The 232,524-nt window shown below is 47.4% G+C and overlaps 7 protein-coding genes across 8 annotated transcripts; 4 read left to right on the top strand and 3 right to left on the bottom strand.

Annotated features, from left to right (window-relative positions):
* Positions 1–18,021: 18,021 nt before the first annotated feature.
* On the bottom strand, positions 18,022–44,920 carry NOL9 (nucleolar protein 9). Its single transcript, XM_037828640.1, has 12 exons — positions 44,498–44,920; positions 43,193–43,412; positions 42,692–42,819; positions 39,297–39,432; positions 39,078–39,174; positions 38,366–38,463; positions 26,144–26,305; positions 25,648–25,942; positions 25,124–25,235; positions 23,276–23,453; positions 22,046–22,179; positions 18,022–21,385 (listed from the first exon to the last, which is right to left on the bottom strand). The coding sequence occupies exons 1-12, from the start codon at positions 44,912–44,914 to the stop codon at positions 21,236–21,238; spliced, it is 2,127 nt and encodes a 708-aa protein (XP_037684568.1). The 5' UTR covers positions 44,915–44,920; the 3' UTR covers positions 18,022–21,235.
* A 201-nt stretch (positions 44,921–45,121) lies between these two features.
* TAS1R1 (taste 1 receptor member 1) lies at positions 45,122–53,119 on the top strand. The gene is made up of 6 exons (XM_037828639.1): positions 45,122–45,978; positions 47,225–47,531; positions 49,285–50,046; positions 50,512–50,724; positions 50,986–51,106; positions 52,047–53,119. The coding sequence occupies exons 1-6, from the start codon at positions 45,788–45,790 to the stop codon at positions 52,976–52,978; spliced, it is 2,526 nt and encodes an 841-aa protein (XP_037684567.1). The 5' UTR covers positions 45,122–45,787; the 3' UTR covers positions 52,979–53,119.
* A 308-nt stretch (positions 53,120–53,427) lies between these two features.
* On the top strand, positions 53,428–62,794 carry ZBTB48 (zinc finger and BTB domain containing 48). Of its 2 annotated transcripts, none has more exons than XM_037828636.1 (11): positions 53,428–53,555; positions 53,989–54,762; positions 55,218–55,459; positions 57,586–57,697; positions 58,284–58,376; positions 58,760–58,846; positions 59,015–59,169; positions 59,569–59,705; positions 59,776–59,940; positions 60,220–60,308; positions 60,426–62,794. In XM_037828636.1, the coding sequence occupies exons 2-11, from the start codon at positions 54,073–54,075 to the stop codon at positions 60,720–60,722; spliced, it is 2,067 nt and encodes a 688-aa protein (XP_037684564.1). In that variant the 5' UTR covers positions 53,428–53,555; positions 53,989–54,072; the 3' UTR covers positions 60,723–62,794. The 2 variants fall into 2 exon arrangements, with proteins under 2 accessions (XP_037684564.1, XP_037684565.1); XM_037828637.1 differs by having other exon boundaries at positions 53,435–53,555; positions 54,028–54,762.
* On the bottom strand, positions 62,701–73,058 carry KLHL21 (kelch like family member 21). Its single transcript, XM_037828638.1, has 4 exons — positions 71,968–73,058; positions 69,506–69,911; positions 66,338–66,410; positions 62,701–65,949 (listed from the first exon to the last, which is right to left on the bottom strand). Exons 1-4 carry the CDS (start codon positions 72,986–72,988, stop codon positions 65,656–65,658), a joined length of 1,794 nt encoding a protein of 597 aa, XP_037684566.1. The 5' UTR covers positions 72,989–73,058; the 3' UTR covers positions 62,701–65,655.
* Positions 73,059–79,498: 6,440 nt separating this feature from the next.
* PHF13 (PHD finger protein 13) lies at positions 79,499–86,950 on the top strand. The gene is made up of 4 exons (XM_037828634.1): positions 79,499–79,874; positions 82,224–82,325; positions 83,464–83,998; positions 84,482–86,950. Exons 1-4 carry the CDS (start codon positions 79,836–79,838, stop codon positions 84,706–84,708), a joined length of 903 nt encoding a protein of 300 aa, XP_037684562.1. The 5' UTR covers positions 79,499–79,835; the 3' UTR covers positions 84,709–86,950.
* Positions 86,951–87,637: 687 nt separating this feature from the next.
* THAP3 (THAP domain containing 3) lies at positions 87,638–95,688 on the top strand. Its single transcript, XM_037828633.1, has 5 exons — positions 87,638–87,757; positions 90,388–90,580; positions 92,659–92,721; positions 93,138–93,239; positions 93,655–95,688. Exons 1-5 carry the CDS (start codon positions 87,684–87,686, stop codon positions 93,937–93,939), a joined length of 717 nt encoding a protein of 238 aa, XP_037684561.1. The 5' UTR covers positions 87,638–87,683; the 3' UTR covers positions 93,940–95,688.
* On the bottom strand, positions 94,755–164,612 carry DNAJC11 (DnaJ heat shock protein family (Hsp40) member C11). The gene is given in 21 exon segments (XM_037828635.1): positions 94,755–96,381; positions 96,809–96,938; positions 97,652–97,669; positions 97,671–97,721; positions 97,723–97,796; positions 97,891–97,972; positions 98,858–98,921; positions 99,941–100,096; positions 102,463–102,512; positions 102,514–102,580; positions 102,922–102,935; positions 102,937–103,039; positions 103,586–103,753; positions 106,479–106,518; positions 106,521–106,551; positions 107,540–107,662; positions 108,632–108,760; positions 130,235–130,336; positions 136,219–136,292; positions 138,168–138,297; positions 164,504–164,612. Coding segments are annotated over 21 exon segments (1,704 nt in total). The 5' UTR covers positions 164,576–164,612; the 3' UTR covers positions 94,755–96,355.
* Between the last annotated feature and the right edge of the window lie 67,912 nt (positions 164,613–232,524).

Raw genomic sequence — 232,524 nt, 5'->3', positions numbered from 1 at the left:
CGAGCACACCGGTTAGAAAGCAGGCCTCATGGATTCTGGAAGTGGGCTCCCTTCTGCTGTTTCATCCTCATCCTGCATTGGCCGCATTTCTACAACTTTACTGAAGCATAAATACACACAGAAAAGTGCACCCATGTGAGCACGGCTCAACACATTTTCACAAAATAACCAGCACCCAGATCAAGAAACAAAACACCCCCGGCCTCCAGTAGCCCCCTCGTGCGCCTGCCAGTCGCTGCCCTGAGGACTCTTGACTTGTAGCTGCATTGACTAGTTCTGCCCGGCTCTGTACTTTACGTAAATGAAATTATGCAATGTTTTTTGGATGGCCTTTGAATGGATGTGTGGTTCCATGTTGCACTCCAAACATGGAGACTGTGAGAGGTGGCTGAGGCTTCCCCAGGGGACTCGGAGCCACCTGACCCCACCCCACCGAGCAGGCCAGAACTGAGGGGCTCTAGGTGGACACGACCCACGTATAGAAGTTTCCAGCAGGGCCTGGCTCCCTCTCCCAAAGGCCTAGGGGAGGGCTCCCCAGCTTCTCCCCCGCAGCCCTCTCTGCTGGGGACTCACAGGTGACCAGAACTGGTCCCTGCCCTCCCGGGCTCTTGGCAGAAGGGACCGTGGTACGTCCCATGTCTTCCCGGCTCTGGATTCATTGAGGAAATACATATCAAGGGGCCCTGAGTGCTCACTACACACCAGGCCCGGGGCTGGGTGCTGGGGACATCAGTGACCCTGACACCCGGGGGGGCTTGCTCTGGGACGTGGTGGGTGGGGCGGCCTTTGGGGAATAGCAGTCTCAGGGAGGAAACCACCTTTGGGAGCCCCTGCACAGACGGGGGCTCCTACAGGCACCCTGGCATTGGGGGCTGCCAGGCTAAGGGGAAGCACCTGCCATTGGGGCATTTTCCCTTGTGGACCTGGGGAATTCTGAGCATGGCCCGCACCTGTGCACACAGAACTCTCTGGAACCCCCCGGGGCTTGTCCAACTTCGCTCCCACACAATTCTAATTCCCTCTTAGAATCCCATTTTCTTCAGTTATCCATCGCCAACCATGCTGTCCCACCTCTAGCCTGGAGGAAGGGGCAGCCGAGGTGGGAGGTGGCCCTATGAGGACCCGGGTGAGGTCCCAGGTGTCAGCAGGCTGCCTGCCAGGGTGTAGCCAACTCAAGGGGACAGTCAGGGGCTCCTGCCACCACAACTGCACCACCCCCTGCCTTTGGTGTGTCAGGGACCTGGAGCCCTCAGCCGGCTTTGGGGCAGTTTCCTGTGCAAACCCCCTGTGGCACCTCTGGGTCTGGGGCCGGGTTCTAATGCCCTTTGCCCCAAGACCTGGGGTTCTGTCTCTGTATTCTGCTGCTAAGGGGCTACATCCTCCTCCACCAGGTTCTAGAATTGCCGTCACACCATGATTCCACGAGGCCACAGCCACTCAAGGGCCTGAATCCCATGGCCACCAGTAGTCGACGGTGGGTCCCTGAGTCCTCTGTGCTGGTGCCTACAGGTGCTGAGGTTCTACCTGTCTGTTGGCCTCTCTGGCCTCTGACCCCTTGGTTTTAACACCCTAAGGTGCTCAGTCAACCCTCTAGAGCCCACACTCCTTTCTGCTTGGCAGCTCTTAGGGCCTGGAGAGAACCTCTGGGGTTGGCGTGGGCTCAGGTGCAGGGACAGGTGGGCTACTCCACCGACCTGCCATGTGTGCCCTCCTAGGTAATCTGCCCACCCACAGCCCTGCAGTAAGGGTGGGCTTGGTGATAGGTCCCCTGTGTACCAGGTGGTGTTAGACCTGGACACAGTTTGTCCATCCAGAGGTGGCCAGCTGCCCTGGCCCAGCCAACCAGATCTGCTGTCTTGAAAATTTGAATTGATGCAGGCAGCTCCTGTTGGAGCTGGAGTCTGAGACCATGGAGAGCCAGCCCGAGGGGGTATAAACCCCGAGATTGTCGGGGAGCAGGAAGGAGGTGCCCTGCAGAAGCAGCTGGTCAGCGGAGAGGCCCCTACAGCAGGGATGGTGGGGAGAAGGTGCTGTGCTGGGGGGCAGCTCCCGAGGCCTTCCTCACTGCCTGCCCTGGATTCCCCCGGGGTTCCTGCCCTCTCTTACCTGGGCTCAATTGAGGGGGTGTCAGCTCCTCACCCCCAGCCAGACCCCAGGAAGACCTGGAACCCTGACTTGCCAGGTGCCAGCAGCTGTCCCCCTTGGCTGCCTTCTTGGCCCCTCTGGCCCTGCCGTCCTGGGGGGTGGCCAGGGCCCTTCCATCAGGCAGTTAAGCCCACCCCTCCTCCATCTCAGTCACGGGGTGCTGCTTTGGCTTCTCCCCAACATGATCTCCACCACAACTGGCCGACAAGGTGTCTGGGTAGAAGCTGGTCGACAGACGTGTTTTATTTGGCCAAGCGCAGTGGTTCAAAAGAATTTGAATTAGTTGCCAATTTTGAAAAGTCAGGAGATTTCACATAAAAATTCAAATTTCTGGCTTCTCTTGACAACCCAGAGGATCCTGGCAGCCCGGGACTATCTACCCGTCGGCTCCAGTTCCTGAGTGGTGTCTGCCTTTCGGGCCGGCGTGCACCCCTCCCTGCTCCACAGCCCCCACTGCTCCCTATCGCCTCCCACCAGCCTCCCTCACCCGATTAATCACTTGTCTCCCCCTGGAGATGACTGGGCTGCTGGCTCCAGCCTGGCCTTTCCCCATGCTGCTTCTCGGCCCTCCTGCTCCTGCCTCTCCACTTTTCAAGGCTGAAGCCGAGCACCATGTCCCTCTGGAAGGGTTCCCTGTCTCGACAAATCCGACTTCCAGACGCCTTTCTCCCTCCTCCTCCAGGGTGGGCTTTGCACTGGCAGGGGGCTTCTGATCACTCTGCCCCACCAGCTTGCTTCTGGAACACCTTGCTCTCCGTGCCTGCTCCTGGTCATTGTCCGGCCCCTAATGGCAGCTGCTGGCCCTTGTGGCTACTGAGCACCCACGTGGCTCATCCCATAAGGCACAAGTCAGCTTTTGACGACTTAGAGTGAAGAAGGGGATGTAAAATAGCTCATCAACAATTTTCTAGGTTGCATGACAGGTTGAAAGGGTAATATTTTGAGTATATTGTGTAAAATGAAATAATTATTAAAATTAATTTAACTTGCTTGTTTTTAGGTGTTTTTTTTTCTTTAATGTGGCTACTAGAAAATTTTAAATGGCAGAACTTGTTGAGCAGCCCTGTTCTAAATAACTGCAAGAGGGAGGTATGATGGCTCTCTACCCCTTCCCTTGCTTTTTTTTTTCATTGTCCCCATTTTACAGATGAGGAAACCGAGGCACAGACGGTTGGGCGACTTGCCCAAGGTCAGGCAGCTAGTGAGTGATGAGGGCGGGACTTGAATCCAAGTCGCAGCCAAGCCTGTGCCCGGAACCACCAGGTACACCACCCCCAAGGGCAGGGCTGGGCCCCGTGGTGCCCCCATCAGGTGCTAGGCAAACACGAACGGAGCCCCCATTGTCACCAAGTGCCCCCTTTCCCGACTGGCCCCAGGCTGACTCGAATGCACAGGACACCACCCGTTTTCTCAGGGGAGCCCCTCACCGTGTGAGCTCCCCATGCCACTGACCCTTCTGCCCCAAGAAGGCAGACCCTCCCTGCCCACCGCTTCCCCGCCCCTCCCAGGAAGCAGCTGCGGCCCCGAATGCCTGTCCCACACAGATCCTGCCCCGCTGGGGCCTGTCTGGGGTTTGGCAGCAGCTGCAGGCTGAGCTGGGGCTGCAGCCCCCTCCTGGGGTGGCCTGGGAAAGGGCAATGCTTGGCCCGAACCTGGCCAAAAGCCAGAGGGGCATGTCTCAGGCAAATGGCTGCTGGCCCCGGGAAACACCTGTCCCCACCTACCCCCAGTCACGCCATCGCAGGAGGATTGGGAAAGAAATGTCATCCCCATCCCCTTCCCAAAGCCCCAGGGGGCATCCTGGGGCAGGGCAGTCAAGGGGGCCCCACTGGACCGTGGACCCTGCCTGCCAGAGCCATCGCTGGCACCGTCCCCTGGGGCCCAAGACCCCCGCCATTGCCCTGCCCACCTGCACCTCACGGAAGTGGTAAGAAGAGGTGGCAGGACCCATGCAGTCTCTCCTGGGGCCAGAGATACTGCCATACAATTGCTGCCCATGGGCCTGGGGCCGCGCTGCCCACCGGGGGCTCCCTCAGAGGAACCGAGAGTGTGGGGGTTGGGGGGGGGGATGGGAGCCAGGCTGGGGGGGGATGGCAGCCGGGCTTGGTGGGGGGGACGGTAGCTGGGCTGGGGGGGACGGCAGCCAGGCTGGGTTGGGGGGACGGCAGCCGGGCTGGGGGGAATGGCTGCCGGGCTGGGTGGGGGGGATGGTAGCTGGGCTGGGTTGGGGGGAATGGCTGCCAGGCTGCAGAAACAGGGCTGCGCTCCTGATTCAGGCAGAGTCACACCGCCGGCACGAGCCGGGCCCGACGTCCACCCTCCCTGGGCCCCGGCCAGGGGCTGGCTGGCTCCCCAGGACAGAGCCCACACAGACAGCTGTGTGCCCAGGCGCACCCCCACCCACCACCTCGGCTCACCCCGAGATCTGCTCCCATGCCCATCTTCCACCCGCCCTGTTCAGTGCCCACGTTGCGGCGTGCAGGGTGCTGTGCTCTGCGCCCCCAGTCACCCCCTCTCTGAGCCCAGCCCTCCTCACCGGAACAGTGGGGATAAACAGCACAGCCCCGGCCTCAGGGGGTGGCCTGAGGACTCCGGGCGCCCAGCACCCCCCAGGCCCCTCCAAGTGTTGGCTGCGGGGCCTGTGGTGGGCAAGGGGTCCCGCCCCTGGAAATGGGCCATCCTGGGCCATGGGCTGTGGAGCCCCCGTGGCAGAAGGGGCTGCCCTGCCTGAGGAAGCCGGGGGAGCTTTGCAGAGGTGGCTTCAGAGCTGTGCTTGCAGGGTGAGGGGCTCTTCTCTTCGGAAGAACCAACAGGCCCTTGGGCTCCTCTGGGTGACTGAGGTGGAGAGAACAAGTAGGAGAGCCCCGGGGTGGGCTAACCTCCGCAGCCCCCCACCCAGGAGAGCTCCATCTGATGGGGGTGGGGGCGGCCCACAGCTCCCAGGCAGCCCCCTCTTGTGGCTGAATGAGCTCAGGTGAGATCGCCGCTGCCTCACGTGCCTCAGGTGGGCAGGAACCTAGCAGTGTGGCAGTGCACGGGGACAGCCAGCCCCCCACCCATCCCGACACCCTCAGACAGCATGGTCCCCCCCCAGTGGAGAGAGGAAAGGAGCTTTGCACCCCGCTGGCCCCCCACTGTCCTTTGCCTCTCCGTGCGGCTCCCACGGCTCCGGGCAGCTGTGCAGCCTCCTCAGGCAGCTCTGCCCCCCCTGCGCCCCCCGCGCCCTCTGAAGGCCCCACACTGTCCCTCCGCTCCAGGCACACACGTCGTCCATCCTCTGCCCTCAGACGCTGGTGGGTGGAAAACGGGAGGGGCTTGTCGCCCACGGGTGCCTGTCATTTAGGCGCAGCGGGCGTCATCACCCACACGGTCTGGGGACTCCCCTGGCCTGGGCCCCAGGACTTGCTGTTGCTTTCCATCCCCTCTAGCCACAGGGACAGGTTCGGGGACACCTCGAGCCCCAGGCTGGGGAAACTCCAACCTGGGAGAGGCCCCCACTTGGTGGGCCTGGGGCCCGGGACTAACAGAGGGGAAGGGAATGAGGCTCTGGGCCCAGGGGACGCTCCGCCCCGTGGTGCCGTGAGCAGCCGATTCCCCGCCCGGCTTCTGCAGATCAGACTTGATCAACCAAAGTGTCCTGCTGGGGCCGGAGACGTCATCCCGAGGCCCAGAGCTCTGAGCAAAATCACAGCCCTAATAAGAACCAGCGCTGCCTCTGCCCTAAGCCAACGCCACCGGCTGGCACGAATTGGCATTAGCACCGTCATCCCCATTTTGCACGACTTTCCCAACCTCTCTTGCACCTAGGACATGGCAGCATTGAGAGGGCAACCCAGGCTGAGGGGCTTGGCATCCAGCACTATCTTGTCCAACCCCTCAAGGGGCTTAATCTGCTCTGCCTCTGTTTCCCCACCTGTAAAATGGGGCTAACTGAAGAGATGAGGCATGCCGGGCCTGGGACATGGCAGCATTCCGAGGCTCATCCCACCCGCAGCCCTGATCTTGGAGGGGGTGGCAGGGCTGAGCCCCTGCCTGCCTGCTCCGGCTGCTTCCCCATCCAGCCCCTGCAGTCCTCAGCCTCTAGCTGTCCTGCCCCAGGCCCAGCACGCCCTGCCCAGCCAGGCAGACCCCAGGGGAAGGAGCAACTTGTGCTCGGGCCTCCCCTCCACCAGCAGCTGCTCCCTGGGGGGTGCTTGGCCCCCATGTCCCTGTGAAGTCAGCAACTGAAGGTAGCAAGTTCTGGAGGGAAGTGACCGGGTGGGCAGGCCCAGAGGCCCGCCGAAAACCCTTCCCGGGGAGGGGCTCTCGGCCCGCACCTACCCTCGAGGTCCTCGACGATGTCCAGCGAGGAGCTCCAGGAGAAGCGCTCCACGGCACCCAGCTCCAGCTCGGCCAGGGCCTCCAGCTCATAGGCGCCCCGCTTTCTCCAGTAGAGGAACATGCTGGGGCCCCAGCGGCCTGCCTGCCCTGAGCCCCACACCCTGGGAGGCTGGACGGCCTGGGGCCCTGGGTGCGGCGGGTGTGGGGGGCACCGAGGGGCTGCAGGGACCGCGGGTGGCCGGGCGCCCCCTCCCCAGGCAAGGGAGCATGCTGGGAGCGGCCGGGGGCCGGGGGCTGACCAATGACCGCGGTCCCGGCCCCACACAAAGCGCCTTTCTTCCCCTCCTACAGACATTTTACAAATTTCGCTTCCCCGGCCCCCTCGGAGCCCCCGCCGAGGGGATGGGCCGGCCGTCTGGGGACAGCAGAGGCCCGGAAAAGACTGCGATTGTTCTGTGGTCTCTTTGCTAAGATAAGTTTTCAGAGGAGAAAAATGTGCTGCCCCAGGAGCAAATCCAGGCCCTGAAGCCCCCGACCCGTGACCCCGGGCCCCGAGCCCCAGCCGGGCCCAGGCAGGATTTCTCAATGAGAAGTGGAAGTGCCCGGGAGGGTACCAGGGGTGGTCCCCAGAGCTCTTTCCGGCTGCCTGCTGGACCCCCTGCCAAGAAGCTCAGACTGGCGAGCCAGGGCCCCCCGATGGGGCTGCCCTGGGAGGGTCTTCCAGGGGTCAGGGGGCAGAGCTGCTGGCCAGGCTCACCCTCAGACTGCCGGCGAGACAGGTTGTGCCCTCTGGACCCTACCAAGGCTCTCTCCCCTCCCTGGGCTGACCCCGTACCCCACAGGGCTGCCCCCCACCCCGGCCTCCCTCGTCAGACTACGTGACACCCGCACCAGTGGCAGCCCAGGTCCGGAGCCCTCTGGGCTGTGGGCACAAAGGATGGGTGGGGGGGGCTGTGGGGAAGGGTGCTGGAGCCACAGCCGAGGAAACTGAGGCAGGCCCGACGGCTCAGCTCGTACAGAGCAGGACTCGGATCTGAACCCTGGACCGTGTGGCTCACAGCCAACGTGGCCGCCTGGCAATCATCTGGGGAGGAGCTGGCCAGGCAGAGAGCAGGGGAGCCCCTCAAATCCACACCCTTCCGTGTCGCATCCTCTTTCTGGACCCAGGCGCCTGGCAGCAGAGCTGCACGAGGCTGCGGAGTGGGGAGCTGGCAGTGGAAGGCTCTCTTCCCGGGGGTGGTGGTGGGGTCACCCCGGGGCTGCGGAGGGCTGGGGTGCCAAGAGGCAGCTCCAGTAATTCAAACCATATGCCTGCCCTTCTCCACACGAGGCTGGTGCCGACAGATCCAGGCCCCTTGGTCCTTGGCTGCTGGCCCCCCATGGCCTGGGTCCGAGCCCACAGGAGGGGGGAGGCCCTGGGGCCATTTGCCAGCTCACACACCCCCTCATCAGGCCCGGTGGGAGCCACACCTGGTTGCGACTTCAGGCCAGTCAGCCCCAAGCAGCTGGGCAGCACTTTCTTCCTTGCCCTCCCCTCCCCAGCTTTGGGCTGAACACGGGGAGCCCCCCACCCACCCTGGGTGCATCTGGGGCCCGGACGACCCTCCTGAGCACAGCCCTGGGAGTGGCAGAGAGGATGCGGAGCTCTGCCTCACCTGCCCCCTTCCCATTTGGCCCCCTGACGACCCTGTAGTCTGACCACACAGTCGGCTTCATCCCTTATTTCCACCGTCCCCAGACATGCCTCTTGCTTCCCACCTCCCTGCCCCGGCTTGTGCCAGCCCTGCTGCCCTATGTCCTTCTCCGACTCACACTCCTTCTGTCCCAGGCCGGAGGCTCCCCCATCCTGAGCCACACCCCGTTCTCCCCACGCAGGAGGTCAGTGTGGGCTTCTCCCGGGCGGGTGGGAGCGGGACGGGCCAGCAGCGCTGCTCCCGGGCACAGGGCGACTCTGTCCCTCTGGAGAGGGCCGGGCAGGGAGGGTCCATCCTGTACCCTGCGGTGTGTCCCCAGCCCTGGGCACAGAGGAAATGGCCACAACCCTCCTCACGGCCAGAGGAGACGCGGACGTTGTTGACACGCTCTCCTGTCATCCTCACGTCATCCCCACGGGCTGCAGACAGGGAGGCTGGGCCTGGAGCTACCCAGGGCCACACACAGAGCCAGGAGGAGAGTGGGGTTGGGGCTCCAGGGCTGACCTGGCCCTCGCCGCCACACGCCAAGCGAGCAGACGATGCATCTTGTGCGACCACCACAGCGTAGAGCTGGGGAGCCCCAGGCCCGGGGAGGGGAGTGGGGGGCCGGGGCCTGGCTTGCCTCGGCCCCCAGAGATTTGCCACTCGTTCCCACCTCCAGCTCCACTCCTGCGCTCCCACAAGCTGGGGAGGGGACAGACAGACAGACAGGAGCTGTTCTTCAGAGCAGCCCTTGGGCCTGAAGGGGGATCACCCCTTCCACGAGCCACAGCTGTTTCCTCGACAGCAGAAGTGCTGCTGAGGGCCCAGGTGAGGGCTCAGAGCGGAAGGGCGGCAGGTCGCGGCAGCAGGCCCCCAGCCCCCCGTGGCCACCCCCAGGAAGCCCCTGTCTTCCCGCTTTCCCTCCAGACCAGGCCCCATGGCCCCCCGTGGGGTAGAGCAGGGTTCAGGGTCCTGCCCCTGTCCTTGCAGCCCGGCCCCTCACTTCTCAAAGCCTCAGCCCCTACATCTGCAAAAGGGGTGACAGAAAGAACCCCCAGCACCGAGTCTTGCGCCACGAGGAGGGAGTGGCCATGGGTGCCTGTCTCCTGCCATGGGCCCCCTCCTCCCCGTGACCCTCCGTGGTCCCTCGGGCCCCTCAGGCCCCTCCTGCTCCCCTGCATCTGCTCCTCTGGCCAGGCCTGAGAGATGCACCCCGACCCATGGAACCCCAGGTTGAGAGAAGAACCCATCCCCACAAGGACCAAGGCCCGGCGGGGGTCCCTGGTGGGGGCCTCAGGTCGGGGTGGGGTTGACCCGCTAGCAGGCGGTGTCCCGGGGCTGGTACCTGTGATCAGTGGACTTTGTGGGCTGGTGTGGGTGGCGGATCTGGGGGTTCAGTCGGGCACCAGACCCCTCCCCTTCTAATTAAATGTTTCCAAAGGACAGATGCATGTGTCAGAAGCCTCACCCATCTGCAGGGGCCTCGATGAGGAAGATGCCCGTGGAAACCTGGGCCGCAGCCACCGGGCTGGGAGCCCGCCTGTCCTGCCAGCCCCAGCTAGGCCCCGGGCCCAGGCAGGCCCTTGCCCCCACCCACTCCTGCACTACCCTGACAGCCCTTGCTCAGGGGCGGGGACCCAGACAGGTGCACAGAGCCCAAGGACAGCAGGGCTTGGGGACAGGTGCACAGGGCCCAGGGACAGGTGTGCAGGGCCCAGGCCGAGGCTGGCAGCCCCTTGCTCCCACGTGGACCCTGCAGGCTGCTTGTCTGCAGCTGCCCCCCAGCACTCGCGGCCAGGAATGAGTGCGTGTGTCCATCTCCACGACCTGGAGAGGAAGGGGTGAGGGGGTCCTGCTGGGCAGGGGGCCTGGAGCCAGGCACAGACAAGGCCGGACCACTCATCCCCGTGAACCACTTCCCATGTGCTTCCTTCAAGCAGAGGTTCCCGTGCTGTGCCCCTGCCCCAGTCCTCTCTCCCCAGCCCACGGCTGGACACCCAGCAGGGACACTCCCCTCTGCCACGTCCCTCCTCTGTGCCAGGCCTGGCCTTGGAGGGGGCATCTCGCTTCATCTGCCTACTGTCCCATTTTACAGAGGGGGAAACTGAGGCTCAGAGGGGCCTCAAGACCTGCCTAGGTCTGCCAAGAGGTAGGGGTCTATTGCCAGGGTCACCCTTACCCACCCGCCGCTCCCTCTGCACCCGGTTCCATGAACCCGACACAGCCCTCCCAGGGGTCCATCAGTGCCCTTCCTGCCCCATCCCTGCCCCGAGGCCTGGCAGGCCCAGAGGGGGTCTATCCCAGGTGACCCGATTCCTGGGCTCTCCCTTCACCAGGTGCATCCCCTGCCTTGGGAATCTTGGACCCCTTCGGGCTTGGACAAGCCCCCCTGTCCCTGAGCTCACTGGCCATGGGTCTCAAGGAAGGCGGCTTCCTCCTTGCGCTCCCCTAAGTGGGGGGCTGGGAGGGTGGGCAGTCAAACCACAGCCCTTCTGACCAGGGGCGATGGGGAGGTCCATTCACGAGCCAGCATGTGGTCAGGTGCAAACCTGTCGCCCACAGGACCTCACTGCAGGGGCTGTCCAGGAGCCAGCTGCCCCGGCCATTCTAGGCTTTGCCTCCGGAATGTCCCTTGGCTCCATGGGTCCCTGCCCAGGCCCAGGCCACCTCCATGTCTTCTGTGCCCTGTCTCGCACTCGCCCCCTCTGAGCCAGCCTCCAAAATGCAGCCAGTCTACCTGGGCTCACATCCCAGTTATAGTCTGCTGTGCTGCCTCGGCCAAGTTTTGTAACCTCTCTGGGCCTCAGTTTCCTCATCTGTAGAGTGGCTCTAGCCACCTGTGCCTGCATGTGCAAGGGCTCTGGAAACGACGGGCAGCAACAGGCCCTCTCCCTGCTGTGGCTGCCCACACTCTTCAGGACCCCCCATGGCTTGCTGGTGGAGTTGGTCGCTCCTGCCACCAGTCTGCAGCCACTGGGCTACCCCTCGGTCCTGCCTCTGTTTCAGAGTCCTCAGGGGCCCGTTCAGGCTGGGAGGCCCCCGAGGGAGGCTTCTGGCTTCCTTCCCTGCCCATGCTGGTCCCAGGCCCAGCCAAGGCCAGGGCAGCTGCCCAGGGAAAGCTTGCTGACGTGAATTTGAACAAATTCATAATTAACCGTCTCCCGCAGGGCCTGAGCTCTGAAACCCTCAGGGCTTGTGCAGCCGGGCTCCACCTCATGCTCGTGGGTAAAGATGGCAGGGGTTGCCTGGGCCTCCAAGAGGGCCCTGACTCAGAGGGCAGCCTGGGGGCAGGTCTCCAGCCACTCCCTCGGAGGAGCCGACGACCCCGTGGTGGGCAGAAACATGGCTGCCATCTCTGGGGCTCTGCCAGGGACTTCTCTGCCTGGAATGGGCAAAGAGGAGGAGACAGAGGCCTGTTTCCCCAGGGCTCTTTGTGGTCCTGGCAGGACGACACATTTCGGTCCGTCCTCGGGCCTCTGGCCACCGCAGACATTTAATCCTGGCCAGACAGACTGTGGGGTACGGCCCTCTCGAGGGCCAAGTCTGTCTAAGGAATAAAGGCTCCTGGGCCAGGCTCCTGCTCACAGAAAAGACAGGGTGGACTTCCAGGACAGCTGGGATTTCAAAATATCCATTCTGTAATTGGAACCCTGGTACTGATGGCTGGAAACTATCAAACTGTCCCCCTGGACACCTCCAGCAGAGCCCAGGCTGCCTCAGCACGCTTTGTATCCCTGTTGGCCCACGGAGGCCAAGGGCCCCTCTGACCCCCTCCCAGGGCCCAGCCTGCCTTGGCGTCGTGGTGGACGCTTGTCCCTGAGAGATTCTTGGGCCTGGAGAGGTCCTGTCTGGGTCCTGTTCATCCACATCTCAGGAAAGATAAAGTGGGCTATGGGGACAGAGTGACAGCACGTGTATGTGTGTGTGAGTGTGAGTGCACACATACACTATTTTAGAGACTCCCTCTCTGAGGAAGGTGACTTTGGGTGGAGGCTGGAATGAAGCAAAGGAGCTGGCGCTAAAGATATCTGGGGAAGAGCCTCTCAGGCTATGAAAACAGCAAGCGCAAAGGCCCCGAGGCAGGGACACATCTTGTGTTTGAGCAAAGGTGACCAACGGTCCCGACTTGCCCAGGACTGAAAAGGTTCCTGGGATGCTGGAGGACTTTCAGTTTTAGGACCAGGATGTGTTGGTCACTCTGGCGAGGGAAACTTCTGGAGGCTGGTGTGGATACAGCAGAGTAAACAAGGGCGGGGGGACGGGGAGGGAGATGAGGACCGAGAGTCAGTGGGGTGCCAGGTTCTGTGGGGCCTGTCAGGCCATTCGCTTTTAATCTACCTGGTACAGGAGCCCCTGGAGGTTTTGAAGAGAGGAGGGACCGAGATTGTAAAAGGTACTGCCACAGAAGTAAGTATGGATGATACGGCAGGAGCTTAGGAACATGTAGGGTCCTGGGGGGATACAGAGGACTTCCTGAGTCTGCTGGGTGTCTGTCCTGCCTCCTTATGAGTCTAACAAACCTTAGTTTCATGCATCTTAAAAATCACACCAAGGTTTTGGATATAACAGAGACAAGGTGCCAAATGCTCTGAACATTTAGATCATTCAGCAGGAGCTCTGCTTCCTACAGTGGTGGCCTAGGTACATCTTGGGACAACCAAAAAAGCTGGGAGAAATATTCTTTTTTAAATCTTAAGAACATCAACCAAGCCAAAAAGTAGAAGAGAACTTAAGGAGCTGTGCCAGTTTGAATATATTATGTCCCCCCAAAACGCCATTATCTTTGATGTAATCTTGTGTGGGCAGATGTTATCAGTGTTGATTAGATTTCTTTGAGTGTTTCTTCGGAGATGTGCCCCACCCAGCTGTGGGTGATGACTCTGATTGGATAATTTCCATGGAGTTGTGGCCCTGCCCATTCAGCATGGGCCTTGATTAGTTTACTAGAGCACTGTATAAGCTCAGACAGAAGGAGCGAGCTTGCTACAGCCAAGAGGGACACTCTGAAGAATGCACAGCTGCTGAGAGAGGAGCCTCAGCTTACAGAGACATTTTGGAGGTGGCCTTTGAAAGCAGACTTTTGCTCCAGAGAAGCTAAGAGAGGACAAATGCCCAAGAGCAACTGAGAGTGACATTTTGGAGAGAAGCTGAAGCCTAGAGAGGAACGTCCTGGGAGAAAGCCATTTTGAAACCAGAACTTTGGAGCAGACGCCAGCCACGTGCCTTCTCAACTAACAGAGGTTTTCTGGACGCCATTGGCCATCCTCCAGTGAAGGTACCCAATTGCTGATGTGTTACCTTGGTCACTTTATGGCCTTAAGACTGTAACTTTGTAACCAAATAAATCCCCTTTATAAAAGCCAATCCCTCTCTGGTGTTTTGCATTCCAGCAGCATTAGAAAACCAAAACAGGAGCTAAGCTCAGCTGTTTGTGCTGTGGGGTAATTATGCATTCTAAAGAAAGAATTGGAAACCTAGCTTCAACTTTAATGGCTCTACAGAGCTGGGGAGCAAAAGTCAAAGTCCAGGGAACCTCAAGTCTAGGATTTGGATTAAGGGGGTCCCAGGCTGGTAGTATTTCCAAGCATATGGCAGAGGCATGATAAATTCCTCTCTCATCCTAGGCTGCAAGTTTTCCCTACAAATCATTTTTCAAACACAATGCCCAACACACAGCCAAAGATAACTAGGCCCACAGGACCCCGTCCTGAAACTGAGGACTGAAAACATTAACAGAAACAGACCCCCAGAAACTCGATGTACTGGAATCATCAGACGCAGATTAAAACGTTACCTTTTCTGGTCTTCACAATTACCCTGAGAAGTGGATACAATTATTACCTCCATTTTAAAGGTAATGAAATTGAAGCTCAGCAAGCTAAACTGATTTGCCTGAGGTCACAAGGCTTGGAAGTCAGTGAGCTGTGATTCAACATGTCTGTTACCTCCATAAACCTACGTATTAAGTTATGTTTTAAGAAGGTTCTTAGAAGTGAGATAAATAATAAGAAACATGAGAAGACTATGTGCAGTGTGCCCTCTATGTCTTCTACCCCCTCCGGTTCCTAGAGACATGATGTCAGATTCTGCTGCAGCTGCCCTTGCACCTCTGCCAAGGGCCAGAGCATTTTGGGACTGGGAGTGGGAAAACAGGAGAAATGCCTGGGGACCATATGAGGGACATCTGCCCAGCTACCCACCCTCATCTGTCAGGGACAGGCTCAATGGAAGATGATGACCAGACAGAGAGAGTATATGAAGGGCTGAAATATTCCACTGGCAGAAGAATATTTGGCAGGAGCTTTCTGGATGGCAATCTAGAAATATCTACAAAATGCAAAGTGCTCACACCTTTCGACCTGGCAATTCCACTTCTAGGAATTAATTCTTTAGATTCTCCTTCACAAGTGCTCAGAGATAGAGGTGTAATAATGAGCTTCTCTATGGCACTGTTTACAAAAGTCAAAAACTGGAAACAACCCAAATGACTACTCATTGAGGTCCACTTAAATAAATTAAGGTACATTTGTATAGATAATAGAGCCATTAAAAAGAATGAAGTAGATTTTTATGTATCGACATTTTTATGTCCTAAATATAGTATGAACTGAAAAGGGCAACTGTAAAGCTGCATATATTCTACCATTTCCTTTTTAAAATGTTACATATATACATATATGAGTATATATATGCATGTGGGTATGCATATATATAATTATGTGCATGGGTGTATGTATTCTTAGAAAAAATCTAAAATAAACAGAAGCAATAGCAATATCGGAATGGTCATTATTTGCATCCCCTTTGAAATTTTTTAATGGAAATGTAGCAGCTTCATAAGCAGAACAAAATGCATACATGTATATGTGTGCAGATATTTATTTATATGCCCATTTAAAGGATTTAAAGTCACAATGAGAGGCAGGCTGAAGCAGAATACGTGGCCATTCTCTGACATTCAGGTGGCAGCTACGATTTGGTGAACTCTTAAGTCTGTAACCCTGCGTGTCACCCTTTCCTGGGAATGCCCTCATGGATCTCACCTTCTCCATAAGCAGAGATGAACTTGAATTAAGTGGGCATCAGGTGTCACGGGGTGGAGCTATTACGGCGGACCACACGAATTCAGTCCCATTCTGGGCGGGCACACCCTTCACAGGGAAGTTTGGCTTGGGAAGGGCTGAAACTCAGGCCGCTTCCTGGGAAGGAGATCACCTGCCACGCAGGGTCTGTGGGAGGACCAGGAGGACTTCTCGTGACTCACTGTCCTTCGTAAATCTGCCTTGGAGCAGCCATGGGTCTGCTGGAGGGTGGGGGCACATGAAGGTTGGAATGGGGGCTCTGATTTGAGCAGTCAGGAGGGTCAAAAGTCAATGCAATCCCACGCCATTTCCCTTTGGCCAGGAAGGGGGTGTTTTCCAGGCCAGCAGTCTGCCTCTGGGGTGTTGGAATGTTATGTGATTCCATGAAAGCTAGTCCCACACCCCATCCCCAAAACGCTGCATCACGCAATATATTACAAGTGGACTTAAAAATAGTGATGGTTTGGGGGGGAATTTCATGGTCCTCCCCGAGCGAGCTAAAAGGCAAGACTGGGAACCTGTTCCAAGTCATCCCAGCAACAGGCACACAAATGCACCGCATGTGACAGCTTGGAGGGTCTCAGGCTGTCTTTCCCACCTCACCTTCCGTTTCCATCGCCACAAGCCATCCCAGCTCCCCTCTGCAGCAGCCGTCAACTTGACTGCTAGGGCAATCTTTTTTATTTTATTTTTTTTAATTAAATTCAGTTTTATTGAGATATATTCACATACCACGCAGTCATACAAAACAAATCGTACATTCGATTGTTCACAGTACCATTACACAGTTGTACATTCATCACCAAAATCAATCCCTGACACCTTCATTAGCACACACACAAAAATAACAATAATAATAATTAAAGTGAAAAAGAGCAATTAAAGTAAAAAAGAACACTGGGTGCCTTTGTCTGTCTGTTTGTTTCCTTCCCCTATTTTTCTACTCATCCATCCATAAACTAGACAAAGGGGAGTGTGGTCCTTATGGCTTCCCAATCCCATTGTCACTCCTCATAAACTACATTTTTATACAATTGTCTTCAAGATTCACAGGTTCAGGGGTTGTAGTTTGATAGTTTCAGATATCTACCACCAGCTACCCCCCAATTCATTAGAACGTAAAAAGGGTTGTCTATATTGTGTGTAAGAGTGCCCACCAGAGTGACCTCTTGGCTCCTTTTGGAATCTCTCTGCCACTGAAGCTTATTTCATTTCCATTCATGTCTCCCTTTTGGTCAAGAAGATGTTCTCCATCTGCTAGGGCAATCTTGAAGCATGGGATCTTGCTCTCTCTCCTCTGCCTTCTTAGAAAGAGGACATTAGCCGTGTCCAGGAATCAGAGCTGAGGCCAAGACTTGCTAGGCCAGGAGGCCCTTGACTTCTTTCTTAATACATTAATTCCCACAGGAGTTCCTAAAGGGTTTAAGCCAATGATCAGCAGATTCAGAAAGTGTGGGGTCTAGGTGGGTCCCCCAAGACCTGCAAAGCTTCCTCTTCTGACTGTCAACTCTCCTTTCTGGACAAAAGAGGAAGAAAACACATTCACCGGTTCCCGGATGAAGGCTGAGCCAGCCCCAAGGTGGAGACCCGTATTTTGTCAGGACTGAATTCATCCTTGACCTCTGGGGTGGTGGCACCTCGCCTGGCCTTCGAGCCACGTGCCAGCACCACGGGCCTCTCCGGCCAGCCACTTGGGTCCCTATCCCCCTCTGCCCAGCTGCAGACCAAACTGGGAAGAGCTGCTCCCTGACTTAGCCCCAAGCACGGCGATCTCAGCCCCTGCGTTTGCTCCTTCTGCAACACCGGCCCCCTGGGTGCTGTATATTTTAATCTACAGATCTCACGGCCACGGCTGTCACTGTCTCCTTGTCGGTGGTGCTTTTCTCCCTTGGGTTTTCCATTCCCAAGGACCCATTCACTCCCTGGAACAGACTTGTCACACTGGGCTGCCTTGGTGGCTGCCTTCCCTCCCGGCCACCAAGACCTTGGTGTCTGCAGCTCCAACACCAGCAGCAGCAGACCCTCGGCTGAACTGAGTGTGTGGGGGGGGACCTGAAGGCTTGGTGGCCTCCCTCTGCCAGGCAGGGATGTTCACAACTCCGAGCAAGCAGATTCCAAAGCATTAGCAAAACCCCAGCCACACTCTGCTGAGCCCGCAGGGCTTCAGGGCCAGTTGTCATGGCAACCCCGGGCTTCCAAGCCCAACCCTTTGTGTGTTGGGCTGTGGGGGGGTTTTCTGACCTCAAGCCCCCCACTTCCCGGGCTCCAGCGCCGCTTCCAGTTCGCTCACCTGCTGCCCCCCTTTCTTCCCGGCAGGACCCTGGAAATCCGTTAACTCAGCAAGGTCTTCCTGAAGAGGCCGACACCACGTGTGCCCGTCTCCCCTAACTGCACAGATGGCCCCCACGTTTATTTTAGCCCCGTTCAGGCAGAGGCTGCCAAACCCCAGCGTGCCGCAGCCAGGCAGCCCCAGGCGCAGACTCCAGGCTTTTATTTTTTTTTAGCTCTTCTGGGAGCAAAATCCGCTTTTTCCTTCTAACATACTCTCAAGACAGTCCAGAGGATATAGCACCCTCTCAGCTTACATGCTGGGCCCAAACAGAAAAATCAAATTCTCCTGGTACTCAATACAGAAGTGGAAAAAAGGCCCAGGAGTTTTGCAGGAATTTCCTAAGTTTTCCCACTTCTGGAGCCCAGATTTCATCAGCCCCCTTTCATTGTTTTTATCATAATTTCTCCTACATATTTAAATAATGTCGAATAAAATGGTCTATCTACACAATAAAATGACACAGCAATTAAATTCATGTTTTCAACAATATTTAATGATACAGAAGTTGACATGTTAAAAGGAAAAAAGCTGGATAGAAAACCACACAGCAGGACACCAATTTTGTAACCACACACACATGCACGGAACACCACCAGACGAGACATCACTGATGGTGATTATCTGTGTGGGGGTGGACTTAAGGATAATTTTCTACATGTGTAAATTGTTTATAAGATTTAAAAAGCAGAAACGCGGGTCTAAGAATCCCCTGGAATGTGTCATCAATGGAAGCCCCAGGGGAGGCCCCGGAGCCTGCTTCCCGGACTGCTTTGAAAACAGGACACTCAGCCCAAGAACAGTTTTAAGGGCACCTGCCTGGTGGCCGTGGAGCCGCCATTTAGCTTCTGGGTCGTTTTACACAACTGTGAGGAATAGAGTTTTGGTCCCTGCCTTCTCCGAGCTCACAATCTAACCAGAGTCCAACACACCAATAGTTTCTGGCAGTTTTCTACATGTTAGAGACTGTGCTAAGCCTTTACGGACAGACAGACTTCATTTAATCCTCACTCGGGAACGCTCAGAGAAACGACTATCCCATCTTTAAATGAAGGAAATGGACTCAGAAGGTTAAACTATCTCCCTCAAAGTTTCACTGCCAGCAAGTGGCAGAGCCAGGATTTGAACTCAGAGTTCAACATTAAAGACTACTTGCTTAGCCACTACTACCACACAAACCTTTAAAGAAAAAAAATCTTTATTAGACAATTAACAGATTGTCCAGTTCACATCATCTAGTCTGATTATTAAATGCTGCCCAAAAGGTAGAAAACCCCCTGAGGGTCTGAGGCTAGGCAAGGGGCCCGTAGAAGGGTCCCAGTGGAAAATGCGGGCCCCTCTGCCCAGCCAGGGGCCTGTTACCCAGCGCCAGCCTCTCCAGAGGGCCAATTCCCAACAGGAACCCTGCAAGTATAGTCCGAGGTACTCGGAAGCCTGTTCAAACACCCTTGTCTCGTCTCAAATGTTTAAATGCCAAGCAGGCGTCACAGAGTACACATCGATTCCCAGCTTCCCAGAGGGCTGAAAGGGTGGGCAGCTGTGAAAAACAAAACTATCTTTGTTTACAAAATAAAATAAACCTAGAAACTGAGAACCTTCTCATTTATCATCACATCTACCTTTCCCATAAATGGAGCTCTAAAAGAATTAAAGAACTTCAAAAACAGATGATTAGGCCACTTATTTCTTTAATTTTCTTGAAATAAATGTTCACTGCTTTGGCAATCACACGCAGAAGCTAATTCTGTAAAGAATAACCCAACGTAGAACTCCTAACCACCTACTTGGAACCACAACAGACTGAAGAAATGAAAAGCCTAATCCTGTCCTTTCTCTGCATGTCCTTAAAGCTTTGACCGTGATAATCAAGAGGACAGATTCAAGGTGTGGGGCGCACTGCTGGTCTGACGGGGAGCACCCCAGAGCCGCCACCAGAGCCACCAGGACCCTGGGATCCCCCGGGGAGGCGCAGTGGCTGAGGAGGGCTGACAGCGCCCTCTAGTGAAAGCGCTTTTCCTTTACTGATGGGGACTGGGGGACAGGACATTCTCATCCTTACATTAGGCTAAAGGCAAACCTGGACTTAATAAAAATAAAAACTGACTTGAATAAAAATGCAAATTATACGGCCTCCATCTGCACTCTTCTGGAAACCTGAAGCTAATCATGTACATTATCATTGTAGATACAAGGAATTGGGGAAGAGGCAAACAGGTAATGGCAGCAGATTGTCTAAGTCTTTGCAAGGCCAAGATAGAAAAACACAGCACAAATCTGGATGTAAATAAGACAACTTAAAATGCCAGACCTCCAGTAATCTCCAAGGTGCCCAAACTATCCACACAGAGGGACAAAGGGGTCCCGGGCTTACCTGCAGGTGCTTTCGTGTGGGTCTAGGGGACGCCGAGGGGCCACACAGAGTACTTAAGACATTGGTAATCCCCAGTTTAAGTGAACAGAAATGATAAAACTCGCACCCCAGTAACTATCCTTCAACATTATCACACTAGGAAGCTTTCTACTAATTCTAACAATATGGTCACAAACCAATTTGAAATGCTGCCTCACTAAATGTCTCAGTCTGTAATGTAGAATTGATAGGACCTGGTCCAATTTTTCTTGTTTATGAAAATCACTTCCAGCTTTAGAGAAGTCCCAACGGCAGGAAAACATGAAGAATGGCTTTCTCCCGTGGGGGAGAATGGCACCATCAGCAGGGTCTTCTGTACCCCGGGAGAAAGCCTGACACAGAAGCGCTGTTCCTGCACAGGAGCTGGGGACCAGCTGCCTGGAAGCAAGGACAGGGCTGTTCTACAGCTGGCCCGCCAGTCCTCCTTCCAGATACTCTCATTTCTAGCTCTCCCCATGGTTGTGCCTTTGGCCTGATGAGAACTTGTTTAGGATAATCCTAGTTTTAAAGAACCCCCCAGAAAGGCTTTTCAGATTTGAGAGCAATTTCTTCAGGATAAAACCACAGGATTTCCTAAAAAATAATATTAAGGGCTCTTGAGGCCAGACTTTCATCTATCAAACCCAGATTGATGTAACAGACCAAATACAATTCCCCCGTCCCACTTGGTCCATGTGAAGAGCAGGTGACTTATGTGGAATCAAACAAGAGAGGAGAATGTCCAGAGGGCTGTCACCATCCGCTGGGACTCCAAGGAGGTGAACCTTGAGGTTGGGGTGGGGGGTCCCGCTCCCTCCACCGGCACATCCTCCAGCAGGGACCACCGCAAGGCTCTGGCCCCATTATCCTTGAGCTCTTGCTTCAGCCTTCCTTCCTCCCTGGTACATTTTTGCAGTGTCAATTTCCCTATTTTTTTCCTGATTTCAAGTACAAGATCCTTGAAGAACTTTTTGAGGAATCAACTGTATTCCTGTTTTAATGGTGTATAGAATTTTTCCTGCTGCTTTATCCTTTCAGAAAATAAAACAGACAGCAAGTACGGTTAACAACATGGAAGACTACAGCGAAATTCTAGATCATGTAGCCTGAAGATGAGAGAGACTTTAAAATATGTACATTAAACATATTCATGAGTTATACAGAAAATACTGTTTGCTGGATAAGTGCAACATTCATTTCCATAAAAACCATCAAGCTGGTTGATGTTAGGTTTGGGAAAAATAAATCAAGCTTTCTGGCAAATGAATTTTGTCCCTTGTTAAAAACATCAGTATCAGTTTATTTTTCGATAGAATTTAGATTTCGGATGTCTTTTCTCTTCATACACTTGCTCAGGCTCTCTTGCTCCAATTTTTTCTCTTGCTCCAGGAAGCGAATAATTATAATCTGTTGTGATGTAAGGTATTGTCCCTTCAACCCCTTTCTGAAACAGAAACACAAAGAAAATGCAAGGAAACGTGCCAAATTCAGCCAAGAAGAGTCTGCAGCACTCCACCTCTGCCCCAGAGGGCAATGTTGAATAGGTCTCAGCGAAGCCCTCTCGTGCTAAGACAATGGCTCCCCACCTCCCTTCAGGTCCAAAAAGCACTTGCGCAGTTGCAACCGTATCTCCTTCCTGTCCAGTTCAATGCCAACCAACATGTGAACAGCCTGAGAGTAAGTGTGGCTCTCATGAGTACGTAAAACAAGCAGGTAAATCAGGAACATCTGTTGCCTCCCCACTCCTCTTGTAGCCCCTGCAGTTTGGCTTTGGGGCCGCAGCAATGCCCCTGGGATGCCCTTGGCCAATATGGCAACCCACTGCCTTCCCAAGGGTGCATCTGAAGACCGTCCTTAGGAAGAGGTAACCCTAGAGAGGCAACCTCTGCTCTCCTCCCCACACAACCTACTCCCGCAATGATGGCATCACCTGGGGTCCTAACCACGCGTGGTAGTGACTCATGGCCTCTGACGACACTCTAGCTTGCCTCATTCAGGCCCCACGACAAAGTTTAAGTTTCCCCAGTGATGACTTGCTCATGTGACTCGGCCCAAGTTCAGGGTCTCCCTTCTACACAGGGATGTCCCTGGGAGGAGCACTCACCTGACCCTTGAAGACACAGTGTGGAATGGAAATGGCCCCGACCAGCAGGCAATTCACATCTCTCAACACTTCTGGAGGCACGGGGGTGAGGATGTGGTAAAGCCTCTTCTCCATGTCAATCCCTCTACAAATTCCTGGAAGATACATTGACAACATGGTCATCCTTTTAAAAGACAGCAAACCTGCCCACCACTAAGGGTGGCAGAGAGGATTTTAAAATAGTTTCAACACCAACTCTGTTTTGCTTTGAAAACAAAGTGTCAGGAGATGCAGTTTTAAAAAATGCAGACTATTTGAACTTTTCCCTTGTTCAGCTGTGAGGAATTAAAATGGCTTACATGCCAAAGGCCTAGATTAATCATTTCTAAGTAAGGCAAGCACTGGGCAGGAGAAAATCAACCCCCGAAGGATACAAAGAGGATGACTTAACTTTTTGCCATAACTGATTCCTTCTTTAGGGTTCTATACAAAATGATGTAAGTTACGTGAAAGTGCTTTTGGAGAGTACAATGTTCTACAAATCTGAAATGTCTACTTAATTATAGAAAGATCTTGCTAATTTTGGGTTACCTAGGTTCAGCACCCTTCCATAAAATACCCATTGTCATTATCGACCGCAAAAGCCAGGGGACAATGTGAGACAGGGCTGGTGGAGGTGGTGGGAGCAAATCCCGTGGGGCCTTGGTCGCCACAGGCCAGATTTTGGATTTCTGTGTAACAGGAAACAGAGGAGGGGAGGTGTCAAGGAGGACCCTGGGGTCTCACGTAAACAGCAGTGAATGAAGGAGCGGGCCTGGGAATTGGAAATAGGGGTGGGGGCCAGGGGGTGCAGCAGGGAGGGGGTTGAGGAACTGATCAGGAGCTCCATTTCGGACAGATCGATTTCTACATGGCAGTTAGATATCCAAATGGAGAGGTCCACTGGCAATACAGATTGAGAACTCAGACATTGTGGCTGTACTGCAGCGTTCCTGCAGGAACAGTTAGCTGGGGTAGGATGGCCTAGAGGAAAAGCGTCAGGGAGAAGACAGCAGCTGTGACCAGGCCCTGCAGAAGCCTATAATTCCGGCTCTCCAGCCCCAAGGCCCACTGTTGAGAAGAGGAAAGAGTTCTCTGGCCACTCCACTGACAAGAGCTGCAGTCTCATTAGGTCAGGACAAATGTTACCTGCTGTTAAGGAAGTAAATCGATCTGATTAAGTTTATAGACATCTTTCACACTCAGACTCACCGAAACCCAAACAATCGCACATGGGAGTCTGGGCGAGTAAGATGGGACCGTGTGCATATCCTCTGACGTCGTCTGAGATCTTGCACAGCCCCACCCAGCTGGCGTTCACAGCGTACATGATATGGGTGGGGGCAACATCTGCGTGGCTGACTCGGAGCGCGACAGCATTGAAAGGGACCTAAAAAATAAATGTGCATCTCCCTCCATTAATTCAACTTTAAAAGACGGTAATTTTTTTAACTTGACTAGCCAGCTACCTAAAGATATGTCTGCCAAACTGTCTCCCACAAAGTTATCTATAAACAAGAACAACGCTAACCAGTGTTTCACTGCTTTAACACAAAGAACCTAAGAAATGCACACCAAGTTCTTGGATACCAGCAACACTTGGTAGAAATCTAAACCAAATGCCTGGAACTTTGTCAAAGGGATGCACAAAATCCATGCTTGGAGCTGTCCTAAATGAGTTAAAGTAGAGGCAGACATCCAAACCAATAACTGCAAATACCCTTTCACTGTGAGGTCTCCTAAAGTGAAAAAAATAAAAATCCATTTTTGAGAAAAACCCTGACTTCTTAATAGAAACTTCTAAGTACAGAAAACTGGATCACATTCTTAGAGCACAAGATAAAATGACCACCTTTAACATAGCATTTTCTGGGTAATTCCAAATTTTCAGAGAAGATATTTTGTAACACATACCATTTAGGTTCAAAAATTAAATGAGACCCTTAGAGGCTCTGAAGTTAAATTACTGGCAGGTAAGTTTCAGTTGAGTTATAGAGCCCCTCCAAGTGAATAAATGACTCCAGAAACACAAAGCCATCAAACAAACTGTCCTGGATTTTCAGAGCAGAGGCCCTGGGCCTGGGGCCTGCCTCAGTATCAGCCCAGGGGACAGCCCCTGCCACCCAGGTGCACCATTTCAGGCTGTGGGACCCTGGGCAGGTGCCGCCACCTGGCAGGGCCGATTTCCTGAGCTGTCAACAGCGTATGATGGCAGCATCTACCTCACAGGGCTGCCATGAAGAGCCAACGGGCCGTCCATGGAAAGTGCCTTGGACAGTGAGGGGCACGGAGTGCGCTCAAGACGCAGAGGCCAGCAGCAGAGGGCTAGGGCAGCCTTTACTATGCCACTCTGGGCAAGCTGACTCAACGTCCCTGTCCTCGTTTTTATCATCTGTAAAATGGGGATAATAACAGGATCACTGTGAGTAAATCAGTCAGCCCACGTGGTTTAGAATGGAGTGCAGCACAGAGCAAGTATCTAAGAAAGGCTACCAGTTGCTATTTTTATTCTCTCATCATCCTGAATCCTAATGTTATGGTGGTTTCCTCTCCAAATAATTCTCAACAGTTGGGATTCCGAGTTGTGAATACTCTGGTGTTTGTCCACACTTTAGTAGGGTTCTCTAGGCACCACCCTGAACATGCACTGGATCCGGACACTCTACGAGGGGCTGGCCCTATCCCACTACCCCATTCTACAGATGAGAACCCGAGCCACATAGCCAGTAAGCAGGAGCACCACAGACAGCAGCTGGACTTCGTGGGTTCAGGTCCCAGTGCCAGCATGAGGATCAGCTAGAATATTCCTAGCCAGCATGCAATGGCCGAGAGGATTCTGGAGCTGGGCTGCCTGGCTTTGAATTCCTGCTCTGCCATTTCAGCTGTCTTACTTGGCATCTCTGCGTCTTAGTTTTCTATCTATACAATGAGGAAAAACTGTATGTAGAACCAGCATCTCAGGCTATTCTGAGAATGTCAGTGAAGTGGTAAGAGCAGTGTCTGGCACATGGGAGATATAAACAACATAAAGACGGTTTCTCCCACAGGAGTTCAGATTACCTGATATGGTGTCAGGCCATGTAAAGGATACACTGATTTTGGATTTGGGGGCTGCAGTTGGCCAAGGTAACCCAACACTGCCAGGTCACGAAGAACTTTGTTATGTAACTCTCTGAAAAGGAAGTCAGAACCAGGTTAAGTAGAGATTTAACCTTACACATTCGCCTCCCACTCACCTCCCGCTTGGTCACTACAGACACTATATTTACAAAGAAAATGGGGCTTTGTTTATCAAGATGTTCACCACCTAAACATCTGCAGACCCTGCTTTGGTATGGCTCTGTTGGGAAAACATTTAGACTTTTTTAAAGTCACAGCTCTCGGCAACCAGAGCCACGAGGCTGCCTTCCAACATTTCAGTTGGGGAAATACTGGTTCAGAAAGCAACTAATTATCCTTTGTAAATATATAGCTGTGATGGAGATGTGAAAAATTTAGATCTTCTTCTGAGGAACTGAGAACAGAAGGCCTTGCTAAACTGAAGAAAACTTGATCCTCTCTTCAAATGACGGTTCTTTGTTTACCTGTTTCGTGGAGTTTTTCTAAATGCAAATTCTGATTCAACACACAATAGCTTGTATCCAGTAAACACAACTGGACTCTCTTTTTCTTCGTCAGTGAATTCCAAGCTTTCTGCTTCTGGAAGCTGGAAGCCTCTATTTCTGACCTTGCGCTTGCTTTTCGTGTACAAGCCGTCAGCGTCATCCACGTAGTCGGGGGTGAGGTTTGGCATGTACCTGCTTCGGGCAGAGCTGAACTGAACAACATGGCTGGGAGACAGCAATCTGATGAGATCAATGAGGAGCAAAAGCCCGTTGTCTGCAAGGAAAGGGATGACACAAGCACAATCAGTGCAATGCAGAACAACTACACATTCCTACAGCAAGTTGTTACGCTTAGTCTAAGACAAAGAAATGATCAATGAGAAGAAAGTTTCAGGACCGGGCTTCAACATCTGACAGTAAACAGCTTGGAGGAGGTAGCCATCCCCTCCTGTCAAATGTGCACACGGTGGCTTACCTGTCACCCATCCCATCGTGTTGATGATCAGAGGAGATTCTCTCTTATAAGAACTGAACACATATTTTATTGTATCAATATAATTTTCATAGTTTTCTTTACAAGCAGGTTTCCCATAATACACCATTTTCTGTGGTGTTCTCTGGTGGGTGAAAGGTGGTCCTTAAGAAGATAAAGTTAAAAGAGTTAGCAAACCTTATCTTTTTAAGAGTTGGGGAGAGTTTCAGCCATCATCACTGAAAAAGATCCTTAGGAAATCTGAGACCATGCTACCAATAGGAATAGCTGTAATTCCATTTTCTGAGATATAAGCTTTCAGCTTAATACAGAGACATGTTCACTTTTACATACATGGTTAATCACTTTCACATATGGGGTTAACCAATCCTGTCCCAATATGGCCATTTGTACAACATGGACTGGGCGCCTAACACACACTGGGCACTGCCCCAGAGACTTGGGGTGAATCTGGTGAGCAACACAAATGTCTCACCCTTGCAGGGCTTGCGTGCAAATGAAAGGATAAGCAGTAACAGTGGTCGCCGTTGGAATATAGCACTGTCCACCTTCTAGGGTGCTTTACATGTATTCCCTAATCTCCATTAAAACCCTACTAGATGGGTAGTGTTATTATCCCATTTCCACAGATGAGGAAAGTGAGAAAGAGATTCATTAACTTGACTAAGGTCATGCAGCTAGTAAACACCAGCCAGAGACAAGCTCAGTCAGCCAGGATCCAGAATTCCTACTCCTAACCAGGACACTAGTCTGCCAGTGCATAAACGTCTCAAAATATAGGAAGCAAATGCTGACAGGTTTGAAGGGAGAGACAGACGATTTTCTATTAATAGTAGAAGACTTCAATATACCACTTTCAATAATGGACAGAACATCTTGACAGAAGATTGAAAAGGAAACAGAAGACCTGAACGGTTCTCTAAACCAGCTGGACCTAGCAGACACATACAGAGCACTTCACCCCAGCAGCAGAGCACACATTCTCCAGTGCACACGGGTCTTCAGGAAAGACCAAAGTTAGGTCACAGAACAAGTCTCAATAAATCCAAAAGTACTGAAATCATACAAAGTATCTTTTCCAACCACAATGGAATGAAGCTAGAAATCAAAGGAAAAACTGGAAAATTCATAAATATGTGGAAATTGAACAACATACTCTTAAATGATCAATGGATTAAGAAAGAAATAACAAGGGAAATTAGGAAACACCCTGAGGAAAATGAAAATGAAAATACAACATAACAAAACTTACGGGATGCAGCAAAGGCACTGCTGAGAGGGAAATCCAGAGCTCTCAATGCTTACGTTAAAAAAGATCTCAGAATCAGAGACTCAACCTCACAACTGGAGGATCTACAAAAAGAACAAAGTAAACCCAAAGCAAGCAGAGGGAAGGAAATAACAAAGATTACAGCAGAGATAAATGAAACAGAGCATAAAAAAATTCAATCAACAAAACTGAAAGTTGTTTCTTTGAAAAAGAGAAATAAAACTGCCAAACCCTTTAGCAAGACTGACAATGAAAAAAAGAGGATGCAAATGACTAAATAACTAAAGTAAGAAACTAAAGGGGAGAGATTCCTACTGAGAACAGGATTCTAAGAGGATACCAGGAACAACTGCACACCCACAAATTAGATAACCTAGATGAAACGGACAAATTCCTAGAAACGTACAGCTACCTACACTGACTCAGGAAGAAAGAGAAGATCACAACAGACTAGTAACAAGTAGAGACTGACTCAGTCATCAAAAACCTCCCAACAAAGCAAAGCCCAGGACCAGATGGATTCAATGGAGAATTTTACTAAACATTCCAAGGAAAATTAACATTAATCCTGTTCAAACTCTTCCAAAAAATTCAAGAGGAGGGAACACTTCCTAACTCATTCTATGAGGCAACATCATCCTAATACAGATAAAGATACTGCAAAAAAAGAAAATTACAGAACAATATCTTTTATAAATATAGATGCAAAAATACTCAACAAAATAGTAACAAATCCAATCCAACAGCACCTTAAAAGATTATTAAACCATGATCAAATGGGATTAATCCTAGGAATGCAAGGATGGTTCAATATAAGAAAAATCAGTTAATGTAATACACTACATTAATAGAGAGAAGAAAGGAAAGGAAGGAACAAACAAAAGAAAGGAAAGGAAGGAATAAAAGAAAGAGAGGAAAGAAAGAAACCCACACTTGATCATCTCAATTACAAACAAAAGGCATTTGACAAAATCCAGCACCCCTTCTTGATAAAAACACTTAGAAAACTAGGAATCAAAGGAAACTTCCTCAACACGACAAAGGGCATGCATCAAAAACCCACAGCTCCTCTCTCTCTAAGCCAACTCTGCAGGTGAACTTACTGCCCTCTCCTACGTGGGACATGACTTCCAGGGGTGGAAATCTCCCTGGGAATGTGGGACATGACTCCTGGGGATGAGCCTGGACCTGGAATTGTGAAATTGAGAAAACCTTCTTGACCAAAAGGGGGAAGAGAAACAAAACAAAATAAAGTTTCAGTGGCTGAGAGACTTCAAATGGAATCAAGAGGTCATCCTGGAGGTTATTCTTACACGTTATATACATATCCCTTTTTAGTTTTTAGTGTATTGGAATAGCTAGAAGAAAATATCTGAAACTTGAACTGCAACCCAGTAGCCTTGAATCTTGAAGATGACTGTATAACTACGTAGCTTACAACGTGTGACCATGTGATTACAAAAATCTTGTGGCTCATTCTCCCTTTATCAAGTATACTGGACAGCTGAGTAGAAAAATGGGGACAAAAGGTAAATGAATAATAGGGGGGATGGGATGTTTTGGGTGTTCTTTTTTACTGTTTTTTTTTTCCTTTTTTTTTTTTTTTTGGAGTAATGAAAATGTTCAAAAACTGTGGTGGTGAATGCACAACTCAATGATGGTACTGTGAACAACTGATTATATACTTTGGATGACTGCATGGTATGTGAATATATCTCAATAAAATTGAATTAAGAAAAAAAAAAACCCACAGCTAACAGTGGTGAAAGAATAAAAGCTTCCCTCTAAGATCCAGAATAACTGTTATACACCACTGTTACACAAAATTGTACTGAAAGTTCTAGCTACAGCAACCAGGCAAGAAAAGAAAAAGAAAAAATAGTATCTGAAATAGACAGGAAGAAGACTTTTCCTATTTGTAGACTACATAATCCTATGCAGAGAAAATCCTGAAAAACCCACTACAAAGCTACTAGAGCTAATAAATGACTTCAGCTACGTGGCAGGGTACAAGACCAACAAGCAAAAATCAGTAGAGTGTCTATATACCAGTAATGAGTAATATGGAGAAGAAATGAAGGAAAAGATTCCATTTACAATATCAACTGAAAGAATCAAACATCTAGGAATAAGCTTAACCAAGCATGTAAAGGATTTATACATGGAAAATTACAAAACATTGCTAAAAGAAACCAAAGAAGACCTAAATGAATGGAAGAAGAGCCTGTATTCATTCATGGATTAGAAGACTAAGTATCGTTAAGATGCCAAATCTACCCAAAGTGAAAAACAGATTCAACGCAGCCCCATTCAAAACCCCAACAGCCTCTTTGCAGAAATGGAAAAGTCAAACATTGTATTTATATGGAAGGGGAAGGGACCCCTGAATAGCAAAACCGTCTTGAAAAAGAAAGACAAAGTTGGAAAATTCAGAGTTCCTGGTTTTAAAACTTATTACAAAGTTATGGTAATTATGGTCTGCCACGAGGAAAGACACACAGACTGATGCAATCAAATGGAGAGTTCAGAAATAAATCCTTACATCTATGGCCAACTGATTTCAGACAAGGCTGCCAAGGCCATTCAATGTGGAAAGAATAGTCTCTTCTACAATAAGTGCTGGGAAAACTGGATATCCACATGCCAAAGAATGAGGTGGACCCCTACCTCAACCACAAATAAAAATTAACTCAGAATGGATGAAAGACCTAACAGTAAGAACCAGGACTATAAAACTCCTAGAAGAAAATGTAGGGAAGCATCTTCAGGACCTTGCATTAGGCAATAGTTTCTGAGACTTTACATGAAAAATCATGAGCAACAACAAAAAAATAGATCAATAGGATTTTATAGAAATTAAAAACTTTTGTGCATCAAAGGTCTTCATCATAAAAGTGGAGAGACAAACTACAGAATGGAGACAAATAATTGGAAACCACAATATCTGAGAAGGGTTTAATATCCAGAATAAATAAAGAAATCCCACTACTCAACATCAGAAAGACAAACAACACAATTAAGAAATGGGGAAGGCTTGAGTGGACATTTTTCCAAAGAAGATAGACAAATGAACCCAAAGCACATAAAGAGTTTCTCAATACCTTTAGCCATTAAGGAAATGCAAGTCAAAACCACAGTGAGATGCCATTTCACATCCACTAGAAGGCTACCATTAGAAAAAAAGAAAATAAACGTTGGGGAGGATGTGGAGCAATAGGAAGACTTGTGCATTATTGGCGGGACTGTAAATAGTGCAGCCACTGCAGAAAACAGTTTCGTGGTTCCTCAGAAAGTTAACTATAGAATTACCATATGACCCGGAAATCTAGGTATATACCCAAAAAACTGAAAGCAGGGCCCCAAGCAGGCATTTGCCTACCAACATTCATAGCAACATTACTCACAAGAGCAAAAGTTGGGAGCAACCCAAGTGTCCAAAACTAATCAATGATTAAACAAAATGTGGTAGGCATACAATTGAATATTTTCAGCCATAAAAATGAAGTTGTGATACATGCAACCACATGGATCAACCTTGAATATATCATGTTTAGTGAAATAAACCAGACGTAAAGGACAAATACTGTATGATTCCACAGATATGAAATAATTAGAATAAGCAAGTTCAGGGACCAGGGTGGGGGTAAAAAAGGGCGAGTCAATGTTTAGTTGGTAGAGTTTCTGTTTGGTGCAATGAAAAGTTTTGATAATGGATGGTGGTGATGGTAGCACAACATTATGAATGTAATTAATAGCACTGAATTATATATTTGAATGTGGTTAACAGGGGAAATTTTAGGGTGTATATTTGTTATCAGAATAAACATCTTTTAAAAAAAATCAAAGCCGTAAGTCTATACTTCACAAACAGTGAACCTTAATGTAAACTATGGACTATAGTTAACAGTATAATTATAATAATTCTTTCATCAATTGTAAAAAACTTATCACACTAATGCAAAATGTTCATAATAGGGAAAACTGCATGTGTGAGGGAGTATGGGAACTCTGCATTTTCTGCATGATTTTTCCTTAAAGCTACAACTTCTCAAATAAAAAACCAAAAAATAAATAATGATAGTAACAATTTACACCCCACTGAATACAACAGAGATCTGTGGGTGCATGTTGATATTTGTATAAGTGAATAGGGGGATAGGGAAAGCTCTACCTTAAGCTAGCAACCCCAGCGGTAGCAATAAATCTTCTGGATATTTCCGCAGTAGATGCAAGGGTACCTCAGAAGCATATCAATTACCCTATCGTTTATCATACAAAGCAAACAAACAAAACCCCCCCGGAAATAACCCAACTGTTCATCAACAGGGGCTAGTTAAGTAACGGAGCAACCATCCAATGGAACTGTATGCCACCTTTAATAATAAGGCCCCTTTGTACATGCTATTATGGAAGAAAAACCTTCCAGTACGGTAAGTGACAATAAACGAGTGAAGAAGTGTGTATGGATAATTTTCTAAAGGACACACGTGTATATGCGCAGTTATGTACAAATGTTCCTGAAGGAATTAAGAGGTAACAATGATTCCATTAGGAAAGACTAAGAACGGGAGGACCCACTTTCCATTTTATACCTTTTTGTGCTTTTTAACTTATTTTTATCATGCACAAGTATTACTGTGATTTTAAAATAAGCTTTAAAATTTGTATTACAAAAATAAATTCAATAGTTTTGAGCATCAATATGGTGTATAACCAAAATGGATTGAAACACAAATATATTTAAACCCATGTTCCTAATGAGTCTGAAAACAAGAGAAAATGCATTGAATGGAAGGTTCTCCTTAAAGAGGTACTCCAGGTAACAAAAGAAAAAAAGGAGCATTAGAATCAAAATGTTGTGATCCCTAATGCATCTAGGCTTCACTCAGAATTGGCTACTAACATCACGAGAACAAGCAGACATCGTGTGCTCTGAGGAAAGATTCTTCCAACCCAAGAAATCTTTCTAAAAACAAATGAAAACCCCAAATCAGATCAAGACTCCAGACCAGCAATGAAGAGAAATGTAATGCAATGTAAGAAATACAATGCCAGCCACAGGTAGAATTCTGAACTTTTTAGTAGTCACCTATTAAAAAAGTAAAAAGAAAGTGAAATTAACTTTAATAATATAATGTACTTCACTCAGTACATCCAAAATATTTTTATTTCAACAAATAATTACCATAAACAAATTCATACTAAGTTTTCCAAATCCAGTGTGAATTTGCACTTGCGACACATCTTAAGTGATACACACATGTGGTCAGTGCAGCATCGCTGAAGACGACTGCAATTTACATACAAGAAGGAGACAGAAGCACACGTGAACCACCACCACCACAGGGATGCAATCCGCGAAATCCAGACCGTGGGAAACTCAACAGGACAAATAACCCAGTCTCTTCCGTGAATAAACACTGAGGGAGAAAGGGGACTGAAGGGGAACTTACAGTGTGGAAGAGACAAGAGACAGATGAAGGCACCCTAGGAAGCTTTCTCCTATCCTCAATCAAACACACACACTCAGAAGTAAAACGTTTAAAAACAACAATAATGTTTAGGGTGACAAGACTCGAGGAAGGAATATTACAAAAAAACGATGAGCTGCACAGGCTGGGCCAGAGCGCACTATGAACACAGGCAGGGATGCCAGAGAAACAGAGAAATAATCACACACCCTCACCCTCATCCCGTGCAATGCCCAGAACAGCTGCCCAGTGCTCAGACACAAGGACTCGGCCCCTAAAATTCCTTACCCCCCAAAACTATCTACACCAGAACAAAACAAAAACTCTCCAGACTTGCAAGGATTCAGAGTATGCCACCCAAGTACTCTCTCTGAAATTATTTCCGGATATTCTGTAGCAAAATGAAAAACAATCAGAATAAACAATTTAAGAAAGGGAGAAAAAAAAACATGTAGAAAAAAAGTGACGAGCAACAGAGATTTTTTTCTTAGTCCAAAGCATTAGTAGGAAATGGATCCTAAAACCGAAGGGAAAAAGTCGTAACAGGATAAAAGGCACCATATCTTATTCACAAAATGAAATATTACATGACAGTGAAACGAATGAGACATGAGCAATACACAGTTAACATGGATATGTCCCAAGCCAAATGCTGAGAGAAATGCAGGCTGAAAAGGGGTATACAATATGCATTTTTAAAGTTTTAAAAAATAGAAAAACATTACAAATTTTCTAATGTTACATACATATATATCTAAAGAACAAATACCTGGAAGTTACAAACGTCTGGTATAATCTGGGAGAAGGGAGAAGATTTTGATGGTGGTGGTACGGACCCAGGGAACTTGAAACATCTGTCATAGTGTGATGGTTAAGCTCAGCATAGGTGTTTAATATATTATTTATCTATCTTTGGCAACCCGTGGCCTGAGCAAAACAGGCCTGCAGATCTTTGGTGCACAGCAGTCTGCATGACCTAGGCAGCTAGATGTTTAACCTATTGTCTTTCTAAGCCAATAAAGAGAAAAAGGGTACATTGACCTTAAGATGTAACTTTATGCAAGCAGGCAGGGAGTGAGAGGCTCTTAGTCTCACAAAAAGAGCAAAATGTAATTTGTTCAAGTGTTATTCTAGTCCTTCCTGCACCACCTCCCAGGTCAAAGTAACCTGTTCCTGCATCTATGTTCCCACCACCCTTAGGAAGGCCTGTGTCTTAAACCCTTATAAAAGGCTTTCCGCCCTTTTTGCATCGCTCAGTCCTCTTCCCCGTGAACACGATGCCTGCCTGGCCTGAGAGAGCCATCACGATCTCTCCACGACTTCTCACCCTGTAATAAGCCCTGAATAAAAGTTCATGTATCAGAAAATGCTTGTTGTCTTCTTTGGCCTCTGGACTGGCATGGCCCTCTTGGGCTGCGACACTATCCTTTTATGTAGTTTTGAGCTATTTCACAGACAAAATGAACCACAAATAAATAAAATTTCAAATAACTTCAATAAAACCTGGAATATGTGGGTAAGGAGAAGAGCTGGAACATCAGGCAAGGTCAACAAATACCCCTTCTATGTTGGTGGCAAGGATATAAAAAAAAATACATACATATATAGGAGAAGACTAACCACCCAGAATTAATAACCGCTAACACTGTCTTATATGCTTCAGACATTTCAAAATTTACATAAATTTGTTAAATTTAAGGATAAATACCAACAGACTAAAGAACACATAAACCTCAGAAAACAGTGAAGGAAAAAATAAGGACAACGAACACTCAACTAAGGACACAAGAAAGCTTTAAAACATAAATATGATGGTAGAAATATTTCCATATTTACCAGAGATCACAATAGATGTACACAGATTAAATTCTCATGAAAAGACAACTGCACAGGTATTGTATAAAAAGGAAAGAGCAAAATCCAACTATTTGTTTTTTTCAAGAAACCACCTAAGCGGAAATGTCACAGAAAAGTTTAAAGTACAGGATAGGACTTCTAGGTTAGAAAGCTCCGGGATTCAATCCTTCCCCAAACAAGTACTGAACGGCAGAACTCTCTGAATCACCTATTTTGGAACACTGGTATCTATTGGAAAACTGCAGCATCTGAGGAAGAGCAGGAGGAAGAGGCTGGCAAACTGCATAAGTACTGGCGAGTTCCACTCTCCTGGAGCGCCTACCACCCCCCATCTCTGAACTGCAGAGCAAGCAGGGGTCGGGACTGCAGCCTGGGCTCCTGGTACGGTTTGCTGGTACCAGTGTGGGCTTTAAAGACTTAGTGCACAAACATCTGTGGGGTGTGGTCTGACTGCTGATCACGGCTACTAATCAGCTTCTTCAGATGGCTGGGGGGGGCGGCTCTGTGGACAGCCATGGATCCAACCCCTCTCAGGGAGAAGTCGTACAGAGGCACTATCTACTTTTTTTCTCTTGTCACTTTCTGTTCCCCATTTGGGAACAAAAATATTTTGAAAGAGTAACAAGTTGATGGCTCCAACCATCATCAACAACAAAAACCTAACAATCCAAGAGGAGTGGGAGAACCAGATTTCCAGAGTTATAACAACATGATATTCAGAATGTCCAGTTCTCAAAAAAAATTACAAACTACATGAAGAAACAAGAAGGAATGGACCATTCACAGGAAGAAAAAAAATTTGCCAGAAACTATCCCTGAAGAAGCTCATACATTGGAACTATTATTAATCAAAGACTTTAAATCAACTGTCTTAAAAATGTTCAATGAGCTAAAGGAATGCAGATACAAAGAACTAAAGGAGACTAGGAAAACACTGTCTGATCAAAATAAAGAGAAGGTAATTACAAAAAGGAACCAAACAGAAATTTGGAGCTGCAAAGTATAGGAATTGAAACGAAAATCTCGGATTCAACAGCAGATTTGAACAGGCAGCAGAAGGGATCAGTGCACTTGAAGACAAGATAATTAAAATTACCCAGTGTGAGGAGCAGAAAGAAAAAATAATGAAGAAAAATGAACAGTCCCTGAGGGACCTGTGGGGCACCATCAAGCAAACCAACACACACATCACTGGAGTCCCAAAAGGACAAGAGAGAAAGAAAAAGACAGGAAAAGTATGTTAAGAAATAATGGCCCCAAACATCCCCAATCAGAGGAAAGACAAGTCTATACCTATCCAGGATGCTCAACAAACTCCAAGCAGGATAGACTCGGATCCACACCAAGATACAACGAAGTGAAATTGTCAAAATCCAAAGACAAGGAGAAGATTCTGAAAGCTGTAAGACAGAAGCAAATGGTCATGCAGAAGGATAATGCTGAGTGAAATAAGCCAGACACAAAAAGAGAGATATTGTATGTTACCACTAATGTGAACTCTGTGAAAAATGTAAAATAAATACTTTATATTATAGAATGTAGAGGGCCTAGAGACAGACAGCAACTAGTGAAGGGGGAACAAAAATCTAATAAGAACAGACAAGCTATTGAGGGTAATCTCAATGTTATGGCAATGCTCAGGAATGATTATGGTTTGCACATTTTCTTGGGTATGGTAGGAACATGTCAAAAATGTAGCTATTTTAGGTTGTTTTTCTTATTTCTTTGTTTTGTTAGGGTTTGTTAATTTTCTTGGGGTATGGCAGGGACATGTTGGAAGCAATACAGTTATTTTAGATTATTTGTTTTTCTTACTCCTTTGTTTTGTTTGAATTTTTTGATACAGTAAAAAAAAGCTATTGCATTAAAAAAATTAGCTTCAATGTAGTTATTTTAGGTTATTTGGTTTTTCTTACGCCTTTGATTATCATTTGTTAATTTTCTTGGGGTTTCGTAGGAACATGTTGGAAGCAATGTAGTTATTTTTGTTTATTTGTTTTTCTTACTCCTTTGTTTTGTTAGGGTTTGTTAATTTTCTTGGGGGTATGGTAGGGACACACTGGAAGCAATTTTAGATGTTTGTTTGTCTTATTCCTTTGTTTTAATTGTTTTTTTTTAATTTTTTGATACAGTAAAAGAGCTATTGCATTTTAAAAGTTAGCTTGAATGTAGTTATTTTAGATTATTTGTTTTCTTATTCCTTTGGTTATGGTTTGTTAATTTTCTTGGGGTATGGTAGGGACATGTTGGAAGCAAAGTAGTTATTTTAGGTAATTTTTCTTAATCCTTTGTTTTTTTTTTTGAAATGTGGGTTTTTCTGTTGTTTTTCTAATTTTTCTATAAATAAAGTTAAAAAAACAAAACATTTTTAAACAGAAAAGTGTTTGAGAGGATACGGAAAAACAAGAACTCTCGTACATTGTTGGTGGAATGCAAAAACGGTGCAGCCACTGTGGAACAGTCTGGCGGTTCCTCAGAAAGTTAAATACAGAATTACCGTATGACCTGGCAATTTCACTCCCAGGTATAAATCCAAAAGAACTGAAAGCAGGGATTCTGACCGAGTTTTTGTACACCAATTTGCAGCATTATTCACAATAGCCAAAAGGTGGAAGCAATGCAAGTATCCATCAAAAGACAAATGGATAAACAAAATGTGGCATATTCATTCAATGGAGTATTATTCAACTATAAAAAGAAGCAAAATGCTGGTATATGCTACAACGTGGATGAATCCTGAAGACATCGTGTTGAGTGAAGTAAGCCAGACACAAAAGGACAAATACTGTATAACTTCTCTTATATGCAGTACTTAGTATAAGCAAATCCTTAAAGAAAGAAAGCAGAATAATGGTTTCTAGGTGTGGGAGGAAAAGGGCATGGGGAGTTATTGCTAAATGAGAAAGAGTTTTGGTTTGGGATAATGAAAATAGTCTGGAAATAAATAGTGGTGAAAGGCTATTTGTCAATGTACGTCAAAGAATTGTCCACTTAAAATGGTTACATGCTTTTCATGTTATATATATTTGACCACAATAAAAAATAAATTACTCAAAACATTCTTATGGCAATGCAAAGGACATAAAATAGCCAAAACAACCTGGAAAAAGAAAAACAAAGTTAGAGGACTAATAAAGACAGCGTGGTACTGGCATCAAGACAGATTAAAGATCAATGGAGCTGAAGAGACTTCAGAAATAGATTCATACAGAGACAGAAAATGAAATGTGGGATTTCAGACCAGAAAAAGAATATTTGTGAGATAACTGGTGAAATTCAAATAGTCTGTAGATTAGTTAATAGTACTGTATCAACATTAACTTCTTGCTTTAGATAACTGTACTAGGGTTATATAAAATGTTAATTCTAGGGAAAAGTGTGTTTCTAATTCAAGTAAAATAAAATGGATACTAGTCTGTTTACTGAAATGTAACCCGAGAAAAGGAACATAATTTGTTTTCAGGGACTAGGGGAGCAGTAATAGGTCAATAATGAATTTAGTAGGGGGGAAGTTTGCTTTTTCATTTTATGCTTTTATATTCTTTGAGTTTTTCATTATCATTACTTCTGAATTTTACAAAACCAAGACTTTTAAAAAATACATACCCAGAATTGGTTCTGTAACATTAAGTAGAGAAATGCAACCAGGAGGAGTAAATTCTGTCTGCCCCAGGTCACATTCCATATAGTCAACACAGGAAACACTGAAAATTAAAAAAAAAAAAAAAAAAAAAAAAAAAAAAAAAATTAAAAGACAGAAAATCTTCAACTAGCTTTACTGTGTAGAAAGAAGAAGTCAGATTTTAAGATTTTTAAACAACCCACAGGCAGAATGCATCCTATGCAGCCTTCCAGGTAGAATGTACCAAAGATGGCCATCAACTTTTTTCTTCTCAGACTACTAATCATAAATATAAAGAGAAAAAGTGCTGTGGCATGGTAAAAAGTGCCCATTCATAATCTGAATACAACTTGGTCTTTCCTAAAGTTACATCTTTAAAACACAACAAAATTGATCTCTGCTTCTGAATATACAGATTTGGAAATATCATCTGGATAAATATGGTTGCTGAGACCAAGTGTCTTCATCTGCTAGCTCACCTAACAGCAAGGCAAGGTAGATACACCCTAAGAGCATCACCACACACTCTAAAACACATTAAAATAAGGGATGGCATCACTCAGCTGAGCAGACGGGTACAGCGGTTGTATATACTCTCTAGAAGTCAACATCCACACCTCTCAAATTTTTTAAATAAAAAATTCTACTGCCAAAATCCAGCAGTATTATCAAAGGAAGAAATAAAAGAATTGTTACCTATTTAACAACTGGTTGATCAGATATCTATTAAAGGTTGACTTCCCAATGTCCTGAGCCCCACACACCAGAATGACAGGGCAGCCATCTACTTCTTCTGGAGGTGAAACAAACATTGACATGTAGAATTAGTCATCTTCTCTAGGACTCTAATGAGCAGTAATCCACTGAAGCTTTTGTGGAAAAAAATGCTTAAATTTACCAGTATGTATTACTTACCACAAGAAACACTGACTAACTCTTCCACTGCGGAAATGACACTCTCAGTCAAACGAAGGCCATTTTTCCTTCTGCTTCTCTGAATGCCGACAGACCTCAAGGTTAAATAGTCAGCAGTAATTTTGGGGACTGGATTCTGAAATTAACAATTTAAACTTTAAGGAAAGGTGAAAAAAAAGCAGACATTTCTCTTCAGTTCTAAATTAAAATGCCCCACAGAGTTGTGGGGTACAAAAGACAAATCTGATCCCTCCCTTTATCTCACGCACCCAAATCCAACCCATCAGCGGGTCCTGTCGGCGCTACTCCTCCTGAATTCATCCATGTGCCTGTTTTCACAGCTTAAACTCACTTCCAGGCTACCATCACTCCCGCAAGAGACTCCAAAGAAAAAGAAAAGAAAATGGTTTGCCATAAGAAAAATTAATGACTTAATTAAATAGAAAGACCACAACTGTAGACCAGATTGATGACCTGGAATAAAGCCAAGGCAATTTCCAAAAATATAAAGCAAAAAGACCAAGACAGAGCACATGCAAATAGTGAAAGGGTGTGGCAGAGAGATCCATGCAGTTAAGAACTTTCTCACAGAAACACCAGAAAACCAGGAAGAATGCAACCCAAGAGATGGAAAAACACATCCCTGAGCTCACACAGATGAGGTTCGGCTTGAATAAGCCTACTATGTTGAGAAGGATGAAGAAAGGACCACCTGGAGCCACTGCTCATGCAATTCGCCAACACTGAGGATAAAAGTGTCATGAAAGGAACAAGAATCAGCCTGACGTGTGACCTCACATCAGCATGCCTGGATTCTAGAACACAGTGGAGCCAGGCTTTAAAAGTTTTGAGGATAAATTCTTCTGAACCTATGATTCTACACTCTGCTTAACTATCAATCACTGAGGGCAAAATAAAACCACTTTATAAAATGAAGTAATCTGAAGTTTACTATCCACCTCATATGAAAAAATTACTCCAGCATGTATGAACACATGGGAGGACAGGGTAAAAGGAGGCTAAGCATAAAGAATACAAACAACAGTGATGGCTGAATGTGTCACAGAAAAAAAAAAATAAAGCCGAAAATAAATGAAAAAAGAAGTCGGTTTGATGTGGGGCATTTGGAACATTCACTTTCAAGTGGCAAAGTTATGGTAACACGGGAATCCACCTCCTCCTCTATGGCCCTTATCACACTAGTGGATTCTGCAGGAAATGAAATTACATCCTTATAACAATCGTAACAATCCACTCACTGCCCTGCTCTCACTTTCTATCTTCTCTCACTGCAAACACTGCACACCTGCCTACTTCCCCCTCACACTCTGGGGACCTGGGTTCTACTTCGTGGTTAAAGGAAACAAGAGGAGAACTTCTACTTGCCTCCAGCCCTATCCTGGGTCTTTTCTCTGGCTACTATGAAGTGCCTGTGCGCCTAAGGCCAACCCCTCCACGTGGACAGAACCCATCACTGACATGTTCCAGCTCTTCTGGCCTCTCTCTACTGCTTCACTGGTGTCCCCTCTCCTCTGGGTCACTCCCACCTGTGTTCCAACATGCTGTGTTTTTTTCATTCATCTTTAAAAAAAAAAACACCTCTCATGATTAATCATGTTTCCCCCTCCAATTACTGCTTCATTTCTTTCCTCCCTTCACAGCTGAACTCTACAAAGACAAAAATCTTCCTGATAAACCCTTGAGTTCCTCTCTTCCTAGCTCTTGGCCCCATTCCAGTCAGGCTTCCTCCACTCCCCCAGCAAACCATGAACCCTTCCTTGTCCAAATCATGGTTCTATATCCAACGATCCTTTCTCAGTCTGCGTTTTACCAACAGCAACATCTGACACAGCTGCTCACTTCCATCTCTTTTGAAGGCTCTTGCCTGGCCTCCAGGATGTCACTCAACTGGGTTTCTGCTAATGCCAACGGCCACTCCTCCTCAGTTGCCTTTACTACTCCCTCATCTTTGCCTAGACCTATTCTTGGAGTGCTCCAGAGCTCAGACCTTGAACTTTCTTGTTTCTACTTACATCAGCTTCCTTGGTTAATGTCCCATGTCACAGCCACTGTTACTCGAATAAGGACTCCCAAATTTCAATCTCTAACCTCTTCCCTCAACTCCAGACTCACATATTCAACTGACCACTTGATAACTCCAATTGGATGTCTACTGAACATCTCCAAGTCAGCATATCCAAACGGGCTCCGCTGGCAGCCCCCCACCCTCAGTAAATGGCAACCCTATGCTCCCAGCGGCTCAGGCCAAGAGGCCTGGGGTTACTCCCTGATTCTTCCCCACACCGCACAGCCTGTCTGTCTGCCAATCCTGCAGGCTCTCTGCACTTAGAACATATCGAGAACTGGAACACCTCTAACTACTCCCTTGGCTGAGGCCACCATCAGCTCTTGCTTTGATTTTAGAAACGGTTTTTTACACTTTCTCCCTGTTCTGGCCTTTGCCTCTACCTTCAGTGTTCTCAACGCAGCAACCAAAGTAATCCCATTCAAACCTAAGGCAGCTTCTGTCATGCCCGTGCCCCAAATCCCCCAGTGGCTTCACACCCACCCGGAGTAAAAGCCTTGAGTCTTGCATGACCTGAGTCCCTCGACTGCCTCCAGCCCTGTCGGCCTCCCCTAGCCTGCCTTGGCACTGGTGATTTCTGCTGCCTGAATGCCCCCCTCTCCTCCTCCTCAGAACGCCACTCCCTGCTGTTTTTCTCCACAGCACTCAGATCTTTAATATACAACCTATCAACCTATGCCTTGCTTGTTGCCTCTCTCCTACTATAAGCTCCAGGAAACAAGGATTTGTGTCTGTCACTGATGTATACCCAGCACCAAGAAAACAGCAGGCACTCTACTGAAAGAGAGAATTATAAATACGGTATATTGGCCTCCAACTTTTAGACTCAACTTACTCGCTCATGGAAGACAATTACAAGGATAGAACTTGACTTTGGTAAATCAATAAGATGGCCAGCAAAAACTTGGAGGCGAGGAAAGAGAGATGGAAGAAAGTGTTAACACATTTAGGTTCCGTATTCATAGCTCAGGAAAAATTTATACTGTCTCAAGTTCCTAAACCAAGTAAGAGAGGTTTAATTAAGCATGCTATTTGAGTTCATAAAGATAATCATTAACAAACACCAAAATAAATAAACAAACTACAATATGAAAAGGTAGCTTTTGCTGGGAAATGAAACTGAGGAGGGGGGAGGGAAATATTTTTCATTCTACACCTTTTTATGCTGTATGTTTTTTAACTGTGTACAGACCTTATGTTCTACACGACCAACAAACTCATCTTTCAAGAAAGTGTCTTACAAACGTCATTTGATGCACTGTTTTGGTGCAAGTAAATTAGCAAAACTATGAATGAAAACTGGTTCTACCTCTTGTAAGAAAATGGGAGATAAACCTGGATGACTGAGTATGAAGTTTGTAGTTGAGGTTTTCAGACGTTCTAGCAACACAATGGAACACAGAGGAGAAAAATACTTCATCAACTGACATCTTTCACCTGTGAACAGAAAGATAAACCACCTTAGGAAGCTGACTCCACTCAATTCCTTGCCCTTTAGTACTGCCACCTCCTCGGCTACATTGCAAACATTTTGAGAGCACGAATTATGTTTGAAAGCCTTTGTTAAGGAGGCTACACTGCACAAAAGGAACACATCTGGATAGAGAAGCGATCCAGGTTTACCGCAAACTAGCTGCTGGCCTTAGGCAATTTTTCTCATCTGTAAAATGGTGAAAACAGTATAGTATTTTCCCTCTCAGGACCATTGGGTTTAAACAGACAATATGAAGGGCTTAGTGCAATACCTAGATCACAGTAAGCATCTAAAAATTATTAGCCTCTTAGTAAATTACCCAGTTCTTTTCATTACCCCGGTTAAGATGAGCTTTGAGCAAAGTTCGGGCTTCCCTTTTCACCTCCTTCTTGCTTTTCTCAGGCATCGAGTAATGAACTGAGTTGATACCCAGGAGACAATGGGTATAGGCAGAGAAGACTTCACAGGCAGGCTGGCCAGGGCTGAGGGTGAAACCAAACACCTGCACCTGGCCATACAGGCAAGTCACACGACAGAGCCCGCCAAAAACTAGAGACTAGCAGGGAAAGGAAAGAAACAGAAAGAAATAACATGACAGGTTCTGTTAGCAACAACTGAAAATTTCAAAAATCTTAACTCACTATTCACATATTAAAAGGTGGCTGGTTGCTAAGTAAAAGATTACATTGTACTAGGTTATCATCAGGTACTTAATATTTTTTTTTATCATGAGTTTTTTTTTCTTTAACTCATTTTATTGAGATATAGTCACATACCACGCAGTCATACAAAACAAATCGTACATTCGAGTGTTCACAGTACCATAACACAGTTGTGCATTCATCACCAAAATCAATCCCTGACACCTTCATTACCACACACACAAAAATAACAATAATAATAATTAAAGTGAAAAAGAGCAATTAAAGTAAAAAAGAACAGTGGGTGCCTTTGTTGTCTGTGTTTTTCCTACCCCCATTTTTCTACTCATCCATCCATAAACTAGACAAAGGGTACTTAATACTTTCAACCTAAGATCATACCCCACAGCAGCTGCAAAGAGCGCCACATAAAAACAAGGGGGTTCCGCGAACCTGGCCCTTCCGTCCTCATGGCTCGGACAGACACCAACACCCTCTCCTTACAAAGGCCCACTGAATGGCAAAACTCGCCCCTTTCACTTCTGCTTAACACGGAGACATGGCATACTAGCGTCCTGGTGAAAAACAGGGGCACTACAATCAGGCTGCTTGGGCCTGAATTCTGGCTGTGCCTCTTACCGTATAACCTCTGGCGAGTTACCTAACCCATATCTCTGTGCAGTTCTAACACCTAAGAAGAATAATAATAATGGTTATCACTCCACAGAGAGCTCGGAGTATTAAATGCATCGACACATCTAGTGCACTTAGAGCCTGGCACCCAGTAAAAGCGACCTGTTATTATTACGACTAGAATCCTTTTCAGCCCTGAAGGCCTACATTCCCCAGAGCAAGGGTCCTTGTTAAGCCGCAGTTCAGCATTGCCGCCGCGGGGAATGGACTGGACTTGCAGCTGGAGAATACGCAGAGGAGTGACCGCGGTCTTCTCCCGGACTGCAACCCCGCCGGGGACTCCATCTCCAACCCTCTAGCGACTCACCTGCTGGAACGGCAGCAGCACCACTGCGCGGCCCGGGCCCGCCAGCACCGGCGGCGGGATGGTGCGAGACGAGGGGAACTCCGAGGCCGGGACTGGGTCGGGGGTCGCAGGTGGAGCTGGGCGGGGGGTCGCGGCCGAGGCTGGGCAGGGGGCGGCGGTCTTGGGCCGCCGGGCCGCCGCCGCCGCCACGGCGCGGGGCATTGGGCAGCCGGCCTCCCTCCAGTCCACGCCTGCCACCTGGGCCTGCAGCAGCAGCCGCCGCCGCAGGCGCCGCAGCTGCCGCCGGCTGCACCATCGCAGGGTCCCGACCCGGCGGCGGGGCCGGCGGCTGAGAACTAGCTGGGGCCGGACCTTCCGGGCCCGCAGCCACACGGAGCGGCGGGGAAACCGCTTCACCAGGTGCGGCGCGTCCTCCATGCCGGATGCCGGCACCTCCCGCGCCAAGCTCTCGCGAGATCTCGCGGCTCCGCCCCGGGACCATCGAGTCGGAGAGAGGAGCGCCCTCCCGGCGGCTTTCGCCATCTGCCGGCGGCCTCCGGCGGGCCCGGAAGACAACCTGGAGGCCCCGCCTATCCGCTGAGGCTCAAGGGGGCCCCTAGAGGGGTGGGGTGGGGGCACCTCGCCGCTATGGTAACCGGCCTGGCGGTCAGGCCGAGCCCTCCATTTACATTATGCAAAGTCCCATCCTGGCGGGTTTGAGAGGGAAAGCTAAAAACCCCGGGGGCAGCCGTGGGGGCCGCCTCCCCGGAAATGCACCTGGGGCGGTTTCTGCAGCAGGGTTCCTGCACAGGAGCCCCGGTATTGGCGTTGTAAACAAAACCGGCCTATTTGCATGCCCTCTGTTTGCATGCATTTGTCTTTGGACTACAGAGCGCAACCCTGGGTTCTAGGTAATCAAGTGAAACCTGGAGGATCCGCTTAAAATTTCCGAATCAGAAAACTGGGAGCTGGGGGAAGGGGGTTCAACTCAAAGCCACGCCCCATCCAGTAAACTGAGGCCCAGGTAAAAGGACTCCAAAACCCGCAGCTCCCTGAGAGCAGCCCCTCGCTCACGTCCCCTCCCTGCCTCGCCCCGAACAAGACTCTGAGTCGGCACCAGTGCGAGGTCCAGAGAGGAAGGGTCGCCATGCCGCCGGGTTTTGCATCCCTGCCGTCACCCCACCCAGTTCCTGAGTGGGACCGCGGCCCGGAAAGCCTTGCAGAAGGCATGAAGTGGCGCTGCACCTCGCAGCGGCCGCCTGTCATTCTCCTTCACCAGCCCAGCCCGGCGGCCCAGGAGCGCCCGCCAGCATGTTCTTGGGGGCAGCCGGCCTGGTGGGCCTGCAGCTGTCCATCTTCTGTTGCTGGGCGTTCAGCTGTCACACAATGGAGCCCTCTCCCGACTTCAGCCTCCCCGGGGATTACATCATCGGGGGCTTGTTCCCGCTTCATTCTGTCTTTGTGGACCTGAGAAGCACACCTGGGGTGACCCTATGTGACAGGTGAGCAGAACCATCACTTGATCAGACCTGGGCCTACAGGGCCCCTCTTCCTGTCAGCCTCAGCCTGGGACTCGCCCTCTCTGCCCCTGGGCTTTATTGGGGCCGACATGCCACCCCCTGTACTGCCCCTAATCTGCAGCAGCCACCTGCAAGCCCTGGTCAAGCTTCCACCTGGTTTCCACTTTGTAGGACTTTTATTTTGTCCTTGCTGTTAGAGTGCTTTATGTTTTAATTCTTTCCAGGTTATTTGTTGTCTTTGTGACCTAACGAACTGGTAAAGAGCAAACAAAGGTGGCCTTTCCCCTCTTCCATCTCCTCCCCCAGAATTCCCAACTCTTCAGACTCCCAAATGGCAAGTGTGGTTCTCTGAGGGGAGCCAGTGGGAGACACAGGGCAGCAGGTGCATCAGGGGTCAGCAAAAATAAATAGGGGGATGATTGTAGGGTATGTGAATGTATCTCAATAAAACTGAATTGAAGAAAAAAAAATAAATCAGGGGAATGCCTTACAGCTTGACAGCCTAGGCTGAGAAAAACAGATGCCTTTCTTAAACATTTTTTTTATTGTGAAATATAATATATATACAGAAAGTGATATCTCAAAATACAGTTTAATGGGTAGTTATAGAGCAAATTTCAAAGTATAGTATGGGTTACAATTCCACAATTTCAGGTGTTTCTTTCTGGCTGTTCTAATACACTAGAAACTAAAAAGATGTCTATATATGATTCTGTAGTCATAACCGTTTGTTAAATTCTAACTTCTCTGCTATGACTTCTCCCTCTCATTTGATCATTTTCTCAATCTTCAGGGATATTTGGGCAATGACCACTCTAATTCTTCATGTTGTAAAGCGGTGTTGACATTACGGGGCAGGGGTTGCAACTGATTGATGTTCTGGGAGAGACAGGTACCTCTAAATTTCAGGGCTTATCTGACATAGGAACAATCTGGAGGTTTTATAAGGCTTTTCTTTTCAAGAAGATAGCCCCTTACCATCTGTACCAGTCACAGATTCCAGAGGCTGGAGAATGTGACCAGGGCTCCTTCTGCAGGAGATCCCGGAACATGACAGGAGCATAGCTGGAGGACGGAGCTGTGTGCTACTGGGGTCATGGATGTATGGGATGGACAACTGACCTCAGCTGTTCCTTCTGCCCTAGAAGTCTAGGGTTCTAGGAGAGCAAAGTGTCTCAGCAGGGCCTTGCCGTTCTCAGCTCTCTGGCTTGGCTTCTCTTTCCTTCAGGCCCAACAGCTTCAACAGCCATGGCTACCACCTCTTCCAGGCCATGCGGTTTGGCATCGAGGAGATCAACAACTCCACATCCCTGCTGCCCGGTGTGGCCCTGGGGTATGAGCTGTACGACGTGTGCTCAGAGTCGGCCAACGTGTATGCGGCGCTGAGGCTGCTGTCCCGGCAGGGGACACACCACATAGACATCCAAGAAGACCTGTCTCGCTCCTCCCCCAGGGTGGTGGCCGTGATTGGACCCGACAACAGCAACTGGGCCACCACCACTGCCATCCTGCTGAGCCCCTTCCTGGTGCCCATGGTAAGCCAGGGCCTCGGCGCTGTGCCCACTGCTCCCCGGACAGGTCCATCCCCACCCCTCCCGGCTCTCACGGCTCCTCCAGTGCAGGTGGGGGTGGGTTGGCAGGAGCTGCTGTGCCATCTGTGGCCAGCCTGGCCCCACGGACCTCCTGGGTGGCTTGTGCACATTAGTCAGGTGGCAGAGGTCTCTGCCCTCACGATGGCTGCCCCTGCAGACTCTCAGCCCTCCTGGACAGCCCCGTGTCCCTTTCACGCCACTGTCCTCTGCTGCACACTCTCCTCCCACCTGCTCCCGTCACCTGTGTTGGAGAACCGAACACCCCCCACTGGCCGCCCCAGAGCTTCCTCACATCGGCCCACCCCTGTTCCTTTCTTCCTCCTTTGCTCCTGGCCCAGAGGTGGTGGGGCCCTCGTCTCACTGTCCCCTCTCCTGTCCTGTCCCCTTGGGCCTTGGCCCACCAGTTATGCCCCCCTCCTCTGCCTGGTTGAGCTCGCCCGAGTGGCTCCTCTGCACTTGCAAAATCTCTGCCTCCCAGCCCTCTCCAGGCCTTTCTACTCGTCGTGTCCCACTCTCCGCCCTCCCACCGAGACTTCTCAGTGCTTCTCCGTTCTTGTGTGCGCCTTCATATTCCCGTTTCCTCTTCAGCCCATGCCCTGGACTCTGGCCACCACTCTTGTCCCTGCTGTGACCTAAAAGACCTTTCGAACCTTCAAGGCCAGGGAGTGCTCTCTGGGCTTCTTTGTGACAGGGTGACCCGTCCCTCCATGGACCTCTTTCCTCGACACCTATGACCACTCCCAACCCCCACGCTTCTCTCCCTTGTAGCATCTCTTCCCCCCTCTCAGAGAAGGCTGGGGGTGCCCGGATACAGAGCCGTGCCCCTTGCTGCTCTCCCATTCGCAGGCAGGCGGTGGGCTCCGTGGCTTTGACTTCCCCTTCTCCAGCCACACTTCATCTCCAGATGCCCATGGACATCTCCTCTTCCTGGACCCAGGTGGCCCCAAATGAACTTCTCTCCCCTACCTGACAAAATCCTCTTTTCTTCCTTTGTCCCTTCCTCAGCCCATCAGGGGGTCTCTACCCATGCCGGAAACCCAAAGTCCTACCGGACTCCCCGTGTGAAGTCAGTTATCTTTGACCCTCCGACCTCCACCACTGCCACACCTTTGAGTCACACTCTCTCTCCTGTCATCTCTCTCCTAGATTATTTCACCAGCTTTCCAAGGGTGCTCCATGACCCTGGCCTTTTCCAACATGTTCTCACTGAAATCAGAGGTGAACTCCTAAAACACAAGCCTGAGTGTGCCACTTCTTGGCTAATCCTTTAGGGGGTCCCTGTGGCCTGCAGGCTGAACACCCAGCCCTTAGCATGGAGAGTCGGGGCCTCCCTACCTGGTCAGCCACACTCACTTGCTCTCTCCTTCCTCCTGGCCTCTGCCTCTCCAGCTCAACAGAACTCCTTGTGGGTCCCCACAGCATAGTGCTGTTGCATTCCACGCACACAAGTCTTGCTGTCTTTGCTTAGACTGTCTGACCCTCTCATCCCTCAAGCAGACTCCTATTCCTCCCACAGAACCCTCCCGGTAAGGCCCATCCTGCTGTTCACATGGAGCTTGACCTCACACATGTTGAGCTTGGCCGTGTCTCAGACCTCTCTGCATCCCGGTGTCCAGCATGTGGCCTGGCACTGGGTGGTGGTGGTATTGTCTCCAATCGGGGGGATTCCACTGAACCCCAACCCAACTCTCCACAGATCAGCTATGAAGCCAGCAGCACGGCGCTCAGCATGAAGTGGCAGTACCCCTCCTTCCTGCGCACCATCCCCAGCGACAGGCACCAGGTGGAGGCCATGCTGCTGCTGCTGCTGCGGTTTGGCTGGGTCTGGATCTCGCTGGTGGGCAGCGAGGGCAACTACGGGCAGCTGGGGGTGCAGGCGCTGGAGGACCAGGCCACTGAGAGGGGCATTTGCATTGCCTTCAAGGACATTGTGCCCTTCTCTGCCCAGGCGGGTGACGAGAAGATGCAGAACATGATGCAGAACCTGGCCAGGGTCAGGACCACTGTTGTGGTTGTTTTCTCCAGCAGGCAGTCGGCCAAGGTGTTCTTTGAGTCTGTGGTGCTGGCCAACCTGACCGACAAGGTGTGGATTGCCTCAGAAGAGTGGGCCATCTCCTCAAACGTTGCCAAGGTGCCCCGGATCTGGGGCATCGGCACGGTGCTGGGTGTGGCCATCCAGCAGAGGCTTGTCGTGGGCCTGAAGGAGTTTGAAGAGGCCTATGTCCGGGCAGAGAAGGGGGCCCCCAGGCCATGCCCCAGCGGTTCCTGGTGCAGCAGCAATCAGTTCTGTAGAGAGTGCTCAGCTTTCACAGCAGACACGATGCCCCAGCTCGGAACCTTCTCCATGAGTTCTGCCTACAACGTGTACCGGGCTGTGTACGCCGTGGCCCACGGCCTCCACCAACTCCTGGGCTGTTCCTCCAGGGCCTGCTCCCTGGGTCCAGTCTACCCCTGGCAGGTGAGGCAGCCCAGCCCCAGGTAGTCCACTGAGCATCAGCGAGGACAGCCTCTCCTGAGGCAAGCAAAGGGGCTGCTCTCCAGCCACCCCAGATGCTGTGGGTGTGGGTAGAGGCCGCGCCAAGGCCGCTAAGGGGCTGACCCCTTCCCATAGGTGAAAGCTTCTCTTCTCCGAACCTGTCTCCTCCTACCCACCATACCTTGGAGGCATCAAGTACAGGATCCAACACTAAAAATCCCTGTAAAGAGCCTTCATTAGAGACCGCCTCTCACTCGGCGAGCTGGTTGGCTCCTAGGAGGGAAAGGGTCCGAGGAAGGGATCAGACCTTCCAGTGGGCTGAAACTGCACAGGATGGAAGCCCAAGGGCCTTTGGTACCTGCTTCCCAGGCCCGCTGGGGCAGAGGAGGGCAGGTGGGGAGCAGCCTGTGTTGTCTGCGGTGGCTTCACAGTGCCTGTGTGTTTCAGCTTCTGGAGCAGATCCGGAAGGTGAATTTCCTTTTACGTGAGGACACTGTGACCTTTGATGAGGAAGGGGATCCCCTCAGCAGCTATGACATAATTGCCTGGGACTGGAGTGACCCACAGTGCACCTTCAGGGTCATTGGCTCCTCCACGTGGCCTCCAGTTCGGCTGGACATAAATGTGACCAAGATCCAGTGGCACACAGAGGACAACCAGGTACCGGGGCTGTGGCCACTCACCAGGTGAAGCTGGGGGCATTGCTGACGCGACTTACCCAAAGCCACCTCCCCAGCCCCTGCCAGAGAATTTCCACGGGTGGCTGGCAGACAGATGCCTGCTGGATGTTGGTTCTCACCACGAAGGGCTCGGTGCTGGGAGTGAGCTGTGAGGGCAGACGTGGGGATTCCGTCCCTTTCTGTTCCCTTGACTTGGGCCCCTTCACCTGAGTGGTTGCAGAACACCTGTGGCTTCTTACAGGTGCCCGAGTCCGTGTGCTCCCGGGACTGCCTGGAAGGCCACGCACAAGTGGTCCTGGGTTTCCACCACTGTTGCTTTGAGTGTGTACCGTGTGAGGCCGGAACCTTCCTCAACAAGAGTGGTGAGTGAGCACGTGAGTGGGAGGACAGCCCAGCGCGCCAGGTCTACAGAGGCAAGGACCACCTTCGGGCCACAGTGCATGCGTACCCAGCCCCAAACCAGAGCCCGGCCACTTTGCTGCCATTTGGGTACAGGTTAGAGGACACCTGCCACCAGCCTGAATTCAAGCAGGGAGAAAACACCCACTGAAAAGCCTCAGGCTTAGGTATGTCCTTTATTAAAGAGCTCCCATCACACTTCCTAAAGACGCAATCTCATCCTACATTCAACCTCTATCCACTTTGATGTAGTTATTGTTCTCTTAGTATACTCTCCCCTGCTACCTGTATAATGTCCCTTCTATCACCCATGCCTGAGACAGCCACAGCCTCAAAAAGCTCAGCCTGATGCAGATACTAGGGAATCTGCAGCAGACAAAACCAGCATGTCCCACCCGCGATGCCAGGCTGAGGTCAGACAGAATCCAGGTAGCTGAAGGTGCAGCCAGTGCCAGACTTCTGAGGCTATATTCTTTCTCTTGATATTTCTGCCGCCATGGGAATGTATCTCTTCTGTCCTCAGAGAGTCAGAACTCGGGAGAAACCACAGAGCAGCAGGGCGGGGAGATGGATTTGATTAGTGGAAGTGCCAGGGGAGGGAAGAAAGCGCTGCCTGCTCCGTTCTGATCAGATCCTCAATGGATCACCCACTGGGGGACCTCATGGTTTGCAAATCCCTTCTGGGATCAGGAGCTATCCAGAACCTTCCAGTGTGTCTCCAGAGTCTGTAGTTAACCCAGCCATATTGAGGACGTGCTTGGCCTTGGGGCCCCGGGCAGGGTTACCCCCCTCACTCCTCTGGTGCAGCAATCCCAGCATCAGGTAGGGTTCTGAACGGCCTCCCTTATCCTGTCCTACTCTGCTCACCTGGCTCTCAGGAGCCTCCTCCACCTTCCCTTCCAGACCCCAACACGTGCCAGCCTTGTGAGAAAGAAGAGTGGGCACCAGAGGGGAGCCAGACCTGCTTCCCGCGCACTGTGGTGGTTTTTACCTGGCATGAGCCCATCTCTTGGGTGCTGTTGGCGGCGAACACACTGCTGCTGCTGCTGCTGGTTGGGACTGCTGGCCTGTTTGCCTGGCACCTCGACACCCCTGTGGTGAGGTCAGCGGGGGGCAGGCTGTGCTTCCTCATGCTGGGCTCCCTGGCAGGGGGCAGCTGTGGCCTCTATGGTTTCTTTGGGGAGCCCACTCTGTCCAGGTGCTTGCTGCGCCAGGCCCCCTTTGCCCTAGGTTTTGCCATCTTCCTGTCCTGCCTGACAATCCGCTCCTTCCAACTGGTCTTCATCTTCAAGTTTTCTGCCAGAATACCCACGTTCTACCACGCCTGGGTCCAAAACCATGGTGCCAGCCTGTTTGTGGTGATCAGCTCAGTGGCCCAGCTGCTTATCTGTATGACTTGGCTGATGGTGTGGACCCCGCGGCCCACCAGGGAATACCAGCGCTTCCCCCAGCTGGTGGTCCTTGAGTGCACCGAGCCCAGCTCACCGGGCTTCATGCTGGCTTTTGCCTACAAAGGCCTCCTCTCCGTTAGCGCCTTTACCTGCAGCTACCTGGGCAAGGACCTGCCGGCAAACTACAATGAGGCCAAATGCATCACTTTCAGTCTGTTCTTCAACTTCGTGTCATGGATTGCCTTCTTCACCACTGTCGGCGTGTACGAGGGCAAGTACCTGCCCGCCGTTAACATGCTGGCCCAGCTGAGCAGCCTGAGCGGCAGCTTCAGCGGCTACTTCCTCCCCAAGTGCTATGTGATCCTCTGGCGCCCAGACCTCAACAGCACCCAGCGCTTCCAGGCCTCCATCCAGGAGTATACGATCCGCCGCCGCTCCTTCTGACCGGGGACTGTAAGGTTCTCCTGTCGAGCAGAGGGCGAGGGTCCTGGGGGTTCCCGGAGGCTTTGGGGCTCCTCAGCCCGGGCTTGGGATGTGTAAATCCACAGCCCAGGCTTCGGGCTGCTAATAAAGGAGTGACAGTGTGTCTGGGCCTTGGCTGCGCTTCCTGTCTGTGGAGGGTGGGGCGTCGCCTCTTCAAGTCTGGGGAAGTCACGGCGGGACCACCCCAAAGCCGGAACCGCGGGGCTCTGCAGCAGCCTGGCACGCCAAGACGCCCGGCTTGGCGTTGCTGGGCAACTCAGCGGGCGGAGCCCAGCGACCAAAGAACGCTGCATGGCCCCACCCCTAAGCTTTCCCATTGGCCGTGAGCCGAGTGGCCCCGCCCCAGGGGCCGGACCTAGAGTCCCCGCCGCTCCGAGGCGCTCCGCCTCAGCCGGCGCGCCTCGACGTCACGTCCGGCGACGGCGGCGGAGGCTGCGCCGTAGGCCTGGCAGGTACGGCCCCGGCAGTTGGTCCGTCGCGCTGTGGCGGCGAGTGGGGTCCGGAGGCGGTGGGGCCTGCGCGAGGAGCACCCGCGCAGGTGAGGAGGGCGGGCGGCGCGGGGCGAGCGCGGGAGGGCTGCGGGAGGGTGACGGCGCCGCCTGCCGCTGGCCGCCCGGGACCTGTGGGCGCGGCGTGGGCTCCGCTCGCCTGCCCGCAGCCGTCGCTTCCGCGGCCCTGCGTCCTCTCCTCGTGCCCAGCGGATCACTTCGCGCTGACGCCTGCTTCTCGTCGTCCCAAACTTTGATTTCCCCGACCGGCACCGGTTCCCGACCCTGGCTCCCCTGTCACCGTGCTCTGACCCCACCCCGGGTCACCGTCCCACCGTGCGCTGCTCACCTGTCCGCGCTCCCCAGAACACTTTCATTCCGTTCCTGTCTTCAGCGTGCGCCCTGTAATCTTGATCCAAGTCTTTATTGCTCTGATAAATGGGGTTGTTTGGGTAGAGTCAAGCCTCTCCTTTGCTTTCCTAGATTCCTCTCCGATTCAGGGCTTTCTCCTGCTACCCCTAGCTTGGGCTGGCCAGGGCATCACGTGCTCCTCTGGCTGCCCGGACCATGGATGGCTCCTTCGTCCAGCACAGCGTGCGGGTCCTGCAGGAACTCAACAAGCAGCGGGAGAAGGGCCAGTACTGCGATGCCACCCTGGACGTGGGGGGCCTGGTGTTCAAGGCACACTGGAGTGTCCTTGCCTGCTGCAGCCACTTCTTCCAAAGTCTCTATGGGGATGGCTCAGGGGGCAGTGTCGTTCTCCCTGCTGGCTTTGCTGAGATCTTTGGCCTCTTGCTGGACTTTTTCTATACTGGACATCTTGCCCTCACCTCGGGGAACCGGGATCAGGTCCTTCTGGCAGCCAGGGAGCTGCGAGTGCCGGAGGCTGTGGAGCTGTGCCAGAGCTTCATGCCCCAAAACTCAGTGGGACAGGCACCAAGTGGCCAGAGTGGCCTGGGGAACCCCGCCCCCTGTGATGGGAGCAGCTACAACAAGGAGCCAGCGGGCTTGGAGGAAGAGGAAGTTGCAAGGACTCTCAGTCAGGTCCCCAGGGATCAGGAGCCCAGCAGCAGTCACCGTCCCCAGAGGTCCCCTCTCGGTCTGCCTGCTCAGACTGACAGTCCCTCCTTCCCCCGTGGAAAACTCAAGCAGGCCCTGAAGCATGGTCCCCCTGAGGACAAGGAGCCGGAGGACTGCAAAGTGCCCACAAGGCCCCTGGAGGCCGAAGGTGCCCAGCTGCAGGGTGGGAGTAATGAGGTACTATACCCAGGGCTGCCAGAGGGGAAGGCGGGGGGGGGGTGCCGGGATGACACTTTCCTGGGTACCTCTAGACTTCATGGTAGATTTCTGTTACACATGTTTGGAACAGAAAGCTTTCTCCAAACAGAGAGAGAGCCAGTTGCATCCTGCAGCCCCAGCTGATCCTTCTGCAGGTCAGAGCTGTCCATGGTTGCAGTTTTCTGGGGTGAAGTGGGCAGCATCGGGGGGGTAGGGTGGGTAGTGAAACCTAGCCAGGACTCCTACTCCCCACCGGCAAAGCCATTGCCTTCCTAATCCAGGATTCAGATGCTGCCTTCCCTGGAACCCTGAGGGGGAGGCCTGGGTTGGGGATTGGGGTGGAAATGGAGCTGCGTCCCCTGAAACTTAGCCCCCATAGCACCTTCTGAACACTTCGGTGATGTCATCCTCTCCTGTTTCCTCTTCCGCTCCAGTGGGAAGTGGTGGTTCAAGTTGAGGATGACAGGGACGGCGATTATGTTTCCGAGACTGAGTCTGTGCCCACCAGGAAGAAGTCCAACATAGTCAAAAAATCCTGTGCTCCCGAGCCAGCCCTGAGCACAGGTCCCCACGCAGCTGAGCCCGCTGAGCACAGAAGAGGTCCGGCAGTGCCAGTCGAGTGCCCCACGTGTCAGAAAAAGTTTCTCAGCAAATATTACTTAAAGGTCCACAACAGGTAAATGTTCTGAATTTGTTTCCTTTTCCCTTCTGCCATTCCCAGTTGGGGAGAGGGGGCCTGAGCTCCCACTTCTGAGCTAAGGAGAGGCTGGGGCTCCGTCTCAGAGCCACAGCACTTGGCACGGCCCTGCCTCTGATCATCAGAGAGTGAGAACCGAGCTGTGGGCAGCTCTTTCTTCCTCCACCTGCCCACCATAGGCTCTGTGGTTGGGGGCGGACACTTTGCTAACAGGCTCTGCCCACTGAGGGCCTTGGCCTGCCGCTGGCTTCTGCCAGGAGGGAGAGATGCACGTGGCCCCTGTGCTGGAGCGTCAAGGCTGCCCGGGCATTTCTAAAGCTTGGAGGTGGGGCTTTGGGCCGAGATGCGGACCTTTGGGGCTGCTGCCCGTGTTCCTGTCAGCCCTGGCTGTCAGCAGAATCTAAAAGAGCATCTGTCTAGAGCTGCTGTGTCCAGTGACATGGTCCTCAGCCACGTGTGGCTGCTTTCATTTTAAATTACAGTTAAATAGAAAGTAAGTTCCTTGGATGCAGCAGCCACATTTCAAGGGCTCAGGTGCCACCTGTGGCCACTGGCCTGAACTGGACAGTGCAGACCTAGGAGGTTTCCTTCGTTGCTGAGTTCTCTCGGTCAGCACTGCTCCAGAGCCTCCACAGGGCCGCTGGGGCTGACGCACAGGTGGCATGCATCAGTCCATCACGGTGCTCTTTCTGGCCACGGCTGGGTTGGCTTAGCCACGTTTCTCAGTAGGACAATTGAGGAACCCACTCCTGAATGATAGGTTGGGGCTAGGGGGAGAACCTGTTGGCTGTACCTGTGCCCTTTGCTTTGGGGCAGCTGCTGCCAGTGGAGTGTTGGGGAGAATCCCAGTGAGGGAGGAGCATGGGGCAGGGGGGATCCCCTGGATGATCCCTGCATGTAAGATTTCAGTGTAGGGCACCACCCCCCACCCCTACCATGCACTTCAGGTTGCTGAGCTGGCCCTGAGAACAGGAGGCTGGGGGGGTGGCCTCACATGGTCATTGGGGTGGGGGACGAGGACAGTGGGGAGAGAGCAGCAGAGGGTGAGAGACGTGTCTGGCCTCTGGCAGGTTGGCACATGCCTTCCTGATGCTACACGTGGGCTCCAGGGTCCTGGTTCACTTGATTCATTCGTTCAACAGACCACCCGCCAGGTGGCTGACAAGACTGCTCTAGGCACCTGGGATACTTTAGAGGACAAAACAGATCCCTAGTGGAGCTGACATTCCAGCAGGGTGAGGCAGATGACAAACCTAACAAATGAGCAAATTATATGCTGTGGTTGAAGGTGGGAAGTTCTGTGGAAGAGAGAACAAGTAGAGCAGGGCCAGGGGTTTGGGGCATGTGGGGTGGAGTCAGGTTACAATTTTAACTCCAAGTGGCCTGGGTAGTCTTACGGAGAAGGTGAGGCTTGAGTAAGGTCTCAAGAGGATGAGGAAGTGAGCGGGGTGCGCTGGGCAGAGGGAAAGACAGAGCAAAGGCCTGAGGCAGAAGTGAGTCTGGCGTGACGGAGGCCAGTGGGCCTGCCCAGAGGAGCCAGGCGGGGGCCCGGGGAGGGAGGCCATGAGGTGAGGGGTGGGCTGTCAGCCAGGGAGCCCCAGAGGCCTCTGAGTGAAACGGGAGCACTGGAAGGTTTTGAGCCCAGAAGGATGTGAGCTGACTTACACTCAAAGGATGCCTCTGGCTGCTGAGCCTGTGGCCTGCTGGGGAGCCAGGAGTGGGAGCAGGGGGACCAGGTAGGAGGCTCGGGCAGCCTGCAGTCCAGGCGGTGTCGGTGCAGGTGAGAAGTGGGCTGGTTCTGGCCGGGTTTGGGGAGCAGGGCCCACAGAACCCTGGCACGTTGAACTGTTTGTCCAGGTAGTCAGGACCCAGGGGCCGTCTGCCTTTGGAGAGGGCTGGCTCTGGCTCACCCTACGGGCTCTGCAGCCTGGACCATAGGGGCCCTGCCCTCGGGCTTTCTGGGTCCACCTGAGCCCTGGTGTTCTGCGCTGGGCTGCCCTCGGGACGGTGCCATCCTCTGCCTGCAGCACAGCCTGGGGCATGGGGGCAGGCCTCGGGTGAGTCCTCTCAGCCCCCAGACCCCTTCAGGCTTCTCCTCCTCGCAGGAAACACACTGGGGAAAAGCCCTTCGAATGTCCCAAATGCGGGAAGTGCTACTTTCGGAAGGAGAACCTCCTGGAACATGAGGCCCGGAACTGCATGAACCGCTCGGAGCAGGTACTTGGGGCCGGCTGGGTGCTGCGGGCACCATCTCGCACCGCCTCGCCCGCCTTGCCTCCTGGCTGGAAGGGCCCAGGAGCCTGCGCGGATGGGGGCTGTAACCCCAAGAGAGCTGCAGTTTCTTGGGTGCCGTCCGTCCGTGTGTTGTTTGTACAGGTGGGGACTCCGAGGTCCCAAGGGTGAAGGGACAAGCCCAGGAGGGACTCGGTGGGAGATGTTCTGGGTTTGCCCGCCCAGGTCTCTGGGCCCAACAGCTCCTTGGGCTTTGGGGAAAGACCCCCTGGCCAGCCCCCCCCCCCCAGGTGGTGGGGCCCAGCCCTCCTCAGCCCACTCTCCTCTTCCTGGATGCCTGTCCCAGTGGGCAGCAGGGGTCGTGGGTGGGGCTGCCGGCCTCGCCCTACCAGTCTGGGCATGCGCAGGGCCTGGCACATGGCGGAACGGCCAGGGCAGGTGGGTTACGTGTTGCCCTCTCCCACCCAGCACGCCCCCCCTCAGGCAGACTCCTCCCAGCAGCGAGTGGAAGCCCCCGTCGCAGGCGGAGGCCACCCCTGATGCCGGCCCTGCTTGCCCCTCACACTGCCAGGTCTTCACCTGCTCCGTGTGCCAGGAGACCTTCCGCCGGAGGATGGAGCTGCGGGTGCACATGGTGTCCCACACTGGGGAGATGCCCTACAAGGTCAGGCCGGGCCCACGGGCTGGGGCCGGGGGGCTGCCCAGGACTCTCCCGCGAGCCCTTTCTGTGGAGTGGTGCCAGGTGCCTCACCCTGGATGGCACAGCAAGGGCCACAGCCTCCCTTGCCCATCCTCCACCCCCATCTCTGCAGCTGGGCCCCCTGGCCTCCCTGAGACCCCTTTTCGGCTCTTGTTCCTCTCCCTGAAGGGTGGGCTCAGCATCCCCATGAGTGCACACCGGGGCAGCTGGGGCCGTGGAGTCCTGTGGGGCCCTCCAGGATGCTGCCCTTCACGTCAGAGCCTCTCGGGCTGGCCCAGATGGCCCTGGGGTGGCCCAGGTTCTGTTGGTGCCACTGCCCTGGGGGTGACGGTGGGGCTATTTTTCAGTGCTCCTCCTGCTCCCAGCAGTTCATGCAGAAGAAGGACCTGCAGAGCCACATGATCAGGCTGCACGGAGCCCCCAAGCCCCATGCTGTACGTGACCAGGGCTGGGCCGGCGCTGGGCTGCCTAGGCTGGGGGCCACAGGAGAGGGAGGTGGCTGGGGCTGGGCCCACATGGACAGGCCACATGGAGTCCTGGGCAGCTCCCACCCTGCCCTCACCCTGCCCTGGGGCCCTCGGCCTGTCCCCTGTGCCTGGCAGTGCCCCACCTGTGCCAAGTGCTTCCTGTCGCGGACAGAGCTGCAGCTGCACGAGGCTTTCAAGCACCGCGGGGAGAAGCTGTTCGTGTGTGAGGAGTGTGGGCACCGGGCCTCGAGCCGCAACGGCCTGCAGATGCACATCAAGGCCAAGCACAGGTTGGTGTCTGCCCGTCTTTCCCTGCCCAGGGCAGAGTTTGCTGACATTCGCACGGGATGAGAGTCCCCCCCCATCCCTGAATCTTGGGCCTGCAGGCCTTCTTGGGTTAGGGGACATGAAGGATGAGCAAGAGTTTGCGAGGTAGGGAGCTGGGGGTGGGGATTTCAAGCTAAAAGCAGCTCTGTATCTTACAGAGCAGCTTCTTAGGCCTCTGCCACGTCTCCTGTGCTCTTCCATCCTTACTCCCATGACTCTGGCTCTGCAGACATTCCCTTCCATTTGTGGGTTGGAGGTGGACCCTCCTTCCACCCAGGGGCTCGGGGCAGCCTCCCCATTCCCAGGGCATGGCGGCCAGGCGTGACCCGGCTGCAGTGGAGGTGAAGGTGTCTCCCCGACAGGAACGAGAGGCCGTATGTGTGCGAGTTCTGCAGCCATGCCTTCACCCAGAAAGCCAACCTCAACATGCACCTGCGGACGCACACAGGCGAGAAGCCCTTCCAGTGCCACCTCTGCGGCAAGACCTTCCGCACCCAAGGTGAGGCTGACCCCACCCACCCCCAGCCCCATGTGGGCCCTGCTGCTGAGCCCCCACCTCGTCCCCACAGCCAGCCTGGACAAGCACAACCGCACCCACACGGGCGAGCGGCCCTTCAGCTGTGAGTTCTGCCAGCAGCGCTTCACGGAGAAGGGCCCCCTCCTGAGGCACGTTGCCAGCCGCCACCAGGAGGGCCGGCCCCACTTCTGCCAGATCTGTGGGAAAACCTTCAAAGGTATCTGGGCTGGCCTGGGGACCCCCCACCCACCCCCACTCTTCCCCGGGGATGCCCCTGGAGGAGCCGGAGTCTGGGCCATCTCCGTTTCCAGCTTATTCAGTCGAAAGGTTTCCGGGAGGAGCAATCAGTCTTCTAGGGCGGACAGAAACAAGGCACTGTGGCCTGCTCAGCCCACTTTTCTGGGGGCTCCCAGTCTCATTGTGCGGGTGGGACCCGTGCCCACTCCCCACACTTCCTGGGGGGAGGAGCCCTAACGCTGTCCTGGGCCTCCTGCAGCTGTGGAGCAGCTACGTGTGCACGTCAGGCGGCACAAAGGCGTGAGGAAGTTCGAGTGCACTGAGTGTGGCTACAAGTTCACCCGGCAGGTAGGGCAAGGGCCCCGGGTCACCTCTCACTACCCCCAGCCCCCCCATCCCCGAGCACCCCTCCACCCGCAGGCCGACCCCCTGCCTGGCTTGACACCCCCCCCTCGGCTGCTCCAGGCCCACCTGCGGAGGCACATGGAGATCCACGATCGTGTGGAGAATTACAACCCACGGCAGCGCAAGCTCCGGAACCTGGTCATCGAGGACGAGAAGGTGGTGGTGGTGGCGCTCCAGCCGCCTGCCGAGCTGGAGGTGGGCTCGGCCGAGGTGATTGTGGAGTCCCTGGCCCAGGGTGGCCTGGGCCCCCAGCTCCCTGGCCAGAGACTGTGCATGGATGAGGGCTTCACCGGCCCAGGTGTCATGGAGCCCCCCCTCATGATCACGGCTGCCATCTCCGAGGACTGCGACACGTAGCCCCCTGTGGAGCACCCCCAAGGAGCCCTCTGGCTTTGGACGTGCCTGTTTCGGGCCTGCCACGGTCTGTCCCCCGGGAACCTGGAGCTGCAAAAGGACGCCAGTGACGTGCTTCTCCCTTGCGTGTGCCTGCCTGGGCCTTCCTGGCCACCCTCTCAGTTGGCAGCTTCCCCGTCTTGCCGGGAGACCCAGCTCGGGGAACGTGGGCCTCTGGCCCTGGACCTGCTCTGTGTCTATTTTCCTCATTCCTTCTGGACCGTGGACTGGGAAGCCTTAGCCAGACACTGATGGTTTCCTCTTTCATATTTCAGGTGAGACCAGCTAGTGGAGGTAGAACTCACTCCTAAGCCTCCGGGAGTCAAAAGAGCGGCCAGGGCCCCTGCCGATGGCCTCGCTGGCTCGAGGCAAGATGGGCACAGATGCCTGGGCCCTGAGGCGGCCGGCGTGGGTCAGCCCTGTGGACGCTGGCTGGTGGCGTGCCCACCAGAGGGCTCCCTTCCCTCGGGGGCCCAGCTCGGCTGCTCGGGGGTGCAGGGAGGCCAGGCCAGGCCGGTGAGAGGCCTCGGTGGTCCCAGGGCAGTGCCTGGTGCTCAGGTTCCCCAGCTGCGGGGCGGGGTGCCCGACGGCCTGCGGGCTGCCTTTGAGTCCCTTCACCTTCTGTATTTATAGCTCTGTGGCCCTGGGCGGGTTACCAGCTGCTGGCTGCTTTCACTTTCTTATCTTTCAACAGAATTGTAACAGTACGTGCTTCACAGACAAGGAATAAATGAGAAAACTCACTGTCCGGTTACTTGTTGCTGGATAACAAGCCACATGCACACTTAACGGGGCTCGGGGACTTGCTTTCACCAGGACTTGCTCACGTGGCAAGTTGGTGCTGCCTGTCAGCTGGGACCTCAGCCAGGGTGGGGGTCCGGGGCCTGGGTGCCACTCCCCACACTGCCTAGGCTTCCGACAGAAGGCTTGGAAGTCAGGTGTTGTCACCTCTGCCTGTTCTGTTGGTCGCAGTCACCAAAACACCACTCCCGAGACTCGAGGGGAGAGGCTGTGGCCTCCGTCACCCAATGGGAGGACTGTCAGACTCAGCAGCCACAGTTTAAAACTGCGGAAGCTCAGTGCTCGGCACCCAGGAAATTCCAAAGCAGTGTGATCACCAGAGCAGATCCAAAGCAGTGAGTCTGGAGGCACCCTCACCGGGGCCTCCTGGAACATCGGCCCCACGCCAAATCCCTCCTGCAGTGGGCGGCTAGGAAAGTTTCTGTGTTACACCCAGAACCCATCTAGCCATCCTTCCTTTTTCATCTTGCCCACTGGGGAGCTCAGAGCTAAAGACAGTATCATATGCAGTAACTGACACCCCAGGTTTCTGACTTATTTTCCTATCAGGTTATAAACATCTTCCTGTTTGGGAAAGGGTATTAAAAAAACAAACCCTAGTCTCCTTGTTCTCCCTCTCACCACCCAGGCCCTGCCTCTCCACCCTGCCCGCCAGAGGATGTGTAAGATGTTCCCAAGCTTGATGGCTTGTGTGAACCCCCAGTTTGTCTTGGGGTCTCCTCCTTATTTTGAGGTTCATCCCATGGCCCTTGTGTGCTCTGCCTATGGCTGACACAGGAGGGGCAGAGGGGAGGGGGAGCTCCAGCAGGGAGAATGAAGAGATTTAACCTGCCTGGGTCCCCAACTGGAGGACATGCAAGGGAGGTGACAGACCCCACCCACCCGGAAGGCCCAGCCGTGATACCACCAAGCAGCCCTGCCCCTCAGCCTCTTGGGCTCGGCCCTCCTTTCCACTCACACCTCAGGAGGGTCTGAGCTGAAGGGCCCGAGGTCCTAAACAACCCCCCTAAGCCCCGCAGCGTGTCCCTCGGCTCCCCAACCCCACCCTCCAGGGGAGGTGCTTCTCTGCCATCCTTGCCCTACGCCGGGCCTCGCCCTGGAGGATTCCCAGAAGGCACAGCAGCACAGGGTGGCAGCAACATCCAATGTCTAAGAAAAGTTTTTATTTCAAAAAGTATTAAAGCCATCCTAAAAGCTTAAACAAGATTCTGGACATGAAAGCTTACAAAATAAACAAATAAATATGGCAAACCTGCCCCACACTGGGGCGCAACTTGATGTTGTACGTGAAAGGGGGTGTCCTTTACTAGGAAATCACAAAACAGGACACTCTAGATTAGCGTCAAATACTAGTCTCTGAACGTCGTAACCTGTGGCCCAGCCAGCACCCGTCCCGAGGCTGGTGTGGGGACGCCGGCTGGGGGAACGAGCAGGGGAGGGTTAGGGACGGCAGGCTCCTGCAGGGCCACCCCAACCCCGCACCACCCGCGGGAAGGGGTCTGCTGGCTGGCCGGAGCGGCTGTCCCCGAGGCTGCCGGCACCTCCCCCCTTCTCCATCACTGGTCTTTCAAACCCAAAGTCGGGGTGCTGGTAGTGGGGCGTGGGGAGTCCTGGAGGGTGGCTGTCAGAGGGACACAGACCCACCCCTCTTCCTCCTCTGCTGGGCCACACCCAAACCAGCTGATGACAGAAGCCACCAAGAGTGGGACCCGGTGGCTGTCAGTCATGGGGAAGGGGTAAGGAGGAAAAGGGCAGGGACCAGGACGCCGGCTGCCCAGTGGGGCCTGCGGAAGGAAGGCTGCACAAAGGCCCTGAACCCGCACTGGAAGCGGTGAGCAGGCTGAGCTCCAGCCCTGGGCCTGGTGGTCACCGCTGCAGAGGGCTAGAAACAGAAAGGCTGTCTCGACAGGAAAATGTGACAGCAGGAAAGTGTCTGCAGGAGACACCCTGCCCCAACTAAAGAGCTTTACTGCATGCCTCTCCCCGCGAGCTGCTGCCCTGGGACTGCCCTTGACCTTGCTAGCTGCAGCCTGGTATCCTGGGAGGTGGGAAGAGCTTCTGTGACTCGTGTCCAACGACCCCCCACTCTGCCTTCCTGGCTCCAAGGGCCCCAAGGAGACAGGCCTGGGGCCCCGGGTGAGGGGCCAAGGCCTCTGGGCTGAGCTGTGCCCGGTGTACAGTGAGGGCTCGCTCCACCCTGTACACCTGCACCCTCCTTCCCCCCGCAGGGTGGAAAGGGTGGTGCTGGGTGGTGGCCGCCCTGGCCCTGCGGCTCCCGTGGCTAGAAAAGAGCCACCGTCAGGCGGAAGGCCAGGGCCTTGTGCCTGCAGAGGAGCCCGGTGCGGTGGCTGCCCCCTCTGCTGGGAAGCGGGGGCCACAGGGAGGAACCATCCAGGGCTGGGACCCCAGCTGGGGGGCTGCCTCACTCACCCCGCAGTACACACTAGGACCAAGAGGGGTGAAGGGGGGTCCTGGGGAGCCCCTCATCCAGCCCTGAGGACCCAAATTTAACCAACTGCCAGGGGTACCCCCAATCCGAGAAGCCCAGGTCCACATTTCCCCACTGCTCCCAAGTCCACAGGCCAGGCCTGGCCAGCTGAGATGCCCCTGCAGGCCCCCAGACAGGAAGCCCCCACAGGCCGGGCACACGCCTTCCTCCCTGCACAACCCCCACCCGGTCCTCCCAACTGTGTGCAGTACACAGTAGGCGCTTAGTAATGACTGGGGGTTGACGTAAGCTCCACAGGCTCCTGGAGCAAGATGGTCGAACCCCATGACAGCGAAATGGCAGTGAGACGCCAAAGTGCAGCCACCCCAAGCCCACTGATGCCGGGGCTGCATGAAGGCAGCAAGGCTGTCCCCGGAGACCAGTGTGTGCCATCTTGCCATCAAAAGGGCTTCAAGTGCAATTTCTTGAGTAATGATCCTACGACTATTACTTCTCCTGGTGAGAACACATCTCTGAAAGCTATGTCACTGGGAAAAGGCAAATCAATGAATTTCAATTTTTCTAATAAGAGAAACAGCCCAGATGTCCTCTCTGGGAAGGGAAAGATGGATTCGGTCAAAGGCTACTTGAGGTGGCAAGAGGGACCACAGAGACCTTCCAGCTTCCTAGAGAAACTCGGGGCTCCCTGAGCCTCCGTTCTCCGGGGCTGCTGCTGCTTCTGGAGCTGGCCTTGCGCTTCCAAGAAACCTTAAATCCCCCCACCTGGCAGAAAGCTTTGGCAACGGCGCTTTTTAAACAGACTTAAAAGTCAAACAAACCCACCCGTTTCTTCGCTTTCCCTCACTTGTCGGAAGGAAGGCTCAAGCTGCAGGCACCCCAAACCCTGGAGCTCCCCGAGGCACCGCTGCCCAGGGCTCCCCTGGCAGCACCGGGATTCTCCGCTGGCAGGCACGGCCAGGGCGCAGGGGTGGGGCACACCCACCCCCTCCAACACCTGCAGGGTCTGCGTGGCCGAGTGTGAACCAGGGGCTCCCCGGGCCTTGTGTTGGGGCTCTGGCCTCTCACTGCCTGGGTCCTTGGGAGACGGGACGCTCAGCAGGCCCCCGGGGGCCTCCTTGGGGTCACACCCATTTTCAAAGTCCTGCTACATGCACCTTGGGGCCTGAGGTCACCTCCAGGAGCCCCAGCCCCAAGAGGTGCATTGCTGTGAGACACCCCCCTTCTGGGAGGCTGGCCCACTGAGGGTCTGCAGAGGACATGGCGTTTGGGGCCCCACAGCAGCCAGCCTCACTTGATCCCCAATGCTCCAGGCCCAGACGGGTGCAGATGGCTGAGAACCTGCGGGAAGGCAGGCCCAGAACCCCCTCAGGCCTCTCACGGGGGAACCCTCCCCGCCCCTGGTTCCCCTAGAGGTGGGAGCAGGTGGCAGCAGCAAGAGGGGTGTGTGCTGCATTGGCGAGCTGGGGCCCCACAGGTTGGGGGTGACCCGTGCCCTTCTTCTGCCAAGGGCTTGAGTTCCAGCAGCCGGGACTCCCAGCTCCAAATGCACGGAAACTTTCTGGGTCATGGAGCCCACAAGGTCACTGCCTCCCCGCCCCAGCGGTGCCAGGTTACCTGCACCGAGGCTTGTCCTGGGCCAGGCCGGGGCTAGTGCAGCTCATCCAGCTGCTGCTGCTGCCGTGGCCAGCCTGAGTTCACATCACCGCCACCGGTGTCCAGCTCAAAGCCGCGCCCGCCCAGGGGTGCCTGGGGCATGAACTGGCGGAAGATGCTGACGCTGCCGTGCCAGAAGGTGGGCTCCGGGAGCCTCCCCACCACGCTCCACGCCCGCGTCTCGGGGTCATAGGCCTCCACCACATCCGAGAGCTCAAATGTGTTGTCGTACCCGCCGGACACGTACAGCTTCCCTCCCAGGACAGCCAGGCTGCCCCCGACGTGCACCTGCGGGCCGAGGGGTGTGGGTGAGAGGGGGCCTCAGCTCTTCTGTCCCCTTGTTTGTTCTGGGCTTTTGGCCCGTTGCACGGCTGATCCCACGGGCCTGAAATACTCTTCCCCAGATAGCTCCTTTCTCCCCTGTATCCTCACTACCTAGAGCAGGGCTGAGCTCCACTTAGGTACTGCTTGAGTGAGTGAACTCTAAGCAGCATGGTCCTGGGATCAAGACTGGAGTGTAGAAGGAGGAGACCACCCCCCCCCATCCACCAAAGGAGCTGGCACCCATAAAGGCCTGGCCCCACCCAAGCACCTGGCAAATACTCCCAACGCTGATGGTTCAGCCGCAAATGGGAGTGTGCCTGGGCCTCGGGCGCTGGCTCAGCTCTAAACGTACCTGATTCATAGCTGGGATCTTGTCCCACTCGTTCTTCACCGGGTTGTACACGTCCACCTCGGCGGAGTCGTCCCTGCGGAGGAAACGCGGATGGGGCCAGTCAGCTGGCGGGGGGAGCAGCCTGGAGAGAGCCGGGCCAGAGGTGGCAGGGCTGAGCGTGCCCCCCACCCAGGAACAGCACAGCCAGGGCCCTCTCCAGTGGGGTCGTCGGACGACAGCCCCGCCTCCCGGAGGTGGTCCGGCAGCCCCTCTGGCCCGGTGGGCCCACATCCTTGGTTCTCAGGAGTCAGGACCTGACCTGGGTCCCAGAGCCTGACTTCAAACCCAGGAGCGACTGCCCCCCCCGCAGCTGCCCCTGTGGGCTCCCTCCGTTCTTGAACCTGCCAGGTTCCTTCCCATCTCAGGGCTTGCAAACACCCCCACCCCCACCGCCCAATGCACACACACGTTTCCGACTCGTCTTTCCAACTTTGCGCCACCTCTTGGGAAAGCCGTCCATGGCTGGCCAGGCCCAGCCTCCCACCCCCGCCCGTGCTGCCCGGGTCCTCAGGACCTGGCACGATACGCATGGTCTGGGCAGAAAGACACCAGCAACGAGCCTTGGGATCGGGAGCCTTCGAGCCTCCTGATCCCTGCAAAAGGCTCCAGGGCCCCAAGGCCTAGCCTTGAAAGCAGAGACGCAGCCAGAAAAAAAAAACACAACAAAACACAAGGAAAAGCAATTGTCACCACAGTGATAACAATGGTCAGCAAACTTCTTCTGGGAAGGGCCAGGGGATGAATGTTTGCGGCTTTGCAGACCAGGTGGTTTCTGTCGCAGCCACTCAGTGCTGCCGTGGCCAGGCACAGGCAGCCACGGACGATCCCGGGCACAGGCGGCCACGGACGATCGTAAACAAATGCCCTGGCAACGTTCCAGCAAAACTTTGTTCACTGACACTGAAATTTGGATTTCATAGCATTTCTACATGCTGCCAAAATTTTTTTTCTTTTTTTTTAACTGCTTCCTGCCCCAATCATTAAAAAAGAAAAAAATATAGAAGCCAGTCTTAGTTCGTGGGTCATACAGTGATAATGAAGTGGTGGAACCCAATCCACTGGGCCAGGGGTCAGACTGTGTGGCGCTCCCAGCTCCTTCCTTGGTGGGACGGGGACATCCCAGCAAAAGGGCCACCTCTCACGGGAGCTGAGATGGGGCACTGCTCATAGGCCAGGCCAGCAGCCCCCACCCAGCACTGGCTGCCTCCCAGGGACAGGGGCTGTCCGGAGGCAGGTGGCACCCCAGACAGAAGTTATGTGGCTCATGAAGTGCCACAGACAGCACAGCTTGGGGATGGATGACCCCACGGCATCAGACCTGGACCCCAGGCCTGTCCTTCCCTGCCAGGATCGTCTCTTTCCTGCCCTGCTAACCTCCTCACGGGCAGAGGCCAGCCCCCCGCTACTCGCCTGGAGAAGTCTCACTGGAGGGGAAAGCGGCAGCCGTTGCAGCCACTCACTGTAGCCGTGCTGCTGCCCGGGGGTCCCAGGGCAGGTGCTGGAGCCCTGAGGGTTTAGCTAAGCCCTGTGCAAAAGACTAGCAGTGGGGGTGAGGGCACCCGAAAGCTTCCTTCCACAGGCCTGGGTGCAGCTGGCAAGTAATTCAGACCAGGAAGAGGAAACAGGGTGTGTCTTAGGTGGACAGGATGGCCCTCGGGCACGTGTTGTTCTAGGAACTAGGATGGGGATGGCATTCTCAAAGGTGCTTGTCCAACAGCTGAGGGGCCAAAGGAAGGTTCTGGCACTTGGATATGTTGTATTTATAGCCACCTCCACTGCCTCCTCTAAGGACACCTGGCACAGCTTGGCAAAAGACCAGATGATGTTTTATAACCAGGAACAGGCTGAGATTCCAGGGCTTTCTCGGAGAAGGCCACAGGTCACAAGCAACCCTGCCTCTGTTTCCAATGGGGCTCACCCCAAGGCTGGCCTGTTTCCGGAAAAGAGCCCTCAGCTCAGGCCTGGGGACGGAGAGGCAGACAAAGTGGGCATCCTCTGGGGTGCCCAGTTCAAAGCTCCAGACCAGAAGGAGACTGTCAGTTCAGGCAGGCCCCAGGGAGGGGAGCAGCTGCTATAGGCCGATGCACACAGGCGGGAGCTGTGTCCATGAGAAGGGGATTCCCAGTGCCCTCCTGGATCCTGCTGACCGGCTGGGAGGGGGCATCTGGCTATGACCAGCGGATGCACAGTGACCCGCTGGCTGTCAAGTCTCTGCTGGCTGTGGCCAAGGCCACAGCGGGCTGTAGTGGCCCTGAGTGCAGTGGCACCCTACCCTTGGGGCCTGGGTCACACCCCATACCGTCGTGGACAAGCCCCCTCCCACCCTAAGCCTCTGTCTTGCCATCTGTGAGATGGGACAGCAGTGGTGACCACCCCCAGGAGGCAGTTGGCAAGCACACAGCACAGCAAGCCCAGGGCTGCTCCTGCACCAGCTCTTATCGTGGCTCCCATGAGCAGCTGCAGGGGCCCCTCAGCAGCCTGCCGGGTACTGGGTCCCTCCCCAGGCAAGAGCCATGGGGCCCCTGGATGACACCATTGGCTAGACAAGCACTGATGTGCTGTGTGCACCAGACCCCGGGGGCCGGCGACAGGCAGCAGGGCTCAGGACCGCCCTCCAGCCCTAGGACAGAACCTGCTGGAAGTAGGCAGAAGCTGCTTTAATCAGAGGGGGCGGAGCAGCACCCCCACCTGCCCATCCGTGTGTCCCCTACCCTGCCCAAGACTCCCCAAAGACCCCCAAAAAGTGTGCTGACAACTCTTCTTGGCCTTTTTCAAATTCAAAATCCCCTTTAGGTAGAACAAGGTCCTTACTAACAAATGTCACAAGAGAACAACTGGGACTTTGATGGGATCCCCCAGGAAGGGGAAGTCCAGCCGAAAGGGACACATTTTTATTTAGCATCATCAAACCCTGAAGAGTTCTCCAAAGGGCCCACATCCCATCACACTTGGCTTTGCTGAACTAAGAAACCCAGGAGGCCCACAACCCTGAGAAACAGGGCACAGTGGTGCTGTAGGGTCAGAGACCCGGACTCAGACCCCAGCGCTGCCCGTTTCCTCCTCGGTGAACGGGAAGGCAGAACGAGCTGCCGAGCAGGCGGCAGGTGGGGCACCTGGGACGGGACTCACCTGACGAAGTACATGAGTCCGTTCAGGGTGACGGTCTTGGGGGCGAAGGACCACGGTGGCAGCTGGCCGCAGTCCACCAGGGACCACAGGTCCGTGTCGGGGTGGTAGCACTGCATCACCATGGCCTCCTTGCCGGCCAGCGAGCCGATGGCGTAGAGCCGGCCGCGGCAGGCGGTGGTGGAGCAGTTGTCCATGGGGTAGGCCATGGGCCGCAGGGCCTCCCAGGAGTCGGAGGTGTGGTCGTAGCGCTCCGTACTGTCCGCGGCCACCACGTAGAGCAGCCCGTCCAGCACGGAGGAGCTGTGGTACTCGCGAGCCTTCAGCATGGGCGCCACCTCCGTCCACTCGTTCACGCTCGAGTTGTACCGCCACACGCCGTCGTAGAGCCGCGAGCCATCGGAGCCGCCTGTGGGGGTCAACGGGGCGCAGGGTCAGCTCGGCTGATGGCCAAGTCCCCCCTACACCCCACCTGTACTTTTCGCCTCTCCCGGGGGGCTGCACCAGCTTCAACCTCCACACACGTCCAAGAGCCATCCTCTCTGCCCAAGGCCCAGGCCAGGGGCCTCCGGACGTAGCCAAGGCAACGCATGCGCTGACCGCTGCCCAGGAGCCACAAACAAGCGCCATCCCAGAAAAGAGTCCTGATGGTGCCACACAAAGGCCCCCGTGCTTCAATTCCAACCAAACAAGCAACCCCCATCTGTACCCCACCCCCACCAATACAATGTCAGATACACAACTGGGCAAGGGCATCAGGACTCAGGTGGCTGTGCCAGGGAAGCCACAGGGCATGTGGATGGGATGGGCAGGGTCCTGTCTGCCCAACGCTGGGCTGCCCAGAGGGGCCAAGGCAGAACGAGAGGGGCTCCACTTCATGCCACACGCTGGAAACTTAACCCAGAAAGTCATGCTGCAAAGGGGGCCCCTGGGTGGGGGTTAAGGAGGTGTGTTCCATTTGTAAAATTTCACTGAGTTCTTCAAGTGTGATGGGTACTTTCTGTCTCGGTCTTTCGTTTCAACAAAGAGCTTAAAGAAGAGAATGTGCTGGCTGTGATCATAAAGGCCCGTTCAGGACACCAGAATCTCCACATCCAGAAGGGAACCCCTTTGAGGCTGGTGTCCTGGAGCTGAGCAGACATTTTATCCGTCCAGTGAAGTTCAGAGCTCTTAAATGTAAAGCCCATTCTGCCTTCTTCCTTCCAAATGAGAAGAATGTCCAAAGCAGCTGAAGGCGGCTTTCTCGCCCCCATGGAACGTTGATGGGCAGCTGCCCAGAATGGCCAGGCCAGCTGCCTAAACCCAAAGGATTAGCTGCTCAGCTGTGACATTCACAGAAGGGCGTGCAGAATTGGGATGAATCTGGCCGGTTCTGGAAGCAAGTGTTCTGCCTAAAGTCACTGGCCAGACTTTGGGGGTGGAGAGGTGGGGGACAGGGTCCCCAACCAATACACTGGGTCAACCTCAGATTGGAAAGAGGGACTGATCCTGGCAGCTCCCAGCAGAGGCTGGACCCTGAGCTGACGTCCAGTGGGAACCAAGAGCATCCTTCAGGCGGCATGCCAAACTGTCGTGGGTCAGCATGTCGGAGCCTCTGCCTGGGAGCGAGGTTTTCTCCAGAATTCACCAGGTCGGACTTGATCCCATGCCCCGAAGCTCACTGGCCTGATTGTCACAGTCTCAGCAGAGCTACAGGTGGCGACTGAGTGGGTTCTTTTCCCTATAAGCCGCCACAGAGCCGCACCTCCTCCCACCACGGGAGGACATGGCCTCAAGTTTAAACGCTGATTTCTCTACAATGAAAAATGTGGGAGAAGTGCTGGGCAGAGCAGGCTGGGACCCGCCCACCATGACTCGGCAGTGTTTTGGGGTTTCGGCCAAGTGACTGGAAGAAAACCTCTTAGCATGTGACTGTGTTTACAGTCGTGGGCGGCCGGCTCAGCCTAAACCCCACGTGACGGTCAGCACGCAGCCTGGGAGCAAGTGCCAGGGCCCAAGGAACCTGTCACCAGTGACGGCCAGTGAGTCAGGAGCCTGTGGGGTTCCCCGTGTGAGGGATGGATGCATGTCTCTCAGGGCGTCATCCTGTCCCCGGATACCTTAAGGAAAAAAAGAAAGCACCTATTGTGCAGAGTCAGTGCCCCAGTATCTTCTACCCAAACAGGGGGTAGGCGGCACCATCTGCTGCACCCAGGCAGCCCCAGCTGTGGACAACAGAGAACCACAAGCAGCTACTTGTCCTCACTCGCACAAGGAGCTCTTTCTACCGGCTGAAAACGTCAACCCTCTGAAACGTCACTGGTTACCCATTTGCCAGCCCAGCGGAGGGAGGTAGGTCGGGAGAGTAGGAGAGCAGGGAGCCTCTGGGACTCAGACGTGGCTCGGGATCCCAGGCTCTGGGTTTCTCCAACTGGTGGACGTCCTCTCCCAGGGATGGACCCCAGAGTCTCTCCCGGCCCACTCACCTGTCACGTAGATGTCGTTGCCCAGCGCTGCGATGCTGTAGCCCCCACCTAGGTGGTCGGGGAACTCGGCCAGGTAGCGCCACTGGCCAGTCTGTGGGTTGTAGCAGTCGACGGTGACCAGCTCGTCGCAGTCCTGGTCGCAGCCGCCCACGAGGACCAGGATCTCGGCCAGGCCGGTGGAGGGGCGCGGCCGCATGCGGGGGCAGGGCCCGCGGTCGTGGCGGTCGTAGCGCGCCGCCTGGAAGTCGCGCGCCTCGCGCAGTAGTCGCAGGCAGGGCGGGCAGCGCGCCACCAAAGGCTCGGCCTCCACGTGCGCCAGCAGGTAGAAGCGGCGCACGAAGGGTAGGCGCACGGCCTCCAGCAGCTGCGGCCAGTGCGCGGCGCGGCGCGGCGGGTCGGCGCGCACCCAGCGCAGCGCCAGCTGGTAGGCGGCCTCCTCCTTGGGCACGCAGAGCCCGTCGTCGCGTAGGTAGCGCAGCAGGCGCGCCAGGGGCAGCCGCTCCAGCTGCTCCGGGCCCAGCTCGCCCACGTGGCGCAGGATGAAGCGCTGCGCCGCGCTCGCCAGCCCCGCGCAGCTGAAGGCCTCGGCAAAGTCCTGCATGTCCAGGCAGTTGGCCAGGTCGAGCTGCTGCTGCAGGAAGGCGCCGCACGCCTCCTTCACGGCCGGGAACTGCAGCAGGTCGGCGGCGCGCAGCAGCGGCTCGGCGTTGTCGCCGCTCACCGCCACGCGGCCCGTGTAGCTGAAGTCGAGCAGCAGCTGCAGCATGTCGGGCGGCACCCCGTGCAGGCGCACCCGCTCGGCGCGGCTCTCGCGCAGCTGCCCGGCGAACATGGCGCGGAAGTAGGGGCTGGCGGCCGCCAGCACGGCCCGGTGAGCTGGGAAGTCGCGCCCTCCCGCCGCCTCCAGGGTCACGTCCAGGAACTTGCGCTCGGCGCGGAGCTGGCTCAGGCCGCGCAGCAGGCTCAGGGCGTGCGCGGGGTCCGAGAAGGGCAGCACGGCCAGGGGCGCCGGCCGCTCCATGGCGCCTGTCGCTGCGGCCCGGGCCACTGCGTGAGGCTTCGGGACGCCAAGGCGCCTCTGCTATAAATAGGGGCCCCGCGCGGAATCCAGGGCGGGCGGGGCGCGGGGCGGAGCGCGCGCCGGGCACCGCCCACTTAACCCCGCCGTGCCCGGCGCGGCCTTCCCGGCCCCGCGTCCCCGGCGGAGCGCCCGGGCTCGCCGCCCCCTCGCGCCGCGGGCTGAGTCACCCGGCCTCCCGCCTCCCCTTCGCCGCCTTCCCGAGTCTTCCGGCAGCCTCCCGACGCCACTGGGCCGGGGATCAGCGGTGACCAGCGGCCCCTTCGCGCGCCCGGGAGCGGGGGGCCTAGCGGGCCTGCCCTCGGCCCGCACAGCCCGGCTGGAGGAGAGCGGGGCGCCCGCCCCCGAGGCCTCCCCCTCCGCGCCGGGCTCCCCGCACCGCCGCCGCCGCCCCGAGCCCGACAGCTGCTGGGCACAAGGGCTTTTTTTTTTAAAGTTCCTCTAGTTCAGAGGGTTGGTGGTTAACCGTCTCACGGGGCAGGTTTCAAACCACGGGATTGCCGCAGTTGAGGACCAAAAGACGAACAAGTCCAAGGTTTTTAGGTGCTGGAGTTTTTTTGGGGGGCGGGAAGCATTTATAATGGGAGCACTTTCCTTGCAGGAGTTTCAAGCTGAACTTCAGGCAGCCCCTAAAGAGTCCTTTTGGGGACTCTTGGGGACTCCAGCTGCCCTCCGAAGGGGCAGGCCTGCTTGAGTGGCCACCCACCCTGGCCTCCCCGGGGACACTAAGGTTTCAGAGACGGGGGTCCCCGCACCTTAAAAGCCTACCTTAAAAGCCAGGGGACGGGGCATTCAGAAATCTCAGCCCCTGTGCTTTATTTTAGTGCCAAGAGATAACAGCCCCAGGACACCACGTTATCAGCCGGTGACTATCTGCCAAACCTCCCTTATTTGGAAGCCCCCTTTTTCTCTAGTTTGAGGTTTGTTCTGCAGTTTTAGGGAAGACCCCTATTTTCCCTCCAGCCCCCTGGTTTGGCAGAGGAACCTCCGGTTTTAGTGATTTCTCATCAGCGCCCCCCCCCCCCCCCGCCCCCTTATAAACACATTCCTGGGGAATGCACCCATGGGTATCCGGGGCTGGCCAGGCCCAGCGGCAGTTGGCTGTCATTTCTCGGTTCCAGCTAAGCTGGCACAGCCTTCGGAGAAGTCATTTTCTCCCGATTCAGCCTCTGAAGGGAGAACACAGACTTTCCCTTCCACGCGTGACTCTCTCATCCTTGGTGAGGACGCCACTGCTCTGAATTTCGGGGTCAGCGAGGGGAGCACGGGCCTAAGTGAGAAAACAGGCAGGTACCCCGGCGAGCTGCCTGTTGCCCATAGATGGACTGTTCACACGGCTATTCGGGGCCACGGAGCATTCCTGGGCCCGGGACCCGGCCAATCGCTTCCTTGCAGAGGCTTTGGGACAAGAACGTCCAAGTAGCCAGGAAGTGGGAAGCGTGCAGGGAAAGCACTGTAGCCCTCTGGGTCTGAGCTCCTCCGCCTCGCTCAAGTCGAATGTGTCAATCAGTAACCTCTCCATAGCTACGAACTGAGCACAACTTTTTGCATCCCTAACAATAAGGGGTAATTTACACAAATCATGTTGCAGCCTTACTGTGCAGCCGTCCATGATGTAAATATTTATTGGAATGTTAAGATGTTCCTGTTACTGTGTTAAGTAAAAAATCAAATTACACATGGTATAGTCCAATTTGGTTGAAGTGTTCAAATGTCTGGGAAAAAATTGTGAAATAGCACGTTTTCTCCAGGTTTGTTTCGTTTTTATTTGCCTGCATCTTTTGTCTTTCTGTGCAAAATATGTGGCTTGTGTATTACAGAAATAATTCAAGTTTAAAATAGAAAAGTAGAGTTCAGCTCTTGAGAAAAAAGTATATTATAAATATCCTGGACTGAACAGGCAAGCACTTGAAATCTCCTTGCATATTTCCAAGGCAATTAAGGAACGTGGTTAGAAAAGAAAGGTATCATTTTAGATCCAACAGCAGTGTCTGGAATTTTGAATAACCTACTAATGACCCAGGCATGCTATTCAGTTCTTTTTGTTTGGCAATCTCGTGAGGTCAAAAATGGGAATATGAGAAATTAATTCACCACAGTGTGACAATGTGATACAGTCTGTAAACATCTGATTAATAATGTGATTTAAACTCCTTGAAGATCACCCAAGACCCTGGCCTGGTGGAAGCAAAAACGTTTGTATTTATAGATCAAAGTTCATCCAGCAAAGTTTTAGTTTTGCCTCTTCTAAAATCATGAAAATGGTCTTTGCCTAAGTAACTTATTTATGATAATATGATTTAATGTTGATATTTAGTAACATTAATAATTATTTCTGATAATTATTTAAATAAGTAATTAGAATTTCACTAGTGTCTTTACTGTACTGTTTACTTTTAAAAATTCAAACTATTTAATTTTGATATGTGAATTCTAATTTTAGACAGGGCAAGAGGTGACTGAGATAATTTTGAAAGCTGCTGTTACCCTCTTTTTTTTTTTCTTCTTTTCTTTTGAGAATGCTTTAGGAACACATGCTTAGCATTTATAGAATCAGAAGAGACTGTGCCTTTTCTCCTATAACAACCTGATGCTTTCTGATTCTGGGTCACCTAAGGTGTGGTTTGGCATGTATGAACTTTTCAAAAAATTTTTGATAATGGATGGTGGGGATGGTAGCACAACATTGTAAACATAATTAACAGCACTGAAATATGTATTTGAATGTGGTTAAAAGGGGAAATTTTAGGATGCATATATGGTACTAGAATAAAAATGTTAAAAAAAAAATCCATGGAACTGCACAATGCAAACAGTGAGCCCTAACTTAAACCATGGACTATAGTTAGCACTACCATTATAAAAATGTGCTTTCATCAATTGTAACAAATGCTTCACACCAATGCAAGGTGTTAATAATAGGGTGGTGTATGGGAACCCTGTATTTTAGGCATGCTTGTTCTGTAACCCATAACTTCTCTAATAAAAACAAAACAAAACTTGTTAAAGGAATGTTACAGCATTCCCTATTTATTAAATGCATTATATGTAAATGAGATACTGTAAGTAAAAATGTTTAAATGGTGCCTGGCACATTGCGTTAGCTATCATGTTTATATTCTACCTGTATGAACCAATAACAAAAGATTCATTTGATCTTCTGTGCATAGACATTTTTCTCACCATATAAAAAGTTGACAATACATAGATTAGAAATATTTATTATTTGAAATCATTCACACACACACACACACACACACACACACACATATAGATGTATGGTAGTAAAGATATAAAAGATGAAAACAATTCAATTCTGAGGAATTTTCACTTTGTTTTCCTCCTGAAAATGGAAGTGAGGCCAAAACAGAAAATTGAGAGTAGGAAAACAAATTTTTCTCATGCTATTAAGCTGAACCCAAATCAGTAACACCCGAAAATAATTCAAGGGAAAATATACCTTAGGTTATGTTCACACCCACTTTCAAGCGTAGACAGTTAAAATGGGAAGCAGAAAGCATTCCTGAATGCTCCCCAAATGCATGCAGTGGAGCCAGTCAGTGAGATTTAGGAAGGTGAAGCTATATTTGGTAACCAAATTAAAATATCTACATCCTCAAGTTACCTACTGGGAAACCATGGTATTCTTAGTATTTTTCAACTTGTCACAACCTGTGCTACTGTTTTTTTCCTTCCTCTTTCCTAAGTCACTATAATCATCGAAAATTACTATTCAGCAGCAAGTATAATTTTTTTTTAAGTAGAAAACAAAGAACCATAGACTCCAGGGATCTGGCTACTGTGGCTAATGCTCTGGAATAATCATGGCATTCCGGATTCGCCCCCTGGAGCCCAGGAGTAGTAGGTAGATCTGAGAGGTCAACTAGAGAAGATGAACAAATCCAAGCATGTCACACAGAGAAAAACTACTTTATTACCCCACAGCCAGGTATCCTGCTAATTGAATTTGGGTTACTGGTGGGTAGTCTTTTTTTGAGCCTAGGGAAGGGATGATAAATATTAATGCCTAAGCCTCCTCCAAAGAGCTACATTTCTGGGATAAATCAAAGGAAGGAGACAAAAAAAGTCCTTCTGGTTCGGGGAATTATTTGCTAAGATAACCACTAGATCAGATATATCTTAACTGCCAAAATAGCAAGAGCCAACTAATCTAGTATTCTGTGTCACCCAAATAATTTCATCACTTAGGGATTCTTCCAATTACTGTTTTGATTCAACATGTTCTGGATTTAGTATGTCTGATTTCAGTAGAGTAGCAGGCAAGGAGACAAGCAAAATACATCGTGTGATATACATGGGTCACATCTATGTACTAGGAATTACTAATTACTAAGAATTTATTCAAGAAATATCTATTGAATAACCTCTGAGCAAAGAGCTATCACTTAGGTATGAATATCTGTCACATGACATAATCCAAGTTTGGGATTTTCTTTCCTTAGTGTGATTCAGCAGTCTGATATAAGTCCCTGAATTCTAGCCTTCGTTTTGTCCCTTCTTAATCTGAGCAAGTTCTTTATCACTGAAGTTTGAGAATCGGTTTCTTACATTGGGAGGTGGGGTGGGGATTTAATATTACTATGGGAAAATTATACGATAGGGAATAATGATCAGTTGTAAAAATAATCCTTGCATTTGGATTTCACTCTAATCCTTATTCTTTTTCGTGTTTCCACTTTTAAACTACCAACAGGATGTCCTTCTTAGCTGAGTCTTATTCAGGCATAACAAGTACCACCCGTGAATCTAATCCTGGGCAGAGCTAGTTAAGCTGATGACATTTGCTCCAGCCAGTGATCAGATGACATTTCAAATATGTGGCTAAAGCATCTGAAGGAGACAACACTGTAAAAAGTTGTTAAAGAAGTTAATAATGATGACCAGACACTTCCAAATCTTTGTTTTTATCTTAATAGCCCTTTGAAAGCACCTCGGTTTGTTATCACCTTTGGTGGGCCCAAAGACTGTAATACTGCTGAAATAACATAAAAATAGCAATAATGACAATAATAACAGTCAACTATCATTTATTGAACCAGGTACTACACTAAAAAATTTTATAGCTGGGGAAATTCTGGTTCAGGGAATTATTTGCTAAGATAACCACTAGACCAGACATATCTTAACCGCCAAAATAGCAAGAGTCAATTAATCTAGCATTCTGTGCCACCCAAATAATTTCATCACTTAGAGATTCTTCCAATTACCGTTTTGATTTAGTATCTTCAGGATTTAGAATGTCTGATCTGAATTTAAAATTTTATGCTACTCCCCTTCAACAGTTTCTTTGTCTTCGAAGTTAGCAAACAGGATGCTACTGAATCTTCCGCATTTTGTGGATACGTATTTTTTCTTTTAAAACGTTCTTTTTTGTTAAAGAATGCCAGGCCAGCTTTTGGTAATTTCATCAGGACAGTCAATTTTTCAACTCAGTGTTCGGAGTCGACCCGAGTATGAAAACTTGTAGAATACTCCGCGGTCCTGCGTTTACACAAGCAGTCTTCAATTAAATATCAATAAAGTCAAAGTGAACATCAGTACCGCATACCGCGTTAGCGAGGTGCCCGCCCTCCTCGGCCGCTGTCATCCATGGAAAATACCGCCAGAAAACGAGTCCAGCGACGTGAGCAACCGGGACCGGACCGTGAGCCCAGGGGTGGGGGCGGAAAGAAAAAAAAGCGAATTTAAAACAAACTTCTTCTAAACCATCGGCCGCACGAGTCCAGGCTTTCTGTTTCTTTTTTCACTGCGGTGACCCGACACCCGGGTGAGGCGATCCCCGAGACCCGGCCCGGAACGTCCCCCAACCGCTCGGGCCCGGGCCGTCCGCGACTGTGGGCCTCGGGAGCCAGCAGGGGCCGGGCGCCACACCGACGGCCGCGAAAACAAGTTCCCCCCGCCCGGCGGGGCCGCGGGCCGGGGACTCCGCCCTCCCGGAGGGGGGCTCGGCGGGCGGCCGGCCGCGACGTCAGCGCCCGCCCCCGCCGCCGGGGACCCCAGCCCCACAAAGGGCCGTGAATCCCCGAGCCTCAGGAGAGAAAGAGAAGGCGCGGGGAGGCGCCGCCCCCCTCGACCTAGGCCGCCAGCCCTGCCCCCACCCGCCGGAGCGCCCCCCGCCCGCGGAGGCCGAGCGCGACCGCCCGCGCCGCCCCTCCCCCACACCGGTCCAGCCGCCGCGGGCCCCCGCACCTCCCCCGCCCCGGCGGCCTCGACTCCCGGAGGCCCCGCCTCCGCAGAGCGGGCAGCCGCCGCGGAGCTCTATGGGGGTTGGAGTCCTCGAGGCGGCCTTTGAGCGCCGCCGCGGCGGTGGCGGGAACTACCGCTCCCACAATGCCCCGCGCCACGCCCCCGCGCCGTCGGCTTCCAGTCGCCCCCGGACTACATTTCCCGTCAGCCCCCGCGACTCTCCCGCCCTCCCTCCGGAGACACGAGCCGAACTGGGCGTCAGGTCGGGGAGCCGGTCGGGTTCCCGCTCGCCGCCGCCGCTGTCGCCGCTACCGCCCCCCGCAGCGACTCTCCCTCACCTCCCGCCGCGCCGGCCGCGGCAGCAGCATCGCCGACACCGCTCGGCCGTGGAACCTCCGGACCCGAAGCACAGAGCCGGGACGCGACACGCCGAGATCCCCATCACCTCCAGCCGGGGCGACCCCTCCCGGGTCCGCCCTCGCCCTGCGCGGCCGCCGGAGCCCCCAGGCCCCGTGTGGCCCCGCGGCCTGGCCTCCGCATCCCGGCCCCTGCACCCCCGCAACCGCCGCCCCCCACCCTGAACATGGACTCCGACTCCTGCGCCGCCACCTTCCACCCGGAGGTGAGTGAGAGCTGCCCCAGATGGCCCCGATCACCCCCCCCCCGCGCTCCCCGGGGCGCTCGACTCCTGGCCGGCCGGAGCGCCGCCCTCCCCCACCCCCGGTTGTCGCTCCGTCGGCTCCCCCCGAGAGCCAACCCCCGTCCCCCACCAGGGCCCGCGCCCCGTCCGCTCGCCGGCCTCGCCTCGGCGTCCCTTCTCTGGGCGCCTGGGTCCTCCCTCAGACCCCTTCCTCCGGGTGCCGCGCCCACCCCTCTCTCCGGGGCCGCCGCTGCCGGCCTCGCTTCGCCCCGGGACCTGTCTGTGTCCCCAGCCCCTCCCCGCCCCCGGGGACTCGGCCCGCGCCGCTGCTCGCCTCGCCCACCCGCTGCTCTGGGAGGAATCCCCCCACCCCCTCTCCCCGAGGGGGTTCGCGGTCCCCCTCGGACCCGGACTCGGCTCGGCGCGGCCCCCGGCTGCGCCCTAATCCCGCTGGGCCCGAGCGCCCGCGCCCCGCCCCCGACTCCGCGCCGAGCCGGAGCGCCCCCGCCCCCTCCGGGACTGGGGGCCTCGTCCTCGGGGTCCCCACCCCCTCCCCCGCGCGCGTTCGCCTCTCCCTGCAGGGCCCCCGCCCCCTCCGCCCGCGGGCTCCGCTCGCTCCGCCCCGACTCTCTCCTCCCTCCTTCCGGGGATTCGGGCCCTCGGCTCCCCCGGCCGACCCCCTCGGCGCCCCGCACGGCGCCCCCACCCCGCCCGTGTCCTCCAGGCCCACTCCGGTCCCGGGGGCGGGTCCCGCGGTCGCGGTCTCGGTGGCGGGCGGGCGGGGGCGGGGAGCGGCGCGCCCTGCTGCCTCGGGCGGGGAGCGGGCCCGGCCCCCTCCCCGGAATCCCGAGATCCCGCCCGAGGCCGCCCGCGACGCCTCCACCCCCGCGGGATGGGCCCCGCACCTTCCGGGGCCGAGTGTCGGCGGAGGGCGGCTTCCGCGGGAGGGCGGGGAAGGGGCCGCAGCGCCATCTGCTCTCCCCAAACGCGGCCGCGGCGGGCGGGCGCGCGGGGGTGGGCACGGCGCGGGGTCCCGTCCCCCGTCCCGAAGCCCCGGCGGAGCCCCGCGCCCACCCCCGCCGGTGCCCCCGGCTGATGCCCCGCGCGCCCGCCCCCCGCGCCGGTCCGAGCGCGCCGCCGCCCTCCCGCCCGGCCTCCTGTTCCTGACCCACTTCTGCCCGGTCCCCGCCGAAAGAAAAGTTCTCGCCGCGACTTGCAGGGCCCAGGGCCGCCGCCCGCCGCCCGCCGTCGCGGCCGGGCGGGAAGGGCTCTCCCCGGGGGGTGCGCAGGGGCTTTCAAATGCGGAAAACGCCGGGGCCTGGGCTGTGTCTGCTTCTCTGCTGATCCTTCCCAGCGTCCGAAGGGGTGGGGGTGGGGGCCGGTGCTTTGCTAAAACCAAGTCGAGAAAATAAAAATAGGGGAGACTTGGGCCGACCCCGCTTCACCCCGCCTTGGCTTTCGCTCTAGCAGGGCGCAGAGCCCCAGGCTCTGGGGTTGTTAGCTGGACACGGAGGATGGAGGGTAAAAGGCTGAAAGAAGCCTCGGTCAGTGGACCAGTGGAGGCTCCCCAAAAGAAGCGCAGGCAGTTGTTTGCTCAGGAGCCAGTAAGGGCCGTCTCTGCCTTGCCGCTCTTTTCTTCGGGAAGAAACACGCTCCAGCCGTGGGTGCCTCTGGGTTGAAGGACCCCTAAGCCCAGACCTCAGTATTCCAGTTTAAATGGGCAGGCGGGACCAGGAGGAAAGTTTCTGGTTTATTGTGTGAGAGCCTGGCACACTGGGGATTGGAGCAGTGCAGGGAAGGATCCAGAAAGTTCCCCGCTGAGGAAGCAGGAGCTGTGGGAAGAGGTGGGGTCCCCCACGACTCAGCTGGAGTGTTCCAGGCCTGAGAGAACCCTTCCAGGACAGAAACAGGTGATTTTTGAAATCACTGAAACACTTTTAAGCTGTGGGAGGAGTTTATTTTCTGGATGGAAAATCTGTAAGCCCCCCCCCCCCAAAAAATTAAAATTCCTGAGAGTCCTGTAGGGAACGATAGACAAGGACAGAAATACCACATGAGCGCCAAGAAAGACTTCTGTGCAAGCATTTATCTTCCAAGTATTATCTCCTGGGGTTCTTGGCATAAAACTATCTTAACTCCTCCTTCAGCTTTCTGGAAGCAGTGTTATTTCTTGACCCGAGCGCACCTTATCTTGTCCTGAGTGTTTGTGAATCCGGTAGTGTTATTTTTGAGTGGTCGAGCGTGACCGCTCCAGTGTGGCCAGTTCTGTCCCTCCCGGGCCAGCTGCAGGCATCCCCTTTCTGACTTGGACTCTGTTTTCCCTCTGGGCAGGAGTACTCCCCCAGCTACAAGAGGCGCCGGACCGTGGAGGATTTCAACAAATTCTGCACCTTTGTCTTGGCGTATGCTGGCTACATCCCTTACCCGAAGGAGGTAATCCCCCGAGCTTTGCAGTCCTGTCGGGTGGGTGCAGGTGCGGGTGTCGGGCTGTGAAAGCAGAGTGTGAAGCACCTGCCGAGGTGGGGGGTCAGGAGGGGGTCAGCTCACATGTGGTCACCTCAGCTGGGCAAGTAGCAATAGTTCCTCCCCATTGTAAAGATAAAGAAACTGAGTGAGGCACAGAGCCAAGGCCCCCAGCTAATGGTGACAGAGCTTGGGGTTCAGCCAGGCTGGCTCTGGGGCCATGCTGCCCAGCCTTGCCCTTAGCATTTTCCATTCTATTCGCACCACACAAAAAAGACTTCAGGCACTTGTGGCCAGATCCCATTGGCAGTGGACTCTCCACACAGTCAGAGGTGTTTCTTTGTTTTGTTTTCTTTGCTGAGAAATGGGCAGGTGTGGACCAGAGCTGCCACGTCACATTGCTCAATCTCAGGGGCCTCGTTCAAATTGTACTAGGCCAGAAGGAAAAGAATTTGGTATTTCTAGGAGGCAAAATCCAAGCCTCGAATTACGGTTTCCACTTGCCGTAAGGTGGATAATGCTGGCTTTGTACCAAGCAGGGTATCCCCACTATTCACAAAGGACATTCTCTAGCCAGCTGAAATCACTGGGGTTGAAGCTCACTGCTTGGGGCGGCGATTGCCAGCTTCAGTTTTGTAGTATTTGGGGATGTCTCCAATGTTTTTTAGAGTATCAGGAAATTCTCAAGACTAATTTAAATCTACTTAATTTTAAAAGTATGTCCTTGGGGGGACAGATGGAAGGAAAGATTTTAAAATCAGAGAAAGATAAGTGCATGAGAGAGTGTCTTCAGTCGTTTCCCGATATTTGTTGTATCTCAGTTAAGTTTCTAGCTCTGGGAGGAGGGGGGCTGTGGGGGCACCACGGAAGGCAAAGTCTCCCCCTCAGGCTCACGTTCTGTCCTCAGGGCCACAGTAGATGCTGATGGCACTGTTCCTTGGGCACCGTGCAGCTGCACGCTGAGGAGTCCAGGGTGTTGTGAGAGCTCTTTGCTGGAGGCCCCAACCTGGCTGGGGTGGGCGTGAGCAGCTTTGCTCGGGGCCAGCACTTTTCCCTGGGGACTAGTCCAAATTCTGAGAACCCGCCACCTTGGCCTGTGTCCTTTCAGGAAGTCCCTTTGAGGAGCAGCCCCAGCCCTGCCAACAGCTCTGCCGGGACCGTCGACAGCGACAGCTGGGACACCGGCTTCGCTGACATCCCCTCCTCGGGGTCCTTGCCCGTCTCTGACCGCTGCTTTAGCCACCTGCAGCCCACCCTCTTGCAGCGAGCCAAGCCCAGCAACTTCCTACTGGACCGAAAGAAAACGGACAAGCTAAAGAAGAAGAAGAAGAGGAAGCGAAGGGACGGCGACGTGCCCGCGAAGGAGGGGTACATGGGGAGCTTGCTGGAGCTGGAAGCCGCTGACCCGTATGGAGAGACCCCCACCAGCCCCACCCTGCAGGATATCCCCCCGGCTCCCAGCGACCCCTGCTCGGGCTGGGACTCCGACACTCCCTCGAGTGGCTCTTGTGCCACGGTGTCACCCGATCAGGCCAAAGAAATAAAAACTGAAGGCAAACGGACTATCATCCGGCAGGGGAAGCAGGTGGTGTTCCGAGATGAGGACAGCACCGGCAATGACGAGGACATCATGGTGGACTCAGGTCAGTGGTCCTTGAAGGGTGGCGGCGCTTTCCGGTGGGGGCTTCCGGGCCATCTCTTAGGGGTGTGGGCACACGTCTCTCTGGCAGAGGGCCTGGGTCCAGTCGCCTCTTTGGAGTATGATAGCAAAGAGTGCCCATCATCTCCAGGGAGAAAGGCACCCAAAGGTGGACATCAGGATGCCTAGGAGGGGTTGGTCACAGCTGGAGGCAGCTGAGATTCTGAGACAAGACCTGGAATGTAAAAATACCGTAGCTGCCACGCAGACATTTTCCTGGGCACTTCTTGGCTACCACATACCTGTTGCCCTTTGTGTTTTCAGCGAGAAAGTATCACTTTTTAGCCAAGTTAACACACTGGTTTTTGTTTATTGAGTGACGGGTGTCCCTGCGGCTCAGGTGCTCTGTCCCACTGGGCAGCAGGTGCCTGGTGGAGAGGGACGGTGAAGTCTCCCCGTCCCTCCTGTCATGTAACTCTCTTTCCAGATGACGATTCCTGGGACCTTGTCACCTGCTTCTGCATGAAGCCGTTTGCCGGCCGCCCCATGATCGAGTGTAACGAGTGCCACACCTGGATTCACCTGTCCTGTGCAAAAATCCGGAAATCCAACGTTCCAGAAGTGTTTGTCTGCCAAAAGTGCCGGGACTCCAAGTTTGACATCCGCCGTTCCAACCGTTCCCGAATGGGCTCCCGGAAGCTGTTCCTGGACTGACGGCTGGAGAGTGAGGAACCGGGAGAGGAATTGCAGGGACGGTGGGCTCTCTGGCCCCTTTTATAGTTGAGCACAGAACTCCGAGCTCTGGGGCGGGCAGACCTCTGCCATCCAGGTGCCTAAGCAAAGGACAGGTTGCCCGAGGTATAAACTGTACATAGCCAGTGACCGAATAAAATCTTCGTTGGCCAAAGCTGCTGCTAGAGCCGTGTTCTCTGCAGTAGAGGTGGACTGAAAACCCAAGCTCGGCGGGGTTGGGTTCAGCCGGGAATGAGGGTACATGGTAGTTGTAACTTTTTTTATATCATTGTTAACAAATTCCCGCCGATTGGAGCAAGTGCTAGCTGTTATTCCCTGCGCCTGCTGTCCGTGGGGAGAGGGCCCGCTCTTCGCTCTCTGCTTTCCCCAGCGTGAACGTGTATGAACAGCTGTCCGTGTAAGCGTTTCTCCTTGAGTGTGAGTCTTTCACCTGAGTGGCCAGCAGCCACCCAAGTCCCCTTCCCCGGTGTCCTCTGTGGAGCTCTGGGGTGGTGGGCTAGCTTTTGATTCCTAGGCTTCTCCTGTTTGTTACAAGGGACAGTGTGGGGCCACTTCTCTGTGGAAAGGGGGCCAGGGTTGAGGTGGCCGTGTTCCTAACACGATTTCCTGTTTTGCACGATGTAGAAAACCTGTCTTTTTGCACGATACAGCCAAAAGTATTGGCAGATTTCTTGCTGGGTACCGTTTCTCTGCAGGTCATGTCTGAGGTAGTGGTAGGCCCAGGCAAGCGGTCTTCAAGGGTGGGAGCACTTTGGTGCCCCCTCCTCTCGCCCCCTCACCTTATCCCAGTAGCGACAGAAAGGTCGGGCTGTCATCGGGATTGGAAAGTGTTCCCCTCCATGATGGAGTTAGGGAAATGGGGAGGGGTCACCGCCGGTGTGCCCTTCACCCAGGCTGGCCTGCTGGTTGCATGGGGCAAGGCGGCTACTTGGATCCTTTGTGTCTGCTTTGAAGTGGCAAGTGGGTGCTGCCGCCACTTTGGCCATCGGGCATGTGCCATTAACCTGTGCGGGGGCCTTAGGCCCAAACTAGGATCCCAGACTGGGAAGGCCCCAGTGGGGCTCAGCTTGAGGGCAGGGCACCCTGGAACACTGGCGGTTCTGGGGTTCTGCGAGAGGAGGGCTGAAGTGGCATCACTCAGCAGTTCAAATCCTCCTTCTCCAAAAATGTCTTTTGTAAGCGGATGGGTATGTTTTCATAAGGACTCTGGTAAGGCCTGCCGGGGAAGCAGGTCCAGCCCTGCTGTATTTATTGCACAGGAAGTTCCCGCAGCCCCCTGCAGTGCCTCGGACCAGGGGCCACGCTGTCCCCCCCACGCCCTCTCCCCGAAGCACCACGCTGATGTCACTGTAATTCAGCTCACCAGAGCCCGTTTCTCGTCCTAGTATCTTTCATGTTCGTTCAGCCAACTGTTGTCTTTTTAAAAAATTCTGTTGTTTCTGTTTACACAAGAGTAGAGAGAAATAGTTTCTGAATCCCAGTTTCTTGTGAAGATCCCCAAGGGGAACGTTGTGCTGTAGAGAAAAGTAGTAAAAAGCTGGTTTGGAAACAGCCTTCTCCCCAGATGACTGGCTGGCCCTGACTAGGGCAAACATCCCGGGAAAGTTGGAGAGAAATTTGCCAAAGATCTGCCCCGTGATGTTGCCCAGTCCATTGTTTTCACCATGAGAAGAACCAAAGTTCCAAAATGGTTTTCATCTTTTTTTTTTTTTTTTAAACTCCAAGTGTTACAAGTGCATTTTTAAGAATCCACGTGTTTTTAGAGCAGAACTGCCCACAGGGGCCATTGTTCTGGAAGGTTCCTTGCTTGGGGGTTCCTTGCTTGAGGACGCCCGGGTCGGAGACATTAGGTATTCATCTCGATTTTTGTTTCCTTGATTTCCTTTTTGTTCTTTTAACAGCTCTATCCCTGCGGGTGTCAGGACACCTTTGTTTTTGTGTGTGTGACACGGAGCTGGGCAGCTGCAATCAGCTTCTTTATGCAAATTAGGTATGGCCCGGCTAGGGGCCCCTGGTTGGTGGCCAGTGAAGTGAGGGGAAGGAGAGATGTCACCCCAAAAGCAGGCCCCTCCCATTGGCTTTGGCCAGGCCAGACACTTAACATCGTTTACATGGTTCTGTGTAATTATAACGTTTATGTGTATAAAGCGAAGCTGTTTCTGTGAAACTGTATATTTTGTAAATAAATATATTGCTACTTTGAGGTTCCTGTCTAGCTTTGGGTGTCTGTGTTCCCTGCTGAAGGACAATCTTCTCCCTTTGTCTCCACCCCCAAACCGTGATGACATGAAGACTGGGGTGCACTTATTTAGCGTGGGGTTGCACTTGGCAGGACGCAGACGCCCACAGCCCTTCACATCCTATTCTAATGAACTCAAGAAACAAAAGTAGTGTCTGAGAGGAAAAGAAGGGCTTCCAGGATGTCCGCTTCCAGCCCCGGGCGGTGGAGCTGCCTCTGCTGAGCCGGAGCCGCAGCCACCCCCACCCCCCACCCCTGGTCCCACCTGCCCCAGCCCGGGACCAGCGAGGAGCCCCCGCCGGCGCCTCCAGTGACATCGGAGCCGCAGAAGTCACCACCAGCACCTTCAATGTTGGAAATACTGGCTGGATTGGGGGCGCCGGCCTTCCTCGGGTTTCCGGTGTCCCAGGCTGTAGGGGCGGGACCCTGGGCCCCCCGGGCGAGGAGGAGGAGCGCTCCAGCGAGCCGCGGTGACACCCGCAGCGGCCTCCCCGCCCGAGCCGTGGCCGCTGCGCGGGGCTTGGGCCATCCGGACGTGGCGGACCCGGGCGGCTCGCGGGCCCCCGGAAGCGCGCGCGCGGGGGGGCGGGCCTTGGCGCCGGGCCAGGCGCGCCCCCGCCTCCCGGCGCCGCGCACGCCCCGCCCCCGCCGCGCCGCCGCCATCTTTGTTAGGGGCAGGCGGGCCCGGCGCCCCGAGATGCCGAAGTCGTGCGCGGCCCGGCAGTGCTGCAACCGCTACAGCAGCCGCAGGAAGCAGCTCACCTTCCACCGGTGAGTGCCGAGGGCGCGGGGGGCGCGGGGGTCCGGCCCCGGGGCCGGCGGGCGCGGCCCACACGGCGGCCTCGGAGCGCCGGGCGGAAACTCCGGGGCCGCTGTCCGGCCCGCGGGGAGGCCCAGGGCGTTGGCGCCGGGCCGGGCACTGGCCGTGCCTTTGCGGGGGGGACCCGGGCGGCCGGGACGACTGGCCGGGGCAGGGGCGGCGGGCGCAGGACGGCCAGCGCCCTCGGCGGGACGGGGACGCGCGCGCAGGGGGGTGGAGTGACCTGCCCGCGGCCACGCAGCTCGGGGACAGTCTGGCTAGTCCAGGAGGGCTTCCTGGAGGCGGACGTCTTGGCGCTGCGCCTCGGCCCGGAGGTCACCTCCCCAGAGGGCCGCCCCCCACGCCCTGGGTGGCTGGCTGTGCCCTGTGCTTCTCTTCGTCGTCCTTGGCGCCCCCTGACATGAACTTCCCGCGTTTGGGTGTTCAGTGCCCCAGCGTCTCCCCGCACCCAGCGTGTCAGGGGGACTCCGTCTCATTCTCAGCGGTGGCCGGGAACCTAGTTGTCAGTGGCTGTTTGCCGAGTGAATGGATGAGTAATGGCTGACGTCGACCGGGTCTTGCTACGTGCTGGGCTCTTTGCTAAGCCCTCTCCGTGCGTCATTCCGTGAAGGTGGGGGCAGACCTGGGCCGGTACAGTGGAGGCACGAGAACGTTCCAGGTGTGGCAGGGGAGGGGGCAGGGACGTGGGGGTTGTCTGGGAGGGATGGTGGGGGCCCCTGCCTGGGTGCAGCTTGGACATCTGCAGGCTTCAGGGTTCCAACCACTGCTGCGCTCTGTCCCCTGCACCTCTTGGCTTGCACCTCCTCCTCTCCTGTGATCACTGTCCTGTTTTAAATAAATGTTTTTATTGAGGTTTATCGTAGTTGCAGAAAAGTGCACATATCATCAGTACACAGCCCAGTGAACACACCTGCCATGTGTTAGCACATTGCTAGCCCCCCCAGGAGCCCCCACCGTACTCCCTCCGTTTCCCGCCTTCCCTGGTGACTGCTCTGCTGCCTTCTGGCCGCGTGTTCTGAACTTCACGTGGATGGACTCACAGTCAGGTCCTTTCTGTCTGCGCTCGCTCACTTGTATGTCTGTCTGATTCGTCTGTGCATGCTGCGGGGCTTCCTTCCTTCTCGTTGCTGGTTGGTATTCCATGGGGTGACCATGCCGGAGCTGATCTGTTCTACAGTTGAAGAGTATTTGGGTGTCCTCACTGGACATTTCTGTTGGACGTGTCTTTAGCACATTTTGGTTGGGTGTACACCTGGGGTTGGAATTGTCTCCAATTCTCTCCTGAACCCATTCCAGTCAGACTTTCAGCCCTGTCACTCCCACAAAATAGCTCTGTCAAGGTTACCAGTGGCCCTCTGTTGCCAAACCTAGCGGTCAGTCCTCCGTCCTCAACTTAGTTGACCTCTGCAGCATCTGATACTTCCCCACTTGGCTCCCAGGACACCACTCTCGGCCTCTTCCTTTGTCACAGGTGTTCTCAGTCGCCTTTGTTGGGGCTTCTTCAAATCCTTCACATCCCAGGCTACATTCTGGAGTGCCTTAGGGCCTGGGCCTCAGCCCTGTGATGGGCCTCACACACACTTGCCCCCACCATCCACACTCACCCCCGTCACCCAGTCTTGTGCCTCCCCACTCGCTGCCCCCATCCACCCTTGCCCCCCATCCCCACTCACCCATCCCCCATCCTCACTCCCTCCCCAGGGCATGGATCTTGCCCAGCTGTGGCTTTTCCATGGCTTACGCAGGGACATCTCCAGATCCACGTGTCCTCCTGCCCACTCAGCTTTAGCACTTGAATGTCTAAGAAGCATGTGAAATTTAACATAAATACACAATAATACTCCGGATTCCCAAGCCGGCCCTGCCTTCAGCCGCCCCCACTGCGGGACGTGGAACCCCGCAGCCCCGTCCTTCCATTGCTTGGTGCCTTCCTCCTCTGCTGACATCCTGATCCTGGCTGCCTGGAGGCCTCCTCCCGCAGCCGAGTGGACTCCGGCCTGTCGCCTCCCTACCCAGAGCCACTAGGGGCTTCCCGCTCGGGTCCCTGCTCCCCCTTCCCTCCCACCTGTGCTGGCTCTGCCCCAGCTGGCTGCCTCCTTCACCCTGACACCCCCAGGGCCCCCTCCCCCACTTCCTTCCATCCCTGTACTGGTGCCACCTCTTCAGATGGCCTTCCCCACCCCAGAGCTTCCTACTTTCCATCACAGTCTCCTTTTAGAATGAAGTCCTCACGGAGGCAGATTTTGCCTTTTTCACTCCTGTGTCCCCAGCACTAAGCACAGGGCCAGGCATGTAGCAGGTCCTTGAATGAATGAATGAATGAATGACAGCTCACCTGCAGAGGTAGCTCTGGAAACACTGTTCACTTGGGCTCTTTGGCCACATTCATAGCCTCAGGTTTTCTACTAGGGATGCCACTAATAGCCATAGAAGCCTCCAGCAATTGGATGCGATTTGACAAAGGGAAGTTCCTGAATTTTCAAAGCTGTCCAACGAGAGCCTCCGGTATTGTGAAAACTACAAAACCCTGAGGTTCTGAATCCTCACCTCTGATGCTGGGCCTCTCCCCTCTGCCTGCCAGGTTCCCGTTCAGCCGCCCGGAGCTGCTGAAGGAATGGGTGCTGAACATCGGCCGGGGCAACTTCCAGCCCAAGCAGCACACGGTCATCTGCTCCGAGCACTTCCGCCCCGAATGCTTCAGTGCCTTTGGAAACCGCAAGAACCTGAAGCACAACGCCGTGCCCACGGTGTTTGCCTTTCAGGACCCCATGCAGGTATGGCGCTGCTGCGTGTGAGCCTTCCGGATCCACGGGTTACCCAGCAGTTGGGGGTGGAGGGGAGGCATTCGCGGGGGAAGCGAAGGCCCAGAACTGCAGCGAGAGCAGTGCCTGGCGAGCCCCTGGGCCTGTGCTCTAAGGGAAGCCATAATTTAAATCCCCCTTAAGAATAAACCATGTCTTGCGATGGGATGCCGTCAAGGAAGGCAACTGGCGAATGCTCCCAGGGCTCGCGGCCGCCCCGCCTGAGAGCGTTCAGACCCAGGGCGCTCCTGCCGTGTAGCCAGCCAAGGCCCGGAGAGTGTGTCCCAGCCAGCAGGAGTGGTCAGGCACCCAGGTGTGCCTGGGGCTGGGCCTGAAGGAGGGCGCCAGGTGGATGGTGGAGGGAGGGTGCCAGTGCAGGCTGGGGCCCAGCGTGGCAGAGCCTGCAGGTGGAAGAGGTTGGGACACCTTCGGAGACAGTGTCAGTTCAGGTGGGTCGGAGGCTCACCAGCAGCTGGAGTGATGAGCAGGGGCCGGAGGACGACAGGCTGGGGCAGTCCGTGGGGTTGCAGGAGGGGGCCGGGCAGGGTGGTGGCTTTGGCAGGTGCCTCTGGCTGCAGGTGGAGGAGGGCATGGAGGGAAGTGGGGCTGGAAGCCGTGGTGGTGACCCGGGTGACAGCGCCTGGGAGGCCTGAGCTGAAGGTGGGCCGCAGGGCTGGGAAGAAGGTGGAGTGGCTGGATTCTGCTGCCTTGGCAGGCTGGCAGGAGGGGAGCCTGGAGCTTGCCGGACACCTGTGGAATGTGGGGTCCTTATTCCCTTAGACAGGAACACGGAGGAGGAGCAGGTGGTGGGTTTGGGCGTGTTGAGCTTGAGGTACTAATGGGACACCGGGGTGGAAGTGTCTCGGAGGCTGTGGGACATGTGGTTCTGGCTCAGGAGACAAGGCCAGGTTGAAGCCCTGCGAGGGGATTGTATGAAACTTATTAAATCCTGAAGGCGGGCTGAATGCCACCCCCCAGGTGGCGGCAAAGTAATGTGGGGCAAGCCAAAGACCAAAAGATTGGGCTGCTAATTTGATTGTACTGGGAGACAAGGCCCCCACCCCCACCCCAGCAGAAGCCTGGGAACCCCCCCCTTCCCAATGCTGGGAGCCCTTTCCTTAGCAAGCACCCCGGAACGTTCTGCCTCGGGCATCTGTGCTGGCTCTTCCCCTCCCTTGGAAGTCCTTGCTCCACATAGCCTCGTGCCACTGCCTCGTGCTTGCATCCACTCACAGTTCCCGTGCGGCCGGGCCTGGCTGCCCCACTGACACCCAGCCCTGCTGGCCCCTCTGACCTGTTCCTGGCCCCTGCTCCCATCGCCCTCTGTCCAGACCACGAGCCCCACAAGGGCAGGGGCTGTCTTTGGCTCACTGGTTTATTCCCAACACCCAGAGTAGGGCCTGGCACCGCGTCAATAACTGATTGCAGTTTACTCACTTTCAGTGTTCGTGGAAAACTTTGTGCCCGAAATAAGGATTTGGGTTGTGTGTCTTGCAGAGATTATAGTTTATTAACTAAGAGGAGGGGAGAACATTTGTAACACACACCCTTAGTTCTTTTGATGCCTGGGGAGTGTGGGGACATGGGTCATAGCCCCTGAGGGTCTTGAGAGGCTCAGCTCCTGGGTGCAGCCACCCGGCAGCCCAGGGACAGCAGGATCTGAGCTGGTGGCGTCTAGAGCGCTGAGGGGCTGTCTCCTACGTGGCCGCCACTCTCCGAGCAAACACTACTGAGTCACTTCCTGTGCGCCTAGCAGGATGACCCGTGAGTGAGGTCCCTGGCTTTCCGGGCCCCTCTTCACGGACCTGCGAGCAGGATCTGGAGAAGCTTACTGGGTGGGCAGGGAGCGCATGGGGCTGGGCTGGGTCCTGGTCCCAGTTTAACTTAACGTCTGCCAGACAGGCCACACGCTGGCTGAGCCGTGGGCATCAAGAGGCCCGAGACCCCAGCCTGGCCGCAGGGGATTGTTAGGGGAAGTGGGTCCTCACCTGCCCTAAGCGAGCTGTGTGCACAGCCTCTCCGCATCGCATCCATCTGCTTCTGTCCTGCAGCTGGTGAGGGAGAACACAGACCCTGCTGGGGAGCGAAACAGCGCACACTCTCTGGAGGAAAAGGTGCGTCTGCCCGGGGCCGGGCCCCGACTTTGAAGATAAGGCTGTGAGCTGTGGGGTGGGGACAGTGGGCAGCACCTCCCTGGCCAGGCCAGCCTGTGGGGGTTCATGACACTCTCCTAGTACGCTAGAGCATCGGAACCCCGGTTTCCCTGGCTAAAGCCAAGCAGAAGCCTCTCGTACTTGCTTCTTTCCAGTCAGTGTCACATCTGGCCTGGGTCTCATTTCTCAGCCCCCCGTTCTGGGGTCTGTCGGGGAGGAGGCTGGTTGTCTGTGTCCCGGCCCCACCCAGAGCTGCCTCTTGGCCAGCGGCTCCCCCGGGCGGCGGGGGAGGATTACGGGGGACGGACAAGGGACAGCTGGGAGTGTCCAGTGTCGGCCGGGCTCCGCAGGCCTGACTCGGTCCTGCCGCTTCCCAGGGCGTTGGCGAGGCGGGGGCTGAGCGCAGCGCTGCGAGAGCCATGGACACAGCGCTCGGGGAGCTCCGGCTGCCCGCGAACGCCGAGGCCCTCACCGGAGAGGTAAGACGCCGGCTCAGGGTCTCGGGTCGGAGCAAGACGGCAGGTGGGTGGATGGTCCCGGCCTGAGGGGCCGCCTTAGAACAAAGTGAAGCACCTGGCCCCAAAGGACCCAGCCCGTGCAAGCCAGGAGCAGGCTGGTGTGAGGCTGGACTTCCGACCTTCCCAATGAGGTGCTGCTGTCCCAATGATTTGGGCATCCATGTGAGCCCTAAAATGCTCCCTCCCTTAGGTGTTCAGGGAGTAGTGGGTGCTGATGGGGTTGGGGGACCAAGGGAGTTGGTGACAGGCCTCTCGGGGACCCAACTGTGTACCACCTTCCTGCTGGTGAAAATGCCTTGCCCCATGCGCCGGGGCGCGGTCCCTGGACTGTTTGCCCCTGGGCAGCTCCTTATCCGTCACCTGCCTCTGTCCTCAGGTCTCACCACGTCGTCTGGGAGCAGCAGAGGCCCCTGGCCGTCCTGCCAGCCCCACGGGGCCCAGCAGGCCCCTTCCCAAGCAGCCACTGGATCACAGTTATGCCCTTTTGGATTTACATGCCCTAAAAAAAAAACTCTTCCTCACCCTGAAGGAAAACGAAAAGCTCCGAAAGCGGTTAAAGGCTCAGAGGCTGGAGATGCGTAGGCTGTCCAGCCTCCTGCGTCTCCATGGGGAGGGACAGCAGCTCCCACAGGCCAGCCCACCAGCAGAGCAGCAGAGCTGAGCGGGTGCCGGCTCATCTTGGAGATGCGGGGTCAGTGCACTCAGGGCCGGGCAGTGGCTTCAGGGCCCTTGCTGGTAACAGTTGTCTGCTGCTGACCCTTGGAAAGCGGCAGTAAGGAATGCTGGGGCAGGAGAGTAAGGGGACCCGGAGCCCGCTGTGGGAAGACAGTCACTGGCATTGTCCAACATGCAGCATCCGGAGACCCCAGGCTGGCGGGGAGGGGAACTCTGGGCACGACAGGCTGAGTCCTCTAAGTGATGGGGGCCCGGTCAGAGGCAGCCTGTTCGCAGCTGTGTGTGCCAGCAGGCGCTGAGCCCAGGCCTGAGCCCCGGGGGACACAGGCTCCCTCCCGGAAGAGCAAACTCTTCTTTCCTGGATGCATTTCCCAGGATGGCCGCTCCAAGGATATCCCCCCGCGACAACAGGGAGCGAGTGGGGGTCCCTCCCGTCGGCCTGGACAGCCAGCGCCTCCAACTCTGTGGGCCAAGGCTGGCTGCTGGCTTCACGGCCTGGCTTGAACCAACGATAAAATGTCTCTCCACACTGCGATTCTGCCTCTGTCACTGAAAACCAACTAAGTGATGGTGCCAGGTTTTCTCTTCTGCCATGTTTCACTGTCACTGAGAAGAATAAAAACATGACTTTAATTTAAAAAAAGAGAAAGCTAAGAACACTCCGTTATTTCTTAGACCAGTGTTTGCTCTAGGAATGGAATCACGGCGTCAGTGGTTCAGTGAAGATGCAAATGGGGTGGGGGGGGGGCACTTCCCTTATTTTGCTCACTCCTAAAAAGAAACACACAGATAATTAAAAAATACTATCCCCAGCCTTCAGGAAAAGTTTATTATGTAAGAGTAGCCTTCCGAACAATCACCTTCAAACAAAATGAGGAGAGCTGGTGTCCCAAAGAACTACCTGCAGCAGAGGAAACACAAGCCCGTTTCCAAAGTCCAAGGTTCATGACATGCGGTTTATTGCACGATTCATTCAGAGACTCGGGTCAGAGAATCTTTTAATGGTGATAAATAGCACAGAATTTTACAACCTGAACTGTGTAAAAACTGGAGGGCAGGGCCACGCGGATGATTCTCAGAAACCAGGGTCAGGGCAGAGGAGGGTGACTTCAGCAAGAGCTGCAGGGGTGATGAGACCCCCGACATCGCCTCCCTGGGCCGTAGAACTGTTGTTGACCCAGTTACAGGACACATGACAGGCCACTGCACCAGGAGGCCGTTTACTGCAGATGACAGACCAGGCTCCTTGGGTGTAAATATTCTGCACCCCCAGAAGGGGGTCTTAGGGGCAGTCACACCCCAGTCCCCACCACCCACCCAGGAGCCTCCGTGAGGAGGGCTGGACCCGAGAAAGTGCTCAGCTGGGCCCTTCTGAGCGGCAGCAGCAGTGCCCCCCTGCCAGGTGGCCCGCCAGTGGTGTGGGCGCAGCAGGTGACGAGCCCTGGTCCTCATGGCAGGCCTCCCTGGGGCATCGCTCATCTGAGTTTGGCACCTGTCTGCACCCCTGCCCTCGTTCCCTCCCACCACCTAATGCCCCCTCCCCCCCTCCTGGCAGTGCTCTCTGCACCCTAATACTGCGCTGCAGATTTGGGTGGCCACAGGCAGCTCCTGCTGAGGCGTGGGGGCTTGGGGGCTTGATCTGCTGCCAGAGGGGCCCTTCCCCCACAGGACGCGGGGGACTGCTGGGAGGAACGGACATGGCAGGGATTGAGCCCTGAGGCCAGGGTGACACTGCTGTCCCCAGCCAAGGGCAGTGGGAATGCTTTGCTCTGAGAAGCCTGGAAGGGGGACAAGAGAGACCAGTTTTCAAACCCGTTTGTTTCAGATAAAAAGCAGATCAGACACCCAGAATCCCCTCCAGATTCACTTAGTAATATTTCAACAGAAAGAGGTGGTTTTTGGGAAGCTGAGTGAGCAGAGCCTCGCTTGATCCTTGAGACCTGAGCATAGGAAATTCCTTCCTTCCTTTCCATTTTTGCTTTCCACGTTCAGTTTGGATTTTAGGAAAAGTAGTTCACATCCTGAGTGTGAGGGTGGGGTGTTCCATAAATACCTCAGGACAGAGACGGGAACCAGCGGGTGGCCAACTGCACCAGCGCCCAGTGCAAAGCCAGGGCAGGCACCCCGAGTCTGGGCCCAGGGCCCCCTGCAGGGACATGATCCTTGGGACAGACACATCTGTACTGTGGTCTGGTCCAGGCGGGGCTGCCTCAGTTGTACCTCCAACACCCACGAAAGCTGGGGTGTCTGTGTGTCCCTTCACATAATTGACATGGTACCACCTTCTATAGGAATAATATAAAATAAAAACATCTGATGTTTGGGGTTTTCCCTGCTTCCAAATTTGTAGACTCCTAGGGAGGGTTTTTGCAGCCGCTTTTTCATCTGGTTTTTCAGGCAATTTATCCATCTGTATCAATCCTGTGGGCTGTACAAGAAAAGACAAACTTGGTATCAAAAGGAAACCGTTTCCACTCCCTATTTCTACTTCTACTTCAGGGGCTTAGCACCCCACAGACCAGGGCTGCTCCCTCGATGGAGCAGGACACAAGCTGGATCTGGGACACGGAGGAGCAGCTGGGTGTGCTCTTGTGCCAGCTGCCCGAACGGCAGTTTCTGAGAAGACGTGCACCCTGATTCCACCTGTAAACAGGACCACCCCCTTCCTTGGGCAATAGCCGATGGCTTCCGTTGCTTCCCAGGTGGGTGACGGGGAGAAGCTCAAGGGAACAAAGTGGGCATTTCCCCTCACCTGAGGGGCCACTCTGGTGCCCCCCAACCCCCAGGTCACGGCCGAGGCCTTTCTCTGTCCTTTGCAATCAGGCAGGCCCTCTGCCCGGGGGGCGGCCACTCACACTGCTTTGGTATCCTAAGGGCCTCGCTGTCCGAGGCCATCACCTGGTGCAGGACCCCGCGGAACTGGTAAAGCACTTTCAGGCTCTTCTCTTCACCCACGCAGGGGTCGTAAAACCCCGGCAGCCCAGCCTGTAACCAACAGAGGACAGACGGCTATTACCACAAGAGCGTTCTCTGCTGCTGCCTTCAGGGGCAGCTAGGAAGGGACCTGAACACTCCAGCCAGAGCTGCCCCACGGAAGAGAAAAACTTAGGAGCTTGAGGAAACATAAGAGAATTTAAACAGCTGCGTACTTAGCCCTCGACTTCCCTCTCGATAGGGGATCTTCCAGCATATTAAACGAGCCTCTCTCCTTACAAAGCCCTCCGAAGACAGAAAACCTGCTGACTCCCACGGGAGCAGGCTTCATTTGGTCTGCGTGTTCAATCAGCTTTACAGTCCATGCCCATGGCTCTGGCAGTGAGCTACGACACGCTGCACAACCTGCACACACTTTCCAGAGCAAGACAAGTAACCGTCTAGAAGGGAAGCTCTATGAAAGCGGGGTGGGGGTGGTGCATCTGATTGTTTGGTGCTGCACCCGAAAATGCTTGGCACATAGTAGGTGCGCAATAAATACTCTCTGAGTGAGGGAAAGAAAGGAAAGAGGAAGGGAAAGGGGAAAGGAAAGGATAGAGAGGAAAGGCCCCGGGCAGTAACTGCCGGCTAGATGAAGCCACCGCTGCTGCCACAAAATGGCCGACCCCTTCCAGGCGCCAGCTGTCCTCGCAGACCGAGCCCAGGCCCCACGCCGCCCTCTTGTGCCTTTTTAGTCTTCCCGGCCCACCAGTAAGTGGCTGTACCTTGGAGGCCTCTGTGAGGAAGGAGCTTTGAGTCCTTGACCAGGCACTGCAGCGGCACGGTCACGTCAATCAACCTTCACCTTCGCCGCCTTCTGGCTTTTGTCATTGACGAACTTCCCGTACCAGGCGTTCAGGATGATGAGCCCTGCAGGAAGGCCTGGGTCAGGGCCAGCGCAGGGCCTCCTTGGAGACCCCAAGCTGCCATCCTGTCCCAAGAGGGGACATGCAGGCCTTCTTACCCATTCTGGACTCTTCGGCCTCAATGATTCTTCGGACAGATTCTTGCAATCAAGCCGAACCTGCCAAAGAACAAGGGCGACACTGTCAGGGCTTCCTGGGCGCCGCCTCTTTCTTCACAGGGTCTGCCTGGTGACAGTGACAAGTCTGGGGGCCCTCGGTCTGGTCCGTAACAACTATCTGCTCAGGGTTCTGGAAGAGAAGGGGGGAGGGGCCCTGGAGCCCAGCTCCGGACTGGTGCTATTAATACCCCACATCTGCAAGTGGGCAGCTCGGGGGCAGCCCCTCAGGCCGGTTCTAGGGGCCAAGGGGGCAGGTAGGCTTGACACAACTGAATATATTGGCAACCCTTGAAAATAAAGAAGGTTCACAGGAAGAATTGGACTTGAGCGCCTCTTGGCACCAGTCAGCTGGGGGGTTCTGTGCTGTCCTCTCGGACAGGGCAGTGCTCACTGGCTGCACACACGGCCATGGCATGCCCAGACCCTCCTGCCTGGGGGCTGGTCCATCTGGCACGTCAGCCTTTGCCTAGTCCACGGAAAACCTGACAGTGACCCCTGCCACTTGTCTGAGAGACCACTGTCACCTTATGTCCCATACAAGCTTAAAGGGGAGAAGAAGAGGACAATACCCCCAGCTTTAAAAAACAAAGCAAAACCCTGTTATGCCTCTAGAAGGGTCCTGCATATTATTGCTAGGTCAGGGACTGAAGTTCCCAGTCTTGCGACCCATGGGTAATACACAGATGGAAATTACAAATGAAGTTGTTGAGGAAGAAGAGTCTGAGATCTGAGGGCCCTGAGACCAATATGCTGCATGTGAAGTGTTTTCCCACGTCGCCCCGGTCTAAGAAATAATCAGCCTGGGAAAGAGAATAAGGAGCTTCCATGTCATTCCACGCTGTGGGTAGGATGTTCGCAGAAGATGACGCTGGATAAAGGAGCTTCCAGGGTGAGGTCCGTGCAGCACTTACAGCAGCTTCTGCCTCTGTTTCTTCTGCAGAATGTCAGTGGCTGTGCTTTCCCTTTGCTTTCTCCAATTTCCCTTATGCGAGAAAAAACAAGCCACACATTAGCACGGTGTCACACAGCAGTGAGTCAACTGAGCCCCCTCGTTGGACCTGAGCCGGCAAACGGCTGTGATCTTACTGGATTTCTAGTTCTACAAACTTTAAAAAATATTCCCAAGACAGTCTTGAGCAGTCTGTTAGTCATTCGGCATGCGTGTGCAGCTTTCACTCATCCCTAGATGGCTTTCCCTTTCGCCCCAAGGAATGTACAGGAAATCCAGTGCCACGCTCTGAACAGAGCCCCCGCCTGACAAGGATCTCAGGGAAGAGGGAAGTGGGAGGTCTGAGTGCAGGGTGAGACTCAAAGGAGATTCCGCCGTCCATCCGGGATTACTACATGACATGTTTAGTAGGGACAATAAAGCTCCTTTAGATCTATAAATGGAATCCTCCTTTTAGCAAAGTACAGGGACTCTCACCAGTCCCATCCCTGGTCTTGCTTCAGGCCTTCCTCTAGTCTCTAAGCTCAGACCTTATTAAATTAGATCACTCACTGAGAGCTTAGATTAATGTTATGTCCCAATGGACGATCTACAAGAAAATGCAAAATAAATGACATTTCCCAACCTTCTAAGACTACAGTTTATGCATGTCTTTTATATGCAAACCTAGAATCTATTCGTCTTTGAATTCAATGCCAGGAAAAGAAATTATTAGAATAAGAAAAAGAAATTTTTTTATTTGTTGTGGTCATAGTTTATCATCTGAAACCATTTTAATAAACCAAACTGTAATCCTTTGTGAAAGTAGGGAGGACATGGATGAAAGGATTGTAGTAGTGGTACTAATAGATGAGGACAAATAAATAGCTACTATCTGTTAGCACTTACTATGAGCCCAGATGCCACGCTAAGCACTTGACCCGTATTAATTTAATGTTCTAAATGACCGTGTGGGGTGGGTTTGATGATGGCCTCTGTTTTACAGATGAGGAAACTGAGGTAAAAGCTTTCAGCCATGTCCCACGGCACACGTGAACTCACTTCTCTTTCTGAGCCCTGAGGTATGGTGTGATGATTAGTCGGTGCATGGCGAAGTAGACCACCAGCGGTCCCACAGTGGCATAGAACACGGCGCTGGGAAGAAGCTGATCCGTCAAATGAATAGGGAAGAAGTAAGTCTGACTGGCCCTGTTTAATCTGAAAAACAAAATAAAAACACAAAAATAAAAAAAAACAGGATGAGCCGGGTTTTCTGGGGAGGATGATGGGGCTCTCGGCCGCAGGCAGGCTGGCCTCTCAGATAGGCAGGAACCCAGCCGTCTCCTGGCCCCCACTGCAAAGTCTCCTGCTGGCCTTGGCGTCTGTGACAGAAGGAAGGGCCCACTCGCGGCTGACCTCGGGCAGAGCTAAGGTGCCCTACAGGGTGTCAGGACAGGAAGGCCTCCTCCGGGTATCCTGGTGGCACAGTCACGTGCCAGCTCTCAATCTATCTGTTTGAAAGAAGTTTGTGAAGATTTTAAAAGTTAGCAAATGAAGGAGTTCTGCCTCCGGTAATGGCTGACTGCCTCCTCGGACCAATCACCCAGGCAGGTGACAGCTGTCAGCCTCTGGTCTCTACTTCAGGTTCTGGATAGCGACTAAAGGTACCTTCTGGTAAAGCTTGAACTTACACAGCAATTCAACTGGTGGACGATTCAGCTCTACTGACACAGGGAACATGGCTGCAATGAAAATGTTTCTTTCCAAAGCAGCAGGACGGCTTTCTTGAAGTGAGACTTCAATTCAGATAACGTCATGTGCATCTGAACAGGATAAAGGTTTTAAAAAACAATCACAGAGAACTGATGTGCCTCATTAGCGGTCACAGTTCAGTGCAGGAAATCTGCATGGTCTCTGTGCGCCCTTCACTAAATCTCAGGTGTTCCCATGTCCTAGCAAAGAGGGATGGTCACCTGCACTGGCTCTCCACCTCTGAACCCAAGGTATGTGACCTGCCTTCACTCCCTCTCTCCCTCCGAAGTGCGAAGCTGTGCTCCAGGCTCCAGAAGGACATCAGAGAAGCAAAACAGACATGGTCCTGCCCTCAGCGAGCTTATTTCTGATGTGGAGATGGTGCTTGTCAGCTGGTGACTGGTGATGAAATGGAGAGTAACACCCAGGGTAGAGACGGACGGGCTTGCCTGGGGCGAGGTTGGGGGCAGACCCAAGTGACTGTGAGCAGAGACCTGAAGGACATGAAGGAAGAAGCCACAGAGCTGCCTGGGGGAGAGGGCACCAGGCAGAGAAGCAGCTAGAGGCCGGGCTGTCTGGAAGGCAGCGAGCAGTAGATGGGGTCAGGAGGACAGCTAGGGCTATAGGGGGAGGGCCTCTGAGACCCCAAAGTCCTGAACTGGTGGTGGTGGTGGTGGTGGTGGTGGTGTCACTGGAGGGTTTAGCAGAACAGTGACATGACCTGACTTTGGTTTACACCTGTGTAGAGAACAGACTGACAAGGGGGTAAGGGGGACAGCCAAGGTGGTCAGTTAGGAGGACACTGCAATATGCAGAAAATGAGACAGCGGGGGCAAGGAGGATGTGAGACGTGGTCTCAGCAGAGCCGAGTGATTTGTAGATGTATGCGATCCAGAGTGTGGGAGAGAGTGATGGGGGATAACTCTGAGGTCTGGGGGCAGAGCAAGGGAAGAGCTGAGCTCTCCTTCCTGAGGTGGGGAAATGCACAGCAGAGCAGGTTTGGAAGTGGGGTGTGTGTGTGGCTGGGTTGGGGGGAAATCAGGAGTTCTTTTTAGGATCCATGGCCTCTGAGACTGCTAGATAGCCAAGCAGAGATTTGGAAGAGGAAGGTGGATATTTAGGGGAGCTGGGAGGTTAAGGGGAGAGGTCTAATCTGGAGGAGTAAGTGGGAGAGCCATCAGCACATGAAGGCTGGAGGATGACTTAGGGGCTGAGTGCAGAGGGCCCGCTTCGGGGGCACCCAGGCAGCACGGGGTTGGGGTCCCCATGGAGACGGCTGCAGAGGCAGGAAGGAACGGCCAGTCGGTTCGAATGCTGCAGGCAGGTCAGGCAAGACGAGAGGCCCCAGCCACTGGGCATGGCGGGTGAGGGAGCCAGCCTCACCAATGTCTGAGAAATGCTGCTTCTGGGGGGACCTGGAGTGGGTTTTAGAGAGAGCCAGGGAGCAAACAGACAAGTCCTGTGAAGAATGAAGGTAAAATGGAAAGGAGAGAAAATGGGGCAGTAGACTAGAAGGCTATGTGCTGACGGGTATGAGAGAGTGTGTGCAAGTGAGCGGGCTTTGTAGGTGGGTGGGGCCGGCGCCCCTGTACAGGGAGAGCATGGCACAACGGTCAGGGTCACTGTTGACAGTAGGGGGACGGCAGAGTCAGACCCCAGTCACTGGATGCTAGGCCTACTGCACTCCATGGCATTCTGCTTACATGCAAAGACAGAAGCAAGTGCAACTTTAGGAACAAATGTCAGCGCAAAGGCTATTTCATCCCCAACTCGGTGAAGCCCAGCTGCAAGTCGCTGGTCTTCCTCAGCCAGAGGACCTGCGTTGCCCTTACTTGACTTTGAGAGAGACGCCCTGTGGGACGCCGATGCTGACAGCTGCCCCCGAGAACACTGTGCCTGGAGATCTTCCTCTCTGCTCCATATTCCACCACCGTCCAAAAAAGCCCGGCCCTGGAGAGAGCAGAAAGGCAGTGAGGCAGGGGACGGCCACCAGCTCCTCCCCCCCTCCTGCCTGTTCACCGTGGGCAACTACTCATTCCCACCTGCCCACCCCCACCCAAGACAGGTGCCCTCAGCCAAGTGACAGCACCCAGTCAGGACCCCTGTGGTCCAGTTCTCCCATTAGCCTGAGTTCTTCAGGGACTGGGACTGCATGATATGGCATCCCCACTGCCTGGCAGGGGAGGCATCCAAGAAATGTTACCCACCCAAGAGAATAACATGAGAGGGGTCTGACTCCAACTGGCTCAACTACACAGTCCTGCTTCCCTGTGAACCAGGCGAGGACTTACTTCAGGGATCCCTTCCACGCGAGTCTGATCGTCATCCTGGAACTTGTGCTGATAGCTGATCAGATGCAAAGGAGTGTGGGGATTCCCAGCTGTGAAGATAGAGAAAAAGCATACATGGCTAGTGCTTGGAACTGTGTGGTAAAGTGGGTGTCTACCCTCCCAACCAGCTGCTGTGCATCCATTCGGCACATGCCAGCAGCCTCACAAAGTGTGGAGTCCACTCTTCCAAATCTGAGAATTTCACATGAAAGTCCCACTTTGTAGCTTCTCATGAAAAATGAAAAAGTCTGGCAACCCTGAGCCTGAGTTCCTACTGCGGGTGGCTGCCCCTCTGAGGGGCGTGGTCCCTCATAGCCTGTGGGCCCCTCGCTCATCTTGTGGCACCAGCCTGGCCACGCCGCCACTCGAGCTCATGACTCACCTTTTGGGCTGCGTTGACCAAACCAGGTTCCCTGCCTGATTTGTTGGGTTTCTCCCAACCAGATGGTAGTAAAACAGCATTTTGCTTTGGGGAGCTCGGAACACAGCCACCAGGGGGGGCCCAAGAACAAACACTCCCCAGCACGTCAACCTTTGCACGTACCGTCACCGAGCTGCCTGAACTCTGGATGGAGCGGGCAGAGCTCGGCCCCTGTGCTCACCTGCAGGGCCACAGTGAAGTGGCCTGGTCTTGGTGTCCCGGACGATGCTCGTGCTCATGGCTGACTGGATGCCCCACCGCCACTGCAGGTAGCCCACGGTGTTCTTGTCCAGGTTCCGGGCGAGGACAGTGGTAAGGCCCGGCCGGATTCCTCGGGATGAAAACTGCAGGGCACAGTTTGTGGTAACAAAGCTGGAGGGGACACAGAGAGAAAGGGTTTGGGATGATCCCTGGCCCTAGCAGTTCTCTGCCCCTGCCTCTCAGCCAGGCTAAGATGCTGCTCACCCCCATGACCCTCGGGCCAGCTCCTGGCAACCAAAGGCCGAGGCAGACCAAGCCTCTGTCCACTTAAGACAGAGGGGGAGGCGGCGATGCTACAGCATCTTCTCAGTGGTCCTCTCGGGAACCCACACACCACGCCAACCTCCCTTTCCATTAGCCACCACCAGAAGCACCCAGTGTCTGTCTTCCTGCTGCACACTGTCATCACCTGGGCAAAGCAAAGAACGCGGACGACAGGCTCCCACCCCCATGCTTTCTGATTTAATTAGCATGAGGGGGGGTATGTTACAACATGGACTTGAATTTTTAAAGCTTCCTAGGTGACTCTAACAACGACAAAGTTTGAGAAACAATTCCTCCGAGCCCACCCCAGGTGAGTCCGACGACACCCTCAGCTGCGTGCTGCCGACTGATCGCGGAGGTCGGCTTCCACGGGAGCCCCGCGCCACCTGGTGGCCGCGAGGGGCGCTTCAGCTGGCCCCGCTGGCTGACGCTGCGGAAGGTGAACCAACACCGCTCAGTGGTCCGCCAGCAGCCCAGGGCTGGCAGTTAGCTCCTCTCCTTTCTCAAGCTATGCTTTTGCCATTAAAAAATAATATAATTGTCATCATCATCCACTCCCCTTCCTCCACAAAACTTCCAGCTTCCCAGAGCCAAATGAATTAAGAACAAATTCCCTATTCTCCAAAGAGCCCTCAACCCAACATTTTCTCTCCTTTATCTCATACTCAAGTCAAACTGAGTAACTGCCACATTTCCTGCTGTAGACACCCCGGGCTCAGGGGAGGCCAGCAGGGAGAAAAGAAGAAAGTCATCCCCTAGAATTTCAAGATAACATTACAGGGTGAAATTTAAAAGAATCAAGGATTAAGAATAATATCCTTGTTTTATCAGAGAGAAAGGCTGCCTCTGGGGAGGACACCAGCACGGCGGCCACCAGGCAGGGAGGCTCTGAAAGACCCCCTCAGGCCCCATGCTGCCTGAGGGGACGTCCCCAGGCTGCGGCATTCCCTGGGAGGGACCCCACATTCCAAGCATCCTCTGCATCACCAGTTTGGCCTCTGCAAATCACTTGCCCCTCAGATTAGGGGGCTCTGAATAGCAGCCCTAACTAGTCTGGTCACTGCTAATTAGTAAACTGGTGCCCTTGTTTATCAACCAGCCACCCTCGTCTGGGAATCTGCATCCTCAAGTCTGAGTGGACTGATGATGCTCAGCTTCAAATCGGCAGAGGCTGACAATCACCCCGGTCCCAGAACTGCTCCAAGGACACTAAAGGGCAAGCAGAATGAAACGCCAACAGATTTTCCTCCAGAAAGTCTCCCATACTTGCTGAATTAATCCTCATCTGGGGCACTGACCAACTATGGATTCCCAGGCCCCTCCCTCAGGGGACTTGATTCAGCCAGTCTGGGGGGAGCCAGAGAATTGGAACTTTCAATCAGCATCAGTGTGACAATTCTGAGCGGACCAGGTTGGGAACACGGATTTATATATGGTGTCACCTGAAGTTCTGGTTGAGAGTATACATCCCTGTCCCCATCCCAGGCCTAGTGAATCCAGACCCTTGAGTAGATGCCTGAGAAGCTGAGTTCTAACACACCCAGATGGTCACTGGCATCCAGGAAGTTTTGGAAGCACCTGCCTTCCTCAGTGGGTGCCTCTGCTAAGCTGTGGGCATCTTGAGAGCCGAGGCCTTCACTGCCCCCCTCAGGAGCCATTGCAAACAGACATCCCCTGTGTTCTTCTCCTGCACAACAGCTTATTCCTGCTCTACCTACATTAGAGTGCCCTGCGAACCTGCCCCTGCTCCCTACCCCATGCCCTGTGGACTCAACCACTAGAAGGGCCTGGGTCGGACTCACCCGGCAGAACCCAGCAGGCAAGCAGCTACGAGTTCAAGAGGAAGTAAGAGTAATTTTTTCAAATATATACTCCATAACAGGACTCCTAGATCTCTTCCCTTCCCACCCAGAAGAAAGAGATCTCATTTCACCTTCCACCCAATTCTTTTATCTGAGCTCATGCAGATAACCTCCATAGTGGAAATGAGGACCCTTCCATGGTTCTAGAAGGGCCAGTGAGGTACGGTTCTGAGAATATGACATCACTGCTGGAGTAAAGAGGAAGGCAGACGGGCCCTTGGAGTGAAGCCCAAGCACCTGCACTTCGAGCTGACAGCTGGACAGCCTGACAAAGCGCCTTACTGCTTAAAAAAGCCCTCTTAGAGAACTGAGGACAGAAGGCCATGTTCTCTGGGACAAAGAAATGACCTACAAGTCTGTAAGAAATCCGAGCGTGGCCGACCAGCAGCCCTACCGAGGCACCTCCCTCATAGTAACACATGGTCCTCGCAGTCCACCCACAAGGCAAGCGGGGCAGGAGTGTCAAATGAGGAAACTGTGAGCACAGCCTGGTCCAGAGCTGGGACGAGAATCGAGCCCATCTCCTCCCAGACCGGGTGCTCTCTCTAATACACATGCTGCCTGCCCCGGTCAGACGAACATTAGTGCTGCGGCGTGTCTGCCTTCGGTTAGGTGCAGTACCTCAGAGGGCAGATGACTGTAAATAACCTTGACAATAATCACAAGAGGTCTATTCTCCTAAATCAACAAAAAGTTTTATTTCATATTACCATCTTGGTGTGAGATTACGGAACAGCTTTAGACCAAATAAGGGCCCTGTAGATCTCCAGCTCCAAATTCTAACTGTTTGGAGGAGAAAACAAAAAACAAGTATTAATGGCATTTTTCATCTCCCAGCAGCAACCAGGGCTCAGTGTGTGCCTCGGGTTACAACTCTGTCCTTTAAACTCTATTCCATGGCCCTTGCCAGGACTCTAGAATTAGGGGGCGGAAGAAGATTCTTACATCATTTTAACCTTTGCCCAGTGAAGATGACTGTTTCCCACAAATCAAAGCAGGCCTCCAAAGTAAACAGTGCTTGCCTCTGCCCTCGTCCTCTCCCGAGCTTGGCGCATTCCTGCTGCACTTTCAGGGTTCCCGTCAGAAGACAAGATTGACTCTCCCAAGCCCCCACCCCATGCAGCAGAAGCTGCCACCTGCAGAGCCTGCTGCTGTGGGTGCTGGGCCTCCTCCCACCCTGCGTTTTCATCCTGGTCCATCCACTTTGCTGACTGCGGGTCTCACAGGTGACTGCAGATGGTTCCCGGGGGCCCATCAGCAGTTCTTGCACTGGCACTGCCACAGGGTTTGCAGCCGGCTGTGGCCGCCTCATTTACTAGTTTGGGTGACTTTCAAGGCAACTCTTCAATGTTAATTTGATGCTGCTCAATGTGCTTGGCAGCACTGGCTGTGAAATGACCGCCAATCTCTGCACTGGAGCCCAAGAACGGAGGCTCCTGCTTTCTGAATCGTGTGGGAAAGGGATCAGCCCACAGGTCTTGGCTTAAGGGGGAAAAAAGATATGAGTCTCTACAAAATGGATCACGGATGTGGGTGTCTCAAGGGAAATCCTGGTTTTCTATTCTAACTTGAAACTGGCAGGCTGAGAGGCCTTCTCAGATATGGGGCTTATCTTTCTCTTGAGGTCAGTCAACTTATGGAAGTTTGACACTTGGAACCCTGTTACACAAAGATATGGCTACCCTGGCATCTGACGGTTTGCTTTTAGAGTGCAAATGCTCAGGAATGAGGACCGACCGCGGACAGCACGATGTGGCCAGCGCCTTCTTACCTCTCCCCATCCCTTCGCCGAGGTGACCCGTCTGAGTGCAAAGTTAATGGAACCCCCTCCATTCCCGTTCTGGGTCGAGAGGCTTCCAGACAGGATGGCTGTGTCCGTGGCTGTCAAGGGTGCCTGAAAAATGGTATTTGCTGGTAATAAATGAATTGGAGCAATGGGAAGCTCCAATTACAGCAGCCCAGAGAATATACTGTAAGTTCAAGGCCAAGACTGCAGGTGATCCCACATTCACAGCGTGAAGGAGATGTAAGCACCTGAACATCTTTACTTGTCTCTCACGTGGATATCTCAACTGCCACCAAGGTAAATGTTTTACAAAACTTGATGGACAAATTTCAAAAACCCAGGGGGAAACATGAGGCTAAATGCTGGATTCTTTTTGTCGCAAGGGCACCTGACTACACAGTAACTTCCCCACGTGCCCCTGCCTTGGGAGGGCTGCGACTCTCCAGATCCTGCTTCCTCCAGGCTGTGGAAGGGCCTGAAAACCTCCCTGGACTGTAGTAACTGACTGGTGGCTCCTGTGGGAGATGAGTTCCCCCAAGTTAGGACTCCATGTTCCAGGCTACTACACTTGACAATCAATAAATGAGCTGAGGAGGCGGAGACCCACTTTGACCATGCTAGAACAGCGGACATTCCTACAACCAAACAATGGGCAGAAAGATATTTGGGGAACCTCAGAGCTTGGGAAGCAGAGCTGTTAGAGCCTTTCAGCACCCAACAGAGCATGCCTTAAAACAAGAACCACTTCTCAGAGTTGCCCATAGAGGCCTGCTTTTGTTCCTAAAGCACCGTGACTTGGAGCTTCTACTTCTCCCAGATCACTCCTGACTCCTAACTGGGGAGCCCTGGAGCCCTGGGAAGCTTAGTGGCCCCCACCTCTGGCACTCAGGCTGGCTAACGTGTCAGAAGAGCAGTCACAAATGAGGCTGTAACTGGGGCTCTCTTTTTAAGGCACTAATTGCATCCTTTCATAAACAAAGATGAGAAAGCCCCTGAGCAGGCCCTCGCTGCCCCTGCACGGAGGGCTAGGCCTCCTTGACACCAAGCCTGAACCCAGAGGGATGCTGGTGGGCTGACCTCGATGGACTGGGAGATGTGCATTTTGTTAATTTCAATCTGCGGAAAGCCACTTCCAGATACGTCTTCATACTCCTCATCGTAGCGATCAAAGAGGTCAGTGGCGTCTACTCCAACGCTGATGGTTCCCTGGAGAGGAAAAACAAGCAGTCAGCAGGAAGGGGGGGAGCTTTCTGTAGAGCGAAAGGCAGAACGACACGTAAGCAGTGGGTTGTCTGACTCCACGGTTCACTGAGTTCAGGAAGGACACCCCACTATTAGCCCACACAGCATGACTTTCATAGTTCAAAGCCAAACAAGTGCGGGGCACTATAGGGTTTTACAGCTAAAAGGTCCACCTGACTGAGTGAACCGGTCATTTCTGTGGTGCACGGCATGCCAAAGACCAGTGTTAGAAAAAGAAATAAAATCTATACGATCTGATTTTCAGAGAGCAAATATGACTCAGTTCATGGTTCTAAATGGATCAATTCTGGATATAAACTACGAATACATAAAACAACCTAGAAACTAACTACATGGGTTAAACGTTTTTCTCTAAACCTCTTACATCGAAACTGCCTTAAAAACACTCTTTAAAACATAAAAATACCTTCAAGATGCAGAAGTGCAAACAAAATAAATAATGAACAGAGAATTTAAAATTTGCTCCACCTTCTGAAATTAATCTAAGAATTATTATTAGAAACACACCGTCTTATTTTCTCCAGAACATTCAGCTGAAATTTGCTGATAAATATGCTTATTCAGAAAATCAATGTTTATTATTTTCTTTTATATTCAGAAGACTTTGCAAATGGGCACGTATCTTAATTTAATGTAAGAAAACATGACCACACATAAACATTTTCATTAAATTCCCTGTGGCCCCATTTTTGGTTTGTTTTACGTATAATAAACTGCATCCACTTCAAGTATGCAATTCAGTGAGTTTTGATAGATGGATACATTTGTGAAACCACCCTGAGAGTCAAGATACCGAACATTGCTATCACCCTAAAACTCACTGGGGGTGTGAGGGGTACGTACGCTTTAAGTGTGTGGAAGCCAAGGAAGGTGTCCCTGCGAAGGGACCTGTGAACAAGGCCTGACCAAGAGGTGGGATGAGCCCGTGGCTTTCTGGTGGTGCTGGGGGAGGGGCAGGGGAGGTGACAGAGTTGGAGGGGCTGGAGTGGATGGGGGAGGGCTTATCCAGGATAACACCAAGCTAACCCTGGTGTCCTAGTTGGCTCAGCAGTTCCCCTGGGCTTTTCACTTTTTAACCAACTATTCTTATTATTGATAGATTCAACTGAGAAGCCAGGCTGGGTTCCCTTGCACTTCCAGCACCTGCCAAGGTTGCATCTAACAGTGGGCGAGGTGCACGTGATTACATCTGAACAACGACCAGCAGTAACCCATCACCCTTTACAAGTGCACTGGAGGCAGCACCTCCCTTTCCAACACTAGCACACAGGATGTTTCGCTGATAGAACAGCTGGGACAGCAAATGCCTTCCCATCTCAGCGGGCGGTGGGAGAAATACTGGATGCTGTGAGAGAAGGCTGAGCTGCTCACCTGGCATTTCAGGGTGTGGCCAGTGAGACGAATGAAGCTGTCAAGTTACTGGTCAGCCATGTCGATGGAAACTGTAGGTGCATGTGAAACGTGGCGGACAGATGTGGGAGTCCTGCAGGAGGACGTGCTAGAGAACATTCTGAACACTCCTGCCTTGGTACGTTTTGTCATCTCCCGAGTGGTATAAATCGGGAGTGGGCACACCTTTCTCTAAAGGGCACAGTCAGTGTTTCAGGCTTTGAGGGCCATGTGACCTCTCGCACCACTCAACTGCTGCAGAGGGCAAGCAGCCACAGACAAGGATAAATGATGGGGCCTCGCCGTGTTCCAGTAAAACTTTATTCAGGGGCACCCAATTTCATGCCACAAAACATTATTTTTCTTTTGATTTTTTTTCCCCAGACCCAGTAAAAATGTAAACGATTCTTAGTTCACAGGCCATATAAAAATAGGCATTAGGCTGAATTTGGCCCGTGGCTGGTTTGCCGAGCCCTGAGATAAACCTGCAACTTTTTATTGTTTGGTAAAATCCTCTTTACTTTGTGATAAACCCTTTAGGAAGCAATGAGTTTAAACATAACATATGTTTAATGAAAAAAATTAAATATTAAATTTCCATTTTCCCAAAAAGTTGATGATGAACTTGTAAATTGCAAACTGTTCAATATTGACCATCCATAGTGCCAACTCTAACCATATGAAAATCAAAAGTCTCAGATATGCTAAAGAAGCATCAACATCTTCAACAGTCAATAGTTCTAAGACCACGCCCTAAAGTGAGGCTGCAGCTGCAAAAGGTTGTATTTACATAAACTGTGAAAAATGACGTTTCATTTAGATCAAATAACAGTTCTAAAATAAATTTCACTTATTTTCAACTCTAAAGTTCTTAAAGCACAAATGAAAGATAAAGCAATGTTTGCTTATGCCTTGATTCTATTAGCAGAACTTCACAACTGCTACTGATGCTAGCTTCTTATCAATATCATTAGAAGCTTTGAACAGAAAATTAGTGAAATTAATCATAATAATCATTTGATTTCTACTGAAGGTGAAACAATTAGCATTATTTTAAATGCTACTATAAATTTAGTTAAAAAGATCAACACTGACTGTAAAATTGTTTTTGTATTGATACCAAATACCAACTTTGGTGGAAATGGCATTATGGTAAAAAAATTGTCTTATCAAATCAAGAAACCTATGGACCAGAAGTATTCTTAGAATTAGTTGTGGTACACACATAATGCATCATTGTGTCAAAATAACCTGTTGACATTCCACCTATGGAAAAAGAAGTTGTAGTCAAAATTTAAATATTTTTGTATATTCTCAGAGTAACAGAGCTAATAAATTTTGGGGATGAAGCTGATACTGAATACAAAAATACAGTTATCCCTTCCACATCATTGGGGTTAGGGGTGCGGCACCCCTATGATCTGGAAAATCGACATAAATTTTTTTCAGGGTTTTTAGGAAACTCCCTAGCTGCCTCTTGATGAGCAGGCACTGCCTCTCCCATTACTTTTACATTGCATATTTACATACATATATTTTATGCATTTCTGGGTTTCTAAACTTTTTCTGTGTCATGTTGGCCTTTGCATGTCATCTGCGGCTTTCCACAAAACTACCCCAAAATTCCCATTAATTTCTAATGCCAACCCATGATATATCCAAAACCATGATGGGGAAAGTTGTGATGTGGAAGGGATAACAGTATATTCAGCATATTAAAAATTGCTGATACTAAAAAGTATTAGAAATATTTATGCTTTGGCAGAACTACTTTTTAAATCTATCTCAGGGTCTTATAATGGGTATTGTGCTTTTAACACGAGTCCTCTAATTTTGGCTACATTTTGTTTGTTGATTCAAATCAACAAATGGAACACAATACACCTTGCAGCTTTTGAGATTTTGGGAAATTGCAGTCACTGAAAATAAAGCTTGTTAAATTAGGAATACTTGGAAATTTCTCTCTTCAGATGGGAAAAACTGAACGAAATAAATAGCTCAAATGGTTTATATGATTTAATTTTGAAATTCCATTCTGGAATATCCATTTTTGGTAAGAATCTGTCATTTTTAATTGGTTAAATTTATATTTTGTCCTGAAATGGGATGAATTGAGGAGGACTACAATTTTGTGGCATCTAAATTTGATGAAACGTTCAAAAGATCATAAAGAGAAAATATTAAAAAATTTGTCAAAGAAAAATAGTCTGAATAGAAGCAAAAAGACAGTCCCTGGGAAAATATCTGGGCTGAAATGTGGATACATCCCAAGCCTAAGACCCACTACTCCAAATCTCTTATGCTGTGAGGGAGCCCAGGCTAGCCTGAAGGGGATGCCCGGAGGCAGAGCTGCCAGGCCACCCGCAGCCACCCAAGCCATGCCCCTGAGGCATGGACAGGCAAGGGCTGAAACCAGCTCTGACACCAGTCCAGCTGAGCCTTCAGATGACTCGGGGCACAGAGGCCACCCGACTCAACCACAGGACAAAGCCCCAGGTGAGACCCAGCCACCCAGCCGAGTCCAGCCAACCCAGAGAACCGTGGGGGATTAGAACAAATCGCTGTTGCAAGCCACTGAGCCTCCGAGTGCTGTGTTATCAGCAACACACAACCAGAACACACAGTTTTAGGGACAGATACAACTGACAGGCCCATTAAAGCACGTGACTGTGTGCCCCAAATGATGACTCTGCTTATGTGACTTGTAACGTTTACATAACCACATTTTAAAAATGCATTTTCATGCACACAGGTATGCTATTTTTTAGAACTAATTTTACTTTTGAAAACAGTTTGGAATATATCATTATATAGGTTCTCCAATAAAACCAGTGTTGGTCAATAAAATTTCAAAAATTTATATAGTTTTAATTATTTTAAGCACTCCCTTTCAAAAGTGTCTTCGTTTGAATGACAAATTACATGATCACCCGTTTATAGGCCACTGGAAGGCTCTGGCTTCAGTGAACGACAGGCAGGGCCGTGGGCAGGCTCCGAGCAGAGCGGGTACATGGTCCGACCCCCTTCAGCAGGCTGCCCGTGGCTGCAGCATCCGGGCAGGGACCGAGTCGGGTGGGCAGTGGGCAGGTGGCTGGGGGGCTCCTGCAATAATCCACACGAGAGATGATGAAGGTTTAGTTCACGGCGGGACCAATGGCAGAAAACTATTTATTTGTGTTCTATATATTGCAAATGGCAACCTTATTCAACTCACTTTTAGTCCTGACAGTTTTCAGTTGATTCTTTTAAGGCAGATAATAGTATCATATGCAAATAATGATGACCCTTTCAGTATCTGTATCTTTATTATTTGTCTTATACTGGTTAAAACTTTTCAGAATAATGTTAAATATGGTTTTATTCCTTTATCAAAGAAAACTTTTCCATAAGTATTTGTGCTAATCTCATACTGACAATCAGCTGATTCACCAGACGATAGATACAGTAGCTTTTAGAAGTTTAAAGTATTGCTGAAATCATGACTTTTTTTCTACTCTTCTGTTGTTTTTTAAAACAAGGCCAAAATAAACTCCGAACTCCCATGAGCCGGTGTCTTGAGGCTCTGCAGCCTTTGTTGGTGATCCAAGTCCATGGAACACTAACAAAGCAGAAGATGTGAGTGATGCCCCGTAAAATGTTAGGCTTAAGTGCCAACTATACTGGATGAAATTAAAATAAAACCTGTCCAGAGAATGATGTGTCAAGTGACTGTGAGCTGACAAGGACATTTCTTTAAACATTTTGGAAGTGGCTTGGATACCTGCCCTTCTGCTCTTCTCTCCATTTCAAGGAATAACCTTTTGAAAAATACAACGGTCACAGCACCAGAACTAGATGTATTTCTTCTCCACATGCAAATAGGGGTTTGGTTTGCAACTTATACTTCATTTTCACTTTGGAGATAATATGCTTTTATATAGCAAGAAGTCAAAAGTTTGAGAGGAATGAAAAATTTGAATTTTGACAAACGATCAAAAATATAAAGCAAAAGCAAAAGATAAAAGGAAATCAAATTAACACTGTTTTTTCAAAAACTTCTAATAGAATAGATGCAGATTCATGTCCTATCATATTAAATTGCTAGTAAGTGGGTTAAAATCACCTTGAAAAAAAAAAAAAAGGATTTACAAAAAAACTTAAACTTAAGTAACCTCTTCATCAAGTCCAATATTTTTAGAGCACTTGTTCATTTTTTTCTGCTATGAGCCCATCTTAACGTATTCTTCCAGAGCTGGCAAACTTTTTTCTGAAGAGGGCCAGATAGTAGAAGTTTTAGGCTTTTTGGGCAAGTACTATCAAAACTATTCAGTCTCTGTCATAGAACAAAAAGCAGCCACGGATAATACGTAAATGACGAGCATCAGTGTGCTGCAATAAAACCATTTATTTACGGACACTAAAATTTGAGTTTCACATATTTTTCATGTGTCACAAAATATTATGTTTTTGAGTTAAAAAAAAAAAAACGTTCAAAAACATAACCATTCTTAGAGCTCATGGGGTGTATAAAAACAGGTTGTGGGCTGCAGTCTGCTGACCTGTTCTAGAATCCCAATTCTGTCATCAGTGTATAAAAATGACAACAATGACAAGCTAGTACACGGATAATCCTACTAAATATTATCCGTGGAACATCCAGCAGCTACAGATTCTCACCTGAGTCCTTGGTGGTGCTTTTTCTGGAGCTAGGGGATTTAATGTAGAGTATGGAACAGATACTTATTTTCTGCACCAAAGCTAACTTGACTCCATGGGGACTATACACCACAGTGTCACACTGTATTCAAATGTAAGGTCATAGTATTAAGAGTATAACTCAACTTTGTAAAAAGCATCAGACTTAGTTTTTCAAATTTGGATTTACCTAGGAAAAATCACACAATTGTAAGATTCAAAAGGTTTAGGGAACTAAACACAAGAGAAAGTAGCTGAAGAGATGGCCTACTCCAACCTACTGGATCAGCATTTCCCTGGACTACCAAACACTCCATTCAAAAGTCACCCCTACTTTCTTACCCATTAAAGGAACATCTGCACCCTAAAAAGATATCTTTTTATCTTCTCCACCTCCAGACCAGCAGTACTGAAATCCAGTCTGGCATCTGAATCCCGGGGCGGGTGGGGGTGGGGGATGGTTTAAAATACAAATTCCCAGGCAGCAACCTAAGACTCCTATTCAGTTGCTCTAAGGCAGGGCCTGAGAATATGCATTTTAAACAAGCAACAATATCATTCCAATATAGCTGAATTAATTGACCAGCTTGAAGTATCATGAACTAGTTGAGTCTTTTTTTAATTGAAATTTTTATTGAGATAATTAAGAGCAATCTCATGTCCCCTTTACTCAGTTTCCCCCAATGGTTACATCTTGCAAAACTATAGTCCAAGATCACACCCAGGATACTGACATCGATACAATGTCAATGTCCAGCCATCCAATCCACCAATCTTACAGGATTTCCTATTTTGTCTTTTCTCATTTGTGTCCGTGTGTGTGTGTGTTGAGTTCCATAAAATCTCACCAGCTATGCAGGTTCACGTATCCTCCAGACACGGAACATTTCCATCACCACAAAGCTCCCTGGTGCTGGTGCTGCTCTTTTACAGCCACCCTCCTCCCCCTCCCTCCCCATCCCCTGGCAACCACTAATTTGTTCTCCATTTCTGATAGTCTTGCAATGAAAAAGAAACTGCAGTTGTCAGAATTGTGGCTATTTTATTTCCTTTCCCTGTAATTAATTAATGATTACAGACAAATGAAACAGCCTTTTCTAGTCTAATTATAGTCAATAAAAGCAGATTTGTGGCTAAAGCCACAGGACTGAACACGTGTTTACCTGAGTGTGCTCCTGGAACCCTCACTAATGTCAGTAAAGGGATAATAAAGGCAGGAGTCATGATTTTCAGAAACTGGAGCAAGGATGGAGATGGGAACTGCCTCAACAAGGGGGGAGGAAGCTGAGATCCAAGTGTCTTGCAAGCTCAGGAACTGGGGGCCCAGGCATCCCAGGTCCCTCTGCAAGGACTGGTGAGACCCTGTCTGTGCACCCAGGAGCCAAATGGCAGACACCTGTTCTTTGGAGAAATCAAATGAGGATTCTCCAGCACATCTAGGGAGGAGGCAACAAGCACTGGAAACAGAGACGAAGTGAAACTCCACATGAGGAGCGGTAACTTCCCAGATTTCCCACCCAACTCAGCTGCAAGACTGCCAGCAGCCAGGCAGGAGGCCAGAGGTCTCTTCCCCGAGAAAAATCATCTGCTGATTAGACACTACACTCTGCGGGGGGCGGGTCCTCACCCAGACACTCTAGGGTTAAGCCCATAAGGTGACAAGCCTGCCAAGGACCCAGTATCCAATCAGCCTTAGTGCTTCATGCTTTATGAGCAGAACCAAGGATGAGCGGACATTGGTGGAGAAGCTCCAACATGAAAGTCTGAAACGAGGCAAGCATAAAAAAGGAACCAGGAAGCCTCAAAGAAAACAAATACCAAAGAAAATGTCAGAAAATCTACAAGTAAAATCCTTAGAAAAGAAGAGATACTGCATTAGTAAAAATAAAAACATTTATGCTTACTGTGTGCCAGGAAACTCTTCTAAGTATTTGACATGCATTATTCCATTTAATCCTTTCATCAACAACACAAGGTAGATACTATTATCCCCATTTTACTTACGAAGAAACTGAGGAACAGGCAGGGGATATATCTTGCCCAAGGTCACCCAGCTTATAGGGGTGGAGGCAGGGTTTGAACCCAGGCCTTCTAACTCTAGAGCTCAAGTCCTACTTTGTACCATCCATGAATTAGAAAAGGACTACAGATTAGAGAACTAAGAAAGCGCTGGAAATTGAAATTAAAACAAATTTTTAATCAGAAAAAAAACTCAAAAAAAAAAGGGACTAAATGAAATATGTACAATGGAGGGAATAAAATAAGAAAATTAGATGATTAGTTTGAAGGTCCACATATTGTAGACAAAGGACTCTGGAAAGAGGAAGGAGAAAGCAAGGAAAATAACAAACAAATAATAAAAGAAAATTCTCCCAGGCCTAGGGAGCTCAAGTTCCCAGATAGAAAGCCCTAGAACAGAGAATGAGAACACTTAGACCAAGGTACCATCACGAAATCTCAGAACCCCAGAGAGAAGATCCTAAAAGTTTCCAAAGGGGACAAAAGAAGATTGCATACAAAGAATCAGGAATAGGAATCCCTCTTTCACCACAACACTGAAGGCCAGAAGATAATGCCTTTCAAATGCTGAGAGAAAATGATTTCCAAACTAGAATTCCTGATCCAGGCAAATAAATAGGTTCCGTTTTATAAAACCATCCTTTTTTTAGGTCTAAAATACATAATCAGCAATTCCTATTATTAAATATAAAGAAACAATATTAAGTTAAAGATATGCTTTATTTTTACAAATGTGTGTATATACATTAAGGCATAAAGATACAAGCTTTACAATTAGCTTTAAGTATAAAGACACAATCAAGACATTTGAGTCACGCAACGACTCAACATTTTTCCCCTTTGGCATTCTCTCTTGTGGCAGCACAGCCGCACATCTTGAGATCCAGCAACCCCATCTGTGTAAATGTGTGTGGTGCATGGATGTCCATGTACACACACACCCTGAGAGTCTTACCCATGCACACTAGCAGATACACACAAGAATGTTCCTAGCAGCACTGTTCACGATTGCAAAAACCTGGAGACAAACTACCCACCTAGCAGCAGTGACTGGATAAGCTGTGGCGTCCTCCTGCCATGGCAGTGAAAATGAACCACAGCTTTGTGAAACGCACAGAATTTTGGGGGTGGGAAGAAAACAACTCCCAGGAGAATACTTACAGTACACTACTATTTTTTATAAAGCTCAAGAACAATGAAAACTATCTAGTTTAGTCCAGGATACTATACTTGTGACAGCATATACAGATGTTGTGTTCTCTATTTAAAACAGTACTGTTCAATCAGAAATGTGTGACCCTGCATATATGGCTATTGAATATATGTAACGCAGTGCTATCCCAATATTTTCGATAAAGGAATTTATGCATTCAGAAAAACACAAACAAACAACGAATACTGAATAATATATTGCTTAAATAGACACCCCTTTTTTTTTTGACAAAATTACATTAAAAAAAAAAAAAAAGGCAACAGAAGGATAAGGCACAGTTCAGGACAGTGGTTCCCCCTGGTAGGGAGAAGGACCAGGAGAGGAACGAGAAGCAGGTGCAAGGTGAGGGGATCCTCCTGTTCTTGGGCCAGGTGGTGGGTTCCGGGTTCATTACTATTATCAGGGTGTACATGTTACAGACAATTCATTGTATATTTATAGAGAAATACATTTTTTCTTCTTTTTAACGACAATAAAGTGGAAAAAAAAAAGGAAAAAGAAATTGCCTTCCATGCATCCTAGTTTCTGAAGAAGCTAACAGAGGACAAACCAAGGAAGAGAGTAACCAAGGAAGTAAACCAAGGAAGAGAAAGTTGCGTGTGACCCAACCAAGGGAAGGCTGGAGAGAATCCAGAGAACCCTGGCTCCTTCAGGGAAAGGATTCTTTTTGTTCATGTGCCTTCAGCGCTTAATTAAAAGTGCCTCTACATGGTTGGCAATTCCATAAAATCTGTGGACTAAATGAATGCAAGGGCACCCCCAGGATGTCGGGGAAGGGAAGTCCTGAGGCCCAGATGGTAGGCCTAGAGGGCACTCTGGGTAGGAACGGGAACAGGAGCTCCGGAAGGAGGTCACACGCACAGAAGGCGGTGACACAGCACCTGAGGCGTCTGGAGGAATCAGAAGAAAGGTTACGTTCTGAGAGTTTGGAAACGAATTAGGGGTAGATGTATAGAAAACCAGTCAAATGAACCATATAGGATGATTACTAATACCACGGAGGAAAAGTTAATTAAGAAAGGTCACAGAATCATGATATACAATCTGGCCCAGCTAACTAATATGCATACAGTCATAATAACGCATACACTGAATATTCATTTAGCCCCAAAGGGTACTGTAACTATATTGGGTGAACCAAGAAAGGGAAAACATGGGCTGTGTTAGGGAACTAAATCCTTATCTTTCCTAATAGGAAGCCAAGAGATAATTACTAAAACTGAAAAATGAAGAAATAGCAGTATAAATCTGAGACGGAGAAATGTGGAATATATGTCACAAGAAACAGCTCAAAGATGTGGGGGTGGCTGTCTCTGGGGAAACGGAGTCAGGAATAGAGAAAGATGGGTGGGGGGAACAGCCCGTTTTTTGTTTTCTTTTCTTTTCCTTCTAAGCCTACTAACTTTTTGACTTTTAAAACCAATTGGACATATTACTCTGACCAAAAAAAAAAAAAAAAAATTGAAAAATATTCTCTCCACCCTTAAAGATTATATGTGGTATACCTTTGGAACTAGAAACTACTTCAAAACTATGAATATCACAATCAAGTTATATGTTTATTTTTAAATGTATCAAAATTTTGTGTCTGTAATCCTCAGAAGCTTCTTGATCCAGAGGATCCAATATAACCAAAAGACACCATTACACCCAGGCTTCATTCCATGTATGGGCAAACCACATTTTTAAAATCCATTTACCCACTGAACGATTCTACCTTTTGGCAATTGTGAATAATATTGCCATTAACACTGGTGTACAAGTATGTGTTCAAGTGCCTGCTTTCAATTCTTTTGAGTATATCCTAGTAATTCTTTTGAGTATATCCTAAAAAGATATACTCAAGACCTGGGAATGCCGAGTCATATGGTCATTCTATACAGCTGCCAAACTGCATCCACAGTATCTGCATCATTTTACATTCCCACCAACAATGCACAAGGGCTCCTATTTCTCTGCATCCTTGTCAACACTTGCTATTTTCCATTAAAAAAACAAAAAGCCATTTTAGTGGGTATGAAATGGTATCTCTCTGCGGTTTTGATTTGCATTTCCCTAACTGGTAATGATCTTGAGCATCTTTTCATCAGGTGCTTACTGGCCATCAATATATCTTTGGAGAAATGTCTACTCAAGTCCTTTGCCTGTTTTTTTAATTGGCTTGTTTTTTTGTTGTCGAGTTGTAGGAGTTCTTTATATAGTCTGGATATTAAACCCTTATCAGATTTTTGATTTTGAAATATTTTCTCCCACTCTGTAGGTTTTCTTTCAGTATTTTTGCTGTATAAAAGTACTTAATTTTGAAGAAGTCCAATTTATTTTTTCTTCTGTTACATTTGCCTTTGGTTTAAAGTCTAAGCATCCATTGTTTAATTCAAGATCCTGAAGGTATTCCCCTAGGCTTTCTTCTAAGAGTTTTATGTTTTTAGCTCTTATATTTAGGTTGATGAGCTAATTTTTGTATATGGTGTGAGGTAGGGGCCCACTTTCATTCTTTTGTATATGGATAATCAGTTTTTCCAACACCATTTGCTAAAGAGACTATTTTTGTCCCCAATGAGTGGACTTGGCACCCTTGTCAAAAATCAGCCAGTCATACAGAACAAAGACACGGAACATATAATCACGTGGATGAGCCCTGAGGACATTATGTTGAGCGAAGTTATCCAGAAACAAAAGGACAAAATCTGTATGGTCTCACTAACATGAACTAACATTAATGAGCAAACTTTGAGAGTTAAAAGCTGATAAGACAGGCTACCAGGAGATAGAAAGAGGGTAGAGATCAGGCATTTGATGCTGAAGGACTGCAGAATGTTCAGCAGGATTGATTAAATAGATCCAGGAATAGATAGCATAATACTATGTGATGGTAGCACAATATTGTAACTACACTGAACAAAGATGTCTGTGAGTACAGCTGAAAGAGGTGGCCTAGGGGCATGAATGACACCTGCAGTAAAGATAGAAGATAAAGACTGGGACTTTTTAACTCAGCAAAAACTGGAGTGGTCAATGATTGTGACTAAATGTACAAATATAAAATTGTTCTTGCATATGGGAGAACAAACGAATGTCAACCATGCAGAGTGTTGGAAAGGAGATGGTATTGGAGAAAAAATATAATCAAAGCAAACTGGAGTCTATGGTCAATAGTAACATTGTAATATGCTTCCATTAAATGTAACAAAGGCAATATACCAAGGCTAAATATGTTTGAGAGGGGGATATAAGGGAGGGATATGAGATTCTTGGTAGTGGTGGTGTCCTTGTGGATCACACTCCCTTTATCCAGTATATGGATGGATAAGTAGAAAAACGGGGACAAAAACTAAATGAAAAATAGGGTGGGAGGGGAGGATGATTTGGGTGTTCTTTTTTACTTTTATTTTATATTCTTATTTTCACTTTTTCTGGTACAAGGAAAATGTTCAAAAAATAGATTGGGGTGATGAATGCACAACTATATGATGGTACTGTGAACAACTGATTGTACACTTTGGATGACTGTATGGTATGTGAATATATCTCAGTAAAACTGAATTAAAAAAAATCAGTTAGTCATAGATGTGAGGGTTTATTTCAGAACTCTCAATTCAGTTTCACTGGTCTCTATGTCTGTCCTTATGCCAAAACCACACTTTTGATTACATTAGCTTTGTAGATATAAATCAGGATGTGTGAGTCTTCCAACTATGTTCTTTTTCAAGATGTTTTTGGGAATTTAGGACCCCTTGCCCTTCCATATACATTTAATGATTGGCTTTTCCATTTCTGCAAAGGCTGTAGGTAGGATGTTTGATTGGAATTGCCTTGAATCTGTAAATCACTTTGGGTAGTACTGACATCTTAACATTTCAATCCATGGATGTGGAATGTCTTCCATATATTTAGGTCTTCTTTAATTTCTTTCAGCAATGTTTTGTAAGTTTTCCACATATAAGTCCTTCACATTCTTGGTTAAATTTATTCCTAGATATTTGATTCTTTTAGTTGCTTAGTAAATGGAATGGTTTTCTTGATTTGCTTTGTGGATTATTCATTGCTGGTGTATAAAAACACCACTGATTTTTGCATGGTGACCTTGTACCCTGCTACTCTGCTGAATTCAATGAGTTCTACAGCTTACTACAAGAAAGCTTTGGGTTTTCTTTTTACAGGATCATGCTGTCTGTGAATAGGGAAAGTTTTCCGTCTCCCTATCCAATTTGGATGCTTTTCATTTCTTTTTCCTGCCTAACTGCTCTGGCTAGAACTTCTAGTACGATGCTGAACAGCAGTGGAGAAGGTGGGCATCCTTGTCTTGTTCCTGACTGAGGAAAAGCGTTCAGTTTTTCACCACTGAATATATTACTATGGGGTTTTGCTTATTATTTATATGGCCATAAGGATAAAATGAGCAATTTTTGCCAAACACATTCTCAAAAGTAACTATACAGTCATTGAAAATTCTACCAAAAGAGGCAGGAAGGTAAAAGGCTATGTAAAATGTGCCCATTTTATAACTGATGGACCCAGGACAGCTCTTGTGATGATCATTTCCACAGAATCATTCTTTCTGAGATGAAAGTAATTCGTATTCTCAAATTTTATGGGGGATCAAATGCAAACTTATCAGGGCCTCTAAGACCACTTTCTTCCCAACCATTACTCACTAACCGCTGTCCCCATCTATAAACAGGAGCCTTTAAATTCTATAAATTCTAAAGTCTTGTGAGAGACTGCTGACATGATGGGGGTGGAACAGTCTTTCAAGTAATGCTCAGAGACAAACTGTTTTCTATCTTTTGACTCCCTCTGTGCCTTCTAAGCAGAGAGCCACCTCTTCTCCTCCTCAAAGGCTCAGTTTTATAAACAGCAATTTCCCAGATTTGATTAACCAGGTTTTCTTCCCTTTCCTCACATAGCAACTTCCCATTTCTCCAATTTCAACAGCAGCCCATTCCTACATACAGTAAATTGCCCCTTCCTGCCATTCAGCTCAACAAACATATGGGTTCAAACAGGTTTTCTCCTGGACCATTATCCTGTCAGCCAAGTCAGTTTCTGACATCAGAATCGTTTCCACAGGAACAGACTGAAGTCACAACCCCAGGCTCATTCTGACGGCTACAACCATTAGTTATGGCAATCAAAAGTAAGTTTGTTTTTTACAAACTTTTCAAATACAATTGAGTGACATACTTATATGTTTTTATGAAAACGTTTTTTGGATTTTCAAGTATTTTTATAGTTAGGTGTCTTGATACATTATTAAAGTATGTTTTTCTCATAAAGTTGAATTGTGCTTTTAAGCTATTCCACAAACCACAATGATAACGTAGCATTTCTAAAATCAGAAAGGATTTTTATCCTAAACCTAATCCTCTGCTCCACACGGGATCTAAACAAGTTCATTACAAAGGCAGCAATAAAGTTGGACAATGCTGGTCTGGGGTCTAGTTGTCATCTAAGGATTCTCATAGCCACCGCTGTCCACAGGTAAGATTTATGAGTATTAACAAAAGGAAGGAATTAAAATGATCAATATGAAGTGAATACAGAACAGAACAATCTTGGTTAGAGACTGTATACTCTTGGTCTCTAAAAGGCAAGAACTGTAGATGGGATATATAAATAAAACATAAAACTTCAAGACGGAAGGAGAAGGCCATGGCAGTCTAATCAGATTCCAGTCACACAGTCCTCGCAGACAACCACATGGCCTGTCTCGCCATAATGCCTCTTCCCAAACCTGGGCTCCAAACATGGAAGGCCTTGGCTACACTAGCACTGCAGCAACCTGAGCTTGGCATTTTCCAGCAGGAAATAGAGATTTCATAGGGCAAAGCAAAGATAGAACACAGAGGCAATTAGAACGAAGGTCCTTGGATTCCAAGGATTGAACCCCAAGTAGTTGCCTCTCGCAGGAAACCTCCCAATCAACACTGGGAGAAACTGGGCAAAGTGACTTGATCAAGGGTACAGACCTGGAAAGTGGAAGACTCGGAATCCAGGCTTTTGACTCTAAGTCCAAGCTCCTATTTGTGTATGTGTGTGTGAGTATGTGTTTGTGTGTGTGAGGGTGATTGTGTGTGAGCATGTTTCTGTGTGTGCGTGTGTTTTATCAGCTAGGGAGCTTGTGGAGTTGGTATTCCACTGATCCCTTCTGGTCACCACGGTGCCCACTTCACACGAATCAAGAACTACAGGTGGCTGGCCACAACACAAACAGCATGGGGGGCCTTGGTCATGGGAAAAGGCTGATGCAGTTGCTGGAGAACCATTTTCAAATCCCAATTGAAAAACCGTATCGAAACTCAGCCATCACAGGGCAAATGGCAGGCCTGACTGAGTCAATTTATTTCCATTTTGGTGCCAAATGAAGTACCAAAACATTTAATTCTTAACCTCACCTTGGCACTATTACCACTTTACATTTATATAGCAGACTTAACTTTCTCTAAGTTAACACCTAGTTCATATTTTTCCAATAATTTTTATATATTTTTTTAAATTTAATTTTATTGAGATTATTCACATACTATACAATTATCCAAAGAACCCAAGTGCACAATCAATTGCCCACGGTACCATCATATGGTACCATCACCACAATTAATTTTCTTTTCCCAGTTTTTAGAACATTTTCATTACTCCAGAAAAGGAATAAAGACAAAAAAAAAGAAAAATCCTCCCATACCCCTAACCCCCCCATTACTGACTCACAGTATTGATACAGTACATTTGTTACTGTTGATGAAAGAATGTTAAAATACTGTTAACTGTAGTACATAGTTTGCAATAGGTATATTTTTTCCCTATATACCCCTCTATTATTTACTTCTAGTTATAGTGTCATATATTTGCTCTAGTTCATGAAAGAGATTCCTAATATTTGTACAGTTAATCATGGACATTGTCCACCACAAGATTCACTGTTTCATACATTCCCATCTTTTAACCTCCAACTTTCCTTCTGGTGATACACATGACTCTAAGCTTCCCCTTTCCACCACATTCACACACCATTCAGCACTGTTAGTTATGCTCACAATAACATGCTACCATCACCTCTGTCCACTTCCAGACACTTAAGTTCAACCTAGTTGAGCATTCTGCTCAAAATATGCAACCGCTCCCCATTCTTCAGCCTTGCTCTATATCCTGTTAACTTATATTTCATGTCTATGTGTTTACATATTATATTCAGTTCATATCAGTGAGACCATGCAATATTTGTCCTTCTGAATCTGACTTATTTCACTCAATGTAGTGCCCTTAAGGTTTCTTCATCAACCTGTTTTTTTTTAAGATGGTTTTGTTTACCCACCATACTTTCCATCCTAAGTAAACAATAGATGGTTCCCTGTATAGTCACATATTTATGTATTCACCACTATCACCACTATCTATATAAGGACATCTCCATCTCTTCCACAAAGAAGGAGGAAGAGTCAAAGAAGGTAGAGAGACAAAAAGAAAAAGAAAGAAAAAAAACATAGCTAAAAAGCAACAAAAGGAAAGATAGAATCCCATACCCCTCCCTTATGTCCCCCTCTCATAGGCATTTAGCTTTAGTATATTGCCTTTGTGACTTTAAAGGAAGCATAATACAATGTTTCTGTTAACTACAGTCTCTAGTTTGAATTGATTTTATTTTTTCCCCCAATACCACCTTATTTTTAACACCTTGCAAGGTTGACATTTACATGTTCTCCCTCATGTAAAAACATATTTGTATATTTTATCACAATCATTGAGCACCCTAGGTTTCACTGAGTTATACAGTCCCAGTCTTTATCTTTCCTCTTTCCTTCTGGTATCCCACATGCTCCTAACCTTCCTCTTTCAACCATATTCATAGTCATCTTTGTTCAGTGTACTTACATTGCTGTGCTACCATCACCCAAAACTGTGTTCCAAACCTCTCACTCCTGTCTTTTCCTATCTGTCTGTAGTGCTCCCTTTAGTGTTTCCTGTAGAGCAGGTATCTTGTTCACAAACTCTCTGCCTGTATGTCAGAGAATATTTTAAACTCTCCCTCATATTTGAAGGACAGTTTTGCTGGATATAGGATTCTTGGTTGGTGGTTTTTCTCTCTCACTACCTTAAATATATCACACCACTTCCTTTTTGCCTCCATGGTTTCCATTGAGAAATCTGCACATAGTCTTATTAAGCATCCTTTGTATGTGATGGATCACTTTTCTCTTGCTGCTTTCAGGATTCTCTTCGTCTTTGACGTTTGATAATCTGATTATTAAGTGTCTTGGTGTAGGTCTATCCAGATCTATTCTGTTTGTGGTACACTGCGCTTCTTGGATCTGTAATTTTATGTCTTTCATAAGAGATGGGAAATTTTCACTGATTATTTCCTCTGTTATTGCTTCTGCCCCTTTTCCCTTCTCTTCTCCTTCTGGGACACCCCAGACATATACATTCATGCACTTCATTTTGTCATTCAATTCCCTGAGATGTTACTCATATTTTTCCATTCTTTTCCCTATCTGTTCTTTTGTGTATAGGGTTTCAGGTGTCTTGTTCTCCAGTTCCCGAGTGTTTTGTTCTGCCTCTTGAGATCTGCTGTTGTATGTCTCCATTGTGTTTTTCATCTCTTGTGTTGTGCCTTTCATTTCCATAGATTCTGCCAGTTGTTTTTCAAAACTTTCAATTTCTACCTTATGTTCATCCAGGGTTTTCTTTCTAGCCTTCATTTCTTTTGTTATTTCTTCCCTGAACTCACTGATTTGGTTTTTGATTTGATTTAGCATATTTCTTTGAAAATCTTTAAGAGATTGTTTCATTAAAGTGAAACAATATCTCAACTGTATCTTGATTGAGGTGTAAGTTTGTTCCATATCTTTGTTTTTCCTAGCGTATATTGCAGTTTTCTGTTGTCTAGGCATCTGGTTTCCTTGGTTACCCCAATCAGATTTTCCCAGACCAGAACGGGTTCAGGTCTCAGAATGGGGCTATATTCAGGATGTATCTTAAGGGAATGACAGACTTTCCTGTGAGGTCTCCAGTCACTGTGCTTTTCCTAACCTGCCCAGCAGGTGGCACCTGTCAGCCTATCGCTCCTGACTGGTGTAAGAAGGTGTGGCATCCTTAGTTTCTGTTTTCACTGTTTCCCCCCAGGCTCTGGGGTCTGGTTCCGAAGGGAAAGCTAGGTCCCAGTTCCTTCCTCTTAGTGAAGATACACCCCCTAGGGATTTATCATCTGCATTTGAATAGCCTTTCTGACTCTGTTATCTCCACCCCTGTCTGGGTCAGAGCACTGCGAACTGAAAATGTCTGAGGCTTTCTCCTCTGAGCCTCTCAGGTTGAGAGAGAGAGAAAAAGGGACAGAAAGTCCCCTTTTGGAGCCAGTACACGGCCCCCAGTTTCAGTTGTCAGTCAGATGTAACACTTGGTCTTCTGGGCTCCCCTTCCCGGGACAGATGAGTCTTCTGGTTCTTTAAGGTCAGTCATCACTAAAAGCCTCTATCTGCTTGTTGGGGGTTTGTAGCTTGTATTCAGTAGCCCACATTTGTTAATTAAAACCCCAGTTGGAGCTTAGCAGAGCTATATTTGCTTGCTCAGGGAGTGCCACTCTCTACCACAGCGAGGTTTTGCAGCTCAGCCTGCCATGGGGGGAGGGGCTCTTGGCGCGGTTCGGCAGTTTTTACTTCCAGATTCTATGCTGCGATCTCAGGCATTCCTCCCAATCCAGGTTAGTGTATGATGTGTGGATAGTCACGGTTGTCTCCCAGCAGTTATTCCAAATTATTTACTTATTGTTCCTGGTTGTTTATTAGTTATTTCAGGGGACTGACTAAATTCCACTCCTCTCTATGTCCCCATCTTACCCCTCCTTTTTCAATCTGTTAACAACTTGACATAGTAGTTAGGACAGATGTCTTCATTTATAAATAAGAAAATCAGCTGCAGGTTAAACTGTTTGTACCCTGTCCTGCATCATTAGTCTCAAGAGTCATTACTTCTAACTTGGGATTCTCCCCTCTAGACCCTTTTGCCTGTTCTTGGTATACACCTCCTACAAGAAAATCCCCACCTAATAAACTGTTATTGATGAAAATGTTTCAAGTGGCAACATCACAAATGTCATACAGCTGCTAAACCCAACAAGCTGTGGTCCTCTGTGGGGATCCAGGTTAACAGGCCAGCACTTGTCCCTATGTCAAACAAAATTCCTTCTCTCTATGGTCTTCTTAAAAGAGGAAATCACCCCTTTCTTCTTAGTTTGAAAACATACCAAACCCTCTTATGCACCTGGAAAAGCAAATCAAAACTCAGAAATGGAATAAAAGGCCCACCTCAACACGTCTCCCCAAAAAGGCTGCATAGCCAACATCTGATTATCACTCAATAGTTTTGGCTAGAAAATATTTTATTTATTTGGAAGCAGTTTATAAAAGTAGCAAAGTATTGGAAATCTTAAAATAACTTGCATGCCTGTATGAAATCATCACAGCTGTGCTCCCTCATTTCACAGAAACATGGCCTAGAGACACATTTCCATAGAATCCCAATAAGCAATTGCTGCCCACACCCAGATGGCCAATTTTATAACAGAACACAGAGGCTGAGGCCTATAGGGAGGTTCTCTTTCCTTCTCATTGCTCTGCAGGCAATGAAACTCCAGCCAGAGGGCAAAAACCTCAAAGCAAGAGCAGGCTCCCACCAGGCTTCCATCTCCCCCCACAAACCCTCACCTCCAATTGCCAACAGAGTCCTTCAAACCAGACCTGAGCACCCGGCTGGGAGATGAGAGCAGGATGCCCACCAGCTCAGTTCAGGGCGCCTCCGAGAGCTTCAGTTTTCTGAATATCTCAAACTCCCTGACTCGGTTTATCCATGTTTCAACTCTCTATTTCCATCTGACCAAAAGGTAAGTGCACTACTGAAGTCTTCACTTATTCAAGGGGAAGGTGGGTGGAAAGGAAAAGAGATGTTTCCGCTGACAAATACACTCTGAAACGTAGGATTCAAACAGAAGGGAAACCTCGGAATATATGGTCTTTTAAGTGACACAGGAGTTGGCACAAAATTTTTTGTAGGATGTATTTGATGAAAAGTTCAGTTTCACATGCCTCCCAATTGTAAGCTAGCAATTGTTCTTTTTCTTTAAAAAGTTTAAAGAAAAACAATGATGCTTCCTATAACTTTTTGTGGGTTTACCTCTCCCCACAAAATGCTGCTGAAATGACACCAATTACGGGAGCCTTTGAGTAGAGGTTACGGAAGAGCTGGGAGAGGTCACCAGCTCCTCATCAAGACAGACACAGGCTGCCAGCCAGGCCACCCTGGCCACATTGATAGGTCCTGGCTGCCACACAGGTGAACAGTAACTGGGTCATGTTCAGTACTAGGTTAATCATCAGTGTAACGGGCACCTCAAATGGATCGAGGTGTCCTGTTTGCCACAGGGCTGGGACACACACCCAGAACAATCTCCCCAGTAAAATGAAGGAAAAAGGAATCACGTACAGGAAAGAAGCGTACTACTCAGACTCAGAGCATCACTGGGTGAAATGACTCAAACTCCCTAAAGGATGTTGGTGGGTTAAAGAGGGTTATCTGTAGTTAAAGCAGTTAGTGACTGGTGACTGGTGTTCACGCATTGCTGTCTTGGGGTGAGGAAAGCAGAGGCTCCTCCCCAATACAATTTGGAAATGCCCCAACCCCTCCCAATTGTTGCATTTTCTGCAGTCTAACAGGTACACGAATTCTGTCCCCTCAGTGCTTTGTTGAGTGGTGTCCTTTCCAGACACTGCTCTTTAACTGATCTTCACCAGCTGAGAATCTGGGTAGCATGGCTAGAGGAAAAGGTCTTAGAGAACTAGCCTGAGCTTCTGTCTGGGAACACTCCTTGGCTTTTGGAAAAACCATGGGGTTGGGTTTTGTCTTCCCTCCATCTGGTTCAAAATGCTTCTCTCTGGGTCAGCAGTAGCTCTGTTGAACTACCCAGGGAGCTGCTTTCCAGAAAGAATCCCACTCAGAGACAAAACAAGCACCACTTTGTTCCAACCCAACTCTGCCTGTGACTACTTTCAAAAGCTACCAGTACCCAGTTATTGTGGACCTGCCCTCTGTCCGGAAGCCTTCCGACCCTCCTCACTATGCGTTTCCTGGTTTACCTTGGGATTGGTTCGCTGTTGCAGTCTCCTTTCTTCCCTCTCCCTCTGCAGCCGCTCAAACTCTTCCCTGATTTCAGCTGGTGTTCTCCTCCTTTCCACCACCTGTGGGCAGAGCCAAAGTGAGAAGATATTAAGAAGCCAGAAAACACATGCAAATGCCTGGAATCATTCATTTCTGGGGTGTGCATGCTGCCTAGGGTCCCACCACCCCTTCCGTCATGACCCTAAGAGGCACCAGTCAATGGAAGGGGGTGTCCCAGCACACAATCTGAAACAGAGACCTCCCTCAAAAGAGGGCCCAGCCCCTGGGAAAGAAAGGGTTCACCACTGCACCTGCCCAGCACTGCTGCCCTGATTATTTCCTAGGACATGATTTCCCTCCACTCTCCAAAGAGACTTAGAAATTATCTTCTTTTCTTAATTTTATTAACTTATCTCTGAGGCTGCAGGAATCTTACAAAGGGAATCTCTCCTTAAATCTCATAGTTTAAAGTCCTTAATGAGGCCCAGATGACAAATATTAAATATTAAAATGAATGCAGAAGCCGTTTGAGTATGTGGGAGTGACGATGCTGGGTCTCCCCCCTAGTAAGCCAGTGGTGACCACTAGGGACTTTTTGAGCTTCTTGGACCGAGGGATCTCAAGCTATCAGGTCGGATGTTTTAGAATCATGGGATTCTTCTTCCTAAGATATGACATGAACCTTAGAATGTACAGGACCAGTTATACTTTAGTATAACAATACTCAGGAGCTCAACACGGACTACATTAACACTCAGGGATGCACAGTGATGTCAAAACTATGAGATCTTGGCCTTTTTTAGCTTATCACGAAAAGAAGACAATCCCGCTGAGAATTCAAAGAGTGGAAGAAACAACAGAAGGAAAGGGCACTGCACGCCTGAGGTCCACAACTGCATCATTTGTAAGGGTCCTGTTTATGGCTACAAAATACTATTTCCCTGCGAGAAGCACAGCAGTCAGGGTAGGACCGAAAAAGGAGTTACTTTTCTTCTATCAGGACCAAAATCATCAGATGGATTTGCCTATGTTACTAAAAAAATACAGGGAAGTCTTGAGACGCCGCTCAAAAAACATTACAGATGATGTAAGATAAAACTATCTTGGAAGCCCCAAGTTTTAAAAATCGTTAAAAAAATAAAAAACCAAAACATGCTTATAGCAAAAAAATCAAAATAGTACAGAAGGATAAGAAATGAATAGTAAAATTTCCCCTTCAACTTTTTTCCTTCTTCTCACAGGCCAACACTCAAGTTTTATGTATCTTTCCCAAAATGTTTTATGCATTGAATATTTGTATGTTTACATGTATGTAAGTTTATTTATTTTGAACATAAATGGGATCATATTATAGGATTTGTGCAACTTGTTTTTATTATGCAATAGGGAAAAATAAATACGAAAATTGGCCTGTCCAAAAAAACTTCAATAAATTTTTCACTATTGCTTTCAGGAAGTAAACAGATAAAAATAATGAAAACATTTTCTCCTCTAATAATCCAACATAAATCAGCAATTACTACAAAGAGGGAGGTGGTTATTTTTAAGGACGTTTACACGGAAACTCCTAGTTGGCAGGACAGTGGCGGTTTTGTGACCGCACAAAAATATGCTGGGTTATGCTGACAAGGCAAGCTTACCCTGCTCCTTCACCTCTTGACACTTTTACTTCCTCAAAGACACCCTATCTTGGACTGAACAAAAGCCAGGTTCAGCTTTTCAAAGTTCCCATTATCTCCTCAATCTCCTATCAGCCTTCACCAAAAGAAAATAAAAATATAGGCTTTGGGGAAATGTAGGTTATTAACCTTGATAACCTTGAAGATCAAGAAAAAATGATTTAAAATACTTCTGTGCTGGTTTGGAGCTGTTATGTACCCCAGAAAAGACTATGATTGTTTAATCCAATCTTGTGGGGGAAGACCTACTGTGGGTGGGACATTTTGATTAGGTTGTTTCCATGGAGATGTGACCCCGTCCATTCAAGGTGGGTCTTAGTTCCCTTGCTGGAGTCCTCTATGAGAGGATAAAAGGCAGAGACATTTTGGAGAAAGCTTAGAGAAGCTAAGATATGTAATCCAGAGTTTGCCCCCAGGAGAAGCTAAGAGAGAGAAGGTAAGACAGAAGCCCAGAGACAGAAGCCCACAGAAACCAGAAGCTAAACTCGGGAGAGGACCAGCAGACTCTGGCCATGTGCCTTCCCATGTGACAGAGGGATCCCAGATGCCACTGGCCTTTCTTCAGAGAAGGTATTGTCCTGTTGATGCCTTAATTGGGAGATTTTCATGGCCTGAGAACTGTAAATTTGTGAACTAATACACCCCCATTGTAAAAGCTAATCCATTTCTGGAATACTCAATTCTGGCAGCTTTAGCAAACCAGAACAACTTCTTGATTCGTTATTGACTTTTAACCCCAAATTAGTGAACCTGTGACTGTCAAACCACAAATTTTCCAGACCCCTGCCAATGATGGCCTAGGTGACTCATTCCTAAGGACAAGGAGGGCCTGGGTTTGAGGCCTTGGCATCTGGAAAGGAAGAGCTGTTTAATCAGGCTGTACAAGCCTGAATGAGAAGATTTCATAATTGAATACCCTAATTCAACAGGGTGCTATTTTTAAAAATGCAGATTAAACAAGTTTGATTAGCTGTTACTTTAACCAAGACATAAACAGACCCTATGAATATGCCTATATACTGATTTTTTTCATAAACAGATTGAAAAGCCTCCAGGAATTAAGTTTTGAGACTTGAACCTTGCAGTAAATCTAAACAACTGAAAAGCATCAGGCTCCACAGAGGCCAGAGAAGGACAAGATTTGTTTTCAAGAATTCTAGCTCTTTCACCTCTGCAGACTGAATTCATAGCTATACACTACCTTTTCTCTGACACACTTTGTGATAGCTAAAGAGGCAACTATTCCAAAGGTGTGAGGTCATTCCATTTCTCATCACAAGATTTGCAAATAGCTGTTGCCAAATCAGAGCCAACTACAAAGTCAAAGTGGCTGACCCCCTGCAGTGGGAAGATAGTCTGCTGGGCAAGACATCTGAAACCTTCACTTCCATGGGCTTCTTACATCCTATTACCTATAGCCTTCTAAACAGAGTGCATTAAGATGGGGAATGGAACCAAACCAAGTCACCTGGAACTCAACAACCCCTAGATGTAAGTAACCAAGAACAAAGCATCCTAAACTTTATTACAATTGGTAAACAGCAGTCACTTGAAAGGTTCTGATGAACAGCATGCATCATATGCAGCCTGTCAATCTATACACTGGTACTGTTCATTTTCAATGTGGGCATCCTCCCAAACACTGCCGACCAACTTAAAGAACTAGAATGGCTGTTTTAACAAGCTGGAAATGGCTACATCTCATTTCTTTGAAATCCTGCAAGAGAACGACAAAGTCTCTTGAAGGTTAAAAAAAAAAAAAAAAAAAAAAGAAAAAAATGCTGAAAACTTCTGTATTTACTGAAAATAGTGCTGATATTTTAAGTAATCTAAAAAACCTCAAATTTCATCTGCAGCCTCACCAATAAAATGGAGGTCTTACTACTGCTTGGATAGGGGGTGATTACTATACCATGTCTCTGGAGTGCTTTGAGATCTCTGGATTAAAGGCATCTGTTTAGCCAAACAAATCTGCAGTAAATGGACAGCCTTTAGGAACAGGAAGTTTCACAGTCTAGAACTATTAGCAGCAGCATGAAGGGAACAGAGCTGCTTCCCTGGAGTGGAAGCTATTACTGACATGTGAGAAGCCCATCATATATATTCAACAATCCATCCAGCTGTAGGAATTCCTCAAAGGAATGTTGGTGCCAGCTCCATAAAATGAGCTTGAGTTCAGGGAGACTCTTCTTTTATAGTATAAACAAGGGTTCAGTGTTCCCACTGTATGATAAGCACTGATACGTCCCTAAGTAAATATCTGGGGAGGCATCATCCTGCAATCTTCACTGAAGGTGTTTTCCTCTTGCGGAGCTTTAGCATCAATATGAAAAGAAAAGTCAATTCTGATGGATGAGAACTTGACTTCCTTAGAGTAGTGTACTAAAAAATGTGACTACAAAAACTTATCCAAAGGTACATCCACCACCTGTGACTGCCTATATGCTCTTATAATCACTCCTAGGTGTGTGGTTTTTTTGCTTTTTTTTTAATTGAGAGATAATATGGTTTGGCAATAGGAACCATGCAGTATTTTGCCAGGAAGACATTGTCCCATTGCTCCCATAAGAGTTGGGATAATGCTGCTGGGAATTAGAAACCTAGAGTCTAAAGTAGGATATGTAAAAGTGGTTGACAGCTTTTGGTAACATGGCTGCTGCCATGAAAAGCTGTATCCAACTCACACCACAAAAAAAAGCAAAAACAAAACAAAACAAACAAAAAAAACAAAAAAACCAAGTAGCTTGTTTATAGTGGTATATAATGTGTGAGGAGACATTTAGTAAATACAACAGGATTTTATTTTCATTTTTGGAAATAAAAATGGCTAAGCTATAAGACTTACCACTCAGTTACACTGAACTGACATGACATGAGGCATTGCTAGTTCCATCACTTCAGATGCCACAAACCAAATGCTTAGTGGAGCCAGGCAGGACATGTAAACGAGTGAAGGGTCAGGTGGAACACAATAGGGAGTGGTGGGGGCCGGGGCAAACTGGACAGCACAGCCCGGTCCAAAGGGTAGAGTCTCCTCAGTTAGAGTTGACTGCTGTCCCACGAGGGAATTCAGATCCAGTGTTAGCAAATGTTCAGAATTTTCAAGAAAAGACAGAAGACTGGATTTTCATGTAAAACCTCCCAAGTTTCAAATGTTAGAAAATACAATCCATTGTGTGGGGCAATCAAAACATGTATCTATTGGTTGAATATGGCCCACAAACCACCAACAATAAGCAGCTGGAGAAAGGGGAATAGAACCCCATTTCACGTCTCTTCCACTCCTTATTAGAAGGTTTTCGTACTACAAGTAGAAGAAACAGGCACACACTTGAGATTAAATGCCAAAAGAACTTCAAGGGAAATCTTATATGATGAAGAAAAATTAGCCCAACAATAGTCAATTCAATGTTAACAGCCTATCAAAATTTCTTGGGCATTAGAACCAAATTTCTTTAATGAAATTAAGTAATAACACCTCTGTGTTCCTATAGTACTATAGAGTTTTACAACTAATTTTCATATTCATTTTGCTACCTGACCCTCATCTCTTCATTTCACAGATACTAAAATGGAGGAGCAAAGCAGCCAAATGACTTGCCCAAGGCTCTATATCAAGCCAGTGGCAGAGTAAAAGAAAGCCAAGCCTTCTGAATTTTAGTCCATCGTTCTCACTCTAGCACGGCTGCCCAGGGTAACCTACTTCATAGACACTTGCTATACATTTTGTTTTGCTCATTATGTTTGACAATATTCTAATATCATAGTACATTAGAAATGGAAGGGTCACTATAGACAGCTGAGTCCAGTAGTTGTCAACTTTCTTCTGCTTTCATTTTGTTCACCTGCATAACACATTACCAGCAGAAACATTTCCTAAATGCAGTTATATGCATAATCTAAGGTGGAGAGAGTGGAAGGGAGTGCATGCATAGACAGAATTGTACCTGGCAGAAATGGCCTTCCACCAACCTCCGACCCTCACCCCAGGGTTAAAAATAATTGGAACAGCACCTCCCTCTTACTTTTCACTTGACAGATTAGGAAACTGAGGACGAGTTAAACGACTGAGTGGCCCAAGTTCAGAGTGAGAAAATGCAAAGCCAAGTCTGGAATGCAACCTCTCACACCCAAGTATGTGGCAATGAAGGGGACTCTACTGTCTTCGATACTGTTCTCAAAAACATTATCGTACTTTGTGTGTGTGTGTGTGTGTGTGTGTCTGTGTGGGTTTGTTGGTGGTGGTGACTTTTCTGGGACACCAGACGCACAGTTTCTCTTACCTCCCATCCTTCCATTTCCAGTCCTCTCTTCCCATATATATCATAGATGGCCCTGGTTTGGGGGTCATTAAGCACTGCAAATTAAAAATCAAACATTTTACAAGGTACAAAATTCACCTTTGGATCCTTTCTGAAAAGAATGTCATTAGGCGAGACTGCCTGTCTTTTTTCTTCCCTGTCCGGTCACAATCTTCCTGGAGACCCTCTCCATTCCATACACAACCTTCCTCCTAGTTGCATTTCTGATCCAAACTAGGACATGTTTAAAGGGTGACCACAAATGAGAAAAGTCGAATTTTCCCAGTGTCCAAGCTACTCTCAACTCTAAGGTACACCTTTTAGGAAGGTGCATCAACTCCTTTGTATCATGAAAGTTGTTTTTAAAAGAATTTCGTATGTTTCTGCCAGAGTATATAAAAAAGAAAGAGTTAATTCCAATTCCTAAAGAAACAATGTAGAACTAGGGACAGGCTCTGACACTAGAAAAATCTGACTTATTTTTTACTATACAGAGTTTTACTAACTCATAAGATAGGGTACTTTTTTTTCCTCCTCTCTTTTTTATTAGTAAGCCATTTTAACAGCAAGTCACAAAGCACTTGTCCCAATGGTATCGGCCACGCTGCCTAACATGCATCAGAAAAAGAATTCTTCATAAGGGTGAACACTATTCAAAGGATATCTGAACCAAAGCTAAATGCTAGCAAAGCTAACAGTCGTTATCTTCCCTCCTTACTCTGCCAATTTCTGCTTAAGACCTTTGCCTCTTCTCCCCCTAGAGACTTCCCACATATTTTTAGGCCTTATTAAAAAACGATGTAAATGATTCTATCCATATTCGAATCTTATGGGAAAGAGAGAAACGCTGACTGTTGGAAAACATGGGAGACAAACTTCTTCAGTTAATCTCTAGGATTTAATAAGGAATTATTTATTCACTATTTTCCTTTCACATTCCTTTAGGTTAAGCACTGGGGTGTGCTGCCACAGCATTTTCGGAAGCACCGGATGGTTCTTCTGTTAACACTTCCCCGAATCTCCAAAACAATACAAACAAGCTATGGGGATAATTCAGATGAGAGTAAAAGTAATTCGGTCATTTAAAAGGCAGGATGAAATAAAACAGGCTTTTGGTCAAGACCGCCACATAAATGGATCTCCTTCCACACAGAGTGGTTCTGCTGACAACACTGCGCCAGCTGTGCATGATTGTGCACCACGGCCTGATGTTCACTGGCCATTAAAATCTAATGAACTATAAAGTGAAATATAGTATGGCCACAATGAGAAGTCTTTCTTGTAAAGAAACACATTATCTGAGTTTCATTTTGTCTAATTAAGGGACAAATGGCCCTGGAATGACCAACTCATTTTATTTGGGACATATTCTATGTGTGACCTCACTATTTCATAAAATAAAATCACAAAATTTTCTTTCTGATATACATCAGATGTAAATATAAAAATCAGAATTCTTGAGACTATTTCCTATTAATCTTAATATCATTTTCCTTCTTTTGTTAGACTCTCTTCTTTACTGCTACACAACCAATAAAGTCACTCTCTGATGAAAAAAGGTTCTTGCATCCGCTCACAAAAGAGAACAACAACAAAACCTTTCTTGTAATGATCAGCCTTTTACCTCAAAGGGTTCCCTTTAGAAGAAAATGAGCAAATGATTTAAACTTGAGTATTCCCCTGCAATTCAGAATCTGGTCTCTTACTTTGCCTCTACTCTCTACTCTCATTTTCTACTTGCTGGACATATATTGATTTCCAAAGCAAAATACTACTCTTTCAAAAGGCCCTGACAGTAAGGAGTACAAAACTAACCACCTCTTCTATTTACCTCCAAGGACTCTCTTTTATCTACACTCTACAAATCAAGTGTCTTAAAAATCGAGGATCTGCTACCAGGGTAATTCTACAAAGCCGAGCGCTCCACTGACCTTCATAAGCCTGGTGAACAAGGTTAAACAGTCGTTCCGCTTGTGATTTGAGCTCTGGATCTCTGTGCTTGTCGGGATGATAAAGCATACATAGTCTCCGGTAGGCAGCTTTTAGCTCTTCAGAAGAGGCCTACAGAAAGAAAAATTCAATTAGCGAACAATCAATGCTACTTACACATTATCATTATCAGAATCAGCCTTGAAATGGGAACCTGTCGGCTACATTCCAACATGCTTACTCTCTAAATACAGGATATAATGAAGTTATGCTTTATTACCTCAATAAGGCTTCTTTTTTCCACAGTTAATGAAGTGATCAATTATGTACATCAATAGTGACCATGTTTTGATGGGAAATGCTGCTATTAGATGGAATGAAAGCTTGGGTCTCTATACTGGTTCAATGTGCTCTAAGCTGAAACTAAAAACACCACTGAAATCGGCTTATTCTTTAGCCTCAGGTATCTGAAGTCAATCACACCGAAGGACTCTCATCATAGAATTTACTCAGAAAGAAAAAAGCTATATACTGTCAGACAGAAATGCCAGCTATTTATTCAGTTTTTGACAAAGGAAACTCAATGAATATTAACCTTTAAATATCAAAGTCAAATAAAATTGCAAAACCAACACATACCCTCTAATTCATCCTCTAATTCTAAATGGTAGCACATAAAGCAGGCAAGAATGCTTTTCTAACCTATATAAAAACAAAAATTCCCTCTGCAACACATACAACTCTTTGGTTCACAAAAGCAGTCAATTTGAAGGGAGGGAAATACATCATACTATCAGAACTGATAACACAGGGCAAAATGGGCTCTGAGTGGGCTGTAACCACCCAGAAGGGAAGAATGAAGACCACTGATAAAAACCCACACTCTACCTAGCCTGCCTTACAGCTATCAAGAAGTTCTCAGACACGATTTCCTTAGAGGCCCTAAGAAAACTGGACAGTATTTGGCTGGCCCTTCGTGTTGGTTTCTGAGAAGTCCTGCTTCTGATTTTAGTATTAGTCTCAGACACCATGTTGGCTTATCAGAGGTGTCGTTGAGCTGGTAGCACTACCTGGATGATTTGTTAAGGAAGGAGTATTTTTATTTTGGGAAGCAACCCCACCACTCTGACAAGAGAAGCATATTTCTGGGTCATTGAAAACATGCCAGAGGAGCCCAAAAAACTGGCCATCTGGGCAGGGGAATGGAACCCAAGTGAGGGTGGAGAGGACTGACTGTCCCCTTGGACCAGGGCCTGGAACAAGGATCCCCAAGGAAAGAGGTCACAGAAATAGATGTAATCATGGGACAAAAGCTACAAGGGAAAACTCCAAAGCATAGAATTTCCACCATTTAAAAATATCTTCCAATTCCAGGACTAATGAGCTTTTCATCAAGGAAATAAAGTAAACTTTATTGTACTTTAGTAATAATTGTTGGCATGAAATTTAAATATTTTATATGAGACTAAGTTATTCAGATGCCGAAAAACCAGGAGATGTAGGCAAGTTAATCAGATGTTTTTAAATAAGGAATTCTGAAGAATGACGAGGAAGATAGTAAACGTGACTGGGAAGACATGCAGAGGACATGTGGGTCACGAGCGGGGAGGACAGGCCCTAGTGGATGCCCCAACTGCGCCACATGCTCAGGTCCAGCCCTTCACTGCCCTGCCCAGGCCAGTTTTTTGGTCTGAGTAGGTGGTTATGGTGGACAACCTGGAAAGGCCTTTCCAGCTCTAACTTTGCATAATTCTGTTATTTGGAAGGGAAATGGCTAGACCTGAAGCCACATTTTTCATTTAAACCAGGTTACAGAGACTATGGCTGCTTTTTGTGCAGCCAAAAGCACACCTGCATGTAATGCTGTTTTAAATCAGGAGCTCCTGGAAAGTAGTAACTACTTCATTGGAAAAGGGGCAAGGATCCTGCTGATTATCTTCTTGCCTCCAAGAATTAGGTGGATTTCTGCTCCATTCTAGCTCTAATCTCTTTCTTCTATCTCATTTTTGGTGTAGCCTTTGGGAATTACATTATCGAACATTTTTAGTCCAATGCCTTCTTCCCTTTTCTCCATCTGGTTATCTAAGTTATTTACTTGGTGGTAACACAGCAAACTTCAGTTTTGGTGGTTAAGAACACAGGCTCTAGAGTCCAATGGACTGTGTTTAGATAGCAGATCTGTCACTTAAAGCTTTGTGACTTTGGCAGGTTGGCTTTCTGAGCTTCAGCATTTCCATCTGTAAAAGGGGATGATCAAACCTTTCAGGGATGACGTGAGAAGGAAACAAGGAAAGAACCAGACAGTGCTTCCTACAGTGCCCAATACATAGCAAAGACTTAGACACTGTGGCTCTTCTAAAACTTTTTGTTTCCTCATCTGAAAAATGTGAAGAACAGCACCCACCTCACAAGAGCTATCATGAGGATTAAGCGAGGTTAACACCTAAGTGCTTAAACGATGCCTTGCACGTAGCAGGACTCGAATCACTCCAGTGAACACTACTATAAAAATTCAATGGTGGAGGCGGGGCAAGATGGCAGACGGGTGAGCTGTATGTTTTAGTTACTCCTCCAGGAAAGTAGGAAAAAAGCCAGGAACTGCGTGGACTGGACACCACAGAGCAATCTGTCTTTGGGCATACTACATACAACACTCATGAAAACGTGGAACTGCTGAGATCAGCGAAATCTGTAAGTTTTTGCGGCCAGGGGACCCGCGCCCCTCCCTGCCAGGCTCAGTCCCGGGGGAGGAGGGGCTGTCAGCTCCAGGAAGGAGAAGGGAGAATTGCAGTGGCTGCTCTTATCGGAAACTCATTCTACTGATTCAAACTCCAACCATAGATAGACTGAGGCCAGACACCAGAGACTCTGAGAGCAGCCAGCCCAGCAGAGAGGAGACAGGCATAGAAAAAAAACAACACGAAAAACTCCAAAATAAAAGCAGAGGATTTTTGGAGTTCTGGTGAACACAGAAAGGGGAAGGGCGGAGATCAGGCCTTGAGGCGCATATGCAAATCCCGAAGCAAGGCTGATCTCTCTGCCCTGGGCACCTTTCCTTAATGGCCCTGGTTGCTTTGTCTATTAGCATTTCAATAACCCATTAGATCTCTGAGGAGGGCCGTTTTTTTTTTTTTTAAATCCTTTTTGCTTTTTCTAAAACAATTACTCTAAGAAGCTCAATACAGAAAGCTTCAAAGAATTGAAATTTGGGCACCTCAAGTCAAGAGCAGAACTAAGAGAGCTCTGAGACAAAAGGCAATAATCCAGTGGCTGAGAAAATTCACTAAACAACACAACTTCCCAAGAAAAGGGGGGTGTCCGCTCACAGCCACCATCCTGGTGGACAGGAAACACTCCTGCCCATCGCCAGCCCCATAGCCCAGAGCTGCCCCAGACAACCCAGTGTGACGGAAGTGCTTCAAATAACAGGCACACACCACAAAACTGGGCGTGGACATTAGCCTTCCCTGCAACCTCAGCTGAATGTCCCAGAGCTGGGAAGGGGGAGCAGTGTGAATTAACAGAGCCCCATTCAGCCATCATTTGAGCAGACTGGGAGCCTCCCAACACAGCCCAGCAGCCCAGAACTGCCCTGGGGGGACGGCACTCACCTGTGACATAGCACAGTCATCCCTCAACAGAGGACCCGGGGTGCACAGCCTGGAAGAGGGGCCCACTTGCAAGTCTCAGGAGCCATACGCCAATACCAAAGACTTGTGGGTCAGTGGCAGAGACAAACTGTGGCAGGACTGAACTGAAGGATTAGACTATTGCAGTAGCTTTAAAACTCTAGGATCATCAGGGAGATTTGATTGTTAGGGCCACCCCCCCTCCCCGACTGCCCAGAAACACGCCCCACATACAGGGCAGGCAACACCAACTACACACGCAAGCTTGGGACACCAATTGGGCCCCACAAGACTCACTCCCCCACTCACCAAAAAGGCTAAGCAGGGGAGATCTGGCTTGTGGAGAACAGGTGGCTCGTGGACGCCACCTGCTGGTTAGTTAGAGAAAGTGTACTCCATGAAGCTGTAGATCTGATAAATTAGAGATAAGGACTTCAACTGGTCTACAAACCCTAAAAGAACCCTATCAAGGTCAGCAAATGCCACGAGGCCAAAAACAACAGAAAATTATAAAGCATATGAAAAAACCAGACGATATGGATAACCCAAGCCCAAGCACCCAAATCAAAAGACCAGAAGAGACACACCTAGAGCAGCTACTCAAAGAACTAAAGATGAACAATGAGACCCTAGTACGGGATATGAAGGAAATCAAGAAGACCCTAGAAGAGCATAAAGAAGACATTGCAAGACTAAATAAAAAAATGGATGATCTTATGGAAATTAAAGAAACTGTTGACCAAATTAAAAAGATTCTGGACACTCATAGTACAAGACTAGAGGAAGTTGAACAACGAATCAGTGACCTGGAAGATGACAGAATGGAAAATGAAAGCATAAAAGAAAGAATGGGGAAAAAAATTGAAAAACTCGAAATGGACCTCAGGGATATGATAGATAATATGAAACGTCCGAATATAAGACTCATTGGTGTCCCAGAAGGGGAAGAAAAGGGTAAAGGTCTAGGAAGAGTATTCAAAGAAATTGTTGGGGAAAACTTCCCAAATCTTCTAAACAACATAAATACACAAATCATAAATGCCCAGCAAACTCCAAATAGAATAAATCCAAAAAAAACCCACTCCGAGACATATACTGATCACACTGTCAAACATAGAAGAGAAGGAGCAAGTTCTGAAAGCAGCAAGAGAAAAGCAATTCACCACATACAAAGGAAACAGCATAAGACTAAGTAGTGACTACTCAGCAGCCACCATGGAGGCGAGAAGGCAGTGGCACGATATATTTAAAATTCTGAGTGAGAGGAATTTCCAGCCAAGAATACTTTATCCAGCAAAGCTCTCCTTCAAATTTGAGGGAGAGCTTAAATTTTTCACAGACAAAGAAATGCTGAGAGAATTTGCTAACAAGAGACCTGCCCTACTGGAGATACTAAAGGGAGCCCTACAGACAGAGAAACAAAGACAGGACAGAGAGACTTGGAGAAAGGTTCAGTACTAAAGAGATTCGGTATGGGTACAATAAAGGATATTAATAGAGAGAGGGAAAAATATGGCAAACATAATCCAAAGGATAAGATGGCCGATTCAAGAAATGCCTTCACGGTTTTAACGTTGAATGTAAATGGATTAAACTCCCCAATTAAAAGATATAGATTCGCAGAATGGATCAAAAAAAATGAACCATCAATATGTTGCATACAAGAGACTCATCTTAGACACAGGGACACAAAGAAATTGAAAGTGAAAGGATGGAAAAAAATATTTCATGCAAGCTACAGCCAAAAGAAAGCAGGTGTAGCAATATTAATCTCAGATAAAATAGACTTCAAATGCAGGGATGTTTTGAGAGACAAAGAAGGCCACTACATACTAATAAAAGGGGCAATTCAGCAAGAAGAAATAACAATCGTAAATGTCTATGCACCCAATCAAGGTGCCACAAAATACATGAGAGAAACATTGGCAAAACTAAAGGAAGCAATTGATGTTTCCACAATAATTGTGGGAGACTTCAACACATCACTCTCTCCTATAGATAGATCAACCAGACAGAAGACCAATAAGGAAATTGAAAACCTAAACAATCTGATAAATGAATTAGATTTAACAGACATCTACAGGACATTACATCCCAAATCACCAGGATACACACACTTTTCTAGTGCTCACGGAACTTTCTCCAGAATAGATCATATGCTGGGACATAAAACAAGCCTCAATAAATTTAAAAAGATTGAAATTATTCAAAGCACATTCTCTGACCACAATGGAATACAATTAGAAGTCAATAACCATCAGAGACTTAGAAAATTCACAAATACCTGGAGGTTAAACAACACACTCCTAAACAATCAGTGGGTTAAAGAAGAAATAGCAAGAGAAATTGCTAAATATATAGAGACAAATGAAAATGAGAACACAACATACCAAAACCTATGGGATGCAGCAAAAGCAGTGCTAAGGGGGAAATTTATAGCACTAAACGCATATATTAAAAAGGAAGAAAGAGCCAAAATCAAAGAACTAATGGATCAACTGAAGAAGCTAGAAAATGAACAGCAAACCAATCCTAAACCAAGTACAAGAAAAGAAATAACAAGGATTAAAGCAGAAATAAATGACATAGAGAACAAAAAAACAATAGAAAGGATAAATATCACCAAAAGTTGGTTCTTTGAGAAGATCAACAAGATTGACAAGCCCCTAGCTAGACTGACAAAATCAAAAAGAGAGAAGACCCATATAAACAAAATAATGAATGAAAAAGGTGACATAACTGCAGATCCTGAAGAAATTAAAAAAATTATAAGAGGATATTATGAACAACTGTATGGCAACAAACTGGATAATGTAGAAGAAATGGACAATTTCCTGGAAACATATGAACAACCTAGACTGACCAGAGAAGAAATAGAAGACCTCAACCAACCCATCACAAGCAAAGAGATCCAATCAGTCATCAAAAATCTTCCCACAAATAAATGCCCAGGGCCAGATGGCTTCACAGGGGAATTCTACCAAACTTTCCAGAAAGAACTGACACCAATCTTACTCAAACTCTTTCAAAACATTGAAAAAAATGGAACACTACCTAACTCATTTTATGAAGCTAACATCAATCTAATACCAAAACCAGGCAAAGATGCTACAAAAAAGGAAAACTACCGGCCAATCTCCCTAATGAATATAGATGCAAAAATCCTCAACAAAATACTTGCAAATCGAATCCAAAGACACATTAAAAAAATCATACACCATGACCAAGTGGGGTTCATTCCAGGCATGCAAGGATGGTTCAACATAAGAAAAACAATCAATGTATTACAACACATTAAAAACTCGAAAGGGAAAAATCAATTGATCATCTCAATAGATGCTGAAAAAGCATTTGACAAAATCCAACATCCGTTTTTGATAAAAACACTTCAAAAGGTAGGAATTGAAGGAAACTTCCTCAACATGATAAAGAGCATATATGAAAAACCCACAGCCAGCATAGTACTCAATGGTGAGAGACTGAAAGCCTTCCCTCTAAGATCAGGAACAAGACAAGGATGCCCGCTGTCACCACTGTTATTCAACATTGTGCTGGAAGTGCTAGCCAGGGCAATCCGGCAAGACAAAGAAATAAAAGGCATCCAAATTGGAAAAGAAGAAGTAAAACTGTCATTGTTTGCAGATGATATGATCTTATATCTAGAAAACCCTGAGAAATCAACGATACACCTACTAGAGCTAATAAACAAATTTAGCAAAGTAGCGGGATACAAGATTAATGCACATAAGTCAGTAATGTTTCTATATGCTAGAAATGAACAAACTGAAGAGACACTCAAGAAAAAGATACCATTTTCAATAGCAACTAAAAAAATCAAGTACCTAGGAATAAACTTAACCAAAGATGTAAAAGACCTATACAAAGAAAACTACATAACTCTACTAAAAGAAATAGAAGGGGACCTTAAAAGATGGAAAAATATTCCATGTTCATGGATAGGAAGGCTAAATGTCATTAAGATGTCAATTCTACCCAAACTCATCTACAGATTCAATGCAATCCCAATCAAAATTCCAACAACCTACTTTGCAGACTTGGAAAAGCTAGTTATCAAATTTATTTGGAAAGGGAAGATGCCCCGAATTGCTAAAGACACTCTAAAAAAGAAAAACGAAGTGGGAGGACTTACACTCCCTGACTTTGAAGCTTATTACAAAGCCACAGTTGCCAAAACAGCATGGTACTGGCACAAAGATAGACATATAGATCAATGGAATCGAATTGAGAATTCAGAGATAGACCCTCAGATCTATGGTCGACTGATCTTTGATAAGGCCCCCAAAGTCACCGAACTGAGCCATAATGGTCTTTTCAACAAATGGGGCTGGGAGAGTTGGATATCCATATCCAAAAGAATGAAAGAGGACCCCTACCTCACCCCCTACACAAAAATTAACTCAAAATGGACCAAAGATCTCAATATAAAAGAAAGTACCATAAAACTCCTAGAAGATAATGTAGGAAAACATCTTCAAGACCTTGTATTAGGAGGCCACTTCCTAGACTTTACACCCAAAGCACAAGCAACAAAAGAGAAAATAGATAAATGGGAACTCCTCAAGCTTAGAAGTTTCTGCACCTCAAAGGAATTTCTCAAAAAGGTAAAGAGGCAGCCAACTCAATGGGAAAAAATTTTTGGAAACCATGTATCTGACAAAAGACTGATATCTTGCATATACAAAGAAATCCTACAACTCAATGACAATAGTACAGACAGCCCAATTATAAAATGGGCAAAAGATATGAAAAGACAGTTCTCTGAAGAGGAAATACAAATGGCCAAGAAACACATGAAAAAATGTTCAGCTTCACTAGCTATTAGAGAGATGCAAATTAAGACCACAATGAGATACCATCTAACACCGGTTAGAATGGCTGCCATTAAACAAACAGGAAACTACAAATGCTGGAGGGGATGTGGAGAAATTGGAACTCTTATTCATTGTTGGTGGGACTGTATAATGGTTCAGCCACTCTGGAAGTCAGTCTGGCAGTTCCTTAGAAAACTAGAGATAGAGCTACCATTCGATCCAGCGATTGCACTTCTCGGGATATACCCGGAAGATCGGAAAGCAGTGACACGAACAGATATCTGCACGCCAATGTTCATAGCAGCATTATTCACAATTGCCAAGAGATGGAAACAACCCAAATGTCCTTCAACAGATGAGTGGATAAATAAAATGTGGTATATACACACGATGGAATACTACGCGGCAGTAAGAAGGAACGATCTGGTGAAACATATGACAACATGGATGAACCTTGAAGACATAATGCTGAGCGAAATAAGCCAGGCACAAAAAGAGAAATATTATATGCTACCACTTATGTGAACTTTGAAAAATGTAAAACAAATGGTTTATAATGTAGAATGTAGGGGAACTAGCAGTAGAGAGCAATTAAGGAAGGGGGAACAATAATCCAAGAAGAACAGATAAGCTATTTAACGTTCTGGGGATGCCCAGAAATGACTATGGTCTGTTAATTTCTGATGGATGTAGTAGGAACAAGTTCACTGAAATGTTGCTATAGTATGTAACTTTCTTGGGGTAAAGTAGGAACATGTTGGAAGTTAAGCAGTTATCTTAGGTTAGTTGTCTTTTTCTTACTCCCTTGCTATGGTCTCTTTGAAATGTTCTTTTATTGTATGTTTGTTTTCTTTTTAACTTTTTTTTTCATACAGTTGATTTGAAAAAAGAAGGGAAAGTTAAAAAAAAGAAAAAAGACAAACAAGGAAAAAAAAAAAAAGATGTAGTGCCCCCTTGAGGAGCCTGTGGAGAATGCAGGGGTATTTGCCTACCCCACCTCCATGGTTGCTAACATGACCACAGACATAGGGGACTGGTGGTTTGATGGGTTGAGCCCTCTACCATAAGTTTTATCCTTGGGAAGACGGTTGCTGCAAAGGAGAGGCTAGGCCTCCCTGTATTTGTGCCTAAGAGTCTCCTCCTGAATGCCTCTTTGTTGCTCAGATGTGGCCCTCTCTCTCTGGCTAAGCCAACTTGAAAGGTGAAATCACTGCCCTCCCCCCTACGTGGGATCAGACACCCAGGGAAGTGAATCTCCCTGGCAACGTGGAATATGACTCCCGGGGAGGAATGTAGACCCGGCATCGTGGGATGGAGAACATCTTCTTGACCAAAAGGGGGATGTGAAAGGAAATGAAATAAGCTTCAGTGGCAGAGAGATTCCAAAACGAGCCGAGAGATCACTCTGGTGGGCACTCTTACGCACACTTTAGACAACCTTTTTTAGGTTCTAAAGAATTGGGGTAGCTGGTGGTGGATACCTGAAACTATTAAACTACAACCCAGAACCCATGAATCTCGAAGACAGTTGTATAAAAATGTAGCTTATGAGGGGTGACAGTGGGATTGGGAATGCCATAAGGACCAAACTCCACTTTGTCTAGTTTATGGATCGATGTGTAGAAAAGTAGGGGAAGCAAACAAACAGACAAAGGTACCTAGTGTTCTTTTTTACTTCAATTGCTCTTTTTCACTCTAATTATTATTCTTGTTATTTTTGTGTGTGTGCTAATGAAGGTGTCAGGGATTGATTTAGGTGATGAATGTACAACTATGTAATGGTACTGTAAACAATCGAAAGTACAATTTGTTTTGTATGACTGCGTGGTATGTGAATATATCTCAATAAAATGATGATTAAAAAAAAAAAAAAAAATTCAATGGTGACATCCCCTTGGCAGCACAGAAACTAAAACTGGAGCAATTCCGAGAGAGTACGTCACCCTGGTGCAAGGGACGCACCAGTATTCACGAAGTGGCCTGTGCTTTTTCTTTTTTTTCAGTGTGTGAAAATTCATTGAGCTGTATACTTACGCACTTTTCTGCATGTATCGACTATGTCAATAAAAATACAAGACTCTCCGGAAAAGATGGGCCTCAATATTCACAGTTCTGGAGCTTGTCCTTTTTTCTCCTACCAGAGAGGCTCCTTTTTCCTGCCATGGTAAATGATGGCGATCATTTCTAGCCACACTTATGAAACACCACCTAAACCAAAACGTATTGTTTTAAATAAATAAGTACTAATGAAACAAATAATAATAGAATTTCATAGGCAAATGAAATTTATCTTCTCCAGGTAGCTTTACTTTACCTGATAATTTAAAAAGGGCTTGTTCTTTACTAAATTGCCATTATAAATTATTTTCTTTCTGCAGGATTAGATAGATTTGACTGACTTTAGTTTAGACTGCTATCCCCTGATTATTAAGCTGGATGGCAAGGGAGCAGAATCCTAGTTTTACAAGACCTTCTATTAATCATACTGATAAATAGCTTAATGTGCTATTGATTAAGTAATGGAAATAAGAGGCCTCATTTTTAATAAATATCACATTCAATAAAAGGTTAAATTGGGCCTTTCATCGTAACTGAATAGCTAAGGTCGCTGATTTGTTAGTTCATAAATGATAACCTCTTCCACTATCATAAAAATACTATCATTTCAAAATGGGATACCGTTACAAATAACACCTAAAGTTGTGTACTTATTTCTAAAATTCTATAATAAAATTAAGAGCTGTATCATGCTTTAAGTCTGAAAAGTTTCATCATCTCAATCATCTGGTTATATTTTCACTAGAAAGTATATCTGTTATAAATTAAATCTTTGTATGTCATAAATTCATGGTGCGAGCCCCCTGTGACCTGACTGTAAAGTTCAGTAGTCTTATAGTCTTAGATTAGATGTTTTATGAGACAAAATGAACTTTCTGCAATAAGGCATGAAAAAGAAAGAAAAGGCATATAGATTGAGAAGGAAAAAGTAAAACTGTCTTTACTTCCAGACATCATCTATGTAGAAAACCATACAGAATCTCCCCAAAAGCTACAGAACTAAGCAAGTTTAGCAAGGTCACAATATATAAGGTCAATATACAAAAATCAACTTATTTCTATATACTAGCAATGAACAATTGGAAATCGAAATTCTAAAAATGTATACCATTTAGAGTATCATTAATAAACATGAACTACTCAGGGATGAATTTAAAAAGTATGTGCAAGATCTCTACACTGAAAATTACAAAACATGGCTGATGGAAATGAAAGACCTAAAATCATGGAGAAATAAACTATGTTCATGCATCAGAAGATTCAATATTATTAAGATAAAAATTCTCCCCAAAATGACCTATAGAGTCAACATAATACCATCAAATTCTAAAATTTATAAGGAAAATCAAAGGACATAGAGCAAAAATAAGCTTTATTTTCCTAGAATAGCCAAAATAACTTCGAAAAAGAACAAAAACTTCAGGGCTCACATCAACTGATTTTGAGGCTTATCACATGGCATTAATGAAAGAACAGACATGTAACTCCGTGGACAGAAGAGAGTCCGAATTTTTACCAATGGTATCAAGGTAATTCAATGGGGGAAAAGATGGTCTTCGACAAATGATGCTAGAAGTGAAAATCATGTACACACACACAAACTTTAGCCTTCACCTTCCATCATATACAAAAATTACCTTAAAATGGAACAGAGATCTAAATATAAAAGCTGAAACTATAAAATTTTTAGAAAAAAACATAGGAGAATATCTTTATAACTTGGGTTAAAGATTTCCTTTATAGGATAATAAAAGAAAAATATTTGTAGTACACATAGCTGATAAATTTGTATCCAGAATACATAAAAAACTATTACAAGTGAATAAGACAAACAACCCCTAAAATAGCGAGTAAAAGATTTAAACAGAAACTTCACCAAACATATAGGAATGGCCAATAAAAACAGGAAAAGACATTCAGCATCATTAGTCAGAGAAATTCAAATTAAAAACACAAGGAGATACCACTACACACAAACTAAAATGGCTAACATTTAAAAGACTGAAAATACCAAGTGCTGGTGAGAATGTGGAAAAAAATAAACTTTCTTTCCAGAAATATGAATGGAAATTTTGTCATCAGCATAAAGATAAACATGGTACCAATTCTTTTGCGGTCAAAACAGTTTAAAGAAATGAGTAAAGTGCTAGGTTTTTCCTAATTGAATTATCTTTTAAAAATATCTTTTCTTATTAGAAAAGTATACATATTCATTAAGGATAAAATGGAAAGTAAAGATAAGAAACATATTTTTAAATAAGATTTTAATTCTTATGTAATATCATTTTATAACCTGTTTCTTCATATTAAGGTTTTTGTGGGGCTTTTCTTTCTTTCTTTTTTTAAATCAGTAAATATTTTCCACACCATTTTAAATGGCTGAACAGCATTAAAAAAAGTGGCATTATCTGAGTTTATTTAACAACTCTCTATAAGAATTTTCACTTGTTTTACAGGCTGCAGTGGACATCTTTATAGCTAAAACATGTATCCATGATTATCTTTTTGAAAGTAAGTTTCTAGGGCTTTGGGTTTAATGGGTATATAATATCTTAAAGCTTCTGCTTTAGTCTGCTAAACTGCTCTCCATAAACTGTTTATCAGTTAATTATTTTTAATTTTATCAAAGGAATACATAAACAGAGTTTAAAAAAAAGAACTACTAGACTAACTAAAAACAGCAGTTACCTATCCTACTCCTCAGATGCAAGCACTTTCAAATTTTCTACATAATATGCTTATACTGCTATCCTCAATTTTTAAATTTTAGACAATCTACTCTTGAGAATTTAGTCCTTTTCCACCTTTCTCTGCTTCCCTTTACTCTTCTTCCTACTATACCCTCATCGCAATTTTGATTTAAATCAATATACAATATCTACTTTATTACAACTATATTAAAAATGTGAATCTTTTGTTCATCAAACAAACATTGCAAATTTCTTTTGGTTCTTTTAATAGTTTTTTTTTTTTAGGTTTTAAGATTTTTTTTCTTTTCAAGTCTCTCATTTTTACAGAATCAAATCTATCAATTATCTCTTTTCTGATTTCTGTAGTGTCATGCTTAGAAAAGTCTCTTGTCTCCAATTTCATTAAACTTGCTTCCCTTAAACCATTCAGCAATTGATAAAGTTGCTTCATTTCTGCTTATTTAAATTCTAGTGATGGAAACTATCTTTGGAATCAATTCGATAGTGACGTTCAAAAGGCACATTGCCATTGTGCTTTTATTTGCTATTTTCATTTAGCAAAGTAAGCTAAAATGTGGAAGTATGAGGAACATCACAATTCTATTCAGTCAGAACAGGTTAGGTCAACGGTTCTCAAAGTGTAGTCTGGGGACCCCGGAGAATCCCTGAGTCTCCGTCATGGGGACTGTTAGGTCAAGACTATTTTCATAATAATACTAAGCTGTTACTGGCCCTTTCCACTTTCATCCTCTCATAAGTGTATGGTGGAATTTTCTAGAGGTTACATGATGTGTGATGACATCATTGTTCTGATGGGCTGATGGAATGTGTACTTGTGTATTCCTCAGTTTTCTTGAAACTTCTAAAATGGTAGGTTTAGGGTATTAATACAGGAGTTTTCAGGGATGAACGCAACTGGTTCTCAGTACTTCTGTGTTCTTACTAGCTACTTTTGGTTATACCTGCTATAATATCTCTATTATCTGCAAACACATTATCGACATAGTTACTTTGAAATACTTTTTTGTGTGCCTATATTGAAATACAATAAGTAAACTTTGTGTCTTATTTTACAACAGTATTTTATCAATTACTGAGTCTTAATGTTTTAATTTCTAATTAAATATCAATAGCTATAATGTACATAAACAAAAGTTCTTTGGGGTCCTCAATAATTTAAGAATGTAAAGCAGTCCTGCCACCAAAATATTTGAGAACTGTGGAGCTTGGTGATGCATTCCAAGAATTCCAAAGGTTTACTTCTCTCCCAGTGTACAAACCCATCTCAGGTCAGCTGGTACTCTGCTGGGCAGGGCCCTTAGGCCCCTGCTAGACAGAGCAGCCACCGTTTGGTGCCACTGCTGGTCACTCAGGCAGAGGGAAGAGCCTGGGTGCCTTCAGCTCACACTGGCAATTAAAAGGTCCAGGCTGTAAGTGACACATGTCACACCCATCACAACTCCCTGGTCGGAACTAGTCACATGGCCCCACCCAACCACCAGGGGACAAGTGCAGCCCCACCCTGTGCCGGGCAAGGGGAGAGCCATGAGATCCGTGCCCAGCCCCAGTAACTACCACAATGAAGATACTTAATTTAATGCTGAAGACTTAATAGGGCTTGCAAGCAGCAACTTAATATTATTTCATACTTACATTCATTGTAGGAATGGTTGAGCCACCAGTTTTTTGTTGCTGAAACCTATAATTTCCAACTCAAACTTCCAAGCTATATCTACATTATTGTATTTCAGCAACTAAGTCTCTACCAACTAAATTCTACTGAATTTTGGGACATTTGCCTAATTAACATAATTGAAGATTCATTACTGTCCATATGTTCCACAATAATCTGACAGAAATAAACTACATGAGCTAATAGAAACCTGTAATTTTAAATGATTCTTAGTGCTCATACAATTTAAAGGAAAAAGCAGATTTCAGAGCTAATTAACACCAAGACAGAATGGTTGTTTTGTGTTCAGTAAGAGCTGTTCGTGAAGAGAAAGGGTGTTACATGTTATTTGTTATCATTTAGTAGATACTGATTATACTCAAAGACTAAGCCACTTACTCATAAGGCATCAAAGAAACAACTACTGAGTTGCACTTGGTAAAAATGTCCTGCTTGGTTTTTTAACGGTTCTAAGTAGCCAGGCTGAAACTCCATGCAATGGAGTTCCTCTCGTACGCAGCCCTTCCATATTCTGATGCCACTTTCTCTGCTCACCACAGCCTTCTACTTTTTTCATTTACATGTAGGACATCTTTGCAGGGTCTGGAAATAAGTTCCTGGACATGGGGTTCACCTGCAAACAGTTATAGACCCCAACAATGTGCCTGGAACCACCCTACAACTCTCAAGCAAGGGGCAGGCTGCACTAATTCATTTTGTCTGACCGATCTTTGCAAGGAACATTTCAGGTAGAACAGGATTTAAAGTGAGACTAAGTTATACCTATTGTGAAAATTCTGCTCTATATAATGGAAAAAAAAAAAAAAAACTGTGCAAAAATAAGTTTACCTCATCTAAAATTTACTTTTTTTTTCCTGCTATGGATTTTTTTTAAACTGAGATTGTTCACATGCCATACAATTATCCAAAGGTCCAAACCGTACAATCAATTGCCCATGGTACCAGCATACAGCTGTGCATCCATCACCATAGTTAATTTTTTTTTCAACTTTAGAACATTTTCATTACTCCAGAAAAGAAACAAAGACACACAAAAAAAGGAAACTCAAATCCTCCCATCCCCTAACCACTCCCCTCCATTATTGATTCATAGTATCAGTATAGTACATTTGTTACTGTTGATGAAAGAATGTTAAAATACTACTAACTGTAGTATATAGTTTGCAATAGGTATATATATTTTTCCTATATGCCCCTTTATTATTAACTTCTAGTTATATTCTCATACATTTGTTCTAGTTCATAAGAGACATTTCTAATATTTGTACAGTTAATCATGGACATTGTCCACCACAAGATTCACTGTTTCATACATTCCCATCTTTTAACCTCCAACTGTCCTTCTAGTGACATACGTGACTCTGAGCTTCCCCTTTCCACCACCTTCACACACCATTCAGCACTCTTAGTTATGCTCACAATGTGCTACCATCACCCCTGTTCATTTCCAAACGTTTAAGTTCACCCTAGTTGAACATTCTGCTTATAATAAGCAACCACTCCCCATTCTTTAGCCTTGTTTTGTATCCTAATAACTTACATTTCATGTCTATGAGTTTACATATTATAATTAGTTCATATCAGTGAGATCCTGCAATATTTGTCCTTAGCTGTCTGTCTTATTTCACTCAATATCGTGCCCTCAAGGTTTCTTCATCAACCCATTTTTTTTTCAAGATGGTTTTGTTCGCACACCATACATTCTGTCCTAAGTAAACAACTGATGGTTCCCAGTATAGTCATGTATTTATGTATTCACCACCATTGCCTCTATCTGTATAAGAGCATCTCCATTTCTTCCACAAAGAAGGAGGAAGAGTCAAGGAAGGTAGAGAGACAGGAGAAAAAGAAATAAAGAGAGAAAACAAAACAAAACAAAGCATGACAGCTAGGAAGCAACAAAAGGAAAGACAGCATCAAACTAAAGTAGAATAAAGAGTCAGACAACATCACCAATGCCAAGAGTCCCATACCCTTCCCCTATGTCCCCCCCCACCATATGCATTTAGCTTTGGTATATTGCCTATGCTATATTAAAGGAAGCATAATACAATGTTTCTGTTAACTATAGTCTCTAGTTTGCAGATTGCATTCCCCCCCATCCCACCCCATTTTTAACACCTTGCAATGTTGACATTTATTTGATCTACTCATGTAAAAACATATTTGTACCTTTTATCACAATTGTTGAGCACTCTAGGTTTCACTGAGTTATACAGTCCCAGTCTTTATCTTTCCTCTTTCCTTCTGGTGTCCTACATGCTCCTAACCTTCCTCTTTCAACCATACTCACAGTCATCTTTGTCCAGTGTATTATCTCCCAAAATTGTTTTCCAAACTCTCACTCCTCTTTTCCTTTCTGTCTGCAGCGCTCCCTTTAGTGTTTCCTGTAGAGCAGGTATCTCGTTCACAAACTGTCATTGTCTGTTTGTCAGAGAATATTTTAAGCTCTCCCTCATATTTGAAAGACAGTTTTACCAGAAATAGGATTTTTGGTTGGTGGTTTTTCTCTTTAAGTATCTTAAATATATCACCCCACTTCCTTCTTGCCTCCATGGTTTCTATTGAAAAATCTGCACCATAGTCTTATCAAGCTTCCTCTGTACGGGATGGATTGCTTTTCTCTTGCTGCTTTCAGGATTCTCTTTCTATCTTAGATGTTTGATAATCTGATATTAAGTGTCTTGGCGGAGGCCTATTCAGATCTATTCTGTTTGGGGTACGCTGTGCTTCTTGGATCTGTTAATTTTATGTCTTTCATAAGAGATGGGAAATTTTCATTGATTATTTCCTCTATTAATGTTTCTGCCCCTTTTCCCTTCTCTTCTCCTCCTGGGACACCTACGACACATACATTCCTGTACTTCCTTTTGTCCTCATGTTCCTGGAGACACTGCTCATATTTTTCCATTTTTTTCTCTAACTGTTCTTTTGTGTGTAGGCTACAGGTACCTTGTTCTCCAGTTTGTGAGTGTTTTCCTTTGCCTCTTGAGATCTGCTGTTGTGTGTCTCCATTGTGTCCTTCATCTCATGTGTTGTGCCTTTTATTTCCATAGATTCTGTCAGTTGTTTTTTCGAACTTTTGATTTCTACCTTATGTACGCCCAGTGTTTTCATCATATGCTTCATCTCTTCTGCCATATCCTCCCTAAACTTTCTGAATTGATCCAGCACTAGTTGTTTAAATTCCCGTATCTCAACTGAAGTGTAAGTTTGTTCCTTTGAATGGGCCATAACTTTGCCCCTCCTAGTGTAGGTTGTAGTTTTCTGTTGTCTGGGCATCTGGCCTCCTTGATTACCCCAATCAGGTTTTCCTAGACCAGAACAGGCTCAGGTCTTGGAAGAAGGCAATCGTTTCAGGTCTCCTTGAGAGCATGTCTTAGAAGATTGGTACACCCCATGAGGCCTCTTGGGGGACGAGAACACCCTGAGGAAATAGACAAGTATCAGGGGACAGAGAGACAGCAGGCAAGTAGGCTGGAAGTAAGCAAGAAATTCATTTGGACACCCACCCATTCGTTCGTTCATTCAGCAAGCATTTGCTGGGTACCTGTTAAGGGCCCGGTGCTGTGCGGGGATATAACTGTGACCCAGACAGCTACGGTTCCTGCCCACATGCAGCTAACTTCCCAGTGGGAGAAGACAGAACAGCACCACAAAGTAACAGAAAACAGAGAAAACATTTCCTTTTTAAGGGGCTTTAAAAAGGAGCCCTTTGACCTTCACCCAGTAAACAAGAGGAAGCCACAAAAGGTTTCTAGGTAGGGAAATAATGTGAACAGTCCTGTTTGCTAATACCAATTTGGAACAGCTTGACTAAAACAGAGAAAAATACCAAACCAGAGAGACCTGAAAGGAAACTACAGCAGAAACTGAGGGGGAGGCTATGAGGGCTGGCCAGCAGCTGAAAGGAGAAATGGGAAATAAGGGGTCAGAGTCGGCCAAAGTCCTGACAGGGATTCAGAGTGGATCTATGGGACAATCAAAAGGGGCTTTATTATGGAATACTATGTGGAGAAGAAAAATCAAAGGGCATACCAAGTTTTCTGGCATGAATGCATGGGGTAGGGAAAAATTGGGAAGTAGTCAGGCTTGGGGGAAAGGTGAATTTGAACACCTAGGCATAATGTCCAAAAGGAGAGGCAGGCAGGGCTAAAGCAGGAGACTTTTAAAAGAGCCAAAGAGGTGAGGACTGAACCTTGGGAAATAAATAGCTAAAGAAGACAGGTGAGTGGCTGAGAAAGTGAAAAAGGAGCACCAAGAGAGCAGAGCATCACAGAAGCTAAAGGGGCTTCGAGGTTGTTCATGGTGCCAAATGCATCTACATATATTTATATCTAACCAAATATTTCCACTGATATTTCTCCATTTAATACTTTAATACAAAATTTTTGAGGTTGATATTAGAATCCCCATTTTACAGATGAAAATACTGAAGATCAAAAAGATTAATGACTTGTCTAAAATGGAGTTTACCTGGCTAGAATCTAGTGACTTGTGTGACCTTGTCAAACTAAACTTTGGTTCATGAAAAGATACCTTAGGAGAGTGAAAGGCAACTACAGAGAGGGAACAAATATTTACAATGCACTCATCAGACAAAGGACTCACATGAATAACACAAAGAACTACATATGCTTTAAGAACATTCCTTATTAACTTTTGTGCTCATGATACCAACAAGAACACAATGGTGTTTACTTAGTAATATGCCCATTACTATGCTGACTTAAGTCCTTTACACACATTCGTGCTTACTTTTTCACCACAGCCCTAGATCAGTAAAATTATTGTCTGGATAGATGAAGAAATAGGCTCCAAGAGGTTAAGCAACTTGCCCCAGATCCTAGAAAGTCAGACTCAGATCTGACTCCAGAGGCTTTGCTCTTTAAGCCTCTGTTTTTACAATGACTCTTTGGAAACTCCACCACCATCTTGGGCCATTTCAAACAAGCACCAACAATGTTCACAGGGTGTTTAACGTGTAGGGTGCTGAACTCTATCACATTTTTGTTGATTATAGAGACCTGGAGGACACACTTTATTATAGATGATTTTGGAAATCTGCCTCTTGCAGCCATTTTAGAACCCTTCACTCTGGAAAGAGAAAAGCTTAGGGGAGAAGCAATCAAATCATGAATGAGTAGGAAAAGCTACACAGGAGCTTGATCAAGGAATTCCAAGTCTCTGCAACTAGGAATAACCTTTGAAACCTGAATAAGTTTTCTTTAACATATAAAGAAAAAAAATAAAAAAAAACAAAAAAAGAACCCATTACCCCCAAGAAGACAATATAAGTTTAAAAAAAAAAGGCAGGGCACATGGCACCTTTAAGGTTTACGGGGGGAGGGGCAGGGGATCACGTCCTCCACTGCACGTCCCTGCTCACAACAGAACAAAAGAACAAATGGGCCAAAGGAACAAAAATTCTGTTTCCTGATCAGAGGTCTTTCCAAGGGCTTAAGAAGTTATTGTATGACTTTGTTTTCATTACTCTTCCTGGTCAAGTCCATATACTTATTTGGTGCCCCTGAGACACAACAATAAAGAAGGCGGCCAGGGTCTTTGAAAAGTGAGCTCTAGGGTTCCTTTCTCGGTTCAGATCCTATCTTCACATAAAGAGTTTGGCTTATTTTTCCCTAAAAGCTCGACCTTCCACTTTCTCTTCTTGACGTTCAGCTGCTATATTGCTGCCTACTCTTGCAGACTTCTCCTGGTTTATCTCTGCTGGCTTGGCATTCTACTCTCCTGAAGCATTTCCTGGCTCCTGCAAATGAGGGCGAGGACAGTGTGCACTCAAAGGCATGTAGAAGTGATTCTGACAGTCAAGATCCAAACAGGCACCTGGCATAAGAGCTAGCATCTCGCAGAAGGTTCCACTTTGAGCTATGAGCTTCCTCAAGGCAGAGAGATCTGCACAATGAGGGTGCCGCAACAGAGGGGATCCCCAGTGGCCTTTTTTTCTTTTTGCTGTGTGCCCCTTTTAAAACATTTATACTATTTTATTTTATTTTATTTATCTATCTCTGTTATTTGTCTTACAACCTTTCTAGAACAAGGTGGGGTACAAATAAAATACACAGGTAAAATTAAAATGAAAGTTTAATAAAAGTAAACACGAAAATTCCATAGCCAAGCAAAACATGCAGCTTGCATGTCCCACATTTTCTCCTCCCTTGTTTTATTTCTGAACTCATAGCAAATACAAAAGCTTTCAATTGAATTCTCTTTAAGAAAGCAGGAAAAAAAAAAGGTAATAATGCAGAACTAGAGCATTAAAATTTCAAGAAGCAATTGTTTGAAATGCCCAAAGCAGAAAGGTAATAACTGGCTGATGGTTCATTAAAGAAACACATTTTTAAATTTAACTTCATGGTGTTTGCTAATTACATTATGAGATGACATTGTAACCAGCCAGGCATACTCAACTCCCTCCCCACCTACCGGCCAGACCACAGGAACTGCCTCTGAAATCCACCTCCTGAACCCTAAGGCTCTGTCTTCCTGTCACTGGTGGCAGAATCTTTGTCTCTCATCAGGTCTTCACCTGTCTGCCGGTACCTTCCATGGCTGACCCAATGGGTCCTGTTCTGCCTTTACCAAGATAATGACCTTTCAAATTATCCCCTGGCTCGGCACCCTCCTCACAAGCTTAGCTGCAGCTTCCGGGAAACCCCCACTCCTCATGTCAAATTCAGGACCCCACAGGAAACAGAGTTCAGAGAGATAACTGTCTTTGGATGAGAACAAACTCAGGATTTTGAACAGAAAGAATAAAGAAAGCTGCAAGAATTCATACCTCAGTGTTTAGCATAAATTCTGGCACTGTTTTTTTTTTTTTTTTACTAATACTATATATGCATAGCAAATCTTACCAGAAGATGAAGCATATCAAAGCCTTTTAGGTATATTTATGTCTTTTTAAAATAAGCAAAACCTCATGCTTACCAAAATCGAAGAAATAACAGAAAATAACGATCAGAAAGGTTAAATGACTAGCCTAGAGGCACAAAACTCTGCTAGTAAAAATGAGATTTGAATATAGGACTACCTGGCTGCAAAACCAAAGTCCTTCCCTCTCTACTATGCTGCCTCACTTTATCCTTCCAATAACTCTATGAGCTGAAGCTCCTGCTCCTCATTTACTGGACAGCGTAAGAAACGTGGTCACCTGGGTAAGTTATGCTTTTGGACAACCAAGACTTAACCCTACATGCCCAATGTATACATTTTAACTAGGGTCACTGTCGTGAATACCAAACACTGAACATAATGTAGTAGATGGGAAGCTCCTTGAAGGAGTGGAGCTTCTCAGATCTATCTTTACAGCCCTTATTAATACTAAATTAACTGCCCGCAGAGAGGCTAGATAAGCAGAGAGTAAATGAACACAGTACCTCACGTTTCAGGAACCCAGCTGTGCACCTGGCTCAGCTGCCCCCTCGTCTGCAGATCACTTTGTCCCCCACATCTGTCCCCACAGTGGTCAGTGGATCTGCCTCTACTGCTCTAGCCCTTCCTTTCCCATCTGCAATCTAAACTCAAATGCTTGGCCTCCCCACCCTAAGGCTGCAGCCAGAAAAAAAAAAGAGAGCCAAAAGAGTAATGTACACTGTATCAGGGAAGGAATGAAAAGGCAGTAACTTTGGAAAAACTTTTTATGGTAGGAGATATTTTTGCACTTCCAGTTTCATGGCTATTCTGAAAGGGTGAAGATCCCAGAACACCCATCCCCAAAAGTGGATTGCAAGAAAATAACTTTTTACTTAACAACTGTGTTTTTCACTTAACAGCGCTATTTCTTTCAAAAGAGTTTAAAACTTGAAAAGGAGGTTGGTCCCTTAAGACTAAATAGATTGGGACCAGAGATCTTAAAACAAAAATGTGTCGATTAAAATTTCTATGAAAAGTATAAAGATCAAGAAAACTCTACCTTGATTTACTGGTGAAGAATTCTTTCTCCAAATACATTTTAGAAATCATCTTGGAACTCTCAGAACAAGTAATATTTTAGGCACCTGCTGATGCATCTGACATTACCCCAGCCATACTGACTTGGTCTCGGGGGGCCAAGTTAATGAGAAATCCCACCACCACCCCCATGAGAGGCAGGCAGATGGGGACAATTAAACAGGAAATCTAGAATGAGAGAGAAAGGGAATCCTTAAAGATCATATGCTTAAGGAACGTGGTCATCTGGTTAAGTTATGTTTTTGGACAACCAAGACTTAACCCTAAGTGCCCCATCTTTAAGGAATCCTTAAAGGTCAAGCTTCTGTATAGCAGAATTAAGTGGGCTTATCTAGTCACCTGTTTCACTCCCTGGAATATAAATGTAAGGGGATATTTTAAAGTTTAAAATTTGGGAAGGGAGATTCCTAATTTGATTTTTGACATTTCTATATTGCTCCAGTTGTTACAATGATGTATTATGCTTGTAACTTTAAGACACAATTCTTTGATTTTGTCTCTCAGGTTGCTCCCATTTGTGATTTTTAGGGAAAAAGTCTCTGAACTTACTGAAGAGCGTTGAAGACAGTCTTTTGAAGATAATACTACAGTTACACTTAAATAACATCAAGCTCAAGAATTGGCAGCAAACACATAAACACATGATATTATTTTCTTCCAGCAGTGTTAGTAAGAGTTAAGAGTTCTGTTTTTTTCTCCAACTAAATCACGTTACTTCAATTTCAGGTGTGACTTCTGATTTCACACACACACAAAAATTCTTCTAGTAAATATCAAGTCCAGACATCATCTTTAGAGTTTCTCTTCTAGCGGAATCCTGACAGAGAAAATCACACCACAACTGATGGCCAAATTTTACACTGAGTTTGTTGGCAAAGGCAACACAAAAGTGAATTAAGCAAGAGAACACATTTTCTTAGAAACCAGACTTTTCATTAGGGATTTCACCAAAACCATAAATATAGAAAAGTAAAATGAATTTTAACAAATATTTCTTTGGCTCCATTCACCAGTCTACTATAACAATGACAGGTCCTAAAATTCTAGCAGTTTCATGGTGTACCTTTGACCAATGTTTACCTAGGACTCTAGCTAAATCTATTATTCAAGATCTTTTTGATCATCTGCAGATGCTCAGTTCAGTTAAGTCCAGTAAGTACATAAATAGTTGCTCAATTACTGATAACCCAGACTAACTATTAGTAAGTGGTGACACAGGCTGATTTCATTTACCACTTTGCTTCTAAGAACTGAAGAGAATTTAAAGAATAAGTAGCCAGATAGCATCAGACAAAGGGAAATAAACTGAAGGTCGAAAAAGTGATTTACCCAAAGACATATCAGTGATTAGTTATAAATTGAGACCAAGAACTCCAGGTGCCCCATGGCAGCCTAACAAGATCTGCAATTCCCTTTCATTGTAGAGTGGCTGGTACATCTGAGGGATGCTTATGTGGATTCAGTACCAGCACCAGCAGCTTTGTAGTCTGGGGACCACTAACCTAAGATGGTAACATGGCACAAAGGTGAAGAGCTTGGGCTCCGTTATCTCTCTCTCTATAAGCCCACTTGGCAGGTAAACTCCCTGCCCTCTCCCCTACGTGGGACATGACTCCCAGGGGTGTAAATCTCCCTGGCAACGTGGGACATGACTCCCAGGGATGAGCCTGGACCTGGCACTGTGGAATTGAGAAAGTCGTCTTCACCAAAAGGGGGATGAAAAATGAAACAAAGTTTCAGTGGCTGAGAGATTTCAAATGGAGTCGAGAGGTCATTCTGGAAGTTATTCTTATGTGTCATATAGATACCCCTTTCTAGTTTTTAGTGTATTGGAATAGCTAGAAGGAAATACTGTACCTGAATCTGATGAACTGCAACCCTGATTCTTGAAGGTAATTGTGTAACTAAGTAGCTTATATGGTGTTACAGTGTGAATGTGGAAACCTGATGGTTCACACTCCCTTTACCCAGTGTATGGATAAATGAGTAGAAAATGGGGACAGAAATTAAATGAATAATAGAGGGGATAGGATGTTTTGGGTGTTCTTCTTGTATTTTTATTCTTTTTTTTTGGAGTAACGAAAATGTTCAAAAATTGGTTTTGGTGATGAATGCACAACTATATGATGGTACTGTGAACAAGTGATTATACACTGTGCATGACTGTAGAGTATATGAATATACTTCAATAAAACTGAATTGAAAAAAATAAAAAAGAGCTTGGGCTCCAGAGTCAGACTGCCTAGGTTTGAATACAGGCTCTTGCACTGTGCAGTGGTACAATTTTGGGGGAAGTTATTAATCTCTCTATGCTGCAGTTTCTCCAACTATAAACCAAGGATTATCATAATGCTTACTTTATAGGGATTATGTGATAATTTGATAATTAAATAAGATAATACAGTGCTCAGCACATGCCGAGCACAAAGTAAGCACTCAAAAAACATTAGCTATTATGAACACCACCCAGACCAACGTCTCCTGACAACACATACTTCGAAGTTTTGCCTAGGATAGCCAAACCTGGCTAGTTTTGAGCACCACTGGAAAATCTAAAAGATGGAATTAGGGATTCTCTGGCAGGGATGGAAAGTCCGGACCCAGCAGCTAAAAGGTAACTGATTCACCTTATGACCTGACCTTGGAAGCCTTCCTGCCCTTCACGCTGATCAACTCCAGAGTAGTCATCAAGAAAGGAAACTTACCGGGCCCCTACTACATGCCAAACACCGTGTGAGACACTCTCGCATTAACTTTTATTAAGTGAGAAAGATTATTAAAAGCACTTCACATGTGAAAAGCAAGCGAATCCTGAGGCCGTTCTTAAGGCACCACTTCTTTCCTGGCCTAGAGCTTCCTCCTAATCTGCGGCCTCTGAATTGAGGTAGTATATCAGGGAGGTTTTCCCTTCAATTTCTGGGCAGCGACTGGGGGAATGCAGGGGGACACAAGACACGTGTCTCTGAGCCTGGGCCCACTTCAGAGGCGGGGCGTCCCCATGAAAGACTCGGGGCTTGGACAGATTCCTAGTGGCCTTGACTTTGGTGCCTAAGGCTCAGTTTGCCATCCCACTGGCCGGGACTGATGGCATAGCCCTTCAGCCAGGACAGGTATATGAACCCAACGTGGTACCGGACTCCGGGGGGAAACGACAACCCCACACTACGGGACCGTGGTCCTTCCTGTCGGTGCGGGGGCCTCTGTCTTAGCACACAGCGCACGCCGCGCACCAGCCGCCGAGAGCGCGGGTAGAGGCCGGCCAGGGCACCGCGGCGGAAGGGTCGGAGCGGCGGAGTCAGCTCTGCCGCTCGACGGTCGCGCACGTCGGCCGGGGTCACGCGACCTCTCCGTCGGGCCCCGGCCGCCCGTGGCAGGGGCGGAACAGTCGCCGCCAGCCCGGCCCTTCCCCTCCCAGAACGACCGGGCCCGGCCTGAGCCCCGACGGCGCCCCGCCGCAGGCCTCACCTCCCTGCGCACGTTCAGCAGCGAGTAATAATCTTCATTGTCCAGCTCCTCCTCGTTCAAGGCCGTCGCCATCTTCGCAACCTTTCACCCCGTCAAACCGGCATGGCCGTGCTCAAGAAGGACCCGCGATTCGCGGCCGCAACAGCTAGGGCCGGGCGGGTTGCGCCACAGCGGCCCCTGGCGGCCGGGAGTCGCGCCGCAGCCGCCGCCACCGCCCGCACCCGGCAGGAATGCGCCTGCGCTCTGCGCCCCCACGAGGCCGAGGGCCCAGGCAGCGCGGGTGGCTGGCGGGTGGGCCCTGGGGCCTGCCACGTGCTGCCGACCGGCCCTCCGGCCCACGACCGTGGCCGCACACCCAGGGCCTGAAATCCGACCGCGCTGCTCTAGGGCTTTTTCTAGGCTACAAAAGGAAACTTAAGGCCAGATCCAGGAGAATGTCATCCTTCGGGCGCTGCAGACCCCGGCCCCTGCGACACCCGCCACCTCTCCCCAGCCGGTCTCCTGCCCGAGAAAGACTCAGCCCGGGTCGGAGGGAGAACGCGAGGAGCGTCCGACAAGCTACCAGTGCAGGGGGCAGTGGCATCCCCAATACCTCCACGCAGGCCGGGCCAGACCGCCCCCGTGGGAGGTCCCTGGTGGCCCCGCGTGCTGACCCCTCTTTGCAGTGAAAATTTCAAGTGGGAATTTGTTCCTACCTCTGTGGTTTTTCCTGCTTTCCCTCGGGCGCTCGAGCCCTCAAGCCCAGAGGACGGGCCTCCTCACTTTATTTTTTCCCGATTGTTCGCTTTTTAGGAGCACCTGACCGTTTCCCTGCTGCTTACGTGATGAGGCAGTACCCGTTTGGTTTCTAATTTAATTGGCCATGGCAGGCATGCATATACCCAAAGTCCCTGTTCTAGAGTCATTCTCCTGTCAATTTCGCAGAGACGTCACCTTGATTTCAACCTGCTGCATGCCGTGGGGTACTATCTTAAAGGTGTCTTGGTTGCAATAATAAAATAATTTATTTAAATGTCTTCCAAATGACGCAGTTATCCAGGGAAGCTGGATGGCAGGGCTGCCACATTCTTGCCACCTGTTTGCTTCACGCTGACCTGCACCGATTCTGTATAATTTCTCACTAAGGCTTGCTTGTTTCTTAACTACCCATCAGTTTGGAAGCAATGTGTCGCCCTTCACAAGCGCGTCCCCTGGGAAGCCTGGAACACCTGTCTGCGGATCCGAGAAGTTGATTTCTTTCTCTTCCTAATTTTTGGCCAGATGTGCACCATCTGGGTCTAAGCAATGTCCCTTCCAAGCTGCCCAGCCCTCTTAGGGTCCTTTGGCACGAGACACTTAGGTGTGCTTGAAACGTTGTTCAGGGCAGTTAAATCAGACGGCATCAGACTGTCGGCTCAGGTTGTAAATTAGGAGCGGTTTCTTTGGCTGTGTGAGGCGTCCCCTCAGTAGCTTTCACAGTCACTCATGTTCTGCCAGCTATTCCAGCAATTTTTACGGGCTTTTCTTTTTTCTCTTTTGCAGAGCTGTGATTAGGGCTAAGCTGCATGCTGGCATTTGCTGATCTTTAAGAATTTCTTACAGTCTGAGAGAAAAAAATACCCCACGATACTGAGACATTCCTTTTTTTTTTTCCCTTAGGTTTGTAGACATTAATTGGCCCATAATGCTCACTTTGGTAGACCAGTTCTTTGCCATCCCTCCTCTGCTTTGGAAAACACTGCCTGGAGGAATTACATAAATGGAACATAACATATGTTTCAGTACACCCAGGTCTGTGTTTCTAAGATTGAGAATGACCTGGTTTTTATCACCACTCAAACAAAATAAATAGTGACTCAGGGATACTCTGCATTTGTCCTCTCTTGGGCCCACAATATTTTGTATTATCATTATTTGGAAAGTGGTTTGTGACAAATGGAAAATAAACTTAGATATGCCACGGATCTGAGGATATATGTACTTCAGGGATAGGCTTTTTGTTTCTTCCCTCCCCAAACCCTAATCTGCAATGGACAAAATAATGGTGAACAGGAGCAGTAAAAATTTATAAGTTAAAACACACATCCAATAAAATCCTGACACCAGAGCAACTGCCAAAACTCAGCCACTTTAACTCGCTGCCTTGAGTTTTTTTGCTTTAATTGGGTAAAGCCACAAAGCAATTTGTAATGTAGGTGTAAAGCAGAGCCTAATATATTTATGTAACTATACACATGAAATTTACTGAATTCTCATCTTTAAATAGTAAATATAAGGACATTTATCTCCACTGTCAAAGTCAGGATGACCCCAGCACAGCTCTGTGTAGCCCCTCCAGAAGTTTCTGCTTAATAGCTGCTTGATGTAACACCGGGGACCTCGCATCTCACTTGTTGCCGGATTAAATACAGCATGCCCAGTTAAAACTGAATTCCAGATAAATGATTAATAATTTTTTAGAATATGTCCTATGCAATATTAGTATAATTATACTGTATTTTTATTTGCTACATCTGGCAACTGCAGTGGATGCCCTTTGATTCTTCCTCCTTTCTGGTGTAATAAATCTGAAAGGTGAGCAGTCTGATCTGAGCTAAGTCCACCCCCTCCTCTATAATACAGGAGGAAAAATTAACTATAATCTTTTTATTATTCTCTTGTCACTGAGCTCAAGTTGGGATTTAGTGCTCGCTTGCCACTCATAACTCCTTCATGAGCTCCCATCACCCCGTTAAGAGGGGATATGGGGGAAAATTCCTTAGCTAAAGGAAAAAAGGGAGAATTAGATTTTCTTGATATCTGCTCCCTGAACATTTCTGTGACTTGTCATTGACATCTTTATCCAAGATGATAATTGTAGCAGGATCACGTCACATAAAGAGGTCACACCTGCTTCCCTGACGTAGCCTTCCAGAGAAGCTCAAGAGTGACCACTGTGGGAGTCTCAGCCCAGGGGGGTCTTGGGGGGTCATGGATGGAGACATGGGCCACAGAGCAGGGTGAGCCGGTTGGTGTCTTCACCATCCCTGGAGCCCACATGTCTTCTAAATCTCCAGTTCAGAGCTTCTGCCTATGGAACTCAGCCTTCAACCTGCTATGCTGACCAATTGTCCTACCCAAGGTACTGGTTTACCCAGCCGTTGATGACGTTAGGTCCTTGGCACCTGTTATAGGTTGAATTGTGTCCCTCAAAAAGACATGTACATGTCTTAACCTTTGGTCCCATGAGAGTGACCTAATTTGGAAATAGGGTCTTTGAAGATGTGATTCATTAAGATGAGGTCATACTGGATTAGGGTGGGCCCTGACCCAACATGGCTGATGTCCTTATAAAAAGAGGGAAAATGGGTCCGAGAGATGAACAGACACAGGGAGAATAAGGCATTGTGATGACAAAGGCAGAGACTGAAGTGCTGCAGATGCAGACCAAGGGATGCCAAGGATGGCTGGCAAACCACCAGAATCCAGGAACAGGCAGGGAAGCCTTCTCCCCAACTCGTTCCAGAGGAAGCAGGGCCTGGACGACACCTGGATTTCAGACCTCTGCCTCCAGAACTGTGAAACAATCTGTTTCTACCAGTTTGTGGTACTTCGTTACAGCAGCCTTAGGAATCTAAGCCCTGTGTATTAATTCATCACAGTTCATCAACTCCCTTTGGGGGGGTCTCCCGCTGGACCCCATTCCAATCTGCTTGCTCAGCCATTCCTTGATATCACAATCCGTTGCTCTTTGGCCCTGTCTGCCACGTCCGTTTGGTTTGTCTCCATTAACTACCTTTCTCCACTCATTCTCCAAGGCTATCAAGAGTAGCTGGAGCAAGTCTTGGAAAAACAAAGTTCATGCTGAGTAACTTCAATTGGACCCTGAATTATAGTCATCTCCTAATAGCACCCTGTAAATTCCTCACAGGCTCTATTCAGCTGATCTCTATGTTTGACTACAAAGTCCAGTAACTGGCACCAGGATTTCAACAATTCCCCCAAGAAAGGTTTCTGTTCCAATGCAATAAACACTCCAGTGAGGGGAGGCTGATAATAAACTAGTCAATTAACTAACAAAATAGTTTCAGATCATAAATGACAAGTGCTATCAGGAAAATAAAACTCAGTGGTGTAAGAGTGGAACATCTCAGGTGGAGGGAGGTGACTTGAAGTTGGTTAGTGGGGGGAGGTCCAGCCTTCAAGAACCTTCCAGGGCAGAGAGTCTGGGAACAAGCTTGTGCTCCAGGAACAGAGAGCAGGTGGGTGAGCTTGAAACTGATGAAGGTGCGGGAGAGCAGTAGGAAAAAGACGGAGACACTAAGCCATTGCCAGATCATAGAGGGTGTTTCAGTTTGCTAAAGTTGCTGGAATACAATATACCAGAAATGGTTTGGCTTTTACAATGTGGATTTATTTACTTACAAATTTACAGTTCTTAGACCATGAAAGGGTCCCAATTAAGGCATCAACAGGACGATATCTGGACTCTGAAGACAAACTGTTGGCATCTGGGGCTCCTTTGTCACATGGGAAGGCACATGGCCCATGTCTGCTGGTCCTTCGCTTCTGGGTTTCATTGCTTTCAGCTTCTGGTACCAGTGGCTTCCTCTCTCTTAGCTTCTCCAGGGCTTTTCTTTATGAGCTTTTCTTAATTTCATCTCTTAGCCTCTCTGAGCTCTCTGGCCTGTTTCTATGTGTCCTTTATCCTCTTATTAAGGACTCCAATAAGTAGATTAAGACCGACCTTGAATTTGGTGGGGCACATCTCAATTGAAACAACCTAATCCAAAGGTCTCACCCACAGTAGGTCTGCACCCACAGGAATGGGTTAAAAGAACATGGCCTTTTCTGGAGTACATAACAGCTTCAAACCACCATAGAGGGCTTTAGAGCAGGTGATCAGCAAATTAAAATTTGTTTTGCCTACAACGGGGAGCCATGGGAGGATTTTAAGCAGGGATGGGACATGGTCTGATTTTCTTTCCTAAAAGATCACTCCCTGGAGACTGGGCAGGAAGCAGCAAGAATGGAAGGAAAACCCTCACTCTGGAGGCTGTAGTGGTGCTTGCCTGGGGCTAAGGCAGGAGCCACGGAGGTGGGTGGACAGAGGATAAACTTCAGGCTGCAGTCAGCAGGAAATGCTGATAGATCGAGTATGGAGGATGAGGGTTCCTCCTGCACTTTGGCCTCAGCTCTAGGAAGGAAAGCCGTGATCGAAGGTGAGGAAGACCAGGGAATGGGCAGATTTGGGAGGGGAGTAGCCAGGAGTTCCACATTGGACAAGGAGAGCTTAAGGCTTTGTTAGGCCTGGGACTGGGTTGGCACCGGCTGCTCTGGCTTCTGTTATCACTCACCCTTTCATTGCTTGCAGTCCAGCACACATCCCCATTTCATTCAAATTCCCTCCTAACTTTCTAAGACATCTGGAACACCACATCCCATAGCATGTGTTTAATTGCCCTCCCTGTGGACGGCCGGGCAGCTCTGCAACATGGCTGTGGGACACATTCATCCTTTTTCTCCTTGTTAGCTTTCCAATTTCTTTGTCTCTATCCCCCCTTTTTTTTCTCCCTTCTGCCTTGCATTCAAGACACCTTGTGATCTGCATTCATATATCTCTTCAGCATTATACCCACACCTTTCCTCCATGGATCTTGGGTTCCAGTCTGGAAGAAATATTTATTCACTAAACCCTTCTTGAGTACTTGCTCTTCCTTCTTTGCTGCATCTCTGAGAACCCGATGAGGATCAGAGTCCTACCTAAGAAACAGCCAGTTGAATTTCTTTTAGGGTGGGTCTGCTGTTGGAGAATTCTCTCTTTTTGTTTATCTGAAAATGACTTGATATTGTCTTCATTAATAAAGGATATTTTCTCTGTGAAGATTTTAGTTTGGCAGTTGTTTTGTTTTCCAGCACCTTGACGTTATCATTTCATTTCCTTTAGACTTGCATCATTGCTGTTGAGAAGAGATTCTCTTTTTTCTTTTTGAGACCCCAATAAAACATGAGAGACCTTCTCAATGTACCCTGTATACATCTTATTCTGTCTTTTGTATCTTCCTTCTTTTTCATCTCTATGGCTTCTTTGTGGATAGTTCCCTCTTACCAACCTCCACATCACTAATTCTCTCATTTTCATAATTTTTTTTTAAAACAATTTCTTGAGGTATAATTGATATAAAAATGCATATATGTAAAGTGAACAATTTTATGAGTCTTGCCATATGTGTACACTTATAAATTCATTATCATAATCAAAATAATGAACATTTCCATCACTCCAAAAATTTCCTAGTGCCCCTTTATAACCCACCATCTTCAGGAAACCACTGATATACTACCTCTCATTATAAATTAGTTTGCATTTTTTAGAATATTAAATAAATGGAATGATACAGTATGTACCCTTTTCTGTTTACCTTCTTTTACTCAGCACAGTGATTTTGAAATTCATCCATACTGTTGTGTACGTCAATAGCTCATTCCTTTTTATGACCGAGTAGCATTCAATTGCACAAAGAGACTATAATTTGTCCTTTCACCTGTTGATGAACATTGAAGTTGTTTCCAGCTATTACAAATAAAGCTGATATGAACATTCATGTATAGGTCTTTGTGTGGACATATAATTTCATTTCTCTTGGGTAAATACCTATGAATGAAACAGCTAGCTCATATGGGAAGAGGATGCTTCTCTTTATAAGAAACTGCTAAACTGTTTTCCAAAGTGGTCAAACAATTTGGCATTACCACCAGCAGTGTCTGGTGTATAAGAGTTCCAGTTATTCTACATCTTTACCGATAATTGGCATGGTCGTTCATTTTAATTACAGCCATTCTAATGGATCAATTCTCTCTCCATTGTGTTTAATCTGCTGTTGAATTCATCCATTAAGTTCTTTTTATTTTTATTAGAGAAGTTTTTGGTTTACAGAAGAATCATGCATAAAATACAGTTTCCATATACCACCCTGCATTAGTGTGGAATATTTGTTACCACTGATGGAAGACTACTTTTATAACCGTACTATTAACTATAGTCCATGATTTACATTAGGGTCACTGTTTGTGTTGTACAGTTCTGTGTTTTTGTTTTGTTTTGTTCAATTTTTATTCTAGTAAACTATATACAACCTAAAATTTCCCCTTTTAACCAAAGTCAAATATATAATTACATTCACAATATTGTGCTACCATCACCACCATCCATTACCAAAACTTTCCATCACCCCAAATAGAAACTCTGTACAATTTAAGCATTAAATCCCTGTTTCCTACCCCTACCCAGGCCCCTGTTAAACTATCTTCTAGTTTCTGACACTGTGAATTTGCTCATTCTAATTATTTCATATCAGTGAGATCACATTGTATTTGTCCTTTTGTATCTGGCTTATTTCATTCAACATTATGTCTTCAAGGTTTATCCATGCTGTCACATACATCAGAATTTCATTCCTTTTTATAGCTGAATAATAATTCCATTGTATGTTTACACCACATTTTGTTTATCCATTCATCAGCTGATAGACACTTGGGTTACTTCCATCTTTTGGCAATTGCGAATAATGTTGCTGTGAACATTGGTATTCAAATATCTGTTTAAGTTCCTGCTGTCAGTTCTTTTGGGTGTGTACTAGAAGTGGGGAACCACCAAACTCTCTTCCACAGTGGCTGTACCATTTTATATTTCTACTAACAATTTCTCCACATCCTCTCCAACACACGTGATTTTCAGCTTTTTTAATACTAGCCATTCTGGTGGGTGTGAAATGGTATCTCATTGTGGTTTTTTGATTTGCATTCACTAATAGCTAATAATGTTGAGCATCATTTCATGTGATTTTTGACCATTTGTCTATCTTCAGAGAAATGTCTATTCAAGTCTTTTGCCCATTTTAAAAATTGGGTGTTTATCTTTTTGTTGTTGCATGGTAGGATTTCTTATGTATTCTGGACATTAAACCTTGGATATGTGGTTTCAAAATACTTTCTCCCATTTCTCCCTCTGTTATTGATTTCTGGCTTCAATATGTTGTGGTCAGAGAATACACATTGTATAATTTCAATATTTTTTAATTTATTGAGACTTGTTTTGTGACCCAACGTATGGTCTATCCTGGAGAATGATCCATGTGCACTTGAGAAAAATGTGTGTCCTGTTTTCATTAGGTGAAGTATTCTATATATGTCTGATAGGTCTAGTTGGTTTAGTGTATCATACAAGCCCTGCACTTCCTTAGTGATCTTCTGACTAGAAGTTCTATCCATTATTGACAGTGCTGTGTTCAAGTCTTATACTATTAATGTAGAACAGACAATTTTTCACTTCAAATCTGTCAGTATTTGCTTCATATATTTTGGGGCTCTGCTGTTAGGTGCATATATGTGTATATATATATTTATATATATATATATATTTATATATATATATATTTATTTATATTTATATTTATAATTGTTACAGCTTCCTGTTGAATTGTCCCCTTTATCAGTATGTAATGACCACCTTTGACCCTCGTAACTGTTTTTGACTGAAAGTCTATTTTATTTGATATTGGTATAGGCACCCCAGCTGTTCTTTGGTCACTACTTGTGTGGTATATTTTCTTTCATCCTTGCACCTCAACCTACTTGTATCTTTGACTTTAAGGTGAGTCTCTTGCAGGCAGCATATAGTTGGGTCATGCTTTTTTATCCATTCTGTCAAAATCTGCCTTTTGACTGGAGAATATAATCCATTTACATTTAAAGTCACTACTGATAAGAAAGTGTTTTTTTTCTGCCATTTTGCTTTTTAGCCTTTGTAAATCTTATACCTTTTTTGTCCCTCACTTCTGTTAAATCCTAATTTTATATTGATTTGCTTTTTTGCATTGTACCATATTGAATGCCTTCTCACTTCTATCTGAATATATTTTTCCTTGTGGTTACCATGGGGTTAAAATTTAACATCCTAAATATGTGATAATCATAATTAGTTTTACACAAACTTAACTTCAATAACATGTACATATACTTTTCCTATACTCCTCTGTCCCCTTACCATTTCTGTGTACTTGTTACCACTTGTAACTTGTTTGTACCAAAGCCTAGATTTATGATTACTTTTTATGCATTTGCATTTTGGCTCCTGGAGGAAGTAAGAAGTGTGGTTACATATCAAACAATACAATACAATAATACTGCATTTATAATTACCCAATGCTTACCTTTACCACAGGTCATTATTTCTCTATGCTGCCTTAAACCACTATCTAGAGCCCTTTCCTTACAGTCTGAAGAACCCCCTTTAGCACTGCTTGTAGGACTGGGCTAGTGGTGATGAACTCTCCCAGCTTTTGTTTAACTGAGAATGTCTTAATCTCTCCCTCATTTTTGAAAGACAGTCTCACTGGATATAAAATTCTTGGCTGGCAGTTGTTTTCCTTCAGCACTTTAAGTATTTCAACCCACTTCCTTCTTGCCTCCATAGTTTCTGATGAGAAATTGGAACTCAATCTAATTGAGATTCCCTTGTACTTTTCACATTGCATTTCTCTGGCAGCTTTCAGAACTCTGTCTTTGTTCTTTGCATTTGATAGCAATCAGTATGTGATGGAGTGCATTTTTCTTCATGTTTATTCTGCTTGGTGTTCTCTGAGCTTCTTGGATGTGCATATTCATGTCTCCTGCTAAGTTTGGGAAGTTCTCTGTCATTATTTCTTTGAATATTCATTCTTCCCTTTTCTCTCTTTTTTCTCCTTTTGAGACTCCTGTAATGTGTACATTGGTGTGCTTGTTGGTGTCTCATAGCTGTCTTAGATTGTTTTCGGTTTTAATACTTATTTTTTCTTTTTGTTCCTCAGCCTGCTCTTTTCAAGTGTCTTGTCTTCAAGTTCACTGATTCTTTCTTCTTCTAGCTCCAATCTATTCCTGAAACCCTCCTGGGCATTTTTTCATTTCAGTTATTGTGGTCCTCAACTTCAACTCCAGTAGTTCTATTTTGTTCCTTTTTAATATTTCTATCTATCTCTTTATTTAGACTCTCATATAAATAACAATTATATTTTGATTCACTGTTTTCCTGATAGCCTTTAGTTCTTTCTCTGTACCTTCCTTTATTCCCTTGAGCATTTTTAAGAACATTTTTAAAAAAGTTTTTTTGGTATGTCTACATTCTCATCTTTTTCATTGGTGTTTTCAGTGTTTTTATCCTCTTCCTTTGGATGAACCATCATTTCCTGTTTCTTTGTTTGTCTTGTACACTTTTGTTGCATACTTTACATTTTAATATTTTAAAATGTTAACTCTGGGATATACTCCCTGGGATGTGTGTTTCTTATAACCAGCTGGTGATAAGACACAGATTTTCTCGAGCTCCAGCCCTCCTATCAGGAAGCTCTGCCCAAGGCAAATGCAGTGTGCAGGGTTTTCCCTGTCTTTCTGGGCCTCTGTCTTGTCCTGGGCTTCTGTTTGTTAGTTGTTTTGGAGCTCCCCTGTTTACAGGAGTTTGGTTGTCCCTTCTGTTTCCCAGGAGGCAGAACTTCCTCTCCTGAATGTTTGAAGCTGGGAGGCCTTTGTCCCTGAGTGTCTGCTTCTATCATTCTTTACACATTTTGTTGTTTAATGCTGCTTTTGCCTGGAGGGTAAATTGTGGGAGGAGGGTCACCCCAGAGAGGACTTTCACAAGTTGGTCTTTTTCAGCCAAAACAGGACCAGGGACTCATGAAGGGGGCATACACTTGCTCCAAAGTGCCCTGGGGATGGGATCAGGAAGGGTGCCCAAAGCTTCTCCAACAGTCAGAGAATATACATTGTATGATTTCAATATTTTTTAATTTATTGAGACTTGTTTTGTGACCTAACATGTGGTCTATCCTGGCGAATGATGCATGTGCACTCGAGAAGAATGTATATTCTGTTTTCTTTGGGTGAAGTGTTCTGTATGTGTCTGTTAGGTAAAGTTGGTTTAGAGTTTAGTTGTCTGTTTTCTTATTGATCTTCTATCTAGATGTTCCATCTATTTTTGAAAGTGGTATATTTAAATCTCCTACTATTAATGTAAAACTGTCTATTTCTCCCTTCAAATATGTCAATATTTGCTTCATATATGTTGGGGCATTACCATTAGGTGCATATATATTTATAATTCTTAAGCCTTGTTAATTGGCCCTTTTATCAGTATATGACCTTCTTTGTCCCTCATAACTGTTTTTGATTTAAAATCTATTTTGTCTGATATTAGTATAGACTTGCCTGGTATATTTTTCCATCCTTTCACTTTCAACCTAGTTTATCTTTGAATTTAAGTGAGTCTGTTGTAAACAGCACATAATAGGGATGCTTTTTATCCGTTTTGCCATCTCTACTTTGAGACTGGAGAGTTTAATCCATTTACATCTAAAGTAAGTACTGATAATGCAGCATTTCCTTCTACCATCTTGCTGTTTAATCTTTGTATTATACCTTTTTTGACCCTCAATTCTTCTGTTAATGCCTGTGTGCCAGTTTGGATGTATTATGTCCTCCAAAACATCATTAGTGTTTATTAGGTTGGAACTTATTGATTGAATGTTTCCATGGAGATGTGACTCAATCAACTGTGGGCAAGACCTTTGATTGGATAATTTCCATGGAAGTGTTACCCTACCCATTTAGGGTGGGTCTGAATTAAATCACTGAAGCCATATGAAAGAGTTGACAAACAGAAGGAACTCAGAGTAGCTGTGAGTGACGTTTTGGTGAGCAGCCAAGAGAGACATTTTGAAATGAGCCATTGAAAGTAGACCTTTACTAGTCCAGAGTTTGCCTGGGAGAAGCTAAGAGAACACCTCCAGATGCCTAGAGAGAAACATCCTGGGAGAAAGCCATTTTGAAACACATCCTGGGAACAAAGGAAGGAAACCAGCCACGTGCCTTCCCAGACAACAGAGGTGTTCCAGATGCCATTGGCCATTCTTCTGTGAAGTTACCCTATTGTTGACACCTTAGCTTGGACACTTTTATGGCCTTAAGACTGTAGTTTTGTAACCGAATAAACCCCCTCTATAAAGCCAATCCATTTCTTGTATTCTGCATAACAGCAGCATTAGTGACCTGGAACAGCCTGCTTCCACATTTATTATTTTTTTTTTGATAGCATTTTTTTTTTCATTGAGATTGTTCACAAACCATACAAGTATCCAAAGATCCAAAGTATACAATCAATTGCCCGTGGTACCATCATACAGCTGTGCATCCATCACCACAATTCATTTTTTTTCAATTTTTAGAACATTTTCATTACTCCAGAAAAGAAATAAAGACAAAAAAAGGAAAATCCAATTCTCCCATACCTGTAACCACCTCACCTCCATTATTGATTCATACTTTTGGTATGGTGCATTTGTTATTGTTGATGAAAGAATGTTAAAATACTACTAACTGTAGTATATAGTTTTCAACAGGTATATATATGTTTTTCCTATATGCCCCTCTATTATTAACTTCTAGTTATAGTGTCATGCATTTGTTCTAGTTCATGAGAGAGATTACTAATATTTATACAGTTAATTATGGACATTGTCCACTACAAGATTCACTGTTTTATACATTCCCATCTTTTAACCTCCAATTTTCCTTCTGGTGACATGCATGACTCTGAGCTTCCTGTTTCCACCACCTTCACACACCATTCAGCCCTCTTAGTTATTCTCACAATGTGCTATCATCACCTCTGTTCATTTCCAAATGTTTAAGTTCACCCTAGTTGAACATTCTGCTCATAATAAACAATAGCTCCCCATTCTTTAGCCTCATTCTATATCCTGGTAACTTACATTTCATGTCTATGAGTTTACATATTATAATTAGTTCATATCAGTGAGATCCTGCAATATTTGTTCTCATCTGTCTGTCTTATTTCACTCAATATAGGGCCGTCAAGGTTTCTTCATCAACCCATTTTTTTTCAAGACAGTTTTGTTCGCACACCATACATTCCATCGTAAGTAAACAATTGATGGTTCCCTGTATAGTCACGTATTTATGTATTCACCACCATTGCCTCTATCTGTATAAGGACATCTCCATTTCTTCCACAAAGAAGGGGGAAGAGTCAAAGAAGGTAGAGGGGCAGAAGAAAAAGAAAGGAGGGGGGAGGGGGAGAGAGAGAGAGAGAGAGAGAGAGAGAGAGAGAGAGAGAGAGAGAGAGAGAAACCTGACAGCTAGAAAGCAACAAAAGGAAAGATAGCATTAAACTAAAGTAGAATAAAGAGACAGACAACATCACCAATGCCAGGAGTCCCATACCCTTCCCCTATGTCCACCCCCCCATATGCATTTAGCTTTGGTATATTGCCTTTGTTATATTAAAGGAAACATAATACAATGCTTCTGTTAATTATAGTCTCTGGTTTGCATTCATTGTATTTTTTCACCAATCCCATCCTATTTTTAACACCTTGCAATGTTGACATTCATTTGTTCTCCCTCATGTAAAAACATATTTGTACTTTTTATTACAATCATTGAGTACCCTAGATTTCACTGAGTTACACAGTCCCAGACTTTATCTTTCCTCTTTCCTTCTGGTGTCCCACATGGTCCCAACCTTCCTCTTTCAACCATACTCACAGTCATCTTTGTTCAGTGTACTTACATTGCTGTGTTACTATCTCCCAAATTTGTTTTCCAAACCTCTCACTCCTCTTTTCCTTTCTGTCTGCAGTGCTCCCTTTAGTGTTTGCTGTAAAGCAGGTATCTTGTTCACAAACTCTGTCATTGTCTGTCAGAGAGTATTTTAAGCTCTCCCTCATATTTGAAGGACAGTTTTGCCAGATACAGGATTCTTGGTTGGTGGTTTTTCTCTTTCAGTATCTTAAATATATCACCCCACTTCCTTCTTGCCTCCATGGTTTCTGCTGAGAAATCCACACATAGTCTTATCAAGCTTCCTTTTTATGGGATGGATCACTTTTCTCTTGCTGCTTTCAGGGTTCTCTCTTTATCTTTGACGTTTGATAATCTGACTATTAAGTGTCTTGGTGTAGGCCTATTCAGATCTTTTCTGTTTGGAGTATGCTGTACTTCTTGGATCTGTAATTTTATGTCTTTCACAAGAGATGGGTAATTTTCATAGATTATTTCCTCTATTATTGCTTCTGTCCTTTTACCCTTCTCTTTTCCTTCTGGGACACCAATGACATGTACATTCCTACATTTCATTTTCTCTTTAAGTTCCCGGAGACATTGCTTGTATTTTTCCATTCTTTTCTCTATCTGTTCTTTTTTGTGTAGGCTTTCAGGTGCCTTGTTCTCCAGTTCCTGAGTGTTTTCTTCTGCCTCCTGAGATCTGCTCTTGTATGTTTTCATTGTGTCTTTCATTTCTTGTGTTGTGCCTTTCATTTTTGTAGATTCTGCCAGTTGTTTTTTCAAACTTTCGATTTCTACCTTATGTACGCCCGGTGTTTTCATTATATACTTCATCTCTTTGCCATATCTTCCCTAAAATTTCTGAATTGATTTAGTATTAGTTGTTTAAATTCCTGTATCTCAATTGAAGTGTAAGTTTGTTCCTTTGACTGGGCCGTAACTTTGTTTTTCTTAATGTAGGTTGTAGTTTTCTGTTGTCTAGGCATCTGGCCTCCTTGGTTACCCCAATCAGGTTTTCCCAGACAAGAACAGGCTCAGGTGTTGGAAGGAGGGAATACTAACTGGTTTCCATGAGGGTGTCTTAGGAGACTGGTACACTCTGGGAAGCCTCAAGTCACTGTGCTTTTCTGCCCATCAGGTGGTGCCTTTTAGCCTGTAGCTCCAGAGTGGTGTAAGGAGGTGTAGCCCATGGCTGTTTTCCCCCAGGCTCTGGGTCTGTTTCTGAATGGAAGGTGGGTAGTAGAGCTGGGCCCCACTTCTCTCCTCTTAGGGGAAGATACCCCTCTAGGGAGAGGTCAATAGCATTTGAATAGACTCTCTGCCTGTGCTATCTCCACCCTTGTCTGGGTCAGAGCACTGGGAACTGAAAATGGCTGAGGCTTTCTCCACTGAGCTGAAACAGGAACAGAAAGCTCCCCGTCAGGGCCAGTCTGTGGCCACCCTCCAGCTCTCCAAGGTCAGTCATCACCAAAGACCTCTGTATGCTTTTTGGGGATTTGCATCTTGTATTAAGCAGTCCACGTTTGTTAATTAAAACCCCAGTTGGAACTCAGCTGAGCTATATTCACTTGCTTGGAGGGAGCTTCCCTCTAGCAGCATGAGGCTGCAGTTTGGCCATGGGGGAGGCGACTCCAGGCTTGGATCCGCAGTTTTTACTTGCAGATTTTATGCTGTGATCTCTAGCATTCTTCCCAATTCAGGTTGGTGTATGATGAGTGGATGGTCATGTTTGTCCCCCTGTAGTTATTCCAGATTATTTACTAGTTGTTCCTGGTTGTTTATTAGTTGTTCCAGGGGGACAAACTAACTTCACGCCTCTCTATGTGGCCATCTTCTTGCATCTTCCACATTTATTTGTTTTGTACCAGTTGGAGTCCCTTCTCATTTCTTTCTGAATATGTTTCTCATGTGTTTTCTTTGTGGTTGCCATGTGTTTAAAATTTAACATACTGAGAGAACCTAAGATGGCGGCTAAGTGAGACAGGGCAAAAAAACACCTCTGTGAAAAATACTAGATAAAAGCCAGAAAGTGACCCAGAACACCACTTCCAATGATGCACCAGCTGAACAAGGTCTGCTAAATCCACAGGGACCATGCACTTGGTGAAACCAGGAGTCTGCATTCTGAAACGAGTGAGTGAGCTGGCTGAAATTCTGGCAGCCGCGCTGCAGTGTGGGGAAACTGTGGGTTGGCGTTTGGAGATGGACTAGTTCCTTTAAAAAAAACAAAACCCGGGAGTGGCTGTGGTTAAGACAGTGAGAACCACGCAGTGAAGAATGGCAGGAGTGGACTGTGCCAAAGTCTCAGTGTCTGGCATGGAGGATAGCTTGCTGCTGATTGTCTCAGGGCCAGGGGGGCAGAGAGGAGCCAAAAGGAGAAAGAAACCACGGCCCTTGCAGCCATCTCCCTGGTGGGCGGGGGACCCTCCTGCCCGGGCCTGACCCACAGCCCAGAGCCAAGCCAAGAAACCCCAGTGTGACAGGGACTTTTCCTGCAGCACTGTGCACATACCACAATATCGGCCATGGACAGTGGCCTTTGGTGCACCCGCAGCTGGTTGTCCTGGAGCTGGGAGGGTGGAGCTGTGTGAGGAGGGGGAGATTAACATGCCCCATTCAGCCATCTTTGCAGCGGCCTGGGAGGGCCCCTGCATGGCCCGGCAGCCCAGGGCTTCCCTGGTGGGCCAGTGGGCACTTGTGATGTGGCATGGCCTTCCCTCAGCAGAGGTCCTAGAAGAGCATGGCTGAGAGGGGGGACCCACTTGGAAATCCCAGGGACCCTACGCCAATACCAAGGACTTGTGGGTCAGTGGCAGAGACAATCTGTGGCAAGACTGAAATGAAGGCTTAGACTCTTGCAAAAGCCTTAAACCTCCAGGAACAGCTGGGAGGTTTGATTATTAAAGCTCCCCTGCCCCCCTAACCACCCAGACACATGCCCCACATTCAGAGTGGACAGCACCAACAACACACCCAAACTTAGTGCACCAATCGAACCCCAAAGAATCAGATCCCCACACACCACAAAGACAAAGTTGGGGAGAACTGACTTGAGGGGAGTAGGAGACTCACACACACCATCTGTCAGTTAGTTAGAGAAAGTGTACACCACCTAGCTGTAGATCTGACAAATTAGAGACCAGTATTTTCCAGAAAGAAACCTATCAAGTAAAGCAAATGCCAAGAGGCCAAAAACAACAGAAAATCTTAAAGCATATGATAAAACCAGATGATATGGAGAACCCAAACCCAAACACCCAAATCAAAAGATCAGAAGAGACACAGTACTTGGTGAAATTAATCAAAGAATTAAGGAGAAACAACAAGAGCATGGTACAGGATATAAAAGACGTGAAGAAGAGCATGGAACAGGATATAAAGGACATAAAGAAGACCCTAGAAGAGCACAAAGAAGAAATTGCAAGAGTAAATAAAAAAATAGAAGATCTTATGGAAATAAAATAAACTGTTGGCCAAATTAAAAAGACTCTGGATACTCATAATACAAGATTAGAGAAAGATGAACAATGACTCAGCCTCCTTGAGGACCACAGAATGGAAAACGAAAGAACAAAGAAAGAATGGGGAAAAAAATTGAAAAAATTGAAATGGATCTCAGGGATATGATAGATAAAATAAAATGTCCAAATTTAAGAATCATTGGTGTCCCAGAAGGGGAAGAGAAGGGTAAAGGTCTAGAAAGAGTATTCAAATAAATTGTTGTGGAAAACTTCCTAAACCTTCTACTCAATATAAATACACAAAGCATAAATGCCCAGCGAACTCCAAATAGAATAAATCCAAATAAACCCACTCCAAGACATATTCTGATCAGACTGTCAAATACTGAAGAGAAGGAGCAAGTTCTGAAAGCAGCAAGAGAAAAGCAATTTACCACATACAAAGGAAACTACATAAGACTAAGTAGTGACTACTCAGTGGCCACCATGGAGGTGAGAAGGCAGTGGCATGACATATTTAAAATTCTCAGAGAGAAAAATTTCCAACCAAGAATACTTTATCCAGCAAAACTCTCCTTCAAATTTGAGGGAGAGCTTAAATTTTTCACAGACAAACAAATGCTGAGAGATTTTGCTAATAAAAGACCTGCCTTACTTCAGATACTAAAGGGAGCCCTACTGACAGAGAAACAAAGAAAGGAGAGAGAGATATAGAGAAATTTGATAGAAGTATATAAAACATTACATCCCAAATCACCAGGATACACATTCTTCTCTAGTGATCATGGAACTTTCTCCAGAATAGACCAAAGGCTGTGACATAAAACAAGCCTCAATAAATTTTAAAAAAATTGAAATTATTCAATGCACATTCTCTGACCACAGTGGAATACAAATAGAAGTCAATAATCATCAGAGACTCAGAAAATTCACAAACATCTGGAGGTTAAAAATAAGTGGAAGATGAAAACATTCCTGGATAATCAAAAGCTGAGGGACTTCATCACCAGTAGATCAGTCCTATAAGAAATGCTAAAGGGAATTGAGCAGGCTGAAAGGAAGGGACAATAAACAATTGAAGGAAACCCCATGAAGAAATAAATATTTCCAGTAAAGATCACATGGGATACCAATTTTACTGTATTTTTGATTTGTAACTCCACTATTTACTTCCTACAGGATCTAAAATACATAAACAGTAATGATAAATCAGTGGTTTTGGACTCAATGTAAAATATGTAATTTTTGACAAGAACTACATAAAGGTGGGGGTATGGAGGAGTATAGGAACATAGTTTATGTGTCCTATTGAAGTTAAGTTGGTATCAAAGAAAAACAAGATTGTTATAGATTTAAGAGGTTAAATTTAAGCCCCACGGTAAACACAAAGAAAATATCAGAGAATATGACCATAGAGATGAAAAGTAGAGTATGGGTTATGAGAAGTGAGGGAAGGGCAATGGGGAGTTAAGAAATGAGTGTAGGGTTTTTGTTCAGGGTGAAGGGAAATTTCTAGTAATGGATGGTGGGAAGGTGATAGCATTGCAACATTCTATATGTGATTAATCCCACTAATGGAATGCTAGGGAGGGGTTGGAATGGGAAGATTTCGGCTGTATATATGTTTCCACAATTGAAAAAAAAAAAGACAGTCTAAATAGATAATGGCAATTAAATGCCAAGGATGATACTGGATGGGATCTGAGGATGGAGGAGAGGAGGCTCAAATGGACACAGTTGGGACATAAGAAAGGAAAAAAAGGAAATATAGAATGTAAGCTTTGTATCAAAGTTGAATTTCTTGAACTTCTTAGCTGCGCTTAATGGGATTGCATAAAAGAATGTTCTTGTTCATGGGAAATGTATATGTGAATTACATTGTTTGTTCAAGGAAGTGTGCAGCTTGCTCTCATATGTTCAGAAGACAGAGCAACAGATTATGGATGATAGGGAGAGAGGGAGGGAGGGAGGGAAAGAAAGAAATGGTGTGACAGGATGTTAAAGTTGGTGGATTGGGGTATCAGGGGAGGGGCGTCAGGGTATGCTGGAGTTCTGTGTATGGGGTTTGTATTGTTTTTGCAACTGTTCCTGTAAGTTTGAATTTATTTCAAAATAAAATTAAAAAAAGAAATTGTAAGATAAACATGCAAAATATATATATGAAAAAATTTAACATACTAAAGTTGTAACAATTACATTTTATTTGATACCACCTTATCTTCAATAGCATATAGTACACTGTTCCTATTCCTCTCCATACCCCCAACTTTCTTTTGTACTTTTTACAAATTAAGTCCAAAACCATACATTTATCATTACTTTTTATGCCTTTGCAATTTAGACCTGTAAGAAGTAAGAAGTGGAGTTAAATACCAAAAAATACATAATTCCCCATATGGTTATCTTTACCAGAGGTCTTTATTTCCTTATGCTGCATTTATCTACTGTCTAGTGTTCTTTCCTTTCAGTTTGAAAAACTCTGTTTAGCATTGCTTGTAGGGCAGATCCAGTGGTAATGAACTTCCTTGGCTTTTGTTTCTATGGTAATGTCTTAATCTCTCTCTCTCACTTTTGAAAGGAAGTCTTGCTGGATATAAAATTCTTGGTTGGCAATTTTTTTTTCACCACTTTAGATATTTTGTACCACAACCTTCTTCCTCCATGGTTTCTGATGTGAAATTGGCACTTAATCATATCAGGATTCCCTTTTTACATAACTTGTTGCTTTTCTCTTGCAGCTTTTATAATTCTCTCCTTGTCCTTGGCATGGGGCAATTTGTTTACTATGTGTTTGGGCATCATTCTCTTTTTATCCTATTTGGAGTTCATTGGGATTCTTGAATGTTTCCAACATTTGTCTTTTTTTAAATTTGGAAAGTTTTCTGCTACTATTTTTGTGAATACTCCTTCTGCCCCTTTCTCTCTTTCTTCTCCTTCTGGGACCCCTGGAATGCATATTTTTGTATGCTTGATGGTGTCCCACATATCTCTTAAACTCTGTTCATTCTTTTTTATCCTTTTTTCTTTCTGCTCCTCAACTGGAATTGTTCCAATTGTCTTGTATTTGAATTCACTGATTCTTCTGCCACCTCTAATCTGCTGTTGAAACTATTTAGGGAATTTTTCATTCATTTATTGTGTCTTCAACTCCAGTATTTCCATTTGGTTCCTATTGAGAAACCCAGAGATACTCTCATATTGTTCATTTATCATTTTCCTCATATCATTTCATTCTTTTTTTGTGTTTTCCTTTATCTCCTTGAGCATATTGAGGATCATTTTTTTAAAAATTCTCTGTCCACTAAGTCAAAAGTCTGGTCCTTTTCATTGTGGTTTCTGGATTTTTATCTTGTTCCTTTGGATGGCCCATCATTGCCTGTTTCTTTGTTTGTCTTGTAATCTTTTGTTGCTTACAGTACATTTTAGTATTTTAAAGTCTAGGATTTAGATCCTGAGTTGTTTGTTCCTTAAATTTGTATCCAGTTAGTGATATGCCATAGGTTTTCTTGAATGCAGGTTCTAATCAAAACAAAAAAGCCAAAGCAAAAAGCACCTTTCACTGTTTTTGCAAATTAGCTCTGTGTCGGCTGGTAGTGCTCCTTCAGAGTTTAGTTCTTCTATTATGAAGATTAGCCTGAGGCAAATATCTTATCCGAGACTGTGTGGAGCTGCAGAATTTGCTTCTTTTCCTGGGCTTGTGCTTGCTAGAGGCCTTAAGAATTCCCTGTTTACAGTTTACAGAAGCTGGAGAGAATGCCCCTCTACTTCCCTTGAAATAGACTTTCACCCTCAACTGGGTGCTCTTTCCAGTGACTTAATGCTGGTAGTCCTTTGCTCCAGGCCACTTCAACTTAATTGTTTCTCACACAGACCCAGCTGTCTGCAAGCACTTGTCTGCTCTCAGGACAAACTCTGGGAGGGTGAGCCCACAACAAGTTCTCCAGCTCAGTCTCTTAGGCTTCACTCAATGGCTTGCTGCTGACAGACATGCCTCCGTATGCTCACAGGGGCCACTCTGCTCCCTCTGGAACAGGGCCAGGGACCCACAATGGGAGCGCAATCTGGCTCCACCCTGTGTTTTGGAGGGGGTGGGAGAGGGTACCCAGGAGCTTCTTCCATGGTTTTTTAGCTGGGAGTGTGCACATTGGGTGACTCAAATTTTTCACAGTGCTGCATAGGTCCATCAATAACCATGAAAGTGCCATGAGTATTGATTTGGGGGTAACAAATACATTTTAGCAAGTTGGAGAATTAGCAAATACACAATTTGCAAATAATGAGGATAAGCTATATGTATATTTATATATATATATATATATATATTTTTTTTTTTCTTCACCATTTTAGTTGTCTTCAGTGGGAGGTTTGCTCTGAATATCCCAGTCCAACATTCCTGGAAGCTAGAAGTCCAGTTATCCCCTTGTACTTCATTGTCCCTGTGTTTAACTAGGGTTGTTCCTTCTACTTGTTCCTTCCTCTTGCTCCCATCCCAGCCTATTTATGACTCAATTCAACAACTGCTTCCTATATGAAGACCTCTTGTGTCATTTTAGCATCCCTCCCTCTTCCTATATTTTAGATATATAGATATATAATTTCTTCAATTAGCCATAATCATACTTTAGATAAACCTCATTTGCTGCAATATTGCCACTGTGGAAAGCTAGATATATTATTTTTAATCAAAGTATTGCATGTATTTAAAGTTTTTGCATGTATTTAATTTAAATAACAATCATATTCCTCAAAAGAGCAGTTACTGCTCCATCCCTCTCTATCCTGAAGTTAATCCTAAGAGACAACCAGTTTGAACTTTTAAAAAGCTATTTCTTATGGTATTTGCCATTTATTTTTCCTTTAATTAATAATTACCTCAAATTTCCCATTTGCTGTTTGTGATATGAATTTATCACCAATTTTTCCCCAAATATTGATGCAGAATTCTAAAATTCTTTTAAGGCAGACAAACACATCAGATAACTATCAGTTGCATTTTCTTCCCCATGGGACATCCCTTCTCTAGCCTTCTGTCCTCTGTCCTAGCTGCTCTCTAGGTCTGCTTCACAGCTGTCATCTGGCATCTCCATTATACACCCATAAAGGATGAACATTTCCCTCTCTCCAGTGTTGGCAGCCCTGATTCCCTAGTGCCCTATTTCCTCTTTTTTTTATTCCATTGTTTTAATGGAATAAATTTTACCAACTTTATTTTGAGAACTTAGATTCCCATACTCTAAATTTATATTTCATATACAGGTAGTTTAATAGATAGTGTGGCTGGGTATAAAAAACTTGGGTGTAAAATTTTTTCCCCAGAATTTTGATGGCATTGTTTCACCATCTTCAATTACCCAGTATTGTTGCAGTAAGACTGTTTCCATTCTGATCCCTGAGGCTTTGTAACTGTCTTTTTGTTTGTTTGTTTGTTTTGAAATATTCTTTTATTCCAGGTGTTCTGAAATTCCACAGTGATGTATTCTGTATTGATCTTTTAAAATTCATTGTGCTGCATATTTAGTGGGCTCTTTTAACCAAAAAACTTGCATTCTTCACATCCGTGAAAGTTTATTTGATTGTTTGATAATTTGTTTCCATTGTTTTTCTTAGTTCTTTCTTACCAGAACTCTTTATTGTGATGTCATATCACTTGGACAGATTACCTAATGTTGTTTTCTCTTTTCTTTCCATTCTTGTCTTCTTGTTCTTTTTGGGAGCTCTCAACCACATCTCCAATCCTTTCATTGATTTTTTTTTTAAATGTCTGCAATCACATTTAAACATTTTCCAGAGCTCTTGTTTACGTTTTTTTTTTTCTTTCTTTAAAATAGGCTAGTGGATGCAATATTCTTTCATATCTTTGAGGATGTATTTGTTTTATTCCACTCATCATTTTGTCTGTTTCCTCCTAGTTGTTTTTCCCTGTTTCTTTTCTGGTCTGTTTTTGCATGTGCGTGGGGATGGGGGGACTTCATTTGAAATGCTGGTGATCTTTGGCTGTCTGTTCATGTGAGCTCTATGTGCAAGTTCAAGGATTCTGGTGGACCTCTTGGAGAGTGATCAGATAGTTGTTAGATGTGTAAGTCTTTTCCTTTGGGTGAATCCATTTCCCCAAAGAGGAGTCTTCCTTTCTCTTGCCTAGGGAAGGAAAAAGCCTTGCAGGGGAAAGGAGTGGGGATGCCATTTCAGTTTCCAGACATTCACATAATTCCATTTTTAGTACAACATTTGGTTATCCAGCTATGCTCTGATATCTAGACCCCAAATATGCTCTAGTTGAGTCTCACCAGATAATAAATCTCCTGGAGGGATGGGATGGGAGAAGGAATCTGGGATTCTTAACTATACTTTATTCAGAATTTCAACACTCTCCCCCGACTTCCAATTTATGAGACTTTCCAGGGTCCTGTAACACAAACCAGCCTGCTTCCCTGTTGGTTTCCCACACCCTGCAGGCATTTAGCAGAGTAGAGAAAACTGCAACATATGTCTCTTACCATGGGTCCTTCTATTTACATCTTCCAAAATTTTATGGACATCTTTTGTCTGATGTCACCATCTCTCCCATTCATTTCATCCATGTGCATTTATACCTCTTTAATTCCTTGATCATCATTTTATTAGAATTTCTGGAGGGAGCAAAGACAAATTCCTGTATTTGTTTCTTAAGGGTTAATGTAAGTCCTTCTGTGCAATATAATTTTATCGCACTTATATATTTGTACCATTTATTTCACTTATGAATTTTAGTCATGTATGAATTTGCTTCCTCTGTTAGAATATAAAATATAATCTCCTATATTTCCAATGGCATTGTGCCTGGCGTGCAGTAAGTGCTTGAGGCATGTGCATGTATAGTAGAAGAAAAAGAACTGGAACCAAAAGATGATGGAAGTGGAAAATTGGGAAGACCTATCCATCCACTGATAGGCAGAGAAATAGATGCCATGTTTGTGTGCCACAGATCCCCATACCCCCCACTCCTGGGACACTTTCAAGGAAATCCCTAAGTCCTTTGGAATTGGGGCACATTAGCCCTTTCTCCCTGACATCCTTAATCTCAGGAAGCCCATGACTCTGCAATTTGGTAAGCTCTCCAGCTTACTTTCCCCAACAAGAAGTCATCCCAAGAAGTCACAAGCAGAAGGTGGCTTTGTTACAGAGGATGGCTGAGTGGAGACCTATTTCAACAGCAGAATCAGGCCGGGTACGGCAGACTGAATTATGTACACAACAAGAGGCATGTTCTTAATCTTAATCTGCTCTCCTGTGGGTGTGAAATCAGTTATCAATAGGACCTTATGAAGTTGCTGTTTTTAGTTAACTGAATCAGGGTGGGACTTAACCCATATCACTGGGGGCCTCATAAAGAGAAGAAACTGGAAGCCAGGAGCCAGAGAAAGTGGCAGGGAGGAGTGAGAAGCTGGGAGTCAGTGGAAACTGGAAGAGCAGACACAGCGAGAGACTGATCACCCTGTGACAGGAGGCAGGGACACAAGCTGGGAACCCCAAGGATGGCTGCAGCCAGCCACGGAACACTGTAGACTTCAGGGAGAAAGCATGGCCATGCTGATGCCTTGGTTTTGGACTTCTAGCCTCCGAAACCTCGAGCTAATAAATGCTTGTAGTTGAAGCCAATCCACTGGGTGGTATTTGTTATAGCAGCTCTATCAGACTAAGACACTAGATTTGAAGAAGTGGGTCATTTAACTTAAATGACAATTTAAGAGAAAATTTTCTTTTTTTTTTCTTGGTTTGTTCATTGTTGTTTAAATTCGTTCTTTCTTGAGTGTTTTGCCTTCCAAGAACATTGGGAGTCTTGACTTTGGGTGGTTTTGGAATCCAGAGTCCTTATTTCTGTTCTCATGTCATCTAGAAAGCCACTCTATATGCAGAGATGCTGCCAGTCAGTGGTTAAATGTTCTAGCTCTCCGCATTGACCCTTCATTGCTTAGTACCACACCAAAAACACAGTGAGTGCTTAATAAATGCCCTGAACTTGCATTTCTGAATAAGTTTTCAACTTCAGGGAAGCCCAACTGCGGTTGTATATAGCAGCTGGTCAAATCCATATGTCCTTTGGTGATAAAAGCATAGCTCTCACTTCTTGTAAGGCTAGAGCAGGTTTTCCAACTGTGGCACGATGGCATTTTGTGCCGGATAAGCCTGTTGTGTGTGCTGCTCTGTGCCTTGTGGGGTGTTTAGAGCACCCCTGCTCTCTATGCTCTAGATGCCAGTAGCATCACCCAGAGTTGTAACCACCAGGAATGTCTCCAGATACTGCCAATGGCCCCTGAGGGGTGTCTATATCACCCCTGATGGAGAAGTACTAGGCTAGAGATGGCAAAGTTGTCCACAAACCACAGGGATTTCAATGACCACTTATCTCCTCCCACTGTGTCCATGAGAACACTCTAAACATTTTTTTAGCTTCTAGAATAAAAAGAAAAATACATGAGCTACCATGCATAGAATGTCTAATATGTGCCAGACACTGTTAAATGATGATCTCCTTTAATCTTTTCAGCGATTCTCTGATGTGATTATTAACATCCTCATTTTACAGATAAGGAAACTGTTTAGAGAAGTTAATGACTTGTCTCAGCTAACAGCTAGTAAACAGAGAAACCAGGATTCAGACTCAGGTCTGTCCCCTCTAATTACTGCCTTTGCATTTATTTATTTGTGTGTTTTTTTCCTCTTAATTTATATGGTGGTGTTTCATAGGACTTTTAGTCATATGTATAATTCCCTGGGATATGTGGTGTGTGGAGATATTATTTGTGCCCCACAAAAGCGGAGAATGTTGTATCACTTACCCAAGAGCTCTGACTGCAAGACAAATTACGTGTTGGGAGATAAGTGCATCACTCTGGCTTTGGGAAAGAAGCTGGTTGAGGGGCCGCAGCATCTGGCACCCTTCTCGGTTGCAGCCATGCTCTGGTGCCCGTTAACCAGCAGAGGGCAGGCATGTGATCCTAACTAACAGGGATGGGCAAAGGAAACTGCACTCGAAGCTTTCCAACAGAAGGGGCAAGGCTGCAGAGAAATGGCACCACATCATCTGTTTGCCCAAAGGTGGGGCCATTTTTATATTTTGTGGGCAATGCATTTAACTTTCCCGTTCTTTTAAAAATACACAACCTCCTTCCATAAGGATAACAGGTAAAAATACCACCTTTGTTTTGCTTGGCTCTTCCTGACTTTTCATTCGGCTGATCTTGAGCTGTATGGATGACAAGAGCAAACACTGTTTCTGCTGTGAGACACCATCAAGGAGAGGCCTTCCTCAGCATCCTCTTCTGTAGGTGCTCGGGAGCTCCGTGCCACAACTGCCACGTCACACCATGTGCTCAAGCCTCAGTGTGCTACGCGAGGGCCTCAGCATGCTACAGGAAACAGGACATGAGATACAGAAGGTGATGGATGCATTAATCAGGGGAAAGTCACACAACTCTTTATTTCATGAAGAAGGAAATTATGAACAGAACCTTTAGCTAAAACCCTGTCCAAGCTGCAACTCTGATGAGCACACCCAAACCTTCATCATCACATGCTTACCTGGATGAACTCCCAGGAAGGGCCAATAAGAGTGGGACCTTCTCCAAGTTTGTTAAATTTCCTGAAGAAACAGGCTTTCATCTGCTGGCTGGCTCTTCAGCCAAGTCCTTGTAAATAAATATGTGCTCGGCAGAGCCACGGTGATCACCATAAGCTGCTCATCCATGATCAGCTTATGGATGATCCATGATCAATGTTTCTGTAGAGTCAGGCATTTTTTAAACCTCTTCTGGACCGGAGTCCTGGAAAGTGGTAGGTATTGGAGTATTTCTTGCCCCTCCTTATCCTTCGGGATTCCTTATTCCCAAAAGGCCTGATTATGTGTGAACTTTAAACTTGTTGCTCAGCCATTTGGGGTAACTCTGAAGAATGTCACAGATTCTGTTTCTTCAGTGAAGGCAGAGGAAGTTTCTCACCACTTAGAGCACCGAGTTTACTGCAAAAACAGTCCGATTCATGTGTCTCAGCCCATGTTAGGGTAATTGGTTCCTTGCAAATAATACACAAGGACACAAGTTTGGAGGTTTGGAATCACCATGGCAATGCCCCAGATTCCCTGCTGTGCCCGGGTCTCAGAATGATCCGAAGTGGTCAAGACGTCAGAGCCTCCAGGCCCCCGGGGGCGCCCATTCGATATTCAGACTATAGATCATTGCAGCTCCCAGAGCCAGGGTTCCCTGGGGGGTGTCATGCATTGAATAGTGGGGTTCCCTCAAGACATGTCCGAGTCCTAATCCCTGGAACTTGTGAATGTCACTGTATTTGGAAAAAGGGTCTTTGCAGATGTAGTTAAGTTAAGGCCTTCGAGACGGGCTCATCCTGGATTTCAGGGGGATGCTAAATCCAATGACAGGTGTCCCTAGAAGAAAAGGGCAGGGGAAGATTTGAGGCCCAGAGGTGCATGGGGGAAGGTTGTGCAAAGATGGAGCCAGACCTCTATCTCTCTAAGCCCACCCGGCAGGTGAACTCACTGCCCTCCACCTACAAGGGACATGACTCCCAGGGGTGTAAATCTCCCTGACAACCTGGGACATGACTCCCAGGGATGAGTCTGGACCTGGCACCGTGGGATTGAGAAAGCCTTCCTGACCAAAAGGGGGATGAGAAATGAAACAGAGCAAAGTTTCAGTGGCCGAGAGATTTCAAATGGAGTTGAGCGGTCACTCTGGAGGTTATTCTTATGCATTATGTAGATATCCCTTTTTAGTTTTGAGGGTACTAGAATAGTTAGAAGGAAATATCAGAAACTGTTGAACTGCAACTCAGTAGCTTTGACTCTTGAAGACAATTATATAACTACGTAGTTCATACGGTATGAACACGTGATTGTGAAAACTTTATCCAGTGTATGGACAGATGGGTAGAAAAATGGGGATAAAAATTAATTGAACATTGGGGACTGATGGTTTGATGGGCTGAGCCCTCTACCACGGGACTTGCCCTTAGGAAGACTGTTGCTGCAAAGGAGAGCCTAGGCCTGCTTATAATTGTGCCTAAGTGTCTCCTCCCGAATGCCTCTTTATTGCTCAGATGTGGCCCTCTCTCTCTAGCTAAGCCAACTTGGCAGATGAAATCACTGCCCTCCCCCTTACGTGGGATCTGACACCCAGAGGAGTGAATCTCCCTGGCAATGTGGAATATGACTCCCGGGGAGGAATCTGGACCAGCATTGTGGGATGGAGAACATCTTCTTGACCAAAAGGGGAATGTGATAGGAAATGAAATAAGTTTCAGTGGCTGAGAGATTATTCCAAGAGGAGCCGAGAGGTCACTCTGGTGGGCACTCTTACGCACAATATAGGTAACCCATTTTAGGTTCTAATGAATTGGAATAGCTAGTAGTAAATACCTGGAACTATCAAACTACAACCCAGAACCCATGAATCTTGAAGACAATTGTATAAAAAGGTAGCTTATGAGGGGTGACAATGTGATTGGGAAAGCCTTGTAGACCACACTCCACTTTGTCCAGTGTATGGATGGATGAGTAGAAAAACAGGGGCAAAAAAAAAAAAGTACCCAGTGATCTTTTTTACTTTAATTGTTCTTTTTCACTTTAATTTTCATTCTTATTACTTTTGTGTGTGTGGTAATGAAAATGTTCAAAAATTAATTTTGGTGATGGACACACAACTACATGGTGGTATTGTGAACAACTGATTGCATGCTTCGTATAACTGCATGGTATGTGAATATATCTCAATAAAATTGAATTATTAATAAAAAAATTAATTGAAAAATAGGTGGGATGGGATGTTTTAGGTATTCTTTTTTACTTTAATTTTTATTCTTCTGTTTATTTTTTTGGAATAATGAAAATGTTCAAAACTTGATTGTGGTGATGAACACAACTATATGATGGTACTGTGAACAATTGATTGTACACTATGGATGATTGTAGGGTTTGTGAAAATATCTCAATAAAACTGAATTAAAAAAAAAAGGTGGAGTCAGAGTGGGGAGTGATGCAGGGCTCCAAGCCTTTTCCCGGGGTGACTTGAGAGCAGGTGCCACTCCACTAACAATAGCTCTGAGGACGGAGCCTTGATTTTTATTTTTTTTCCTCTGTCCTCTTCTCTACCTGAAGCTGATCTGAAAGCTGGTTCCTGCTGCTGCTACTGCTTCCTCACTCTGGTTGGAATCTTCCTATTGTGGCATCATACGTGGTTTCCATGGAAATGAAAGGTTGGGATAGAATGGTGCCAGTACATAAAGTGGATGTAAACTGCAGAATTAAACAAGGGCTAATGCTTTTGCCTGCCGTGGAGTTTCATTCATTCTGAAGATGTCCTGAGGGGCTTTGGAATGTATGGCAATAGCTCCCCAATTATCTATCATGTCCCAGTCTTTTTGGCCAATGAAAGATGGAGTCACCTGGGAACCCCCAGGTCTTTGTTGTCTTCATGCCTTGGGATCCCTCTTGGTTTTGGCAAGTGAGTCTAAATGTCAAAAGGTGAGGGGAGATTTGCTGTAGATAAGCAGATGGCCCCCACGGGGTAGGCTGTGGGTGGGGTGGAAATGCCAGCCAAAGGTTCTATCAATCTCAACTCACCATTTGTGGAGTGCATCAGACCCCATGGACAGAGAAGTAAAGTTGATCCAAGGCTTTGTGCTTGTCCTCATGGCCCCGCAGACAGTGAGTTTACACCTGCTTGCTGCCAGTACCAAGGGCACAGCTACCCACATGCCCGGACTTGTCCAAGGTGGTTTTCTTATCAGGAGAAATGGACCTTTGCCCTTCTGGCTCCAAGTAATTGAGATGTCTACCTGGTGGAAGCCCAGGTAGGGATTCCAAGTCACTGAAGTGCTCACCTTGACTTCACAGGAGATGCTACCTGGTAATCCTCATTTAACAGTAGGCAGGGGGTAGGTGAGGGGACCAAACTAGCACCCAGACTGGAACACTTTTGAAAGCAAAAGGGGTCATTATTAATAATTATGGCAGCCTTATGGGAATTGTCCAGACTTTTGGTGGAAAACCAGGCTTGTCCCTGGCAAGTGGGGACACATAATACCCCACCATATATCAGTTGGTACCCAGCTCCACTATGGATCCCGGCCGTGGGGTGCCCGTGGGTTCAGGGCGTGGACCCCTTCTTGATACCTTACCTAGTCCCTAGATGGGTGCTGTCCAGTGGAACTTTCTGTGATAATGAGAATGTTCTATACTGTATTGTCCAAGACGATAACCATCAGCCAAATATAGCTATTGGGCACTTGAATATGGCTAGTGTGACTAAGGCAGTAGAATTTAAATTTGGCCATTGGCTCCTGTATCGAATTGCATGGTCCTAGACGGTTTCAGCTAGTCTTGTGGCTTCAAATAAATACTTTTGATTGGCCTTGAGGCCCACAGTTATGTCACCAGCCACCCAGATGTCTCCCCTGAACTCCAGAGCCCTGTAGCCGTCTGCCTGTTTATCTCTTGACTTAAATGTCTAATAGGCTTTTACACTCAACACATTCAAAATCAACTGTCTTGCTTTCCAGGGCCACCGTAACAAAGAACCAAAGACGATTCAGCTCCAACAGCAGGAATTTATTCTCTCATGATTCCGGAGGCCCAGAAGTCCAGAATCAAAGTGTCAGCAGGGCCGCGATCCCTCTGAAGTCCGTGGGGTTCTGGTGGCGGCTTGTTGGTCATCCATGGTGTTCCATCTCAGCCTCTGTCCCATGGCTGTCTCCAACCCCCCACCCCCTGTCCAAATTCCTTCTCCTTGCAAGGACATCAACCCTACTGGACTGAGGACCCACCTAACCCAGTTTAGCCTCATCTTAACCAATAATGTCTTCAAAGACCTTATTGACAAATTCAGAGGATCACGGTTTAGGATTTGAACTTATCTTTTGGGGGACACAGTTCAACCCAGAATTCTAACCTTTGATGTCCTCTCCAAATCTGCTCCTCCTGCCCCCTTCCCATCTCAGCTGATGACAACTCTACTTCCCGTTTGCTCAAGCGACAGTCCTCCTCTCCCTCCCTTACAGTGCATGCTCCACACGTTGGCAAATCTTGTTGGCACTTCCTTCAAATGTGTACATTCTGAATGTACATCCACCACCTCTCCCGCCAGCCACCATTCAAGTCCACGGTGGACCTTCCCCAGCTATAACCCCTTCCCCAGCCACAGCCCTTCTTTAGGGTGAGCCTGTTAGATGTCAGCTCATGTCATACCTCTGCACAGATCTCCACCGGCTTCTCACCTCACTCAGAGGAACTTGCTGCTCGTCTTTACTATGACCCATAAGCCACAAGTTTTATCTGCCACCCACCCCCCATTACCCCTTTGATTTTCAATCCCACTTCTCTCCCTGTTGTTCACTCTTTTCCAACCACACAGCCACCTCCTGCTCCCCAGACACCCCAGGGCCTTTGCTCTGCCTGCAAGGCTCTTTCCCTCAAATCCGCATGGCTTGCCCCTCACTCCTACCGGCCTTCTCTCATCTCTGTGAGCCGTTTCCAGGCACCCTGTGTAAAATTTCTGCCTCTCCCCAACACCTCTGGTCCTGCTTGCTTGCTTAATGTTTTTCTTCTCTGCGTGGATCACTATCTAACATCCTGTTTTAGTTTCCCAGGCTGCTAAAAGCAGGTCCCATAAAATGGGTTGGCTTAACAATGAGGTTTATTAGCTTACAGTTCGCGACCAAGAAAATGCCCAAATCAAGGCATCATCAAGACGATGCTTTCTTCCTGAAGACTGGCTGCCGGCGATCCTTGGCTCCTTGGCCACCTGGCAGGGCGCTGGTGGCCTCTGCTGGTCTCTCCCTTCTCTTCTGGGTTTCGCTGTTCTCAGCTTCTTTCTTCTGTGGCTTTTTTTTTTTTTTCTCTCTCTCTCTGTATTCATCCCAATTATAAAGGGCTCTAGTAATATTAAGACTCATCAAGATTAAGATGGGTCACACCCTAACTGAAGTAACTTCATTCAAAGGCCCTGCTTACAATGGGTTTACAGCCACCGGAATAGATTAGATTTAAGAACTTTTTTTTTCTGGGGTTACATACAGCTTCAAACTCCCACACATGCTATGTATTTTATTTACCTTGTTTATTTTCAGTCTTCCCCACTAAAATGTATGGTGTTTGAGGTGAGGATTTTTAAAGTGTATTTTGTTCTCTCCTTTACCTGCAGTGCCCAGATAAGTGTCTGGCATAGAGTTGGCACGCAATAAATATTTTTGAAATTAATGAAGGAATCCAGATGTTTAGGGAATTGCTCAAGACCCATCTGTTTGAGGAAACATTCTCTGATTGACGGGTAACCACATTTACCTCCTTTTAATCTTGGCCTACATCTCAACCAGGGGTAATTTTGCCCCCCAGGGGACATTTAATAATATCTGGAAATATTTTTGGTTGTCAAAACTGGGAGGAAGTGTCCATCAGCAGATTAATGGATAAACTAAATATGGTATAAACATACCTTGGAATATTACTCAGCAGTAAGAAGGAATGAAGTCCTGAAGCATGTGACAACATGGATAAACCTTGAGGACATTATGTTGAGTGAAATAAATGAGACACAAGAGGGCAACTATTGTATGATCTCATGGATATGAACAAACTATAATATGTAAATTCATAGACATAAAATTTAGAATAAAGGTTACCAGGTTATAGAATGAGGCTAAAAAATGGGGAGGGTTGCTTAATATGTGTATAATGTTCAGTGAGGTTGAACTTAAATGTTTAGAAATAGACAGAGGTTATGGTAGCACGTTATTGTGAGAATAATTAACTGCTGAATGGTGTGTGAATGTGGTGGAAAGAGGAAGATTAGAGTCATGTATGTCACTAGAAGGGGAGTTGAAGATTAAAACATGGGAATGTATAACACAGTGAATCTTGTGCTGGGCAATGTCTGTGATTAACTGTACAAATATAAAAAAGTTCTTTCATGAACTAGAGCAGATGTAGACACTATGACAAGGAGTTAATTACAGAGGGGTATATGGGGGAAATGTACCTATTGCAAACTATGGACTATAGCTAACAGTAATATTTTAATACTCTTTCATCAGCAGTAACAAATGTACCACACCAATACCAGGGGGTCAATAATGAAGGGGTGTAGAGAGAGATAAGGAGTATGGGAGGATTTGGATTTTCTTTTTTACTTTTCTTTTCCAGAGTAATGAACATGTTTTAAAATTGATCATGGGGGGTATGCACAACTATATGCTGATATGGTGAGCCAGTGATTGTACACTTTGCATGGTTTGTGTGCTGTGTGACTATATCTCAACAAAATTGCATTTAAAAAGCAAAACTGGGGAGGGACAATGCTGTTGGCACATAGAGGGTAGAGACCAGGGATGCTGCTAAAGCATATTACAATGCACAGGAGAACCTCCACAACAAAGAATTATCTAGAAAAACATCAACAGTGCTGCCTTTGAGAAACTTTGATCTCCCCTAATCAGATTAGGAGTTATCTAGTCTGTACTTACTAAGAGGGAAGCTCCTTGAGGACAGTGGCAGTGCTGAATCCAAACGACGACAATGAAATATTGCTGAACACCAATGGGCTCTATACCCAGGGACAATTAAATTGGTTTCTTGGAAAAATAAGAGGTTTTACCAGGATGGTGCTATGATTTTCATATGGGAGAAGAGACCAGGATATTTAGCCTTTTGGGAATCCTAAAACCCATGATCGGAGCCTGCTAGCAACATTTGTATAAGAGATGCTCAAAGCCACCAGATGCCAACACCCTTCATGGGAAACTACCTCCAGCACAAAGTGTTTTTTTTTGGCTTTTTTTTTTTGCTAATATTAACTTTGGTTCTGTTTCAGATCAATGGAGGTGATGCTTTGAATGTGGTTATTTCTAAATAATAATAATAATAATAATGGCAGTTTAAACAAAGGTCTGGATTTAAAGGCTACTTCTCTATCCCAGGACCAAGATTAATGGCGAGTGGCAAGTTTCTGTGAAGATCTTCCTATGGCCTGATCAGCCGTGCTGGGAGCCCTGAGAGATAATGTCTTCTCACATATAAAAGATCCTATTGATTTCCTGTTAGTATTATCCTGAAAATGTGCCGTGTGTATCTATGGAGCAGAGGCAATCTTCCATCATTTGCTTTATGGGAACAGAATGGTTATTGTATCTCTTCCCATAAAATATAATCTCTTCTTCTCTTCCAAAATCTGCCTGTCCCTCTGGGGATTTCCAGTTGTAATCCGTGGGAGTGAATTGATTTTTTTATACTGATTTTTTGTTTGCATGTGCCAGTATTTTTATATTTGGCTTTGCTGCATTTTCTCATTGTTCTCTGGAGTCTGGCTTTTCGAGATTGTTATTTGAGCTCGTCTAAAAATATTTTTTTTTCCCCTTTAAATCAGCGCAAAGCCATTTACATGATGGTGGAAGTCATGGTCCCTGATGACCTGCTCAGCCTGGAGTGCCCCTCGTCTGTCCCCGGCTGAGGGCTGGTGTTTGTTCGTGCCTAGGAGCGCTTTGGGGGCTGCCTAGTGTATTGCCATGGATAAAGACGCAAAAAAGAAAACCAAAACCAAACCAAACAAAAACAAAAAAAACCACACACCACGAGGGAAATGTTCTTTTATGCTGCTTGGCGTTCTCAGCATCACGTCTGGGTGTTTCTTCAGGATCAATTAAGATACAAGGGCAGCCCGTCCTATTTAAATGCTCTTCTGTGAGCAGCTCCTTCCTAAACCCCCCAGTTTGCCTGAGAAGACCCCAGCAGTGCAGTCCTGTCCCAGATGTCTACATGGGGGTTTGCAAACTAGCTCCAGTCTTCTGGGCTCTGTCTTTGCCTTTGTTAGTTCACATCCTCCCGCGAGTCTCCTTTCCAAAACCTACCCACCTTGCCAGGCCCAACCCTTCATGAGGCCCTCCCGCCTGCCCCCTCCCTGAACTCCGGGATACTTCTGGATTGCACCATCCCGGCCAGCATTTAATTACAGACCCCATTTATTGCTCGCTGCTTACTGCACGTGTGCTGTTTTATCGCAGTCCAGCAGTCCGCCTGCCTGCATGCTTTGCTCCTGTCCCACCCCTTCTGCTTCCACATGGTGCCTGCAGCCAACCGATTTAGTTTGCACTGTTGCTAGATGATGAAATAAATTTTGTTAAAAAGCTTAAAAAAAAACACAAAACCTTACAAACCAATGTCCAACCATCATGGAAACCAGTGACCACAGGACAAAGCCCAGATTTCTCAGCTTGATATTCAAGACCTTCCACATCCTTATTCCATCTGAGTCTTAGTCGTGCGGGGCTGCCGTGACAAAGTATCACACTTTAGGTGGCTTAAAACAACAGACGTTTATTGCCTCCTGGTTTTGGCAGCTGGGAGTCTGAAACCGAGGCAGGGCAGGGCCCTGCTCCCTCTGAAACCTGCCGGGGAAGATCCTCCCTTGACTCCTCCAGCTCATGGGGGTTGCCGGCCATCGTTGGCATCCCCGGGCTCAAGATGCAGCCCGTCGATTGCCACATGGCCTCTCCCTGTGTCTATGTCCTTTATTCTTATAAGGACACCAGACATACTAGATTCGGAGTCCATTCTGCTCCAGTGTGACCTCGCCTTAACTAATTCCAAATAAGGTCACCTTCTGAGGTCCTGGGTGAGGACTTCAATATGTGTTTCGGGGGGACACAGTTCAATCCGTAACCCAGGTTTCCCGTCCCTTTTCTTCCTTCCCAGTTGGCCCTGATCTGGTCAACTCCCAGGCTCCTTACCCCCTACTCCAGATCCCTCCCGTCCCTGCCCGTCTGCCCTAGTTGAGTCCTCTGTCTAGAAAGCTTTCACCTCCTTCCCCACCAGTGCAGATCCAAAAGCAATCCCAGTCCACCACCTCCCTGACGCCTCAGTGAAATTTCAGTAATTAGGAAACTGACACGGAGGTTTATCGTGTGCACTGGTTTTCAAACCATGTTCCTTCTCCAGGAGCCATTGGGTGTATGGGGTGTGGGGGAGGTGACGAGGGGAAAAGAATCAGCCCCTCATGACCACTTCAAGCAGGGCTGCCTGACCCCTTTCTGTGTGATTTGTTTGTTTTTCCATATATTGTTAAGAAAAGGCACTGTGGCATGGAAATCATATTGGAAAGCACCATCCAAATTTCCATCAGTGATGTAATGACAAAAAAATGTCCACAAAAGTCATACGAAGCTAATGGTCCTTGCTCAGGAAACACTTAAGCAAACAAAGCCTGTAACGCTTTTATCTAGATTTCCTAGAACTGTACTCATTGCGAGGGATAAACTCAATTATCAAAACTCATTGACTCTGAAAATGTAACTTCCATATACTACTGCCCATTCCGATTCATCAGACAGGCAGCTGTTACACTGTTAATGTAATCACCGCTTGCCACGTTATTAATCTGTTTTCCAAGTAGGGGAGCATGACTGTTTGGATTCTCTGGTACAGATGTGGGCATTGGCCAAGTCATATCTGGTCAGCGGTTTGATGAACAATGACTTCACGAAGAAATCAATTCCTGGTTCCTTCAGCTGACCTCAGGCCATCTTCTCAAGCCTGCTTTTTCTATCACAACATAAAAATTAAATTTCAGTCTTTATGATTTAGGCAGTGCTATTTCTTTCAGGAGTTGATGGCATATCTTACATGTTAGCAAGGTCTCAAGGAGGCAAGAAGAAGGTCTTAATTACGTCCAGTATTCAATAGAGAGACAGGCAAGAAAGACGAAGAGGTGGGTTTCAAGCGCTACCCTCCTACGCCTGGGGATGCAGTTTACACCACCCCCTCGCCACTGACCACACTGTACACAGCAAGAGAAGAGAAATGTCACTGGGTTGGAGACTGTCAAACCATCAGATCCCACCATCAACAGTGGCCTTGTTCATGAAACTATGACCCTCCCTCGGCTCTGAGAGCTAAGCTAAGATCCTTCTCCAAAGTTGGAAGCAAATTTCCTGGGACAATTTGTCTTCATAGACCTGGCCGAAGGATCCCTCACTCATGGGACTTATTACTTTCTTAAACTAGGCTTTGAATATTCAACATCGACCTGTGAATCCCCACTGGCTGTATTGAATGCCCCTGGATTAAGAGAAGTAGGAAAGCACAGCTAAATCTTCCCCATAAGAATGCACATGCTTTGCCTCCTTCCCCGCTCCCCAACCTGCCAACACATACACAAGTTTCAGATCTCAGATCTCTGTACATCTTCAGAGAAAAAGGAAATTTCCTTGGAATCGAGGTGAGGTTACTTATCCTGACGCAGATGGATGTTATGTTGAAATGTGATCTCCCTCGTTCTCTCGGAAGCTATAATTCTTTTCCTCCTAAGATTTTGTAACTAGATTCGTAATCAGTATCATTTACTCTGATTACCCTGTTACATCAGAAATTTGTCATAGGTTTCCTGGGTTTCTGATCGGTTACTACGGATATTGCCTTTGTTATCACAGTTCTCAGTAAACGGAAGCTGGGCTCTTGTGGGCTTCGCTGCAAAGAATCTGCTGCATAAAGCTCTGGGTAGAAACCTTGTTTGTTTGTTTTTGATTCTTTTTAATGGGGGCAGAAGGATTACAAATCAAGCAGCAGCAGTGGGGAGGGGAACTGAAATAAATTTGCCATATGCTTGTTTATGATCAAACATTTGCATCTCGTTGCACTCAAAGCATAAATTTTGAGTGTGGCTTAAGCTTCGGAGAGCTTCCTCTGAGGTTGTTGGGGTTTGGGGACCTTCTCAGTCATTTCCTTCCTCTCCCCGTCATGCTTCTCACGTCACTTGTGTACCTGTTTGTCTTTCCTCTCCCTTCTCCTGCAGCACCACTGGGAAGTCCTTGAGAGGGACGACAGTTCATTGTTGTTGGATCCCTAAAGCCGGGCAGCGTGGCCGGGACACGGAGTTCTCAGTAACTGTTGAATGAACATATAGCGATTTTCTTGTATTTCTCTCCTCCGGCTCAGCTGACAACTGCAGTTCAATCTCAGATCCCTTGTTTGAGACAGGGCTTTCCTGGGTGCAAGAAAAAGGCACTCAAGGGAAGGGGGTGGGCATGGAGAGGGACAGGAACCCCGGGAAAGCTGGACTTGCAAATGTAGGAGTTACAGCAACTGGGGTTGGGGGGCTACTCTGAACCCCAGGAGCAGGGGTTTGTGGGTTTACTCTGCAGATCTGCCATTCACACACTCCAGCTACGCTACCCCTGACTCCTCTATCCCCACTCTCTCCCTCTGCTTCTCCACTTTCTAGTCCACATCTTTTCTCTGTGATTTCTTCTCCCTCATAACTTCAGACGCACGAGGCCTGCTGTGGCCTCTGGATTCTATCTCTACATTGTAATGTTTAAACTTCTACTTGCAACATGAACTGCCCCATTCTCACTGTCCTATATGTCTTCCTTCACATTCCCCAGAGCAAGAATCTGATGGGTCCAGCTCATCTTTCTATACAGGGCACCATTGCCGACGGATTGCCTGTCCCTGGGTCAGGGTGTCCATGGTCCGATCAAGGATGGTTAGAGGTCAACCATCCCAGAGGCAGCTCTTCACCAAGGGATGTGGACAGGGCATGGGGGCAGTTATTTAGAGAAGCCCCTTCAACACCCTGGTGCAGCCCCAATGTGCTTTGGGGGCTTGACATCAGCTGGGTGGAGATGGGGCTGCTGAAGCCAGTCAAGGCCATTCAACCCTCTCTTGCTAGCTGGAGCTAGCGAGGAATTGGTTCACGGATGGTTTATATACCAATGTGACGCTTCACCAAGGCCCAGAAGCGGGGCACTGCTGGAGAGGAAATGCCCTTGCCCTTCAGAGAGAGCCTCGGGGTCTCCTTCCTCTGGACACTCTCAGGCACAGATGGTGGAGCGATGGTGCTGCTATCTTGCTTCTGCCCAGAGGAAAATGCCAGCATCTTGAAGAGGGCAGAAACTAGGACATCCCAGGGAAACTGAGCCAGAGCCAATGCATCGGTGTTCTGGTTTGTTAATGCTGCCATCATGCAAAATACCAGAAGTGGATTGGCTTTTTTTAAGGGGGTGTGCCAGTTTGGATGAATTATGTCCCCCAAAACACCATTATCTTTGATACAATCTTTTGGGGGCAGACATATACATGTTGATTAGGTTGGAATCTTTGATTGAGTGTTTCCATGGAGATGTGACTCAATCAACTGGGTGAAACATTTGATTGGATAATTCCCATGGAGGTGTTACCCCACCCATTCAGGGTGGGTGTTTATTGGATCACTGGAATTGTATAAAGGAGTTCACAGACAAGGACCTCAGAGCATCTTGAAGAGGAGCTACAGCCAAGAGGGACACATTGAAGAACGCACAGGAGCTGAGACAGACATTTTGAAGATGGCTGTTGGAAGCTGATGCAGGCATTTTGGAGAACGCCATTTTGAAACACAACCCAGAAGCAAAGGACAAGCAGACGCCAGCCATGTGCCTTCCCAGCTAACAGAGGTTTTCCAGACACCATTGGCCATCCTCCAGTGAAGGTACCCGATTGTTGATGACTTACCTTGGACACTTTATGGCCTTAAGACTGTAACTTTGTAACCAAATAAACCCCCTTTATAAAAGCTGATCCATTTCTGGAGTTTTGCGAAAAGGCAGCATTAGCAAACCGGAACAGGGTTACAAATTTACAATCTGAAGGCCAAGAAAATGACCAAACTAAGGCATCAACATGAGTATACCTTCACTGAAGGAAGGCCAATGGCGTCCAGAAAACCTCTGTTGACTGGGAAGGCACATGGCTGGTGTCTGCTGATCCCAGGTTGTGTTCCAGCTCCTCTCTCAGCTCCTGTGTGCTCTTCAAAATGTTGCTCTTGGGTGTTTCGTCCTCTCTTACCTTCTCCAAAATGTCAGTAAAAGTCTGCTTTCAATGGCTGTCTCCAAAATGTGTCTCTTAGCTGCAGCACTGAACTCCTGTTTGTGGGCTCTTTTATAGGACTCCAGTGATTAACTCAAGACCCGCCCTGAATGGGCAGGGTCCACATCTCCATGGAAATAATCTAATCAAAGGTATTACCTGCAGTTAGGTGGGTCACATCTCCATCGAAACAGCCAATCAAGAGGTCACACCCTAATCAAAAAGATTAATCAATCTGCCGCCACAAGATTGCATCAAAGAATATGGCTTTTTCTGGGGGACATAATATATACAAACCGGTACAATCAGCTAGGCCTCGAAGCTCACCCTTTCTCTGGAACTCCAGCCATGTGATCTAGGAAATTCCCTTATTAAGTCCACATGGGGTTTTTGTCATTTGCAGCTGGAAGCACTGCAGGTGGGGAGGGGCATTGTTTGTGGACAGGGCAGGCGATGTCTAGCCTGGGTGCTTCCAGAGGTCAATTCTGAAAGTCCCGCGGGAGCAGGACTGCTCCACAGATGTGCGGCCTGGCAGTTGCACATGGCGCGGCATCTGGTTTGATGCTCTGCTGTCCTTGTCTTGAAATCCTTAATTGCTGCTTAGCCACGGCCTGCATTTCATTTTGCACCCTGCCCCACAAATTATATATCCAGTCCCAGGAGAGTGATGGAATGATCGGAAAAGGAGTTGAATAAACGGCAAAGCACAAAATAAAGCATTATTTATTATCATCTGTAAGCTTCCTGGCCCTCTTCCCCTTTCTCTCAGCGGGGACAGAAGATACCCTGTGGGTCTCTGACTAGTGTCACAGGTCTCCCTGCCAGGAAACCACCCTCTCCGATAACCCACCTGCCTGCAGCCGGACCCCAATACCGCACAGGGAGCAGCTCTGCTCAGACGCTCTGGGCCCCCATAGAATATGGAGAGAGGGGTAGAGAACTCATTTCCAACAGAAGTTTCTTTTCCATTTTCAGGAGTTTGGGGAAGTAACATGGCCAGTTGGAGTTCAAATGTGTAATTGTTTTCCTGCTAAACAAACAAGCAAAGCAAAAGTTAAGGTTAAAAAGACAAGAACCACTATGTTTGCCAGGCTTGAATTAAATCCACCGCCCTGCTCGGAAGCTTCCTCTGTCTTTCAGGGACCAATCTTTGACCCATGGGCCAAATTGTCCTACCTCTCTCCTTCCTGTGTGTGTTTGTCCCACTACTGTGGGCTCCCGTGACTTGGCCGTCCTTTCTTCCTGCTGATGTTGTTACCAAGCGAGTGTTACTTTGGAGATAATTAATATGTCCCATTTTAGTGCAAAAATATACCTTGTCCCAGGTCACATGACAAATGTAACCATAAAAAGTTTAAAATGCTATTACTTAAAATTTATTTTCTCATAAAAAAATGGTTACTGAAATGATCATAATTTGAATAACTTACTATACAGTTATAATACATTATGCCCTGGCCCAGGTCCAGGTTTGGGAAAAGCAGAGCCGAGCGAGATCTCGGTCAGTGTAGGATCAGACAGCTCCAGCCTCTGTTACTGCTTCCTTCCCCGGAGGCTCCGTTCCTGTCTGCCCCATATTGCATCAACCTGAAACGACGACTGCATCAACCTGAAACAACAACTGCGGCCATCTGAGCTCCCATGCTTTCCTCTCCAGCTCTGAAATGGCATTTCTTTGTGATGTTTCCATGGAGGTTTAGGGATTTTTTTTTAAAAGTGGACTTTAATTCTTAGTTAAAGGAAAGAGCATGCTGCTGGTTGGGATGTTGTCCCCCGTGTGTTTGACCAGCAGTTCTGAGCCTTCCCTTTGGGTCTTCAGGTGCTTGTCTGACTTGAGCATCGTCTACAGCCTGTGGGAGCAGGAAGTCCCTGGTTACCGTTTAGCTAAGAGCTTCTTTGGTTTGAGAAACCCTGGCTGCTCCTGGAGCAAGTTGAGGAAGGGATGGCCACCTGCCAGGGCGGTGGCTATTTTAGAGACAGCAATAAAGCAGGATGTCCCTGCTGCGCCTTCCACACAGAGGACCATGCTAAGCTCGCTGCGTGCCAGGCACCGGGCTGGGAGCTGTGCATACACATGACTTCATCAGTCTTTATACCGTCCCATGGGAACATGTATGTTTCCTATGGCTACTGTAACCCATTACCACAAACTCGGTGGCCTAAAGCAACCCAAATTTATTTGCTCACTGTTCTGGAGGAAATGGGTGCTATGGGGCTAAACTCAAGGGGTAGGCAGAGCTGTGATCCTTCCGGAGGCTATCTGGGAGCATCTGTTTCCTTGCCTTTTGCAGCCACGGAAACCGCCTGCATCCCTTGGCTTGTGGCCCCTTCCTTCATCTTCAAAGCCAGCAGTGTAGCCTCTTCCAAGCTCTCTTTCTGGCTTCTGCTGTCATCATATCTTCTCTGACTCAGACCCTCTTGCCGCCTTCTTTCCCTTCTAAGGACCCTTGTCATTACATTGAGCCCAACAGGGTAATCCAGGGTAATCCCCCCATCTCAGGATCTTTACCTCCTTTACACCCAGAAGGTCCCTTTTGTCATAGAAGGGGACATATTCACAGGCTCTGGGGAATGGAGGCCATTGGGGGCTGCCAGATGTCTGCCACGGAAAGGGGCTCTTATGAGTCCCAGCCTACAAATAAGGAACCCAAGGGTCGGAATGACCTGCCCAATGTCGCAAGGCTGGTGGTAGAACAGCTGGGATTTGAACTCAGGTTTGTCAAACTCTTAGGCTTGTCCGTCTGGGTCAGCATCTGCCCTTTCTGCAGTGACACACTCCTTCCCAGGGGTCAGAGGGTGCCTGCTACTCCCCAGACCCACCCGGGGTCCTGAGCAGTGCCCAAGCTGAGTAACATTTGCCCATGTTGACTGATATAAAGTCACGGGCCTTCGGCTCCATTGCAGCCTGCAAGGCAAGGCACAGCCAGGATTCAGAAAATGCTCCTCAGCCCCCAAACCCAGACCTCACATGCGCAAGCCTTCTGCTGTCCTTATCCTCAACCCGCAAACCCCACCTTAAGTTCCCTCGGTGCTGGGTGGGCTTTATGTCATTCCTCCAAGCGTGGCCAGTGGGCTGAGCAGCTGTGGCATCACCTGGGAACTTGTTAGAAATGCAGAATCCCAGGCCCCACCCCATACCTGCAGAAGAGGCACCTCCTGGCAGTGCTTGGGGGGTGAGGGGAGGTGTCCCTGTGGTCGGCCCTCCTGGGGGCCTGGCCGGGGCCTCCTGCCGCCTGGCCTCTGGGGGCTGCGGGCTGGCTGCTGACCAGCCGTCTGGGGCAGGGCTGGACACCTCGACCCTCCTCCCGGGCACCAGCCGCGGCGAGAGGCCAAGGGGAGGGCATGAGGCGGCTTTGACCTTGGGATTGTGTCGGCTCTCACTCCGAAAGTGCTTCAACATGTTGGCCTGGTACGTTCCGAGCACTGTGGAGTTTTGGCAGAGTGGCCGACAAGTATTTTTAGTTCCTTCCTCCTTAATGTTTGCCAGAAAACCACAGTAATAACTCACAAGTGGGGCAAATTTGCTCCCTCCTCGTCTCCAGAAGAACTTGCCCTCGGATACTCCCCGAGGGACCCCTGCCCCTGATTTTTAGTCGTCTTTGGGATCGAAGAATGCTCCCACCTACGACAAAGCAAAACGCTGTGTTATTTTTTTAATGGAACAAGCCCTTAGCTTTTAATTTTTATCTTTCACTCGAGTGATTAAAGTAATGCTAAATTAAAACAAAACTGCGTTTTTGAGACAACTAGTTTCTGATTAGCCCCAGTACGTGTCTGCTAAGGCAGAGTAGCATCTGCTTCACAAAAGGGTAGCAAGGTGTTGGCTGCACAACCCTGTGAATGTACCAAATGCCGCTCAAGTGTACACTCTTAAGTAATAAACAAGGTGAATTTCACCCCCCTCCTTTTTTTTAAAGGAGGGTAGCGAATTGTGAGTGCCCCAAACGCAGATCACCCCTTGGCTCCTTCATGGAACAGCTCGGCAAATGCCAACTTGGCACCACCAGCCCAGGAGAATGGAGACGTTTACAGGATCAGGGCTTAGATGTGTTTCCACAAATGCCAGGACACCAATTACCTCTGCCAAGGGGAAAGTGCTGCCGTCTCAGCATCTTCACTCACTGTTCCCTGTGTGGATCTTATTTTTAATGGCAGTTCCTTCCGGACCACAAGGGATGTGGCTCCCTCAGAAAAATCCCACCATTGGTGGAGGGATAATGGCCCTAAGAATCTAGTTCAGTAAACACAGGATTCTTTTGTGATGCACTTTCCAAATGAAGCGCACACTTTGGGATTAATTAAACTCTTTTCTAGCTGCCTGCCAGTGTAACCTTTCTTTTATGCTTCTTAGGGGGGCACACGATGTAAAAAAGTCAAATTTATTTTGTTCAGGACCCAGAGGGAAAGATCTGGGACGAAATTACCTTCGACACTTTTTTGGAAACACTCTTTTTTTTTTTATTCCAGTACTTGATCAAATGGAGCGCTCCCCAGGCCGTGTGTTAGCTAAGTGACAGACACGATCCAGAGGAAGCTGCAGGGGCCGATGGAAAGACAAGGACGAGGGTGTGGACCTCCAATTTCTTGGCACGTGGGGAGGGGACCCTAAAGAGCTTTGTGAGAGTTGAGTGCTGTTTGCTAAACCTTAGCCTGTGTTCTTGTCCCCGTCTTGCTGTGTTTCTGAGTGCGTGACATTTAATTAATTTTACAGCTAATTCTTCTTGCTGTTCCGTTTTTGACAGAGCATCACTCTCCTATCTCCCAGCTGGGTGGAAAAGAAATCTGCGTCAGTCCTTCCCTCCCCGGCTCACGCCCAGGCAGGGTCATCCGATCCCTGCAGGCGACACTGTGGGCAGCCGCGGGCGTGGGGCAGGGACGAGGTTTCAGTGCACGGACACTTTCCTGGAAGACACTTTGTCCAGAAACGCCATCTCGGGTCCCATGAGTGCCTTGCAAAGAGCTTCCTCTTCCCTCGCCTCAATCTCCAGGAGCTTTGGAAAAAAATGCTTGCAGTTTTCAGAATTTCTTCCTTTTACTTTATATCGAAGTAATGCACACACAGAGTCACAAAAAGTCCAAAAGAGGTCCTGTTGACAGGAGACTTTGGCTCCTTGATGGCTTCTCCCTCCGGCCCCTACCCTGAGACCAACTTCGTTTAACTGCTTTTCTTTTCAGGTGTCTTGGAGTTCTCTGCCGATCTACACTATACCTCTGGGGTTTCATTTATCAGTTGTGGACAATATCTGCTGACTCATTGATGGAAAGATGAAGATTTAACTTACGTACCCTTCCTTTTCCTTCTTAACCTCTTCTCTTTTCTACTAGCAGCTTTATTGAGATATAATTCACATGCCATAAAATCTGCCCTCTTAAAATGTACAATTCAGTGGTTTTAGTACATTCACAGAGTTGTGCAATCACCACCACTCTTTAAATCCAGAATATTTTTGTTCTCCTCAAAGGTAACCCCATATCCATTAGCAGTCACCCCCTTTCCTCCCTCCCCACAACCCTTAGCAACCCCGAATCTACTTTCTGTCTCAATGGATTTGTCTATTTCGGACATTTCATATTCATGGAATCGTATAATATGTGGTCTTTTGCGTCTGGCTTCTTTCACTTAGCGTACTGTTTTTAAGGTTCATCGTGGTAGCACGGATCAGTAATTCATTCCTTTTTATGGCCAAATAACCTTATATTGTATAGATATGCTGCATTTTGTTTATCATTTATCAGTTGATGGGCATTTGGGTTGTTTCTACTTTGGGGCTATTTGAAGATGCTGCTATGAACACTTGTGTACAAGTTTTGGCATGGTCGCGTATTTTCCATTCATTTGGGTGTATATTTAGGAGTGGGTCATATGCTAACCCTTTGTTTCACCTTTTGAGGAACTGCTACACTGTTTTCTAAAGTGGCTGCACCATATTATGCTCCCACTAGCCATGTATAAGGGCTCTACTTTCTCCACATCCTCACCAACACTTGTTATTGTCTATCTTTATTACAGTCACCTCAGTGGATGTGAAGTGGTATCTCCTTGGAGTTTTGATATGCAGTTCCCTAATTACTAAAGATTTCGAGCACATTTTCATGTGCTTACTGGTCATTTGTATATCGTCTTTGGAGAAATGCCTATTCAAGTACTTTGCCCATTTATAAACAGGATTAATGGTTTATTGTTGAGTGGTCAGATACTAGTCCCTTATCAGATATATGATTTGCAAATATTTTCTCCCATTCTGAGGGTTGTCTTTTCACTTCCTTGATGGTGTTCGTTGAAGAACAAAAGTGATTAACAACTGTGCTTTCTTCTAAGGTTTTTATTGTTTTCGCGTTTACATTTAGGTCTCTGATCCATTTTGAGTTAATTTTTGCCTATGGTGTGAGGCAGACTTCCAACTTCATTCTTTGGCCTATAAAGATCTGGTTGTCCCAGCACCATTTGTTGAAAAAACTGTTCTTTCCTCGTTGAATTGTCTCGGCACCCTGTTTAGAATCAATTGATTGTAAGCGTGTGGGTTTATTTTTGGAGTCTCAATTCTATTCCATTGATCTCTATGTCTAAACCAGTTACCAGCAATGTCTTGATTAATGTAGCTTTATGGTGAGTGTTGAATTTGGGAAGTTTGAGTCCTCCAACTTTGCTCTTCCTTTTCAACATTGTTTTGGCTATGCTGGCTCCTTTGCATTTCCATATGAATTTTAGGATAAACTTGTCCATTGCTGCAAAAAAGACAGCTGGTATTTTGACAGGGATTGTGTTGAATCTGTCAATCAATTTGGGAACTATTGCCATCTTAACCATCTTAAGTCTTCCAACCCTTGACCATGGGGTGTCTTTCCACTTATTATCTTCTTTATTTCAATGATGTTTTATACTTTTCCATTTTTGATGCTATTGTAAATAGAATTCTTTTCTAAGTTGTATATTCTGATTGTTTATAGCTAGTGTATAGGAATACAATTGATTTTGCATATTGATCTTGTACCCTGTAGCCTTGCTGAACTTGCTTATTATTTGCAAAAGCGTTTTAGTCGATATCTCAGGATTTTCTTTATTCAAGATCATGCCGTGGTTTTACTTCTTTTCCAATCTAGGTGACTTTTTTCTCTCACTCGATTGCCCTGGCTAGAATCTCCATTTACAATGGGCTGAATAGAAGTAACAAGAATGGATATCCTTGTCTTATTTCCAATCTTAGGGGGGAGGCATTCAGTCTTTTACCATTAAGTATGGTTTAGCTGTGGGTTTTTGGTAGGTGGCTGTGCCAGTTTGGGCATGTTGTGCCCCCCAGAAAAAGCCATGTTCTTTGATGCAGTCTTGTGGGGCAGACAAATTAGGGGGAATTAAGTTGGAATGTTTGGATTAGGTTGTTTCCATGGAAATGCACCCCACCCAACTGTGGGTGGTAACTCTCATTGGATAATTTCCATGGAGGTGTGGCCCCGCCAATTCAGCATGGGCCTTGATTAGTTTACTGGAGCACTATATAAACTCAGACAGAAGGAGCGAGCTTGCTACAGCCAAGAGGGACACTTTGAAGATGCACAGGAGCTAAGAGAGGAACTGAAGTTTACAGAGACATTTTGGAGATGGCCTTTGAAACAGACTTTTGCTCCAGAGACGCTAAGAGAGGACAAACGCCCCAAGAGCAACTGAGAGTGACATTTTGGAGAGAAGCTGAAGCCGAGAGAGGAACATCCTGAGAGAAAGCCGTTTTGAAACCAGAACTCTGGAGCAGGTGCCAGCCACATGCCTTCCCAGCTAACAGAGGTTTTCTGGATGCCATTGGCCATCCTCCAGTGAAGGTACCCGATTGCTGATGTGTTACCTTGAACACTTTATGGCCTTAAGACTGTAACTGTGTAACCAAATAAACCCCCTTTTATAAAAGCCAATCCATCTCTGGTGTTTTGCATTCTGGCAGCATTAGCAAACTAGAACAGTGGCCTTTATCAGGTTGAGGCAGTGTCCTTTTATTCTTAGTTTGTAGAGTGTTTCTAATGTGAACAAGTATTGGATTTTGTCAAATGCTTTTTCTGCATCTATTGAGATGATCATTTGTTTTTTTCTGTTTTTTTTTTTGCTTGTTTTTTATTATTTGTTTTTTGTTTTTTTGGCTTTTATGAAGAGAATTTATTAGGTTACAAATTTACAGTTCTAAGGCCATAAAAGTGTCCAAACTAAGGCATTAACAAGGGGATACCTTCACTGAAGAAAGGCTTATGGTGTCCGGAACACTTCTGTCAGCTGGGAAGGCATGTGGCTGGTGTCTGCTGGTACTTTGCTCCCAGGTTCTGGCTTCAAAATGGCTTTCTCCAAAATGTGTCTATGCTTCTGTCGCTCTTAACTTCTCTCTCTCAGCTCGAGTGCATTCTTGCTTGTTCTCCCAGGATGTTTCTCTCTAAGCATCTGAGGGTCTTCTCATAGTTTCTCCAGGGCAAACTCTGGGCATCATCTCTTAGCTTAGCATCTCCAGATGTCTTTCTGTCTACATTTCCAAGATCTCAGTCTGTGTTGGCCCCTGAGTTCTCTTAAGGACTCCAGTAAACTAACCAGACTCATCTTGAATGGGCGGGTTGTACCTCCATGGAATAATCTAAGCAAAAGATCTCACCCACAGTTGGGTGGGTCCCACCTCCATGGAAACAACCTAATCAAAACGTCCTGCCCATAAGAAGTCTGCCTTCACAAGATAATGTTAAAGAACATAGTCTTTCCTGGGGTACATAACAGTTTCAAATCAGCGCACATTCTATATTAGCTCTTTTTTAAATTTTATTTTTATTCATTTTATTGAGATACATTCACATACCATGCAGTCATACAAAGCATACATTCAGTTGTTCACAGTACCATTATATAGTTGTGTGTTCACCACCAGAATTAATTTTTGACATTTTCATTACCACGCACACAAAAATAATAAGAATAAAAATTAAAGTAAAAAAGAACAATTAAAGTAAAAAAGAACACTGGTGCCTTTTTTTTTTTTCCTTTCCCTATTTTTCTACTCATCCATCCATAAATTAGACAAAGGGGAGTGTGGTCCATATTGTTTTCTCAATCACATTGTCACCCCTCAGAAGCTACATTTTTATACAATTGTCTTCAAGATTCATGGGTTCTGGGTTATAGTTTGGTAGTTTCAGGTGTTTACTGAATTCATCAGAACCTAAAAAGGGTTGTCTATATTGTGCGTAAGAGTGCCCACCAGAGTGACCTCTCAGCTCCTTTTGGAATCTCTCTGCCACTGAAGCTTATTTCATTTCCTTTCACATCCCCCTTTTGGTCAAGAAGATGTTCTCCATCCTGCGATGCCAGGTTGAGATTCCTCCCCAGGAGTCATATTCCACATTGCCAGGGAGATTCACTCCCCTGGGTGTCAGATCCCATGTAGGGGGGAGGGCGGTGATTTCACTTGCCAAGTTGGCTTAGCTAGAGAGAGAGGGCCACATCTGAGCAACAAAGACGCATTCAGGAGGAGACTCTTAGGCACAATTCTAGATCATGTGGTTTTATCCTTTATTCTATTAATACTGTATATTACAGTGATTGATTTTTATTTGTTAAGCCAACGTTGCATTCCTGGGATGAATCCCACTTGGCCATGTAATCCTTTTTATATGTTGCTGGGTTCTATTTGCTAGTATCTTCTTGAGAATTTTTGCATCTATATTCATAAAGAATACTGGTATGCAAATTTATTTTCTTGGGAAGTCTTTGTGTAGTTTTGGTATCAGGGTAATACAGGCCTCATAGAATGAGTTAAGAGGTGCTCCCCCCTGGTTTATTTTTTTGGGAAGAGTTTGAGAAAGATTGTTGTAAATTCTTCTTTATGTGTTCAGTAGAATTCACCAGTGAAACCATATGGGCTTGGGCTTTTCTTTGCTAGAATTTTTTTGATACCATGTGATGGTTAGGTTCATGTGTCAACTTGGCTAGATGATGGTGCCCAGGTGTCTGGTCAAGCAAGCACTGGCCTCACCGTTACTGCAAGGATATTTGTGGCTGGTTAGTAAACCAGAAAGCTGGTTTATTAAATCATCAGTCAATTGGCTGCATCTGTGGCTGATTACATCAATGAGGGATATGTCTTCTGCAATGAGAGAATTCAATCAGCTGGATTTAAACCAATCAATTGAAGACTTTTAAGGGAGAAGAGAGAGAACTTCCACTTCTTCAGCCAACCAGCCTCTCCTTGGGAATTCGTTGAAGACCCTCATCAGAATACCAGCTCACAGCCTACCCTATGGAATTTCTCTTCTTCAGCTAGCCAGCCTCTCCTGGGGAGTTCATCAAAGAACTTCATCAGAGTTGCCAGCTTGCTGCCTGCCCTACAGAATTTGATCTCATGTGTCCTGCCCTATGGAATCTGGACTTGTGCATCCCCACAGTTGCATGAGACACTTTTATAAAATCTCATCTTTACAGATATCTCTTGTTGATCCTGTTTCTCTAGAGAACCCTGACTAATACATACCCAATTCTGCCTCTTTACTTGTTATAGATCTAATATAGTTTTTCTATTTCTTTGTGAGTCTGTTTCAGTTTGGCCTCTTCTCTTAAGGTTTGATAGTTATATTATAATTTGAATTATTCTATCAGTCACTTTTCTAACTTTAAATAATGTTTATACCTCAATTTCTTGTACATCAATTGTCTCCAATTTTATTTCATCTCCTACGCTGTCAGATGAAGAAAATTGAACCTCATCCTCACCTTCCCCCCTCTCTGTTACAGTATCTGTTAGCTATACTTATACAATGTCAAGGTCAGTAACATGACTCTAAAAGTTAAAAACCAGTAAACTTCTTTACATTATAATCACATCCTCAGGGTGTTTGATGCCTGGCCCAATAGTGAATGCTGCTATTTTTCAAAATATAAAAAAAATACATATTGGTATATTCCCTTGATTGCTTGAAATTATATCACATTTTATTGGCTTCATTTTTTTGGAAAACCTTTTGTTTTTTCCTAAATTGTCTGACTACCTCTCCCCACCCCCACCCTGCATGATTTGCCTTCATCCTATTTTCAACTCTGTTTCAAGCTCTCAATTATTTCATCTATTCTATCAAATCTGCCTTTCACCAGAGATCTCCTTCCTGGACCCTTCTGCCTTCCTGCTCTAAATTGGGAAGTTGCTTGGTGGAGCCTGGCAGATTTTTGGAAGCTGTTCTCCCTGCTCTCTGCTTAACCACTTGGTTCTGACTGTCTCGGGTCACACCCATACCTCTCAGCTCCGGTTTTCCCCTCTGCCCTACGTCATCTCTTTCAGAATCACTTCTTCTTATGATCTTCTCCCTGTCATCATGGAACTTCATTTTAGCTCAGTTGACCCATCTCAACAAGGAAAAGTCAAGCTCCATCCAGAATATATAACTTCAACAGAATTGAGAAGAAGGCAGTGAACTCAGATTGTAAATGTTCCTTGAAATGCCCAGGAGAAAAGTCTGACATAAAATCAAGGAATTGATTTCATTGTTAATTCCTTGTGACTTTTCCCTGGTTTTGACTAATTATCCATCCTTCAGGCTAGATTAATTTCTGAATTTAATCTCATTGTATAGGGTTCAGTCAGAACAAGGAATAATCAAGGTTAAAATTGTTATACAATTAAGTCACAGGTTTCCTTCCCTACCTAAAATGGAAATGTTAAGAATTTACTTTTTTAACATTAAAATTAATCTAAATATTGATAAGTCTATCAGCAAGTTTTAAAGGGAGATCGTTTGATGCCTTGTCCATGTTGAGCACTTATTAAACATAAGGTCACCTACCCTAGTAGACAGAATTTATATTTGGACCAGGAGCTTCACGGAGTTTTTTTGGGCCTAGTTCAACATCTTTTTTTAAAGTAAAAACAAATTGGATGTGCAAATTTTCTTTGTAAGAAGAGAAAAAAAAATCATTTTATTATAAGCAGTAAATCAAGCTCTTATACCCATGAGCCCTTAGTGATGATGGTTCAAGGTTTCAAATTTGCATGAACAATTCAGGCCAGAAGTAAATTACAGTAAATTGAGGGACATCCAAATCATGCAAAAATTAAGATATTTGGCATCACATGAAACTTAAGATTTTTTAAGAAGCATTTTTACCTTCATAAACACAGATCTTTTGACGAACATTAAATCAGACTTAAAAATAACAAGACCAAAACAGCAGGATATACATTCTTCTCAAGTGCTCACGGAACATTCTCCAGGCTAAACCATATGTTGGGGCACAAAACAGGTCTTAATAAATTTTAAAAGATTGAAATTATACAAAGCATTTCCTCTGCTCATAAGGGACTGAAGCTGGAAATCAATAACAAACGGAGAACCAGAAAAATAACTACAAGAAACATTACATTCACAAGCATGTTTTTACTTGTCTCCCATTCCCTCGTGTGGTAAATAAGGAAGAAAAGCTTATCTTTATCTCCTTCCAGGCCAAAATCGTTAACAGGCAAGTAGGCTGGTAGCTGTTTGCAAAGCAGAGTTAAATATAGACAGATGCCATCCAAAAGGTAATGCATATCACTTAAAACCTGAAAATTACACATCATAGGTTTCCCCCTAATTTACAGTGTAATAAAAGTGGTAATAAATGTAGGTGCATTCCACCTTTGCAAAGAGTTACCATTTTTATGGTTTTGACAAGTTCACACTCCTGGTTCTACTCTCACACCGTCCCAGACTCAAGTATTTAATATTTAACAATCTGTATTCTATAAATAGCAGAGGTGCCTGTCTCCACAACCGAGGACTAGCAGCAGATTTTATTGTTGACAAGAGTGATCATGTTCTCTCACCTTCTTAACTTTTTATGTTACTGTTAATTTTCCCTTGGTGGCTGAACATCCAGGGAGTGGTTTGGGTCATTCCGGCGAGAAATGGGCTTATGATAATCCAATTGGAGCTGAGCACTAGGAAAATCTTGGAAAACCGTAAGACCATTTCAGCATTTTGAGCTCACGAACTCAGGCAGATGCGAGAGCTGGAAAGCAGCCTTCCCAAGACAACGATGCAACTGCAAATCTTCATCCAACAAGTATCAGGCTGATGCCTACTAAGTGCAAAGAAGATCCCGTGGGAGAGCTGTAGGTGACGGGGTCTGCCCCAGGTCATATGGCTAATTGTTGGCAGAGTGGGTCAAATTCAATTCAGTTCAATGAACGACTGGAAAAGATTAAGAACAGCAACCTGGCTCTCAAAACGTTTAGATCTTATGATCTCCCTTCTGAAATTTCTGCTACCTCTATAATAAAACCAAACTCTTCATCTGGACCAAGTCCCTTTGGGTTCTAGCCCCTTCCTTTTCATGGTTTTATGAGTTTCTCAAACTAAGCTCACACTGTCCTCAGGGCCACTGTACATGCTACTCCCTGTGTCTGCTGCGCTTTCATCCCAGATATCCCACAACTCCAACTAACACAGCACCTATCTACTGCCCACTCACCCAGCAGGCACCTCCACCCACCATCCATTCACTCAGAAGGCACGCCACCCACCACCCACTCACCCAGCTAGGTGCACCCACCCATCATCCACACACCCACCTAGGTGCACCCACCTACCATCCACTCACCCAGCAAGGCGCCCCCACCCACCACCCACTCACCCAGCTAGGTGCACCCACCTAACATCCACTCACCCAGCAAGGTGCACCCCCCACCACCCACCCACCCACCCACCACCCTCTCACCCAGCAAGGTGTCCCCACCCACCATCCACTCACCCAAAAAGGCGCACCCACCCACCACTACTCACCCAGCAAGGCTCACCCACCCACCATCCACTCATCCAAAAAGGCGCACCCACCCACCATCCACTCACCCAGCTAGGTACACATACCCACCATCCACTCACCCAGCAAGATGCACCCACCCACCATCCACTCACCCAGCAAGGTGTCCCCACCCACCATCCACTCACCCAGCAAGGTGCACCCACCCACCTTCCACTCACCCAGCTAGGTACACATACCCACCATCCACTCACCCAGCAAGATGCACCCACCCACCATCCACTCACCCAGCAAGGTGTCCCCACCCACCATCCACTCACCCAGCAAGGTGCACCCACCCACCTTCCACTCACCCAGCTAGGTACACATACCCACCATCCACTCACCCAGCAAGATGCACCCACCCACCATCCACTCACCCAGCAAGGCGCCCCCACCCACCATCCACTCACCCAGCAAGGCGCACCCACCCACCTTCCACTCACCCAGCAAGGCACACCCACCTAACATCCACTCACCCAGCAAGGTGTCCCCACCCACCATCCACTCACCCAGCAAGGCGCACCCACCCACCTTCTACTCACCCAGCAAGGCGCACCCACCCACCATCCACTCACCCAGCAAGGTGTCCCCACCCACCATCCACTCACCCAGCAAGGCGCCCTCACCCACCATCCACTCACCCAGCAAGGCGCCCCCACCTACCATCCACTCACCCAGCAAGGCCCTGTCACCCACCGCCCACCTACCCACTGTCCACTCAACCAGCAGGCACTCCTCCACACTGTCCACTCACCCGATAGGTACTCCCACCCACCATCCCATTCACCAGGAGGCAGCCCCACCCACCGTCTGCTGGCCCAGGAAGGCATTCTGTCTCCCATGTCCCGGCTTTGTTGACACCAGGGCTCTTTTCACTCAGGAGACCACCCTGGTTTTTGCTTTCTCTTTTCTTCCAGGCCCTTCACCAGAACCTGACTCTGAGAGGTTCACCTTGTCTTGGTCCTTCGCCCAAACCACCTGAGAAACGCAAACATTCATCGAGTGAGGGAATGAACGAATGAATGAGTGAATGAAGAGTGGAGCACCCGGCAGGAAATACTCCTAATGCCCCCTTAGCCGGCGTCCCCTCTGCGGCTGCCCCACACGCTGCCAGGGTGTGGGGGGAGACGGTCCTCCTCAGTGTGGTCCTCCCCGCGGGCAGTCGGGCTTGGAGCAGCGGAGACAGCGCCGTGTTCTCTGTCTACACCTGATCATGCCCAGAAAAGGCCTCGGAGCCCGGGAGGCTAGTAAACGAAAGGGCGGAGTGGAGTGTTTGGAACAGGAAAGCATTTCTCCTTGCAAACCATGTGCTCATTATTGGTGGCTCGATCCTCAGGCCAGCCCAAGGCGTTATTTATGAGTTCGATGGACTCTTTACCCAGAAGTGTATTTGTATGGAGCCTGCAGCTCTTTCCTGCTTCCAGAACCCAGAACGAAGGCACATGAGCTCTGTTAGCTTGGCATGATGAGTTAAATAGTCTTTGTAAACACGGGCAGGAAATAACATAGGAAAAAATAATAAATGAACAAAATGTGTTTTAAAAGTCTCCATTTAAGTCTCCAGGGCTTGCTTTCTTAATTCCTACAACCCCCAACAAGGATACTACAATTGAAAATGAAAACGACCAGCTAGACAAATAGAGAGCTGTTGCAGAACTTGATGTGCTGAAAAGCAAATAGCAATAGTCGTGCCTTCCGTTTCCAGTGCATCTTGCATTTTCAAAAGGACTTTCACAGGCATTCTCTGGCATAACTATGCACACTTTTAGATGAGGAAAACAAAGCTCCCGGAGGCCTAACAGCTTCCCCGGTGCTGCCAGGTGAGCCGGCAGGGACAGGCCCGGAGTCCAGACCTGGCCTCCAACCCGTGCCTCTTTAGGAGGCTCCCAGTTTGCAAAGGGGTGCTGGAACCCACCCAGGGGGAAGCTGGGGAGCTTCTGCTGATGCCATGGTGCCCATAGCCAAATAGGAGTCTGGAAACGAGGACACCTGAGGTAACTAACCTCCTGTAGTGTTTCAACCTGGTCACCCAGCCTGCACGGGGCAAGGAGGCGCTGGCTCTCAAGCATCTTGCTGCACCCTGATGCCTCCCCGTTGTCCCCGCCAGGCCCTGGCATTGGGTGCTCTCAAAGCCACCTGTGGGGGTGAGCTGGGGAAGAGCGTTGCATTGGCGCACGCATCCTCGCTCTGGGGTGCCCACTGGGTGGGCTTGTCGGCATTGCCCCGCCCCACCCTGCATCGGGGGCAGACTCAGTTTCTCCTGCAGAGGGAGAGCGCTGGCAGAGGCTTCCCCAACCCCTTCCTTGGGCCCTGTGGGGAACGCGGGATGTTTTTGGAAAGGTTAAGTGGCCTCTGAGGAATGGGGTGGGAAGTGGGGAGAGCCGCTCCCCACCCTGGGCACGGAGGCCCTGTGCTCGCAGGGCAGGCAGCTTCTCTTGTCCATCCAGGGTTTCCAGCTCCGGAAGATGGAAGACAGCCTGGTGGCCTGTCTCACGGGGTGGAAGAAGAAAATATTACATGCTAAATCAGTGCTGACTTGGCACCCACTGCTCATAGGAAATTCCTGGCCATAGCTTTTCCTTCAAACCCCAGCAATCTATCAATGAATGGCAAGACAGATGGATGGGCCGCCAGACTTTGGACTGTAAGAAGGGAGCTCGATGTGTTTCCAAATGTGCATTCAGCAAGCTTGACCATACCTCAGCAAGCATACAGCTGGAGAGCTTTAAGGACTCAAACTTTTTACTTAAAAAAAAAAGGACTGAGAATGAAGTTCTGACACATAGTATAGATGAACATTGAAAACATTATGCTCAGTGAAAGAAAGCCAGCCACAAAAGGACAAATATTGTATGATTCCACTTCTATGAAATATCTAAAATAAGCAAATTTATAGAGACAGAAAGTAGATTAGCAGTTACCAGAGGCTGGAAGGAGGGGAGAACGGGTACAGAATTTCTGTTTTGGGAATGAAAAAGTTTTGATAATGGATGGTGGTGATGGGAGCACAACATTGTTGATGTCATTAATGCCAAAATTAAAATAAAATGGTAATGTGGGACATGACTTCCAGGGGTGTAAGTCTCCCTGGCAATGTGGGCTATGACTCCCAGGGATGAGCCAGGCCCTGGCATTGTGGGGTTGACAAGGACTTCTTGGCTAAGAAGAGGAAGAGAAATGAAACAAAATAAAGTTTCAGTGGCTAAGAGATTTCAAATAGAATCAAGAGGTCATTCTGGAAATTACTTTTATACAAGCTTCAGCAAGATATTGCAATTTGCCACAGTATGCCAAGCCCCAAACAACAGTTTTCCTGAAAATCCTGAACAATACCCTGGGCTCTATCTAAAACTCTATAAAAGTTTTACTTATCAGGTTTATTTTTTTTTTCAGAAACTTAAAGCCTCCAGATTGCTCCTATGCCAGTTAAGCCCTGAAACCCAGAGGTACCAGTCTCTCCAAGAACACCAACCAGTTCCATCCCTCTACCCTGTAATGTTGACACCCCTTTTCAGCATGAAGAAGTTAAATGCTCATTGCCCAGATATTTCTGAGGAGTGAGAGAATGATCAAATGAGAAGGAGGAGTTGAAATGGAGAAGTTAGGATTTAACAAATGCTTATGATTGCTGACTCATTACATAGATATTTCTTTTTAGTTTCTAGTGTATTAGAGTAGTGTGGGGACCCAGGGCCCGGCTCCCCCTCCATAGTGCACTTAATGGGGGACGGACGTTAAGGGTCATCAGACCTCCCTGGGGTGTGGGGCTGGGGGGTGGGGAGAATGTAAAAACAGTATCATAACAAAGCATTAAAACTTCCCTCCCTGATCACTGTTGATGACAAATCTCCACAACCCTGTTTCACAAGACCCTGCTGAAACTCTGTTCTCACACGCTATGGAATGCCTTTGTCCTCACCCTCATAAACTGCCCCCTGGCACCCACTGCTCGCTGCAGAGTGCTAACTCCCATTTTTCCCTGCCAGCTGCCACTGTGGAACCATCTTCTGTTTGTAAGTCCTAATTAAACTCATGTCTAATTCCGTGATGTGAATGTTGTTCAGTCTCAGGGCTGAGCTGGGTTGGAACAAGTAGCCAGAAGGAAATACCTGAAACTGTTGACATGTAATCCAGGAGCCTTGATCTTTGATAATGATTGTATAACTATATAGCTTTTATCTTGTGGCCAAGTGATTGTAAAAACCTTGGGACTAACACCTCCTTTATCCAGATTATAGGTAGATAAATTAAAGACGTGCATGAAAAAAAAAATAGGTTGGGAATATGGGGGAAAATACCCCTATGTAAACTATGGACAATAGTTAATAGTATTACTTTAATAATTTTTCATGAATTGTAACAAATGTAACTACTGTTAAAAAATAGAATTACAAAAAAGTGCTATCATCAATTGTAACAAATTTTCCACACAAATGCAAGTGGAGGTGGTGGGGTGGTATATGGGGCTCCTGTATTTTATGCATGATTGTAATGTAAACCCACAACTTCTCTAATAACAAAATTATAATAATAATAAAAGAAAATGGTAAAAAGGACTGAGTTTTATGCATTTTAAGTAGTAATGTAGGTTAGTTTAGAAGGGGTTTCCCTGCTCCCTGTTTAGAAAGAGTCATTATTGATACATTAAAGCATGTCCAGCCAAAAACAAACAAACAAACAAACAAACAAAAAGTTGGTTTTATCTCAATCACACAAACATTTAAAAAATGAGCCTCATATTTGACTAGTGTTTAAAAAGCAACACTTGCTATCTGTGTATTATGTCCCCCAAAACGCCATTATCTTTGATGTAATCTTGTGTGGGCAGACGTATTAGTGTTGATTGGACTGTGATTCCTTGATTTAGTGTTTCCATGGAGAAGCAACCCACCCAACTGTAGGTGATAACCCTGATTGGATAATTTCCACGGAGGTGTGGCCCCGCCATTCAGTATGGGCCTTGATTAGTTTACTGGAGCACTGTATAAGCTCAGACAGAAGGAGCGAGCTTGCTACAGCCAAAAAGGACACTTTGAAGAATGCACAGAAGCTGAGAGAGGAGCCTCAGCTTACAGAGACATTTTGGAGAGGGCCTTTGAAAGCAGACTTTTGCTCCAGAGAAGCTAAGAGAGGACAAATGTCCCAAGAGCAACTGAGAGTGACATTTTGGAGAGAAGCTGAAGCCTAGAGAGGAACGTCCTGGGAGAAAGCCATTTTGAAACCAGAGCTCTGCCTTCCCAGCTAACAGAGGTTTTCTGGACACCATTGACCATCAGTGAAGGTACCCCCTTACCTTGGACACTTTATGGCCTTAAGACTGTAACTTTGTAACCAAATAAACCCCCTTTATAAAAGCCAATCCATATCTGGTGTTTTGCATTTCGGCAGCATCAGCAAACTAGAACACCATCTTTACCACAGTTTTCCTCTGCTGAGAAACTTTGTACCTGGCACAAAAGGAGAAGCGTTTCTGTACTGTGGTACTGACCACTGAAACCGTGTAAGTCATCTGGTTTTGTTGTGCTTGCCAGAGCAACTGGACATGAGTGCCCTGAATTGGTTGAATGCCCACGACAAAATGCTTGGAGGCAATCTCACCGATAACCCGTGTGCATACCCCATAGCATAGGCGATCTACACATTGAGAAAGTTCCAGACAGGGCACCCAGAGGATAAAGACACAACGAGAGATCCCTTCCCACCCCTACCCTCCAATTCTAGTGTTTACCCCTCCAAGGTAAAGATGGAAAAGGGTTCTGACCATCTGAGCATCAGAATTGCCTGGATGACTTACGAAAACCCAGATTGCTGGCCCCTTCTCTTGGGGTTTCTGATTCATTGGGTCTGGGGTGGGGCCCCAGAATCTACCTTTTTAACAAGCTCCCGGGTGCTGATGCTGGGATGCTGCGCACCGTAACAAACACCGATCCAAAGGCACAGCCCATCACAGAAGGGTCTGTTAGACTCACCTGGGCACACCCCCACTTTTGACCCATCAGACGTCTTGATGTTTTGAAGGTCAGCAGGTATTGACAGAACTGTCCACATTTAACGAGATCAGCGCATTCTCCCGTGGGCACCTACGCCCCGGAATTGACCCTGATCATCAGGAAATGATAGGACTGTGTTTTGGCTGCATTCCAGTCTTCTAGTAAGAGTCATCAGTGACCAAATTATTAACTTTCACTAGATTTATCCTCAAGTGTCCTTGGGGCAGAGTAAATGGAATGTAAACACTTGATTGGAGCCTTGGGGCATGGCAGAGAAACCTCAAGTTCTTTCTCTTCTTGAGGGCAGAAGGAAGAAGGGACTGGGGAGGATTCAGGTCACCTGGGAGAGAATTGGCCTTACAAAGTTATCCACCCCCCCACCCCAACCCCCACCCCTGGCATCTCCTCCTTGCAGTCATTTTTACTCTACCCCTTTCTCTTGCTCCTCACATGCAATCAGCCAGCAAATCCTGACATCTCCACCTTCAACTTCAGTCCGAATCTGGCTCCTCACCTCCGTCACTGCTCTGTTCCAACCCTCCTCACCTCTCCCCAGATTAGGCGATTGCTTCGTGGCTGGCCTCCTTGTTTACCCCTTGCTCCCTGTTCCGGTTTGCTAATGCTGCCATTATGCAAAATACCAGAAATGGATGGGCTTTTATAAAGGGGGTTTATTTGGTTGCAAAGTTACAGTCTTAAGGCCATAAAATGTCCAAGGTAAGGCGTCAACAGTAGGGTACTTTCGTTGAAGGAAGGCTGATGGCATCTGGAAAACCTCTGTTGGCTGGGAAGGCATGTGGCTGGCATCTTCTTCCTTTGCTCCCAGGTTGTGTTTCAAAATGGCTTTCTCCCAGGATGTTTCTCTCTAGGCGTCTGGGGGTATTCTCTTAGTTTCTCCCAGGCAAACTCTGGAGTTACAAAAGTCTGCTTTCAATGGCTGTCTTCAAATTGTCTCTCATGGCTGCAGCCCTGCTGAGGTCCTTCTGTTTGGGAGCTTTTATAGGGGTCCAGTGAACCAATCAAGACCCATGCTGAATGGGTGGGGCCACACCTCCATGGAAATAACCCAATCAAAGATATTACCCATAGTTGGGTGGGTCACATTTCCATGGAAACAGCCCAATCCAAAGATTCTAACCTAATCAAACACTAATACATACGTCTGCCCCCACAAGATTGCATCAACGATAATGGCGTTTGGGGGAACATAATGCATCCAAACTGGCACACTCCCCAAATGTCTGTTCTCCACCCAGGCGCAAGATCGATGCTCCTAGGTCATAGGTTGGATCACGTGGCTCTCTCCACTCTAGTGGCCACCGTGGCACTCAGGATGAGAGCGGGAGGTCCTTACAGTGGAGGCAAAGCTCCACCTGATGGGATCCTTTTGCTCATCCCCTTGGCCCCCGAGCGTCTCCCCCACTGCCTTCTGCTTTGCTCACTCGGCCGCCGGAGCTCACCTGCAAGCTGCTCCTCCCACCCACAGAGGACGCTCTGCCTCAGGGCTTTGCACTGGCTGTTCCCTCTGTTTTCCCCAGCAGCCCTTTTGAAAATTGTAATCCTACCCCTTACTGGTGTTTTCCTTATCCCCCTCTCCTGCCTTATTATTTTTTTCTATAGCACTCATCACTATCTGACATATATATTAACTTAAAAAATTTCTTATCTATCTCCCACTAGGAGGGCAGGGATTTTTGTCGGTTTTGCTCACTGGGCCTGGCACATTGTTGGTGCTAATAAATGTCAGTTAAATAAATGAGTGAACTCCAAGGCCAAGTGTCAGGGCAGGCGGTCCAAGGAATGAGAGCACGGGGGGCCCACGTGGGAGAGGATGTGTGAAAGGCTGATGTAAAGCACATTCGATGGCGACCGGCTGTTATAAACTCTACACGGTGTCTGAGAACCCAGGAAGCACATGTGGCTGAGTAAAACCCTCTGATGTCTTTCCCTCTCTGTTTCCTCTCTTCCCTTCCCCCTGATCTTCAGTGTTCCGAGACCGGCAGAATGCCGGGGTAACTGCAAAACTCTGGGTCTAAACCCATAAGAAAAATGGGATGTTCACAATGGAGGTGAAAGGGAGAAGCAGGGAGTCCTCTGGGAATGGGCAGAGGACCCCTCTCCTGCCGTGCCAACCCCAAGGGGATGGGGAGGCTGGGAAGGCGTCCCCCCCACCCAACTGCCTGGGTGGGACTAGATGTTGAAGATATGTTGACTTTAGATACAAGGCTTCTTACAGTCTGAGTTCGTGAACTGAGGTTTATACTCATTACACATTGTATTATCTACGAATGGCTCATCAACACGGTAACCGAGCTCCAAAGAACCGAATCTGTTTTAATAAAGCTGTTTGATGTTTACTGGGCATTTCACATGGGCCAGGTGCTGTGCCCAGTACTCACCATATATTATCTCATTTAAGCTCCATGACATTGCAGTAGGAACTATTTTGTCTTCATTTTAGAGATCTCAAAAACCAAGGCTCAAAAACGTGGAATAATTGATATGGGGCCATGTAAGGATGGGAGAGAGTTGGAACCCAGCTCTTCCCATCTCCAGAGGCTGGGCTTTGAGCCACTTCACCTGCGATTCACAGCCTCGCCTGGGGATTGCTTGGGCACTGGTTACAGTGGGGGGTTTCCAGCCGACTCTGGAGGTTCTGATTCACTAGGTCTGACATAGAGCCCTGGAATCTCTATCAGGAGCTTAAGGTGAGTCAAATGTTTGGATAAATTCAGGAAATTTCTCTCATAATATACTGCCTCCCTAATGTAAGGTAATGAAAATAAAATTTTTTCCCATCTCTAAATTCCTAGTCCTTATCTCTTCCAAAGAAGACAAGAAACCAAGGAGAATGCCTTGTCTCATCTGTAGTGAGGCAAAAAGTTTCATTCTGAAACATACAGCAAACACCCACCTAAAACCCCCTTCCTCTCCACCTGTAAACAGTATCAAGTCTCTGTCAATCTTAGTAACAAGAAAAACGAAAAACCCTAGATTCCCTGCAGCGACCACGCCATCTTTCTGTGTCTTTCACGGCCAAGCTCTTTGAAAGCTCCGCCTGCATCAGGTCTCCATTTCTGCACTTCTCACTCATTTCTTCACCAACTGCAGTTCGGCTTCTGCCCTTTTGCCTCCAAATGCCCAAGAAACCAACCGCACATCAAAATCCCAATAATGTCCTGGCTGAGTTCATGGCCATCCTCTAATTTAATTTTTCTTGGGCATTTGGCTCTATGGAAACTTCCTCCTGGAAACCGCTTTCCCTCCTTTCTCCCACACTCTCTGGGTTTTCTTTTTGAGCTCTCTTGTTGTTTTGTTTCTCAGTCTCCAACCACCCCATCAACCTTAGATTTACTCAGGGCTGCCCCTGAGGCCCCTCACCCCAGATACTCTTTCTGTCGTGAGTTCATTGATATCCTGACTTCAGCTCTGACTTAATTGGCATGGGGTTCTCCACTCTAGTTCCTCAGTCCCAGCATTTTTCCTGAGCTTGGACTAGTATGTCCAAATAGCTACTAAAAATTTTTTTGTTTTGTACTATTTGAAAAAGGTACTGAAGTAAAGCTTTATAAGCACATTGTCACTTTGACTTGATTTTTAATCATGCAGCACTCTTACCAACTCTGTGAGGTGAGTGCTATTGATCCGCTATTGCCAGTGAGGAAACTGAGGCTTAGAGAAGTAATTGGCTCAAGTTCACACACGTAGTAAGCAAGTTGTGGAACCAGACTCGAAGCAAGTCAACCCTACTCCTTTCACCACGCGCCCTCCCTCCCCCCATATTTACATTCCAGAGTCCTAGGAACAAACATTTCTTACTCTGAATTGTGATTGTGTGTTTACTTCCCTGTCTCTATCACTGGATTATAATGTATGAGAACAGGAACAATCATTATTACTATTACTATTATTATTATTATTTCACTTCTGTATTAAACAGGTCCAAACATAATGCTTGGGGTTAATGTATATGTTCAATTAATACTTGTTTAATATATTAGTGAATGAATGGACTACATCCGTTTCGTATCATATTTATTCATGATCGTATAATATCATTGTTTATGTTTCATCACGCATGTCATGTAAGCTTCTACTAAAGAAATTAATATAGCTCGATCTTTTGTCTAATAGCTAAAATTTCAGTATTAAATGTTATTTTAAGGATAATCTCATAGGATATGAGATCTATTGCATTCTTTCTTTTAGAAACGAGTAGAAATGTTAGAGAAATAATTCTTAGATGTTGAGGAGGTGTGGGTTTAAACTTTTAGTTTCACTATTAAGTTACTCAATATAGTTCATGATTATTGTCTAGTATTTTGTGTTTTCCTTCAGAAGATGGCTGTCATTTGAATAATGATAATCAATTAATTTAAAAAGCTGGCTGCCGCTTTAAAAAATGATGCATTTCTTTAATAATGCATTTAAAAAAAAATCAAATGGTATGGAAGGGTTTATGGTGAGAAATCTTCCCATCCCTATCTTTTGGTCCCCAGGTCTCTATTCCAGGGACAGCCATGGTTACCAGTTTCTTATGTGTCACTACAAAGTATGCCCTGCAGTCTCCACATTTATAAATAACCCCCCCTCCTTTTGAAACAAATGGTAACCCCTTGTTCTACATTGGAGTTTTTTCACTTTGTGATATACCTTGGCAAATGTTCCTACATCAGTATGTGGAGAGCAGCCTCATACATCTTCCCGGGCATAACCAGTACTCCTTAAACTTTTCCACTAAAGTCCCTGTGATGGCAGAAGCATGGAGGCTGTGGGCTGTAGCAAGAACATAATTTATTTGAAATCTTCAATTTGATTTGCATTTCATGCCAATTTTCCATTTTACTTCCTAATGTACCTGTGTTTATTTTAATATAAAAAATCAAGTTTTTAAACAGCTGCTCTAGGAAGAGGCACTTTGTTTATCCTGAGGCCTCTGTACCTCTGCAGGTACATGTACCCAGGGTTAAGAAGGAGGGAATCACGACATCATGGGATTGTCGCAGTGATAGAGTGAGGAAGGTAGGATAGGAACTATCAGATCTGTTCTAAAATGGAGTCCTGACACTTGACTTGCCCCAGGTGACACAGCCTGTGAAGATGCAGCCAGGAGGGCCCTGGGTGCCACCGCTCTTTCCTGATCACATCTCAGCACCTCTCGGAATACAGACTCAGCTGTCATGACCATCCCAGCAGTTTAGAGGCAAGGAAAAGCAGCCTCATATTTTGCTTCCATGTTTTGATGGGTGTGGGATGAAAGACCTGGAATAAGTAGCCATAGATGATATGGCAGGAAATAGGATTGGCACGCTTTTATTTTTAAAAGCACCAAGTGCTAAAATTTAATATAAGAATAGCCCAGTCCATCCAATGTCAGCCTTGAATTCTTCCTCTATGTGAATTTCCTGCCTTCATAGAAATCGTATTCCTGTGGATAAGGATGGGCCGGAGTTCATTCATTCATTCACTATTTATGGCTCACTGTGGTGTGCTTGGTTCTGTGTAGACACTAGGTACCCGGTGGTGACTGTGAAAAGTCATTGTCTTCGTGGAGCTGCCATTTAATTGTCAACCTCCAAAATGACTAATTCTCTGCGATAATGAAAACATTTACCAGGGGAAGACAAAAGAGAAAGAAGATAAGTTTAAAATGTATTAAAGAACCTAAAACAATATTTATAGATGGTACTGGATGTTTTTTTCTTCTTTCTTTTAAGTATAAGCATCTCTTCTAGATCGTCTTGCTTAATATGGACATTCAAGGAAAAGAAACCGAGGTGGGTTATAATTATTCTTCTCCTCATTATGCAAGCAGTTCTCAGCTCCCAGCATTGCCAATTTAGAGGCTCCAGGCTCTGACGGTGCTCGCGGCTATTGACCGCTTTGCGTGTGAGTTTGTGTGTGTTTCCAGAGATCATCCAGATGCAGAGAAGAACTTGGAATCCACTAGTGCTCTTAGGATTGTTTTCCCCTCTTGAGAGGGAAGACAAGGGGTGGAGAAATGAATGGCCAACATACAGGTAGACTTCTCACCTGTGCTGCAGAAAAGGCGTGCCCTTCGCTCTTCGTGAGAGGCCAGCCCCGCCATATTCCCAGCTCCACCAGATTCCCAGCCCTTCCACATTCCCAGCCCCACCAGATTCCCAGCCCTTCCACATTCCCAGCCCCACCAGATTCCCAGCCCTGCCATATTCCCAGCTCCACCAGATTCCCAACCCTGCCATATTCCCAGCTCCACCAGATTCCCAGCCCCACCAGATTCCCAGCCCCGCCAGATTCCCAGGCCCCTTTACACTACAGGGTGCCAGAAAGATCTAGAGCCGCTGTGAATCTCGGCTATGACTCATCCGCCTCCCCAACTTAGCTCTCAAATGTGCTCTCTGGACTTTTTTCAGGCAAGCTGGCATGGCTCGTTACAGATACCCATCACTAATGTGCCTTTCACGCTTCTTAATTCTCTCCAGAACTTTAGCGATCACTGCACACACGGAAAGGCTGTTCTTCTCAGAGAAAGACATTCATCGTCACTGTTCCCAACCTTGAGCTCCAGTCCAGGAATGACTTTAATTGCCGATGGGAAGAGGGAGCCAACAGGTATTTTTAAAGAGGCTCTATCCACTGGCAGATCGAAAAGAAAATATCCCCTTTGAGCGTTTAGTCACACACATCAAAGGAAACAACAGTTTCAATCTTCATTTGCATTGTACAGGCATTAGATGTGGTCCAGTTACACCGAGCTCCGCTTGAAAAGGCAGAAGTGCCAGTACTTTTCAAGCCTTGACGGAGACAGAGAGAAAATGCAGCCAGGCAAATAATATATCACCCTGCCAAGGCATTTTCCATTTTTAAAAGGACAGAAGAGTTTAACATTATTTCTGGAACCTCCTTGCAGCAAATATCCCTTGACATCTGTTGTAGCACCCTGGCCTGCTAGATGACACACCGGTCCTGTCTGGTCTTGAGCTCCAGACGTGGGAAGGGCGAGTGGCACATATTTTGGAGCCCAGGGAGACCCAGCTCTGTTCCATAGAAGTGGACAATTAAGACACCACCCTGGTGGAAAGAACATGGTGTTTCAGGTCTTTCGAAGATGCTGATGGAGAATCAACACTTAAGCCTTAGAGCCGCGGGAATGGTAATGCAAGTGAGACTGTAGGGTTTTTCTTTAAGCCCCCCAAGAGATCCAAAGGGGTTTAGAGACAAGGCATTGTGCTGGGACTCGATGGTGAGGCCCCTTGGGGAAGGCTGGAAGTGCCAACAGTTCTGGAGTAATTAGCACAAATGTCTTCTACTTAGGATGATAAATGAACAAATTCTTCCAGGTCTAGAGAATCAAGATTGGGCTATTTGGTAAAATTCCTCCAACTGTTCTTTCCAAAGTGAATTAGGAGGCAATTCTTACACAGTGTGAGGTTTTTTGTTAGAGGGTGAGCTGTGGATTTTTTGTTCTTAACCCCTAGCCCTGGACTGGCCTGAGAAATCTAATCTGAATGTTTAATCCCAACCTGCTCCAGAAGACATTAGTCAGCTGGCAAAAGGAAATAGCCCTCACTAATGCAAAAAAGCAAATTGGCTTTATCTGTGAGTGATTATGTTTGACAATATGAAAAAGAAGTAAAGCTTTTGTCACCGAGGAAAATTGTGCTTGAGGAATCTTTGCACACATCTTAAGGCTCTGCTTTATACAGTTTGAATTAAAATGGCAATTATCCTGGCCACCCTCACTTCCAAAAGACAGCAGAGAAACTCAACTTCATTTTCATGTGTTTATTACCAAGTTTTAGAAATCAGATCAGGAATCCCAGGTCTACTCAAGAGTAGCACTTTCATTAACTAGGAAATTCTCTTTCAGGAAACCTATTTTTGAATTGCAATTTACTATTAAAATTTTAGTTTTTCCTTTAAGTTTGGTCGCACAAGCAGCCTAATTCCTTGTGGGTGGAATACCAAGGCAGATGCGAGTCGCTTCCAATAAAACAGGAGAGCCAACTTTCAATCTGAAAGGGGAGAAAAGATGAGTATTGTTGAAAATATTCTTCTGATGTAACATTTATCTCGTATTCCTCAGCATCACAGTATGCTTAGCGCTTCAAAGAACACGTCACAAGGCAAGACAACAAACCGTTTGACTCAATCTATGATTCAAACTTTTTGCTTAAAGTTTTTCCCTTCAGTAATTAAAAAAATTTAACCTCCCTTTCTAAATTCCAAGCTCCTTTTATATTTTAAACAATCATCTCTCAAGTATCCACATGGCTCACTCCCTCACCTCCTGCAACCCTTTCTTCAAATGCCGATTTCTTGATCAGTCCTACATGGACCGTTCCTGTTTA

The sequence above is a fragment of the Choloepus didactylus genome, chromosome 2, assembly GCF_015220235.1.
Source record: "Choloepus didactylus isolate mChoDid1 chromosome 2, mChoDid1.pri, whole genome shotgun sequence".
Taxonomy (NCBI): domain Eukaryota; kingdom Metazoa; phylum Chordata; class Mammalia; order Pilosa; family Megalonychidae; genus Choloepus; species Choloepus didactylus.
Note: the sequence above shows the minus strand (reverse complement) of the source record. Positions and strands in the feature narration are given on the sequence as shown.

Bases quoted from the DNA above. Each gene is read 5' to 3' on its own strand.
- TAS1R1 (XM_037828639.1), top strand. From the start codon at position 45,788: ATGTTCTTGGGGGCAGCCGGCCTGGTGGGCCTGCAGCTGTCCATCTTC. The intron at 45,979-47,224 runs GTGAGCAGAACC...TCTTTCCTTCAG, and splicing joins GGGGTGACCCTATGTGACAG to GCCCAACAGCTTCAACAGCC. The intron at 47,532-49,284 runs GTAAGCCAGGGC...AACTCTCCACAG, and splicing joins GCCCCTTCCTGGTGCCCATG to ATCAGCTATGAAGCCAGCAG.
- PHF13 (XM_037828634.1), top strand. From the start codon at position 79,836: ATGGACTCCGACTCCTGCGCCGCCACCTTCCACCCGGAG. The intron at 82,326-83,463 runs GTAATCCCCCGA...GTGTCCTTTCAG, and splicing joins ACATCCCTTACCCGAAGGAG to GAAGTCCCTTTGAGGAGCAG. The intron at 83,999-84,481 runs GTCAGTGGTCCT...CTCTCTTTCCAG, and splicing joins GGACATCATGGTGGACTCAG to ATGACGATTCCTGGGACCTT.
- KLHL21 (XM_037828638.1), bottom strand. From the start codon at position 72,988: ATGGAGCGGCCGGCGCCCCTGGCCGTGCTGCCCTTCTCGGACCCCGCG. The intron at 69,912-71,967 runs GTGAGTGGGCCG...TGACCCCCACAG, and splicing joins CAACGACATCTACGTGACAG to GCGGCTCCGATGGCTCGCGG. The intron at 66,411-69,505 runs GTGAGTCCCGTC...TTTCCTCCGCAG, and splicing joins GGACTCATGTACTTCGTCAG to GGACGACTCCGCCGAGGTGG.
- THAP3 (XM_037828633.1), top strand. From the start codon at position 87,684: ATGCCGAAGTCGTGCGCGGCCCGGCAGTGCTGCAACCGCTACAGCAGC. The intron at 87,758-90,387 runs GTGAGTGCCGAG...TCTGCCTGCCAG, and splicing joins AAGCAGCTCACCTTCCACCG to GTTCCCGTTCAGCCGCCCGG. The intron at 92,722-93,137 runs GTGCGTCTGCCC...GCCGCTTCCCAG, and splicing joins CACACTCTCTGGAGGAAAAG to GGCGTTGGCGAGGCGGGGGC.
- ZBTB48 (XM_037828636.1), top strand. From the start codon at position 54,073: ATGGATGGCTCCTTCGTCCAGCACAGCGTGCGGGTCCTGCAGGAACTC. The intron at 57,698-58,283 runs GTACTTGGGGCC...TCACACTGCCAG, and splicing joins GCATGAACCGCTCGGAGCAG to GTCTTCACCTGCTCCGTGTG. The intron at 59,706-59,775 runs GTGAGGCTGACC...TCGTCCCCACAG, and splicing joins CAAGACCTTCCGCACCCAAG to CCAGCCTGGACAAGCACAAC.
- NOL9 (XM_037828640.1), bottom strand. From the start codon at position 44,914: ATGGAGGACGCGCCGCACCTGGTGAAGCGGTTTCCCCGCCGCTCCGTG. The intron at 39,433-42,691 runs GTAGAACCAGTT...TGTTAATTTCAG, and splicing joins CTCCCATTTTCTTACAAGAG to AATCCAGTCCCCAAAATTAC. The intron at 21,386-22,045 runs GTGAGTGCTCCT...TTTCTGTTTCAG, and splicing joins ACTGTGTCTTCAAGGGTCAG to AAAGGGGTTGAAGGGACAAT.